The sequence below is a fragment of the Myotis daubentonii genome, chromosome 4 (assembly GCF_963259705.1).
Source record: "Myotis daubentonii chromosome 4, mMyoDau2.1, whole genome shotgun sequence".
Classification (NCBI taxonomy): Eukaryota; Metazoa; Chordata; class Mammalia; order Chiroptera; family Vespertilionidae; genus Myotis; species Myotis daubentonii.
Window position 1 is genome coordinate 70,942,279 of NC_081843.1, and position 288,358 is coordinate 71,230,636.

At 37.8% G+C, this 288,358-nt stretch overlaps 2 protein-coding genes, 1 non-coding gene and 1 pseudogene across 8 annotated transcripts; 3 read left to right on the forward strand and 1 right to left on the reverse strand.

Annotated features, from left to right (window-relative positions):
* Nucleotides 1-13,028: 13,028 nt before the first annotated feature.
* Nucleotides 13,029-214,070, reverse strand: XRCC4 (X-ray repair cross complementing 4). 3 transcript variants are annotated; one of them, XM_059694165.1, is made up of 8 exons: nt 213,952-214,070; nt 189,142-189,290; nt 176,809-176,984; nt 125,349-125,515; nt 116,842-116,994; nt 113,168-113,274; nt 74,290-74,437; nt 13,029-13,675 (listed from the first exon to the last, which is right to left on the reverse strand). In XM_059694165.1, the coding sequence occupies exons 2-8, from the start codon at nt 189,278-189,280 to the stop codon at nt 13,564-13,566; spliced, it is 1,002 nt and encodes a 333-aa protein (XP_059550148.1). In that variant the 5' UTR covers nt 189,281-189,290; nt 213,952-214,070; the 3' UTR covers nt 13,029-13,563. The 3 variants fall into 3 exon arrangements, with proteins under 3 accessions (XP_059550148.1, XP_059550149.1, XP_059550150.1); XM_059694166.1 differs by lacking the exon at nt 213,952-214,070 and adding an exon at nt 213,768-213,892; XM_059694167.1 differs by lacking the exon at nt 213,952-214,070 and adding an exon at nt 197,807-197,843.
* Nucleotides 87,572-87,728, forward strand: LOC132234032 (U2 spliceosomal RNA; annotated as a pseudogene).
* A 22-nt stretch (nt 214,071-214,092) lies between the features above and the next one.
* Nucleotides 214,093-236,237, forward strand: TMEM167A (transmembrane protein 167A). Of its 4 annotated transcripts, XM_059694169.1 has the most exons (6): nt 214,138-214,245; nt 214,899-215,018; nt 224,201-224,310; nt 228,211-228,245; nt 228,437-228,473; nt 233,178-236,237. In XM_059694169.1, exons 1-6 carry the CDS (start codon nt 214,243-214,245, stop codon nt 233,179-233,181), a joined length of 309 nt encoding a protein of 102 aa, XP_059550152.1. In that variant the 5' UTR covers nt 214,138-214,242; the 3' UTR covers nt 233,182-236,237. The 4 variants fall into 4 exon arrangements, with proteins under 4 accessions (XP_059550154.1, XP_059550152.1, XP_059550153.1 ...); XM_059694170.1 differs by lacking the exons at nt 228,437-228,473; nt 233,178-236,237 and adding an exon at nt 231,147-233,170 and having other exon boundaries at nt 214,139-214,245; XM_059694168.1 differs by lacking the exon at nt 228,437-228,473 and having other exon boundaries at nt 214,228-214,245.
* LOC132234012 (small nucleolar RNA U109) lies at nt 225,886-226,019 on the forward strand. Its single transcript, XR_009452840.1, has one exon. It is a non-coding gene; the product is annotated as a small nucleolar RNA U109 (small nucleolar RNA).
* Nucleotides 236,238-288,358: the final 52,121 nt, after the last annotated feature.

Here is a 288,358-nt window from a genome sequence, read left to right on the forward strand (position 1 = left end):
TATTAAAATGTTAAGAGAAATGTTTTGCCTTCTGTTTAAATCATCATCCAATGGCTTTATACATGCTTTCTAGCAAATAACAACAGCAATAGCTCAACTTTTTTTGAGTAAGAGGACTCAGTCATGCAATACATTGTACTTTCGATGTCTACAGATTGAGAAAATACATAACGATCAAAGGCTGCTATTAATTCAGTGAAGCAAGTGAATTTGTATTTTATTCATCACCTCATCTATAGACGTTTCAAAAAAGAGTACTGTGTGTGCATTTGACATGTTATTTATTTAGTCTATTCATACTGAATGTGCACATGGATTTACAGACCCTTCCAATAAATTCTGCTGCCCCCGGGGGGTCCAAGACCTACTGCTTGGGAACCAAGGAACAGGACAGGCTTATGATTGATGACAATGAGTTGGGCCTGGGGCACATCTGCTGGTCTTCCATTGCTTTTATCATCCCGACCCTCAGCACTTTCTTTCTGGAACTCTGCACTCTGCTTTGTTTACTGAAAATGTTTTCTGTATAAACTTCAGCAAGTCGGTTATGACTTCCCACAGTGGGAACATTTTTTCAGGCTAAAAAGTGAACTGCACTTTGAATGGACACTTGCACAACTGGGAGAAAAGTCATTTTCAACTCAAGATGCACCACCAGCTCTTCTAGTGCCTCCAACAATTCTTTATTCCTGAAGCATTTGCCGCACGACTCTTTCTACCTTTGTGACATGCGCATTTAATTAAACAAAAATGAAAGCAAAAGGATGTCTTGCATCCCAGTCTAGCTGTTTCCTTTTATGTTGTTATCCAACTAGTCAAGTCTACCAATAAAGTTATTTGCTGTAAAAGTATAGCTAAGTAACATTGTCAACTTACTTTCTGAGTGTTTTTATGGAATTTTAATTCATTTGTCTTAGCAAATTTTATGAGTTTGTGATTCAAAATGTGGACTTTGCCTAATTGTACTGTCCTTTTGGGAGTTTGCCTTTGTGTGATCCTAAGTTCTGACTTTCTTACAAACAGTTATTTCAATCTTTCATCTATACTAGTATATGTTCGTGTTGTCATCTCCTCTCCCTCCTGCATCTACAATGACTTCCTTTCATCAGGGCACAACTTTCCAATAATCTTGTCTACATTTGCTGCCCACATATACTCATATCCTAGCCAGTTTCAACCCACTCCACTCTGGCTTCTGTCCCCTAACTTGGCTGAAAGCCTGCTCTTGTCACAGTCACAAACCACTTTCATATGGACCCAATGATCACTTTTTCATTCTCCGCTAACGAGCTCTTTCAGCTGCATCTGACATGTTGGCACTCCCTCTCTTTAAATAGTTTCTTAAGTCTATTTTCTTATAATCTTTCATGTATTCATTGAGGAAGACTTGTTCTGGGTATAAAGAATGGAACAGTGAAACAGGAAAGCTGTGTTCTTGTCTGAATAACAGTCTGGGAGAGACAGAGAAGTAATATGCAATGACAATAGAGTGTGTTGAATGTTACGATGGAGAAAATACAGTGTTAAGAAAGGACCTGTAAGAAAAGCCTGATCAGGATGGAGAAGGTCGGGGAAAAATTCCTGAGAAAGTGACATTTAATCCAAGACTAGAAGGTGAATAGGAGTTAGCCAGAGAATGGAGGAAGTGAGGAGTACCCAAGACAAAGGGAAGGGCTTGGAAGTAGAGCCATAGCATGGAGAGCTGGAGTAGTTTAGTGGGTTTCGTGGGGAGAAAAGAGTAAAAATGGTCAGTGGAGTGAGGAGGCATCATATCATGACAGGCCTTGTAGGACATTTAAGAAAATTGGACTCTTATTGAAGGCAGTGAGGAGCCACTGATGGACTTAGAACCTTAAAATGACTGAAGTGGGAGAGAAGATTGGGATGGGGCAAGGTTAGAAGAAAGATTTGTTGGGAGTCTATGATATTGATTTAGACAGCAATGGTGGTAGTGTTAGTGAGGATAGAGAGAATTGGCCATTACAGAGGAAGAAAGAACAAAATTTAGTGATTGGTTGAGAGCCAGGATGGGGGACAATCCTGATGAGGGAGATGGAAGAGTCCATTTCAATAACCATGATGAAGTATATGGTGCTGCCTCTCACCAGTGTGAACAGTGCCCGAGTAAGAACAACATGTAGCTAAAGGTGAGGGAGATGATAAATTCAGTTGGAGTTTGTTGAGGCTCTTCAAAAGCAGAGATATGCGTGGACAGGCAGTGGGGCCTCTGAAAGGTACTGGTTCTCTTCTCTCTCAGAGATAAGTGAAGGAATGAAGAAATGCTGATAGTTTCTCTGTTCCCAGGAGCCTTCTCGGGGAGCATGTGTGAGGGACCCACAATACAAGATGTGCAGAGCGGGAGTGACAGGCTTCTAGGGGGGAATCTGCCTTTCTTCTGAGCAAGAAGACACTTCCCACCTCAGGCAAGCCACAGCTCAAGATCCACGGCTCTGAGAATTGGGCTGTCAGGGCAGCTGCAACCAGAATTAGACACTTAGTGTGAAAGATCACATGACTTGATCACCAAATTCTCAGCAGTATCTTAAAGGGGACTCCGTGGTCACAAGGTTTAGGAGTTTAGAGGAGGTAGGGATAGCCTGAAATAGCTAAAACCTGAGCTGGGGGTACTTGTACTTTCTCAGGATCCTGGCAACATGTTGGCACTATACTTAGGTTTGGGGGTCAGCAAATCAGACCAAAGTGAAATGAGTATAAACAGATGAAATAGGAAGGAAGAAAGTTCTTTTCATCTTAGCTTTGTTAGGTTGTACATTTTCTTTTGTTTTTTAGTGGTGCATACCATTTTCAGTGGAGGCCTCATTTCTTGCAAAATCATTGGTTTTGCAATTCAATCTGGGGTAATATATAAAAAAGATCATAAAAAATGAGGAACTATTCTGTCATTTCTAAAAAGACATTCACATGGCTAGATATTTGCTTAGTGCAATATAGTTCTTTATTTTTTAAATTGATTTTAGAGAGAGAACTGGATGGAGGGAGAGAGAGAGAGAAAGAGAGATTGATCAGTTGTTTCTCACACATGCCCTGACCAGGGATTGAACCCAAAACCTAGCATGTGCCCTGAATAGAAATCAAACCTGTGACCTTTCAGTCTATGGGATGGCACTCCAAGCAACTGAGCCACACTGGCCAGGGCAATGCCTGTATATTTCTAACAACCTCAGTTGAAATATTTTTGCTTCTCTGTGCTGTTAGCTGGACAAAAATGAAAGAATTCAAATATTGTAGTCTAAGGGGGCCATTTTTTTTTTGTTTTCAACATGAGTTTTCCAGTTTATTTTCCCATTATCACCATCAAGTCCTATGTCTCTCCCCATACTATTTCTTTATATAATAAGGCAACCTGCCTCATCAAAGGCTAATACACTATTAAATGAAGTATATTTCACTGTGGGCATTCTGTTAGGAGTTCCTAGAAAACTATATTGAGTATATCTTTAGAGTTGAATTTTTTTCTGTAAATGAGTAAACTATTCTAAGAACTATGGCAGGAGCTACAGGATTGGAGCTCATCAGTGACCTGAATTTCTGTAAGCGGATATGGTCAAGTTCTCAACAGAGCCTTGCACAAGGGTGGCCAACTCCCTTCTGCTGTATTAGTCATTGTTAGCCACACCAGGGAGTGATTTAACTCAGTTTACAAAAAATGCAATTGTAGTGCTACTCTCACGGGAGTGTTTAGTTAGTCACCATGCCGTCTTCATCATACTGCACCCATCCTTTCCTGTGTAACAGCTTTGGCTAAACTGGAAGTGGCAATAGATAAACACTAATAATCCCACACCCATAATGCAGCTCTTCTTATGCACCAGGCACTGTGTTAAACCTTGTTTTACATGATCTCATTTAATCCTCAGAACCACCTGTGATGTGGGATTATTGGCTGCATTTTAGAAATTACAAAACTCAAGTTCAGGGAGAGAAAGAATTTCCCAAAGGTCACCCAGAACTGGGGTTTGAACTCAACTCTTTGACTCTTCAATCTGTTTATTAATCACTAGATGGATGGCTTGCAAATTTTGTTCCCAAAGGATGAGGAGGCAGAACTCCAGGATCCTACCCCAACCATAGCAACTCTTCTCGTGTTGTTTTATATAAGTAAGTTTCAGTGTAGAGCTCATGGAAATAAGGGTTCACAGCCACGTTTTAAAAACAGTGAAGTTCCTGCATTGGTTGTGTTGTCTCTGTGCAGCATATGAGCCAGTCGGAGATCTACCCACGGAACCCAGAACTACTGCACTGCGCACTCTGGGGCCACAAACAATTGCCTAAAAGAACAACTCCTGCCTTGCTGGTTTGACTCAGTGGGTAGAGTGTCAGCCTGCGGACCGAATGGTCCCAGGTTCAATTCCAGACAAGGGAACATGCCCCAGTTGTGGGCTTGATCCCCAGTGCAGGGTGTGCAGGAGGCAGCCAATCAATGATTCTCTCTCATCATTGATGTTTCTATCTCTCTCTCCCTTTTCCTTCCTCTCTGAAATCAATAAAAATATATTATAAAGAAAAAAAGAACAACTCCACTGGTTGGCTATGAAGTGTACATTCGTATGTCAGTAACTCTGGGACTAGATCAATGAAGGCCTGTTAAACTGATCACATGACAAGACAAAGGGTAACACAGTGCAAGTTAACTCGCATGTGTCTTTGGCCTCAATATATTAGCTACCTTGTTATTAAAAAATGTCCCAAAACAAGAACCATGGACAGGTATATTTTGCTAGTAGTAAGGCTAGAAACAATTACAATAGTAGAGCCCCACTGAAGAGATAAAGTGGGACAGATGAAGAAAAATAATTTTTTCCCCATAATGGACTAGTCCCATATAGCAGACTTTTTTTTTTTTAATGAGAAGGTTCTGACTCATTGCAGAGTGTATTTCAAGGGCAGCTAATCAGATTTAATTTCTTATAGGCCACTCTGGGAAACTCATAGTGAGTCTCTTTACATTTTTTGCTAAAGACATTTCTACAGTTAGAAATACATTAGTCATCATCCTAGAGACAGCTACCATTTCACAATTCATAAACAATATTTGAGAGTTTATTGTATTAATATGGCACAAAACCTTTTGGATTTGAAGCATTACTATTATCTAATAGAATGATAAAGGAAACCCAGGTTATAGAGGAGTAACATGCATGAGCCACACTCAGCAAATCAGATGCAATACGGCTTCCTGCATGAGGCTGTCCTGCAAACTTTTGGACACTAAAAGCAGAAGCTGAGGAATCTTCCATTTTGAGGCTGCAAAGTCGTTTTTTGTATTCCAAGGAGCCAGACCTAGAGCAGACAGCTTTTTTTATTCTGGGAAAACCAACCCAATATGCCTTTCAGTTCTGAAAAATAAAGGAGGTATTCTCTATTTGGGGGGCAGAAATAATAATCTTGATTCAGACACTTGAAATCCAGTGGATGGGTCTTCCATTTAGACACATACATTGGATGTGATGTAGCAGAGTTCTCTTTCTCTGCAGACACACAGTCCAAGGCAGGAAACTTTCCTTTTTCTTTATATGTATTTATGCTGCCGTACATTAGCATATTATTGTTTATTGTAAGGGAGACCCTCTCAGAGCATATAAGCCTGTGGTGTGTGTGTGTGTGTGTGTGTGTGTGTGTGTGTGTGTACATGAGTGTTTGTATTTATGTGTTCTTTTCTCATATGCCAAGATCTTAGCATCAGAAAATCCAAAGACTGAAGGAAAGTTGGGTATGTCTGAACCTGATAATTTCTAAAAGGTCTTGACTGGGCTTGGAACAGCTTACACTGAACAGCAGATGCCCCATACTTGGTGCAGCAAGTACTTTAATAGCCTCAGGTTGATACGTGGTATTGAACCATTTGCCATTGAAGTATAGGTAAGGCTCACACTGAGGCAGGTGTGGGACTTCCTTGGAGAATGAGCACAATCGACCTGGGAAGAGGCAGATCCTGGGGTATTAGCCATGGCCCAGGAAGTTGGCTTTCAGATGAGATCATTTTCTTTTTCCCTTGGAGCATCACGCTGCTTGGCATTGAGGGCTATGCTTATGTGCGTGCCGGGAGGTATGTGTTGATAAGGTGGTTCTGACAACATGGCCACATGACACTGGTGACTCCTTGTAGGTCTACCTGCTGTCAATGAAATTAGTCATTGTGGCCCATTTCCCTATCATTATTCCTTATCTTTCGGGTTTTCATGCAATCAGGGTTGCAGTGTGAATATGAAGACTGTGGAATGACCATCAAAGTTAGCAAGATGGTGGTCACTGGAGAGCTTGATGAAATGTATTTTAAGTAACAGTCTGATCTCTGCTGGGCTATGGGAAATCAAAGAAGGCTTGATGCCCCCTTTTGGGATAAAGCAGCATAATGGGGCAGCAGAAGCTTAAGGAAACCCCTTCTAGAGAGATAAAGAAGTGAGCAGTGACCCACAAAAGGAGCAGAGACCTAAGGTCTGAGCCAGGTGACGGGCTGAAATGACAAACAATGACTAGGATGGACATGGAGGGAGAAGAACCCAATAGTCACAGAGGGTGAAGGCTCAGGTCCTTCCTTCAGATATTTAAAGTTAATCTGAACATGGGGATGCAAATCTTTTCAAGATAGTGATTTCTTGTCCTTTGGATATACGCCCAGAAGCAGGATTGCTGGATCACACGGTAGTTCTGTCTGTAATATTTTGAAGAACCTCCACCATTTTACGTCATGTCTGAAGAAAGTTACCTTCCAACCAACAGTGCACCAGGGTTTGCTTTTCTCCACATCCTCATAACCCTTTATTGGACTGGGAATCCCATTGTCTTTTGAGCAGGTTGGTCACAGGAAGTGCATTTATAAACAACAAGTAGTATTTCCTGAGGTGAGGGACCTCCCATCTAATGGCCGCTGAGCACAAGTCTCATGAACCATAATGCTTCTTGCACACGAATTTGTGACTATCCAGTATAGATTTTACCAAATAAGGCTCTTTCTTCATAAAGGGTTCTAAAGGACTATGGGCCGGCAATTTGAAAAAAAACTGTGTTAGCCTCTCTTCACCTTTTTCTAAGCTTTCACCCCTGGGTTTTTGTTAACATTTAAAAAAGATATTTAAAGCTGCACTTCAGCCACCTTGTAAAATGAAAGAGTACATTGTACAGCCACCAAAGGTACACGTCAGTGCTTTTATCAAGTTTGGGGTCCTGTTCTGCTGCACTAATTGGAACCATGTGTTGAAAATGCAAGACAGGATTTTCAGCTGTTCTTTAATTAAATGGAATAAAATAAAAGCTTACATTTCTTTATAGCGAGAGGCTGCTGGGTTGCTCTATTAGCAGGGCTGATGGGTGATCCTGAGGAAGGATACTGGCTCCCCCGTCAGGGCCCCGGGGACACTGGTAGTTGGCTTTAATATTTGAGACATTGTCAGTGATTCTATGTTATGATTTAGCCAGGTTCACAGAAGGCCTGGTGGCACATGCCTCTCTCATAAGAAGATGAAGAGAAGTGATAGAGAAACCAATTATTTTCAAGTGTACTGGAATTGACTCATGAAGATGTTTAAATATTCTTATAAAGTTCTGTTACTGCAAAGATCATCAGTGAGTTGGAAAAAATGCCTCCTCGTGCACTTGCCCACTGAAATCTGTGCAGAAATTGTGGCAAATATGTGTCTACTACAAAGACTGTAATAAATATTGTCTCAAGTTTTCTGTTAAAATATGAAAAAATGTAATTTGATTTTTAAAAAGTGATATTTCTGCCACTTTATATTTGGGGGTGAGGGGGAAATAATCTATCACTCTTACTGTCCTAGGATCAAAATTCCAAGGAATAAAGGTTAGTCCACAAATGTATTTGTTCAGGGCTTAAGCCCCTCTTTCATGATTCTTTACCTTATTAACATCTATTGAATGGCACCAGTGTAGTGACCTGCACTCCCTCCCTGTCTTCCCAAGGTTGGGAACCAGAGCTGGTGCCTCTGCACCAAGTGTTGAGGCCTTAGGGAAGAAATGTACATTCTGCTTCCAACACAACAGTTGCACCTACAGCCTCCAGAAAGAGGTACAAGGACAGTGCGTTAGTGAGGAGAGCGACAGTAATTCCTCCAAAGGTGCCTATGAGCAGCATTCTGCAGGAAATGGGTGCCCATGACCCCACTCAGAATCACCTATCAGTCCTACTAATAGAATGGATAAATGATTGCCTCTTTCGCTCTTGGGTGTATGGTTCCAAGATATCTTTTAGAAGATTCTGGTGGGGTGGAGCATGCACCATCCATGGGGCTGGCTGCCTTGATAAGGTCTCCCTACCCTGGATTTTCCTCCTTCCCTTTTTTATGGTTTCTGTCCAGCACTCCCACTGCCTGCATCACACTCCCAACTAAACTGACTGCATGCAAACCCTTGGCTTAGGCTCGGCTGCTGGAGAAATGCAGAGCAAGACCAATTCCTAGGAGTGTCTTGTATGGCAAGTTCCATAAATATTGTCTAATCTACCTATAATTTATTTGACTGGCTGTGTTGTTTTTCAGATAGTAATTAAGTTGGAGACTGTTTCTAAATCAAAAGTGAGTCGTTCAGGACCAGTCTATATTTCTGTTTACTGTAACAGTGGCCACCAAAATTGCTCCTGCACCTAATAGGAATAGCTGCTATCAAGATGGGCGCAGAGCTCTAATCTCTCTCCTTTCCTAGAGAACCAAGAGCCTTTAGGGACAGAGACCCTCACTCAGAAAGTATAGCTCTCTGTGGCACTATGAGATGAAAGCCCTGCTGATCTCAGCTTCAGAAGGGAAGAAAAATCAACGTAAACAATAAAATTCATGTCAAAAAAAATATTATTCAAAGAGAGGGGAGAAAAGTTAGAAAGTGAGGACAAAGGTTGGTAAAAGAGAGGACATGTGGACATTTGAAAGGGAAAAATGAATAGAATGTAGGCTGGAGAGTGTTTTAATTTGAGTTGGTCAAAGAGTTGGGAGTCAGAAAAGGAGATGGTGGGTGGTCAGTTATGAAGCAATCACAAAATGCTTGTTGTCATGTAATTTTCAAGGTATCCTTTTCCAGTTATTAAAATACAGAGAAAATCATTTCAGGTTACCACTAAACTACTTGAAAATATTAGAAGCTGTCATATCAGCAGTGAAAATTTTAAATTCAGACTGTAGCTACAAATGGATGCATGAATAGTTCTTTTGTGGTTCCATCACTCTTAACGAAAAGTAACTACCTATTTTTTTATTTCCTCATTTATAGGTAAATTCATGAGGCCTTACATGAACTTAGATGTTAGCTTCATTTTATTAAAAATGAATTCTATAAATAGTGCTGAGTGAAAGAACATAACACAAAAGGACGAGGGTGAGCTGCTCTTCTGGGCAGTATCTACCAAGGGGCCCTTGACTAGGCTTGCTGTCCATTCCCAGCTGTCCAGGAAGGGCCTATGACCTGAAGTTTTCTGGCAGTCCATGACTTCCCAAGGAAGTGTCAGGCAGAACGGTGCAGCTCAATTATTGTCATGTCCTTATTACATAAATGAATATCACACTCCTAAACATCCTTGGCCAACACACTATCCTCAACCTACTCCAAGTTCTCTTAATCTTTTAATTGGAACTTTTATCTTCTGTAGGTCCTCACTTATAACTTTACACTTATTATTCCCTTTGTGCACTTATCCTACCACTTACTGATATTACAGTTCATTACACAGTGACTTTGGGCCTAAGCCCATTCCCAATACTCCACGCTTGGAGAGCAGGCCCCAAATTTCACTTATTAGAACATAAGCTCCATGGCAACAGAATGCTCATATTATTCACAGCCACATCTAGTGCTCAGAACAGGGGCTGCCACAAATGCTTAACAAATATTTAGTGAATGGATGGATTTATCATTAAATTCTTTGCATGGCCCAGTTTTGTGTTTTGTGCCTACTTGATCCTTTATAAACATTTGTTGAATCAAACTGAATCAACAAAGAGCTGCTCAGCTCCAAAACACAGGGTCAAGTATTTTATTTTAAAATACGTTTTTTATTGATTTCAGAGAGAGGAAGGGAGAGGGAAAGATGGATAGGAACATCAATGATAAGAGAGAATCCTTGATTGGCTGACTCCTGCATACCCCCAATAGGGGATTGAGCCCACAACCTGGGCACAGGCCCTGATCGGGAACTGAACGATGACCTCCTAGTCTTTGGCTGATGCTCAACCACTGAGCCACACTGGCCAGATATGATGGAGTATTTTATAAGTTTGAGTGATAGACCATTAAAAAAAGAAAAACTTTTCTAAAGTAGTTTCTTGACCTTTTAATGCTACATAAGATATCTCTTCTGGAGATGTGACTTTTCTTTCATGAATTTCCCCAAGGTAGCCTGAGCCATATTATCGGATGCCAGGGCCAAGAATTATAAATTTTAAGCTGATAAAAACCTTCAGAAATGCAATCTCATTATTGTATTATTTTCCATACAAACAACCTTAAACCTACTTTTGCCTCATCCTGTATAAATATATGTGACTATAGTTTAATACTCTAATTTTGTAAATATCAGCATATAAATGATATTTAAAACCACAGATAACTTAGGGAGATAATGTAAGTAATAAAACAAGAAGGCTGAAGATTTTTAGGCAAAAAGAACTCAGCCAAGAAGCCTAAAAAAAAAAAAAAAAAAAGTGGCCAGGAAGAAAAAGGAACACAAACAACATATATTATTGCAAAAGTCAAGTGAAGAGAATGTTTACTGAGGAGAAGTGTTTGACTATCAAATGTTGCTGAAAGGATTAGTAATATGAGAATGGACCCATTTTTAGATTTATCAACATGGAGGTCACTCTTAACTTTAAGTAGCATGGAAGGAATGGAAATCCAACTGGAGAGAGGAAGATGAAATGAGAGATTAGAAAGTAGGAACTGAATTTTTTTAAAAAGTTGTTGCAGATATCATTGAGGTGAATATGAAATGTGAATACAAGGTCCTTGTCACCAAAGAAGGTCTCATACATGTAAAACAAATGTTTTATCAATAATTTCCATGTTTTAAAAAAAAATAAAAAGAGGGGTACATTTGTATCAGTAGCCACTTTATGAAGACCTGTTAGTATAGTAAAGAAAAAAGTTAAGGAGAACCAAGATGGCGGCATAGGTTAACGCCGGAGTTTGCTGCTTTGAACAACTACTTCAAAAGTGAAACTAAAACACGGAACGGACATCACCCAGAACCATAGGAACGCTGGCTGAGTGGAAGTCCTACAACTAGGAGGAAAGAGAAACGCATACGGACACTCAGAGGAGGCGCAGTGCTGAAGTCAAATTCTGAGGTGCGGAGTGCGCGGAGCGGGCTGGCGGCGGTGGGCGCGGTTGTTGTTTTCAATCGGGAGGGAGTCGCAGACTCTGAGCACCAGATACAGGCGAGTCTTTAGGGACCCAGACTCAAACGGGAGAAGCGGACTGTCTGGCTTCGGTCAGAGCGAGTGCAGCTTTCTCTCCGAGCCTTGCAGCGGGTGCTGGGACTCAGAGAGGCAGAGCCCCTGGGGACAGGACTGAGAGCCGCCATAACTGCTCTCTCCGGCCCACCCTGTTGATCCTGTGTGACCCGCCCTGCCCAAGCCCTGCACAGAGGCATTTACCGGATAGCCTCAGGCAAAGGCTAGATTAGCACCTCCCTAGAGGACAGAAGTTCTCTCACTGCTGACACAGCTGATTCTCATAGCCACTTGGCCTGGAGGTCAAACCCTCCCTGGAATTAGCTACAACAATCAAGATTTATCTATAAGACTGCGAACAAAGACCACTAGGGGGTGCACCAAAGAAGCATAACAAAATGCGGAGACAAAGAAACAGGACAAAATTGTCAATGGAAGAAATAGAGTTCAGAACCACACTTTTAAGGTCTCTCAAGAACTGTTTAGAAGCTGCTGATAGACTTAATGAGATCTACACAAAAACTAATAAGACCCTCGATCTTATATTGGGGAACCAACTAGAAATTAAGCACACACGGTCTGAAATAACGAATATTAAACAGACGCCCGACAGCAGACCAGAGGAGCGCAAGAATCAAGTCAATGATTTGAATTGCGAGGAAGCAAAAAACATCCAACGGGAAAAGCAAAATGAAAAAAGAATCCAAAAATGCGAGGATAGTGTAAGGAGCCTCTGGGACAGCTTCAAGCGTACCAACATCAGAATTATAGGGGTGCCAGAAGATGAGAGAGAGCAAGATATTGAAAACCTATTTGAAGAAATAATGACAGAAAACTTCCCCCACCTGGTGAAAGAAATGGACTTACAGGTCCAAGAAGCGCGGAGAACCCCAAACAAAAGGAATCCAAAGAGGACCACACCAAGACACATCATAATTAAAATGCCAAGAGCAAAAGATAAAGAGAGAATCTTAAAAGCAGCAAGAGAAAGTAACTCAGTTACCTACAAGGGAATACCCATACGACTGTCAGATGATTTCTCAACAGAAACTTTGCAGGCCAGAAGGGAGTGGCAAGAAATATTCAAAGTGATGAATACCAAGAAACTACAACCAAGATTACTTTATCCAGCAAAGCTATCATTCAGAATTGAAGGTCAGATAAAGAGCTTCACAGATAAGGAAAAGCTAAAGGAGTTCATCACCACCAAACCAGGATTATATGAAATGCTGAAAGGTATCCTTTAAGAAGAGGAAGAGGAAGAAAAAGGTAAAGATACAAATTATGAACAACAAATATGCATCTATCAACAAGTGAATCTAAGAATCAAGTGAATAAATAATCTGATGAACAGAATGAACTGTTGATTATAATAGAATCAGGGACATAGAAAGGGAATGGACTGACTATTCTTGGGGGGGAAAGGGGTGTGGGAGATGTGGGAAGAGACTGGACAAAAATCGTGCACCTATGGATGAGGACAGTGGGTGGGGAGTGAGGGCGGAGGGTGGGGCGGGAACTGGGAGGAGGGGAGTTATGGGGGGAAAAAAAAAAGGAACAAATGTAATAATCTGAACAATAAAGATTTAATTAAAAAAAAAAAAAAGAAAAAAGTTAAGCTAAGTAACATATTTTATTAAGAATATGAAATCTTGAATGCATCAGAAATTGTATCATCAGATTTTAAGGTTGTTTGTGTACAAACTAAAAATAGGTTTTATACATCATTCCACAAATAAAATGCTCAGACATAATTGTTCTGAATACAGTAGTTAAAAAAACACATAAACCTGTAGACATTTTATTTGTCATATTTCCAAAATCTTCCTAGACAGGATGTTAGACAGCTCGCACATGTAATACGTGTGAACTGAATAAGATAAATGTGTCCTTTGCAACAAAAAGTGAGATTTTATATAATTATAGGCATGCTGAATGAATAGTTTAGAATAATGGACCACTGTCATCAAATCATATCTTCATATACACGTGTAATCCATTTTGCACAATGGTTTCAGCTCAGTGTGTATGTAATTAAATTGTAAGATGAAGTAATAGCTGCTGCTGAGTTGAAATTTCACTTTTTTCAGTTTAAAAAAATGAATAGAAAACATAGTCTAGTGAACATCAAAGCACTTTTCTGGGACAGTTAAATCTCATCAAAGAGGTCTCCGGAACTACTGTTTTTCAGAGTCTCTAACGACATGTTGTCAGTTGAGCTGAGCTCCTTTTGCAAAGTCTCTGGTAGTGGAGGATCAAGCCTAGAGAAAAAGAAAATCAGGATGATTTTATTTCTAAAATATTCCATGTGGAGTAAAATAAAACTAAGAGATACATACGTAAAATACAAGTTAATTCCTCTTTCAGAATTGGTTTTAGAACATAAAGAAAGATGAAAGGAATTTAATTACTTTAACTGTTTTCGAATTAACCTGTTGCTATTCTGGGTCACAAAAATTCAAGGGCCTACAACAGCAATACTCATGATTAAGGTAAAAACACACAATAAGCTCTTTCTCTAAGTATTTTTATGCCAAGATCAGGATGGTTTCTCAAGTCATTTCTTTAATTATTCGATCCCAATTTTCATCTCCCTTTGCCTCCCTTAAATTCTACCTATTAACATGTGTTTTAATCTCAAAAGTAGAAAGTTCCAATCCCAGGAATTCCCTTTAGTGGTCATTTGATAATAAGTGGGTGTATATAACTAACAATGATTTCACATTTTAGCAGTTGTTGATCCACATACCTTCATATTTACACTTATAATCTACATATCTTCATTTAGTAACTAAATTTTATTCAGTTTCAGTACTGCCGTTACTACCTCAATCAACTGGCCTCTCTATTTATGTAAATGTTCTTTTTGAGTCCTAGGACGAAAGGCATAGTCACTGACTGTTAACTGGTCTCAAAAACTAATTAAAAAAAAAACCTTAAAAAGCTGCAGGGTAAATAGCTCAATCAGAAGGGCAGCTTAGGAACAGCTTATACGTTGTATAAACCTTGTCAGTGGTCCTTCATAGAACCTAAATAAAATATGTTAATATTCACAATTAACGTGCCTTCAGGGGCAATTAAGACTAGGTCAAGTCAACCCAGCAATACTGAGTAATATTTCTAACTTCAAAGGCAGAGGAGCCACCCCAGCTTGGTGTGGCTGAACGAGAAGGGCTTGAAGTCAGGACACATAGATTTGAATCCCGGTCTATTTCTTATTAGCTATGTGACCTTAGGCAAGTTATTTAACCTAAATGGATTTACGTTCTCTCTTCTGGAAAATTGATATAATAATATCTGCCTCGGAGATAGTCTAAAGCTTAAACAAAGTGTTGAACATGAAAATGCTTATAACTTCTCACAAAACAGTTGAACTATTAATATTAGCTGCTAATATTGTGTAAACTACAAAAGAGCTCCTGCTAATGGCTTCTTTAATTTAAAAGAATAACCAATTTAAAATCCCCAAACATTGATGATGCTTTTGAGATTATGAGTATTTCAAAAAGCCTACACCCACACTTACTGCACAGGTTAATAAAAATAAATCCACACAGGACCCTTGTTGGCCTCAGGACTGCATACAATTGATTAGCCATGGTTGGCTGCCACTAGACCTGGGGCGTGTCCTATCTTATCTTGAGCAAGCCAAGTTCAGACAACATCACCTTCACTGAAATGCTAAGGTGCATGACAACTACTACCCTCTGGGAGTGCCAATGTTAAAATAACCATAAAGAGGGACACAATTATTGTGACATGCAATTAAATATTTAAAAATATAGTCCACAGGAGAAGAAAATGATACAATACAGAATAAAAGTATAATTAATACATGCATAAGTTTTTAATGTCAACTCAAAACACATTGAACATTTTTCTCTGGCCATAAATGTCTCAAGAGTTGATTTCTCTCCTTAGTAAAATAGAGAATTGACGTATTTCAATTAAAAAGTCAGACCTGGAAAAACCTGTATAATTTTGTTTGTAGTCTGTAGACACTGCACAACCAGAACACAGAGATCCATTTAATTTTTTTAAATTAGCATAAGACAAAAGGACCCCTCTGAAGTGACAAGTCTGAAGGAAATAGATTCCTGGCGCTCCATTTATGATTCCCATCTCCTTCTGAAGTCAAGAGGAGCTTAAATAGATTTAGACTCTTTTGTTCTTAGTACCTAGTACATAATAGGTGCTCAACAAACTTCATTCAATGAATAGAGATCATTTTTCTACAGTTCTTATATCCCTGGTAAGTCAACAGAGTAAATTTAGAGTTCTCCCCACAACCAAAATAGAAGCTTAATCATTTTTACAAATGACAAATATTTATTTTCAAACTTGTTATGAATTCTGAAAAGTCCATCATCCTGCCTGGCCGGTATGTTTTCCCATGAATATAATATTTACTAGCCTGAAAAAAAAGCCAACACTGAAAACACAACCTAGTGGTGCAATTAAGGAAAATAAGGACACACAAAGAAAGAAGGCAGAACTCTACTCCTGGCTATCAAGAAAAGAGGGGAAAGGTGGCAGAAAATAATATCCAGTGATGGAGGTTAGAGATTGCTACGGAAATGGCAACCAGGAGTGATAGTTTCACCAGTGTGGATGCAGCTGTTTAGTTTCTTGCTGCTGGTGTAACAAATTATCTATTAAATTTTTAGGTTTCATCCAAAGTTATGAAACTACATGTTCTGTAATTATCTCCTCTTCTTAACTTACTTTGGGTGTTGAAATGTTTCTTCGGATAAAATAGTTACTACTTAAGATAAACATTTGGTTAAAAGAAATAATGAATTACCCTACTTGCTTCTTAAGAAGAAGACTGGGTTTCAAATACAGAAATTCTAAATCCTATATTAATCCTAATGAATGCAAGGAATAACAAAATCATTTATTTTTTGGTATACGAAGTAGTATATGCATATTACAAAAAATTCAAAAACTTCATAACAGAAAAAGTAAAATAAAAATTATCCTGTCCATTCACTTGTTGATATTTTAGTATATGTCTTTTTTTTAATTCAATCAAAATTCTGTTGAAAGTCTATTCAAAGTTGCTAGTCTATCACTCAGAGTAATAGCAACATTATTAATGTTCTCCTTATTCCAGGTACTGTGTTAAGCTCCTTATTCATGTAATTGTCACAATAACCCTATGTCCTGTTATGGTCTCTATTTTCCAGATGAGAAACCAAAACTTTAGATATTTGAATGACTCACTCGCCTAAGGCCTCACAATTTATAAATGGTCAAGGCATGACTCCTTTCCCATTTTCCCTTTGCCTCAAATGTCTTTCCCTTCATTATTTCTTGCCCCAAACCTACCTACATTTGAAGGGTCAGCTAAAATGCTACATCCCTGCCGAAATCGGTTTGGCTCAGTGGATAGAGCATTGGCCTGCGGACTGAAGGGTCCCAGGTTCGATTCCGGTCAAGGGCATGTACCTGGGTTGCAGGCACATCCCCGGTGGGAGATGTGCAGGAGGCAGCTGATTGATGTTTCTAACTCTCTGTCTCTCTTTTCCTCTCTGTAAAAAATCAATAAAATATATTTTAAAAAAATTTTAAAAAATAAAATGCTACATCCCTTATGAAATTTGCCTTGAATTCTGCCTCTTTGTTTAAAACTTGATTTTTAGAGAGAGAGGAAGAGAGAGAGAGAGAGAGAGAGAGAGAGAGAGAGAGAGAGAGAGATTGAGAGAGATTTGTTGTTTCATTTACTTATGCATGCATTGGTTAATTCTTGTATGTGCCCTGATAGGGGATCAACTCTACAACCTTGGTGTATGGGATGACACTCTAACAAATGGAGATATCTGGCCAGGGCCTGAACTCTGCCGCTTTGAGATCTCATACCACACATCATTAAAGAATTATTCTAACATAAAATAAACTAATTCTGTTCAAAACAACACAGCTTTATGTGTTCCCTGGGTAATTATAACGTGTGAAATTGAAAGCAGGGCCAATTACAGCAAACGTTTCTTAAAGTGAAAAGTGTGCTTAAAGTCAGATTATAAGCTCTATTTTTCCTTAAAGTCATTAACATCACCGCCTTGACTGACAATACTTAGCAAGCATTTGAAAGTGAATTATGCTCCACTGGACACTGTCTGCATAATATTAAATTGACATGGTCACTACCCTCTTTGAGCTTACAATCTAAAACAGATGTCATGGTATAAACAAACATAAAAAGAGATAAAGACGCCGACATACATCTGTTCAACAATTGAAATACACTGCATGAAATGCTTATATTATATTCCAGTCACAGTAAAAGTGTTGTATGTGTGCGCATGTGTAGGAAATTGAGATGTTCATATATGGGATCGAGGTAAAGATTTTTCAAATGCAGATTTTGTCTGTATAAGAAGGTAAGAGCTCACATCTGTGCAATTGGGACTTTATTAGAGGAATACAGTTGTCAATCACCACAGAATAACCACTGTACACATGTGAACCAGATGCTTCCATGTAAAATAACCCAGGGTGTTTCACAGAGGAATCACTGAAAACGTAATGACACATCAGTCCTCGTTTATTAGTAACAGGTCCACTTATGTGGAAGCCATATGGTACTGTCCATCCTGAAGTAGTGGAAAATACAAAAATGGGTACTCTGAGATGTTCAAATATAAACTCGGCTGCTGCTGCTGCTGCTTTGCTGTATTATCCTTGTGGGATACGTGATAATTATACATGTTCAGTCAAATGTCTTTCAGAGAGATGTCTATGGCTGTCTTTCATTAGTAACGATTGTGCCAATAAAGTTTACATTTTATTCTCTCCATTTAGGATTTTATTTCAACAGAAAAGAAAATGTTTAGTGGCCACACAACTCCTCCATACCTATATAATGACTGTTAGGATAAATATTCATTTACAATACCTTACACTCCTAAATTGTTATGAATGTTATCTCTGCATATAGTTTAAATGTTGAGTCAATATATAAGGATTCCCTGCAGATCAACAGAGCCTGTGTGCAAGCTGTCAGGAAGTATCTATGTTTTACAACATTGATCCTCTGAACTCCAAGGGTCATTGGTCTGTGTTTCATAAGCTGTCTACCTATTTACATAATCAATTTGCTTGTTTTCTTCATGTGTCAGAGCACTGTCTGACATAGAAATGGAACTCTTTAGTTAACAGCAAAACCTTTTTAAGAAGAGTTTAATTTTCTGCTTCAAAGAGACTCTTTAAAATAAAGAAAACCAGCTGGCCCAAGTCTACTTCTACGGAATACTTTGGTTAGAAAACTACTGCAAGATAGCACACATCTTCAAAGTCATCTAGAGCATTGTACCCAAATGTCCATGCTGTACTGTGAGGCTGAGGTAGAGACAGTTCATTTTTAAATAACTTAGGTCCTTGGGACAGCATACTGAACCATATTTGAATGCAATATATATCTATATATATATCTATATATCTATATCTATATCTATATCTATATCTATATCTATATCTATATCTATATCTATATCTATATCTATATCTATATATACATATATATATATACTTAAAACATACATTGCTAGATACAGTTTTCTAATACTGTCCAGGGTTTTTGTACCTATGCTCAGGAATAAAATTGGTCTGTAATTTTTTTGTCAAACTCTTATTTTTTTTTTTTTTTTTTTTGGTTCTAGAATCAAACTTATGTTAGCCTTAAAGAATTAGTTGGGAATATTTTCTTATTTACTTTGTAGAAAAGTTCAATAATATTAAAATAACATGTTCTTGAAAAACCTAAGGTCTTTCTTCTGAAAAGGATTTGTGTGTTTTTCCTCCCTGAGTCAGGGGGCACTACCCAAGGTCCTAGAGGCCTAAGGCAGTCTTCCAATGGCTGTGTTCAAGCAGCATTTCTATATCAGGCGTCCCTGCTCTTTGGTCATTTACTCCCATAGCAAGGTGCCTGCTTTGGCTTCAGCTTGTTGCTTGGCCTGAAAGAATTCTAGTAACTTCAAATTCAGGTTTGTGTGCACTCGAAAAAACAAAACAAAAACATTTGTAATTTGTATAGGACTTAGTTGTATTTCAGTGGAAGGATACCTCGGATTATCTAGTTTGCCACATTGTCAGAGAGAGAGTCAGTGGTTTCAATTTAATAATAAGAAGTGTCTTTTCATGCAGTGTGTACCAAGTTTGAAGACAGATAAGGCTGGGTTAAAATTATGGATCTATCACTTTGGTGATCATGTGATTTTGAGGAAGTCTAAACTTTTCTGAGCCTGTTTCCTCTTTAAATTGGGGATACTAACTCCTACTTTATATGGCTGTTTAAAAGTATGCAACAAAATATAACTGACATTTACTAGACACTAAGAGCCTATAAGCATTTAAAAAGTGCTTATAGGTACAAACCCATTTAATCTTCACAACAGCCCTATGAGGTATTATCATTATCATCTCCTTTACACAGTTGTGTAAACCTAGAGGTTGTCAAGGCCATAAAACTATTAGGAGGAGGAGAAGGGATTTTAATCTAAAGTCTGGATCTATTGTTTAAAAAATATTGTTGTTATTTGCAGCATTAAATCATTTAAGTTATGTTAAAAGTCTACCATAGTATCTGGCACATAGTAAGTACTTTAAAATAATAGCTATATTTTTATAATAATAACATAATTATTAACAGTGAAAGAATTTATAAGGCGAATGGATAAACAAACATGATACATCCACACACAGAGTACTACTCATTAGAAGCAATGAAATGCTGACACATGTCTACATGGAAGAATCTCAAGAGCATGCTGCTACATGAAAGAAGTGACTCAAATGGCTACATATTGTGTGATTTTATGTGACATTCTGGGGGAAAAAACAAAACTATTGAAACAGATCAGTGGTTGCTAGAGCTGAGTGTGGAAGAGAGGACTGACTAAAAACAGGCGTGAAAAATCTTTTTGGGATGGTGAAAATATTTCCTTGCTTGATTGTAATGTTTGCCAAAATTCATCAAACTATACACCTAAGAATCATGAATTTTACTGTATATTATCTATATATCTATAAGCAAGACAAATAAAAAAGATAGTAACTTTTTTCCTGAAAAGCATTTTTTTCTTTTTTTAAAAAAATATATTTTATTGATTTTTTACAGAGAGGAAGGGAGAGGGATAGAGAGTCAGAAACATCGATGAGAGAGAAACATCGATCAGCTGCCTCTTGCACACACCCTACTGGGTATGTGCCTGCAACCAAGGTACATGCCCTTGACTGGAATCGAACCTGGGACTCTTGAGTCCGCAGGCCGATGCTCCATCCACTGAGCCAAACCGGTCAGGGCCTGAAAAGCATTTTTAAGCTATATTTTGTTTTTGATTGTTATGTCATTAAGTATTTTTAAAAACTACTGATTTAAAAATATACAGTGTATTCTTAATTGTGAAATAAATATCCATGGAACAGGAATAAGAGTTCCTTACCAATCCCTTAAAAATGAAGGAAAGCAATTAAGAAAGGGGCTTGCTAGTTTCAAACTTTCATGGGATGCTTAATATGCTTCTTTAGATGTTCTATTTCTTTCTAATAGGCCACAGCCCTAGCCAGTTTGGCTCAGTGGATAGAGCATCAGCCTGTGGACTGAAGGGTCCTGGGTTTGATTCCAGTCAAGGACACATGCCCAGGTTGCAGGCTCGATCCCTAGGCTCGATCCCCAGTGCAGGAGGCAGCCCATCAATGATTCTCTCTCATCATTGTTGTCTTATTCTCTCTCACTCTTCCTCTCTGAAATCAATGAAAATATATCTTAAATACATATATATATTTTTTAAAAAGGAGAAAGAAATAGATTACAAGCTGTTTTCTGGATAAAAGTACTTGCTGAAAGATCAAAAGAAATGAACTGTACAGTACTAAAAACTCATGTTATGCAATGACAAAATTACACTTGTTGAAGCAAAACCTCAAGAAATAAACCATATTGTAGTTCCAAATGGAAGAGTGGAAAATGTGATGTCAGTAGAACATATAGATCCAAAATGGATTTTCCCATACAGAATATTACATATGAAGTGGCTTGAGCTTGGTTAGAAGGATTACTTACTTTCTTTCAATTATGCTTTAAAAATTAGAGACAGATTCTATTATGAAGAGTAACTAAGTAAAATGGAATTTGGAGGAAAATGGCCTATTAATAACAAAATGAGAATCTGACTGAAAGCAGGTAAAGTTACAATTTCTAAAAGTACAGTAAACTCAACTATGTGATAGCTTTGATTATGAGGCAGAAGGGGAATGTTGACTTTGGAATTAGGTTGTAATAGGGAGTAGAATAGGAAATATCTACCATGTCAAAAAGACTGAGTGTTCCTCACTGTGGTAGGAGGCAACTTCTTCTTCAAAAATTAAAATAAAATAAAAATCACGTGCGTGTTCATTTGATCTGTGGAAGTAGCAAAAAAAGTGTGTGTGTGTGTGTGTGGGGGGGGGGGGGGGGCGGAAGATTCTATTCTACATGATTACCAAAGGCTCAAATCAACCTCTGAATTCCCTAGTCTGTTTTTAAATGGTTTTTAGTCTGCCTTTACAGAGTGGGCTTCTTTTTGAATTTTAGATGGTAACACTAGGTATATTATCTTGAGTCAATCAAAATCTTTACTCTCCTAAGGTGACTACCTGATTACCTAGTGTCAAATAGTCACAATCTTAGCAAAGTCTTATAGCTAATTACAGCAGCATATTGTTTTCTTCCTAGAATAGAAACTGTATTTTCCTTCTTCCAATGGCACACACACACACACACACACACACACACACACACACACACACACACAGCTATAGGAATAGCAAAAGACAATTTTACTATTTATACTTAAAAAAAGAAAAAGCATTGATGCAGATATTCTACTGTTTCTCTTACACCTGTTAGATTGGGAAAAGGATGAGATCTGTTATAATTCTATATAAATTAGCATAGTATCCCCAAAACTGTGGTTTTTGTAAAATTCACCTTGGTATACTGGCTGATTAAAATGGTAGTTACTTTTCAGCCTAGTTTCCCTATTATTGTCAAATGGAGACAAACAGGAGTAATTTCTTGTCTAGAGACTAGCAGACCAAATAATTTGGGAATGACTGAAATGTCCAGGATTAGGCTGGCATGGATAGAAGCCAGAGAGATAAAGACGGAATAAGACAATATTTTTGTTAACAGGGTAGCCAATGAATACAACATATGAAAAATCCTTGAAAATTAATGGCAAGGTATATTTCTATATAAATGAATGATATTACCAATGAACATAAAATTTTTGGATATCTGATTATAAAACTGAGCAAGAAATACATTTTTAGAATGGTTGCAGAAATATTTTGTTTTGCAGTAAAATGAAAAGTAGAAATTGTATTTAAAACGAATCTTCCTATAAGTGAATATTAGCATGTGTATTGTTCCTAGAGGTTATTATCCAAATGATATACACAGGGGGAAAAGAGGAAGAAACTATGCTCATAGGAATAATGAGAGAATTTCCTAAACTATGTGCCACCCATTATTTAAGCATAATTTGGTGGATATGAGCATAATTTGGTGGATATGAATATTTTAGAGTTTTATCAACAGAACTGATGAAAAACAAAGACACAAACAATATTGCCATCTGTGTAAATGACTTCTAATACCTCTTTCAGTTCCATGTCTATTTGCATATTGAGCAATGAATTCTAGACTGGTTTTGGAGACAATTATATCATAAAATCCTCTGCCAAAATAATACACGAGGTGAGACCTCCCTGACTGGCTGAGTTTACAAACCTATCTTTAACTGGAGTATGGGCATGGCTCCATTTGCCAAATGTTTGGCCAGAAGCAGGAGAGACCTGGGGAGGGCTTGAGAGCTACATGGCCCTCAGGTGAGCTGGAGATGCTGAGGCAGGGAGTGAATGTTGGGCTTCCACAGGAAACCAAGTGACTATGGCTAAGACATCATTTATAAATTTTATCCCTTAGTGCTTTGTGCAATGCCATTATTATGCCTTTTTACCTACAAAATTGAAATGTTTGATAATGCTGTGAAGGATGTAGGAATAAAATTCTCAGTATCTAGTAATTAGCTAATGCTATTTCTTGGCTCTGGAAAATGAAACAAAATCAACATCTGCCTTTTTACTTTTACTTTTCTTGTAGGTCCTGGATAAACCAACTGTCCTTTATGATGTATTTGGTCCCCCTCTTTGTTCTCACAGCCAAATCACTGATACCTGATTCACGTCATAGTAAATCTCCATCTGATTTATAACATCTTTTCTTTACCATTCTCTCTTTCAGGCACTTAAATCAACTTTGAAAATAGATTTTAAAACTCATTCAAATTCTGTCCAGTCTACAAAATTTCTAGGGATTACCCAACACAGTATCACATGTTTTGTTCAGTCATCCTTAATACTTCTAGTGTTTAATTTTGACAAAAGAACACAGAGAAATTACCTCTTTCTATTTTTCCTTGGCCAAAAATTTCTAGGCAAAATTCTTATAATCCAAATAAAATGGGAAAAGAGAAGAGAAATATTTTTACTGAAAGTGTTGTCTATTTCTATTACAATCTAAGAGGCTGATAATTATTTGTATAAGTAGAATAAATAATCTCTCCCTAGCTCATTAAGCTAAGGTACTGTTGAGATGCTTTAATCAAAATTTCCATATAGTAACTTCTCAAAAATCCTCAGCGTCTGGCAATGACAAGAGATAATAATTATTCTTTATACTTTTGTTACAATAGGATATTCCTTTATCTATTCATAGTGTATATGATATCACCTTTCCAAGAATGCTTCATAGCCTTGCACTCCTTTTTAAAAAAATTTATACTCATTTTTGATAAGTAGGACTAATCAAAATTTTAAAAATCAAAGAAAATTGTTTTAGGGGTTACTATTTCCTAAAATAAAATATGCATTTCAAAATACAGTTTTGTATTATAAAACTCACCACGCTTTTTTTGTTTTTGTATTGTTGCATTATCTTCCTTGCTTGGAAAACTGTTATTTTTAAAAATATATATATTTTCATTGATTTCAGAAAGGAAGGGAGTGGGAGAGAGATAGAAACATCAATGATGAGAATCGCTGATTGGCTGCCTCCTGCATGCCCCCACCTGGGGATCGAGCCCACAACCCAGGAATCGAACCATGACCTCCTGGTTCATAGGTCGACACTCAACCACTGAGCCATGCTGGTCGGGCTGGAAAACTGTTATTTTTACTTTAAGCCTAAGTTCATATTCTCTAAGTAGCATTATAGAACATGATCTGCCAGGATTAATGCTCCACCCCTGTACCCCCACTTCCTTTTCCACACCCTTTCAATAGGGCTTTCACTGAACCATAATTATTAGCTTTGCGTTTGTCTCTTTCACTAAATGTCTAGTGCAGTAGTTCTCAACCTTCCTAAGGCTGCGACCCCTTAATACAGTTCCTCATGTTGTGGTGACTCCCAACCATAAAATTATTTTCTTTGCTACTTCATAACTGTAATTTTGCTACTGTTATGAATCATAATGTAAATATCTGATATGCAGGATGTATTTTCATTGTTACAAATTGAACATAATTAAAGCATAGTGATTAATCACAAAAACAATATGTAATTATATATGTGTTTTCCGATGGTCTTAGGTGACTCCTGTGAAAGGGTCGTTCGAACCCCAAAGGGGTCGCGACCCACAGGCTGAGAACCGCTGGTCTAGTGCCTCAGTGTATTCAGTGCCTATGACTGCTGTAATAGATTACCACAAACTTGGTGACTGGAAACAACACACATTTACTGTCTCACAGTTCTGGTCCAGAAGACCAAATCAGTATCACTGGGCCAAGATCAAGTGGTTGGTAGGGCCGGGCTCCATCCATAGTGGCAGGGGGTGAATCTTTCCCTTGCTCCGGCCACCTTCTGGAGATTGCAGTATGCTCTGGCTCGGAGCCACACTGTTCTAATCTGCCTCTATTGCCCCACTGCCTTCTCTCCTGTCTCTGTCTAGTCTCCCTGTACCTTCATTTATAAGGACACATGCAATTGCATTTGGGTCCATCTCAATACTCCAGTACAATCGTAAAGTAATCTCAAGAACCTTAATCTGATCAAATCTACAAAGTTTTTGCCATATATGGTAACATGCACATGAACATCCTAGGGAACAATTATTCAGCCTATCATACTCAGTGAGGGGGAGGTATCTTATTCATCTTGTCATCTCAGTCCTTAGCACATTACCTGGCACAGAGTAGATGCTATTTAATTGTGGGGCAAACAAATATATACATAATTTCACTGAGGTTTTAATTGCATAAAAGTCATGAAAAATTATCAGTTGATAGTGTTCAGTAGAATTCAGTATTGAGAAAAACTGACTAGGGGCTTTAACAGAATAATAGTAATGTTATTTAGTGGCCATATATAGTAAATAATTGAATTTGTTTTATAATTAAGTTCCCATTCAACAACTAACAGTATTAAAGAATTATGCATACATCAAATATGGAAAAAATTCTCCAACCAGCACGAATTACAAATAATTAAGCAACTTTTAAGTGTGAAAATGTAGAGCATACATGAAAAATAGCTAACCAGTATAAGTTCATTATTTTTCCAACTAAAAATATAAATCACATGTTTGTGGTTATTTGTAAATGGATTGTTTTACTTAAACTTCATAGATACTAGATAATGAAATATTCACTAACTCATAAAAATCAATTGGCTCTCTTAGATACTGACTGTGAATGCCTCTAGTGAATGTCTAACTGATTTCCTGGTTTTTGTGCCATTTTGGTGTGATTTAATCATGGGTAATGAGGGACAGTACCACAACACATTATAACTTCTTTGCATCCTGATATTGAATGATAAATGTCTTGATATAGGCCATTCTTCAGAAAACGCTACACCTCTGCAATTATGTTACATTCCTATCTATATTCCACAATTCTAGTTAAAGCTATGAAATAAGCCTTCTATGGAACCTGTGCTTCTAAAGTGAACATATCTAATTCACTTGCATACTTTATGAGATATCAAGCTGTTTGTATGTTTGGTCTCCTAATGTACTTGAAATTAACAGCAACTTGAAAAATAAAAGGTTATTTTTATGTTGTGGCTTCACAAACTATATAAGACTACAACAAATTCAATCTAAGTTTTTCTGTATTAATAACATTAAATGTTTCCATGAAGGAGGGGAATCGAAAAGCTCTGATAACACTTATTATCAAAAGAGAGATTTTCTTGATGTATTCTGCTATTTCATTCCACAGTAGCTGATGAAATTTGTGGCAAATTTTGTAACTCTAAAAAAATGAAGTGAAACAAATATTTATTGTAGTCATATTGCTCAAAATTATTGTTTACTGAATATTGAAACAACACTATCTACTGAAAGTTGTTATCATCTATAGCATTTAAATTACTATTTCCATTTTGGGTGCAGAAAATGCAGACTATTTTACACATAACAATTTCACTAACAATTAGAACTTTATCTTTTCAAGTTATTTTCTTTCACTAGGCCACATTTTACCTAAAAATGGTGTTAAAAGATAATTATCAATGTATAGGGTTATATTACTTCTATCCTTTTATTGGAGCAAGAGATATGATTTATTTGTTTGACTAATACAGATTTTTTAAAAACTGGTGTCTACCAGGTACTATGACTATGCTTTTATTTATTTATTTTTAATGTTAATTTTTTTAAATTTAAATTCTTTATTGTTTAAAGTATTACATATGCCTCCTTTCCCACCCCATACCCCCTTTAAGGTCTATGATTATGCTTTTAAAAGAAATATACAGGGTGGGGGGAAAGTAGGTTTGCACTTGGGAGTATACGATATACAGAGTTTATTCCTGTTTTATTATTTATTAATTATTGTATTATTTTCCATATGAACAAATGAAAACCTACTTTTGGCCCACTCTGTATATTAAAGTAACATTTACTAAAGGAAAAGTTTCCAGTGTTAGGGGATATCTGAGTATAAAAAGGAGGTATCTGAAGTGAGGATGTGATTAAAAAATAATATTGATGAAGAATAAGATTATATTTAACCTTATATTCTTGTCTGTACATGAGATATCTAGTAATTCTTTTCTCACAAAGGTATTAGTAACAAAAAACATGCTATCCTTATGAAACTGATGTGTTAGTGAAAAAAAGAGACAAATAAATTATATATAATATTTTAGAGAATGTAATGCTCAGTAGAGAAAGATTTAAAAAGGAACTAGATTGGGAGTGGGATGGGATTACAATATTAAATAGTATGATCAAAGATGGTCTTACCAAGAAGATGAAATGGGAGCTAAGATGTGAAGGAGAAGCAAGTCGATATCTAAAGGAAGAACATTGTAGGCAGAGGAATGCTTGTGCAAAAGCAGGACTACAACTGATGTGTTGGGAGAATATGTAGAAAGCTAGTGTGGCTGGAACAGAATGAGCAAGTGGGAGAAGAATAAAGCTCAGAGAGGTAAATGGGTGCCGATAGCAACCAACATAAAACCCTGCAGCAGTAGACTGATCCAGGTATCATGGGAAATCTGCACGATGGCATACACTTGGGGGCTATTACCAAGGAGGGGTTAGATCTATTAGTAAATGTGCTGGTATGAAAAGATCTAAATGGGCAGGGCAGGTACTAGGCATACACCATGATCCCATTTGTGTACATTACAATATGTCTTTATGTCAGAAAAAAATGCTTTCAAAAAGGATATATGAGAAAGTTAATAGAGCCCTTCTGAAAGGGTCCCGAGGTGGGCTGGAGTATGAGGCTTTTATTCTTAATTTTAAACATCTATACTACCTTTTAACCACCTCCATATATGATTTTTACTTTAAAAAAACAAGAAAAGTAGCTATTTATATATCTGCAGCATGGTCTCTTTCCAGTCAAACCTCATCAGCAGTTGATGTCAGAGTTTTGCCTTTTGCCCTTTGGATGGCACCTCAGCATCCTGAAATGAATTTTGCAAGTATTGTTTCCTAACTTCCTTTCTCAGAGCTTATTCCAATGACTTTACTAAGTCAATAATTTCACTACGAAAACCCAGTTCCTCATAAATCTTGGCTACTTAGCAACTTCATAAATCTTAGCACTTTCATTCCTATAACTTCTGTATCATCCACCTAGAATCACTCATATTCCCTCTTCCATCCTGCAGATAAGCTATGTCCTCCACTATCCCGAAATGCATTTTCTACTCTCCTCAAAAAACAAAGACTCAAAACTCTCCTCCTTTATGAAGAATTCACTTCCAACTTACTTGTATCACTCAGAACTTCCAAACAGAATTTATCCTGTATTAACTACATGCCGGTATCAGTTTTGCTTTGCATTAAGCATGTACTCTCTATAAGAATGGGCCCAAGTCTTTTCTTTCTTTAGTCTCTCCCCACATTGATTGCATATGATGCTTGTCATACAATCGGTGTTCTACCCATGTTGCTGCATTAACTGACTTAATTTTCTTAATTCATATTTCTTAGGAAGGTCTATAAAAACATAGGGAATGGTGAAACCTAAAATGGTTATATAAATAACCTCAAACCCTCTTTGTTGAATTCTGTGGATTTTTCTGCTCATCTTCTATTCCACTCGCTTTCCAGAATAACTTTTTACCACTGCAGGACTTGGAAGGCTAAAAACCACTTCCCATTCTCCTCTGTAAAACTACCAAGATATCTGGAAGGTGAAAATGAAGCAAAGAACACCTTGATTCATTTTAGTTTCTCTCCTCCCACCAGCAAGCAGTCTTGATGCAGAGTAAGAGGCTTTTCTGTCACAGATTCCTGTGTCCACTTTTCAGCTAAGTGTCAGGCAGTTGTGGCAGAGGTGATGGCTGGAATACAGAGTCCCATGACCATTTACCAAATTTGAGGCTGTCATGCACAGGAGCTTCCTGGCACCTGGATTAGTTATGGTAGTGGCCTCTTGTGTTCTGATAGCAGTGTGAGGCAGATGATTCTAGAGGCCCCTGGAGCCCAGTCCCAGGCTTTCCAACAACTTCATGAGCACCTAATGCCTGCGTACATTGATTTTCTGTGGCTGAATTATGACAAAAGTGGTGGCCTACACACACACACACACACACACACACACACACACACGTATTCTCTTACAGTTCTTGAGGCCACAAGTCTGAAATGCATCTTATGGGGCTAAAGTAAGGTGTTGGCAGGGCTATGCACCCCTTCACCCCACCCCCACCCAGAGGCTCCAGACCAGTGGTTCTCAACCTTCCTAATGCCGAGACCCTTTAATACAGTTCCTCATGTTGTGGTGACCTCCAACCATAAAATTATTTCGTTGCTACTTCATAACTGTAATTTGCTACTGTTATGAATCATAATGTAAGTATCTGATATGCAGGGTGTATTTTCATTGTTACAAATTGAACATAATTAAAGCATAGTGATTAATCACAAAAACAACATGTAATTATATATGTGTTTTCCCATGGTCTTAGGCGACCCCTGTGAAAGGGTCGTTCGACCCCCAAAGGGTCGCGACTCACAGGTTGAGAACCACTGCTCTAGAGTAAATTCATCTCCTTGCCTTTTCTAGTGTCTAGAGCTACACTTCTTGCATATCCTGGCTTATGTCTCCTTCCTGTGCATGCAAAATCAGTAGTTTAGTATCTTCTCTCTGTGACTCTGCTTCTATCACATAGCCTCTTTCTCTTTTGCCTGAAATCTCCCTCTCCCTCCTTCTAATAAGGACCCTTGTAATTGCATTAGGGCTCATCTGGATAACCTAGGATAATTTCTGCTTCTTAATATCCTTAATTTTCAGCTGCAAAATCCATTTGCCATATAAGGTAAATTCATAAGTTCCAGTGATGAGAACATGGATAACTTTGAGGACTATTATTTAGCCTACCATCTATACCTTCCTCTTTCACATGTCACTATATGGAGGAAGATAGTCTCAGATTCCAGGCATTAGAAAGTTGTTATCTTTGGGGATGTGAAAGGAGGCATTATTCTGCCTGCCACAGAGGGGTACAGAGAATAAATGTGAAAACATGATACTGAATTCTTTAAACTTATCATTCTGCCAGGAGGATTTTTTTCTTTATTACACTCCCCACTTCTGGCCCATCTTCCTACTTAGCTATGACTCCTGCTACTCCCTTAGATTAATCTCCACCAGGGCCCATCAAGCCTCAACCAGTGACTGTACTGCTTCCCTGCATAGAATGCCTCCTTCCTCTCTCCATGCAGTTTCAATCCTCCCTCATTACTGCAGTGAACCACAGAAAGCCTCCACTCCCTAAAATCTTCCCCCACCACGTCAGCTTACAGGGAGTTTGGGGATCCTATAGTGTTGCCTTTACCATCATAAGATATATGAGTATATGTCATTACCTTCCCATATGACTACATCTTTATCCCTAGCAGATATGTAATCTCCCAGAGGTCAGATGCTCTATTTTGCATTTATAGGTAAATTATTTGCCATTCCTAACTATGCCAAAAGAAAATTCATACTACTAAGCTTTAAAAGTGTCTACTTTTTTTTAAACAATGATTTTCTAAATTGAGATATAAGTGACATGTAATATTGTGTAAGTTTGATGTGTACATGTTACTTTGATACATTTATATATTAGAATATATTTGTTTTTATTTATATAGAATATGTGTATTTTTCTCTAAACTTTCTATAACATATAAATTAGTTTTGAAATTCTTATCAACTTGCTGTGCTTTTACTTTGCAGAGAGATGACAGTGGATGGTATGTAAAAAGGTTGCTGTTTTCTTAAATCCTTAAACCATTTGTGAGAAGGCCCCAGAATAAGTCTTTGTGTTCAAAAAGCATATGAAAATCAAATAAATATATTTATTGTAATATTATTCCTATAAATATTAATAGAAGTAGCCTAACAGAGTCCAGTAAAAATTTCAGTTTTGATATTTCAATGTTTGTTAAGTTAATGTTTGCATTGTCTATGTGTAAAATTCCCTAAGGAATGATTCTTATTGGGCAATAAATGAAAAGAATGGTTCTCATATCATGAATTCTCACACATGGAACTATGAAAAACTCAAATCAAATCTGCATTGGGATACAAAATTAGATAATGTAAATAATTATGAATCAAGTCTAATTTGCAGAAAAATGTAATGATTATGCAATCTAAAATTTAATGAATACTTGTAAATTATACAAGGAGTTTAAATGTTAGTTTGAAACATTTCTTTTAAAACTTTCCTTTAATTGGGATTATATTTACTGTTATTTTAAGTTTAGGAGATATATATTTAATAGGAAAATTTTTATTTGGTAAAGAATATGCCAAATATTACAGGTACTTACATTTTTTTAGAATGTAAAATGTAAATATTTTCAAAGAGAGCGTTTGAATTAAGGACAAAAAATATGCAAAAGTGTGGAGGGCTTTTGGCATTGACCTTTCTAAGAAAACTGGAAAACTATTTTGTAAATGCTTGTGTGTGTAATATGCTATTGAGTTAGCTCCAACTTTGATGACCTTATAAATGAGTGATGTCTACAATATCCTGTCCTCAACAGTACTCCTCAGCTCCTGTAGACTCATGCCTGTGGTTTCTTATATATGGAGTCAATCCATGTCATGTTTAATCTTTCTCTTTTCCTGCTGCCTTCTATTTTCTCTAGCATTAATGTCTTTTCCAAATGCCTGTATCCATGTATTAAGTAAGATGATTTGCATTTTCTCAAAAATATAAGTGGTTAAAAGTGGCCTATTTCTATAATGATATTAACTTATTGCCACACATATTTTTTTCAAATATCCCACACCATATACTTCCATGCATGTGCCTATGCCTCTATCCATTTACCCATCCACGGTATTTATGTCTATTGTATTAAAAAAGGACTGCTCACATGAATCAATGCTTCCTTGGTAATATGACTGCACAAGAATTTCTCAAAGGACTTAAACTTCACTTTATTGTTGAACTCTTTCTTCATATGAAATCTTGCAGAAATCACCTAACAAACAAAATAGTAAAATGTTGAACTGCTCAGGGAATGAGAAAGAAGAGGTGAGGGGAAGTCCCTGTGGTTTACCACCAGAGCTCCCTTGGCCCTCCAAAACATATTTGACAAATTTTTAGGGCTTTATGAAACATATTCAGAAAAGGGGGAATATAAAGGGTGGGGCAAAATTAGGTTTACAGTTGTGAGTACATGAAACACAGAGATTATTCTTGTATTATTATTTATGAACTAGAGGCCCGGTGCACAGATTTGTGCACCAGTGGGGTCCCTTGGCCTGGCCTGTGGGAATCAGTGGACCTCCACACTGCCACAACCCGGCCTTACCCGCCAGCTCATTAGGCTCCAGCCCGCTGTCTGTGTGGATCCTGCATAAGAACATAGTGCAAGAAGCGGCAGGCGGCTGGGGAGGAGCCCGAGCCTGGGCTGGGCACCGCACCACTCCCGCTTATCCTGGCCCTGCTGTGCCTGCCAGCCGCTGCCACTCAGGTGTTCAGGGGGAGTGTCCGTGGGAGAGGCTTGCACCACCGCAGCTGCGCTCACCAGCCATGAGCCTGACATCTGGCGCCTGTCTGTCATCTGAGGGGCACTCCCACTATAGGAATGCACTGACCACCAAGGGAAGCTCTTGCGTTGAGCTTCTGTGCCCTGGTGGTCTATTCACATCATAGCTACGGACCGGTCGTCTAGTCACTTAGGCTTTTATGTATATACATTACTGTGTTATTTTTTATATGAACTGTAAACCTACTTTTGCCTCACCCTGTAGAGTGTGCTTAACACGTTAAGCACCATGTCAGTCACCGGTGACTGACACTATACTTTCCGTCCAGACCAGTCAGTCACTGGTGCCGCCAGCATAATGGTGAAATCGGATATTGTGGGCTAAGCGGAAAGGAAGACAAAACAGGCTTAGCGCTTAACATGTTAAAGAAGACACAGAGTATACTACATGCTTCATAAAGACTTTCTTCACAAAAGTTAAAATACAAGGTTCAAACATTTAGTGTTAAGTTATTTGATCTTATATATATTTAGTAAAGAGTTGTATACATAACCACAAAATATGCCTCCTGGCTTTCACCTTACTCTTTTTAAACATTTGTCTATTATTGAGTAGAGGCCCAGTGCACGAAATTTGTGCACTCAGGGGTAGGGTCCCTCAGCCCGGCCTGCACCCTCTCGCAGTCCGGGACCCTCGGGGGACGTCTGACTGACAGGTTAGGCCCAGCAGTCAGACATCCTTTGTGCGATTGGGGCCAGGGAGGGACACAGGAGGTTGGCCAGCTGGGGAGGGGCTGCGGGAGGGCTCTAGGGCGTGTCCAGCCTGTCTCACTCACTCCTGATCAGCCGGACCCCAGCAGCAAGCTAACCTACCAGTCAGAGCGTCTGCCCTCTGGTGGCCAGTGCATGTCATAGAGAGCGGTTGAGCAGACTTAGCATATCATTAGCATTATTATGCTTTGATTGGTTGAACAGATGACTGAACAACCGGACACTTAGCATATTAGGCTTTTATTATATAGGATTTGAGAGAGAGAGAGAGAGAGAGAGAGAGAGACAGACAGACAGACAAACAGACATTGATATGAGAGAGAACCATTCATCAGCTGCCTCTACATGCGCCCTGACCAGGAATTGAATCCATAACCTGGGTGTGTGCCCTGACTGGGAATCAAACCTACCACCCTTTGGTGTACAGCAAGCATGTCTAATTTGCGGCCCTCACAATTAATATTTTTGTGGCCCAGCCAATATAACGATATGTAAGAAATATTTTAATAAAAATTTTGTAACTTAATTTTCACAATATCCTGTTATACATGATTATTAATAACGAACTACAACATTCGCTAATGACTGATTACTATAATCATGTTATCTTCATTTTCCTTACATGCCTTTCTCTCCACTATTAGCAAAGGACATTTTAGCAGCCGATTGTCATGTCATTAGTCTTGTACTGACTTGTTTGGTGTGTGTAACAGGAAATATTTCGCTTTCGGAGAACAAGAAAAATAGTTTCATTTGTATTATGCTTATTAATTTGTGCAGTTATTTAGTGTATGGTAAGTTAATGTTCAAGAAAAAATATTAATGATTATTAAAATGTTCTATTATTTTATGTTAATGATTACTCATTAATTTCAGCCCTTTGAATTCAGCACGTCGCTATCAAAATAAACCTATGTTTCTATGAAAATTGAAGCTTTTGTTTTTTTTGCGGCCCACATAAACTTAAACCTTGTTTATTTGGCCCGTGTCAGACTTTGAGTTTGACATGCTTGGTGTACAGGATGATGCTCCAACTGAGCCACACCAGGCAGGGCTCAACTTACTTTTGCAGTTTGCTCTCTCAACTTTCTTACTATGCCCTACTTTTTAATTAAAAAAGAATTGCTAAGAGCAGCTAGTTTTTTAAATTAGAATAATACTTGTTATGAAAGTGACTGATGCTAAATAATTCTGATTGTTTTTATTGGGTAATTTCTTACCTACTGACTTAAACTATCAGCCTGCTTAGTGTTTATTAAACTTTGTCAAATATATATTCTTGTTTTTCCATTGTATGTAAATTGAAAAAATATGTATCATTTCTTTATTATATGCTGGAATATGTAGGAAATGTCTGGGAACGATTCAAAGAAAGACAGACAAAGTTCCTATGGATGTTTTGTATAGTATCTTGGCATTTGTGTTGACAATTAAAAGTTCACTTCCAGATAATTAAAACTCACAATGTCTGATCTAGTGTGTGCCCAATTTGAACTTCGGTTTCCTGATAGTCACAACTAAGTCAGTCCTCCACCCTGGTCCATGACACTCTGCTTATGATGCTCTCAAAACATTTTTTTAAACTCTTAAGTTAACATGTATCCTGCTTTGCCTTAAAAATAAAGGTTTTGCACATTTGTTCCTCCCTTAGCTAAATTATAAGTATATTCAGGGAACTACAATAGAGAAAGTTGGTAGCCCCTCAGTGTTGAAACAGTGTGAAATCTTTCAGAATTGCTTGTGGAAGGCCCATATATAGAAATATGTATTAGCTGTTCTCTACAACTCCTGTTATTTCTCCAACCCCCAAACAACCAGCAGAAACAATGCATAAACACTTTTTAAATGAGAAAGCATTACTAGATTGAATGAATTAAAAATTCCATCAGAATTCCTTAAACACTTTAGAAATTCTTCTACTAGCAAGAAAGTGTGTTAGACAGAAATATTTTGGGAAACAGTCTTGTGCCTCTTTGCAATATTTGGCCATAGAACTGTAAGTGTAAAGCCCAGAGGTTAGAAAAGATAACAGGGGCGAGGGAGTGAAGGTAAGTGTGCTTCCCTCTAGCAGAGTAAAAGCCTTGACTTCCAAATACAACCAATTCTGACTACTTACTTCCACATCAATAAGGCCTGACAAAAGAGTTGAATATTGAAATACTTTAGAGAGTTACAAAATGCCCCTTCCTCCTTTCTCTCTCATTTTGGTGTGTTCTGTTCTTGGTTCTGTATTTGGTGCCACGCGATGGAAGAAATGAAGCCGCAAAGATGAGTCAGGGTTTCCAGCCTCTCTCCTAGAGACACTGGCTCAGCTGTGATGCAGACTCCTATTGCCTAATCAGGGCTTTTGCCAGAGTTGGGGAGGGAGATTGATGCTCTCATGGCTTTGCTGCCATCATCCACAATCCATCAATGCCATGTGCTTCTTACCCTAAACTATGCAAAGTATCACACAACAATGGCTGGGAACCATGTCATTCCATTTCTATCATGGTGACACTCCCTGTTGATTATAAAATTATTCTTGTTAACATAAAATCTTAATCATTTGGCACTTAAAAAGTCAATCTTAAGAAAAGAATCTACAATCTAAAGAGATTTACTTGATTACTTGAATGTTTTATGTTTGACCCTGCTTTAAAACGTGACTTATAAAGTCTAACATGGAAATTCAATAATAATCTGTGATTTCCTTTCCATGAAATGCTTCCTTTAGATGTTTAAAATGAGATGAACATAGAAATTACTAATCACCTGAGGAGTGAGGATATTTTTTCCATTGATTTTTAGAGAGAGTAGGAGGGGGGAAGAGGAGGGAGGGAGGGAGGGAGGGAGGGAGGGAGGGAGAGAAGACCATGGGGGTGAGAAGGAAACATCAATTGGTTGCCTCCTCGGTCAACACATTATGGTTTTCTTGGTTGCAAGAAGATGACTAAGGTTTGATTCTTTTTGTTCCAATCACTATAAAATGATTCCTAAATATGAAGGACTTATAATTAGCTTATATGTTTATTTGGTTTTAATTCAGAAATTGAACTCTTGTTGAACAATTCAATATAACAAATATTTTTAGTTATATCATACCAACCAATTCCAGTGCCTTTAAAAAATTTTTTTTATTGATTGGTGTTAGAAAGAGAGAGGAAGGAAAATAGAGGGAAATATCAATTTGTTGTTCTACTTATGCATCCGTTAGGTTGCCTCTTGTATGTGCCTTGACCAGGGATAGAACCCGCAACCTTGGCATATCAGGACGATGCTCTAACCAACTGAGCTACTTTTCTTGGGCCAATTTCAATGTCGTGAAAAGAAAGTTAGTTTTATTTTCTGAAGCAAATAAAACATACTCTTAGAGCCTTATGTAAATATTAATTTATGTAAAACTTGATGATTTACGTAAAATTTTATAGAAGCAAAGCAAAGGTAAATTTCCTCCAGATGATTATATATTTGGAAGGAAACTCAACTCTTGACTATCTGGTAGAAGATAAATAAAGTAATAATTACAGAGAGTGTATTTGTGAAGAAATTAAAATTACTGTAAATCTATACAACATCTACAGACTAAAAGATATTTGTAATAACAAACAGATAGTAGAGAGCAATCTACAATCACCTGACCGCTAAGGTCCTGTCCCTCAGTTCATACAGCAGTGTTCATGGTACAACACGGACTTTGGTTGAACTTAGATAAAGATAGCAAAGAAAGAGAAACATGGGTTTTTGCCTAATTCAGGTCTCAAGAATACAAGCTATCTTTACTAAGAAGTTGTTTAACAGCTTAATATTTTTTGATATGTAATTTATGTGGTCTTAAATAAAGAATATATTTGTATTATTTTTACACTTTTGGAAAATATCTGTGAACTGTGGTCTGAAATACCAGATAATTAATAAATTAATTTGGTGCCATATTATTATTAGTTTTGCTTTAACCACAATTCTGGGTAATTTGTGGTTTCCTTTTTATCTACTCATTGCTCCAATTATGACAGTTAATCAGGGTTCACTATAGTTGAGTTCAAAGTAATTAGTTTTACTATATTCTCAAATTGTTTCCTAATTGGCCATGCGTCATCTGCAAATATTATCAAAGTTTTCCTTAATTATATTTATAACCATTTTTGAACTTGAAATTGCTCTCATTTGAATCATTACCTCAAATCCTTCATCCTTAACAGTTTATTCCACATAATATTAACAAATATAAATAGGCTATGTGGTGTTCTTTGTCTCTCTAATTGAATTTTCTAATGTGTTATTTGTCTCTTTTTTTTGAGCTAGATTATACTTGATTTTCTCAAGTTATCCTATATAATAAAGAATATGCTAATTAGATCGGATGGTGGAACGACCTTCCGGAATGACCAGTGGACAGAGGACAGGGCAGCGAGGCAGCTGGGGCTGCAAGGGCCTACTCTTGCATTAATTTCATGCATCGGGCCTCTAGTTGTACTATAAAATTAAGGCTATTTTAGTTTTTTAAAGATTTGTCATAAAAGTAATCTCTCTTTTACAATTTGAAAGTATTGTAAATTATTGCTGTTACTTAACTTCTATATAATTTATTATTATACTAGGGGCCCAGTGCACGAAATTCGTGCACTGGGTGTGTGTGTGGGGGGGAGTGTCCCTCAGCCCAGTCTGCCCCCTCTCACATACTGGGAGCCCTCAGGTGTTGACCCCCATCACCCCCCAATCGCAGGATTGGCCCCTTGCCCAGGCCTGATGCCTCTGCCAGAGGCGAAGACCCCCATCACCCTCTGATCACCTGATCGGCCCCTTGCCCAGGCCTGACGCCTCCGCCAGAGGTGTCAGGCTTGGACAGGGGACCCCCATCTCCCCCCGATCACTGGCTCTGGCCCCTGCCCAGGCCTGAGGCCTCTGGCCCAGGAATCATGCCTGGGCAGGGGACCCCCATCTCCCTCTGATCGCTTGCTCCACCCCCCGCCCAAGCCTGACGCCTCTGACCCAGGCTTCAGGCCTGGGCAAGGGGACCATCATATCCCCCCAATCCCTGGCTCCGCCCCCCACCCAGGCCTGATTCCTCAGCCAGAGGAGTTGACCCTGATCACCCTCCGATCACCAGTCACCGGATGGGCCCCTTGACCAGGCCTAAGGCCTCCGGCAGAGGTGTCAGGCCTGGGCAGGGGACCCCCAGCTCCCCGTGGTTGCAGGCTCCGCCCCTGCCCAGGTCTAACGCCTCTGGCTGAGGGGTCCGGCCCGGGCAGCGGGGACCCGCAGCTGCAGTGGCCCCGCGATCGTGGGCTCCGCTTTAGGCCCAGGCAAGGGACCCCTAGCTCCCGGGACTGCCAGCTTCGACCGTGCCCAGCTCCCATCGCTGGCTCCACCCCTACTTCCTGCTATCACTGGCCAGGGCGGAAAAGGCACCTGATTCTCCGATCATGGCTGGGGGGCTGCCTTTGCCCTGCCCCCCAGCTCTTAGCTCCCCCCTGGGTTTCTGATCACTGTCAGTGGCAGGGAGCTTCTTCCTGCTTTCCCTTTCGCCTCCCTGCATTGTGCCTACATATGCAAATTAACCGCCATCTTAGTTGGCAGTTAACTGCCAATCATAGTTGGCAGTTAATTTGCATATAGCCCTGATTAGCCAATGAAAAGGGTATCGTCGTACGCCAATTACCATTTTCCTCTTTTATTAGTGTAGATTGCCACAATTATAATTAAAACTTCTCAGAATAAAAATATTTAGTCACCAACATTTATGTGATGTCTCCTATACTATATAATAACTGTTTTTTATCAATGCATGCTTTGCCTTAAAATTATCCACAAAGAGATATATTTGAAACCTTTTTATATACATATAAAAAATCCTTCAGTTTCCTCTATTGCTAGGCCAACAATATAGTATAGAGCATGGATTATAGATTATTATTACCCCAGCTTGATTCCCTTTTATTGTTTATTCTTAAAATTTTTATTTATTTATTTATTTATTTAAATTTTGTTTTATTGCTTAAAGTATTACAAAGAGTATTACATATGTCTCTCTTTTATTTTTTTTTCCCCCCTTGACCTTCCCCCGGCCTCCCCAAATTTTTATTTATTGTTTTTAGAGAGAGAGCAAGGGGAAGAAAGAGAGAGAGAGAAATTGATTTATTTGTTATTCCCCATATTTATGCATTCATTGATTGTTTCTTGTATGTGCACTGACCAAGGTTCAAACCCACAACCTTGGTATATCAGGACCATGTTCTAACCATTCAGATATCCGGTCAGGGCTTGACTTCCTTTCATACTGCTTATTATCTGTGACTCTCTGTGTCTCAATCTTCTCATGAATAAAATGGGAATAAAATTCCTACCTAAAAGAATTAGTGGATACTCTGGTTTCTCTTCAGATCGCATAAATCTTTCGCCTTTTACTAAAAGAATTAGTGGAAAGATTCACTGAGGTAAAGCATTTTGAAAAATTGTTATTAGAACCTTTTGAGCTATTTCTCCTTGAATACAGTCTTTCATAATTTATTTTCAATTAAATATGACATGTGTGTGGCACAATAAGCTATCTTTCATACATCTGATTAAATTTATCCATAAGTTTATTCCACTTAGATATCTTTAATGCAATTCTTGCTAGATTTTTGCTTATGAATGTGAATGCTTGTTTGCAATATTTAAAACACTAGGAGTCTACACAATACCTCTTGCTTAAAATAACTAAAAATGCTCATGTGAATGTGTGTGTGTGTGTACATTCATACATACTTTCCCCCTTTTAATAGCCCTGGAAAGCTGGTAAAGTACTAAGGAAATATTAGATGAAAATTTAAAGAAAGGCAGGTCCCTAGAGAGGTAAGGAGCACTGAGAAGCCTTTTTTTTTTTTTTTCTTTTTTCCTGAGGACATTTACTGGAACTTCATGAACTAATGCTGCAGTTTTCAGAGTTGTAGAGCAGAGACAAAGCCCAGGGTTTGCCCAAAATGCAGATCCTCTCCCGTGAAGATGGGGCACCACAGATTTGCTTAGGCTTCAGGGGTACAACTCTATAAAACATCATCTGCATATTGTAGTGTGTTCACCACACAAAGTCTAGTCTCCTTCCCAGTGGAAAGCATCAACATCTCCATTGAATCTGACAACATATCATCCCTTTCATCTCTCTAAATTACAAGAGCCTCCTCACTGGCCTTCCAAAGTTCCACTCTTGCCCACACTCAATCTAGCAGAGCAGAAAAGTGATCTCACAAGTAAATCAAATAAAACTCACTGTTTAAAACCTTGCAAAAGCTTCCCAAAATACATAGAATAAAAACCAGCTCCCTTACTTTGGACTCCAGACTCTGCATGATCTGGCTTCTGCCTACCTCTCCAAGTTACAATCACCCCTCCCCCCAACCCACTCTACACACACACACACACACACACACACACACACACACACATGCACACACACACGTATCTTGCTAAATGCCATGGAACACAGAAGATGCAGGTGTCCTATCTCAGTGTGCAAGCAGCTTAAAAACTGAGAATGGAGGCAAGGCTTGTACATAAATACCAGGAAAAATGGGTAAAACATTAGATGATGTGCTTAATAGCCTATAACCTCAAAGAGGAAAGAGGGATTGCTCTTGTGATTTCCAGGAACCTGGTAGAGAGGTCACTTTTGAAGGATAGGACTGTAAAATAAATGGAAAACAAGAATTTTCAGGCAGCTACATCAGTTTAGGGGAAAAAGAAAATTAATGGATGAGATGTATTTGAGGAAATAAGTCAGTCTCGAGAAAAGTGCTGGTAGGTAAAACATAGGTTAGTATTAAGAGATAAGGTTGCAGTGCTAGCCAGTTTGGCTCAGTGGATAGAGCGTTGGCCTGCAGATTGAAGGGTCTTGGGTTCAATTCCAGTCAAAGGCACATGCCCAGGTTGCTGGTTTGATCCCCAGCTGGGGGTGTGCAGGAGGCAGCCGATCAATGATTCTCTTTCATCATTGTTGTCTTTATCTCTCTTCCCCTCTCCCTTTCTCTCTGAAATCAATAAAAATATATATTTTTTAAAAAGAATGTAGTTAAAAAAAGAGAGATAAGGTTGTAGATGTTGGTTGATAAAAAAAGGACATCATTTTCTTTGGGAAGGGAAGGAAGAAATCTATGGAGATACTTAAAAGGAATTTGATTAGTGACAAATAACCTGTCATTAAATGTACAATAAAATAAAGACTAAAATTTCTCTCTTTTCTTGTGAACTAAGAAAAATCTAAAATCTATTTTTGTAACCTAGTATAGATAATAAATAAAAAGAAAAAATTTGATGAAATTGTGAATTTATGAAAAAGTAATTTAGTTAATATGCTACTGCTCAAACAAACTAAAAAAAAGAAAAAAGAAAAGAAAGGGTTGCCTGGAATATTAGTTAGTCTATAAGAGTGAGACCAAAGTACTGCTATATTTAACTTGTAGAATTAAATTTACTTACAAAAAAGAAATTAAATAATCTCATTAATTTTGGAAATACGGTACTATCCAAAATGTCTTTAAATAAAAATAATGCCATTTCATTACCATAAAACAAACAGTAGGAAAGTAAAATGCATATTTAAAGATTTGCTTCAATTAGATTTTGCAGCTTAAGTTTTTGGGTAACAAATGCCACAAAACACTGAATTCTTTAGCAAAAAATCATTTACTCAATTCCAATTACTCTGGAGGATACTTACTAGTAGTAGTATTAATTGTAATCAGAAACTGCTCTGGACAGTGCTTTCCAAAATCCCATAAGACACTCCAGTAAAAAAGTGTTCTATTTTCCAATACATTTGGGAAATGTTCAATAAATCTCACATGCAAATGTGCACTGTGAATCTAGGAAAGGGTTATAGCCTTCAAAGTTTTCAAAAACATAACCAGGGAACCTGTTATTGGCTTTTTACCATTTCAAGGAAGTAACTCTGAGATGCTACTCTATGAGAAATTATGGAATTCATTTTTCCCTACAAACTTTGCTAGTCTTGCTTCACCTTTCTTTATATCTTATTCATAGGATGTCCTCAAGTCCCAAACCGTGCCCTACATAACACACACACAGCATATAAATATATATATGTAAATATCCTATCTATCTATCTATCTACCCACCCACCCACCCCTCATGGGCAATGCACCAGGAACCAGTTGTTTTCTCTTTCCATCTCTCCCAAATCAAAGTATTAACACATGGTGACTCCAAATCAGCAGTTACAGAACAGCAGCTAATAAATTAAGATGATTTGGCAGATAAAGTTGGTAACTACTCTGGTGTACAGAAATGTTAAAAGTATAGATCTGGCTGTCTTAACTTAAAAAAATAAAGCACAAACAGTACTGCATGGTTATAGATTATACAAAGATGTTCTATTCTGCGGACCCAACAACTGTTCTACATAGGGTTTACATGTAAACTCAGTAATACATTTTTATCCAAGGAAAGCATTGCTTTCATACTTAGGAAAAATAATTTACTTTTTTCAATCTTTTCTTCTGCCCTTCCCAATACACATTTTAAAAATATATATAGAAAGAAAACTTAAGCAAATTTTATAGAAAAATAACAAACCTTTTCAAAAACGTATTTTATAAATTTCACAATTGCATAATCTTAGTGTGTAGACTGACATAAAATTATATAACTTATGAGCTGAAACTATTCTTACAAATCACCTAATATAATATACTCATTTGTGGATGAAATTTTAAGTCACACAAATTTATGGCAAAACCAGGGTTTACAATCCGGGTCTTTAAGCTATTTGTCCTTTAAATTTTCCATTTCACCAGCATACCACCTGCCCCCATCTTTTTGTTTTGTTTTGTTTTTGAAAATCTTCACACATTTCAAAAACTATATATACAAATATATTTTGCTTTGTATACTTAAATGTCTAGAGATTAAAAGTTATGAGCAATGTTTATTTTATTTTCTATCTGAATTTATTCATATCAATCTGCTGATTTTGAAGTCTTGAAAACACATGTATAATCTAGCTAAACTGACTAAACACAACCCCCCACTAAAAAAAATAACTTTGTGAGTGTACTATGGTTCCTCTTCAAAAATGACATTATTATCATGTTTAAAGAAGAGTACATCTTTACCTACCAATATTCCTGAGGGGTAGTAATTTTGTAGCATTCTACAAATCTCTGAATAGTGAATAGTGACAAAAGCACAGCCGAAACCGGTTTGGCTCGGTGGATAGAGCATCGGCCTGCGGACTGAAGGGTCACAGGTTCGATTCCGGTCAAGGGCATGTACCTGGGTTGCGGGCACATCCCCAGTGGGAGATGTGCAGGAGGCAGCTGATCGATGTTTCTCTCTCATCGATGTTTCTAACTCTCTATCTCTCTCCCTTCCTCTCTGTAAAAAATCAATAAAATATATTTTTTAAAAAAGTTCAATTTATTTAGATTAGAGAAAAGAAATTGTGAAGAACTTAGACTTCTTGTACCAATTTAGAAAATCTCTGAACTATCTAAAGCACTACATGAGCTCTTAAATGAGAAGTCACAAATAGTGAAAAATTTCACTTTATGAATGAATGTAATAAAATGAGACTGTTTTTTCCCAATTATTTTTCTGTCAAGAAACTGCCAGCTTCAATCACAGCAATGTGCGGTATAAAGTGTCTGAGTAGTGAAGATTGATATTTAGCAGAGAATCCTTGTAAATCACATGGTAAAGAATATAATCAGAGTACCTGAAATGTAGTAATCATGCAATAAATATTCACAAAACAAATGAAATGCGGGTGGATATTTGTTTTTATTTTCTTAAATAATTATTAAAATTACATAATTTATAATTCTACATAATGTATATAGGATTCAATTTTTATAATATTTCAATTGTGTAAATCAAATTTAGTCAAAATAAGAATATTTCAGTTCTCCATTTGTTTATAGATTAGGTAAATTCAGTATTTTACCATAAGGGAAATGTGTAGTTTCACTTTTGAAATATAAATGACTTGGAAGTCATCACTCCTATTCTTACAAGAAAAAGCTGAATAAAACTGAAAATCAATAACTTTTCTTGGATGAATCAAACACTAGAGATTGCAGGGCAACCCCCTCCTCCCCCCAATCTAGAAAGATAGGTTAATCCAGAGAGTCACAATTGAGATATGCTTACCTGGAGTTGAGGCCCCTGTAGCAATAAATTGGTAAAAACTCTTAAATGGGCATTTTAATGAACTGTTGAAGGATGAATGTAGACTAGCTTGAGAGTGAAAAACTCCTAGGGAGCATAGTCTTAGGAAATCCCCACCTTCTCCTGGATTTTACCTCCAGGAAACCCAGGAGTTTCTCATGGTGAAGATCCAAAAAACCCCCTCCTGATTCTGGCGGGGGGGTAGGGGGGTGGGGGGGAGTCATCATTGTGAAATATATCCAGAGCCTCCATAAAAAAGGCCTTCTCTCCAGGGTAAAAGCTTTTTCCAACCTGGGATAAGGATATTTCTCATGCTGTATCTTTCTTATTTTCCTAACAGGGAAGAAAGAAAACCTATAACACCAAAGAAATACTTGTGAAGGTCATAGTTCTAAGACACAGGCCCACCAATAGACTAAGATTTAACCATAAAAATATAGAATGCTTTCTTCTATACCATACCATCACACAAACAAGGTGTCAGTAAAACAACAGTGGATTACAGCTGAAAGATGGAAGATGCAGGCTCTCTCTGAAAAGTACTCAGGGAAGCCCAAAGTTAAGGGAGACAAAAACAAGGATACTGGGGGATTTAATGCTTCTGACACCTACAGCTACAATAAACATTAAATAGAACACAATGTTTAGTCACAGTAACATAAATCCTCACATAAATTGCCCCTTTATTTCAGCACCTATTACTTGATAACATGTTTAGCTTTTAATAAAAAATTATAAGGAAGTCTAGAAAACAAGAAAAGAAGTCTTAAGAGTAAAAAGCAAGCAACAGACTTAGATGCTTGCTTTGAGGTGTTGGAAACATCACACAGTTAACTTAAAATAATTATGATCAATATGTTAAGGGTGCTAACAGAAAAACTAGACATTTTGAGGGAACAGATGAGTAATGTAAGCAGAGAGGTACAAACACCAGGAAAGAATCAAAATTAAGTGCTAGAAATCAAAAGCACTATTACAGAAATAAAGAATATATTTGTTTCATCAAAAGACTGGACAGAGCAAAGGGGACAAATAAAGTGAGTTTGAATATAGGTCAAGAGAAACTACTTAAATTGAAATGCAAAGCATTCAGAGGATGAAGAAGAACGGAACATCCAAAAATTGTGGAACAATTTTAAAAGGTATAGCCTATACATAATTGGAATACCAGAGGGAGATGAAAAGAAAATAGAGTAGAAGGAATATTTGAAGTACTAATGTCTGAGAATTTTCTAAAATTAATGATAGACACCAAACCATATATCTAAGAAGGTCAGAGAATACAAAGCCAGATAAACATCACAAACAAACAAACAACATATATCTAGGCATGCATATTAAAATATCAGAAAAGTAAAGACAAAGAGAAGATCTTGAAGCAACAAGAGGCGGTAAAATATCTTACCTATCGAGGAACGGTAAAACAAAAAATAAAGAAAACTTTCTATTTTCTTTAGTTGAGTTCAAATTAATTAATTTTACCATATTCTTGATGAACAAGGTAAAAATTACAGTGGATTTCTCACCACAAACCATGCAACTAAGAAAGGCATGTGAAATATTTAAAGTGTTGAAAGATAAAAAACAACCTACCAACCTAAAATTCTATATCCAGTAAAAATATCCTTCAAAATTGAAGAAATAATGACTTTCTCAAACATAAAATGATATAATAGACAAGACAAAACAATTGTGAGCATATATGTAAATAGTAATGTCAAAATACATGAAGCACAGCCAATAGAATTGAAGAATGAAATAGAAAAATCCACTATTAGAGTTGGAGATTTTATTACCCTTCTTTGAGTAATTGATAGTTCAAGCAGGAAGAAAATCAGCAAGGATATAGTGGGCATAAATAACATTATCAATCTCCTTGATTTAACTGACATTTATAAAATCCTTCATCCAACAGGAGAATACACATTTTTCTCAAGCTCACATAAAACATTCACTAACATAGATCATATACTGGTCTATAAAACACAACACATTTTAAAAAACAGAAACCATAGAAAGTATGTTCTTAAATCACAATGAAAATAAACAAGAAATCAATAACAGAAGTTTTATAACTGGAAAATTCTAAAATATTTGGAGATTAAACCATAACTTTTAACTACATAGGTCAAAGAAGAAATCTCAGGAGTAATTTAAAAATATTTTGAAGTAAATGTAAAAGAAAATACAACTCATCAAAATTTGAGGAAAACAGAAAAGGTAGTGTTCAGAAGAAAATTTACAGCTTTGGATGCATATACTTGAAAAGAGAAAGATCTAAAGTCAATAACCTAATCTTTCACCTGAGAAAACTAGAGAAAGATGAGAAATTTAAGCCTAAGAAAGCATAAGAAGAGAAATAATGAATATTAGACCATAAATCATTGACATTAAAAACAAGATAACAATAAAGAAAATCAATATAACCAAAAACTGTTTTTTGAAAAGATGAATAAAATATATTACATCAGACAATGTATGTGAAAGTACCTTGTAAAGTACAAACACAATATTAAACTGCATTTTTCATTCATTTAAAATGTATTCAAATAAGGAAATTAAACATCTTAAAGAGAGACTTAACATAATACAGATGGTCAAAACATTGATAGCAATCCAATCTTTTGAATATTATATGGATGAGAATGCATCATGAGGATTTTATTATTATATTTCTGGATATCTGTCTGCACTTCTGTTCTGCATCATTTATAATGGGAGCAAAAAAAACACTGCATTATAAAATTGTACAGTAAATTGTAATGCTGAAATAAGCAAATGTCAATATTCATAAAATTTAACTCAGCTTTATTTTCCAACCCTTAGGATGAACACTTGTGGAATAAAGTATAGAGACCTGTGCTATTCTCCCCTTGTTGCTCTAGAACATTGGGTTATATATTGTTTGAAAATAGAGATTTCCTTGTCAGATAGATAAGCTTTAGTCCATTATTTTGCATTAAAGTTTTTTTCTCTTATTTTCTCATATTGTTCCTTAAACCTTATAAATAGAATAGTAAGTCTACTACAGATCTTTTCAATATATATGTCCTTCTTTTCCAATATCCTAAGAATATGTTGACTACAACTGTGAAAAGAAGGCAGAAAAATGGGGGTGAAGAGTCATCAAAAATCTACATACATTATTGCTTCCTGGAAATATGCCTACAAATCCTAGCTATGTAATACACACCGTAAATGAAACTGTAATCCTATGGGCCAGCCTAGAACACTGATGGCCAATGAATTTATTATTGGTGGCAGCCTTTTACTGCTCATTATATCATTTGTCCAACTGGTGACCAAGTACTGTCAACTCTCTCTCTTTCACATTGTATTTGTCCCATAATTTTCATCTAGTCTTCAACTATTTTAGGTGCCTATCTTTAGCTATCTGCATTATTAATGATCCTTTATTGTACGTCTCTCTCAACATTTCTCAATCTTCTTACATACTTAGAGTTTCCAGCTTGTAACTGTTAGTTTTACATGTCAAGTGGCTAGACTAGAGTACCCAGTTATTTAATAAAACACAAATCTAGGTGATGCTGTGATGTGGTTAACATCTGCAGCTAGCTGATTTTCTGTAAAGACAATTACGTTCAATAATTTGGTGTGTGTTTAATTTATAGAAAACATCAAAATTAACAAGAAATTGATGCTTGGCAGATAGTAATATATGCTCATTGGAACCTCATTGTCTGTTTTCACTGTAGAGTGAGACTTGCTATCATGCAGGCTTTATGGGAGGATACTATCTAGACACGGGTCTAAATCCTTACTTTGCCATGTATCCTTGGGGAAACTAGCTTGGGAAAGCTCCCTATATCTCAGTATCTCAGTTTCTTTTTCTGTCAAAGGAGGATAATAAGATCTTCCTAGCAAGACTGTTGTAAAATGTAGAGAACCTATGTAGTGTAATGGAGGAAATATCTATCTATCTATCTATCTATCTATCTATCTATCTATCTATCATCTATCTATCTATCTATCTATCATCTAAAAGTCTAATATGCAAAGTGCCCCCTCGGGAGTTCAACCGACCAGTTCAATTGCTCGCTATGATGTGCGTTGACCACCAGGGGGTGGTGTGGAAAGAAGGAAGGTCCTGGCCAGCAGCCAGGGAAGGGCCCTGGCTGGCACCTGGCAGTTGCTAGGGAGCCTACCTATGCACAAATTTCGTGCACTGGGCCTCTAATAGTAGGTATAATGGTGGCTGCTGGTATTATTGCTATCATTTTATTATCACAAACTCAGATGGTTTCCTGTATTATAAAGAGTACATCTTGGAGGATCACTTCAGAGAGCCACTACGTGAAGGTGAGGACTGCTGTTGGTTGCTTTGGGCATAGAATAAAAATGACAAGCTCTCATACAGAAAAGCAAATGTGTGAGTCAGAAAGGTCAGAGAAGAACTGTAACAGGGAGCTTATTTATATTTCAGACAAGAAGTTGATTAGTTGAAAAAGGAAACTGAAATTCACATAGACAGACCAATTCATAGTCCACTGGTCCCAAGAGTCAGATTTATATTTCAGTCAGAGATGTGTTGTGCCAAATCATCCCATCTCTAGAACCTCGCCCAGCTACGGATATTATCTTACTAACCAGGAATTAAGGGTTGAATTGTCTGACTTTTCTAAAGAAACACATGTAAAGGGCAGGGGATATCATAGACTAATTCCATTTCAGATTCAAATTTTAGAAAAAGAAATAACAAGGTCCTGTGAAAAGTCATGTTTTTAGTTTTTGCAAGTCAGATGCCACATTACAGGAGGGTGGAGTAAAGGCAGAGGCAACACAGGCTATGCCTCCACCCTTGTGAACAGTGCCCATAGGAATTACAAACAGGACCAAAAATATTACAATGTAGAATTATAAGAACATATTCGTGGTTTTCAACTGAATTTATTACTTTTATTTACCAAAGCTATTGTGATGAAATAAACAGTTCACCCTTTGATATTAATTTGCTGGGCAATATAGCATCTCAGCCAATTTCTCCTTGATTGCCATTTATTTCCCAAAACTATGAAGAAATTAAAATGAGTGAAAAGAGGCTTAGTTTCAATTCCTTGGTGTCTGTCAACCAGTGGGTCAAAACAAGCATAAAAAAATATATTACACAGTGATTCCAAAGACACAGAATTACCTGTTTTTGTTCACAAAATAGCAGTTACTCTACCATTTACCTCTCTATCCACCACTTCTCCTTCGTAGTATAGTCCAATAACTCCCAGAATCCACCCATACACTCTTCACAGTTTAAAAACACACACACAGAAATAGATTTAACAAGGATGTAAAAGACCTGTACTCAGAAAATTATAAGACACTGAAGAAATAAATCAAAGAAGATACATCTACCATGTTGATGAATAAGGAAGAATTAACATCATTAAAATGTCCATACTACCCAAGCAAACTACAGATCCAATGCAATTCCTATCAAAACACCAATGGTGTATTCCACAGAACAAATGTTCCAAAAAGACCCTGAATAGCAACAGCAATCTTGAGAAAGAAGAACAAAGTTGGAGAAACACACTACCTGATATCAAACTATATTACAAGCTAATAGTAATAAAAACAGCCTGGTATTGGCATAAAAACAAACATATAGATCAATGGAACAGAAAGAGAGCCCAGAAATAAACCCACGCCTTTATGGTCAATTAATATTTGACAAAGGAGGCCAAAACATATAGTGGAGTAAAGATAGTCTACTCAATAAAGGATATTGGGAAAATTAGACAGATATATGAAAAGTAAGAAAGAAAGAAAAGAAGGAAGGAAAGAAGGAAGGAAGGGAGGGAGGGAGGGAGGGAGGGAGGGAGGGAGGGAGGAAGGAAGGAAGGAAGGAAGAGGAGCAGGAGGAGGAGGGAGGGAGGAAGGAAGGAAGGAAGGAAGGAAGGAAGGAAGGAAGGAAGGAAGGAAGGAAGAGGGAGGGAGGGAGGGAGGGAGGGAGGGAGGGAGGGAGGGAGGAAGGAAGGAAAGAAGGAAGGAAGGAAGGAAGGAAGGAAGGAAAGAAAGAAAGAAAGAGAAAAGGAAAGAAACTAGGCCACCTTCTTACATCGTACACAAGAATAAACTCAAAATGAATGTCTTAAATGTAAGTCACAAAACTATAAAAATCCTAGAAGAAACCGTAGACAGTAAAATATAGGACATTTCTTATAACAATATTTTTTCTGATATATCTACTTGGGCAAGGGAAACAAAAGAAAAAAAATAAACAAATGGGATTAAATCAAACTAAAAAGCTTTTGCACAGCCAAGAGAACTATCAACAAAATGAAAACAACCCTCTGAATGGAAAAACATATTCACCAATGATACATTTGATAAGGCTTAATATCCAAAATTTATAAAGAACTTATAAAACTCAATACAAAAACAAACAAACAATCCAACTTAAAAAATGGGCAAAGGACCTGAATGATACTTCTCCAAAGAGGACATATTGATGGCCAATAAACATATGAAAAGATGCTCACATAAATGCACATTAAAACCACAATGAGATATCACCTCACTCCTGTCAGAATGGCTATCATAAATATATCAACAAACAACAAGTGTTGGCAAGGATATGGAGAAAAGGAAACCCTAGTGCACTGCTGGTGGGACCACAGATTAAAAAAATTAAAAATGAAATTGCCTTATGTCCCAGCAATTCCACTTCTGGGAATACATCTGAAGAAACCCAAACACTAATTCTAAAGATTATATGTAACCCTATGTTCACTGCAGCATTATTTACAATAGTCAAAATTTGGAAGCAGCCCAAGTGCCCATCAGTAGATGAGTGGATAAAAAAAGCTGTGGTACATTTACACAATGGAAAACTACTTGTCATTAAAAAGAAGGAAATCTTACCCTTTACAACAACATGGATGGACCTGGAGAACATTATGCTAAGTGAAATAAGCCAGTCAGAAAAAGACAAGTACCATATGATTTCATTTATATGTGGAATCTAAAGAACAAAATAAACTAAAAAACAAAATAAAGAACAGATTGACATTTGTCAGAAGGGAGGGGGTTGTAGGACTGGATGAAAAAGGTAAAGTGATTAAGCAAAAAATAAAAAAACAACAACCCATAGACACAGAGAACAATATGGTGATAACCAGAGAGAAAGGGAGTGGGGGGAAATAGAATAGGGTAAAGATAGGATAAATGGTGATACAATATACAGACGATGATGTACTGTAGAATTGTATACCCAAAACCTATATAATTTTATTTGTCAATGTCATCCAATAAATTCAATGAAAAAGTAAAAAAAGAAAAAGCCAAAAATATTTTATTTTTAATCCTGTAAGTTATACATGACTGTACTTCAGATCAGGCTAAAATATCCTTTGAGATACTAACCGGCCACCCCAGCCCCCACCTGCATCAGAGGTAGCCAGAATTAACAGTTTACATCTAACACTTCAGAATGTTTATGTACCAATAGAAAGTATTTACTATTTTCTATTCTGTTTTTTACTAATTGTCATTATAATGTATGTCCAATTTTGCAACTTGCTTTTATTAATCTATAAGATATTCTATGGCACACAGTCATTTATAGAGGCTACAAGATTAGCAGAAATAATGCTGGAAACAGCAGAACTAGGCCAGTGCATAGTCAAGAAACTTTGTGTATGTCACTATCCTCATTTGTAAATAATCTTCCATCTCCCTCACTTACAGGTTTGGTGTAAAAACTAAATGCAGTGTGCATGTGTGTGTGTGTATGTGTGCTTTAAAAACTGTATAGCTTTGTATATATCACTTCTCAAACATCTGAAAAATGAAATCAGATAGTGTAATTATTCTAAAAGTATCCTATATAATAAAAGGCCAATATACAAATCGACCGAACGGTGGAATGATTGGTCACTATGACATGCACTGACCACAGGGGGCAGACAATGCAGAAGCTGCTTCTGGGTGGTCAGTGCGCTACCACAGGGGGAGAGCCGCTCAGCCAGAAGCCAGGCTCACGGCTGGCGAGCGCAGCAGTGGTGGCAGGAGCCTCTCCTGTCTCCATGGCAGCGCTAAGGATGTCTGACTGCCTTCATCAGTTGGACATCCCCCAAGGGCTCCCAGAGTGCGAGAGGGCGCAGGCTGGGCTGAGGGACCACCCCCACAGTGCACAAATATCATGCACCAGGCCTCTAGTATACTATAATATACTATAGGTATTTAACTTAACATTTTAACCATGAAGTATCATAAGAATATTTCAATATTAAAATTTTTAGCTAGTGGTACAGTCATTCCTAACTTTAAATGCTTCATTGGAAAACACTGATATATTATATCAAAAGTTTAATCATGAGAAAGTATATAAACATAAATTGATTGTTTATAAATCTGATTCCATTTTTATATCAATGAGGTTCTGTACTTGATTCCCAGAGTAAATGAACAGCAACTCTGATGTATTAAAACAATTAGAATTACCAAACCAGAAAAGAGGTTTCAAAACTACACTTAAAAATATTTTTAAATTTACCACAAATCTAATACATGTGATATTCAAAGGAATTATTTTAGTTAAAACAATCTAATAAATGATTTCAGTTGAAGTCACAATTCTTTTAAAATAAAATGTTCTTATAAGATACAAGCCTGAAAGGTTTGCATTTTAAGTAAAATAAGACATTAAGATTCTTAGGGAAAATAGTTAGAAAAGAAGCTCTATAAAGCCCTTCACCTAGTTTTTTTCATGAATAGAATCATTGATAAAAAATAATACCACCTTCACCTTAAGTAAAGGTGAAAGGTTTTCATTATTGGTTATTCACTTTTTGGGGGGGGCTGGGGGTTGATAGCAGATTTGGAAGGAGTAAGTGATGTTTCTGAATCTTCCTTTATTTGAAATACATTACCTTTATTTGAAATACATTACCTTTCACTATTTCTTCAATCTCTAAGCTCAACCGGCCTACCCAATTTTCATTTCTCAACATGAAACCCAAAATGAACCATGGGAAAGTGCTGGCATATATACACATATGTAAAAAACTATTACACAAAACCATTACATTTTGGGGCGGGTGTCAATGTGATCATAGCAAGATAATTCAGAGATGAGTAAAGATCCTGAATGACACCTAAGACAGAGTGTTTCCCAAGTACATTCATGTCTGAGAAGGAAGGTGGGGTAGATGGAACATGTATCTAATGTCTACCTTTTAAAAGATGCCAAAAGTGAAGGCAAACTGTAACAATCATTTGAGTTCAATTCAGTTGAACACCAAATTAAAAAATGTGAGTGAACCTACCGGTTTAATAAATTAGTGGAATAAAGTAGATTATAAAACTTGAATTTTATAAATCAGAATGAGTCACGACAGTTTTAGGATCTATTTTAATGCCCTAGTTTGTGCCAATTTTTCTAAATAGAGAAATTTTAACCACTGGCATTTCAAAAAAAATTAGTTTTCACTCATAGGAAAAAGTAAAAAATACACAATGATAGATGCTCCAACTAGGATTTCCTGTGCTTTTTCCACTAACCCATTTTACAGGTTGGGTTAGTGGGAAAAGCACAGGAAATCAAAAGGCTCCCAGCTACCAGCTCTCACTTCAGTATACTGAAACATTTTGGTCATAGTTTCTTCAAATATAAAATGAGGGGGTTGGACTGTATCTTCACTATTCTCTACGACCTATAATATTTCATGGGCGGGGGGGGAATTTATAACAATAGCAAACTTAGAAAACCTATGATTTGCAAGCCTAAAATGGTAAGCTAGGAAATTTACAGTGGCCTGTAGACTACTTATTGCTGTCAACAATTTTTTTTTCAAAAACCATTTTGGTCTGGTACAGAAATAATTACATGTTATCTGTAAACAATGTAGAAAATAGAGATAAATACAATTAAGAAAAGAATGACCTATAGTCACTATCCCAAAAAACATCTGAGCTGTTAACGTAATACATGTTTCTACATCTATTGTATAAATTACTATAATTTATTGAATCTACTAGTTTTCAAATTTTTATATTTATGAGCAAAAACATTTTTTTCTCACATGTAACCTTAATATGTACAAGAAATAAAAGTGAAACACTACTCTTGTTGAAATGGTGAAGAAGCTCAGGGTTTTCTGAGATGGTATCAACACACTCTATGGAATCATATACTCTAAGAAATACTGTTTTAAAACCATTCATTGACTTAAACAATTTTCTAATATTGGACATTTAAATTGCTTCCATTTCTTTTCATACTATACATAACATTCAGATCTTTGTGTACATTCTTGGTTATTTCCTTAGGATAAATTCCTGGAGGCAGGATTTCTGTGTCGTATGCTTTTAAGGCATTCATTGTCATGCCAACTGAGTGTGATGACCACCTCCGCACAAATGAGGGCCACTGGCGGAAGGCACCCATTTTCTATTCTGCTTGTTCAATGGTAACAAACCCCATTTGTAGCATTTGAATCAGATTCTATTTCTTTCTGACATATTTACTCATCTTTCTTATGGTGACAAATAGGTTGCCATTAAATGCCCTCTCTGAAGCACCAATAATTCCTTTCTGTTAATTGTCATTGGATACCTAATGGAATAGCCTTTTGCTGTCTTTGGACAATAATCTCTTCAAGCAGTAGCACTTCAGGACACCACATGTCTTAGTTTCTTTAAGTCTTGCTTCGTATGCATATAAGTTTTTGTTAATCTCTGTTCAAAGTATCCTCTCATCCTGGATTCCCAAAAATGAACAATATAGAACAGATGTTCAACTAAGAAGAGACCCTGGAGATCATCTAATCTGTGTTCATCATTTTATAGATGATGATACTGAGGCCCTCAGTGGCTCCCTTAAAGCCCAAATTGTGACACAAAGACAAATTATACATTGCCTCTGTTCCCCCAAGAAGTTAACAGTCTCGTGGAGGATACCAACAAATAAAATGAACAAATACTATCCAGTGTGATAGACACTATGAGAGAATAAGGTGGTGCACATACATCAGAAAGGTCAGTTGGTGAGTTTTCTAAAGAAGGCAAAACTACCTGTACTTTTAAGGAAGAGGATGGGTCAGTGAGATAAGGACATGCAAAGGCTGGAGGACATCCAGGAAAGGGTCAGCATAAAACTTTGGAAGAATCTGATAAAATTCAGTGCTATAAAGAAGGAACATTAAAAGGAGGCAGAGGAGGTTAAAGGGGGATGAAAATCCAATGCCCACATGTTACAGAAATGGGTGAAACTTCATGGGTAAGGACTGTGGAATATTAAGAATAAATGTCCTTTCTAAAGAAATATATTGACTGTTCAGTCAGTATAGCCAATTGCTACCATATCAGGGGATAATCTTATAATTTCAAGAGAAGCCAGAAATCTCTCAATTTTTAAATTAATGTTGGTACCAAATTTTTAAGAAAACATGGACCAACCACAACAGACACATACGTGAGCTGAATTTTGCTTGCAGACTTACAGTTAATAGCCTCAGGGCTAGAGAGTCAGGCAAAGATCAGTTCAGGAAGGCTCTGTCTACTAACCTAAAGAGTTTGCACGTGATCCTAAAAGCTGTAAGGACTCTAAAAGACAGAAAGCGATTGACATCTTAGAAGGATCACTCTGGAAGTTATGTGAAGTCTGGAAAGAAGCTATAGAACAAGGGCTTAAACCAACGCAGTGGCAGGGACCTGGAAAGAGGGAGACAAATTTGAAAGAGTCAAACCAGGAAGAGAGTTGAGTAAATTACACAGTTGACACTTGAAAACAGGTTTTCAACATCATTGCTCAATATTCTTGTAACTATACCATTATTGTAGGATGTCTTTTTAAGCGAAAGATTCTTTAGTTTACAATTAAACTCCAGGGGAGATTCTTTGCAAGCATTAGGTTGGAACAGCAGAGTTTTTTTCCCCCCTATAGATATTATTAGTATAGTGTAAACAAATACTACACTAAAATAAACTCCAGGAAAGAGGATAAAGAAATGAAGAAGAGATAGCCAGTGAGCACAGACTCTGACCACAGATAAAGCCCCTGCCTGCTACCATGCTTCATTTGGCTAACATTCTATGCCAGTTTAAAGTAAACAGTGTATAAAGAAATCATCAAGTATTTAGTAAAGGATTAGGAATATCTTACTCTATTTCTATCTCAAAAGTTTTATGACTAAAAATGACTCAATTTATTAGATTCTGGATCATCTACGTTGTGGTTAATCTCCGCATACCTAGTGGAATAGACTACTGCTTTAATTTGGTTAGTACTTTTTTTGGTTCAAGGAATAACTGAGACAACAAATAAGCAAGTCAAATGGAAAGTGAAGTCATTTGGTGGAGTGAAGTGATGTCAAATCTGAGTGTTTTTTTCTCTTCACCTTCTGGATAGGAGCTGGACTCCCTTTGTCTGACGACCAAAAGGAACTTCTAAAAGGGCATTTGTTAAACATCTCTGTGAATAATAAAATCTACTCCCACTAGCTGCTTGAGGAAAAGATGAAAATGCTAGATTTTTCTTTATTAAACAAAATATTAATTTGTCTGAAAAATTATTAAAGAACTGCTGTACTAACATTTCTGTATTACATAAAATTACAACGGTAAGGGGAGAACATAACATTTCCAAATTGTAACAGTTGGAAGTATGTTATATATTTGTAAGTTTGTAATAATACAAAAATAGCTAAACTATGGTTTATTCTTATCCTCTAATCTGCTTATAGTAGAGGTGTCAATATCTATTTCATAGTAGTGGTACTGAATTTCTAATCAATGTTGTCTTGTGGTTATTTTTTAAACAGCAGTATTATGGTACTAAGAATATGCTATAGGTGGACAAGTCTTTGTATTTTATTGGTTGGAATAGGTTATCAGTGGTCAGCAAACTGCGGCTCACGAGCCACATGCGGCTCTTTGGCCCCTTGAGTGTGGCTCTTCCACAAAATACCGACTTCTGCGCATGGGCCACGAAGTTTCAATCGCACTGTACATGTGCGCCCGCACGTGGTATTTTGTGGAAAAGCCACACTCAAGGGGCCAAAGAGCCGCATGTGGCTCAGGAGCTGCAGTTTGCCGACCACTGGGTTAGGTTATCCCACAGTAGCGAACGCCCCAATATCTATGACTTGAAATAACAAAGTTTTAATTTCTCATTCGTGCCATATGCCCATCAGGGGTGGCGGGGGGGGGGGGGGGTCCACTCTGTGCTGTCCTCATTCCAGGACCTAGGATGACAGGGCAACTACAACATTGCCAGTGACTATAGCAGAAGGAAAGAGAATTCTCTGGCTTGGAAATTAACCATGACACTTTTAATCAAAACTTGCTGGTAAGAACTAGTCTCATAGCCTCACTCAACTGTATCTGTGAAGTTCAATTTCACCATGTTCCCGGAAGACAGAGAGCTGGAAATACTTAGTAAGCAGAACTTATGACTATCACAGTCACCCAAATAATTGCTCTATTAGGGTTTCATGTATTTTTGTTTTCTCTACCTAGCTGGGAGGTGAAGTCAGAACCTATGCTTTAAAAAGTTCCCCCAAAATTGTTCTGATTCAGTAATTTAAATTTGAACTACCCAATTTAAAGTGTGATTAAAATAAAGTAATTATGTTCTATTGGAACTTCCTCCCCCTAATACTCTATATCAGCGGTTCTCAACCTGTGGGTCGCGACCGCTTTGGCGGTCGAACGACCCTTTCACAGGGGTCGCCTAAGACCATCCTGCATATCAGATATTTACATTACGATTCATAACAGTCGCAACATTACAGTTATGAAGTAGCAACGAAAATAATTTTATGGTTGGGTCACAAAATGAGGAACTGTATTTAAAGGACCAGAAGGTTGAGAACCACTGCTTTATATATTCTAAAATCCAGTTCTGATATAAAGTTAAAGTCTCCAGGAACAGATAATTAAATAGTTCAGTTGTACTGAGAGCCCAGAAAGCAACCACCTGGCTATTAAACTCAGATATAATTCATAAAATCGATCATCAAAAATGGACTGCATTCATTTTTCCACAGATGTTATAATCTATTAAAGGACAAAGCCTAGGACTCTGACACTGCAATAATATCTCTCTTTTTACCTTTAACCTATTTGCTGTTTAAGGCTACACAATAGAAACCACTCAAGCACTGTTGCAGAGAAACACCCATTCATGCTGACTATTCTACTTTAAGATCATAACCATAAATCCCAAATATTTAGGACTCTCAAATCTTTGTCTCCAGACCGCTCTTCTTCCAGAAACTCCAGACTCATATATCTTGATATCTCTGCTTTGATGTTTGCTAAGTATTGCAAACTTAACCTAGCCCAAACAGAACTTTTTCATTTTCCAGCACTGCAAATGTGCTTCTTTCTCCGTCCTTCCTGTGTCTGAAAACTGCAACATGCACCTAGTTTCTCAAGCCCAAAACAGAAATCCTCCTGACTCCACCCTTCCCCTTACTATCCTAAGTAAAACCCAACAGCAAGTCCTCCAACTTGACTGCTAAAACAGCCCAGGATCTAGGATGTTCACACTATTTCCCCACACAGCCTACGCCACTATGGACTCTCACTGGGCCTGCTATAAAACCTCTCATCTGATGTCTCTGTTTTCATTAATCCCACTGCCATCCCATTTGCATAGTGAGAATAGCCATCATTTAAAACAAACATCAGACCATGGCATTTCCCTCCTTAAAATTCACCATTACACTTTGAATGAAATTTAAAGAACATTGGCAGCAAAAGCCCTGCATGATCTGGCCCTTCTAGTCCACTGACCACATATTTACAGCATGAATTTCTCTCTTTCCCACTACAGGAGCCACCTCTCTATTCCTTCAACATGCCGGGTTTGGCTCACCTGAGCACCTTTGCATCACTTGTTTTCTCCTGGACTTTGTAGAGAGGCCTGCTTGTTAGCTGGGTTCCCTTTAAAAACCAATTCCGTACAGAGATCTTCTATGACCACTCCATATAAAGAGGTACCACCATATCTCTTATAGGTCACCCTCTTTTAATTATCTGCATATTTCTTGATTATCTGATATGTGCTTGTTTCACACAACTAGAATGTAATGCCAACTGTTACACTCACCGTCATGCCGTCTGTGCCTAGATCTGTGCCTGGCTCACACTAGGTACTCGGCAAATATGTGTTGAAAATTATTTATGATTTGAGTATGCACAAGTTACATATAATCAGCAAGCAAGTACCAACATTACATAACATAACCCTTCTAAATTCATCTTTGGCCACTTTCTAAATATTCTGGAATTTTCTATGATAAAATTATTAGATTACAAATTATTGAACAGAATAAAACATAAGTTACATGCTTCCATAGTATAACTTTGCCAAGACTAATTAACCTGACTTGAAAGACAATCTCCATTGAAAAATAGACAGTTGGGACAGTGGAAGGGGAAAATAAATTGAATAAGAACAAGAGCAACAGTACTAACTGATACTGAACATTTACCCTGTGCCTGGTACATTATCTTGTTACCTCATTAATTTTAATGAGGTAGGTATTACTATTCCCATTTTAGAAATTAGAATATTGAGCCTCCATGATTTAAATTTGCTCATTTGTTGTCATCATTTTAGAAGTCATCCTCTTCCTCTAATGTTATCTAGTCAGTGATGTTTGATAATATATCATTTATAACTGTTATGTTTAAATTATCTGTATGGTAATTTAAACCATCCTTAGTTAAGGAAAAAAAGTAATAATTTTAATTTTTGTTAATGAAAAAAAGGTAATAATTTTTAGTTATTTGTGCATACCTCTAGTATTCATTTTAGTTAGGCATTCCAAATGCACCTGGAACTATTGTATCACATGACCTCATTATTACACTGTTTAGAACAGATGAAATCTATTTAACTGTTTATATGCTTTATATGGTACCATCTATTACTTAGCCAAAAGAAAAAACCAAACAAACCTCTCAATAAATAGAAAATATTATTCTCCTGGTTTCCTTGAAATAGGAATATATAGGTTTGTTTGGTTTTATACCATTATCCCATAACTTCATTAGTTTGCCAAATGCATTTGTGACTACAATTCCCATTTTATTCTCTGTAGTCTGGAAATTTTATAGTCATATATTTTTGCCCTAGGCAGAACACTTTGTAAAATCAGCACTATATCCATAACAAATTTTAACAGTGAAAAAGTTGATTTTCTCTGTAGCCCATAAATAGAATATCATATATCTGCAAGCAAGAGAAACCCCATAACTTAAGATATAAATAAAAATACATGTTCAAAGGGAATATTTCTTGCGGCTGGAGCTAACGAGAACCCTTACGTGGAGGAAGGTTTTCAGAGGTTATAGTACCCCTTTCAGATTGACGACCTTTCTTAGAGTATGATTTGAAGATAGCTTACTGATTCAATTAAGTTCAAGAAAATTAAATAAATGAAAAGAAGTAAAATAATATAAAATTAATATTGTATATATCCATATACTCGAGTATATAAATATGCCAACCTAGAAAAGAAAACTTTTCCACTCTTTTGTGAAATCAAAGCTCAAGACCACCAAGATTTATTTATCCAGCTTTTGTGGTAGGCTGATTTCAAAAGACAGATCACTTACTTTAATAAAGATCACATTTAATAAATACCTTTCAATAACTGATGAGGCTTCCCAGGTCTGTGGTAGTAAGAGGAGAGCAGCCTTAAGTGTTTCTCAGTCCATCACTTCCTTCCCTTTCCAATCACATACACTTATAATCACTATCCTTCTTCAGAGAACTCTTCCTGGAGTTCTATAGTATCCTATTCACTGACAGTCTGCAAACATTCCCTCCATCAAATATATGGTTTTCAGGGAAATTTCCCTAAAGCACTGTTCATCATGCCATTCTTTGGCTCAAAAACCTTGAACAGTTCCTTGTTGAATTCATGAAAGAAGTCCAAATAAATCAGCTTGCCATTTAAGTCCTTTGTGATCTGATCCCATCCACCTTGCCAGCTGTATTCACATCTCTGTGCATCGCATGACATGGTCACTGGTCCCCTATCTTCTTCCATGCATTTACTTATGCGTTCTGGTACTCTGAAAGAAAATGCCTTTTTTTTTCTTAAGCTAGGGGATACCTCAAGTTCTGTAACAGAGAGACCCAAAAAGCACCATGGTTCAAGTAAGCTAGACATAGTCTAGAGCAGTGGTCGGCAAACTGTGACTAGTGAGCTACATGTGGCTCTTCGGCCCCTTGAGTGTGGCTCTTCCACAAAATACCACATGCGGGCACGCACGTACAGTGTGATTGAAACTTCATGGCGATTGAAACATACCTCAATCAGATTGAGGACGTTTTTAGCAAAGGCCAGCTTAGGAGTACCCTAATTAAGTTAATAACAATGTACCTACTTATATAGTTGAAGTTTAAAATATTTGGCTCTCAAAAGAAATTTCAATCGTTGTACTGTTGATATTTGGCTCTGTTGACTAATGAGTTTGCCGCCCACTGGGCTAGAGGTAGCAGGGTAGTCTATGGTGGATATGCTGCCCTGTCCCATGAGATTGCCCAGGGACTGTGATTCTTCCTCTCTTGTTGCTCTGCCATCTCCTAGGATGTTTGCCTTAAATGCTAGATAGAAGACAGGCTGAGAAAGGAGAGAGACATGGGAAGTATGCCCAATCATTTTTGCGGACAGGACCCCAAAGTTGTATGTATCATCTCCATTCACACCCCTTGGCAAGGACTTTGTCACATGGCCAAATCTTCCTTCCTGTGTGTGTGGGAAAGGTAGCCTCTAGATTGGCAGCCACTTGCCCTATTAAAACTTGGAGATTCGTGAGGTGGTAGGAAGGGGGTCCTATTACTAAAAAGAAGTCAGGAGATTGGGTTGAATGATTAGTCACTGCATTATCTTTCTTTAATTTATGTACCTAGAAACTTCAATTTTTCTACAAAGACAAACCCAATGCCTTGGGCCAGTTTTCTCTGATCTTACCACATGTCTGTATTCCATAGTCCTCCAAATGGAATATTGATTCTCACTCCTCTAAAATTTCATACTTCTTATATCTATTATGGAATTTCAGCTTATATATAGTAAATATAGTTAGTAAGAAAATATAATGTGGTCAAAAAGAAAAAGATAAATGTGCGCTATTGATTAATCTTCCTTCATTGTTTTATTTCATATACAAAGTTGTTGAAGACACAGCCTGTGACAACTTCTTTATTCTGTTTTTCTTGAAGTGGCATATCCGGGACTAAGCACTCAATAATGCTGGTAATGATAACATTGCTTCATTCAATACACTAATAATTTATCTTTATTTACTACAAAAATATCATTTTAAAAAGTAGCACCCATAAATTTGATTTACAAAAATTATAGTTTTAGGAACTGTTTAGAAATAAAATTATTGTAAAAGATTTTCAATTAAACAATGTATGTGTCCTAAAAATTTACTGAAAATACTTTTGAATTATGTTCAAACAAAACATGTCTGTGTTTTTTATCCTTTAGTAATGATTTACCAAAATAAAAAAGAAATCCTTGAATAAAACTTACGAATAATTATATTTTTAATTTCTTTATTTAAATTTTTTGTTCATTTTTTTTTAAATATATTTTATTGATTTTTTACAGAGAAGAAAGGAGAGGGACAGAGAGTTAGAAACATCGATGAGAGAGAAACATCAATTCAGCTGCCTCCTGCACACCCCCCACTGGGGACGTGCCCGCAACCAAGGTACATGCCCTTGACCGGAATCGAACCCGGGACCCTTGAGTCCGCAGGCCGACGCTCTATCCACTGAGCCAAACCGGTTCGGCTCATTTTTGTTTTTTATTCTCATATTTGATTTCTTTACTCCATTTGACAACATCTCAGTTACTTGTGAGGTTTATAGAATTAGTCGCTGCATTATCTTTCTTTAATTTATGTATCTAGAAACTTCAATTTTTCTACAAAGACAAACCCAATGCCTTGGTCTAGCCAGTTTTCTCTGATCTTACCAAATGTCTGTATTCCACAGTCCTCCAAATGGAATATTGATTCTCACTCCTTCTTATTTTGACATAGCTAGTTTATACCTTAATACAAGCTTACTTTCATACAAGCTTAGAACATGAAACAGCCTTCACTTCTATTGTGATAAACTATTTTATTTCATTTCATGATGTTTTAATATAAACCAAATACCTATTTAACATTTAGTTATATATCATAGTAGATGAATTAAGTTCTACAATTTCACTGATAAAATGTAAATTTTGAATATAGCATACCAAATAATAAAAAATAAATATACCCATTTTTCTTTTGATATTGAACTATAAATTATGAACAGGGAGTCATTTCCTTTGATTAATAACCCTCTGACCAGGTATAATGAGTATTTACACATTATTCTACATTGGTAAAGTACTTAAAATGTCTGAAACAATAACTATTATCAAACCAAATTTAATAGAAATTTTTATGTAAGGAAGTCTTTTAAATTATAGGGGCATAATATATATGAAATATATGACAAATTTCCTTTATCTAAAATGCAGAAAAACTGTAACAGATTTCTATTAAAATTTTATCAAAAAGAAGTTCAAGTCTGTCAGTAATTTGAAATCTAAATGCATATAATAGCCTGAGGAAATTATAAGGCTTGTTCCAGGGTGAGTAAACCTGGAACACTAGAGGCCCAATGCACGAAGATTCATGCAACAATGGGCCTTCCTTCCCCTGGCTGCTGGCACCGCCTTCGCTCCGGCTGGAGCCGCCTTACCACCTTCCCACACTGCCCAGAGGCCCGGAGTGGCTTGGGTGGTGTGGAACCCTGTGTTGTTGCCATGGCGATGATGCAAGCATCCCACCCCGCCCCCAACCGCTCGGCAACTGCATATGCAAATTAAGCCACCATCTTTGTTGGGTTAATTTGCATACTCAGTTCTGATTGGCTGGTGGGAGTTGAGAAGGTATGGACAATTTGCATCTTTCACTTTTATTAGTGTAGATGAATGTATTTTCATTTATAGTACAGTATTTTAAAATTATGTTAAAATAGAACTTAAAATACATGTACTTACAAGACCAAGCCTCTGATATATTTGATAATCATGTGTAAAAAAGCCATAAAGACAAAGTTAATATTGAATATATTTTTAGACAATATTAACATTTGTTCTTTCTGTATAGTTAAAAAAATTCACTCAGGCAAACTTTATCTGAAAGTGTAATACTGATTTTATTGGCAAAAATATAATGTATATGATCAATCTTAATTATTTGAGTCACAAACACAATTAATAAATCATCTTTGAAGTGCACTGACCATAATCAGTATATTCTGGAACAAGTCCAAGGGGCCATTAATCAAACATGCAGAAAGGAAAGTGAGAGCCACAGCCTGAACAGTTAGGTAAACACAGAGTGAAGCTAATAAAAACCCAGCTCGTTTTAAAACCACTACGGTGTTTACTTTTGCAACTAAGATAAACATTATGATAAAATTAAAGTTGTGTAAAAAATGAGGTTTGCTCATGATGACCAAAGTTAACATATAGCAATTGCACATACATTTTATGTTCCTAATTTGACACTAAAGAAGTTTAAGTTCAGTTACCAAAAATCTTCAAGAATTAGTTATTTGAATCGGCTAAATTATATTCTCTGTGTAGATTAAGCACACACACATTTCAAATATGATGAGGTTTAAACTAGAAAGAAAGCAATAAATTGTTATAAATTTTTAAGAATCAGGGGTAAGTATGAAAAGAGTTCTTTTTGAAAGAATAGAATGGCCAACCACCATATTCTAAATTGGCAGATGCAAATGATTAAATTGTAAAAAATAAGTAAGTTGAGTGAGTTGGAAATAAAATTTTCAATGATTAATAATATAAAATATGATAAACTACAAACACATATATATCAAATTAATCAATTGCTTTTAAAACCTGGTTTTCCAAGTGTGTTATTTTCCTCCAAAGTTATCTTATTGATTACTAAATAGAAGGAAAGAAGATTTGCTGAGCTAGCACATAAAGGGTAAGGGCTATTCTCATTTCCATAAGAATTATGAGGAAAGAAAACACTCCAGGGTTAAAAATTCCATAAACACAATTTCCTTCCCAGGAATAGGTTTCCAAGATTTAGCTGAAACCCTGGGGAAAACAGTGCTTTAAAAATAACAGTACATCATTTTCCTAGAGTGTCCTACTGCACTAGTGCTCTCATTCACATGATCTCATCTAACCCTCAGATTTATGTTGAAAGGTAGGCAGGAGGTATTATTAACCCAATCCCTGCACTAACAGAGCTGTACAGTTCTATCTCTCTCTACTGTGCTACCATGTAGAAATTAAACAGCAGTCAAACCTTACTGAAACTCATCATCATTCAACTATTAATAAATACTAGTATGCATATAAATAGAGCCCTACTTCATAGAATTGTGGTGATAAATGAATTAATTAAATTTAAGTACTTAACACACCTAGCACACAGTTATAAAATAAATAGCTATTATTGTTATTTTTGAGGCAGCATAATAAAGTAGTTAAAACGTAGGGTCTTTGGAACAAAATGTAGTAGATTCAAAATCAAAGATGTGGCATTTGTTTTGGGGCAAGTTATCTAATCTTTCTAGGTGAGAGCTCCTTGATATGTGAAATAGGTATAGTTAATTGAGATAATGCATATAAAAGGCTTTAGTAGAGTATCCAGGACATAAGTATTCAATGAATGTTAAGTATTATTATTATCGATAGATTGATCTACTATCTTATGTAAATATAAAATGCCATTAACAAAAATTAAAGGGCAAATGACCAACTAGGAGAAACAAGATTAATATTTTTGGAAATAAGCAGCTCTTATAAAACTAGAAGCCCAGTGCACAGATTTGTGCACTTTGAAAGAAAATTAATTAGAAGAAATATTTTAGAGGCTGGGGAGGGACCATGGAGATTGGCCAGCAGGGGAGGGACCATGGGAGGGCTCCAGGGCATGTCCAGCCTATCTCTCCCAGTCCTGATTAGCTGGACCCCAGCAGCAAGCTAACCTACCAGAGTGTCTGCTCCCTGGTGGTCAGTGCACGTCATAGCGACTGGTCTAACGGTCGGACAGACACTTAGCATATTAGGCATATATATATGACAAAGATCTCTAATGAAAATCAGGTAGGTTATGGATAGATAATAAACAAAAGATGAAGCTCCAATAATCAATATATACAGAAAAAAACGACTTATGGAATGGTTAAATACAAAAATTAAACAATAAGATATTATTCATTGATTATATGATTTAAATGATCTAAATGAATTGTTAAACAATAGAACAAAAGGCAAATACTGCCTGTGGGAGTATAAATTGTTGTTATAGTTTCAGGAGAAGTTCTGGCAAAACAACAAAGCACTAGTAAGTACATATGCCCTCTTACCTAGTAATGAACTTCGGGGAATTCATTTTAAGGAAATAACAGTTATATGTGCAAATTCATGTAAAGGTATATATAACATTTTTTGTAATACTACAAATATGAATAAGGACAAAATTTAAAGTATAGGAATTGGTTAAAGAAAGTATGATACACTTATATAATATATCTATCTCAACATATCTAAATTTCAACATATCTATTAAAGTTGAAATTTTATTATATATATTTAAATTTTAAAATAGAAGCCTACATCATAAGTGGTTTGTGCCTTGATTTGCAAATAAAGTGTAGAAGAAGAGATTCGCCAATATACAGAGTGCCCTGGTGTCAATGGTGGCTGACCCCAGGTGGGTGGGGTTATGAGTTCCCCTTTTGCTCATCATTTTGTTTCTGTGTGCTTTCATATTTTTTGAAGCATGTGCCACTTTTATGATTAGGAAACAAAGAAAATAAGCCGAATTTTATTGAAAACTAAATGGATTCCTTCAGAAGGTAAGTGGATAAACTGTGGCTCACCCAGACAATGGAGGGGAGGAAATACTGTGCTAAAATATGCTGTTTCTTTTCCTGCTCCTGTTGCCATGTGGACTATAAAACTGTGTAAACTTGTCTAATTAAACTATAAACTTAATCTAAGTGGTGTGTGTGTATGTGTGCTCTTTTACCACCTACCACTCACCTAAAATGTAGCTGTACAATTACTGAATGGCACCACTTAAAGATTCAGAACACACAATTAAAACTTCTTCACTATAGTTCAAACAGTAACATTTGTGAAAAGTTTTAATTTCATAATATTTTAAGGTTGTGTATTAGACTCTGTTTCAGAAGACACCCATCACATAGAAGACTAAATATACATGTGGGCCTCACATAACAAGTAAAAATATTGTTAGCCTGAAGAAACAGACGATATAAAATTACCTTATATACATACCAAATTTTTTCTTGAGATATATTTAATGCCTAACACTCTATAATTATGGTAGAGAGGTTCTTATATTTTTAAAATCATTGATGTTTAAGAATTCTGAGAGTTCATATCCCAAACTAGGACTCTGCAGAATGTTACCCCAGGAATGTTACTAAGCCTCTTTTGAAAGGAGATAGGGAGATTCATGAAGGTGCTATGCTGAAGAACATTTTAAAAGTGATTAAACAAAGTCAAATAAATTATTTACTATGGAGTTTCTCAGAGCCTTCAATTTGTAAATCTCCAAGTTTGAGGGTTTGGAGCACATGGAAGTGTGGGAGCTATTAAGTATAGGGCCCCTGTTAAGATCTCTTTTATCTAGTTCTACAGAAATAAGTCTTTGAATAGTATCATAAAAAATAAATTCTGGACTCATTGCCATCTAACTTAAATAAACATCTTGACTTTCTTCCCTCTACTTATCCAAATCTCAGAGCTGGCGGCATTTTGTCCCTACCTATATATTGAGCTCATTCTCCAGACTAATGCTTTTCCTAGTTATGGATCATTTAAGGAGGAACATCTGCAATAAGAACATTATAGTGCAGTTCTGGCAACTAATCCTATATGTTATATCCCTGTTTGACTCCCTGTCTTAGTTTACAATATAATCCTTATTTGGTTGAGACTTGGGTTTGGCTTTATTTGTGGCCACCCTTCCTGGGGACTGAAGCCCTGATTCTGAGACAAAGTTTTCATTTATAGACCCTTGTTCAGATGCTAATTTCAATATCTCTTAAAACTAGTTTCCTTTCAAGAAAGAGAACCCACAGAACCGAGAAACAAAACAGCTAGTCAGAAGAAGATAAAGCAGAATTTCCAAGCAGGTTGAAATGGGCTGAAACATGGGCTTGTTACATTGCTTGAAGATGTAACAAGCAATAAAGTTTTAATTAAATCATTTTAGCTGAGCATTTTGTCAGGCGGTCAATTTTATTAACTATTTGCTAATTTCAATGAGACTGGGACATTGACTTAATTTAACTAAATAAGTAAATAATGAATGGACTAATTAATCAATTTGTAAAGTGTTCCAACTAGTCTAACTGGCTACAACTGAACTCATGTCCTATCAACAGAATGCTATTAAAAGGCTTTTAATGTGTGCACTCTTTTTAGGATGTTGGAAGAATTAAGAGCTCTTAAATTTGAAAATATTTAAATGTAAAATTCTTCCTTGATTATTATGTTGTATGATAAAGCATGACCTCATTAAAAATTTAAGCTGGTGCCTAATAGAGCCGGAATGTAGTGCTGTTTCATTTAGACACATATTGTGCCCTTGTATATTAATAGAGAGTAATTTCACAATGTTCTTGCTTATACTCACTCAGGGTTTTATTATATAAATATGAAAGTAATATCACTATTTCTGTAGTCTTTGTCAGCTGGTTCATTTTGTTTAACAAATGGAATTAAAAAGTCATACTGAACAATTGTGCAAAACACAATTTCAAGTGATATAAGATAGAAAATAGCAAGGAATGCACAACATATGGTTATGTTGGATAATAACTCTTAGTGTTGATGCTAGCTGACAGAACAGGATGCGTATTGTCCAAGCATAATCATATTGTGTGAATTAGTCACCCTAAATTTTTTAATGAGTATTTATCAATGTATGCCAGATTTATGGATTTCAGAATCTTACTAGAAGTGAGAAATCATTAAAGTTCTAATAATATTCCTGAAAAATGCATTTACATTTACCAGTAAAAAGGTAAAATGGGAGTACAATTCTGCACCTCAGTACTGCTAACACAGGCCAATTTTAGCTATTATCCCTGTGAGCACTCAACATAAGTTTCAGTATGTTTTCAATTTTCTAGTTTCCTGTGTTTCAAAAGGATGAAAGTTTTTATTATTGGGAATCCAAAACTGTACAACATGAACCAGTTTGAAAGCAGAGTTAAAAAAGAGAAAAAGAAACGAAGTACATTAGTTTCAGATAATTTTAAATTATAATAGCAAAGAAGATGACCAAAGTATTAGAGTTTTCTAGTCAATCTGATATTTTAAAAACTCTGAAGAAGATTTAAATAACTACATCAAAAGGTAGAAAAAACAGGAGAAAAGACCTTTGTGATGTGAAAAACAGAAATGCTATCATGTTGTGGACGAAAAGGGGCCACATGCTAACATGCCTAGCTCAGGGAAGGCCTGCATGTCGGCCTTGCAAACTCAGAGATCTAAAGTAACCACAAAGAATGATCTGAAATTAAAACTTTAAACTACAAGCAGTTTATGGTTGGTAGTCATGTCCTAGGCCGGTATCTTCCCTGACAAAGGCCAATCTGTATCTGTCTACTGTCTTTTGTATCTAGGATAACATTCCTTTGGAATGTCAGGGTAATTCCCCCTTTTCTAGACCCACCAGTGCACCAGGTCTGAAACCATAAATCCTCTCACTGTTTTATCATGTTAATTGTTGACTGTTAACTATCCTGTACCCACCTATGTAAAAGATGTATGTATCTATCATTTTACTTTTCATCCAATCCCAGAAGTTTCCCCACTTTGCTTTCTCCCATCTCCCTAATTTATCACCAGTGAATTTAATGTAACCCACTTGTATCCTCAATGTAACCCACTTGCATCCTCTCTTTTGATTGTAATGTATAAAATAAGGTGCAAAGCTGCCATTCTCCAGAGCATTATCTCAATCCATTGAGATTTTGCTTCCTGGCAATTGTCAACAGTTTGGCTCACAAAATAAACTCACAAAAATTCTTCACAGGTTTGTTTCTTACATTAACACTACATACAAAGAAAGGCTGAATTTTTAACCAAGGCTACACTACCACCTTGTTCTGGCCTCTGAGCAGCCCTCATCCTCATTTCACTTCCTTCCTTCCGGCTCCCTTCACTCCCATCACTCACATATTTCACCTGAGGGCACATTCACAGGCCTTTCCTCTACTTAAGCACTCTGCTCTCTAAACTGGACTAAACTCCTCTTTATCCTTCAGATTAGAGATCAAATGAGGATTCCTCAAGCCATATCCCCTTCCCTATTGTTTCCTCTAAATTCAAAAATCCTTCAAAACGTTTCAAATATATATCTTTGTAATGATATAACTAATGCTTGCCTTCACTCAGACGGACTAAGCTTTATGAGATCTGGGACTCTGATAGTTTACTCATCAATGCTCCCCAAGTGCTCAGCATGCAAGCATTCTGTAATGAACGGTAAATGAATGAATGAATAAATGAACAAGGGAAAGCCATAGTCAGATTTTTTTTTGTTCTCAACGAACAGCAGTATCTACTGTGCATATCCTTAGTCACTGTAAAATCATGTGGGGAGTCTTAGGATGCATGCAACCTCTATTGAGAGGAAGAGGATACAAAGGAAATAACATTGTGAGAGTCTGACAAAAATGTTTCACATCCAGTATATGCCTACAATTAAAAACAAGTAATGAAGTCAGGCTTTCCAGGTAAATTAAATGGGATATAATGGTGAATAAGCCATGGTAATATGAATTATAAAAACAAAACTTTCTGTGCAATATTCATGAATTTTGATTGCTAATAACTAACAAACATGTGGTTTTTTGCTAATTTGTGTTTATGTTTTGAAAGTGGTAAACTGATCAAAGTATAATAGAGTTAGGGGCCAGTATCTTTTCACCCCTAAGTAGCAACCTACCCACATCTAGGAGGCTACAGCTAAAGCACAATAATCTAACTGATAGACATATTGTTGATGAGAAATTATCAGAGTGAAAAGGTGTTTAGGAAGGTAGAAATAGGTATTATTTAAATTTAACAACATAAGATAAAGGTTCATCATCAGTGCTTGAGCCTGAAGGAACACAATGATATAACTAGCAGGCAATTAAAAAAGCTAATATGGTTTATATCAACCTTGTAAGTAAAGCACACAAAGTAAGTATTGACATGATCATCTAAACATGGAAAAGAAACACATTGCCTTTAGCAAAAAGCCTAAATGAAACATTTAGTCTTTCATTCTCCCATCATTGTACCATGCATATAAAAAAACCTGTTTAAGCAATATATGTATTCAGAAAATGTAGTAACCTCAAAACCTTATATTTAGTTCACACACTGAACAGAAAGACTTAAGATACAGCTCTCCAACATAAAAACAATATACTTCATTATTTCTCAAGATCCTGTAATCTTTATCAGACAAAACAATTAGACTAAAAGATCCATGAGGACAGGGTTATGTCTATTTCCTACTCTCCTGAACCATCAGCATCCAATATTATACCTGGCACAAAACTGATATTCATTACTTATTTGCTTACCACTTGACTGAATGAATGAAGTACAGTCTGAATATTTCAAAGTATAATTTTCCCCCATATTAACCTATAGGACTAGTTTGCTTACTCTAATGTTTTTAAATTGGAAATATTTTTGATTCATTACTTAAGAGATAATACAATACGATGAACACTATGGAGCTAATTAATGAATTTACATAAAAATCAACCTGTAAGAGTAGTGCACACTGGGTTTTTACATAGATTGTCTGAAGACATAAGGGACCCACCATAGAATGCAAATGGCATTTTCAAGTACTAGTATATCAGGCCAATTGTAGAGAGAATAAGTCCCCAATGATAAACAGACAAACAAAATAATTCCACTATTAACTGTAAAATTCTTATTTCTATGCAAGAAACTCCTTTTGGTCAGGCTGTCAGTTTCCTAAGGCATGGACTTCATGTGCTTATTTGGGATCCTCATGGTCTATACAGAATTCGAAAACTTTTTACTCTCAGGACTCCGTTACACTTTTAAAAGTTTTTGAGGACTCCAAGAATTTTTGTTTATATAAACTATCCAAAATTAACACTGAGAAAAAATTGAAATCTTTATTAATTCATTTAAAACTAAAAATAAATCCAGAATATGATAACACAATATAGTCTTTATTAAAAAATCATTGTATTTCCCAAAGGGAAAAAATCCTGTGTAGTCAATGTTTTAACACTTTTACAAATCTGTTTGATGGGTGGCTTGATTAAAAACTATGGAATTCTCATTGGCTTCTGCATTCAATCACAGGGACATGTTGTTTCAGTTGAAATACATGAAGAAAATCTGGCCTCACACAGGTATAGAATTGAAGAAGAGACACCGTGTGGATCACCACAAACACCTTGGGAATGCTCTGGGTCCTCATCATTCCACACTTTGAAAACCACTGGTGTGTAATATCATGTCATATAACTATTGTTCAATAACAATTTGCCAAATTAATGAAAAGTTTAAAGAAAAAGAATTAAATTTTTAGGCATACATAAAATATGCATCTTTGTTTTTTGTTTTGTTTATAAAATATATTTTCACTGATTTTAGAGAGGAAGGGAAAGGGGAGAGAGAGAGAAAAACCTCAATGATGAGAGACAATCACCGATCAGCTGCTTCCTGCACGCCCCACACTGGGGACCAAGCCCGCCACCAGGGCCTGTGCCCTAACCAGGAATCAAACCGCGACCTCCCAGACTGCACCTTTGTTTTTTTATTCAACTGATAAAATTCCCTATAAATGCTGACTGTTTTGCTGCAATAAAATATTTATTAATTCAACTTCTCAATTCATTACAACTAAATTAGGATGCAGATTAAAGGGAGGGTAGTCAAAACTAAAGAATGAACTATAAAAATAAAAAATGTGTCTAAATTTAAAAGAAATAAATAGATGACTAGAAAGACATTTTACATAAAAAAAAATTGTAAGCATAACCAAATCAAGTGGCCACTTTGAATGCTGTGTGGGTCTCTTTAAAGCAGTAAATTAGATTGAAATACTTTATTAAATGCAAACTGGATTCTATTATTTTTAGTATCTTATATGCCATTTCTAATTAATCTATAAAAACCCCAAGAAAAACATTTTGCTAATATTTTTGACACTCCTGACTTAAATATTAATAGGAATTAACTGAATACCAGGGAAAATATATGGACTTAAACATTTTATAATTTCCAAAACCATAATTTTTGTTCATTAAAAATAGCCTTAGATTCAGAAATTAGAATACAATTTTAGACTAGATATTAGATTTTTCAATGTCATCTCACTATTTTGCAAAGAATAATATGACTTACTTTTCCTTTTCTTCAGGCTGATGTTCCTGAGAAGCCATTTTAGGTTCTGTCCCGAGATTTTTTCCCATCCGCTGCCTCCTCTTTCTACTTGGTGCAATATCAGTGACATCAGGACTTGAAAGAATGGAATCATCTCTTCTTAAAGTAGCTAAAATAAAATGACATAAAAAATGTGATCCAACAAAATTCTGCATATAATCTGTAAGTAAAGAATCAACTTGCTGCTTTAGCACAGATATAAAGTGACCCAAAGTATAGCAAAACTATTTTTTAACAAACTATACAGATTTGAAGTGAACCAGTTACACAGTGTGTTATACTTTAATACTAATATAAAATATAAGGTATATTGTATACATGGAATAATTGGGGCAAAATGGTCTTTGCCTATCTTGGGCAACAATCTTTCCAAATCATTATAGGCAGTTTGGTCTCTCAGTGCTGGGGCTAGATAGAAGCACCCCAAAGGCACCTCTAAAAGGTATCTGGATGGAAAAATAATGCCACAGGAATAATATAAATCAAATTGACACTAAACAGCACTCGCCAGCAGGAATGGGAAATTCTAATAGTGATCCAGGGATACTCACAGATTTTTCCACTAACTGTGAGCATTGAACACAAGAGAAATGTAAAAAAAAAAAAAAAAAAAATACTAATAGACGTCTCTAATGTAGCCAAACCATTAAATTGCCTCTAAAAGTGTTTGATACACATGAAACAGAACCAACAATAGAAACATGATGGATTCATATTCCTTTATTCTCTTATAAACAACTTAGTTATAAAGAACCTTAGGGGAGTTTAGCATTCTTTCATCTAATACACAGTATATTCTGTTCTAATACATATTTCTATTAAAAAAGAGCTCCTTGCTATTGGTAAATAATATCAATATAATTTGAACTTTGGATGTCCTGCCAGTTCATGTGCTTTTTTTTCTAGCATGTTAATTGTTAATAGTGATCAGGGACAAGCTTTCATCCCAATTAGAGAAAGACTTAGCAATGTATAGAGGTTTAAGAAACTGAAGAAAAGTGGCTAAAAATCTTGTGCAAGTCCATTGCTTTAGCACAAATAGGGGCAGGCCTAGTGAAGCTAAGAATCCTACACTTTCCTTAAGTTTAACTCTCTGCTAACGCTGCAATTACAGCTGAACAAGCTGTGAAGACTTTTCTCCCTGTATCTTGAGTCAGATACTTAATTTTGATGAAACTACTGGAATCAACTGTATCAATACCTCTCATCTCCATTTAAGAGAAAGGGTGATGGAAGGGGTTAGCTGACTGTGATGCTGGGTGCAAATGTTGCTAAATAATTAATGGAGTTAATATTTTTATTAGGATTGTAATTAGAGAACTAACAACAACCTAAAACAATAGATTTTGTGTGGCCTGCCAAAATCTTAAAATTTCCCCCATGAGTTATATTATTTATGGTATATAGTACTGCAGGAGTGGATTTTAAGGCACAAGTTTATCACATTCCCGAAGAAAACACTGTATTCTGAGTTCTTGCTGTGCAGTCATGCTTCTCTGAGTGACCTGAGATAACTTGGACACAGTTGACCAATCTCTTGAAACTCTTCTTTTTAAATTTTTTTTTCTTAGAATAGATACCATTTTTGAAAACATATGCTGGTTACCTTGCTGTAGGTTTTATATCTGTTATCTTATTAATATTTAACTTTGTGAAGTACTTACTACCTTCACTTATTAGGAAACCAAGATAGTTAAGTAACTTGCCCAAATCATACAGCCTTTGTTTTTATAATTTATCATATGACAACTTAAAAGTTTTTCTCCCTAGTGGGTAAATTAGTCTTTGATCAAATATTAATTGAATGCCCATCAAAGCATATTTTAGTTTCCAAAGCTATTTAAGTTATCAGGACACATAAGTTCCACTATATTTTTTGCACATTACTTTTATTATCCCTGAAAAGTATTCTTGGAGTAAAGAAGGATAAATTTAAGAAGGGTATTCCTCTGAACACATTAAAACTGAATGATTTCCTTACTTTTATTAAGCTAGGATGTGACTAAGGAAGAAAACTGCAGTTTACTGATTTCTTACCCAGTCCGCTCTCACCTAGAATTGTTTACTCAGTCACATAAGCAATCAACAGAGTACAGGCTTGTCTATGAACAGAACCAGCAACACTGTGTGAGTTAGAGGAAGTTTCAATTATAGATAGACTTGAAAAGTGGAGCAAGACTGCATTTGATGGAATGTTGGACATCAAGGAGGAAAGACTATTCAGTTTAAATTAAAATGTATGGTAAATTAAAAAAAAAATAAAGTCACCAAAAACTTCTGCCACTCATTTCAAAAACTCTAAACCATGGCTTACACATTGGCATCCAAAAGGATGTGTTATACGTGATATGGTTATATTATTTGTTGTAACATCTACAATTTACTTTAAATACAATATTTACATGCATATGTTAGGCAAAGTGAGCTATAACCCAGGTGTGGCTAGCATCTGATACTCAAAAATACACAGACCAGAAGCAGTTGTTGGTATTTGGATAACAATTCCCATACTCTTAAAGAGGCTACTAGAGGCTCTCTGTGCTCTGCATATCAATCAACACCTGATGATTTACTAATCAGTATACTGAGTGACAGAAATGTGTGTACCGCCTGGTGAACACAGGGCAGGAAAACAAGCATGATGAATACTGCCTATGAGTGAAATTAAAGGCATTCTAGATATAAAGATTGGCTAAAATATTTCAGAGATCATCTTCACCATTTCATGAACAGGTTCTAAGCACCCTGTGAGGTCTGTTTACTCTTAAAGGTGATGCCCTGTGTTAAATCTTAAAGTGGTTTGGTGTCTAGTTATGAACTCTGGACAACTGCCGTTTCCTGAAGCCAGGGAAAACTGCCTGATAATTCATTATCCTGCCTTCAGAATAAACACTTTATAGGAGGGAATGACTGGGACACTTAAAATTTCTTTAAGCTTAGGGCAGGGTGGTGAATTATTTTGTGCTTACTTGCTAGTAAGTATTTAGTTGGTAATTGTCTGTATGATGGGAGAACAACCTGATAATTCATTATCCCACCCTTCACATTTCTTGGTGTCCACCATTATTTGCCACAAAGAATCACAAGTTGTGTGTAACCAAGTGTTCCAAGTCAGTCCAATAGCACCATTTTTTCCCATTCTCCTGACAAAGGTTCCCTTTCGAGTCTTGTAGCCACTGCCATGAGCGAAAGGGGCTAGCACACAAGCCAATTACTTTTGAAACTGAATATGTTCTTTTTGGTTTGTGTTTGCACCATGGGAAGCAGTTTTCCCTTTAGTTTATTATATACATGTACAAGCAAGCTGTAAGATATCTTAATTTACATATTAATTTAAAATAAAGATTTCATAACATTTATATCATCTTTAGTAAAAGGGAAAATGTGCCATCCTATATTTTCCTCTCCACCCCTGCAATGCCAGAAACCAGGAAAAAGAGGCACTATTCCAATACCTGGTACCTCAGCATTAAATTGCTCATTGCAAACAGTCTTCAAATTTGAACCCATCCTACCCCTGTCCTCTACCTGTGCTAATGCTTAGTCCTCTTTTTACACTTGGTCTCAATGCTGATGCTTTATGTCTGTTCTGACACTGGATCCTTTCAGCAATGACTCTGAGTTTCCAAATAAGCAAAGCTGTTTTATATACAACAGAAGGGATCTGATCCACATCTATAAGAGGTCAAAATGTCTATTATTATTTCACAACTGTACATAAGTTGGAAGTTTTCAAATCTAGGCAGAAGTGTATACATTTGCTGTTGACTGGGAAGCTTTTTCTGAGATTCTACCTCCAGAATTCTGTCTTTAGTATTCATCAGTCTCTGTCATGACAACGCGTCTTGCACCATTTCCAGGAATTTTTGAAAAAAGGAAAACAAAAGAAAAAAATGATTGCCAATTAACTTACTACAGCAGAAACACTCATTGGCAGAGCTATGGGATGAATTTCAAGTTCTCATTAGGTTCACTGAACCTAGAAAATGGGGCTCTTTACAGAAGCCTTGCTATTGTGAGAGGTGGCTCCACAGAAAGCCACACTTCTTCCCATCTGACAGAAGAACTGCAGGAGCTTGGCAGCCGGAGTTCAGGCAGGATGGACAGAGGGCTGGCTCCCTGGGTACTCTCAGTGTCCAAAGGAACTGACTGTCAGCTAAACTGCTGGCGACCTGCATAACTACCATGAGTTAAACTACCTGGTAAACTTAAGTCTCTGACCATTAAGCCCTTAAATCTCAGTATTTTTTAAGACATTTTCCAGGTTTATAATTTGTTTTATCAGGGTCTCCTTATTATCTCCTCTCTATGGATTTTCCCCCTCTTCATATGACATATAGCTTGACACACCAATTCTGTAAAACTCTAAGAGAGATTGCCACACTTCATTCCATCTCCCCTCCCCAAACACACACACACACACCTCTCTCCAGCCCCTGAACAAAACAAAAAGTTAATGTCCTGAGGCATGTTATTCATGGCAATGGCTACTTAGCTCTTTGGTTAAATTACTGAATAAAAAAGGCCCTGATCTTTAGGTCCTTTGTCCATGAAAAAAATAAATGTATGCTGTTTGCAATAGGCCATATGCAAACAAAAAATTTTCAGTGCTTCCAATGCCTATAAAATAAAGCCCTAAGATCCTAGCCCTGCATTCAAATCCCTCTACAATGTGATGGTCACCTACCTCTCTAGCCGTACTTCCCACAAATCTTCCAACCACAGTATGCAAATTATTTCAAGGGCCCCAGGGTTCCACATCTTCCTTTTTGTTCCTTACTTTCTCTCTCTTGAATGTCCTCTACTCCTCTATAGGCTCACTGAGTGTTCCCTTCCAGCACAGCCCAGCTCAGCCATTCCAGTCATCTCGAGTAGTTCTAAGCCACAGCAATGTCTCCTTTCTCTGTGTGGCTTATACTTGAACCACTCATTTTATCTCATATAGTTATTCTTTGTAAGTACACCTTCTGTTTCTCCAATTAGATTACAAACACCCTACAGCTAGAGGGCATGCTTTATACTTTGATATATTCCTGGCATCACTCCATGGTGTTATACATGAGAAAATGGAGACTTGAACTCTTATTTTCAAATGTGTGTCATATTTTTAAATCAAAATGTAATTCCTATGGACCTCCAGATGAAGTGCATGAAAAAAGCCAAATCAGGACTAGATCTGGGTCTCTAATTCTGCCACTTACCTTTGGCATATTACAGAATTTCTTTAAGTTCCTCACTGAAAAATATATGATTTCACTTATATGTGGACTCTAATGAACCAAATGAACTAAAAAACAAAATAGAGATAGAGTCACAGACAGAGAGCAGGCTGACAGTTGGGGGATGGGCTGCGTGGTGGAGGAATTGAGCAAAAGAGAAAAAACACTTAGACATGGACAATAGTGTGGTGATTATGGGAAGGGGGTAAGGGGGACAGTAAATAGTGATAGAGACTTGACTTGGGGTGTTGAACACACGATACAATATAGAGATGATGTGTTGTGGAACTGTGCACCTGAAACCTGTATAATTTTGTTGCTCAGTGTCACCTCAATAAATTCAAAAAAAGAAAAGAAAATAGCAAAAAGAATTATATGTTAACCATGATTTCTGACAAGATTAAATGAGATAAACTGTTTTATAAATCATAATATCAAAAATATTTGTTATCAGCATTAAAGTATCATTAACAATATATGTGTATCTTTACAAAAAATTAAATTAAAATTCTCTTAGATGCATTTGAAAATCTTTTAGGTTATCTTCTATAGCTTCTTAGAGATATACAAGCAAAATAATGATAAAAAAGTAAGATAAATGCATGACTTTAGAAATTCAAAATAAACCAATTTTCATAGATCTATCATCTGTTATAAATATAGAGTAGCCAATCCACTATGACTGTTTTTGCTATTTTATTCATTTATTCACTTCACAAAGACTTAAGTCATTTTGTTTTACTTAAAAAGATATAAAATAATGAGGGAAAAACAAAAATCCAAACCTTAAAATACTACTCAAAGTAAATGTGCCACTTCATAAAACATATTCTTTCTTTCACCAGAAAAAACACCCAACCGAAGCCTTTGGATATCCTGTGTCTCTGCAGCCTGTCTTACTGACAGGCATGAAGATAAACCAAAAAAAGGAGCTGAGATAAGGTTGGTAAGACCATACTTCAATGAGTAGTATCTTAAAGTGACCTATCTTACGGTAGTAAATTTCTAATCTTACCAAACAAGCAAACTTTATTTTGCCTCACCATTCATCAAATAGGTCTTTTTCAAATCTGTAATCAATTGCTACCCAGTTTTCACAATCTAATCTGAATAACTGATAAGTACCTTACACAAAAGGTCAATAGTGTAACCTAGTAATCAGCAATCACCAAAATAAACCAATAATTAACATCTCACTGAACACTTAAAAGCGCGCGCGCGTGTATGTGTGTGTGTGTTGTGTCTGTGTGTTTGTGTGTATCCATGTACCTACACTTTTCCAAAAGTCAGGCTACTCTTTTAGCCAGAACAGCTGGAAGTCAGACTTAATGACAACATGACACTGGGGTAACCTAAGAGGTCATCTGTGGAAATCCAATGCTTTCAATGTCAGAAGCAAGGTGGACCACTATAGATAAAGTACAGACTCCAGAGATACAGCATTAAAAAATAATAAGTTGAATATATTAAGCATTGTTCTACACTTGCAAAATAATCTGATTTTTCAATTTAAAAAATGTAATACCAAATTAACTGTTAACTTAAGGATTCTATCATTCCTTCACTTATTCAACAAATATTTATTGCATGTATTATATGTCAAGCACTATCCAGCAGACACCACTATGTATTCCAGAAATTCATAACTGGATAAGGCAGAGGGACACACTGTTTGCAAGAAAGCCATAAGTTACACAAGCACTTCTAAAGGAATTAATTTGTAATTTTTAAGGTACACAAAGAATTCTAATCTCTCAATATTTTTTCCAAATTAGTCTGTGAAGTTTCTTTTTCTTTCTCATTATCAAACACTAACTATAACGTGATTTATTACAACATCCTTAGTAGACTTACTACACTTGTAATAATATTTGTAATATTTATAAGCTCTGTGATGGTAGGAACTAACTGTGCTCTGCCAGGAGCCGGTCCATCCTTGCTGTTTCAAGGGACCTGGCATATATGGCATACTGTTCTTAATATGTTTGCTCACCTTCTTGGCACTATGTGTTTTAACCAAGGTCACCTCTCTGAGAAAGGTTGTTTCCCCAGGTAGGGATTTTCCCCTGAAGTTAGGGAGGGAATAAAACCTCTTAACTAAGTGCCAGGCGGGTAATTAATCACTTTAACTATGAACAATCACGCTTAAGCTACATAATCTTTACTCCCTGGAATGGAGATAAGGAACACCCTAACCTTTGGAATAGAGATTGATAGGATTGGAATCAACTGGTATAAATACAGATGTAACAAGACAGAACTTAGAAGACAGAACCTACACAGAACCTAGAGACAGAAGAACTTCGCTGGAGAGAACATGGCAAAAGATCCTGGGCAGAAACTGGCCACAGAACCTAAAGACAGAACCTAGCGAGAGAACCTGGCTGAAGAACCTAGAGACAGAACCTGGCTACAGAACCTGGATAGAACATGGCAAGAGAACCTGACTAGAACCTGGTGACTGAACCTGGCTGGAGAACCTGGACAGAACCTGGCTGGAGAACCTAGCGAGGGAACATGGCTACAGAACCTGGATGGAGAACCTGGAGAACCTGGCTGGAGAACCTAGCAAGAGAACATGGACACAGAACCTGGCTGGAGATCCTAACCAGAACTTCACTGGAGATCCTGACCAGAACTTGGCTAGAGATCCTGGCTGGAGAACCTGCAGAACCTGGCTGGAGATCCCAACCAGAACTTCGCTGGAGATCCAGACCAGAACTTCACTGGAGATCCAGACCAGAACTTGGCTGGAGATCCTGGCTAGAGATCCTGGCTAGGCTGCTGATCAACTGAATGTTATCTCTGTGTCATTCCTTCTTCGCCAATTCTGTCCACACCTTTGGGGACCCCTGGACCTGCTGGGGTTGGACCCCAGCAGTGCTCTATTCACTGTTAGTATAAAACAGACTAGCACAATCTCTCCCACACACTATTTCTGCAATAAATGCTAATTGATTGACTGATATAAATTCTTAAATACTAATAGAGTTAATAATAAATAGCTTCTTAAAATTATTCTTAAAACTAGGGGCAAGGTGCACGAAATTCGTGAACTGTGTGTGTGTGGGGGGGGGGGGAGTGTCCCTCAGCCCAGCCTGCCCCCTCTCACATACTGGGAGCCCTCAGGCATTGACCCCCATCACCCTCCAATCGCAGGATCGGCCCCTTGCCCAGGCCTGATGCCTCTGACAGAGGTGTCAGGCCTGGGCAGGGGACCCTCATTTCCCCTCATCACTGGTTCTGCCCCCAGCCCAGGCCTGATGCCTCTGGCCCAGGCATCAGGCCTGGGCAGGGGACCCCCAGACCCCTCCGATTGCTGGCTCTGCCCCTTGCCCAGGCCTGAGGCCTCTGGCCCAGGAATCATGCCTGAGCAGGGGACCCCCATCTCCCTCTGATCGCTTGCTCCACCCCCCGCCCAAGCCTGACGCCTCTGACCCAGGCTTCAGGCCTGGGCAAGGGGACCATCATATCCCCCCAATCCCCGGCTCCGCCCCCCACCCAGGCCTGATGCCTCTGGCCCAGGCATCAGGCCTGGGTAGGGGACCCCCAGCCCCCCGCCCAGGCCTGATGCCTTGGCCAGAGGAGTTGACCCTCATCACCCTCCGATCACCAATCACCGGATCGGCCCCTTGACCAGGCCTGAGGCCTCCGGCAGAGGTGTCAGGCCTGGGCAGGGGACCCCCAGCTTCCTGCGGTTGCAGGCTCCGCCCCTGCCCAGTCCTAACACCTCTGGCTGAGGCGTCCGGCTCAGGCAGCGGGGACCCGCAGCTGCAGCGGCCCCGCGATCGTGGGCTCCGCTTTAGGCCCAGGCAAGGGACCCCTAGCTCCCGGGACTGCCAGCTTCGACCGTGTTCAGCTCCCATCGCTGGCTCCACCCCTACTTCCTGCTATCACTGGCCAGGGCGGCAGAGGCGCCTGATTCTCCGATCATGGCTGGGGCCGCCTTTGCCCTGACCCCCAGCTCTTAGCTCCCCCCTGGGTTTCTGATCACTGTCAGTGGCAGGAGGCTTCTTCCTGCTTTCCCTTTCGCCTCTCTGCATTGTGCCTACATATGCAAATTAACCGCCATCTTGTTGGCAGTTAACTGCCAATCTTAGTTGGCAGTTAATTTGCATATAGCCCTGATTAGCCAATGAAAAGGGTATCGTCGTATGCCAATTACCATTTTTCTCTTTTATTAGTGTAGATACTACACTATTGGTTAGCTATGCTTGCTGTTGCCAGTCTAGTTAACATTAAAAGAAAAATATTAGTAGGAAAAAGCAGCTTATGAAAGAGAAAAATTAGCCTCCAATTTATATAATTTTGTAGTTAAAAATAAAAAACCTTATAAAGAAGTTTTAATGGTTAATACATTTTCAGAAAACAAAGCTACAATTTCCAGCTTTCACCAGCTTTATAAAAGGGCCTCTGCCTGTGACCTACGTCATAAATGTTTGGAGCCAACATAAAGCTTTTATTGTTGTACCTGAGTTACAGGTATGGTCTTCTGTCAACTTAAGACTTTTTTTTAGTGTTTTCTTCATAGAGATTTAAAGGTTTCTGAAACTTTCATTCTTTTTTATGTGGGTAGACTTTTAATAAAACCTAGGCCTTTTACAGAGCTAAGGATTTCATTGAACTAGTATAAATATAAACACTGGACAAAAATAAATAAAATATAAAACCTTTTTAAAGAAATGATATAAGGAATTATGTATGTATGTATGTATGTATGTATTTATTCAAATCCTCACCCAAGGATATGTTTCTTATTGATTTTTACAGAGAGAGAGATGAAGGGAGAGAAAAAAACCATCAATGTAATAGAGAAACATTGATTGGTTGCCTCCTCTTTGCTCCCCAACCAGGGATCCAGCCACAACCTGGGTACATGCCCTGACCAGAAATCGAACCCGCAACCTTTTGGTGTAGAGGGCGACACTCCAACTAAGTGAGCCACCCCACCTGAGCTGTCTATTTTTTAAAATAATGCACTATAAGCATTTCATCTGCAGTGACTGTAGGTTAACTGGTTACAACTAGGACAAGGTCACTAGTTTAGCAAGTCAAATCAGAAAAGGATGGAAGTGGCAAAAGTGAAGTGGTGTGTAATTATGATGAATTGGATAGATAAGAATCACTAATCTTGGGCACAAATCCTCTCTATGAAAAATAATAGAAAGATAATTTGACAGTTTATTTGATATGCCAGACTTTTAACTTTATTTTTCCAGCATTTGCTTAATCTTTTTAGAAAAGTTTGGACTATTTTTTTTAATTGAATTTATTGGGGTGACATTGGTTCATAAAATTATGCAGGTTGCAGGTACATGATTCCATAACACGTCAACTGTATATTATATTGTGTGTTTACCACCCAAGTCAAGTCTCCTTCCATCACCATTTATCCCCCTCTCCCTTCTCCTACCTCTTCCACCCTTCTTCTTTCTGGCAATCACCTCACTGTTCTCTGTGTCCATGAGTCTTTCTTTTACTTTCTTTGCTTAATCCCTTCACCCTTCATACCCAGGCCCCAACCCCCCTCCCCTCTGACAGCCATCAGTCTGTTCTCTGTATCCATGAGTCTGTCTAACTTTGTTAGTTTACTTTGTTCATTAGATTCCACATATAAGTGAAATTATATGGTACCTATTTTCCTCTGACTGGTTTATTTTGCTTAGAATGATAATTTCGATACACTAAGAAAAAGTCCTCTATTTAGCTTCTTTATACTTCTTTACAATAAGGTTAATGATATAATTAAGCCTTTATGATATAAGTAAGCCAGTTTGTAGTGGTTCTATGAAGAGCTAAATATGAGGCTAAATTTCAGAGGCTTTGCTTGAAAAGTGTGGAATGATTTTCTGAAAAGGAGATTTCCTGGTCTGCAGTGCTAGACACATTGTCTCAACTAGCTCTCAAACCAAATGTCATGAAGGCAATGCTTTCACTAAAAAGGATTAAGAAAAATTCCTTGCCAAATGGTAAAAAAGAAACTAAGATAATGTTTAAGTGAACTAATATTACAGAAATATCCTACATCTGACTTTGTTATCACTGTCTGATGACTGTGAGTAAATCATGTAATACTTCTGTGAAAGTTTTTTCTTTAGTCTATAAAATTAAGTTAGAAAAGTTATACCAAATAGTTACACCTGTTATAAAAATGCCAATGCTATAATTTAAGTTATTATGCTTTGCAAAAAGGATTATATTATCCGAATTCGGTAAGAAAAACGAAATGCACTTTCAGACCAGTTTGAAGCACTTTTAAGTGACTATTGTGTTAAATGTCTTGCCCAATTGAGAAGGTTTTTCTTTAGAAATTTCATTTCCAAACATCCGTAGGCTTTTATTTATATTACAGTTTCATTTTATTTATTGATTTTTTATTTTCAATAAAAACCTTGTAAAGTTTTTCTTTTTAAAACTAATATTTTGTATACTATTTTGTCATGATACTCAAAATTAGACAAACAAGAGCAAAATTATTTTAAGCATTGATTTGACAAAGAGAATAACATTTGGGAAATTAATTACAGTTTATTATTAATGTATATTCTCTACATTAGACCTTATATGTGTAAAGTTTGTTTACCGTGCTTCATCATCACTGTTAGCAATTGTTGCTAGCAATGTGCTAACTTTCCCTTTCAGCATGCCATCTTAGCAATGTGGCTAAGTACAAACCCTGCATAATGCCACTGTCCCCCTAACTTGCCAAGAACCAAATTTGAAATTATTTTTGATGCCTTCCAAAACTCTCCACTCACATCCAATCAGCACCTTGTAAAAAGCTCTGAGATCTGTCTGATAACTCTCTGTACCCTGTACTTTGATAAGATCTTGCCTAGACTACTGTTAGAGCTTTAAAAATTGCCAAAGCAACTCCAATTCATTCATTTCCAACAAAATTCCTGAGAGAATTTTTCTAAAACTGCAAATGATCAAGACTTGTCCTTTCTCCCTGCTTTAAAGACAAAGGTAGAAATCCCTAATGCACTTTAATATCTCTTTCTTTTCCTGGTTCAAGTTACTTTTACAGCCTTACTGATTTTTGTCTGATGCACCATCATCATCTCTCTCTCTTGGATTTTGCACATGGGACCTTCTGCCAGAAATAATGTTCTACCACCTAGCATTCAACTTGCTAACTCTCACCCTCCTTGATATCTCAGTAAAGATCTCACCCTCTCAGGAAACCTCAGAAGTCTGGTTAGATTTCTCCCCTTAGTACCCCCACAGCACCTTTACTCCTCCTAGCCCTGCAGTATAGAGAGTGATCATGGTCACAGACTAAGAAAAATGAAGTTGGAAAAAACTGTTTTGGGTTCTTCTAGGAAGTATTAGATATAGTGGGGTTGAATCTTATTGTAAGTCAGTGCATATGGCAAACAATCACAATTAATCAAAACAACCCTTGAAAATTCCTTAAATTGCCCAGCAAATACAGACAGTAGATATAACACTGTATGGTAATAGTCACACACAAATATTTAATGAATACCATATTATAGAGTTTCATAGAGAAATTGTATGCAGAAAGAGAATTACGCAAGGTTTCCAATAACCTAAACCAGTGATTTTCAACCTATGTGATGCAAGAATTTTTAAAACATGCAATACCTGACTATTTAGTGAGGGCCCTATTGACCTCTTTTTCCTTAGATTGTCAAATAAAATAAAATGACAATAGTTAGCACAACAATAGCTGCTCCGGTGTGAATGAATCAAAGTCATACCTATTTTTTTGGTCAGATTGGCAAAAAAATATATATTTTGCGGTGTGTTGCAGAATTCTAGTAATTATGTGTGCCATGAGATGAAAAAGGTTGAAAATCGCTGATCTAAACACTTCAGTATAGAAAGATCCAACTTGCTAGCTCTTCCCTTTAATGTATTCATCCTATCTTCTGCTCTGATACTTGCTGAAGCAGGGCTCTCTATGGTCCCCAATCAATGTTTCATTGTTTTCTGTCCCAGATGAAGATGGCATCATCTTACTCACATAGCTACCATTTCTTTGTCAATAGCCCCTCATCGCTTCTCGGCCTTTTGGCTAAGATCAAGTGTAGTATCTGTCAATAGCCCCAATTCTTAAAGTTATTCATACTTGTTCATAATTTTTCCCTGTTAATATTAACTCATCAGGCTTAATAACTACTTGTGGACATACACTTGTAAAGTGGAATAGTAGGTAATCAGCAGAACTACTTAAACATGTAATTTTTTTCTCCCTTTCTAAAAATCTATATTTTTCTAGATTTTACTTTTTCATTAGATCACAATAATACAAAATAATTTTAGATCCAAATTATTTTTTTTTAAATTAAGGAAGACAGCAGAGAGAAGAAGAAAGAGAGACACAGAGAAAGAGTGAAGAGGGGAGAGAGTGAAAGGGAGGGTAAGGAAGAGAAAATCAAGGAGGAAACTTTTACTGAATTGTCATGTAATATTAATTTGTATTTTCTTCTTTTCTGATCAAATGAACTATTTTAAAATATCGTTCAAACAATTTCTCTGTCCATATTTTTTTAGATAAAAAATTATTCCTTTTAAATACGGATATCAAATGAACATTTTAAGATTGAAAATTTAAATAAATTGGTACATTTTAACACCCATGAAACATGTTATAAAATTATTCAAGCCCAACCGGTCTGGCTCAGTGGTTGAGCATGGACCTATGAAACAGGAGGTCACGGTTCAATTCCTGGGCAGGGCATATGCCAGGGTTGCAGGCTCAGTCCCCAGTGGTGGGCATGTGGAGGCAGCCAATAGATGATTCTATCTCATCATTGATATTTCTATCTCTCTCTCCCTCTCCCTTCCTCTCTGAAATCAATGAAAAATATATTTAAAAAATTATTTAAAAAGTAATTTAACTTCTCATTTATTTTCTATTTATTAATGTGTTATTTCTATGATGACAATAAAGATTATATTCCTAGGCTTCTAGTAGCTAACCATTTCTGTTTTTGTTTATATTTTAAAAAATTATTTTAAAATCTACTAACTCTAAGTTGTTACACTAAACATGACAAATCCAAAAATGAATAAGGATACTTCCTAGACTCCCTTCTTCAAGTCTATACAGAAACAGCTTAATTTCAAAAGCTCTTGTTTCAGTAATTATAATAAAGAAAACAAGGTGTCCTAATGATTTAAGCCATGAATAGTTTTTTATTACCAAAACACCTGTTGCTATTTCCAAACCTATTTTCATTAAATACAGAAGAATGTTGACTTTGTTACCCGAAGACATCAAAAGCTAAGAAAGAAAGAAAAAAAAAGCTAAGAAAACAAACTTCTGTTGACAGAACCATTCTCAGAACACTTTTCTCAACTCATGTGATTTTAACATGCTGTTCCTTCTCAGGATGGGGTTCTTATTAAGTGGTTTACATTAATGTTTCAAGCTGGTGTGATTTATCTTTACTATGTTGCTAATATATAGCCATGTTTGATTTTTTCAAAACAGTAGTAGGGATATATTAATAGGGATATAGAAAACTAGCCTCAGCAAAAAACAACTTCTATAAAGCTGAATTTAATTTTATCAAACCTCATGTTTAAGATGGTTTAAATTTCTCAAGAAGAAATGATTGGTTTCGAACACTGAACAACAGCTGGTGCAGGACTATGCTTCCTGAAATAAGGATAATACTAAAGGTGAGCCCAGGATCACTCTGTCCTTCTGACTGATGGCACTTCCTGGACCTCAGCACAAGGAGGTGGATGGAACCCAAGCAGAGCACAATGACTGCACTCCATTGAAGGGGCAGAAATTAGAGTTTGGAGCTATTGAAATAGTTGGAATTTGCAGGGCAGAATACCGAAAACAGTACACAAAAATGGAGCCCCCCAAAGGAGTCACTTTGAGTTACTGGATGAATAATAAACTGTACATGCACAGGGCAGGACGTAAGGCCCAGCAGAAACCAGCTACTGATGAGCCGAATAGAAAGTCCTGATGTTACATACACATAGAGATGTAGAACTTCTGACTGGTGGAGTAAAATGCCACCAGTCCAAAGTTGAAAATGCTGAGTTTGGTGACACCCCTAAAACGTCTGGACCCACCATAATTAAGCATGAAAAACAAGAAAAAGGACTGAGCTTATTTGCCAGTAAATTAACTGTTTAACTGTTAAATTCAACACCCTTCAAAGGAAGATAACAGACTCTTGACGATATAGAACTCTTAATGCCCAGTGTACAGTATAACAAAACTTACTAAACATGTAATATAGGAAATTGTGGTCTATAATAAGGAAAAAACCACTAATACTTCAAATGCATGATGTGAAGAGTTATATTCATTTTTCTACTACATTCATCATTGTAAAATAGTAGAAATTATGAAAAATAATATCTTGGCCCTGGCTAGGTAGCTTAGTTGGTTAGAGTGTTTTCCCCATACATCAAGGTTGTGGGTTCCATCCCTGGTCAGGAAACATACAAGAAGCAACCAAGCAACCAATAAATGCATAAATAAGTGGAACTACAAATCAATGCTTCTCTCTCTCTCTCTCTCTCTCTCTCTCTCTCTGTCTCTCTCTCTGTCTCTCTCTCTCTCTGTCTCTCTCTCCCTCCCCTCCCCTCCCTCTCTCCTTCTCTCTTTCTAAAACCAATCAATAAATAAAATTTAAAAAAGAAAAAATGTATTTAAATTAGTTACATACCTTCAAATCCAAAACCATTTTAACTTTACACATTATCTCAAAAAGATATGCTCTAAGAGCTTGCCCTCATCTGCCACATCCCACTGTTGTTTGTTCCACTCTCCATTAATTTAGACTTCGTCAGTGATCGGCACATAGCAAGGATATAAGCCTTGCAAATCCCTGAACGGCAATTTTCTGCTTATATCTAGGAAGGCTGGTTAGGTCAACAAATCTGTCTTGACCTTCCTTTCTCTACATCATTTAAATGTGCTTCCAGTTTCTTAATCTATTGCCTCCTTTATCCTGCTGACAACAGGATTCAGGATCAATACTCTATCTGCTGATATCTCTTTGCTAGATCTCATTTTCATTAAATTAATCTGCAATCCTTTTCAAGGTATCTATGTGCAATAGATTGCCTTTTTTCATCCTTGTTATGGACTGAACTGTGTCCCCTAAAATTCACCTTAAAGTCCTAACATCCACTATTCCTCAGAATGTGACTGGGTTTATAGATAGGATCTTTAAATGGGGAATTAAGATTAAATGAGGCTATATGAGTGCGCCCTAATCTAATGAGTGGCATCCTTATAAGCAGAGAGACACCAGGGATGGGCACACACAGAGAAAAGGCCATGTGAGGGCACAGCAAGAAGGCAGACAACAGCAAGTCAAGAGAAAGGCCTCAGGAAAACTAAATCTGCCAACACCTTGATTTTAGAATTCCAGCCACCAGAAATGTGAGAAAATAAATTTCTGTTAAGTCACCCAGCTGTGGCATTTTGCTATGGTGGCCTTAGGAAACCAATACATTCCTATATTTTCATTTTTGCTGGAGCACTCACTCAATCTCCCTACGTTTGTGAAACTATTTTAATGACACCACATCCATCAAAACATCGTTCTCTCCCCTTGAGGTAAGACAAGCATGTAGTCAGAACACTTACCAACCATTGCTATTGTTAGACTACTACTACATTATTACAGCTCAGTCTTTAAAAATGATGTTTGATTTTAAATGGAAACAATATATCAGTAGAGATCTAGAGGTAGGTGTGTATGTGTCTTGGTTAAAAATACAAATAGCAATCTGTTGTTACAGAAATCAGTTTAAGGGGGAGCCATATATGATACCTAGGTTTCAATATCAGTTTCCCTGCTGTGTATCCTTGGGCAAGCTATATATCTCACTGTGGACAGTAACAGTGCCTATTTGCTGTGATTTAAATATGTTAATATTTATAAAGCACTTAGTCTGGCACATTAACTGTTATATAAGTACTTGCTATTATCAAGGAAACTGATTTTGGATGGATTGCTAAGGGAGTAAGTGCAGCAAAAAGGACCAATGTAATGGGAAGATTGAAGTAGCAAGTGTTGATTATATACATATTAGAAATTTGGAGGAAAATTAAGGTTAGATTCAATAATAATTTTAAGAATGAGTAGAGCAAGCAAGATAGAGTTTTTTATTTTTTAAGATAAATGAGAATCAGACTTGTTTACAATCTCATAGAAGAGAGTTAGTGAAGGTAAGGAAATAAGCACCAATAAGGCAAAACACTGAAACATTAGGGGTATCAAATAATGTCTGGGGCAGAGTTTTTCAAACTGCAGGCGTAACCCATTACTGAGTTATAAAATAAAGTAGATGGTAACCAGATTTAAAAAAATAAAAGTCTTAGAGAATATTCATGAGATATAAACTAGGGTAGGTAGTATTTCATAAAATGTATGCCAGTTTTACACACACATTCAAATGTGTATGCTCATTGAAATGTGAAATATATTACTGTGAGGCTCAGTAAAAAATGTGAAAACCTTACTGTAGAATAATAAAGCATTTTTGAAAAAGAAAGGCTTCTTCTTAGATGAAAAAAATAAAGATCCATGAACTGGGACTGGGTATTATTCTATTTAACAGAATTATTTCAGTACACTATATTCATTACAAAAGAAACAGATTCATGTAAACTTATGTTGTACTTCTTGGATTTTAAAATAAATAATATGTGCAATTATTTAACAAATGCATTAATTTAAAAATATAACGACTCAAAATTTTATTTTCTTTATTTACTTTGTATTGTTGATTTTTTTTTTAACATAAATCACTCTTTGAAAGTCCTGTCGGACAGTCACTAGACACCAATTAAATATACATACTGCTGTTCACACACCTGTATTACCTATTTTGAGTTACCTTAGAAACCCCTCAAAAATAATCTGTTTTTTCTGACAGGGCCCTTAGGGACATGTGTAAGGACTCTCAGTATCTCACAGTACTGGCTCTCCTTGGTGACCTTGCCAACTTATGCTGCTGTTAACTGTGACAGAATCTACCCTAGTGTGCTTTCTTAGCTCTGGATAGAATTCCAACTGTTTATGGGATTTTTTTAAAAATCTGAGGTCCCCAAAGCACAAATTCATATGTGAAAAATTTTAAATCATTAGTTTGATTACTAGTCTTACCATCTATCTACTAGTTTAAGATAGGAACCTAAAAAGTCAGAATGCCCCCATTCATGTGGAATAAATCATCAAGTTCTGTTAACTCTAGTTCTAAATCAAGTTCTGTTAACTCTAGATCTAAATAGCTCTCAGTTTCTCCCCTTTCCATCTCAGAGGACACTATTTTCTCTTGTTTTAATTCAATATTCTTTTAATTCATTGCTGCCTTCTGGGTTCCTCTTTCTGGTCCATCCTCCACACTCTAATGATCTTTATCTTCCTAAAAGATTAATGCAATTGTATCACTCCCTATCCGGCTCATTTCTCACCATGCTGCCTCCCTTCCTATTCTTTTACTCTTTTTTAAAAAAATACCTTCATGCCTTTGCACATGTTATTCTCTCTACCTGGAATGCTCTGTGCTTCCTTCTTGGCCTGCTCACTCTGTAGCTCTTCTACTGACTCTTTAATTTACAGTTCAAACATCACCAACTCTGTGTATAAGTCTCAGATGGATTCAGTCATTCCTTCAGTTTTTACCTTCATCTCACTTACATAGCATTTTACATTTCATTCATTCATTGTTCATTCACTGAACATATATTGAGTAACTTCCATTTCATACACTTGCTACTTTGCACTGAAATTAAATGTTTAGCTATTTCTTTCCTCAAATACAGGATGAATTCCTAAAAGAAAAAGCTACTTAATATGTGATCCCTGGAACCAGATATCAGGCCCAACACCTAACAGGCATTTAACAAATACTGGAGTAAATAAATTAATTTGATGCTTTTTAAGACATGATTCTCTTCCACAGTCCAATCATTTGTATTCTTCCCAACAAAATTTAAAATTCATGCAAATAGAATCATTAGGCCATGAATTATTAATGGCATAGTCTAGTGTGAGCAGGAATTAAACATCTTTTCTAAAGAGATATCAGTCTACTTATGAGCTTTGACATCTACATCTATTTGTCGTCTCCTAGCAACTAACCATTTCTTAAGGAAAAAGTTAACCCTATTTTGTCTAATTCCTTACACTTTAAAAAGTCTGTATCTTGAAAACTTTTACAATCCTGATAAAATGGTTTAATATTTTTATTACTTATGAATCTGAGAACCATATAGCTAAAAGGTATGACCTAAGCTTTTTTCATTGACAAAACTAAATTGATTCATGGAAAAATAAAATTTCAACTTCATCAAAACCACTTTGCAAATATAATTCTCTCTTATTCACCATATATACAAATAGATGAACACTGTGTGTCTAACAGTATTTATTATTACATTTTTCTACCTCATTCTTTAATGTTTATTTTTGTTATTTAAAATAAAGCTGAAAATTACACTTTACTAAAGAAAGAGCTTTGTGAGCATTTGGTAACATCTATTGACCCAAATAAGCATGAAAAGAATTACTAGAGCACAGCAGCTTTGTCCAATTTTGAAAGTGGCTGGGGGTACGAAGGCTCATTGTTTAGCCTACCAACTCACATTTCTCTGAAGCCTGGTAAATCCCATCCCAAAATCAAAAAGCCCTTGTTCATCAGAAAAGATCTTATTTACTGAAAGCCACCACTATATTTCTTCATAAATCTCTTATCAAATTTTACTAAGATTAAATTCCAGGAATATTTTTAAAATATGTGAATTACTAGAATGAATACTATTAGCATATTTTAAAATATTTCTGAAAATTTAAGTAAAAGAGTAATATTTATTTGCATTTAACAGTAGTACTCTTACCATCACCACCACCACCACCACTAATAGTAATAATAAAAACGCTATATTCAGCTAATTTTTATTGAGTATGACAGGTATTATATTACACTAGAGGCCCAGTGCACAAAAATTTGTGCACTCGGGGGTGGGGGGGTCCTTCAGCCCGGCCTGTGCCCTCTCGCAGTCTGGGACCCCTCGGGGGATGACCACCTGCTGGCTTAGGCCTGCTCCCCAGGGAATTGGGCCTAAGCTGGCAATCAGACATCCCTCTGGCAGCCCGGTAGCCCTCGGGGGATGTCCACTTGCCAGCGGGGCGCAGACCTAAGCTGCAGTCGGACATCCTTAGTGCTGCTGAGGAGGCAGGAGAGGCTCCCACCACCACCACTGTACTGGCAGCCATCAGCCTGGCTTGTGGCTGAGCAGAGCTCCCCCATGTGGGAGTGCACTGACCACCAGAGGGCAGCTCCTGCATTGAGCGCCTGCCCCCTAGTGGTCAGTGTGTGTCATAGTGACCAGTCATTCCCAGTCTTTCTACTGTTAGGGTCAGTTTGCATATTGCCCTTTTACTATATAGGATAGAGGCCTGGTGCATGGGTGGGAACCGGCTGGTTTTCCCTGAAGGGTGTCCCGGATCAGGGTGGCGGTCCTGCTTGGGTGCCTGGCCAGCCTGGGTGAAGGGCTGGTGGCTTTTTGCAGCTGGTCACACCCCCTTCAGGGTGGGGGTCCCCACTGGGGTGCCTAGCCAGCCTGGATGAGGGGCTGATGGCTGTTTTCAGGCTGGCCACACCCCCTTTAGGGTGGGGGTCCCCACTGGGGTGCCTGGCCAGTCTGGGTGAGGGGCTGAGAGCTGTTTTCAGGCTGGCCGGTGACTGAAGCTCCCAGCCTCTCCATTTTTTCTTTTTATTCTGGGATTTATTTACCTTCTATAATTGAAACTTTTTTGCCGTCACTGGAGCTGAGAGCCTGGCTCCTGCTCGCTCCAGCTCTGTGGCCACAACTTGCTGAAAGCAGGTATCTGGGGTTTGTTTAGCTTCTATAATTGAAACTTTGTTGCTTTTGGAGCTCATAGCCAGGCCGCGACAGGCGGGGAACCTTGGCTTCCTCCATCACTGGAGCAAGCAAGCCTCCTGCTCGCTTCAGCTGCGTGGCTGCCAGCCGCCATCTTGGTTGGATTAATTTGCATATCTTGCTGATTAGCCTATGGGAGGCATAGCGAAGGTATGGTCAATTACCATGTTTGTCTATTATTAGATAGAATTATATCCTATATAATAAAGAGCTAATATGCTAATTAGACCGGACAGCAGAATGACCTTTGGGAATGACCAGTGGGTGGGGCCATGAGGCAGCCAGGCTGCCAGGGCCAAGGGCTGTGAGGGCTGAGCCCCTTGCACGAATTTCATGCATTGGGCTTCTAGTATAATAATAATATTAAATGATAATTAATATATAATACAAAAATTATATTTAAAGAGGCTTAAATTTAAATATTTTTAAAACTATATAATTTCCATTAATATAGTGCCCCTTAGCAATACAAATAAGGTGAACCAAACATTTTCCTGGAGACAGGAGAAATGTTATTGCCCAGAATGATCAATTTTATAACCATTGTAAGTTTCTTCTTGACTGCACTTCTAGTTACACGTTCGATAGGCAGAATTATCCAATACCATAGGGCTTCCCAAAAATCAGATGGAGGAAAAGAAAGCTATGATTTAATCAGTGAACTACTGGTATAGTTCCTTTCAGAATTATTCTGATGGCAATAGGTAGAAGAAAACTTAGGAAAACCCTTCTACCAAATAGCATTAGAGTACTTCCTGACACACTTTCCCTGACCTCATTAAAGAACAAACAGTAGACTTTAAATGCATTAGAAAACTGATTGAATTTGTGGTTATTTAATTTTCTCCTTAAATTTTATAGATGAGAAAAATTAGATGCAGAGAAGTTAGCAAAAATGCCTTGATCAGAGAAATACTATTGGTAACTACAGCTGAAACCTAGGTTTCCATAGTGCTGTCAACAATTGTGGCATATATCACAATTTAACAGAAGGTCTAGGAAGTAAAGGTTTCTGGATAATAAACAAATGCAAGAGACAGCTGTCCTTTCCTGGGAAAGGATGAGTTCTCCCTAAAAAGTCAGTCAGTAAGCAAAAGATCAACTACATTACAGTATACCAAATTGATGCTTCAAAAGGGATGTCAATTATTAACTACTAGAGGCTGAGTGCATGAAGTTCTTGCACTGGTACGTGCACTGGTAGGGTCCCTAGCAGCTGCTGGCCGGGGCCTCCCTCCCTTTCCCCGGCCGGCCCTGCCCCCTGGTCAAACTCCCGGACGAACTCCAGGTGGAAGGGACAATTTGCATACTATGCTTTTATTATATAGGATAGTAATCTCCTCAGAATCTGAGGATGAGAAAGAGTAGAGGAGGCTCTTCTCTCTCTGGATTCACTTCCAAAGAAAATCAGAAGCACCTGGGTACTTCCATTTGCTTACTGTACAGACAGACATAGGAACACGTGGTTATCCAAGTCAAAGTTTAAGAACTAAGTAGAATTTATATTGACATCAAACTTATTAAACTATGAAGGGTTCTTTACAGATTGGCCTTTTCTGTACATCTAATTAAGTTTTTAAATGATGTCTCAGTAACTTTTTATTTTCCAGATACTAAATGACAATCTTTGTTTTTTAGTTCTTTAATATATATATATATATATATATATATATATATATAGAGAGAGAGAGAGAGAGAGAGAGAGACAGAAACATCAATGATGAGAGAGAATCATTGATCGGCTGCCTCCTGCACGCCCCTACTGGGGATCGAGCCTGCAACCTGGGCATATGCCCTTGACTGGAATCAAACCTGGGACCCTACAATCCACAGGCTGACACTCTATCCACTGAGCCAAACCAGCTAGGGCGACAATATTGTTTTTTTACTTCAATATTCTTTACATTAAATCTTGTCAGTTCACCCCCATAAAAGAGTTAAGATTTGTTTAACAATCAAATCCAGTTATTATTTGATAGTAAAAGAGCCTAAATAACAGTGCATAATTATGTAGGACAGGCTTTGTTATCAGTCACAAGTGAGTTCAAATGTTGGCTATTTCATTTACTCATTGCATAACCTTGGACAAATTACTTAACCTCTCTGAAATTGAGAGCTATAAGGCCTGACATTGATTGTGGTCAAGATTTAAAGCACCTAGCCCAGCATCCCATACAGAGCAGCACAAAATCAATGTTAGTTTACTTTCCTTTTTGACCAGAAACTTAGCAGACTCAATCATCTTGTTCTTTTTTTTTTAAAAAAAAAATTTATTTTATTGTTTAAGGTATTACAAATAGTAGTACATATATGTCTCCTTTCCCCCCCCCCATTGACCTCCCCCCCAGCCTCTCCTACCCCACCTGCACTTGCCCTCCCCCTCACCCCCGCTCCCAGTGTCTTGCTTTTGTTGATTGTGCTTATATGCATGCATACAAGTCTTTGGGTTGATCTCTTACCCCCCGCAACCCTCTCCTACCTTCCCACTGTAGTTTGACAGTTTGTTCGATGCTTCTTTTCCTCTTTCTATTGAACAAGACTTGATTACAATAATCCTAGGCATCCTATTGTAGACATTGTTTTGAAAGGGGGATAAGAGGTTATCTAGATGGATTTGGACAAAACTCCACAAATTCAATTCTTAACCCCAAACTGAACAAGTCATTTCAGATGAAAGTCCTAATGCTCTAATGCCTGGTTTTTCACCCTGAGAATTACCTGACAGCTCAGCTTCTGCTCCTGGTTTTTAACTTTAGGCCACAGTTCTACTAAAGACCTCTGTGGAGCACTCCCTAGTAATGTTTTTCATAGATCTTGTACGGAAGTATTAGGACAATTCAATCTGACCAAAAAATGTTGGCTACCCATTAAGGGCTGATTCTGGGATGCAAGAGTATAACCAGCCGTGGGCAAACTACCGGCCCGCGGCCCGGATGAAATGAATAAAACTAAAAAAAAAAAAAAAAAAGACCGTACCCTTTTATGTAATGATGTTTTCTTTGAATTTATATTAGTTCACACAAACACTCCATCCATGCTTTTGTTCCGGCCCTCCGGTCCAGTTTAAGAACCCATTGTTTGTCCACCCCTGGATAAACCGTGGTTTTATCCCTTTTCTATAGGAGCTCACAATCAGGCAAATACACAACTAACTACATCAGTGACATTTGTTGTGCATTTTTTAATTTATGAGAACTGCACTAAATGTAAAATGGTGAATTGGTTGATGTAGAATATTGTAACTGTTTATGTTGTGAAAATATTTTATGGCGGCATAATTAGTTTGCACTCTGGCTTTTAAAATATTTTAGAATATGGTTTCATGGAACAAAAAGAATAATGAGGAATAAAAGTTTTATTTTGGGGTAGTGTCCAACAAAACAGAGATTTAAACTGGGCTGACCTGCAGATGAAAGGAGTATATTTTGCAGAGAAAGTCATTAAAAACACCTTATTGCACGTTGTAAAGTCCAATAGCAGAGGGAATTGTGACTCATTTAAACTTTAACAAATGACGAATCCGTGTAAGTGGGTCTCACAGGCAGTTTATAATCAATCATAGTCAATGAATCTGTAAGTAAGTGGCACGCCAGCCAAAGAACAGAGAATGAATGGAGTCTTTTAGGCTAATTTGGATATAACACAAAGTTTAAATAAGTGTTATGAAGCTTAGAGAAAAACAACTAGTATAAACCATAATTTATCCTTCTGAAATAGGTAGGAAATTGAGCCAAATAAAAGTCATAACTGCAGGGCTTTGTTTAACAATATTATGATGCTAAAATAAACACTGAGTCAGTCCTGATTTTATGCCAGATAATAACAATGAAAGTCCAAATTTGTCCACATTTTACTAACGGTATTTAAACAACATGGCAGGAAAATGAATTTAAAATAATCCAATTAAACTGCATTTATTGTGTTCATCTAAATATATTTAATTATACTGTGAAGAATTCATTCACCACTTAATGAACAAGTGTTAAAAATCCTACTGTGTACTGTGTGCAAGGCACTGTGCTAGGTGATGCAAAAATAACATGAAATCAACTCAACTTCCTTTTAGAATAGAGAACAGAGGGTATGGAAAACAAAGAAAATGGTACCTACAAATTTATTTGGAATCTATAAACTCCTTCTTAAAAGAATAACATCGATTAGAAAAATACTAGTCCATGTGCTCTACAGAGTGCAAATACTTTCATATATATTGTTACTATATGGCTTCAGAATCCCTGCCTGCTGTAGAGGTTCAGGAAGGGTATCCTGATCCACGATAATTAAGGGAAGATCAGACATGAGCTCTCAGCTCACAATATAAATCTTCTCCATTAAAATAACACTATTTTATTTGTATGATGCTGACCTACAAATAAGAAAGCAGCATTAGAATGTGGGAGCATCTAAAACATGTGGGTTGTTACAATTTAATGTGATATTTAAACAAGCATATATAATGCAAAAGCAATTCTAAGCATAAAGGAATTCTTATAAGAAGGTAAATTTTCCTCTTCAGAATTACATGAGATGGTGATTCAAGAGATGTCAAATTATCCTTCTATGTGAAAACATAGATTGTTCTTAAAGTATTTACCTTTAAAAAAAATTTTCTTGTTAACTAAACATGAAGTCAAGAAATAGAAAGATGCTAATAAAATGATGGCATCTTTGTTTTATGTTTCTAAAGCAACACGCTTATTTTGAGTTACAATGAGAATGCCAATGGTATTCTGACCTGTCAATCACACTCTTTGTAACATGAGCTGTAAGCACTTAGCATTGAAAACAGACTTTCTAACTGACAGCATGTCTATGAGAGGTTCTCCATATAACTATTAGATGCTATTTTTTGTTTGTTTTGTTTAGCTTTGGGTTTAAAATAAAGTATTTTTCAAAAGGTTGTCATTTATAAAGCAATTAAATTTTTAAAAGAAATGATTCATTGTTTCTGTCCTCCTTTGTAATGGAAATTACATCAGGTTTTAATACCTAGTATTTGACTTTGGAAGCTGTTAAGAGACTATAGCAGAGAAAGAGCTCCTCTGCAGGCTTGATCTGCAGTTGAAAAATCATGAAAAGAAACCTTCAGAATTTTTAAAGAGAAAAATCACATTAAATAGCGTGTGAAGTTTGTGTTGTTTACTAAAGAAAGTGTCCTGGCCCATCTGGTGTGGCTCAGTGGTTGAGCATCAACCCAGGAACCAAGAGGTCACTGGTTGATTCTCCATCAGGGCATATGCCTGGGTTGCAGGCTCGATGCCCAGTAGGGGGCATGCAGGAGGCAGCTGATCAATGTTTCTCCCATTGATGTTTCTATCTCTTTATCCCTCTCCCTTTCTCTCTAAAATTTAATAAAAATATTTTTTAAAAAATAAAGTGGTCTGAGTTTTGTCAGGTAAACTAAATCTATTCAATATTTTTTAAATCTCTAAAAATTGATATTAAAATTTTTATTTTAAAATGTAATCTTTCTTACCTAACTTCATAATTTTATACTTCCAAATCAAGTATGCTATAAATATCTCTATGAAACATAATAACCAATAAAAGTGAATAAGGAAATGATAAATGCACAGAGAAATGTAAGGAAGTTCTATTTTAGTAAACATTGTTTATTAAAGACTGAATTTTATATTGACAATTAATTTGAGTATAGAATGGCAAATTAAAAAGTATATCAAATATTGTTATACACTTTATTTAATTTTCAATAATCTCACATTGTGTTGGAAATAAATTAACCTTCTAATAATGCAAATGTTGAACTGTGGAAAATGGTGCATGCTGTAGTCATTATTTAATAAGATAAAAAATGCATAGTAATTGCCATATTAAAGACTGAACAATTTAGAAGTAAAGAAGATGTTTAATTTTTATTCACATAGTGTTTTGCAAACTTATTTATTAATAAAACTCAGGAATATTTTAACATTTGTCTCCTGGAATACAGTTTTAATGGAATAAACATAATTAGAAGATACTTCTCTAGCCCAATTTATCTTCCTATTGGTATTCAATTTTAACCATAATTTTTCCAAATAAAAACCATTGGAAATATATTGAAAGCAGGGCATCCAGCATCTTCTTCCAAACCCATCACTCGTCTTTTGAGTTACCAATAGATCATTCCTGATTTGTCATCAACACTGTCACCTCTACTGGTCCCAGCAGTTTTAAAAATCTTTTTGTCACCAAAGTGATGTACTGAAGAAAGAATTCAAGCTGGACGTGTATAATCTCAGTTAATGCATCTTACCGTCATCACAGTGTTTGCCATCATAATGCCTGAGAGTATCATGTTATATGCCAAAGCCTCATATCCCAAGTCCAGCTCACAGAATAAGTTCTTAAAAAGTTCCCATTCATACTGTTCCACTATTCTCAATTTCCTCGTAAGGCCATAACACCCATCTCAATGATGAGCAGTGATGTATCATATCAAAATACATGGAAAGAATAAACTATATTATTTAAATTCTGGAGTTGTTTCTGTTGATTTTAATCACCCTTTGGAGTGATTAAATTCAGTTACTATATCTGCTTTAATACTATTTTGGGCACTTTTATATTTGAAATGTGTCATGAATGGGGTAAAAACACTTTCAAAATACCGTATATACATCTGCCATCGTAAATCAATATGAAGCATACACATAAGTCAAATTCACTAGTTAATTATTTGAATTATCACATTCCTTTGATTTGCAAGACACTGAATAAATCAGGTGCTATAAGAGACCACCACCATCAAGCAGCCAACCACCAAGGGAAACATACCTTCAAAGTAGATTAACATGCATGCCTAATTGACTCATCATATACAAGGAAAATGAGTAAGGGCCAAACCAACAGATTGGTAATTTCAATAAACAAAGTGGATCAGTTGAAAAAATACCAGCCGGAGCACACAAAGCTAAAAAAATTGAAATTATAGAAAAGACCATAAGGAATGTATGGAACATAGTGAAAACTCTAACATATGGAAAAGTCTAATATTAGTGTAATTGAATTCCCAGAAAGGGAGAAGAGAAAGAACAGGATAGAATCAATATTTGAAAAACTACTGGCCAATAATTTTCTAAAACTGACTAAAGATTTCAAGCCATCAATTCCAAAAGCTCTATAAATCCCAAGCAGGAAACACACACATACACACACACACGTTTTGATACATCAGACAAAAGCTGCTAAACACCAAAGTGATAGTATAAAATTAGCAAGAATAAATAGACATTAATTTCATAGGAGCATCATTATGACTAAGAGATAACTCCTTAATAGGAACAAAAAAAAACAGAAGACAATGGAGTAACATCTTAAAGTGCTGAAAGAACAACTGTTAACTTATAAACCAGCAAAATTCCTTTCAAAACTGCAAGCTTTCACAAAACTAAAACCAAGAGAATTTATTGAAAGCTAACTGTGCATTAAGAGGTATTTTAAAGAAAGTTCTCTAGGATAAAGGAAAATAACCCCAATGACTACACATAATGCAAAAAGGAATAAAGAACAAGGTAAAGGTAAAGCTGTGAATAAACAGCTTTTTTTGAAAGGTATTTCAAAACTACAATAATAATGAAGTTAACATTTGTAATATATTTACTAAATATATGCAAATATTATTTCAATGTATAATTAATACAGAAATGTATTAGATATATAACATTCTTTTTTACACTAAATTTTTGAAATCCAATGTGTTGTTTATAATCACAGAACATTTCAATTTATACTAGCCACGTTTCCATTGTTCAACAGCCTCATATAGCTAGTGGCTACCTTGCTGAACAATACAGTTCTAGACAAACCTCCAGTCCAATGTACTGACATAGGTGACTCAGCTTCTGTTTGAACACTATTTTCTCTTCTCATCTTGTCATTTATTGTAAGTTTCCATTTTCTTTTAACAAGTGTTATTCTATCTTTTTGGGTTCAACACTATTCTCCAAGATCAATGGCTTTGAATATTTTTTGGAACATGGTCTCTTTTGAAAATGTACATTTCCATTGTTATGGGATGGATTGTATTCCCCCAAAATGTATTTTGGAGTCTTCATCACCAGTACCTCAGAATGTGACCTTGTTTGGAGACAGAGTATTTACAGAGGTAATCAAAAACGAGCTCATTTATGTGGGCCCTACTCCTTATAAAAAAGGAAATCTGGACACCGAAAAGATTTCCAGTGATAAGACTAGGAGAGAGGCCTGGAATAGATCCTTCCCTCATGGACCTCAGAAGGAATCAATCTTGATGACACCCTGAGTTCAGACTTCTAGCTCACGAGACAATATATTTCTGTTGTTTAAGCCACCAAGTTTGTGGTTCTTTGTTATAGAAGTCTTAGCAAACTAATACATGCATACATAATTCTGAAGGGCTCTATGATGCCCTCATGGAACATGCTTCATGAACCAGAGGTTAAGAACTCACTTTGAGATAGGCCAAATTAAGCAGCATTTGTGTAGTGTTCTTTCAACTATCACTATTAATTATATCAACAAACATTTGTCCTAACTCCATTCTCAGACCAGTCCTCTGACCACAACAATGGTAAAAATATCATTTTAAACTATTCCCAGAATTCCTGCAAGTCACTCCATGCTTTGAAAATTAACTTTATTTTCATGGGTTCATGCTATACTTTGAGAATATATCCTTGATTATATCCTCTTCCTATTTAGTGAATCTTCTCTTAAAACAGGGACATATAGAGACTGAACTGGGAAAATATTTCCTTTTTTAAACACTTCCCCCTTTCTCACCTCATTTATATACAAGTTGAAATAATTTAAAACAAGATTTCTCACATGGGTTGCATGAAACAATAACATCCATGAAAATGTTCCTAAGGTCATATAATTTTGAGAAATGTTTCACAGTACATTACACCCTTCATCACTATGCACAATAGCATAGTAAAGACTCTGACAAGTTATGCACAAAAGAAAAAATTTGTTTAAGTTAAATATGTGACAACATAATTTTTCTTATATATGTATTACCCATTGAAACATCATATAGATGACTATTTATGTCAAGTCATCATATCTGTAAAATCCTAGTCATAGATGCTTGAAGCAAGATGGTACAAATGTAGCCACATAGCAGGCTAACCTCAGGTTAGAACATCCATTGGTCCAACCCACTTACCAACTGTATCCAAGATTATTACTTCCACCAATAACACTGCTAGATGTAGGTATCATTTCCACTGATAATTGAGTGAGCTCTCTTTGGTCCAGGCATAACAGTTGCCAGTCTTCATGGTCTCCCAGGTCTTGATAAAACTTCCATACAGACCAAGCTGAGGGAATGGGGGTCTGGGGGATAACAATGGGGGCAGCCCTAGGCAAGTACTACACAGACCCATTTTTTACCTGAATTTCAGAAATTTTTCCAAGCATAAACACTTCATATTGTTATTTGCCTTTTGCCAATTTCCAGAACACTGAAATGTTTGTTTCTCTTTTTTATCTTGTTTCTTTTTGGAGGAGAGGTTTTGCCAACCTCCTGATTCATCCATAGCCAGAGACAAATATCATTAATAGAACTAGAGGCCCAGTGCACAAAATTTGTGTACAGGGCGGGGGTGTCCCTCAGCCTGGCCTGCATCCTCTCACAATCCAGGACCCCTCTGGAGATGTCCAACTGCCTGTTTAAACAGGTTGTTGGACATCCCTCTTGCAATCCGGGGCTGCTGACTACTAACCGCTAGCCTGCCTGCCTGCCTGCCTGATCACCCCAACCATTCGCCTGCCTGCCTGATCACCCCTAACCACTTGCTTGCCTGCCTGATTGTCCCTACCCACTCTACCTGCCTGCCTGATAGCCCTTAACTGCTCACCTGCCTGCCTGATCGCCCCTAACCACCTCTGCCTCAGCCCCCCTGCCATGATTTCATCTGGAATGACATCCAGAAGGTCGTTTGGCTGTCTAGTCTAATTAGCATATTAAGCTTTTTTATTATAGACTAGGGGCCCGGTGCACGAAATTCATGCACTGGGTGTGTGTGTGGGGGGGGGAGTGTCCTTCAGCCCAGCCTGCCCCCTCTCACATACTGGGAGCCCTCAGGCATTGACCCCCATCACCCTCCAATCGCAGGATCGGCCCCTTGCCCAGGCCTGACGCCTCTGACAGAGGCGTCAGGCCTGGGCAGGGGACCCTCATTTCCCCCCATCACTGGTTCTGCCCCCAACCCAGGCCTGATGCCTCTAGCCCAGGCATCAGGCCTGGGCAGGGGACCCCCAGACCCCTCCGATTGCTGGCTCTGCCCCTTGCCCAGGCCTGATGCCTCAGCCAGAGGCGTAGACCCCCATCACCCTCCGATCGCCTGATCAGCCCCTTGCCCAGGCCTGACGCCTCCGCCAGAGGTGTCAGGCTTGGACAGGGGACCCCCATCTCCCCCCGATCACTGGCTCTGGCCCCCGCCCAGGCCTGAGGTCTCTGGCCCAGGATTCACGCCTGGGCAGGGGACCCCCATCTCCCTCTGATCGCTTGCTCCACCCCCCGCCCAAGCCTGACGCCTCTGAACCAGGCTTCAGGCCTGGGCAAGGGGACCATCATATCCCCCCAATCCCCGGCTCCGCCCCCCACCCAGGCCTGATGCCTCGGCCAGAGGAGTTGACCCTCATCACCCTCCGATCACCAATCACCGGATCGGCCCCTTGACCAGGCCTGAGGCCTCCGGCAGAGGTGTCAGGCCTAGGCAGGGGACCCCCAGCTCCCTGCGGTTGCAGGCTCCGCCCCTGCCCAGGCCTAATGCCTCTGGCTGAGGCGTCTGGCCCGGGCAGTGGGGACCCGCAGCTGCAGCGGCCCCGCGATCGTGGGCTCCGCTTTAGGCCCAGGCAAGGGACCCCTAGCTCCTGGGACTGCCAGCTTCGACCGTGCCCAGCTCCCATCGCTGGCTCCACCCCTACTTCCTGCTATCACTGGCCAGGGCGGCAAAGGCACCTGATTCTCCGATCATGGCTGGGGGGCAGGGCAAAGGCGGCCCCAGGGCCGCCTTTGCCCTACCCCCCAGCTCTTAGCTCCCCCCTGGGTTTCCGATCACTGTCAGTGGCAGGGGGCTTCTTCCTGCTTTCCCTTTCGCCTCCCTGCATTGTGCCTACATATGCAAATTAACCGCCATCTTGTTGGCAGTTAACTGCCAATCTTAGCTGGCAGTTAACTGCCAATCATAGTTGGCAGTTAATTTGCATATAGCCCTGATTAGCCAATGAAAAGGGTATCGTCGTACGCCAATTACCATTTTTCTCTTTTATTAGTGTAGATTATTTTTGTCTAATCTACACTAATAAAAGAGAAAAATGGTAATTGGCGTACGAACGCTACCCTTTTCATTGGCTAATCAGCGAGATATGCAAATTAACTGTCAGCCAAGATGGCGGCTGGCAGCTAGGCAGCTTGAAACTAACATGAGGCTTGGTTGCCTCAGTGACGGAGGATCGGAGGATCGGAGGATCGGATCAATCGGATCGTTGGAGGAAACCAACACTCCCCGCCGGCGGCTGCGGGCCTCTGAGCCTGCAGTTTAAACATTGTAACAAATACCGCCGGACTTCAGCCAGCAGGATGGCAACATTGTATGCAAAGGCCAGAAACCTACTTTCAGCAGAGCTGGAGCCAAGCCTCAAGCTAAAGCTGGCCCAGAATAAAAAAAAAAAAGGAAAAAAGGAGCGGTTGGGAGCTTCAGTCACCCCCCGCCTGAAAACAGCCCTCATCCCCTCACCCAGACTGGCCAGGCACCCCAGTGGGGACCCCCACCCTGATCCAGGACACCCTTCAGGGCAAACCAGCCAGCCCCCACCCATGCACCAGGCCTCTATTCTATATAGTAAAAGGGTAATATGCCTCCCAGCACCGGGATCAGCGGAGCCACAAGGCCTCCCGGCACCGGGATCAGCGTGACAGGGGGCAGTGCCCAAACCCCCTGATGGCCCTGCGGCTCTGTGTGTGACAGGGGAAGGCGCCCCAATCCCCCCACCCCCCTCACGGGCCCTGCTCTGTGTGTGACGGGGTAGAGCCATAACCTCCCCATCGGCCCTGCCCTGAGTGTGAGAGTGGCGGCGCCCCAACCCCCCTGATGGGCCCTGCTCTGTGCATGACAGGGTACAGAGCCCCAACCCTCCTGATGGGCCATGCTGTGTGCGTGACAGGGGGTGGCGCTGCAACCTCCCCATCGACCCTGCCTTGAGTGTGACAGGGGATGGTGCCCAACCCCCCAATCGGCCCTACCCTGAGCGTGACTGAGGGTGGCATTGCAACCTCCCAATCCGCCCTGCTCTGTGCATGACAGGGGGCAGCGCCCCAACTCCCCAATCGGCCCTGCTCTGAGCCCGACCAGGGGCTGCACCTAGGGATTGGGCCTGCCCTCTGCCACCCAGGAGCAGGCCTAAGCCAGCAGGTCGTTATCTCCCGATGGGTCCCAGACTGCGAGAGGGCACAGGCCGGGCTGAGGGACCCCCCCCTCCGCCCCAAGTGCACAAATTTTTGTGCACTGGGCCTCTAGTAATAAATAAAGATGCAGAAATAATTGCTTAGGAGGTTCTATCAGTTATATTTTAGCAATGGGGTATAGAGAAATTATCATAGATTTGCTAACAACCATTGGTATATTTGAGAGTTCTCTGGTAAATAACACTAAGTCAAAATCTGAAAAAATTAATATACAGAGTCGGACAAAGAAAGACAAATATCATATGCTATCATTAATATGTGGAATTTTAAAAAGTCAAATTTGTTAAAACAGAGGGTAGAATGTTGACTAACTGAGGCTGGAGAGGAGAGAAATGTTGTTTAACCATACAAACTTACAACTAGTAGATAAATAAATTCTGGAAACTAATGCACAGTATAGTGATTATAGTCAACAATACTGTATTATAAACTTCAAAGTTGCTAAGGAATTCTATTGTCATTATTCTCAACACATTTGTATACCTTAAACTTACACAATGTTACATGTCAATTATATCTCAATTTGAAAAAATATAGAATGAAGACCTCAATAGAAATATGTACATTCTGGAATTTTCTCCCCAAGGTATCTATTTGTTTAATCTGATGGTGCTGAATATCTTTCTGGAGACTTTATATACAAACTAGAGGCCCGATGCATGACATTTGTGCACTGGGGGGCGGGGGAGGGAGTCCCTCAGCCCAGCCTGTGTCCTCTCGCAGTCCAGGACCCCTTGGGGGATGTCTGCCTTCTGCAGAGCTGGGAGAGGCTCCCACCACCACTACTGTGCTCGCCAGTTGTGAGCCCGGCTTCTGGCTGAGTGGCGCTCCGCCTGTGGGAGTGCACTAACCAGCAGGGGGTAGCCCCTGCATTAAGCGGCTGCCCCCTGGTGGTCAGTGCGCGTCATAGCGACCGGTCATTCCACCATTAGGTCGATTTCCATATTAGGGTTTTATTATATAGGATAAGACCTCTCTTCTCTTTGGGAGAAAATGTGTTCTCATTATTTGATTGCATCCATGGTAATTTATTCAGTGTTATGAAATCTCTAAGGGTTTTTACAGTATCTCAAAAGAGATGTGAAATGTGATTAATTTATTATTACAGAAGCAAATACTTTCTCGTTCTTTTTTCTTGAGTGACCAACAGTAACCCACTTAACATTTCTGGCTGCCTCTCTTCCTTCATCTGAAAAATAATGAACTTGGAACTACATAGAAGATCTAGAACTATAGGAGATCTAGATTTCTCAAGTTTAAAATGTCATTCCTCAGCAATACTACTACTAATGTGTAAAAGCCCACAATTGCTAGGAAATGCACTCAAATTGCTTTTTTAGTTTTGTAGTAAGTTTTATTAAATCAAGCTTTTTATTTGGAATTTACAAATGAACGTGCCTATGATATAAGCTGGATAAGATCAAGGGCAGAATCTGTGATTGTAAAGCTGAACTTCTGAGTAATCTCTTTGGCAGTACATGTTGTTATCCCCTCTGTGAGCAGACATTCACTGTTCAAAGCAACAGGCTCTTTGATACTTAGAAATTTTGGATTCTGCTCTATTTTTAAAAGCTACTATATCAGCATTCATCAACTGTGTGGCATAGCCATTCATTTATTTTCAAAAAGGCTATTCTATAATCACACTTCCTTTCAGGAAGCCCACCAACTAAGCAGAAGCCTAAATTACTGATAGCAATTATACAGAGGCCTTTCTGTTGGTTAAGTAGCAGGACTAATTAAACTAATGTGCTAAATCTCGAACTAATAATTATGCAGAAAAGTGGTATTTTGTTTTAAGTGGTTGTGCACCTTTCATATGAAGCTCAGAAGGGTAAAAATTCTAGAATAAATATTTTTCTTACTTGTATTTTTAGGAAGGCTGATTTCATTGGTCTCTACTTATAAGAAATATTGCCAATTTTTACTAATAGAAATAATTGCAATTCAAAAAATATTATTTAAAAATTTTAAAATAATAATTCCCCTTATGATGGCTAATTAGGAGTCCAGTAAATTTTCAAAATGCTTCATAGGATTCCATTTCTATTCAATAAACCCAATTTTCCCACTAAATATTCACATGCATTTTGAATTATATTACAACTAAAATGTTTTCTAAAAATGGCTAGAATTCTTAGAATATTCATATGCATTCCAAAACTGTACTTACATATAATTCTATTGTTATTAGAATACAAATGATTCTGAAAAATATTTAAAAATGCATAATCATAAATTATTTTTTGGTTATATCAGATATTATTGGGCAAATGACAGGCAACTTAAATGTAATACTGGTCGTCTGGCACTTAGCTGCTATATTAGTTATGTTTATATCTTTATATATTTTGGTGAGGTTTATTACTCAAGGGACCTAATTCAACTTGTAGCTTCTCCACAACCATGGACATCAGGTGTTACTTTGATTTTATCCAAAGAAACAGGTTTCTTGCAGTGAAGGTTGTTTCATAATATCTATAATAACCTAACAGGTTTCCATTAAATATACACACACACATACTCACACAAAAACAACAACTCACAATAAATAAAAAAACTTTGGAGGCAGGAGGAACCCAGATTAACTAGGAAATCTTAAAAGCAACAGGAGTTAATACCAACTAGATGGGGAGTAAAAGTGACCCAGCTTCATTTGTAATGGTGGTCAGTGCACATCTTAGGGACTGGTTGTTCTGCCATTCGATCAGTTTGCATATTAGCCTTTTGTTATGTAAGATACCAAAAGACAAAGCTGTGATTTAAAGAAAATCATGTGGTCTAAGAATATACTTATCTCTGTACAAAGTAAATCACGGAATATGGTAAATTATAAGGAGGCTCACTCTGCTGTTTAGCACATACAGTGTTTTTCCTTAGATCTATGGAATCGAGTTCTTAATTCAGTATCAAGCATTTTAGAACTGAGGTTCAATTTTTTTTTTTTTAGCAAACTTTAGTTTCCTGGACATTTCTTCCTGAAGCAGAAGGAAAAGAATAGTTAAAGCTTCTATTAAAATGCTCTTAATTCTTGACATAAAAAACTTATCAAAAGCAATTAAATACAAAAAAATTAGAATGAGAGACCTATATATCAAATATATAGTGAACTCGATGTGAGTTAAAGAAAATATGCCATGTAAAATAAAAAATAAGAAATGAACTAAACATTTTTGAAGAGAAGAGAAATTTTGCCAAATTGAAAGCAGTACAATTGTAACTTAAAAAGATTTGCTTAAAAGAGACTGAACACATAAAGAACTCATTCTCATATATCCAAATTTAACCATATATTTTCTCTTCCACAATAGTTTTCATTTATTTTAAAGGTTGGTGAGATTCTCTGAATGAGGAACAAAACAAAAGACATTCTATTTTTTAAAAACTGTGAATGTTTGAATTGGAAAGAGTACAGATTTTCTCTGTGAGCTTTTGATTACATTTTATTACTAAAGAATGATTTCATTTTAAATTGGTCACTAACGTAAAACAAGCATAGCCTCCATGAAAAGAAATTTAACTCTGATGTACAAAAGCAAGGTTGTGTGATACAATTCAAATCTACTTAGAATCCGATTAATCAATCAACTAATTTAATCAACACCAGTAAGTTTCCATGACTGCAATTAGATATGTTCCTGTGTCTTTGTCCATTTATTCTACCTTCTTCTCTGTCATTATGCCCATGCTCCTAGCTAAATGAATCCTGCACTTGTCCATTTGCTCCCATCTTCTCTTAACTACTTTGAGACTATTCCAGCAATCCTTACCTCTGTATACAACCTGGATATTCCCCCCCACCCTTCCTTATTTACTCCCATCAGTATGCAAACATGATATTGTTTCTCTCATCTAAGAAAAAAAAAAAAATCAACTCTCTTGATTCCACCCGCCCCCTTTAGCTACTGCCCTGGATATCATGACCAAGGCCTTTTCTGTGCCCTGGCCAAAATCACAATCCTCATCCTGATTTAATTTTCTCTTTAGCACTTAACATATTTTATATTAAATGTATCTATTCTGTTATTGTCTGGCTAGAATTTAAACTCCACAAAAGCAGAAATTTTTGTAGTTTCTTCCCTACCATATAGAAAAGTTTCTGATACATAATAGACACTCAAAAATATATTTGCTAAATAAATGAATCCAACATTAATTGTGAAAATATTGGCTTATGCCATAATCATGTAAATATTAAGTGAGTTGCCCTGGCCGGTTTGGCTCAGTGGATAGAGCATCGGCCTGCAGACTGAAGGGTCCTGGGTTCGGTTCTGGTCAAAGGCATGTACCTTGGTTGTGGGCACATGCCCAGTTGGGGGGGGGAGGGGTGCCGGAGGCAGCTGATTGATGTTTCTCTCTCATCGATGTTTCTAACTCTCTATCCCTCTCCCTTCCTCTCTGTAAAAAAATCAATAAAATATATTTTTTAAAAAATGAGTTCAGGGGCTTCTGCTTCTAGAAAATCTATAAAATTCTAGTAAAATAATTCATCAGTTAAAAACCCTGCTTGCTGGGTGCTTGACCTGAGGGACTGAGAAAGGCTCAGGTATGTGTGTGGTTGCCAGAGGGAAGGGGGTGAGGGGAGGAATGGGTCCTAATATGAGGTGACAGGAGATTTGACTTTGGGTGGTGGGCACATGGTCCTATATACAGATTTTGTAAATTAGTAATCCACACATGAAACCTATATGTTCATGTTGTCTAATGTCACCCCAATGAAATTTAATTAAAAAATTAAAAAATATACTTACAAGATTTTTTTTTAAGTGCCATTTCTCCTTCTCTTCTCACCGATCCCATGTCACCCCATTACAATCCCTTTTCTGAATAGTGAGAGAATGTCTCAACCTCAGGGTAATCTAAAGCATTCTAGATTTATCCCACTGCTGCCTTATCCTACCTGTAGCTCTAGCTAGATTTTATCTAAAACGTTAAAGGCGAGTCATCTTTAAGCTGGAGATATTTAACATGAAGTCATATTTTGCTTATTGCTTATGCATTCTTGTTTAACAAGAATAGTATACCTTGGTTTGTATGTATGTGTTCATGCTTGCTTGTTTTGTTTTTGCTAATGAATTGCTGCATTTTACAATAAATGTTCATTGTTAACATTAGTATTTAAGGTTTTAGGCTAAAAAATCTAAAGAATTTTTTGTAGAGAATTTTTTTTTCATAGCATTTATAATTATGGATTATTATCATTAGAGTGATGAGCCCAGGTGAAATATTCAAAAGAGGAAATAAATGTATTTAGTTTACCTAGAGCTAACGCTGAGGAATCAGGCAGGTTTTTATCTTCCTCATCAGTACTTTCATCATAGTTTGTATCTCTGTTAGCAGACATTTCAGAACATGTTGTAATTTCCCTAGGAAAAGAAAAAGTTAGAATTATATATTATTGGCTCATCTCTGGCTAGATATCAAATTCACTAGTAAGTAATTATAGAAAATATTCCTGGAAAAACATTATAATTAAACAAACATATATTGAAACATATATAATTAAGAGGAAATCACTTACGTTAACTATCCTATCTAATAAAAGAGAAACATGGTAATTAGCGTATGATAGCTACCCTTCCCATTGGCTAATCAGGGCGATATGCAAATTAACTGCCAGCCAAGATGGCGGCCGGCAGCCAGGCAGCTGGAAGCGAACATGAGGCTTGCTTGCTTCAGTAACGGAGGACTGCAACGTTCCCCGCCTGCCTTGCCAGCCTCTTAGCTTGCAATTTGAAACATTGTTACAAATATAGAAGCTAAACAAAACCCCAGAAACCTGCTTTCAGCCAGCCTGGATCTCAGAGCTGGAGTTGATACAAAGTTTCGATTATAGAACGCAAACAAACCAGATACCTGCTTTCAGCAGCGGAGGCCTCAGAGCTGGAGCCAGAGCTAAAGCTGGCCCAGAATAATAAAGAAAAAGAAAAAAAGGAGCGGTTGGGAGCTTCAGTTAGCCTGAAAACAGCCCTCAGCCCCTCACCCAGACTGGCCAGGTACCCCAGTGGGGACCCCGACCCTGAAGGGTGTGTGACCAGCTGCAAACAGCCATCATCCCCTCACCCAGGCTGGCCAGGCACCCCAGTGGGGACCCCCACCTTGATCCAGAACACCCTTCAGGGCAAACCAGCCAGCCCCACCCATGCACCAGGCCTCTATCCTATATAGTAAGAGGGTAATATGCCTCCCGGCACCGGGATCAGCGGAGCCACGAAGCCTCCCGGCACCGGGATCAGCGTGACAGGGGGCAGTGCCCAAACCCCCTGATGGCCCTGCGGCTCTGTGTGTGACAGGGGACGGGACCACAACCTCCCTATCCACCCTGCTCTGTTCGTGACAGGGGAAGGTGCCCCAACCCCCTGGTCAGCCCCGCTCTGTGCCTGATAGGGGGGAGTTCCCCAACCCCCTGATCGCCCTGCGGCTGTGTGTGTGACAGGGTGCAGCGCCCCAACCCCCTGATCGGCCCTGCTCTGTGTGTGACAGGGTGCGGCGCCCCAACCTTCCCCCCACGGGCCCTGCTCTGTGTGTGACCGGGTAGAGCCATAACCTCCCCATCGGCCCTGCCCTGAGTGTGAGAGTGGCGGCACCCCAACCCCCTGATCGGCCCTGCTTTGTAGGTGATAGAGGGCGGCGCCCCAAACCCACCCCCCCCCCCCGACGGGCCCTGCTATGTGTGTGTTGGGGTAGAACCATAACCTCCCCATCGACCCTGCCTTGAGTGTGACAGGGGGCGGTGTCCCAATCCCCCAATCGGCCCTACCCTGAGTGTGACTGAAGGTGGCATTGCAATCTCCCAATCTGCCCTGCTCTGTGCATGACAGGTGGCGGCGCCCCAACTCCCCAGTCGGCCCTGCTCTGAGCCTGACCAGGGGCTGCACCTAGGGATTGGGCCTGCCCTCTGCCACCCAGGAGCAGGCCTAAGCCAGCAGGTCGTTATCTCCCAAGGGGTCCCAGACTGCAAGAGGGCACAGGCCGGGCTGAGGGACCCTCCCTTCCCCCCCGAGTGCACAAATTTTGTGCACCGGGCCTCTAGTATCTATATATATAAAAGGCTAAGTGACCAACTGACCGTCCATCTGACCGGCCGGTACATTTGACGCACTGGCAATTTAAAAATAAACGTTGACTTGCACATGCATGATACATACAAAGCTCTCTCTGGTGCCAAGCACACATGTGTGTTTCAATCTGTCATTGTCAATCATGAATTTGGTTGTTTTTGTTGACATTAAAGTTAAAGTTATAAATACTTCATCACAAGGGAAATTAGTCAAGCACTCTGAAAGTGTTTTTACTGTTAATGTGGTATACAAGAAGATATTAGAATAAGTTTAATGAATTTATCAGTCACTTTTTATCAATGTTGTTTTTATATCATGTTTTTGTTGTTTTTATACCATGTCTTTGTTGTTATATCATGTTGGTATTGTTTATTTATTAATCAATTTATATATTATTTTTATATATATTTTACTAATTTTCTTTCATCTCTGACACTTCTGTTATAGAGAAAGGGCAAAAAGTGATATTACAGTATTTCTTCTAATTAATTTCCTTTCAATGTGCACAAATCCATGCACCAGGCCACTAGTGTTAATATAAATCACTATATGTTAACTATCTTTTAGCTAACCTACATATGGTTGAGTGCTCATTATACTTAATTGCTGAATCAGCTTCTTATCACTTATTATTCATTTATCCAAATACTATTCTTCTGGAGTCACAATGTTCAGTATTTTAATCTCAAAACAGTTCTTCCTTTCATTTGATCTTCTGAAAATTATGACTCAGGTGCTTTTATTCATATTATGTAGATACTCAAGCAATGCATAGAGAGTTTAAAGGACTTGCCCAAGGTCATGTAGTGATAGATATCAACATCAGACCAGCACTTGAACTAGGACTATCTGACTTCAAATGTTATATCTTTATACTAGAGTCCCAGTGCACGAATTCATACACCAGTGGGATCCCTCGGCCTGGCCTGTGGGATCAGGTTGAAACTGGCTCTCCAACATCCCCTGAGGGGTCCCGGATAGCGAGAGAATGCAGGCCAGGCCAAGGGACCCCACTGGTGCACAATCAGGGCCGGGGAGGGGCACGGGAGGTTGGCCTGCCAGGGAGGGACCGCAGGAGGGCTCCAGGGCATGCCCAGCCCGTCTCGCTCAGTCCCAATCAGCTGGACCCCAGCAGCAAGCTAACCTACCGGTTGGAGTGTCCACCCCCTTGTGGTCAGTGCACATCATAGCACCTGGTTGACCAGTCAACTGTCTGCCCCCTGGTGGTTAGGGCACATCATAGTGAGTGGTTGAGCGGCCTTAGCATATCATTAGCATATTACACTATGATTGGTTGAGAGGACGACCGGACACTTAGCACATTAGGCTTTTATTATATAGCATTATGCCACTAGTAAACCTATGTTTTGTCTCAGATGCAGGCAATAGACCCAAACCTATATCTGCAAATACCTAAAATAATTACAAATATCCAAGCCATACCAGCTATCAGTCACCTATGATTTTTCCTTAAAAATCCAGTACATACCATCTCAGAACCACTTGATTCTAAAATTAGCTATTACTTAGTCATCAAGATTACAAATGTGTTACCACTCTGTAGTTGTTCAAAACATTAACTTTTTAAATTAATATATTTTTTAGTGATGTCTAAGAATTAAACAAATAATATTTAGATAAACTTCATGCCAGTTTCATAATTTAAGTGTAAGTGTGACAGCTGGGCAGGCATGGAGAGATCATGTTGAGATCTCCACCCCATTGTATCTAACAGCAAGAGCATCCAACCCCACCGAGACTATCAAATAATCTCATATTATTAAAAAGAAGGCATCTAACTTTCATTGAGTTTGGGAAGAAATTCCACTTAAATTTATGCATCTGCCATCTCAAACCAGAATGGTCAATTACCTTTCATGTTCGATGTTCTTTTCTAGTTCTTGAACTTCACTTAACAATTTATGTAAGCTTCTTATCTTTGCTTTCTTCTCATTCAGCACCAGAATAAATCGTTTATAAAGATCAGTCTCCAAATTTTCCTTAGCATTCACACATTTTTCAAACCTAAAATGTAAACAAATAAATAAACCATGTTGTTTTTCTTAACATTAATATTATAAAATGTAATAGTGAAGATTATTTCAAGAAACCTTTTCAAGGAAAACACAACTAAAAATTATTTTTATATGCTTCCATTGATTTAATTTAAAGTTTTATAGAAATAGCTAAATAAATAATCAGAACTTATAGTTTATTATTAATAATTTATGTACTGATTTAAGAATCAAAGCTAGAAACTGATACCAAAAAACTTTTAAAACAGCTAAATGCCTAAATGCAATAATTCAGTCACATCTCCAGTTTATTTCCAAATGAATATTTTTATGGGAGAAATTTCAAACAAGAGTAAATTAAAGCCTATGTTTCCTATACTTATTAATATTACTCTAATAGCAACAGTGATCTTGTTTTGTGATTAAGTGATTTACCTATTCAGTTTCCCCTAAATAGATTAGGAGCTGCTCTCGGCCAGGTGTAGGTTATAACCCAGCAATACACACACTGGCATACACTCACACATGCGCGCACATGCACACAAAATTAATGAAAGTATACAACTTGAAAATTCCAAGCAGTGATTAATGAAACAGCAAATGTGAAACACTATGTATCTTCAATTTTAGATATGTAAGACAAAACATAAAATTCTCTATTATTTCTAACTAGAGGCCCGGTGCACGAAATTTGTGCATGGGAGGGTGGGAGGGTATGTCCCTCAGCCCAGCCTGCACCCTCTCCAAACTGGGACCCCTCGAGGGATGTCCGACTGCCCGTTTAGGGATGTCCGACTGCCCGGTGTGGGATCGGACCTAAATGGGCAGTCAGACATCCCTCTCACAATTCAGGACTGCTGGCTCCCAACCGCTCACATTCCTGCCTGCCTGATCACCCCTTAACCATTCCCCTGACAGCCTGATCAACACCTAACTGCCCTCCCCTGCTGGCCCAATCGTCCCCAACTGTCCTCCCCGTGCTGGCCTGGTCCCTCCCAACTGCCCTCTCCCCTGCTGGCCTGGTCCCCCAGAAACTGCCATCCCCCTGCTGGCCTGGTCCCCCCCAACTGCCCTCCCCCTGCTGGCCTAGTCCCCCCCAACTGCCCTCCCCTGCTGACCTGGTCCCCCCCCAACTGCCCTCCCCTGCTGGCCTGGTCCCCCCCAACTGCCCTCCCCCTGCTGGCCTGGTCCCCCCCAACTGCCCTCCCCTGCTGGCTATCTTGTATTCACATGGAGGTGGCCATCTTGTGTGTTGGAGTGATGGTCAATTTGCATATTGCTCTTTTATTAGATAGGATTATTTCTACAATATTCAAATGAGCTAATAATAGAGTGTACTAATTTTGACATCACAGATACACTAAATAATATAAAGAAAGAAAACTAACAGAGTTTGCATGTACTTGACATGCATATATAAACCACCATGAATAAACATTTATGTAAAGACTCAAATATAAATTATTTCATATAATATATGCTTTTATATTTAATCTAGTTCTGCCTTAGTTTTCTACCATAATGTTAATTTGTGCTTCTGTTGTACTATGCAAGTATCCTAGTATTTTCACTACATGTATTTTTATATATCTACTAGAGGCCCAGTGCACAAAATTTGTGCACTCAGAGGGGGTCCTTTTGCCTGGCCTGCACCCTCGCACAGTCCAGGAGCCCTTGGGGTATGTCTGACTGATGCGGAGGCAGGAGAGACTCCCGCCACCGCTGCTCTGCTCACCAGCTGTGAGCCCAGCTCAGGGCTTCTGGCTGAGCAGCGCTCCCCCTGTGGAAGTGCACTGACCATCAGGGGGCAGCTCCTGCATTGAGCATATGCCCCCTGGTGGTCAGTGCGCATCATAGTGACCAGTTGTTCCCCTGTTTGGTCGATTTGCGTATTAGCCTTTTATTATATAGGATACTATCTTTTATATATTTATAATATACAAAATATTTTTCATTGAAATGATTAGAAACCCAACTATCAAAAAAATTTGATACCTTTGATAAATATGCCCGTATGCTTTCAATAACATATCTATCTAGAGATACAAAGAATTAGGACCTCTCATGTTATGAACAGAAACATATGGCAATATATTTTCTGGGAACAATTACAGCACTCTTACAGCACAGTCACGAGCTGGGAACTCATAAAGGCAAAGTGCCTGCGTGTTTTATTGGCTGCTTTATCCTTAGTACCTAGCAGAGTTCTGCATTCAACAGATACTGAGTAGTTATTTATGAGATAAATGAATAAAGTCAGTGCATTAACATGGACCCTTATAAGGAAATGGAGAACCAGTGATTCTGAATTTTATATTTTTCACTCCTTTATCAGCTATTCATCATTGTAGCAGTAATATTTTTCATTTTCTTCAGCTTCTAAAAAATTGTGGTAAATATTAATATTACAGTACTCCTTTCATCAAGCAAAGCTGTCTGAGAAACAAGTAAAGCAAAAAGTGTGTGGTGGGAGGGGTGGGGGAGGGAAAAGTTGAAGAGCTGCCAATATTGATGGCCTATTTTAAGCAGGACATGTCACTGCATTTGTATTTCAGATGTAAAAGTGCTAGGTAAACATTATTTCTCGTTTTCTTGTACTATTTTATAATGTAACACAATAATACAAATTTTAAAAAGATAAATAGAACATACATACCATTAAAATACCTGACTATATAATAATGAAATACTTTAAATCTACACAAAGTAAAAACTAATTATAAAAATATACACTAAAAATCTTGTATAATTTATTATATAAAATTTTAGGAATGGTAACCAATTAGTAATTTATCTGATTTAAATACATATTTAATTTCCATATAAAACACTCCAATACTCCCTGATTGGTAGAGTATGTGCACTTAACATGAATTAAAAGAGAAAAAATATATAAAAATGAAATATCGTATAGTTTGTCTAAAATGCTGTTCACCTAAATAATTAGTATCATGACCACATTGTCAAAGGCAAAAACATTGCAGTAATAGGAGAACAAACTCAATAGAATGAGTGGTATCCTATGAGTTAAACTTGCTTAGTTTTAGCTCAAGCTCAGTTGGTTGAAGCTTGTCCTATGCACCAAAAGGTTGCGGTATGGATTCAGGTCAGTGAATACTAGTATGCACAGGTTGCGGATTCCATCCCAGTTGGGGTGCATACTAGAAGCAGTAATTAATGTTTTTCTCTTATATCTATCTTTCTTTCTCTCTCTCTTCCTCTCCCTCCATCCCCCCCCCCTTCTTCCCTCCCTTCTTCTCTCAAGTGAGGATAAAAAATAAATATACTTGCTTGGTTTTAGCAAAACTTAGGATTTTGTTGCAACCAAATTTCTGACCATCAAACTGGGTAACGCTTCCTAAATAAAGCTGGGAAGTGGGGCTTAGCAGAAACAGAGGATTACTGTGAAAAATATCAGAAAATAAATTTACTCTTAATTAATCAACAAATTCAGAGAATGCTATCCTTTTATTCACTATTCAGTACTAAAAGGTAATCACCACCTCCCATACCCCATATTTTATGCCAATCCTCCTTAGGGCATTAAGTTACCATGCCTTTCTTGTCTCATGCCAACCCTCCAGCTCAAGAATTAAACATGTATTATTAGTAAGTGGTACCATTCAGTAGAAGAGAGACATGGGACTCACTGCTAAGTTTAGAGATACTAAAGGAGAACTCATGTACAACTAGATTAGACCACAATTAGTCCAAAGCAAAGCTCAACCCTGATGAAACCCTAAATAAATTCAAACAGGAAAAGCCTAAATGATGTTTCATCTTATCAAGGGTGACTAGGACAACAGAACAATCATTAAGTTTAATTAGTAACTTAGGACTGAGGCATATAAAAAAATGAAAAGAATAAAAACTAAATATGAAAAATACTGGATATCCAAAATAAAATATTTCTGATGGCAAAACAAAGAATCTAAGAATAAGAAGTTTAAAAACAACAAAAATATGAACATAAATAAGACAATTCCATACAGAAATAACATCCAAAATAAAACAACAAATTGAATAATAAACCCAAATAAAACTAAATACATAAATGCGAACATGTGGTACTTAGAAACAGTACAGTAATCCTTGTATTTATAATCAGCTCTGGCAAAATTTATATCCAGGTCAGGGTTTTACAGCATAGGAAAATGTAAAATTCAGAGGACAAAGAATGCTGGAAAAGAAAGCAGTGGTAACGAGATTTAATAAGCCTTAAGAACAGAAGATGATAAACATCTGTTCCTCATCCTTTCCTTCCGAGGACAGAACAAGAGGAAATGGCCTTCAAGGACACCATGCAGGACTTAGATTAGCAATAGATGGAAAGAGGAATTTTCTGACTGTTACTGTTCTTCAACAACACTGTAATGGGCTACCAAGGGGAGCTGAAGCTATTTCTTGAGGTCTAAAAATCAGACTGAACTCATCTTGATATAATGTGATACAAGCTTGAAGGCAGATTGATGGAATAGAAGAGCTTTTAAGGTCTCTTCTATTCTGATTCAATGTGAATCAACCCATTTTGATCTACTGAAAATGGCCTCAAATTATATGTTTAATAACTAAAATCAGAATAAAGCTAGAGAGATTCTAGCTTGATATAGGGATGCAAACAAGAGGCCTATTCAGTAACATGAAACATGAGAGTTATTTAAAATAAATAGAAAAAAAGTAAAATAAATATAGCTAATAAGCTAAGGGTTTACATACAATATTTCTAATGTTTTCTCTATCTAAACTATAGAAAATTAAATTAATCCAGTAATATCACTTATCAAAATGGAACTAAGACCAAAATTATTTAAAAGTAAATAAAAACAACAGCAAATAAGTACATTAAGTCTACACATTAAAACTCATTCTTTTTAATTGTACTGTAATCCCTCATTCCTTACTCAAACTTCCTTTACTCTTCACCGTCATCCCAAATGGAAATTGCTTTAGAGTTGGCTCTGATTATTATAATATGTTTATTTAAATATCAAAATATATGCAAAAAATCTCACCTAAAAATAAAGTAAAATTGAATCCAAAATTTCCAGACATAGACTATTAAAGATTCATTTTTTTCTTCTAGTCTCTATCTAAAGATATATTTTGCCAATATATTCATATTTTTAGGAATTCATATTTCTCCTCTTAACATATCATAAACATTTTTTGTGAAATAAGCAAATGTGTACATGATTGCTTTTTGTTTATATAATATCCTATTGTGTATTAAATATATTTGAAACCTATCTACCATATCTTATAAAGGAATTTTCTGCATCTATTTTATGCTCCTCCTTCTTTCACTCCCCTAGACATACAGCCTGGAACAGTGATGGGAAAGAAATGATTGGGTCATGGATGGACACTGATATAAGAGAAATCAGAGGCTACTGAGAAAACTGAACTGTTGCCAGACCTAAATGATGGCCCCAACTAATGATTCTCTCCTTTCCATGTCCTCAGTGACCAAACTTAATATGTTCATGTCCTATTTCTAATTTCTCTAAAGACTCTTGATCAGTATTGTTATAGGCAGTTAGACAGACATAAACAGAGCAAGGATAATGGGCCAGGTATAGGAACTCACCAGGGCAGAAAGCCCAGAATGCCCAAAAGGGGCAAAACTGGGAAAACAAAAACCTCACCTCAGAGTAAACTATCCTCCCTAGCATATCACTAGTCATGCAGTTTAGACCCCTGGGCCTTTTCCTTCCTTAAGATAGCATCTAAGCCTCAGGTGCATTTCAGCTCCAGGCCCAGAAAAGCAACAAAACCAGACAAAGGACTTCATGGCTGTCTTAAGACCAGCCACACTGACTAAAGAACCCCTGGCACTGACCAATCAGAGGAGACAGGGACCCTGAAAGAGCACACCTGTAAAGCTGGTGAATATTCTATTGAGACCCACCCCTGGACCCTCCCCTAAGATTTCCACCTGCAAGAGAAAGATAAATAAGCTCAGGATGAAGGACCCAGTGCACGCTCTCCCCTAAGGGAAGACACCCTTGCCATTCCCTTTCCCCTTCTTCCCTCTAAGGGGCCCCATGAGACTTGCAACCAGGGGAGCAATGAGCAGCAGCAGGTCATCCAGGGCAAACCCCTTGAACTGTCTCCGAGGCCCCCTTTTCTCTGACTTCTCAGTAAGCCAAAGCAGCCCGGCCTAGGCTCTCCTGATGCTTCTATGCCCTTCCTCAGTATATTTTTGCTACAGCCAATAAATTCTTACTTACTTTGCCACACTTTGTATCTTGATTAAAAACTTTCTTTCAAAGAAACAAAAACCAAGGTCTCCTCATCTCCCCAGTAACAGTACTACTTACCTCAGGGAAGCTGGAACTGCAACTCTTTGGCTCATTTTCTAATATTCTAAGACTGTTGAGAGAGAACACTTAGAAAGTACTGCTTGGCCATGGCCAAGATACAGTTATAGCTCCTTAAAATAGCCCCTTTCTCCGTTGAAAGGAAAATTGAAAATTTGGGGAATAGTAGATAAGCTACTAATCTGATACCTGGTATATAATGAACCTGGAATTCTCTGGAGTGGTCTGACTTTCCTTGCAGTTTGAAGGGTCACCCCAATAGCACACATCTCCAGCCTCTGAAGATGTCTGACCCAATATTTACAAAAACATAATAGCTGGCACATAATAAGGCAGGTGGTAAGATACATGGCTTTGCTTTTGATCAAATAGAAAACCTTTTGCCACAATACCACAAAGACACTTTCTGCATAGCTCAGATACAGTGAATCAAGCATCTGTGGGCCACATATTATATGTATCCCTCACACAGTACAGCACAGGGAACATTTTCTCATCTTTGTTCCCTGCTGCTTTCCATTCTATGGCAGTGGTGTTGAATACTGATGAGATAATACCTCTTTCAACCTCTGGCAGACATTTTAAAGCAATTTGTTCAAGTACCAAGGACCCAGTCTGCATTTTTGTGGGCAATTTGTGGATCAAATTTTCTATCATCTTGAGGGTATTTTGAGTTTTAAATATAATGTCTTACCACGAACACAGTACATCTCCTTTAATTTGATTTATTTCATATATAAATAGGCCCCAAAACATGTATTGTAACAGAGAAATTTGATATAAATTCAAACACGAATAAAATAGAAGTTAAAGAGAAAAATTAACTTATTTTTCTGTATGTTTTCCTAGTATTTATAGATATTTTATTTGGTTTTATTATTTTTATATGATTGGAGATAAAAATTAATTCAGAACTAAGTGAACTACTTTCTTAATTTAATAATTGAGAGCCAAATATAACCCAGGTATTAGAAACTTAATTTTGTATGTCTCACATTAATAAAACTGATTAAATAAATACAAATAATTGATTTTAGTCAACCTCATTTTCACACACATATATTGATAATAGCCTTAATTTATTCTTCATATATTCCCCCATACATATATGCTTACTAAAGTCCATAAAATCAATGTCAATGATTGCCCTAAAAAGACCCTAAATAGAATGTGTTTTTATGTTTTAGAGCTACTACTGGTTTGAATAAAAATTTTTAAAAATCTATTGTACACACTGGAGGTAATAATAATGATCATTATTATATACATACCCCATAATTCAGATGTTGCAAGACATCTGTGCACAAACATATGCATATTATACTATATATTTCTCTAGTGTTCACAACATACATTTTATTTTCTTCAAACATTTTTTACACAATAGAGTAGCACAGGTTAAACCCTGGCACAGCCTAGATTATGCCATAGTTGAGAAAATGTGTAATTAAGAAAAAAAGTGACTTTCCTCTTCATCTTTTAAAAAATAAGAGGTAAAATCTGGAAAATAAAAGGCTTTCAAATATCTTTTCCAGTAGTCACAATTACCTCGTCTTTTAAAAATGCTGGTTGTATGAATTTTCAATCAATCAGGAAAAATAAGTTTCTATCAGGAGCCAAGACACACATCATTTGAAACAGTTGCCATTCATATAAAGATTCCAAATAAGGAATAAATCATTCCTTATTTATGTTACATGTCTCTTTTTATTCACTATTAATCCTGTAATTTGAGCTAAAGTAATCCTTATAAATATCACCTTCCTAAATTTTGATTAATATTAATTGATTCTGATTCTCATTGCCCAATTATTCCTTATCATTTATAAGTTTGCTGTGCAACCAAATACTAGTGACCTAAAAGTGTTAATGTATTACTATAATGTACAAAAGTGACCAAAAATTTGGTTTAATTATAATAAGTAAGGTATAATTAATGACATTTATTTTAAATATATGCTAGTCTATGTTACACATTCAAAAATCTTTAACACTAAATGCTCTAAAGAGAGCTTGGTGTTTTTATAATACATTATGCACACACCTTCCTTGAACATCATTCCAATCTCTCAGAAGCCTTTCATTTTCTTTCTGCAGGTGCTCATTTTTGGCTTGGTTTTCTGCAATGGTGTCCAGGCAGTCACAAATAAGTTTTCTAATGACCTCAGCTGGGCTTGTGACTTTCTCTAACTTGAAGGAACCAAGTCTGAACTAGGATGAAAGGAAAATATGATTAGCTTTGGAAGAATATAAAAATTGAGCAGCCCAGTTTTAAATACACATAATTTTTTTCTGAAGAGAAAAAGTTTGATTCAAATACAGCACATTTACCAGATATAGAATGAACAAAAACCTGGGCAACTTCCTTCTTTCTTATTAAAGTTTATCACATAAAGCAACACAAAACCTAAGAATAATTTTTGTAAGTTATAATTCACTCTCCCACCTCCTAGCAGAAAACAACATAAATGCCATGTGAGGATATTATCATGATTGCTACAACCTTATTTAAATCATTCTACTGAGATTAAGATAAGAAATTACACATGAGAATTCTTAATGCTAATTTCTGTTAATATTGAAGGTAAAATTGAATAATTGACATAAGCTATTTTTGAAGAAAGAGAAAAATTTTGGTAATTGCTAAAAGAAGTGTAGGGTTTTAGGAAGCTGATAAACCTGGGGACACCACACAGTATCAAAAGCAATAATTTATTACTATAAATTATAAATAATAAAGAATTCTTCTTCTAGTGGGCACTTTAAAATAAGATAGTATGATATAGTTTTAGTTACAGTTATGGAATTCTGAAGGATACACAGATTCTCATTTGGTAGATAAAAATACTGAAAAGCAATTAATAATAATTACAATTATCTTCACTACTAACATTATAATTATTGCAAGAACCAGTAAAATAAATATTATATAGCTGCCATGTCTTGCAGTGGAAGGACCACTCAAGCACAGCACAAATATAAATTTATCTAATCATCACCAAAATGGAACTAATATACATTTTATAGATATAAACTGGGGTTCAGAGTAGTTATCTAATAGAGTAAAGGAATCAAGTCAAGATCCTACTCTGCTATGCTGTTCGGCTGTTTCCTGACACAAGAAGATATCCTAACTAAACAACTACGAAGAGGAAACATGAGGTTCAGAACCTCCACAGAGAGATTCTGATGACACTGAGTGGCACAACTGAGAGAAAAACTGAGCATATTTTGGTTTGGTTTGGTTTGGTTTTAGCCTTCTAGATTTGTAATTTATACTATAGCATTTGTCTAATAAGAACATTTCCAAATGTCTTGCTTTAAAAAGAATATTTTTATAAATATGTTATATACATATTGAGAAATATGAAACAGTGGTTGATAATTCTGAGGCAAATCCCTATGAGTCAATTTACAAATAAAACTATAAGTCACTAAAGTAAAAATCCAATGTTTACAATCTGAAAAACATTTCAGTTTATTCCTGTAATTTAGCATCATTTGAATGTTTAACTACACAGAATAACTTTTCTGGATAAATTGTGTTTACTAATTTACTTTAAATTTTCAGAAAGAAAATGTCTTAATATTAAAGAAACCCTGCCAAAGGCTAAATACTGATTATTCCTACATGTTGAGAAACATTTATTTATACTAGCTTTAAATCTACAGGGGAAAAAAGAATGTTTATATTCTTTAGTATTATTATAGGCACACTTTAGAGGATTGAATAGCCAAAATTAAAATTGTGTGTGTGTATGCTAATGTACGCTTAATCTTTTAATTTTTTTATCTTATCTCTTCCTGTTTTTTTAACACAAGAAGGAGAATCACATTAGAAAAAAATGGTCCTTTAATTCAATTAATACATCCAGTTGTATCAGGCTTATATATGTAACTAAATTAAACAATTTGGACAATGTTTACAAAAAAAAAAAAAAGACTTGGAAAAACCAAGAATTATCATTTATTCCATTAAAATTATTTCAGGCAATTTGTCACATCTGATGTATATATCTTAAACTTAGAATTAAATGACCAAAAGCACTTGCAATTTTCTCATATAATGAAACAAGGGTCCATTTAACAAGCTTGTAAGTTTAAATAAGAAAATTTTATCTATGTAATGAATATATAAGTTGAAAGTAAATTTGAGTATTTACCCTGAGAAGCTTCTCTTAGTGTAAACATATATGCACACAAAATAAAGATCATCTGTAGAGTATTACTTTTCAAGTCCATACAAAGTAGAAGAAAAATTAAGCTTATTTTATTTTTAGACAACAGATTACATTATCAGTAAAATGTAAACACAAAAAAGTGATTTTTTTAATTCATCACAATTGTCAGGCAGCTTTTACTAAGATGCACATTTTTAGAAAGGAAAGCGTTTTCATCACTTGAAAGTTTCAACAATGACAAATGAATAATTTGTGCCACATTTTAATCCTGAATAAAGTAATTGGTAAAATACAAATACACAGATAAACATAAGTCCAGCCCCCATCCTTCTATCTTAGATGGCAAAGGAAGAAGGAACCAATTCTAAATCACTCATTACAATCAACTTCTTTCAAAACATATATACATTTCAAATGTATATATTCAAAATTCCAAAAGAGATTCTTATATCATTTCTTGGCTATTCAGTACAGAATAAACTTAAAATGTCACTGCTTCCTAACAGTAGGCAACTGTTTTTTGGTTTCTATTTTCTAATTATATTCCCTAATTTTTTCCTTTAACAACTGTGAACATCTGTTATTCCAAACAATAAAAATGAACAAAAAGTATATCGAAACTCAATCCAAGAAAATGATTTTACTTAAATATTATTTCTTTGAAAAATTCTGTTCAGTATGAGAGAGTGACTCTCCTGGACCATTTTGCTTACATACACACTATAGGCTCAGTGTACAAAACTTGTGCACTGGAGAGGGGTTCCCTCAGTCCAGCCTGTACCCACTCCAATCGAGGGCCCCTCGGGAGATGTCTGACCGCTGGTTTAGGCCCAATCCCTGTGGTCGGGCCTAAACCGGCGGTCGGACACCCCTTTCACAAACTGGGACTGCTGGTTCCTAACCACTCACCTGCCTGCCAGCCTGATTGCCCCCAACTGCCCTCCTCTGCCAGCCAATTTGGTTCTGATTGGTCAGTTTCTATGCCAGTCAGTGTCAAAAGCTCCGCCTCCTAGGCAGCCATTGGCTCTTCACAGTTGACCCCGATTTGGTTCTGATTGGTCAGTTTCTATGCCAGTCAGCGTCTCTGGGCCTATCAATGGGGCCTGATCAGAAAGGCGGGGCTGATCAGCAGCCCCAGTGGAGGCCTGAAGAGAAATGAAGGCATGGCTATTGGCCAGGCTGGGAGAGAAAGAGAGACAAGTTCTGATCAACAGCTGCCACAGAGGCTATGGATCAGACCCTGCCTCTCTCTCTGTAGGCCTCTCTCTGGGCCTGATCCGCAACCCCCTAGGCAGTCAGTGCTGGGTCGCCATGGCAACCCAGCACTGACTTCCAGTCTGGTCGAGCCTTCGGTAGTTATGACCCTGGCTCTTTATTATATAGATGGGTCAGAACCGAGAAGGAAACACCCTTCCACTTTCACAGCTGCTGTTCCAGCCTGCCCACATCATTACAGATGCAAGGCTCCACTTGCCCATATGCACTGAATTTCGATGAGGACTTCATATCAGGCTGAATGAATTCAGAGGCAAAAAGTATTTCTGTGCTCTAATCTATATTCAGCCCATCCTTATCCTGCCACTCAAATGAAAAGTGGCAACGAAGGAAAGTATTGTTTATAAAACTAGCAAATTTGCACAAAAGCTATATTGTATGGTTAGGTCAATTTTAAATACTTTAGCTTTTTGTTTGACAAGTAAGGCTATTAGCATTACTGTTCTTTATTTATTAGTTCTGTCATTTCAAACTAATCTACAATATAAAATCTTGCTTCAAATGGTACACCAGAATCAGAAACCACAAATTAAAGATATTTTGGAAGCATATTTCTTCCTTAGAAGCATGGGCAAAAAATACGTTTCTTTTTGTAGCCAGTTCCAAAGATCTTTTGAGGAATTCAATGTACATAGATCTATACTGAGAACCTCAGTCTACAATCTAAGATTTAAGCTCTCTTTATTTTTCTATGTAAAAAGGTTGAGAACTATTAACTTTCTAAATGTAGTTAATCATGGTAGGTTACACTAGACAAATACATAATTGCATATGCATAGTTGTAAAATTCTAGTAATATAGGAAATCAGTTATATTAGGTAATAAATAGGAGAGTAAACAGTATTACTTTGGCCTAGTTATATTAATCATCAACTGTAAGTATTTTGAATCAACCGTATTTTCACTAAGACCTTTTTATCATGAACTCTTTGGTTCAGTGACATGCTCAAATATTTATTAAACAAAAAAAACATTATAAATGAAACTTCTAAAGCAGTAACATAACTGAGTTGACAACTGGTCACATTTATCTCCCAAGGTAGCTAGAACTGAGAAAAGTATACTGATAAGAACTAAAGAGGCAAGAGAGCTATATTGTGAGACTATTAATCTTACTATTCCAACCATTTTCTTGTCCAACTTCCTTACGGCTCAAAAAAATGCTTAAACATCTCAGACTACATAATCAAGAAGGCTCTGCAGCCCTAGCTGGTTTAGCTCAGTAGATAGAGCTTCAGCCTGCGGACTGAAGGGTCCTGGGCCAATTCCGGTCAAGGGCACATGCTCAGTTTGTGGGCTTAATCCCCAGTAGGGGGCGTGCAGCAGGCAGCCGATCAATAATCCTGTCTCATCATTGATGTTTCTCTCTCTCCCTCTCCCTTTCTCTCTGAAATCAATCAAAAATATATATTTGTTTTAAAGGAGGCTCTGCATATTTTACATCCTGTAGGTTCTTAAAATCAAAATGCAATAATCTAAAAGTAAAAAATGGGCTGAGCTCTAATTATAGTACTTCAAATTATTAGCATTTCAAGATCATGCTATATGCTTTAATATATTAAGTATCATCTAAGAATTCTTATTTTGGTCTTCATAATTGTAAAAATTCATTGATGGGAGTCAGAGAATCCTTGAGAAGAAAAATCCAACAGTCTATGTGGTTAGGGAATAATAGAAGTTACTTTTACTTAGAATGACTATAAATTTTCACTCCATTAGTAGGTTAAAATACAGGTAATAAGTCTTTTGGCTCACAGGAAATATAGTGAAACCTATATTTATCTTAGTCTAATTAGGAGTTTTAATTAACAATGAAAAATTATACTATATATCAATTCAGAATCAACTAGAAGGCTTTCTTATAGTAACTGGTCAAATTAAAACACATCATGTTGACATTAGAAACATTTTGAACAAAATTTTTTATAAAAACTTGTATTAACTATAACTCTATTGTCCTTAAAATCAGTTATCATCCTATATAATAAAAGGCTAATGTGCAAATCGACCAATCGGCGGAACGACTGGTCACTATGGCACGCACTGACCACCAGGGGGCAGACACTCAATGCAGGAGCTGCCCCTTGGTGATCAGTGCGCTCCCACAGGGGGAGCACCGCTCAGCCATAAGCCCTGACCTGGGCTCACAGCTGGAAAGCGCAGTGGTGGTGGCGGCAGAGCAAAGGATGCCTGACTGATGGCTTAGGCCTGAGGGGAGCTGGCCTAAGTCATCAGTCAGGCATTCCCCGAGGGCTCCTGGATAGCACAGGCCAGGCTGAGGGGACCCCCCCAACCCAGTGCACCAATTTTCGTGCACTGGGCCTCTAGTAAACTAATAAACTCAACACTAGTGATCCTTTAAGTCATAGAATACAAAGTATCTTTAAATCCTCAATTTAAATAAAATGAGAAAATATGAAATCAAGACAAAAAATGCTCATTTATTTTATAGTTTATGAATTTATTTTTAAAGTTTTTAAAAGCTTAATAATTATATTTTTAAACTACAGAATAAAAATTATTCTGCCATATATTGTCATTCAAAAGTATTTACTAAGAATCCAAAAATCTTTACTTATAATTTCATAATTTACTGGTAATGGCAGATCTCTATAGGAAACAAATTTCTATCCAAAATATTTACACATAAAAACTGGTAATATTTACTTTGATTCATTTCCTTAGTTACTTAGAGACAAGATAAAAACAAATTATTGTTCTAAAAACATTTAAAAATTTTAATGTGTTTTTTAGGTGAATACTTACATAACAGAAAAACTGTTTATAAGCTATAAAATTTAGCATCTAATTTTGAACAGATTAAGAAGAATTGGAAAGTACAATGAATGCTAACTATGCATTTAATTGGATTTTCTTGCAAAGAAAAAAGTAATTAAATGTTAACAATAAGGTAGTTTCAGTTCAGGTACTAATAGCAAAGTAAGCTGCATTGGACTAACCCTGCTGGAGATAATAATCATAAACACTGAACCAGGAAAAAACAAAACAAAACACAAAAAACTAAAAACAAAAAACAAAAATCTATTTAAGGAACTGGAAAATGACTGAGAGAAGGCAGCAATTGGAGAGTCCTCAAAAGAGGATGAGATCCATATTTATATGACTGTTTCTCACAGGGCACTCCTCACTCCTAGAGCTCATGTACAACAAGTAGAAACCACACTTGCTGACGTGCAAGGTGTCCACGGATGGAATTCTGGGCTATATACACACACTAAATAGTTTGAAAATAGGAGGAAAAAATCAGAGGATCAGTACAGTATAGGATCAGTTACAATCCCCAGAATAAAATTAGACAAAAAAGAAAACAAAATGGAGAAAGAATTTTAAAAGTATTAGAAGGAATGCATGAACTAAAAGATTTAAATTAACTGATAGAAAGGATCTACTATAAGGTCCAGCACACTGGATTAAAAGAGGACTCATATCAAGACATACCATCATTAAATTTTAGAACATGTCAGACAAGAGAATCCTAAAAGATTCCAGAGCAATAAAATAGGTTACATATGAATGATTAGGAATCAGAATGGCACTGGATTTCTACAGCTCTTCTAGATATCAGAAGTCAGTTAATTAACATCTTCAAAATAATGAAGACATATTCAGAGAATATGTTCCACTAATGTGATGAAATAAACCAAATTATAACATAACATTCTTCTAATAATAAGTAATATTTAATGAGTACTTACTATGTTTTAGGAATTATGTCAGTTAATACAGAAGTCTCTGTGGGACTAATAGAAATAAATTCAGATTTTGAGCTCTGTATCTAAGACTGAAATAGTATAAGGAGCCCTGGTCAGTGTGGCTTAGTTGCTTGGACATCTTGCCATGCACTGAGAGGTCACTGGTCAGGGCACATGACAGCTTGCGGGACCAATCCCAAGTGGAGGGCATACAGGAAGCAGCCAGTCTATGTCTCTCTCTCTCTCTCTCACTCTCTCTCTAAAAATATATAAAAAAATTTTAATTGTATAAGGAATATGTGAAATGTAGTCAAAAAATTTCTGTAGGATCCTACATGAAAACTTCAAATTCAATTAAATATCCTTTCTTTAGTTTTGTATGATGAAACTTCTGTTATAGAAAGATGAATCAGATAGAACATATGCTTCACATAAATGCAAGAGTAATAGTATTTTATAAGACCTACAATGTTAATAGATTAATTTCAGAAAAATCAATGCAAGCTATAATACCACAACCATACATTTTTAAAATATATTTTATTGATTTTTTACAGAGAGGAAGGGAGAGGGATAGAGAGCTAGAAACATCGATGAGAGGGAAACATCGATCAGCTGCCTCCTGCACACCCCCTACTGGGGTTGTGCCTGCAACCAAGGTACATGCCCTTGGCTGGAATCGAACCTGGGACCCTTCAGTCCGCAGGCCAGTGCTCTATCCACCGAGCCAAACCGGCTAGGGCACAACCATACATTTTTAATATTTAAAAGCTCAAATTATAAACTTAGCCAGAATAAAAGAGTAAAATATTTGGGGACTAAAACTACTGTTTTTAATGAAATAATGTCATTAATACATAAAATACCAAGTGTTTTGTGGTAACTATGTAAATAAGTCCTGTTACATAGACTAGCACCTTGCTGTTAGCAAATATTAAAACCAGAAGCTCAGTTTCAGTGTAGTCAAAAAAAAAAAAAATCAATTGTTTTGGCATATTATAGCTTCACTTCTGCAAACTTTCTTATTGAAGCAATCAAATGAGAACTCTTACCCATTGCCAAGAAATGTTCAAATTGTATAGCAGTTATTGTATTTTGACAATGTAGTAATCCCAGTTCATTTGAACGGGTACTAAAGGATGAGTCCCTAAAACTAAAGTGAAGGAATAGTGGTAGCATTTTGAAAATACAGAATACATTGAGAAACACAGTTATATAAAAAGTTATATTCACAGAGAAACAATGTCAGATGCAAAATGAATATTTAATAATATTTTAAAGGATAATTTTTTTGTATGACTCAAAAGGTCAGAGCAAAGATGTATGTTCAATTACCAGAAATGCTTTAGCACTTACTGTCATTGTTACAATATATGAAGAGAGATTCACATCCTCTGGTGTACATGCATATATAATCCTCTCCTTTCATGTGTGGGTAAAACTTGCGAATATAATGAGATACTCATGTGATTAGGTTGGGTTACATGGCACATCAGACTTTAAAAAGAAAAGATTATTTTGGCTGGGCCTGATCATATCAACTGAGCCCTTAAAATGGACCTTCGTGAAGAACAGAAATTCAACTTGAAGGAAATTCTCTGCTGCTGGATTTGAAAGGGGAGGATGCCAGGAAATGTCCACTAGGAGCTGAGAACCACCCGTGGCTAACAGCCAGGGGGAATGAATGCTGCCAACAAACATGTCAGCTGGGAAGAAGAATCTGAGCTCCAGATGAGAATGCAGTCCTGCTGACACTTTGATTTCAGCCTCATAAGATCCTGAGCAGAGAACCCAGTTATGACAGGGCTAGACTTCTGACCTATAGAAACTGTGAGATAATGGTTGGTGCTTTAAGCTGCTAAGTTTGTAATAATTTGTTGTGCAAAGATAGAAAACTATACAGTTGATAATTAGGAAGTAAAGTGTTTTTTTTTTAATTAAACAATGGGGATTGCTTCAAGATAAGGCTGGTGGAACTGCCATATGAGAGCCAAGCAGAAATTACTTTCTAGCAACTTTGGTCTCATGAAGTTTACCCAAATGTCTTATCAGGCATAAAGTGGTACACTAGAAAGAAAAATAACTTCCTGTGTTATATAAAATTTTAAGTTATGTACCAAAGGAGTTGGACAGGTTTTCAGAAAGCACTTCCATGAAATCTACAGAAGAAAGCAGATGGATACAGCAAACTCACAAGATACAAGGTCACTATTTCACTGGTAGTTAACAAACATGAAAAATGCTATCAGGTAATTCCTGAGAATTTAACATCTTCAAAAGGTTCTAGCCATCATAATTGCTGTAAAAAATTATAACTTCAAGTTTCTCCACTGAAGAGAATAAATGACTTTCTATTAAATTCTAAAAAAAAAAAAAAAGTTTGCATGGCAAAAAATTAACATATATATAATTGCTTCAAAGTGCATTTCAATAATTATGGCAGAAATAAAATTTATGAAAGAATAATAGTATTAATACAGTCCTGTTGGCATTTAATGACTTAGTCTTTTGAAATCCTTCTGTTTACTGTCTGGTTTCCACAGTAATAAACACAGCCTGTTTATTTTAAATATTCCATTCTAAAATGAGGAGACTTTTTTTCCTCAAAATCATACTGCACACTAACCAACATCCCAAGCCAAAAGAACACAGGAGACCAAATGTGTAAAAGACAAGTAAATCCAATAAGAACATGATCCAGTCTTTAGATTTAGAAAAGAAAAATGTCAAACTCCAGCTGTTCTAACTGGAGAGCCCAGATAGGCCTAGTCCTTGTCTCTTGAGGAAGACAAGCAGCCTATGACCTAATGTGTCTCCTTTGCTCATTTTTGTCAGTAAGCACAACACTTGCTTTGTGTTTCATCTTTCTCTTGTTAACATGCAACTCTCCTAAAGAGTGCAACAAAGATCTCTTTAGATCAAAAGTAAAAGTCTACTCCCAATCAAAGAATATTAAAAAAATCAATCTGCAAAAATAGGACCTAAAATTTAGAACTGTCCTCAGATGAATAGTTTCAAGAAGGTATTCTTTGTTGTCCAATCAGCATTCCCTTTAAATAAATTAAAGTGTATATATATATCCTATCTAATAAAAGAGAAACATGGTAATTAGCGTACCACAGCTACCCTTCCCATTGGCTAATCAGCGAGATATGCAAATTAACTGGAAGCCAAGATGGCGGCCGGCAGCCAGGCAGCTGACACGAACAGGGAGGCTTGCTTGCTTCAGTGACGGAGGAAGCCAAGCTTCCCCGCCTGCCTTGCCGGCCTCTCAGCTGCACTCTAAGCAACATTGTAACAAATATAGAAGCTAAACAAAACCCCGGGCTTCAGCCAGTAGGACCACAACATTGTTTCAAATACAGAAGGTAAACAAAGGCCAGAAACCTGCTTTCAGCAGTGGAGGTCTCAGAGCTGGAGCTGAGCCTCAGAGCTAAAGCTGGCCCAGAATTAAAAAAAAAAGGAAAAAAGGACAGGTTGGGAGCTTCAGTCACCCACCAGCTTGAAAATGGCCCTCGGCCCCTCACCCAGGCTGGCCAGGCAGCCCAGTGGGGACCCCCACCCTGAAGGGTGTGTGACCAGATGCAAACAGCCATCATCCTCTCACCCAGGCTGGCCAGGCACCCAAGCAGGACCCCAACCCTGATCCAGGACACCCTTCAGGGCAAACCAGCTGGCCCCCACCCGTGCACCAGGCTTCTATCCTATATAGTAAAAGGGTAATATGCCTCCCAGCACCGGGATCAGCAGAGCAGCGAGGCCTCCCAGCACCGGGATCAGCGTGACGGGGCAGCGCCCAAACCCCCTGATCGCCCTGCGGCTCTGTGTGTGACAGGGGGCAGGGCCACAACCTCCCTATCCGCCCTGGTCTGTTCGTGACGGGGGGAGCTCCCCAACCCCCTGATCGCCCTGCGGCTCTGTGTGTGACAGGGTGTGGTGCCCCAACCCCCTGATCGGCCCTGCTCTGTGTGTAACAGGGGGCAGTGCCCCAACTCCCCTATCGGCCCTGCTCTGTGAGTGACGGGGGGAGCTCCTCAACCCCCTGATCGGCCCTGTTCTGTGCGTGATAGGGGAGAGCTCCCCAACCCCCTGATGGGCCCTGCTCTGTGAGTGACAGGGGGGAACTCCCCAACCCCCTGATGGGCCCTGCTCTGTGCATGACAGGGGGAAGCTCCTCAACCCCCTGATCGGCCCTGCTCTGTACATGACAGGGGGTGGCGCCGCAACCTCCCTATCGACCCTGCCTTGATTGTGACGGGGCGGTGCCCCAACCCCCCAATCGGCCCTACCCTGAGTGTGACTAGGGGTGGCATCGCAACCTCCCAATCTGCCCTGCTCTGTGCATGTCAGGGGGCGGTGCCCCAACTCCCCAGTCGGCCCTGCTCTGAGCCCGACCAGGGGCTGCACCTAGGGATTGGGCCTGCCCTCTGCCACCCGGGAGCAGGCCTAAGCCAGCAGGTCGTTATCTCCCGAGGGGTCCCAGACTGCGAGAGGGCACAGGCTGGTCTGAGAGACCCCCTCTCCCCCCCGAGTGCACAAATTTTTGTGCACTGGGCCTCAAGTATATATATTAGGGGCCCGGTGCACGAAATTCGTGCACTGGGTGTGTGTGTGGGGGGGGGGGGGGAAGTGTCCCTCAGCCCAGCCTGCCCCCTCTCACATACTGGGAGCCCTCAGGCGTTGACCCCCATCACCCTCCAAACGCAGGATCGGCCCCTTGCCCAGGCCTGACGCCTCTGACAGAGGCGTCAGGCCTGGGCAGAGGACCCTCATTTCCCCCCATCACTGGTTCTGCCCCCAGCCCAGGCCTGATGCCTCGGCCAGAGGCGTAGACCCCCATCACCCTCCGATTGCCTGATCGGCCCCTTGCCCAGGCCTGACGCCTCCGCCAGAGGTGTCAGGCTTGGACAGGGGACCCCCATCTCCCCCTGATCACTGGCTCTGGCCCCCGCCCAGGCCTGAGGCCTCTGGCCCAGGAATCATGCCTGGGCAGGGGACCCCCATCTCCCTCTGATCGCTTGCTCCACCCCCCGCCCAAGCCTGATGCCTCTGACCCAGGCTTCAGGCCTGGGCAAGGGGACCATCATATCCCCCCAATCCCCGGCTCCGCCCCCCACCCAGGCCTGATGCCTCGGCCAGAGGAGTTGACCCTCATCACCTTCTGATCACCAATCACCGGATCGGCCCCTGATCAGGCCTGAGGCCTCTGGCAGAGGTGTCAGGCCTGGGCAGGGGACCCCCAGCTCCCCGTGGTTGCAGGCTCCGCCCCTGCCCAGGCCTAACGCCTCTGGCCTAGGCGTCCGGCCCGGGCAGCGGGGACCCGCAGCTGCAGCAGCCCCACGATCGTGGGCTTCGCTTTAGGCCAAGGCAAGGGACCCCTAGCTCCTGGGACTGCCAGCTTCGACCGCACCCAGCTCCCATCGCTGGCTCCACCCCTACTTCCTGCTATCACTGGCCAGGGCGGAAAAGGCACCTGATTCTCCGATCATGGCTGGGGGGCAGGGCAAAGGTGGCCCCAGGGCCGCCTTTGCCCTGCCCCCCAGCTCTTAGCTCCCCCCTGGGTTTCTGATCACTGTCAGTGGCAGGGGGCTTCTTCCTGCTTTCCCTTTCGCCTCCCTGCATTGTGCCTACATATGCAAATTAACCGCCATCTTGTTGGTGTTGATATATATATATATATATATATATATATATATCTCCTATCTAATAAAAGAGAAAAATGGTAATTGGCGTACGAGCTACCCTTTTCATTGGCTAATCAGGGCTATATGCAAATTAACTGCTAACTAAGATTGGCAGTTAACTGCCAATTAAGATTGGCAGTTAACTGCCAACAAGATGGCGGTTAATTTGCATATGTAGGCACAATGCAGGGAGGTGAAAGGGAAAGCAGGAAGAAGCCCCCTGCCACTGACAGTGATCAGAAACCCAGGGGGGAGCTAAGAGCTGGGGGGCAGGGCAAAGGCGGCCCTGGGGCCGCCTTTGCCCTGCCCCCCAGCCATGATCGGAGAATCAGGTGCCTTTTCCGCCCTGGCCAGTGATAGCAGGAAGTAGGTGTGGAGCCAGCGATGGGAGCTGGGTGCGGTCGAAGCTGGCAGTCCCGGGAGCTAGGGGTCCCTTGCCTGGGCCTAAAGCGAAGCCCACGATCGTGGGGCCACTGCAGCTGTGGGTCCCCGCTGCCCGGGCCGGACGCCTAGGCCAGAGGCGTCAGGCCTGGGCAAGGGGCCGATCCTGCGATTGGAGGGTGATGGGGGTCAACGTCTGAGGGATCCCAGTATGTGAGAGGGGGCAGCCTGGGCTGAGGGACACTCCCCCCCACACACACCCAGTGCACGAATTTCGTGCACAGGGCCCCTAGTATACATATAATTTTAAAAAGGAATTGAACTATGAAAAATTGACCATTTTTCAAGAAATTATTAAATAAATCTGAAATATATTCATTTAAAAATTGAAGCATAAAATAGGTGGAAAATGAGAATGGGGAAAACATTAAAAACAATTTACACAAATTTCAACTCTAACTCAAGACAACTTGATATATCAAATAATCAGCCTCCATCACCAGCCCCCTTGGATTCATCCCTCTTAGCATTCTCATCAACCCCTGCTCCAAAACGGCCTAGTGTTCTCTAAGTCCACTGTATTACATTCATCCTGGATCTCTCTTCAGCATTATCCCAAGGATTCTCTTCACAGATCACATGGTGTGAGCTGAAAGCTTGGTTCATTAGTCTTTAACATTGCTAAATACACACTTAAAAATACTCGAATTCTTTGGCTTCAAGTTCTGATTTATACAGTGTTTTGGCTGCTGTTCAACTTTAAATGTTTCATAATTTTTAACTTTCTTCTTTGGCCCATGAATTTTCTTATGTATATGCTTTATATCTGTGAGAGAGACTCTCTTTGTATATTTAAGTTATTACAGAAAACTTGAACTAATGTTAATTCTCTGGTTGAGGAGTCCTTTGTGGCCTACTGTCTAGTTAAATATTGTCATGTTTTAGTATGCTTGAAAAAAAAAGTATATTCTCTGCTTGTTAAAGGAATCTAGTGTCCCCCAAAATGTACACATACACTTTGAATAATTATAAAGGCAGTGTTTATTAAAATACATTTCATTTTCAAAACAGATGTATCTGCTTTAAAAGTGTATATACATTTTTTTGGGGGGGACACCCTGTATTTATCAACCATCCATCCATCCAACCAATCTTATTACAATATAATGTTCAAACATTCTATTTTCTTGCTGTATTCTCATTGGCTTACTATTTGGTTTTTGAGAGAGGTGTTTTAAAAACTTTCAATATGAATTTCAAATTGTAATTGAGTCAATTGTTGTTTTCTGTATTTTGAGATATGTTGTCAGGTGAATACAAGTTCTCAGAATTATTATATCTTCCTAGTCATTTGGTCTTCCCTATTCCAAGCCAACACTCATTGTCTTAAGGTGTATTTTTTGAATGTTAATAAAAGTCCCTCAGAAGTTATATTTTAATTCATATTTGTCTGGTATATTTTTTTGTTTCCAAATTTTGTGATAATTATGTTTTAGATGTGTTTCTATAAATAACATAAAGTTCGACTTTGGAATTTATAGAATCTAGAACTTGTCTTTTAATAGTGGAATTTATGTGTATATGATTAATTTACTGATTTATTTTTATCATCTTATTTTGTTTTCTGATTTTCTATGTATTTATCATTTGCTCCATTTTACTGTGTTTAACATTCCTTTAAAATCTGCTTAATCACTCAAAATATTAATTTTATATTAATTTTTATTTCATGTTTTGTGATAAATCTTTTTTTGTTGTTGCTGATGACTATATCACATTAGGTAATTCTTATGGCTGGAATTCTTAATTTGAACTTATCTTCAAAGGGGGTATTCTTCCCATAAGATTCCCATCTATCTACATGAGCTTTGCATTACCTTCTGAATTGCTTAGAATTTGCTTTTGCAAGAGTTCAGAAATTATTTATGACAATCGTTTGCCTTGAAATTCCTGTGTTTTGGGGACAGGAAAGTTCTAACTCAATTAAAAAATGTGCACAGGAGGCTCCACATAGGCAGTAAGGCAAATCCATAGAACTTGTACACAGGAAAAATGACCTCCATGGCCAATGAAGTAAAACCCTGTCCTCAGTTATCTTTTCCTTTCTATACCTGGAGGTGCTGTGACCACCAAACCCCTTACTTGTCTCAGCATTTCTATTTACCTGGAATGGGAGAGAGGATCATATGTCACAGTTAGTCCAGAAATCCATACAAGACTTTTGTATCAGTAGTATTACTTTCATGAATATCATTTGGTATTTACTGAGTATTCAGCTCAGCACAAATGTGAATGACAGGATAGTCATGTCTGCCCACTTTGAGTTTATAAAAGGCCTGTGGAATATCCATCAATATCCTCAGCAATTTCAACATGAAATATTACCACTATTCCAATTTTCTATCAGGACATAAAATCCTCTAATTCCATAGTATCTTTTTCATAATACTTTTGAATTGAATAAAATATAATCAATTATATCCAGTGATTTCCCAAATCACAAACATGTTCATCACCTCAAGAAATGAGATTTTCAGAAACAATATCTCCTTAGAGAAACTAATTTTACTCTAAGAGGTTATGCTCATTTAAATAGAAAGATTATTTCCGTATGTTCAAGATCAGGCAAATTTCACATTTGTTTTCATCTTGAATTGAAAAATGATAACTAATTTTGCATGTTTGTTCAAAGTTGTAAAAATCTGGGATGCTATTTTATAATAGGATTATCTTAAATCCTTACCTAATAAGATAATGGTTTCTCCTTAGCTGGTTTGGCTCAGTGGATAGAGCCTTAGCCTGCGGACTGAAGGGTCGCGGGTTTGATTCCAGTAGAGGGCATATGCCTGGGTTGCTGGCTCGATCCCCAGTAGGGGTCGTGCAGGAGGCAGCTGATCAATGATTCTCTCTCATCATTGATGTTTCTATCTCTTTCTCCCTCTCCCATCCTCTCTGAAATCAATAAAAATATATATTTTTTTAAAAGATAATGGTTTCTTTAATGTTTCACATTATTTGGACTCTTTGGAGTAAAAAATACAACATTTTAATTATTTATAATTAAACATAACATAAACAAAAATGAAACACAATCATAACTTACATATTATCCATAAAGTAATTATATATTCCTAAAAGTTTCATATTATCAGCTATAATTATGAGAGTTTGCTCTTAATCATTTATATTTAACAAAATCAAATCAATATAATTCATAGATGCATTTTTATTTAATATGAAAGAAAATATGAAAGATTGAAAAGATTTTTTTACAGAACATACTTTAATACGTTACATGCTCAAAATATGTCCTAAGCTCGTAAAATGTTTAACATTTCCTATTATTAATCTTAGTAATGTCTAAAGAGTAATAATTTTTGACTTTTGAAAAGAATAATTTATTGGAAATATTATTCTGTAAAACTTGTGTAACTAAAATATATTTGAAGAACAACTTAAATATGTTAAATTCAACTTAAATATGTGATAATACAATAAATTAATTATTATAGATTCTATTTCAAATTTCATACAAAGTTGAAGTATTTTTCTATTTAGTAAGTACTCATGCACTTATCAAAGGCCCTTATGGTGAATAAAACTTCTTAATAGAACAAATTTCTTTCTAAGAATCAGGGAATTTACAAAATTATCCTTTCAATTAACAACCAATAGTTTTGTTTGTATGTTTTTTGTCTTTGTTTTTGTTTTGTTTAAGAAACTTAATGCCCTCTATAATAGAATTTCTTTAAGGATTCCATACTAAAGATCTTTGTCATGCTGGCTAGATTTTCTAAGACCTTAATAATTCTGTACATTTACAAAAACATAAACCTTCTACTAGCTACCAGCATTTTCAAAGCCACATTGCTCTCAGGAGACATGTTTCTCATGTCATAGACCAGTGGTCGGCAAACTCATTAGTCAACAGAGCCAAATATCAACAGTGCAATGATTGAAATTTCTTTTGAGAGCCAATTTTTTTAAACTTAAACTATATAGGTAGGTACATTGTTATTAACTTAATTAGCGTACTCCTAAGGCTTAGGAAGAGCCACACTCAAGGAGCCAAAGAGCCGCATATGGCTCGCGAGCAGCAGTTTGCTGACCACGGTAGACCATTAGGAGTTGCACATGTTTTGGTTATTGAAGTTATAAATATCAGAAGTCTACTGATATAATCCATGATTTATATTTTTATATTTGGTCTTTTCCCTGAAATAATCTATGCTTTATTTTGTTTTGTAGTGCTTTGTTAACAGGTATACAAATATAGAAATGTGTCCATTTAGAGACAGTTTCATTAACAAAGTTTGATTACTGCCCTAGCTGGTTTGGCTCAGTGGATAGAACTTCAGCCTGCGGACCTAAGGGTCCCGGGTTCAATTCCAGTCAAGGGCACATGCCCGGGTTGTGGGCTTGATCACCAATAGGGGGCGTGCAGGAGGCAGCCAATCAATGAGTCTCTCTCATCATTGGTGTTTCTATCTCTTCCTCTCCCTTCTTCTCTGAAGTCAATAAAAATATATTTTAAAAAATAAAGTTTAATTACCAAATTTGGCAATGCTGATGACTAAAAAGATACCAATGAACATTAACGAATCAGTTTGTACAACTCTGGGTCAATCTAAAGAGCACCCTTATTTGAGACTTCCTACCCTATTTATTCAGAATAATCTTTCTTTTTTCAGACTAAGACAACTGAGAAACACAACTGCTTGGATATAAACTACTAGAGGGAGGACTGACACTAGAACTGAGGGACTCCAAAACAGCAGCGGGGACTATTGCAAACAGCCACAGATGTCCACCACCTGACAGCCAACATGCTGACTGACCATGGGGGAAGTGATGATAGTCCTCTGACCCCACAATACTTGTCATAATGTATAAGTAACCATCTGTTCTTTGTTTCTACAAACTCAATAATTTTTGAGATGTATTCACATGGAAAAAACATGGATTAAAAACAAAACAGTATTTGCCATTACTATCATCTTTGCATGAAATAACTGTTATGTATTTCTTGTATGTTAGGTGAATTTTATTATTTCTTAAAATATATTCACAATATTCTCTTTCATAGGATGACAATGATCTTACATTAATCATCAATATAAAAGCCTTTTACATTGGTACTGGAATATAGTCAATGATTCTTACACAATCTGATCCCTGTTGTAAAATGTCATATGTGGAGTGACTCAAAAAGAAAACAAGACTTCTTTTTAAATGGAAAAACAGCTATTAGATCGTGGAATCCATCTGCTGTCATGTACTTCCGCCTAGCACAGAAGCAAAACAGAACACTACTAAAGATGGTGCCCTAGTCCTTGACTTGGGAGAAATCCCTGTTTCACAGATTTAAAGTTATTGAATGTAGTCAACATTTCGTAAATTGTTTTTAAGAGAAAAATAAAACCCCTTAGCATTTTTCTTAGGCATGCTTCCTCATACAATGAGATTATTATAGAGGCACCATATCTTATTTATAAAAACTTCCAAACTGCACTTGAGTAAACAAACTATTCGCCATATAATGTACTATCCACCTAAATGCAGATTCTTAAAAAACTTGTCAGTTGGATGGACAACAAATTTCAAAATAAGTATAGGCATTTTAAATAACAGAATATCCAAAGTCTGTGGGTATTTTTAAATAACTCTTCATTCATATACTAGTGGTGACTACCTTACTTTCTCTTTATCAAAAATTATTTACATTCTTAAATGTTCATAGCACTGTTTATGTAATAAAAACATATTTAAATCAATACTTCTCCAAGGAGGTTTTAGAAGCATGTGGCTATGGGCCAAGAAAGGGGACACAGCAATCTGTGTAATCAATCTGACACATAAAATGAAAATTTAACTCAAGCTGGAAACTGTTCTTAGTATTAGGACAATCACATGTACAATATGGAAGAGCATATCAAAATCAAAGCTATATTTAATTTCATTTTGTTTGTTTTTTAATATATTTTTATTGATTTCAGAGAGAAAGGGAGGAGGCAAAGAGAGAAACATCAGTGATGAGAGAGAATCATTGATTGGCTGCCTCTTTCAGGTCCCCTACCGGGATTGAGCCCGCAACCCAACCCAAGCATGTGCCCTTGACCGGAATCGAAACCAGGATCCTTTAGTCCACAGGCCGATGCTCTATCCACTGATCCAAGCTGGCTAGGGCTTTAATTCCATTTTCAATCAAAATAATGCATGTCCATAGTTTAAAAAACAAAGAGTTCTACAAGATTTATAATGAACAAGTCCCATTGCACTCCCACTACCCAGACTCTAGCTCTACAGAAGCAGCCCCTTTCAATGCTTTTAGCTACTTTTCATGATTTTCAATTTTACCCATTTACTACTGATTTCCTCTAGTCTTTTCTTCAATCTATTCTCTACACAAGATGTGTATTTAACTCTTCCAGAACTCCTCATTACCAATTCATTTTTTCTGTTTCTAGTCATCCACTAGTTATATTTTTAATAAATCATTTTAGTTTTTAAATAGTTATGAATGTGCAATTATATAGTACAAGGCTGAACTATGTAATACATCATGACATTCATATACAAAAAAAAAAAAAGAATCTAGACACAAACCTTATACCCTTCACAAAAACTAACTCAAAATGTATTATAGACCTAAATGTAAAGTATAAAACTAAAAACTCCTAGAAGATAACATAGGGAAAAAAAAAAAACCTAGATGACTTTGGATATGGCAGTGAGCTTTTAGATACAATACCAAATACACAATTCACCAAAGAAATAACTGATAAGCTAAACTTCTTTAAAATTAAAAACTTCTGCCCTAAAAAGGACAATGTCAAGAGAATGAGAAAACAAGTCACAGACTGGGAAAAAATATTTACAAAAGACAAATATGATAAAGGACTGTTATAAAAATGTATAAAGATCTTTTAAAACTCAACAATAAGAAAACGAACAACCTGAAAAAAGAAGCAAAGACTTTAACAGACCACTTTCCCAAAGAAATACTGACGGCAAATAAGCATATGAAAAGATGCTACACAGCATATGACATCAAGGAAATGCAAAATAAAATAATGAGATGCCACAAAACACCTATCAAAATGACCCAAGTCTAAAACATGGACAACATCAAATGTTGCCATAGTTGTGGGACAGCAAGGACCCTTTCATTGCTGGTGGGATTACAAAATAGTATTGCCAGTTTGGAAGACAGTTTGGGAGTTTCTTATGAAAGTAAACATACTCTTACTCTAAGATCTAGCAATCACACTCTTTGGTATTTATTCAAAAGAGTTGAAAACTTTAAAAACCTGCATATGGATAGCTTTATTCATAATTGCCTAAAATTGAAGCAACCAAAATGTCATTTCAGTAGGTTAACAGATAAACTGGAATATTCAGACAATGGAATATTATTCAGCAATAAAATAAAAAGAGCTATCATGTCATGCACAATATAGAAGAACATTCAACGCATATTACTAAATGGAGAAAAGAAAAAACCAATCTGAAAAGGCTATATGCTATATAAATTTCTATATGACATCCCGGAAAAGATAAAACTATAAAGACAGTAAAAAGATCAGTGGTTGCCAGGAGTTGGGGACAGGAAAGGTGTAAGTAGGCAGAGCACAGGGGATTTTTAGAGCAGGGAAAATACTCTATATGAAACCATAATTGTTGGATATATGACAGTATACATTTGTCCAAAACCACAGAATGTACAACACCAAGACTGAATCCTAACATAATGATAGACTTCAGGTAATAATGATGTGTCAATGTAGGTTCATCAATTTTAACAAATATACCACCCTGGTGGGGGATATTGATAATGGGGGAGGCCAAACTAGTCTATCATGAGAGAAATCAGAAGAGTGGTTACCTATAGGGGATGAGGATGAACTGGATGGGAGCACATGAATATTCTGTGCTGATGTTAAAATTCTGTATCTTCATTGAGGTGGTGGTGCATACATTTTTAAAACTCACCAAATTATACATCTAAGATCTCTACATTGCAGCATATCAATTTTATAAGAAACTGTGGCCCTGGCTGGGTAGCTCAGTTGGTTAGAGTGTTGTCCCCATACACTAAGGTTATGGGCTGGATCCCCGGTCAGGGAACATATAAGAATCAACCAATGAATGCATAAATAAGTGGAAAAATAAATCCATATTGTTTTCTCTCTTTCTCTCCTTCTCTCTGCATATATCTAAAAATAGATTATTTTGCAATAATTAACACTTTGCCAAATAAATACTGAGGATTTCAGTTTGGGACATGTTTAAGTCATAGATATGAGATACGCCCTAATTTCAACTTTTCCTTCTTTGACTAATAAAAATGATTTTTTTTTAGTAAGGTTCATTGATTTCTTAGAACTTTTCACCCCCTAAAATTATTATCACACTAAGATACTTAATTAGATTGTATTTGTTAGTATTTCTCAGGAATGACTTTTGGTTCTTTTTAAATTATATAATTTAGAATATTTTCATATTTTAATGCTGAAGAAGTACTATTACCTTTTAAAGAATAACTACCATAACTTAGTTAATAAATGTCATTCACAGGGTAGTGCTCCATTTGCTTAATTTTTAAAGTTTTTATATTTTATATGTTGTTTACTAATGCCAGCTCATCCCTGACATATTTTTGTTTTCTTGTAGATAACCATTTTCACAAAGAAACAGTTTTATTACTTCATAATAGTATTTGCATATAACACAGTAGATGGCAAAAAAATTGTTTTGAGATATCAATTTATCAGTTTTTCTCTCTCTGTTAAATGTCTTAACTCCCACAGAAGATCCTTTGTGGTATCCAGGACTTAAATTTGTGCCTAGTGAAAAAATTATTTGGACAGCACAAAAATTTGGACAGCACAATAATGTAAAATTCTTGAATACCAAGGATATACTGAGAGTCATGGGCTTTCTGTGTTAGTTTTCACAGAAAATCTTTATTTTATCACTTAGTTTTATTGTTTTTCCAATTACACTAAAAGCATATTAATAATATTAACATACTAGACTAATACAGCTAGTGTTTTTAAGAATTCTTATAGCCATATTATTAAAAATCCCACAATGTTTAGAAAAATAAAGCAAAAGGAAACAAAAATAAGAGCATAAAACTCAGCCAGAAATGAGCTATTACACAAAACACATAAAGTGAAGACATATGTAGTAACTAGGACTGAAGTGTCTATTATATAACTATTATTTACTCAACTATATGACATGTAATTTGTTACAAGCAAAAATACAATTGTAATCATATTTGTTAATTTGTTTCAGATGACACTGACACAAACTCACAATTATATAATTACATAATACAGTAATGATATAATTTCATAATATATACTCAAAATTAAATAGCATTATATATGCCTGATAAACCTTTCATTATTCTGCTGGAATCCCCTTCTCTTCCATGTTTGTGTTCTGTGCATCAAAATAAAAAAGTATGAGTATTCCTAAATGTAAGTTGTTCAAATTATTCTTAAAAAACCCTCTTACCTTATTAAATAGTAAAAAAAAAAAAAAAGACCTATGGAAAACACTGTAAGTGTAATTTAAAAGCAATACTAGAAGTGCCAGTTAGGGTCCTCTACCCATTTTATTTAGATTGTTTGTATTTTTGTTGCTGTGTGAGTACTTCATATATTTTGTTGGGAATGTAAACTGCTACAGCCACTATGGAGGTTTATCAAAAAATTAAGAGGAGAGTTACCATATGACCCAGTTCTTGGATATCTACCTAAAAAATTTGAAAATCTATATTCATAAAGATATCTGTGTCTCTATGTTCACTTCAGCATTATTCATGGTGGCCAACATATACAAAGAACAAAAGTGTCCTTCAATAGAAGACTGGATAAAGAAGATGTGTTACATATATACAATGGAATACTACTCAGCAATAATAAATATGAAATACTGCCATTTGTGACAATAAGGGTGGATCTTAAGAACATCTAATATGCTAAGTAAAATAAGTGAGACGGAAAAAGTGGAGAACCATATGTGGGATGTAAAACTTAAAATGAATAAGCAAAACAAACAAAAACTCATAAACACAGACAACATATGGTGGTTATCAGAGGGAAGGGGGGATAGGAAGGTAGTAAAAGATAAAGGGGACCAAATATATGGTGATAGAAGATTTTATTTTGGGTGGTAAACACACAATGCAATATACATGATGCATTATTGAATTATACACTTAAAACCTAGATAATTTTATTAAACAATGTCATCCCAATAAAATAATAAATAAATAAATAAATAAATAAATAAATGTAATACGTTGTAGAAATTACTATTACTAGCATTTAGGTCTTCTGGAGACCCAAAATCTATCTGTAAGACTCACATATACTATGTGGATCATAACATAAAAGGCTTTTTGCTTTCTATACAAAGAAAAAAATCACCTTAAAATAAGAATAAATATAGCAGTGGAGGCAAAGAAAAATATGAGTAAAGAAAAAAAATAAGGGTTTTGTAGAGGTTATGACCATAAGAACCACATAAATCATAACATACCAAACATTTCCTTAAAATGAAGTCTATTAAATGATAAATCTCCCAGGAATGCAATGAAAGCCCCATCACTTAAGTTGAGAACTAGCCCAGACAAAGCACTTGAGAAATCTCATAGGGACCAGTCTAGTATTGGCAGGGGAATTGCTTGATGAATTTCTTAAATTTTCAACTATGTTTGTCATTCAAAACACAAAAAAGATAGGTTACATTCCCTGAAGAATATATCTGTAAATAAATGATGAATGAAGACCTCATGTCAAAATGAAATGTTATGTTCTTCACAATTTGCCCTAACAATTTCAAAATTAAATAATTAACAGTTCTTTTACATTGAACATACTTCATTCACAACTGACTTGTCAGTTATACTATCTAGTTTTATTTACTCTTATATCTTTAAGCTTCCAATTTCCAGGAAGCATTTAATTAGTAAAATTAATATGTAAAAAATAAATGAATGTTACAGTTCATATTGCCTATGTAAAGCCAGAGAGAAAAACAGCTAAAATAGCAAAATGCTTAAGCAAATATCCTAGAAATACATGTTTTTAAAATAATTTTGAAATACTTCATTCTTTTTTTTTCAGAAAAAATTTAATATATTTTTTATTGATTTCAGAGAGGAAGGGAGAGGAAGAGAGTGATAGAAACATCAATGATGAGAGAGAATCATTGATTGGCTGCCTCCTGCAGGCCCCCTACTGGGAATCAAGCCCACAACCCCAGGCATGTGCCCTTGACTGGAATCGAACCCGAGACCCTTCAGTCCACTGAGCTAAATCAGCTAGGGCAAATGTATCATTCTTTTTTAAAAAGGTTTTTCTTAAATTTTATCTTAGTACCAAAATAAATTTGACATTCAAATTATGTATATGTTTTTAAAGTATTCCATATGCTAAATTACCATTAGTTAATCATATTCTAATGTCTATTCTTACATTTATAACAGTGTTAAGTGTAGTTTTGATGTATTGGAAAAATGTCTAACTATGATTCACCCACGAACTACTTCCTCACTTAAACTTTGTATCACTCTTGTTAGATTAGTCTAAGCTGAATCTTCACATGTGAGAATTAAATCCATTGAGGACAGAATTAAAGATTCAATGAACATTTTTTACTTTACATTTAACTAGTTTCCAATTTCACATCATGCAAGACAACATAAAATCAATGCTTGCAAACCCCTTTTAAGGTAAACAGTTAAGTGACATGTATGGAGCAATTAGTTTTGTACATTACTTGCCCGAATACAGGGACTGAGGGAAAGCTTCCTAAGGATAAAAGTAACATTTTGTTATATTATTATAATCTTCCCTTCTTTAGAAATACATTAAAGTTACCTTCAGCGAGTCTGATGAGGACTTCCCCAATATATTTAGATGCGTATCTTGTATATATGGAAATTCATACTCCTCGGATACACTGAGAATCATACCTTAAGTGTATTTCTACCAGGCAAAAATATGAAAAGCCTTTTTAGTAATTTAACTTTTTTAATACTTTATTTTTAGTGCAGTTTTAGGTTCACAGCAAAATTATGAGAAATTTCACATATACCCCCATACATGTATGGCCTCCCCCAGCAGACCGTGCTGGGAGCTGCCTGCAGGTTGGGCTTGCCTGCTCCCCAGCCACCGCGGCGACAGCCAAGCAGGCCATGCTGGGAGCTGCTTGGGAGCTGCCTATGGGCCATGCTTGCCTGCTCCCAGGTCGCTGTGGCGCTGGCCAAGCAGACTGTGCAGTGCTGGGGGCTGCCTCCTCTCTGCTGTCAGTCACCACAGAGGCGATGAGGTTAATTTGCATACTCACTCCTAACTGGCTGGTGGGCATCGCAAAGGTATGGTCAATTTGCATCTATCTCTTTTATTAGTGTAGATTGTATTATTTATTGTATTATGTATTATGTTATAATACTGAATATGCTTGTTTAAACTATATCCATCCTCTTACCCCCTTCTCAACCCCAAAGCTGAGAATTATTTTCTTTTTTAAAAAATATATTTTATTGATTTTTTTACAGAGAGGAAGGGAGAGGAATAGAGAGTTAGAAACATCAATCAGCTGCCTCCTGCACACTCCCTACTGGGGATGTGCCCGCAACCAAGGTACATACCCTTGACCAGAATCGAACCTGGGACCCTTCAGTCTGCAGGCTGACGCTCTATCCACTGAGTCAAACCAGTTAGGGCAAATTATTTCTTTTAAAACAATGAGTGGAGAGGTAAAGGAGAGAATTTGGACAAGGTTAGAACATCAGCAAGAGTACAGAACAGAAAAATAGTGTGTTTTTAGGGAGAAACTAGATAAATAAAAAGCCATAAGATTGGGAATAAGAAATGAAGGGGTATCAAAGCATAGGACAGGTAATGGGTGCCTTAAAGGCTATGTTAAAAAGTTTGAGCCCTATCCTATATAGAACTGAGCTTGTAGGCATTTGTTACAGCACCTCACAGGAAACAAATACCTGGTTTTTATATTAGATAGATGGAAACATATTATGGAAAAAAAATACCAAATGTCTCCATAAAATTAAAAAGGTTCATTAATATATATTTTATTTTTTAAAATATGTGTAATATTTCAAAATTAGATTTTGAACCCTATAAAAAACATACATCATAAACATGACAGTATTTTCTCCACAGGATAGCATTTTATGAGAATAGTATATACTAGTCACTGTCACAAATGAAAGAAAAGATGCGAGACCAGAATATTATTTATTATGCAGGTGGCTTTCCTCCTAGTATTCCAGGCTTACATAGTGTTAAATTATGATATAGCAAGAACAAGAACTGTCACTGAACCGAATCCAGAAGAAATTATCTTTTCCTTTGCAATAAAGTTTATAATAGATCCTATCAATGAAAAGTTTTTACATGTACATTTTTTATCAGACTCTAAAGCTGATGAGTTGAAATTATACCCATGAAAACTATAGAATCTTTAGTTAATATAAATATGAAGGAAGCTATTTTAGTTTACTTGTGCCTGTATTAAAAAACAATAAAAAAATTCTGTATTTGAAACCAGTTTTCCATTTTGATTGTCAATGTTCTATGTCCACTATTATTTTCAATAAACACATTTTGGCTGAAATTTACCACTAGGTAGAGTTCTAAAACTGAATGGAAGATCAGGTGTCAGTACATAATGTTACCTCAGCATGCAGCTTGACATGGAATCAAGAGTTAAGTTTTATAGTACAGATTCAATTCAGCAAAGATTATTCAAAACCTGAAATAATTAAAATATTTTCTCTATTGACCCCAAGGAGTACTCCAAAGTGGAGCTGTGGTCAGCCAGTGTTGGTAGAACTACTTATAATTCCATAAGAATGGCCTACATTTATTCTTTTCTAAACCTATATACCCCAAAACATTCCAATTCACAACTAACATTTTTAAGAAATTTTTAAAAAAATGAAACAATAGTTCTATATTGAAATAGCTGTTACCAAACTATAAAATATTGAAAATGTTAATTCCAATGCCATTAATGATAGTTCAATATTGATTTTTGATTATTCAAATTAAAAAAGGTATATCCACACTTGTTTTATATCAGGAATTTTTCTAATTTTTAAGGGACTAAGATATTTCCCCCTTCCTAATTTAAATTTAAGGCCTAAGAATATTTAACTGCATATGTGGGTACAATTGTCACAGGACTACAAATATATTTATTTTACATATTGCTTAAGTAAGTAAATGAAAATTAAATATGAAAGAATGTTCATGCACTTTTTTTTATTAAGTTTTTAATGTTGAGACAACTGTGGATTTGCATGCAATTGCAGAATTAGCACAAAGAGATCCTGTGTACACTTTACCCAGTTTCCCATATGGTGACATCTTGTAAAACTACAGTGCAACTTCACAACCTAGAAATCAACACTGATACAATCTATCCATGTTAACCAGATTTCCCCGTTTTCCTGTATTCATTTTTGAGTGTGAGTATTAAGCACTCTGTAATTGTATTTCATATATATTGTATCCATCTCCAGACGAAGAACACATTCCATTACCATAGTTCTAGTACCACAAGAATCCCTCGTGATTCTTTATCCTTAACCCCTGGCAACCACTAATCTGCTCTCCATCTCTATAATTTTGTCATTTCAAGAATTTTGTGATATAAATGGAATCAATTTGAGATTGGCTTTTTTCACTCCACATAGTTCCCTTGAGATTCATCCAAGCTGTATATATAAATAGTTCATTTGCTTTTATTGGTTAGTATTCAATTTAAATGTACCACAGTTTGCTCAACCATTCACAAGTTAAAGGACATACGGGTTGTTTCAAGTTTGGGAATACTAAAAATAAAGCTGCTATAAACATTATTAAACAGTTTTTGTGTGAATGTAAGTATTTATCTGATTGCTACTTCGTTAAGTCTATGTTTAGTCTCATAAGAACCAGCCAAGTTGTTTTCAAGAGTGAGTGTGACTATTTATATTCCCACCAGCAAAACATGTGTGATATTGTTTATCCACATCCACACCAGCATTTGTCACTGTTACTATTTTTTGAGTCATTTTGATAGATGTATAGTGATATGTCATTGTGTTTTAACTTGCACTTCTTTAATAGCTGAATATTGTTTCATGTGCTTATTTGCCACATATGTATTTTCTTCAATAAAAGGCCTGTTCATGTCTTTTGCCCATTTTTCTAATCGAATTATTTGGTACTTTACATTTGGTACTTTTACTATTGCATCTTGAGAGCTTTTTATATATTTTGGACACTAATCCTTTGTTGGATATATGGTTTGCAAATATTTTCTCCAATGTATAGCTTGTCTTTTCATCATCTTCACAGGGTCTTTTGCAAAAAAAAAGTTTTTAATTTTTTGAAATCCATTTTATCAATTTTTTGCTGTATAAATCATGCTTTTGGTGCCAAATCTAAGAACTTTTTACCTATACCTAGATCCCAAAGGTGTTTCCTTTTTTATTTTTTTATTTTAGTAAATCTTTATTGTTCAGATTATTACATTTGTTCCTCTTTTTTCCCCCCCATAGCTCCCCTCCACCCCGTTCCCACCCCACCCTCTGCCCTTACCCCCCCACTGTCCTCATCCATAGGTGCACGATTTTTGTCCAGTCTCTTCCCGCATCTCCCACACCCCTTTCCCCATCAAGAATAGTGAGTCCATTCCCTTTCTATGTCCCTGATTCTATTATAATCACCAGTTCATTCTGTTCATCAGATTATTTATTCACTTGATTCTTAGATTCACTTGTTGATAGATGCATATTTGTTGTTCATAATTAGTATCTTTACCTTTTTCTTCTTTTTCCTCTTCTTAAAGGATACCTTTCAGCATTTCATATAATACTGGTTTGGTGGTGATGAACTCCTTTAGCTTTTCCTTATCTGTGAAGCTCTTTATCTGACCTTCAATTCTGAATGATAGCTTTGCTGGATAGAGTAATCTTGGTTGTAGGTTCTTGGCATTCATCACTTTGAATATTTCTTGCCACTCCCTTCTGGCCTGCAAAATTTCTGTTGAGAAATCAGCTGACAGTCGTATGGGTACTCCCTTGTAGGTTACTGACTTTCTTTCTCTTGCTGCTTTTAAGATTCTCTCTTTGTCCTTTGCTCTTGGCATTTCAATTATGATGTGTCTTGGTGTGGTCCTCTTTGGATTCCTTTTGTTTGGGGTCCTCTGCGCTTCCTGGACTTGTAAGTCTATTTCTTTCATCAGGTAGGGGAAGTTTTCCGTCATTATTTCTTCAAATAGGTTTTCAATATCTTGGTCTCTCTCATCTTCTGGCACCCCTATAATTCTGATGTTGGTACACTTGAAGCTGTCCCAGAGGCTCCTTACACTATCTTCGTATTTTCGGATTCTTTTTTCATTTTGTTTTTCCGGTTGGGTGCCAAAGGTTTTTCCTTATGTTTTCCTTTCTAATAATTAGATACTCTCTTATATTTAAACCTGTAATCCATTTTTAATTTTTATAAAAGGGATGAGGTTTAGATCAAGCTTTATTGTATTGCCTATGGATACTCCAGGACCATTTGTTGAAAGGCTATCTTTCCTCCATTGAATTTTTTTGCACTTTTGTCAAAATCAGTTGGGGAAAAATGCATAAGGTTGGGGAGTAGTCTCAGGTGGCTGTAGTGGTTTCCATTTCAATTCTCTTCAACATCTTCCCCAAGGAGAATCACAAGCAACTAAAAATTCTGTCACATAATTTTAGATTGGCATAAATCTTAAGCAAATTGGAGCAGAACCATATTGTTAGGCTTGTCTCTGAGGCATTCCCTGGTTCCTTGACACACAGTTGACCATTCGCTGGCAATAACTGCATCAGGACTTTTATCTACTTTGACTATAATACTCAATTAAAGTAAAATAATTTCTTGAAAACATAAATTGGATATATTCAAGTGGGTCTATTTCAGTGGTTCTCAATTCTGTTCTATTGATCTGTGTCTATGTCTCTGCCAATACTATACTGTCTTGATTAGTGTAAATAGCAAGCTTTCATATCAAGTAAAGTGATTCCTCCCACTTTACTCTCCTTCGTCAAGATTGTTTTGGGTATTCCAGTCTGTGCCTTTCCTTTTAAATAAAATTTAGAATTTGATTGTCTACGGAAAAATTTTCTGTGATTTCATAGAAATTGCTTGGAATCTATGGGTTAATTGGGGAGAAATATAATCCTTATTACATGAGTATTCCAATCGTGAACACAATACACCTCCCTACATGAGTACTTCATTTTCTTTGGAGCAACAGTCAACATTTTTAAATTTTAGCTCCTAAATGTTGTTTCAAAGTACTTTTTAAGTGGCTTACCTTTGCTAGAGAAAATGGTTAAAGACTTTGAAACAGGCAAAGGATATCTGTCAGCGTCTTTTCGATGGAATGCTGGATGTTCTCTAGAGAACATCCCAGGTTATCCGATTCTATGGAGGTGTACAAATAGTGACTGTCTTCTATAACTTTGTAAGTTTTTAAAAATCTAAAAGTATAATGGCTTTGTCCATAGAAATGCATTTGTCTGACATAAATACACCAATTTCCACCCATTGAAAAGATGATTACAAACATTATATTGCCGTACAGAATATTACCCAGTTTTACACTGATTAAAGTTTACTTCAGCATTACTGATTACATATGCATACACTATTCTCCTTTGAAACAGTTTTAATATCTTACAGGTTCCCACATTAATTAATGTGTTAAATAAAACCTTATATGGATTCATTTTATATTTATAATGTTACGATTTTATCTTTTTTGAAATTATACTTTAATCGATTTCATAAAAACCAAAGTTGGTTTCATTTACTAAACTACCTCTATAGGAGTTTTCTTTCCTTGTTAGGCTATGCAGGTATGAATTTCTTGCTGTACAATTGCCAAATGGTAAAACTGGCAAAGTACTTAATGCAAGGGTCTTCAAACTTTCTCTGTTAAGGGTCAAACTGTAAATATTTTAGGCTTTAAGAATCTTACAGTTGTCTGTCACAAAAATTCATTCCTGCCCCATGTAGCATAAAAGCAGCCACAGACAATATGCAAACCAATGAGTGTGGCTGTGTTCCAATAAAACTTTATTTACAAAAACGAGGCAGGTAGAATTTGGTCCACAAACGTAGTTTGCCAACCCCTGGCCTAATGTGCTGCTGTATTAGAAAAACATATTTTAAAAAAATGTTTTTCCCAAAATAACTCCAGAATTAATAAGCAAACCACTCCCATGGATCAATCAAGGTTGGAATGGCTGTCTCCTGTTTACAGCATTGCCAGTTGCTTCCATGCAATGCCTGGAGAGTTCATTACAGCTCCACCCATTTCTCACAACATGTCCAGATACTCTGACAAAGATCCATTGATGATTATTTTTCCTCCTGACACTGATAGAATTAGAAGAGTGATTAATCTTCTGAGTAAAGCGTTTATGATATTTTCAAGCCTACTGTTTTGTACATGAGAAACTACTACTTGTCTAATAGCAAAACATGCTGCTATTAGAAATTTGACTTCCCATGAAAGTATTCAAAGTTTAGTGTGCAAATGAAAACTGGGAGTTTCAAGAACTATCCCAGAGAACATGACAACGCTCATATAAACATTTCTCTATTTTTTCAAAAATACCACACTTTAATTGAGCCAAACATTGATCAATGATCTCATGCATTTATGCTAAGTACTATGTATACATGGCCCATGACCTCAAATAAAGTAAAGCACAGCATTTAAGAGAGGTGGGTTAAATGATGGCAATACCTATGTCAACAAAGAGGGTGCTAAGGAAATGTATGGCTTGAGAAACCAAGAGGAATGTGTTGATAACTGAACTAAGTCTCAAAGTACTAGGAGTTAGTCAGGATAAGGATAGTGAGAGAACTAGTAGCACAAGCAAAGGTAATTTCTTGGTGGAAGTAGACAAGGATAGTAGGAGCAAAACAGATCATAAAGGACCTCATATGCTATGCTAAAAAGTTTAATTTTTATCAGAAAGCTTCTGAGAATTATTATATTATAATTTTAATAAGTCTTTATAAATTACATGCATTTTAAATAAGCAATGTAATTCTAATTGCTTTCAAAATTGTAGTTACAGTCATGGTGACATAGTAAAGGAAAACAGAAATATAGCTGATGGCAACTTTTGTTAGGCCAATTTACATACTATCAGAAAAATATTACTGTTCCCATGACAAGTAGGCTGAGGCAGAGACGTTTAACAAAATGCCCTAGGCCACACATGGAGTGAAAGGGCTGGATTTGAACCAGGAGTCATCTATCACCAAAGCCCAGGCTCTTCTCCTTACATATTGACAACATTTTAAAACCCTTACCTTAGGCCATCACCACAAGCAGTAAGTGAAGTTACATCACATACATACTTAACATAGGCAATATAAATTCTATAGGCTTATAAAAAATGCACAAACAAATATTCTTGGTACAACATAGCACCTAAATTAAGGGTGACTTTTCTTTTTACCTGGTGGTCAGTGAAAAGAGCAGCAATGTCTTTTATCACTATAGGAAAAACTGCTTATACTGAACATATTGGAAGATAGTGCCGTGCATATTATACTTATTGGCAATTTAAAGGACTTCCAAGGATAATTTTAACTACTTTCAACCTTTACCTTAGGCAATGACTTTAACATTTAGCCATCCACTATAATTGTAAAATAATCCATCATGATTTACACTAACTCATTTTCACTTAATCTACCACTCTCTTTGTTGAGGGGCATAGGCAAATAAAACACTTAAAAAATGCGATATACTTATGTTTATATAAGAATGGTTATGTAGGAATTTTGTTTTTATTTTAAGTAAATCTTTTTTTAAAACTTGCTATATTGAAAAACACACAAGCTCAATTTATAATAAGACACATACTTCAATATAGAAAAAAATCCTCTTCACTAGCAGACTATGAATTATACAAATAGAGAATTCTTGATTAATTATGTTTATCTTTATCATGGAGGCAAAAATTCTAGCCACAATAAATCTAGAAATATTCTACACTAATTTACAGCTGTGTGACAGACTACAGAATAAATTTTCAAAAAGTAAGGATATATTTTTGGAATAAATTTCATAGCACACAAGTCCAACAATCTTTCTCATTGTTCATATACCATCAATGCGAGAACGTGTGTGTGTCTGTGTGTGTGTGTGTGTGTGTGTGTGTTTATGTTGAACCCTCAGAAAGTGGTGAATGCTCACATAAGTCTTCAATGCACCCATATTTTCTATAACAGTATAACTTCATCTTTGAACAGTCTTTTTTACCCTTAATTGAACAGTTAAAGTACCTGGGAAACACTTTGAACTCCAAGTGACCTCTGCTATCCAAACATTATATATTAGACCACACAGTGATATTATCATTCAAACCTTGATCTACCAAATTCTGCTAAGGAAGCTTTTAACACCAAGAGGCTTCCTTTGCAAGGTAAAACACTTAACTCTATTATGATAGACTGCTATGAACATGCATTATTCAAGGATACTCAATAAAATTGATATCAGAGTGATAGCTGTTTTTTTAATATTCTCAGAAATTTTACTGTAGTAGCAAAACATGGAGACAGATAATACAAATATTTTATTAAAAAAATAATGAAGCTTTATACAGAAAGTTTGATAGTATTTAAAATAAGATGTCTGCCATACTAAAATTAAAGAAAATATTATAATTTAGCTACCATTTAAGATTCAATTTAATTATCAAATTTTAAATTTATATCAAAAATGGTTCTTCCTGATTTTATTATTTTTATTTATTACTTTTTAGCAGCTCATACACTTGGAAAGATTCATGTCCTTCTAACTTACGTAACTTAGATCAAGCACTAAGTCACAGACCAGCAGTGCTGTTTGTTTAGGTGGCAGCAGCTTAGGTAGCCAAGCCGCAGGAAGGACTCGCTGGACTCTCTGTGGGTGGCGCATTTTAGCCCTGCAGCTGGATTAGCGCAGTATACCAAAGAAGCTGTTATTTTAATAGAAATAAACACCTTCTGTGCTCATTATTCAAACCCTAAAAAAGTGATCCCTTATTGAACACTTACAACCAGCCAGATAACAGCTTAGTGAGTTAGCATATCAATGCATTTATAAATCAGTTACAACACCATCTCCTTTGATGAAATATTACCTTGGTTGGGAGTGATTATTTCAAAATACCGAGTCACCCAGAAATGCAGCTTCTTTGATCACTGCTTCAAAAGACTAAATAGAGAGCAATAATTATAATTAATAATGTTAGAAATACTTGGAGTTTGTTGTTTTGAATGAATTATTCATTTTGCTTTAAGGATGCCTTTAATCATTATGCTACTATTAAAGTCTAACATGTAACAAAGCCTAACATGTAATGACATATTCCTTATATATATACTTCCTATATCTCAACAATAAAAATACTGTGGACTAGTAGTAAGATAATGCACCATACTTCAACATAGTTCAGTCATTTAAAGAATGCAAGCTATCATGACTAACTGAAAAGAACAAGAGCCCAATGTAAACTCCGTGAACAGCTGGACACAATGTAAAACACTTATATTATTGGTCTTCTTCCACAATTCCTGGCTCACAGCTTCCCAAACCATTGGGATCTATAAGTGTTGAGAGTGATAAAGATGTCATTTGTGAATTTAGGTGACTTTCAGACCTGATCCAAGGGTTGAAACAGGTTGCCAGAACCAACCACATGATTAGAGGTTTCTGAACTTTCACCCCAGATCTCCAAGGAGGACAAAAGGACATAAAGTTGAGTTTAATTGCCAATGGCCATGACTGAGTCCAGTGATTTTCAACTTTTTCCATATCGTGGTGCACATAAAGTAATTACTAAAATTCTACAGCACACCAAAAGTATATATCTTTTGCCAATGTGACCAGAAAAAGGTAAAATTTTGATTCATTCACACGGGACAGCTATTGCTGTGTTGGCTGTTGTCATTTTTTAAATATGACAATCTATGAGAAAATAGGTCAGTGCCCTTGACTAAACAGTCAGGTGTTGCATGTTTTAAAAGTTCTTGCAGCACACCAGTGTACTGTGGCCCACTGGTTGAAAAACACTGACTTAGTCAATCATGACGATGTAACCAAGCCTCCATATAAAACCCAGGAGGACCGCTCATTGGTCCTTTTTCCAGAAAGCTTCTACATTCAGGAACCAAAACACTCCCATGGGACACCTTTCTGGGCCCCAGGCTCCACAGAGGACAAAAGTTCCTTTGTCCAAGACCTCCTCCTATGTATCTCTTCATCTAGTTGTTGATTTGAATCCCTTAATAATTAACCTGTAAGTAACGTTTCTCAGAGTTCTGTAAGCCATTCTAACATATTAATCAAACCCAGGGAGTGGGTTGTAGAAAACTCTGATTTATAGCCAGTTGGTCACAAGTGCAGGTAACAGCCTGAACTTTCCATTTGCATTATGAATTGGAGCGATGGTTAGCACCTCCAATCTATAGCCAGTTCGTTAGAAGAGCAGGTAAGAGCCTGGACTGGTGGCTGGCACCTGAAGTGTGTGTGTGTTAGGGGAGTCTTGTAGTACTGAATGCTTAACCTATGGAATCTGATGCTATCTCTGGGTAGACAGTGTCAGAAGAGAGTTGAATCCTAAGACACTTTGCTGGGGTCAGAGAATTGTCTGTGTGTGAACAATCCCCACCACCAACCTTCATGCTGGAATTCAGTCCAGGAACTTCATTTAATCGGTGGGATTAGCCAGAAGAAACCTGGCTCACAGAAACATGTGGTTTGGGAAGAGAAATAATGAAACATCAAGAAATGAGGAATCTTTGATTCCTCGGTGGCCACATGATTACCTATGGTATGGAGTAGCCACTACGCTACAATTAATTACTACTAAAGGTAAAAGTTACCAATAGAATTTCGAGAGGATGCAACTGCTGGGGAGTTGGTTCATTTGATACATAAGAAAATGAAAACTAATAAGAAAAATGTTAAATATATAATTCCCTGGTTATTATTATCTGTAATAGCCAAAATGAAAGTAAAAGAAAGTACTGGGTCTTAATGTTAGACCAAGCTTAGATTTGGGTCAGGGAACCCCATTCACCATGTAGAAAGAAGACTCTCACATTTCAAGATGCATAAAAAGAACCATTAGTGAACTGATGGAAACCTCTGCTAGATACAGAAAGCAATAGGAAATGAAAATATAAATATACTAGAGGCCCGGTGCATGAAACTCATGCACTCGGGGGGGGGGGGGTCCCAAAGCACTACTTGTGCCCTCTCGCAGTCTGAGAGCCCTTGGAGGATTTCAAACTGACAGCTTAGGACCCCTCACCACAGGGAGCAGCTCTAAGCCGTCAGTCGGGCATCCTTAGCGCTGCCATGGAGGCTGGAGAAGCTCCTGCCATCGCCGCTGCGCTCACAAGCCGGGGACCTGGCTTCTGGCTGAGCGGACTCCCCCTGTTGGTGCGCACTGACCACCAGGGGGCAGCTCCTGCATTAAGTGCCTGCCCCCTGGTGGTCAGTGTGTGTCATAGCGACTGGTTGTTCCACCATTCAGTTGATTTGCATATTAGCCTTTTATTATATACTAGGGGCCCGGTGCACGAAATTCGTGCACTGGGTGTGTGTGGGGAGGGGAGTGTCCCTCAGCCCAGCCTGCCCCCTCTCACATACTGGGAGCCCTCAGGCGTTGACCCCCATCACCCTTGCCCCCCATCACTGGTTCTGCCCCCAGCCCAGGCCTGATGCCTCGGCCAGAGGCGTAGACCCCCATCACCCTCCGATCGCCTGATCGGCCCCTTGCCCAGGCATGACGAATCCGCCAGAGGTGTCAGGCTTGGACAGGGGACCCCCTTCTCCCCCTGATCACTGGCTCTGGCCCCCGCCCAGGCCTGAGGCCTCTGGCCCAGGAATCATGCCTGGGCAGGGGACCCCCATCTCCCTCTGATCGCTTGCTCCACCCCCCGCCCAAGCCGGACGCCTCTGACCCAGGATTCAGGCCTGAGCAAGGGGACCATCATATCCCCCCAATCCCCGGCTCCGCCCCCCACCCAGGCCTGATGCCTCGGCCAGAGGAGTTGACCCTCATCACCCTCCGATCACCAATCACCGGATCGGCCCCTTGACCAGGCCTGAGGCCTCTGGCAGAGGTGTCAGGCCTGGGCAGGGGACCCCCAGCTCCCCGTGGTTGCAGGCTCCGCCCCTGCCCAGGCCTAACGCCTCTGGCCTAGGCATCCGGCCCGGGCAGCGGGGACCCGCAGCTGCAGCGGCCCCGCGATCGTGGGCTTCGCTTTAGGCCCAGGCAAGGGACCCCTAGCTCCCGGGACTGCCAGCTTCCGTGCCCAGCTCCCATCGCTGGCTCCACCCCTACTTCCTGCTATCACTGGCCAGGGCGGAAAAGGCACCTGATTCTCCGGTCATGGCTGGGGGGCAGGGCAAAGGCGGCCCCAGAGCCGCCTTTGCCCTGCCCCCCAGCTCTTAGCTCCCCCCTGGGTTTCTGATCACTGTCAGTGGCAGGGGGCTTCTTCCTGCTTTCCCTTTCGCCTCCCTGCATTGTGCCTACATATGCAAATTAACTGCCATCTTGTTGGCAGTTAACTGCCAATCTTAGTTGGCAGTTAATTTGCATATAGCCCTGATTAGCCAATGAAAAGGGTATCGTCGTACGCCAATTACCATTTTTCTCTTTTATTAGATAGGACTAGAGGCCTGGTTCACGAAATTCATGCACTGGGGGGGGGGGCGTCCCCTAAGCCCAACCTGTGCCCTCTCACAGTCCGGGAACCCTCGGGGGATGTCCGACTGATGGCTTAGCCCACCACCCCTGCTGCACTTGCCAGCCATGAGCCCGGCTTCTGGCTGAGCGGTGCTCCCCCTGTGGGAGTGAACTGACCACCAGGGGGCAGCTCCTGCGTTGAGCAGGATCAGGCTGAAACCAGCTCTCCAACATCCCCTGAGGGGTCCCAGATTGCAAGAGGATGCAGGCCAGGCTGAGGGACACTACTGGTGCACAATCAAGGCTGGGGAGGGCCAGGGAGGTTGGCCAGTCAGGGAGGGACCACGGGAGGGGTCCAGAGAGTGTCCAGCCCGTCTTGCTCATTCCTGATTGGCTAGACCCCAGCAGCAAGCTAACCTACCAGTCGGAGAATCTGCCCCCTTGTGGTCAGTGCACATCATAGTGACTGGTTGACTGATTGACTGCCCCTGGTGGTCAGTGCACATCATAGTGAGCGGTTGAGTGGCTTTAGCATATCATTAGCATATTATGCTTTGATTAGTTGAATGAACGACCAGACACTTAGCATATTAGGTTTTTATTATATAGGATGATATGGTTATCATATATATATATATGGCTAATATGCAAAGTGTCCCTTCGGGAGTTCAACCGGGAGACTGGGAGACTGGGGGGCAGCACGGAATGAAGGAAGGCCCTGGCCGGCAGCCAGCAGCCAGGGATGGGAGGCTCTGGCTAGCAGCCGGAAGGCCCTGATCAGCCCTGATCACCGGCTAGGCCTAGGGATCCTAACCGTGCACAAATTTCATGCACCAGGCCACTAGTATAAACATATAAATGATGTGATCTGATAATTGAATACAAAATACACTGTATATTGTGTTTCAATATTCTGACTTAATAAAGTTCTTGTTTTGGATAGAGCTATTAACTTTACAATGTTGCAAAAATAAAATATAAACTTTTTTTTTGCTGGTTGGAACTGAAATTCTTACAGCTTAGGTACTCTGTTAAAAAGCATATCTCTTCATTTGGAGAGATACTAATGTCTTTATTAGTATTATTAACAATAATAATAACTATTATTATTATTGTTATTATACTGAATGTCCTAATTAAGCTATCTCTTCCAGGAAAAGCCATTCACTCACTTATACCTTCACTCTTCACAAACCTAAAAGAAATACTTCACACAATACATTATATAAAGTGGGCACTCAATGAGTATTTTTAAAATGTGAAGTTATATAAACATATCTCTAAGAACTTATTTTATGTTCTCATTTACTGAAAGTTGAAGATTGAGGCTATGAACAGGTAAGTGATGTTAAATCTGGTTCAGAGACTCCTACTATTACTGGAGGTCTTCCAGTGAACCATGCAAGCAGCCCCAGAGTACACTGAAGAACAATGCTCTAAGAAGTTCCCACCAATCAAAGATGTTACAAGGGAGAAATTCTGAGTTAATTCAATTACTCAAGTCATAAATAATTTAACTGAGGATCAAAAGTTAAGCCAAAAAGGCTCCAGGTCACAGAAGAATTAGTTGGTCCCATGTTAAAATATAAATCATCTAAAAAGCAAGAAAGAAGAAAGTACAAAGATTAAAATAATTAGAATGGCCATCATAAAATAATAGCTATCACTTATTGAGTGTCTACTGTATATCTGGGATGATGCTAAACAACTTTATATATTAATCTCAATTTAAATTCACATTTACTATTTGCAATAGGTATTAATTATCCACACTTTTTAAAAGTGATAAATCAGAGAAGTTAAGAAAGTTTTCAAAAGTTACAAATGAATATAATATGTAGCCAGAATTCAAAGTCAGAACTATTAGACTTCAAATCTGGTACCATTAACCAATTTGAATAATATTCTTTGTTCCAGCAAATAACTTTGATATTCTATTCTCCAGCAGTATATTTCACAGTTACACACACACACACACACACACACACACACACACACACACACAAAAAAAAAAATCCTTTTTTTTTTTTTTCAAATAACCAAAATGACAAAATACACCTAACACCTTAAATCCAGGACTCTGGACTTAGGAGAAAAGGGAAACAGAAAAGAATTAAGAGAAATAATGGAAAACATCAACCTTATTTATCCCTTTCGATAACTGACATCCATTTGAGAGTGTACTGTTACTTAGAAAAGTGTAATAAAAGTACAAGAAATACTAATACTTATTAAATGCCTTTTATGTCCCAGGCACTATCCTGGATATTGGGAATACAGTGATAAACAAGACAATTCAAGGCCCATCATGGAATTTTATGGCAAACCATATAAAAACAAATATACTATTTCTTTTCCTTTCCAGGAGAATTTTCATGATCAATTATAAGCTTTTTAAAGAAGTCCATTTTGTCAATTCAATTCAGAAACTCATATTAATAATTAACATACAGTATGTACAACCTGAATAATATACAACCTGAAGGGTTTTCCTGCTAATGACCACACTGAGAAAGATAGCCATGAGATCATGCAAACTGCCATCTGCCAACACATGACCTGGACTTATTACCTGTTTTTCCTCTGACTTTTCCAATTCAGTTTGACATAGCTCAGAGAAAGTCCTCTTGCCAGACTGTTTAGTCTCACAAATCTTACCATTAAATACTTTTTCCTGAGGTTCAGCCTAACTGGCCCTTTGCTTACTTTCATTTCATAAAACTCTTTTGAGTGTCAATACCTCAAGACTGCTATTCACTTTCCCTGGAAATTTTCTAATATTCAAATATAGGCACGAGTTTAATTAGACATGGCACAAACTAGGACATCAGAAAGACTGGCTCTAAGGAATTAGGCCAGAGCACAATTTCTGAACAAACAAAAAGATCAGAAATATAAACATACTTTTGTTGAAATAAGAAAAGCCATGAGATCATATGGGATTGAAGAGCTTAAAAGCTAAGTACAGATCTCTGCTTCTAGTCTTGGTCAGACAGCTCCCTTAGGACCAACCTATGATCACATAGATGACAATTAGAAAATCTAAATAAATTATTTCTTAAAATACCTGAAAACACAAAGAAGTTAAAGTAGGATGAATCTGAGAGGGGAAAAAAAGGAATCCCACTGAATAAGATTTCCATTTTTATGGCTTTTAACCTGGAAAGGAGAGATCCAGAGAAGGGAAACTCTAATATGGATAAACTATTCAAATCTCTTGTTAATCCCCAAACCAAGTATGTGAGAGTCAAACTTCAAGCAGCCTTCTTCAGGTTAAAAGAACTGACCTGATATTTCCCAGCAGCTGAGAAACAGAATTTGAAGTTGGGATAGAGCCAAGTTAACTGACTTAAAAAACAAACACATCAAAAAAGTCCAATATTCTTCAAATGTGTCTATGAGAATCCATTTTCTATAATATATCATTCACAATGTCCAGGATAAAATCTGAAATTTCTCAAGAAATGAAAAAACAAAAACATATCAAAGCTATAACCCATATATCATTGGAGAGGGGCATATTTTATCCAGATGTTGAAATGAGCAAAGATTTTAAATCAGCTGATATAACTATAATCAAGGATATAAAGTAAAACATGATCATATTAAATGGAAAGACAGAACAGCTCATTGGAAAAATAAAAGTTATAAAGAACTACCGTAGACCAATTCCAGCATGTCATAATTTCAAGAGTTTCATCAAAAGGTTGATGAGACTTGGGGACTCAACAGAGTTGAATCACACATGTAGTCACCTGCATCTAGGAATGGCTAAAGGCATTTCCCCAAACTTCCATAGGATACATTAAACTGATTGTGGCTGCCAGACAGCTAAAAGGTATCTTAATCTACATGTTATTGCCTCCTACTGGCCAAACACCTGAACAGCCGTAGGCTAATTCCCCCAAACTGACTATGCTTCTGTACCCTTTGAAACCTTACCCTTTGAAGTGTATTATCTCCACCTTGCCTTAGGACAAATTGTGTTAATAAAAGCAAGGGTCCTAGACAAAGAGGTAGTCTTCAGTTCCTTTAGCTGACCCCCCAATGCCTTTCAAAATTATATCTCATCTCCAGACTCTTCATTAGTCTCTGGATTTCTATGTCATTTACGCACAGCCTTTTCCAGATTCCTGAACCCTTCTTGATGCTGGGACAAGAACTCCGGCAAAGAACCAATGAAAGCATTGGAAATTAAAAATTAGTAAGTTTTTAAAAATCATTGGATTGAGATAAAAAAGAGACAATAAACTTGAATATCAATATAAATAATCTAATCTGAACAACAGAGAAAAAGGATTTTTAAAATGAAGAGAGCTTCAGGAACCTTTAACTGAAGTCTCAGAAGGGGAAAAAAGAATAAGAATATATATTCCTATATTTGAGAAATAATGAACAAGAATTTCCCAATTTTAGTGAAAGACATAAATTTACAAATTCAAGAAACTCAAGAACTCCTTCAAAAAAGGGGTATTTTTAAATTAAACTCATAGGCACATCATGGCCAAACTTTTGAAAAACAAAGATAAAGACAAAATATTAAAAGCAGACAGGAGAAAATATTACATGAAAGAGAATTATAAATTATAGGAACACTAACTTCTCATCAGGAATAACAAAGATTAAAAAAATAACAACATATTGAAATTCCTAAAATAACAAAAAATGTCAATCCAGATTCCTTTGTCCCCCTCCCCCTGAAAAACAAGCAGATTCTTCAAGATTGAAGGCAAAATAAAGGAAATTTCAGATAAAATAAAACTAAGGAATATTAGAAACTTCTTTAGGCTGAAGGGAAATGATACCAGATGAACATATGGATCAAAAGAAGGAATGAGAAGCAAAAGAAATAGTAAAATATCAACCCCACAATATAATATTAAAAGTTTTATTTTCAGCCACTTTTTTTGTTGTTGTTGTTAATCCTCAAACCAAGAAAAATTTTTCCGTTGACTTTTTTTTTGGGGGGGGGGCAGAGAGAGAGAGGAGAGGGAAGGAGAGAGAGGAAGAGGGAGGGAGGAAGGGACATTGATGAGAGAGACACATCAATGTGTTGCCTCCATCATGCACCCCCACCCCTGACAGGGGTGGGGATCAAGCCTGTAACCCAGGTACTTGCCCTTGATAGGGAATCCAACCAGCAACCCTTGGGTCTACAGGCAGATGCTCTAACTACTAAGCCAAACCATCCAGGGCTTAGCAGTCTTTATTTTAACGAAGAGGATAATTTAATCAAGTTGGGTAAACTTGTGAAATAAAGTAGTGAATACCTTTAAAATTAAGTAACTTGGTGGTTTTATATTTTATTTCTATATTTTCATTTATAAGTAGACTTTACTATTCTTAAGTATTTTTAGTATAATGGTTGTTTAAAAAACAACACTAATAAAACTGATCCTCCTAATATAAAAACAGCACTGGAAGAGGATTTTAACAAATCATTTAATGTTTGAATCACCCTAACAAATAATTATACCTGTTCCATAGGGTTATAAGGAGCCCATATAGTAATATGCAAAAAAAGTTTATCACTTTTCATCACAAAGTATTCTGTTACTGGTAACTAGTTAAATCTCTATATTTAAGTGCCATCAAGTAGGAAAGATCAGCTGATATAATAGAAACTATCATTAGCATTGAATACCAATTTGACAAACAAACTCACTGAAAAACATTTATGCTAATCAAGGATTTCTGAAAACTATTTAAACAAGTAATTTCTCTGAAAGAAATTTTAATAATGTCTAATATTTACCACTTAGAAATAAAAATGAGATCAAAGCTGGATCTCTGAATAATAATTGTGAAACAGCATACAAAGGAAATGGGTGTCTCCTGGATGTCATTTAACCAGGAGTCATGTACAGAATGGGTTCCTTTTGCCAATGTAATCAGAATTAAGGATTGTTTCATGAAATACAAGGAGGCTTACCCTGACAAACCTTCAAAGAGCCTTACAAACTTGGCCAATACAGCTCAGTGTACCTGACTGCATGTAGAAGTGCAATTTGTCTTCCCAGGATTCTTTCCTTTTACTGCTGCTCCCTTAGCCAAGGCCCTCCCAACCTTACAAATGGCATATTGTAATGCCGCAGAACTTTAGTAGATCAATTCAATATAAATTTGAGCACATTAACTACATACAAAATTAAATGACATTATATATAGCTCGGCAGTTAGGCCATATGCTTTGAAGTCACAGCACCTGTGTTCAACCCCAGCCCTGCCACTCAATAGCTGTTTGGATTTGGGTAAGTTATATACTACTGAGTGTTAGTTTCCTCTATAATAGTTAGTTCCCATCCAAAATACTGAGATGATAACAGGGACCTAGTTCAGAAAATCATCAGGGTTTTATGTAGCATAATGTATGGCACATAGTGGTCATTTTCAATGTTAAGCACAGTAACAGAGTGAAATACAACAATTACAAGGTCCCAAGTATTAGATTTAAATGGAATTGTAAGATATAGAAAACCTAGAAAGACAAGAACAGTTTTGAAAAAAAGGAGAAGGTAAGTGAAAACTTCTGGAAGGATAAGGCATTTCCACACATCAACAAAAATAAGCACTCTCCATAGAACAGTATATGTCTATATCTATAGCTATATCTATATCTATATCTGTATCTATCTATATCTATATCTAAAAGCCCAGTGTCCATTACGGCGTAACAATCAGAATGACCGGAAGGACCAGTGGCTATGACGCTCCCTGCAGCAGCCAACCAGCCTGACCCCACGATTGCCCCCTCCAACCCCGCCCCCGATTGGACCCCTGCACCTGCTGGTCAAGGACACAGAAAGCATGCGACTGAGCTGTGGGCACCCTTCTGAGAGGAGACGCCCGCCAGGTATAAAGTATACAGAAGGCGCTCAGCGAGGAGTCCACACGGGTTGTGTTCGCACCTTCATGCTGTCCCCCAAGACCACCACAATGCCAAAGGAAGCCTGATTCAGGAACTGGTGCTGACCACCCACACGGAGAAACAGTATGTAATAAACATCATGTCCCACAGACACCTGAATCTGCCTCAAGAGGACGATGCTACAGACCTGGAGCAGGAAGATCAGGACTGAGACAGAAGGTCTGGGAAAAGCAGGGCCTCGGATGGCCATGCTCTGCGTTTGCTGCCCGACCCTGCTCCCCGGTCCCCTCCGTGTGCCAAGCGCCTGCATGGCCGCCCTTGGAGGGAGGCCTGTGAGTGAAGAACTATGGCTGTGCCTATGGCTGCACTCAGCCTCCTGCCCTCGTGGATAAGCAGTAAACATATTTACTGCCAGACTCTAAAACCCTTTATCGGTAATAGCGCAAATAACTCGAGACCTACATGTTTCTAAACAGGACTCTGTCCAGCTGCGTGTGAACCCAGATCGAAGGCGTGCTCTCCACCAAGGAGGCTGCAAAGGCTGCTCCTCTCTCGAATACACGCAACCTGGAGAGGTTTAAAGGGAAAAGGAGATAAAAATAAACCAAAATAGCAACAAGCTCTGAAGCCGCTGCAGATGCCGTCAAATCCTCAGCTCGGTGGTGACGTCAGAGCCCATCTCTCCGTGCCTGGGGCTCAGACAGCTGAGCCGCTGACACCTGCCAGTTGCCTGGCACCGGCCTTATCTACCCACGCTACTTCAACCTCCCGCCAGCCCCTGGAGGCGGGTGGGCTTGGGGATGGAGGCTTCCGCATTAAAGCAACCCTGTTGGTGTAGCACAGACACTCGCGGGCTTTTTTATGAGAGAGAACCCATAACATCCTTTCAGGAACGTGTTAACTGTTCTGAGATCACGCTCCCAGTCTTGGTGACTCTCAAATAGACCCCAGCAATCCCACTAGCCCAACGAAAAGACTCACCCAAGTTTCATGGAGACAGAACCCTCAGCCCTAGCGCAGCCGTGTCCTTTCAAAAGGAAGGTCACCCTGGCTGCAAGTCCTTGCTCTTCCTCACTTTGAATATTTCTTGCCACACCCTTCCCTACCCAGTCAAGCTCATTTAGAATTGAAGGCCAGATGAAGAGCTTCACAGACAAGAAAAAGCTAAAGGAGTTCATCACCCCAATCAGGGTGGGGCCAGCCAGACAACCTTCCGTGTCCCCTCCCCTTGGCCAGCCCAGCCCCACCACCCAATCTGGCGGCCATCCAACCCCACCCATGCATGAATTCGTGCACCGGGCCTCTAGTATAAAATATACTTAAAGAATAACAAGGATCATACAGAAGTGAACAAAATGTCCAATTCATTTTTTATCACAAAGAGATTAAAACAGCATTATTTTTTCAATACAAGACTATCCAGAATATTTGAGATTTGTTCTCAAAGCCAAACAGTATAACTAAAAAATAATTTTAAAGCAATAATTTGAGTCCTTTCTATGGTTAAACTAGAAAATACATACTTTGAGCAGGACTTCTACATCACTTACATTACTATTTCCCACATTCAAAAAAGGTCAGGAAATTATAAAGTGTTTAATATAAACATGGCAGATGTATACAAATACTTTTACCATAGAAATAAAGAATACTAAAACTTCTTTTTCAGGCATTCAAACAACACATTTGCAACCCATACTCCCACAAACCTGAAAGTCATTACTATTTTTGACAAAGTATTTGGCAGAGAACCATAATAAATGCTCCATTCTGATATTTCATCTGGAAATCGCCATTTGAATTTAAAGTCCCCTAAACCACAGGGACACATGGCAATAATATAGGATTTTGGACTGCTGTTTTTAAAAATAACTTTAGCTGCTTTCAGCTAATTTATTTTACCTCATTTATATATATGAGAAATGTAAGTTAAATAAATGTAGGGAGGATGTTTGAACTTAGAATGCATTTTCCACTTTTAAAATAAGTTACAATATATAGTGATTACAGTTAGCCTATATGTTGAATATTTTTTTAAACTAAGATATGACTGAAACATAGCTTTGTAATAAAAAAAATACTAGGGAAATACCCTTGTAATAACTAAAGTAAGCCTTCCTGAGTGATGTTTCAATCTTCCCTGATGTTAACATGCAGAAACTGCTAGTTGTCCCTCAAAATCTACCTTCCACTCTGTATACAAATGGAAATGTTTGGGCATAGAACATAGTTGAAATCACATTTCACATTCTTCCCTGTAGCTAGGTGAAGCCATGTGATTTAGTTCTGGACAACGTGATGTGAGCAAAAGTAATGCATGCAATTTTAGGGGGAAAGCCGAAAAGAAAAGGTACACGGCTCTTTATTTTCTCTTTTACTTGGTCCTGTTGCCTGAAAGGTGAACATAACAGTGAAGCCTAGAGCAGCCATCTGGACCATGAGATAAAAACTACCTGCTAAAAATGGCAAAGCAACATGATTAAAGAAGCCTGGGCCTCCAACATCATAAAGCCATCATATTAATCCAGGACTGCCAAGTTGGACTTTTACATCAGAGAACAACAAACTTCCATGCTATTTACATCATAAAATTTTCATCCTAAACCACCAACATTTGATGGTGGGGGTAGGGGAGACGAAAGGAAAAGAGATACAAAAAGACATTACCAGAATTCTAATAGGGCCCTGTAGTCATTTCTCGTGTATGTGTGTGTGTGAATATATGTGTGTGCACACATGCGTGTGGATTTATTTGTCATACTTAATTTTCCTTTGAATCTCCTGGTTTTCCTTCATAAGGGCAATTTTTAGAAATAAAAACTACAGTATTTTAAATGACCTAAACTAAATCTAAGAAATCACTTTGAAATTTTATGGATGAGAAAACAGAGATGCAAGCAAGCTAAATGATGAGCCCAAGGCTATTCTTATAAAAAATAATTAGGTCTTTTTTTCTTTGTAGTTCATGAATGAAATTTTTTTCTGAAAAAAACAAACAAGCAAGCTATGAAAGCAAAAAAAGGAAGAGGAATACATTATTAAGATGTACCGTTTGCATGACAAAGCATATACTACTGTAAAATCAGTATGAATTGTGAAAGGCAGAGGGAAAACAATGACACAAAGACCATGAATCATCTCCAGAGTGTGTGAGAGCACTTATACAGAACAGATAATGAGCTCCCAATGAGGGCACTAGAGTATGCTTTCATATAGCACAATCTACTGCCAACTGAAGAGCACTGGTGATGTCCCAAAGGTTTGTACTGTACAGGGAAAAATAGTTAAGTGTCTAGCAGGTCATTCAACATTTATCCCAATGGGAATTAAGCTAAAATAAAAGCATCTATATAATCTATAAAGAAAAGCCAATTAGAGCATAAATGAAATATTGGGTGTGTTGAGTTCAAAAGCAATCTCATGAAAACTATGCACCCACTCCCCACCTCCCAAAATGTATATAAACATCGACATATACATTATACATTTAAAATATTTAATTGCTGTCCTAGCTGGTGTGGTTCAGTTGGCTGAACATCCTCCTATGCACCAGAAGGTCACAGGTTCGATTCTCAGTCAGGACACATACCTGGATTACAGGTTTGGTCCCTGGTCAGGACACATACAGGAGGCAACCAATGGATGTCTCTCTCACATAGATGTTACTTTCTTCTCTGTCCTCTCTCTCTCTTTTCCACTTTCATCAATAAAAATTATATTTTGTTGCTTTGTAAATTGACAATTCTTTCACTCTGATAAAACACAGATAATATTTTTTAAAAATCAGTTTTTAATATAAAAATCAGTAGCTATTTTAGCTATTTTATTTTTTAAGATTGAAAAAAAGAAAATATAATACAAATATAAATTTCAAATGTCTTGTATGACTTTGTATATTCAAAATGCTCAAATTGTGTAGTGATCACCAACAGAATTAGACACATAAATCTTCTTGAATTATGGCAACAAATGCTTAAAAACCTGGACTCTGCCCTAGCCGGTTTGGCTCAGTGGACAGAGTGTTAGCCTGCAGACTGAAGGGTCCCAGGTTCGATTCCAGTCAAGGGCACATGCTCGGGTTGTGGGTTCGGTCCCCAGTAGTGGGCGTGCAGGAGGCAGTCAATCAATGATTCTCTCTCATCATTGATGTTTCTATCTCTCTCTCCCTCTTCCTTCCTCTCTGAAATTAATAAAAATATATATTTTAAAAAAGAAAAAACCTGGACTCCTAGAATTATGACTCTGGTAGCAAATATACTTAGAACTCATGGAATATATTTGGCCATGAAAGAGTATGTCAACAAACACCAGAATTCACTGCAACCTTTTGAGTGGAATCTACATTCATTTTTCTCTTTTCTTCTTAGTGTAGGAGGTCATGTTTGGCAATAATCAAATGTCTGTGTCACCAAGGAAAGGATTACAAACTCCATTGAAACTTTTAGGTCACCAAAGTATAATTAACCTTAAAAAGTATTCTGCTATGTTTCCAATTGTCTGCAAATTTTTGCCAGCAGATGAATTTATGAGATACTGTAACTCTGAAATTCAATCTGCAGAAACACATCCTGAAGCACTGGAAGATTCCCAAGGCAGTTTGTCCAAATGGACTTGAGATTTTCATCTGTATCCATTAGGTTGACTGCAGCACTGTGAACTGAAAGTTTTACCTCATTCAAATATCCAAAAATATCTTTCAAGTAAGCCAAGCCATGAATAAACACCTCCTTGTCTCTGAGAATAGCCTTTCTCTTTCTCATAAGCAAGTTAATAAATGAATAAATAAGGAGACTGCTATCTAAACTACAATGTAGTGATTTAAGACAAATCCTTTAGGAAACCATACGCTTCTCAATTACTAGAAATTTCTTATTCTGTTTCCATTTCTTAAGAAATCTGTTGAAATGGTAGGGGTTAAAAGGCTTTGGCTCTGAGAGAGTTGGTTACTTTCAGGGTGGTATCTTTCTGGATTACTCTCACCATTTCTGATGCTGATACATGCCAAGCCAATTGAAAAAGACATGAGTCATGAGGACTTGAAGTTCTTTCTTCACAGAAGCAACAAAACCAGATGTACAGCCAAGCATGGCAAGTTCTCCATCCATGCCCTATGTACCAAACCCCACTTTTCACCATGTCAAAGATATCAAAAGCCTTTCAGGTTTTAAAGATATCTCACAAATATGGAATTTGTTATGCTTTAATATACACAAAACAGATGAAATCTAGAAACAGGCTGCATGAAATAATGTTATTTATTACCTACAAACTGAATGGGAATGTTGAATGAGAAATGGCATTACTCCCAATTTGACAATGATTTACTTCAAAATATGAGAAGATACCATCAACAGTACTGTAGTGTGTGTGTGTGTGTGTGTGTGTGTGTGTGTGTGTGTGTGTCGTCATTGAATTGTACAGGAAAAAACATTGTGTAGGCAATCTAAACCTTATTTAATGTTTTAAATTACCATTTTAAGTACTTAATTTATTGAAACTTACATACATTGGCAGCTAATTTAAAAAGTATATAACTTCTAAATAGAAGCAATTACTGACGCCAGTCTCTCTGTATTATTTTCTATACTAGAGGCCCAATGCACGAAATTCGTGCAAGGGGCTTGGCCCTCACAGACCCGGCTTGTCTGGAAGGTCTTCCAGAAGGACGTCCAGAAGGACGTCTGATCTAATTAGCATATTATGCTTTTATTATTATAGATGATAACATACATTTGGAAAAAAATGATTCAATTTGTTGCTTCAATTGTTTCTCTAACTGATGAAATTCCTTTACTCATCTGAGTTAAGAGAGTTTTTATAATAATTTTTAAAACAATTTAGTTCTAGCACAAATTGTCAATAACTATCTTTAAACTTAATGTAATAAAGATGGCCCTCCTTTTCTTCTATTACAGAGCTCATTTCTGATTGATAAACCACTGGCCAAATGCAGACAGTTTAATCTCCAATTATCCCTTAAACTTGAGTAAACTATACAAACAGTAAGCATAATACTTTTGATCAATAAATCACCAGTCTTGATCTGAGGTATAGGAACTGAGCAGGACAAGCAATACACATCCTTGTCTGTAAAGCATGTAAGCTTTGGAAAGCTGGGGTTGAATTATTTCTTTTATTTTAATATTTCTAAGTTTGATAATATAAATAAACATCTTAATTCCTAATTATAAATTCTACTACACTTAATTATATGATTTTATAATTCCAAATACATTCTGATAAGTAGATAGTCATAATTATTAAATATTCAAAGATAAATATATTATTTTCTTTCTTAAAATCAGTATTTCCCCAAATGTATTTCAATAGACCTTGTCTCAACTGTCTAAACCTTCTGACCTCACTTTTCAGAACTGTTCCTTCATGTAATTATCTCTAAAATATTTACTTAAAGCATTAAAAACTAAACACATTTTCCAGTAATTATTTTTCATAATTCATTAAGATAAAGCATTGACTGTAACGTCGAAGCATTCTTCCAACTTGGAAACCACATACTTTTCAAATTTTTATTTCTGAAGTATTCTGAAAATAATATGTTAATTACTTCAATAATTCCTCAGATGTGCTCTCACATTTTACCACATTTTGGAAAGTTTTACTTACAGAAACATCTTTCAGGTTTTTCTCAAAGGAAAAATGATAAGACTCTTTAGAAAAATTAAACTTGTATGCATCGGCTGGTCCTGCTCCTGACACCAATGCTTTCTTCAGTTCATCAACATATTTCTCTTTTTCCATTGCCATGTCATCAGCTTCTTGGGAAATCGCTGATTCACAAACTATGGAAACATTAATAAAAAGTTTTGAAATAAATTTCTAAACATATGAACATATTTATTTACTTGTTGCTACTAATTTATCACTTATGTAGCAGAAATTTAAACAAAAAGTAAAATAAAACCCCACACCATACATTTTTAAGTCAAATTATACCTTTTAACTAAACTCACAATTTTTGAGAAATGCATTTAGTTTCAAATTTTATCTGAAAGTATTAAATTCCTTGCCTTCTTTCTCTTCTCAGATGAAATGCATGCCTTGTAAAATACCACAGAAACTACTATATTATGTACCTGCTCCAAGGTCATAGCCAGAGAAATAATTTCCTATAATCTTTATAAGCTCTGTATTTTACTACATCTTTCTATTATTAAAGAGATTAAAGAGTCAGCAGTCTATTTCTCACTCACATGGTCAGAGTCAAATTAAAGTAAAAGCAGAGTTCATTCCCCTTATCTCAGTACTTGAGGCCCGATGCACGAAATTCGATCAAGGGCCTTGGCCCCGGCCCCCACCCACTGCCACCGCCACCACCACTGCGGCTTTGTCCGAAAGGCAGGACGTCCGGAAGTACGTCCAGTCTAACTAGCATATTATACTTTTATTATTATAGCTGTGCCAACAACAGAAAAGGTAAGGTGATGAGGAAGGAAAGGGAAGGGAACTAATAATTATAGAGTTTCTCCTCTAAGGCAGACACTATATTATAGACCTGGCTTCCAGTTTTCTCACCTAGGTATTTTTAAAGCTCATGTTTTACTCATCCATAGGGATATTTACTTCAATAAATATATTTTCAATTTTAGATATTCTGTTTCTTTGTCATAATATTCTGGTTTTAGTCACACTCTCCTTTTAAATATTTGAAGGCTTTAAAAATATTTAAATCTCTTTCAGATTCGTCTTTGTGCATAGTTCCTGGGTATAAATTCCATTTCTTCTATCTGCTTACACATTCTCATTATGCTTTTTTCACTTTCCTGCATGGCCATATTTCAGCATGGCTCTCCATAGCCAGAGCATCCAGAGCTCTGGGCAAAACAGGTGGTGTTAAATAAAACTGCTGGCTTGCCTGCCTTGGAGTCCCTATAGATGTCATTGTTCTGGACCAATTTTGAAAATTAATTTCTTAATTTGGTTTCTACATGTGAGACAAATAATTCAAATTTAAACCATTCGCCCAAACATAACACAAGCTTCAGGTTCTTATTTTTGTTGGGTTATTCATTTGTATCTCTTGTTGACTGATTCTGTGCTGTAACCCCAACTAGAGTGTAGTATGAGTGGGGTTTTTGTTTTTTTAAGATGATCTCGTTAACATGATAACATTTCCAGATTCCTTTCTTTATATAAAGAGCTCAGCTCCAATTCTTAAGAGGCCTGTGGTCTTTAACATCATATCACACTCAAATATTACAATCACAGACATCTAGACATATGTGTAGTTCAGATATTCAGTGAACCTATATAGTCAAGCTTCAGTTGCCATTAACCACACTGGTTTTCAGGTATCTCCTCATACAAGGCACCTGGGGATTTCTCTTTCTTACATTCAAATACTGCAATGTATCTGTTTGCTTTTCAAATTACAAGGTTTAATCTACATTTGTTTGGAATGAGTGTGCAATTGGGTAGTTTTCTGTGTCTAATTAAGCTACCACAAAGATGCAAGACCAGCCGGTTCTATATTTTTATATTTAAAGGATACATTTATTTATCTCATTCCTCATAACACTGAAAGATAGACATTATTTTCATTTTACAAAAGAGAAAATCGAGGCTCAGAGAGATTGAGTAATAGTCTAGGGCCGTGGTTGGCAAACCGCAGATCGCGAGACACATGTGGCTCTTTGGCCCCTTGAGTGTGGCTCTTCCACAAAATACCACGTGGGCGCCCACGTACAGTGCGATTGAAACTTCGTGGCCCATGTGCAGAAGTCGGTATTTTGTGGAAAAGCCGGTATTTTGTGGAAGAGCCACACTCAAGGGGCCAAAGAGCCGCATGTGGCTCGCGAGCCGCGGTTTGCCAAGCTGCAGTTTGCCGACCACTGGTCTAGGGTCATGGAGTCAGTAAGTGGTCTCTCTGGTTCTGTTTGGACATGAGGTAGAGATATGAGATATGGGATACACTATTTTCTTCCATGATACTGAGAAACATTAGTATGAAGTACTACATAAAACAATGAAATCTTGATTAAAGAATCCCTGAAAATAAAACAGAGCTTTTCATAATGTTCATCTGTGTGCTAACAAGTATCTAAAAGCCCCATGACAGGCAATAAGGAAGAGAGTCTTGGAATCCATATATATTTCATGAGCAATTTTTGATAATAGGTCTAATATTGAAATGAGTCTCAACATAGCCTTCGAAGACAGGTAAGAATAAAAATATCATATTCTTTAGTGATTCTTACAGCTTCTAAAATATTTTCATGTATTTTTTCTCTCTGAAGCAGATGCATATTTAAGATGATCATCACTATCGAATCTATTCACCTTTTAAATACCCTATTAGCTCTTCAGAAACAATCTACAAATAAGAAGACAAATGCTTCCTAATTGAGGAATAATTTCATATTTTGTGATTGGATAATTTTAAAGAGTTGCAATTAATTCACAGAGAAATAAAAATCTGTAGAAGCCATCTTTAATGCAGCTATAGACAAACTTATAAAATACAAAAGAAAATAAAAACAGATTTTCATTGATAAAACATATAGTTAAAAGTATTCTAAATTTCATTAAAATGAAGAGATACCTATCTGAAAATATTTAATAGAATTTATTGATTCATTTATTTAAAAATGCTTCATGAACTTCTACTATGTGCCAGGCACTATTCTAGGCACCGGTTAAAGAGAGATACAACAGTTAAAGAGAGACAAAAATGGCAATCTATAGAGTGTAGATTCAGATAATAACATCTTAGATATCCTCTTATGTTACCCCATCTGTGAATGCTGTGTTGTTATGGAATATTTCATTTTAAAGAAGAAAAAACATATGAAAGAAAATTATTTTTCTTTTTCTTAACTGAACTTATTGGAATGACACTGGTTCACAAAACCATACAAAACCCCATAGATTTCAACTGTACAACTCAACAAAATATCATCTGCACACTACATTGTGGACCCATCACCCAAAGCAAAGTCTCTTTTGTTCCCCATTTATTTTTCCTGGTAATCCTCATCTGAGGATATTTTTTCCAATGATTTTTAGAGAGAGTAAGAGGGAGGGAAGGAGGGGGAAGAGGAGGAAAAGGAGGAGGAGGAGGGAGAGAGAGAAAGAGAGAGAGAAACATGACACGAGAGACACATGGATTAGTTACCTTCCCATAGAATAAAACCCGCAACCCTTCATTGCTTGGGCAGATGCTTTAACCATTGTGCAACACCAGACAGAGCTTGGTCCCCATTTATCCCTGCTTTGTCCACCTCTACCTATCCCCACCTCCCCTTTCTCTCTGGCTATCACTGCACTGTTGTCTGTGTCTATGTGTTATACATATACATATTCATATACATATACATATACTTATTCATATACATATATGATTTCATGCTTAATCCTTTCAGCTTCTTTCATCCAGCCTCCCAACAAACCCCTTTCCTCTGACAGCTGTCAGTCTGTTCCTCATAACCATGCCTGTTTCTATTTTGTTCATCAGTTTTATCTTTCAGTTACACTCATCCTTTTAAAAACTGTTCAAGAAAAAGGTACCAGCTTTTTTAAAATTTTACTTGAACATGTCCTATAACAACAAATGTGAAATTTTGACTGCCTATTTAGAACTTCAATCTTAAAAAAACCATAGCTTAGTTACCAGTTTTGAATTTTGTGCTAAGACCATTTGGAAGGAGCACAGCTGTAAGCATTCAATACTCCAAAAGCTTCAGTGATCAGGAATAAAAGCCATGGAAATAATAAAATTCAGCAAGGATACAGCTGACTCACATGATACATTATAAAAAGTGAGCAGGCCAACATGATCAGAAAACAGGAAATTTTTTTCAGACAGGTAGGAGCCAAGAAGGTATCACTTTGTCACTGTTTATGGGTAGGTGAAAATGTAAGTACAGAAAAAAGATTTTTTCCTTTGGATTCTTACGTATAACGAACCAAAATGGCCCCACTTTACTACCTCATTTATTAAAAATTCTTTTCCACTGAGCCCTGCCACATAATCTCCATACAGGTCACCAAATATTAATGTTTAAGACAAGTATAAGTGGGTATAATTATTTGATAATAAAAAAATTACTACAATTTAATTTACTCTTCAATGAAATTTAAACTACTCCAGAGATGGGTGATATAAGTTTTTTACTGCTGACTATAATTCTTATAAAAGTCACATAACAGTCGTCAATCATTAGCCCACTTTGTGACTTAACCCTGTGATATTACTCCCTATAATGGTGAAGTGATGATAGACCACAAGATAATTAGACCCCAAAAACATTCATTAGATAAAAGATTGCTAATGAAAAAGAAATCAGTGACTTTAGTGTGTGGGAGATTAAAAAGAACCCCACATCCTTTTAATTTCACTCAAATGAAAAGAGAAAAAAATTATCCAAATTGAAGGTTGCAGCAATCAAAAAGTTGTACAAAAAGCAGGATGAGGTATAGGAAGGAAATCCATTTTCATGTTTCAATTATTTAATTGTTTCAATGTTCTTAATCATATTATTGTCTATCTGTAAAGTGCCAAACCAAATTATATTTATGTAATAAGCCTTAAATAAACATGGAAACAATGTTATATTGTTTGGATTTCATATTTTGTCCCTAAAATTTAAACAAGATAATAGAAATGAATAATGAAAGTATAAAACATACGTGAGATTTAAAACTTTATCAGATATATTTGAATAGAAAGTGACCAGTAGACTGTAAAATTTTCTGTTTGAAAGTTTGTTTAGTACAGGAAGTCAATCCACCAAATACTCCAGAAGTTTGATATCTAACTTTTGTGACATTAAATTCCTTTAGCTGGAAAATACATGGTAGAAATGTACTTCATTTAATATCAATGACAACAAGAAATATGAAACTGGATTTTTCATAATCTGCTAACTCTAAAATAAGTGGTTCACTTTCATTTTTTTCCTAACCAGTTTTATATATTCCAGGCATCCTTTCATTCAAAAAATATTCACTAAGTATATACTAAGTACTAGTAAGATACTTACCTAAAATGGTTGACAAATTAGATGTATTCCTTGTTCCTGATGAACCTTGTCTAATGAAATAACATTCTTAGTAATAGTATTAAAACAACTGCCAACACATTTTGTATAAGCATAATCAAAATGTTTCATAAATGTAAAATTAACTTAAATTTCTGTTTAAATTAAGATTTAAGTGTTAATGAAATTACTCTTTTATTTTCCCAATGCTTTATAACAAAATGAAGAAAATTTAAATTATTATTGTTCTTTGCCTTGGTGAATGAGGGTTACTGACCAGATTAGAATGTAATCTTTTCCTTTAATAATTAAGGCTCTTAAAGTACCTCAAGGTCCTCTGTTTGACTATAATTGTTCACTAAAAAAACTAGAGGCCAGGTACACAACACTCGTGAACTGGGGGTTGGGGGTGTCCCTCAGCCTGGCCTGTGCCCTCTCACAGTCCGGGACCCCTCGGGGGATGTCCGACTGCCACAAAGGCAGGAGAGGTTCCCGCCACTGCCACTGCGCTCACCAGCCATGAGCCTGGCTCCTGACTAAGTGGCACTCCCCCTATGGGAGCCCACTGACCACCAGGGGACAGCTCCTGAGTTGAGCATAACCCCTGGTGGTCAGTGCATGTCATAGCGACCAGATCCTCTGTTCAACCTATTTGCATATTAGGGTTTTATTATATAGGACTAGAGGCCCAGAGCATAAAATCCATGCGCGGATATGGTCCCTAGGCCTAGCCTGCGATCAGGGAAATATTCCCTGGCTGCTGGCAGCCGGCCCCGCCCCCTCCCCCCCCACCACCACCCACCCAGGTTCCCAGTTTGCCATTCGGCGATTGGAGCCTGACGGCCGGGGAGGAGGAACCGAGAGGTTGGCTGGTCCCACCCACTCATGTCCCCGCCCCTGCCGCAGGTAGCCCTCTGAATGTGGGGCGACTGGCAGAGCAGGGGCCTTGACCTGGCGCTGCCCTGCATCCCCCGCCACCCATCCCTGGGTCCAAGTTCGCCATCGGGTGATCAGAACCTGCGGGACTGAGGGAAGTACCAAGAGGTCAGCCGTTCTACCCACTCGCCAGTCCCACCCCCCACCACCACCCACCTCGGTTCCCCACTTGCCATTGGGTGATTGGAGCCTGACGGCCGGGGAAAGAGACCGAAAGGTCAGCTGTTCCTGTCCGCTCACCAGCCCCACCGCCCACCACCACCCACCCTGGTTCCCCATTGGGCAACAGGCAACAGGAGCCTGACAGCCGGGGGGAGGGACCGAGAGGTCGGCCGTTCCCGCCCACTTGCCGGCCCCACGCCCGCCACAGGCCACCCTCTGTGTGTGGGGAGACCGGCGAGGTAGGAGCTTTGGCCTGGTGCTGCCCACATCCCCCGCCACCCACGCTCAGGTCCCCCTTCACCATCAGAATATCGGAGACTGCCGGACAGGGAATGGGACCAAGAGGTGGTCAGTGCACCTCATAGTGACTGGTCGAGCGGTCATTCTAGTTGTACTGCTCTTATGGTCACTGGGCTTTTATTATATAGGACTAGAGGCCCAGTGCACAAAATTTCTGCACTGGGAAGAGGGGTGTCCCTCAGGCCAGCCTGCACTCTTCCAATCTGGAACCCCTTGGGGGATGTCCAACTGAACCAGCAGTCAGACATCCCTCTCACAATCCGGGACCGCTGGCTCCCAACTGCTCACCTGCCTGCCTGTCTGATTTCCCCTAACCACTTCTGCCTGCCAGTCAGATCACCCACTATGGTCGCCCCAAACTGCCCTCCTCTGCTGGCCCAGTCGCCCCCAACTGCCTTCCCCTTCAGGCCTGCTCGCTCCCAACTGCCCTCCCCTGCCAGCCATTTTGTGGCTGTTAGCGCCACCATCTTTGAGGGTGTGGCAGTCAATTAGCATATTCCCTCCTTATTGGCTATAGGCACCGCCATCTTTGAGGGAGGAGCAGCAATTAGCATATTCTCTCCTTATTGGTTATGAGTGTCGCCATCTTTGAGGGCAGGGCAGTCAATTAACATATTCCCTCCTTATTGGCTGTGGGCATCGCCATCTTTGTGACAGTGTAAGGGTCAATTAGCATATTCTCTCTTTATTAGATAGGAAAACCATTTGCCATTAGAAATATTTAAGTTATAAACACAGTATTCCTCACATACAAGCAATCACTTCACCTAGGACCTGCCTCCTGGGCTGTGCTGTTGGAATTGACCTATTGCCAAGGTCTTCAGCCCTGTGCAATCACTTTACCCTAAAATGGAGCACTTGTCACCTGGGTCCACCTTTGCCAGCACACACAGAACTAACCTGACAAATTTTCCTCCATTCCTGCACTATAACAACTAACCAACAACTGATTTCTCTGACATAAAAATTTACAGCCTAAATAGATACTGTAAAAGGTATTGCAAGCATCACTCTAAAAACTTCTTTATTTTGCAATAATCTTATATCAATATTCTTTGCAATCAATCTGTCATAAAAAACAAAAACAAAAATCCCTCACAAGTATAAATTCAGTTTGACTGAGTTATGTAACAGAATATTTTTAAATTTATTGAATTTACTGGGGTGACATTGGTTAATAAAATTATACAGGTTTCACATGTACAATTCAAAAATACATCATCTGTATATTGTACTGCATGTTCACCACCCTAAGTCTTCTCCATCACCATTTATCCCCCCTGTACCATCTTTTACCTCCTCCCACGCCCCCTTTCCCTCTGGTAATCACCATACTGTTGTCTGTGTCTGAGTTTTTTGTTTTGGGTGTTTTTTTTTGCTTAATCCTTTCACCTTTCACCCAGCCCCCATCCCCTCCCTGCTCTGACAGCTATCAGTTTGCTCTCGGTATCTATCTGTATCTATGAGTCTGTTTCTATTTTGCTTGTTAGTTTATTTTGCTCATTAGATTCGACATATCAGTGAAGACATATGATACTCGTCTTTCTCTGACTTGCTTATTTCTCTCAGCATAATAATCTCCAGGTCCATTTAAGCAGTTGCAAAAGGCTAAGATTTTATTCTTTTATATGACTGAGTAGGATTCCATTTTGTAAATCAAAGGTGGAGAACCGTTTTTCTGCCAAGGCCATTTTGATATTTATAATATAATTCGAGGGCTATACAAAATTATCAACTTAAAAAGGAGCCACTACATTTGGTCAAACATTTAATTAACTCACCCCCTAATGCCTTTGCAGGGCCAGACTAAATGACTTTGCCGGTCTTTATATGGCCCAGAGGGTGGATGTTCCCCACCCTGGTGTACCACCGTTTTTTTATCCATTTATCTCCTATAAATCAACAAACAACAAGTATTGGCCAGGATGTGGACAAAAGGGAATCTTTGTGCACTGTTGGTGGGAATGCAGATTGGTACAGCCACTGTAGAAAGCAGTATAGAATTACTTGAAAAATTTTAAAATGGAACTGCCTTATGACCCAGCAGTTCCACTTACGGGAATATAACTGAAGAAACCAGAAACACTAATTTTAAAAAATATATGCACCCCTATGTTCATTGCAACAATATTTATAATAGCCAAAATTTGGAAGCAGCCCAAGTGTCCATTAGTAGATGAGCAGATAAAAAATCTGTGGGGTAACATAATTTTTAACATTCAAGAAAGAAACAAAATTTCAGAACATATATAATTTTAAAAGATATAATATCATGTTAGAGAAGTATTTCAAAAGTTGATAGAAGATAGTAATAGTATATAAATTAACATGACAAAATTATTTTACCTAAAACGTCAATCACAAGTATAAAAATGACTGTTGCATAGCTATAAAAATTGTTTTTAAAATATTTTGTTATAATGCTTTAGAGGAGTGTTAAAACTTTGTTATGTAAGTAAAACATAATTCTAGATTTCTGATATTATATGTGCCATGTTCCATAAATTATTTCAGGGCCATTAGCCTTTTAAAAAGATTATCACCAAAGATAAAAATAATCAAGAGTCCCTGGCTCGTATGCTCAGTGGTTAGAGCTTTGGCCTAAGCACCGAAGAATCTTGGGTTCAATTCTGGTCAAGGGCATGCATGTACCTTGGCTGCACATTTGATCCCTGGCCCCAGTCGGGGAGTATGTGAGAGGCAACAAATTGATGAGGATTAACAAAAAATAAATAAATAATTAAAAATTCAAGAGTCTATTTCATAAAATAATTGCCCAAATCAAATATACAGGTTTAAACCTTGCATTACAAACTTTTAGGCTGTAAGTTCTGTTATGTTTTGTTACAAAGGTGGTATATGTTCATAAGAAAATAATTTAAACAACATTAAGTGTCTATATATCTATACTAATAAAAGGGTAACATGCAAATTGTTGGGATGCCCTCATGCAACGACCAAACAGCAGGCTGCACTGGGCGACCAGGCCGGCAGGGAGGGCAGTGAGGGGCAACCAAATGACCAAACAGTAGTCTGCGTGGGGCGACCAGGCTGACAGGAGGGGCAGTGAGGAGCGACCAGCCCAGCAGAGGGGAGCAGTTGGGGGAGACCAGGCCAGCAGGAAGGGGCAGTGAGGCGTGACCAGGCCGGCAGTGGGGGGCAGTAGGGGGCGACCAGGCTGGCAGGCAGAGGCAGTTAGGGGTGATCAGGCTGGCAGGAAGGTCAGTTAGGGGCGGTCAGGCAGGCAGGCAGGCAGGCAGAGGCCATTAGGGGCGAGCAGGCAGGCAGGCAGGTGGGCAGTTAGGAGCCAGCAGTCCGGATTGTGAGAGGGATCCCAGATTGGAGACAATGCAGGCTGGGCTGAAGGGACCGCCCTCCTGTGCATGAATTTCATGCACCGGGCCTCTAGTCAACTCTAATAAAAGAGAAAAATGGTAATTGGCGTACGAGCTACCCTTTTCATTGGCTAATCAGGGCTATATGCAAATTAACTGCCAACTAAGATTGACAGTTAACTGCCAACTAAGATTGGCAGTTAACTGCCAACAAGATGGCGGTTAATTTGCATATGTAGGCACAATGCAGGGAGGCGAAAGGGAAAGCAGGAAGAAGCCCCCTGCCACTGACAGTGATCAGAAACCCAGGGGGAGCTAAGAGCTGGGGGGCAGGGCCAAGCCGCCTTTGCCCTGCCCCCCAGCCATGATTGGAGAATCAGGTGCCTTTTCCGCCCTGGCCAGTGATAGCAGGAAGTAGGGGTGGAGCCAGCGATGGGAGCTGGGCACGGTCGAAGCTGGCAGTCCCAGGAGCTAGGGGTCCCTTGCCTGGGCCTAAAGCGAAGCCCACAATCGCGGGGCCGCTGCAGCTGTGGGTCCCCGCTGCCCGGGCCGGACGCCTCAGTCAGAGGCGTCCTGCAGGGGCAGGGGCGGAGCCCGCACGATCGCAGCACCACCCGCTGCCACTGCGGGTCCCCGCTGCCCGGGCCGGACGCCTAGGCCAGAGGCATCAGGCCTGGGCAAGGGGCCGATCCTGCGATTGGAGGGTGATGGGGGTCAACGCCTGAGGGCTCCCAGTATGTGAGAGGGAGCAGGCTGGGCTGAGGGACACTCCCCCCCACACACCCAGTGCACGAATTTCGTGCACCGGGCCCCTAGTATATATATAAAAGGCTAACATGCCATCCGGGTAATGACATCACATAGCAATGCCTGGCTTCCTTTCCCTAGTGCAGTGATGGCGAACCTATGACACGCGTGTCAGAGGTGACACGCAAACTCATTTTTTTGGTTGATTTTTCTTTGTTAAATGGCATTTAAATATATAAAATAAATATCAAAAATATTAATCTTTGTTTTACTATGGTTGCAAATATCAAAAAATTTCTATATGTGACACGGCACCAGAGTTAAGTTAGGGTTTTTCAAAATGCTGGCAAACCAAGCTCTAAAGGTTCGCCATCACTGCTCTAGTGACTAGCCTCCTTGCAGTTTCTTCAGTCCAGGAACACGATATGCTTTATAGCCAGGTAGAAACATTTACACTTTAACCAAATGTCTGTGAAGTGTTTTCCCGTGCCTCATCTCATTTGGTACTTCCAGAAGTCCTGGAGTAGGTACATAGGAGACTTAGTAGAATCCTATTTTCTTTTTACTAGCTGGAAAATGGAGATTTAGAAAGCTTAGAAACTTGACCCAACTGAAAAGAAGAAATGCTGGACCTTGAAAACGACTTCAGGTTTTCTCACTGTGCAGAATATAATCAAGCAGCGTCACAGTTAAATATGTTACCCTTTGTTCTCCCTGCATGATCTACAATAATAATCTGCTTCATGTTGATATTTACTACTGTGTTGCTGACAATTACCTGAAACAGAAGTTGGGATGCTTCCCTGGGCTGGAAAAAGTTTAGTTAAATCAGAAAGCAGATCTAATTAAGCAAGTTTATTCTATATATATATAAAAGGCTAAATTGACTCACGCATGTGTGATACATATAAAGCTCTCACTGGCGCCAAGCACATGCATGTTTCAATCTGTCATTGTCTATTGTGAATTTGTTTGACACTTCTATTATAGAGAAAGGGCGAATAGCAATATTAAAATTTTTCTTCTAATTAATTTACTTTCAATGTGCACAAATTTGTGCACCAGGCCACTAGTATAACATAAAAAGTAAAGCACCACTACTCTACTCCACCGAACCAGCACAAACTCTTGAACCAGCCAACCCCCAGTATTTCCCTGGTGTCCTCAAAAAAGATACAAGTACAAGGTACTATTTTTGTTTGGTATAAAGAGGTCATTTAAAAGTCCAACCAAGTTCAAATACTAAGGCTCAAATTGTAACCAGAATTTGGAGACTCTTATTTCTCTATCCTTCTATTAATACTAATTATAGAAAATGGCATTAAATACAATACAAATCTATATACAACTTAGACATCAATAACAAGTAAAAACAACAATATTAATTTTATCCAACATCTGTTTTAAAAAACACACCTTAATTTGAAGTATTAAATTAACTGAAAAATAGCTGATTACTAAAAATTCACTTTTTATATTACCTGTCCCAGTCCATGCTGACTGGCCATCAGTAAGTGTAACAACAAAGCCAGATCCAAGTGTTTTTTCCCAAGTGACTTGTAGAAAATGAATTATATCAGGTTCAGAAGCAAGGCAGATTCTGATTACTTTTTTCTCCATTTCTGGTCACCTATCAAGTAAGAATAAAATTAATATTTTAGCAAGAAATTGTGACTATCCAACAACAATGTTTTCTGTATTGGTTTCTCAGCTATAGCACCAAGAAAATAAGTTTTAAAAAAAACAACCTGTAATAGTTAGCCAACCACTAAACTCAATGAATCAGTTCTGTTCAATACTGTTTCACAATTTTTATGGATGTGAAAAGCGGATGCCCATTAATGGGGAATGATTTGCCCAAATCATGAAGCTAAATAAAAATTACTATTTCTAATATGAAGAGTAAATTTTCGATAAGATCCAATAGCCTCTTTCTCTGTCTGTGAAAGAATATTTGAAATGAAAAAAAGGCAGTAAGAACAGAGACTAAGAATATCTTAGAACCCAAAAGTTGGTAGTCATGCCTTCTCCAAGAAAGAAGTTCCCAAGCTCAGTGACTCACTCGGTCCCCTGAGACAGGAACACCCTGCAATAGAGATGTGTTATATGGAAGTATTGCAGCTTAAAAACAATAAACAATTTTTTGCATTTTTAAAATTTGGATTGAAGTATTATATCCAGGGGAAAGTACACATATAAAAATCCAACTTTATGAATATAACATTGAGCAAATCCATGTAAGCAATACCTAAATCAAGAACATTACTACCCCCCAAGAACTAATTCTCACAATACCTCCCTTCAAGTCCCCAAATAACCACTCTTCACACTTCTAACAGATATTAGAGCTTGAGTATTTTTGTACTTTTATTTAAATACTAGAGGCCCAGTGCATGAATTCGTGCATGGGTGGGGTCCCCAGGGTGGGGGTGGAACACCCTTGCCGGATCCGGATCCGTCCTGCTGACGTTCACGCCGGTTATCAGGAGCCACCTGGCGGCCTCTTTTATAACTTTCTTCCTTGCGGAGTGTCTAGGGAGGGGAAGCAGCTGTGGTGCCCGAGGCCGATTTCCAGAAGGGGGGGGGAGGCACAGTCGGGATCGTGCCCGCGGTGCTGGCCCATTGGTGCCTGCCCCATTCTCCAGAGATTGGACCTGCAGGACTACTGAGGAGTGAGTGGCTGCCACAGGGCTGGTGGGCTGCTGGGACGGGTCAGTCAGCTGAGTAGTGCTCCCGCTGTGGGAACACACTGACCACCAGGGGGTTGCTCCTGCGTTGAACATCTGCCCCCTGGTGGTCAGTGCATGTCATTGCGACTGGTTGACCATTCATTCTGGTCATTCTGGTCATTCAGTCGTTTGGTTGCTTAAGCTTTTATGTATATAGACTAGAGGCCCGATACACGAAATTTGTGCAAGAGTAGGCCTTCCCTCCCCTGGCTGCCGGCACCAGCTTCCCTCTGGCACCCGGGAGCTGAGCTTCCCTCCCCCTGGTTGCCGGCAGGCACCCGGGACCCAGGCTTCCCTGCGGCCACCAGCAGGCACCCGGGGCCTGGGCTTCCCTCACAGCCACAGCTTCGTCTAATATTAGACTTTTATTATAAACACACAGCATATTTTATTTTCTGTCTGTCTTCTTTTATTCAACATTATATTTGAGAAATTCATGCATATTTCTTAAGAGTTGTATGAAGATCATGTATACTATTCCATTATTTACACTGAGTGGCCAGATTATTATGACCACTTGACGTTTGTAGGCAAATTAGCTATAATTTCGTGCTGAAGTTGCTAGAGAGCCAGACCATTATAGACAGGGAAGCAGGTTGTTTACGACAGTAGAAGTGATTCTTTTCTGAAGATATGGGTAAACAACGCAATTTAACAGCCTTTGAACATGGGATATATTTGAACATGAGTGTCCAGATTATTATGACCACCTGACGTTTGTAGGCAAATTAGCCGTACACTGCATCATATGGGATATGGAAGCCAAAGAACACCTTTGCTGTCTGCAGTTACCAAGATAAAACGTCTCCAATTCACACCGGAACACAAGGATTGGACAATCAAGCATTGGAAAAAAGTCATGTGGTCTGATGAATCACGTTTCCAGCTGCATCATGCAGATGTCAGGGTGAGAATTTGGTGGAAACTGCATGAAAGCATGCACCCCACATGCATGAGTACAACCCTTCAACTGGTGGGGGCAGTGTTATGGTTTGGGGCATGTTTTCCTGGCATGATTTGGGTCCTTTAATTCGTGTGGAACATCTGAATAGCACAACATAACTAAGTATCGTTGCTGATCAAGTTCATCCTATCATGTTAATGGAGTATCCCAATGGAGATGGCTTCTTCCAACAAGACAATGCGCCATGCCACAGTGCTCGTATTGTGCAGGAATCGTTTCAAGAACATGAGGGAGACTTTACCTTGCTTAGGTGACTCCCACAATCACCAGATCTCAATCCAATTAAGCATTTGTGGGACGAAGTTAAAAGAGCCATCAGGCAGCTGGTTCCACAACCATCAAATCTCACAGAACTGGACAGTGCTATTCATCAGGCATGGTGTCAGATTCTGCTGGGGTCCCTGTTCGGGCGCCATTTGCTGGGGTCCAACCCCAGCAGGTCCAGGGGTTCCCAAAGGCGTGGACGGAGTCGGCGATGAAGGAATGACACGGAGATAGCGTTCAGTTGATCAGCAGCCTAGCCAGGATCTCCAGCCAAGTTCTGGTCTGGATCTCCAGAGAGGTTCTGGTTCGGATCTCCAGCGAGGTTCTGTAGCCATGTTCCCTTGCTAGGTTCTCCAGCCAGGTTCTGTCCAGGCTCTCCAGTCAGGTTCAGTGTCCAGGTTCCAGTCAGGTTCTCCTGCCAATCTCTGTAGTCAGGTTCAGTCCAGGATCCCTTGCCATGTTCTCCCGCTAGGCTCTGTCTCTAGGCTCCGAGGCCAGTCCCTCTCCAGGATCCTCCGGCATGCTCTCTCCAGTGAAGTTCTTCTCTCTCTAGAGAACGTTCTGTGTAGGTTCTGTCTTCTTGATTCTGTTCTAAGTTCTGTCTTTCTGTCTTGTTACAACTGTATTTATACCAGTTGATTCAATCCTATCAATCTCTATTACAAAGGTTAGGGCGTTTCTTATCTCCATTCCAGGGAGAAAAGATTATGTAGTTTAAGCATGATTGTTCGTAGTTAAAGGGATTAATTACCCGCCTGGCACTTAGTTGAGGGGTTTTATTCCCTCCCTAACTTCAGGGGAAAATCCCTACCTGGGGATTCAACCTTTCTCGGAGAGGTGACTTTGGTTAAAACACAGCGCCAAGAAGGTGAGCAAACATATTAAGAACCGTATGCCATATATGCCAGGTCCCTTAAAACAGCAAGGATGGACCGGCTCCCGGCAAGATTCCTCGCATCACCTTTCAACATCTCGTGGAGTCAATGCCAAGAAGAATCACCGCAGTATTAAAGGCAAGATGTGGCCCAACGAAGTACTGATGGGGTGGTCATAATAATCTGGCCACTCAGTGTGTGTGTGTGTGTGTGTGTGTGTGTGTGTGTGTGTGTGTGTGTATGTATCCCACGTTCAAAGGCTGTTAAATCGCATTGTTTACCCATATCTCCAGAAAAAAATCACTGGCATATATGGCATACGGTTTTTAATATGTTTGCTCACCTTCTTGGCGCTGTGTTTTAACCAAGGTCACCCCTCCGAGAAAGGTTGAATCCCCAGGTAGGGATTTTCCCCTGAAGTTAGGGAGGGAATAAAACCCCTCAACTGAGTGCCAGGCGGGTAATTAATCACTTTAACTATGAACAATCATGCTTAAGCTACATAATCTTTACTCCCTGGAATGGAGATAAGAAACCCCCTAACCTTTGGAATAGAGATTGATAGGATTGAATCAACTGGTATAAATACAGATGTAACAAGACAGAACGGAGAAGAGAGCCAAGAAGACAGAACTTACACAGAACCTACAGACAGAAGAACTTCGCTGGAGAGAACATGGCAAAAGATCCTGGACTGAACCTGACTACAGAAATTGGCAAGAGAACCTGACTAGAACCTGGTGACTGAACCTGGCTGGAGATCTGAAGCAGAACCTCTCTGGAGATCCAGACTAGAACTTGGCTGAAGATCCTGGCTGGAGATCCTGGCTAGGCTGCTGATCAACTGAACACTGTCTCCGTGTCCTTCCTTCTTCGCCGACTCCGTCCACACCTTTGGGGACCCCTGGACCCGCTGGGGTTGGACCCCAGCAGGTAAACAACCTGTTTCCCTATCTATAATGGTCTGGCCCTCTAGCAACTTCAGCACGAAAGTATAGCTAATTTGCCTACAAACATCAGGTCATAATAATCTGGCCACTCAGTGTATAGTATGATTTGTTTATCCATTCTACTAGTGATAGACATTTGAATACATTCTAGGTTTTGGCTATCACAAATAGTGCTGCCATAAACATTCTAGCAAATACCTACAGCATATATACATACTGTCAGTTTTAGTACTATACGGCCAAAAATTTTCTAAAAGGTTTGTACCAATATAAACTTAGTATATGAGAGATTGCTTGACAACCTTGCAAACATTTCTCATCTTTTTAATTTTAGCCATTTTAATATGTATGCAGTATTATATTATGGTTTTAATTATAATTCCCGGATGAGAAATGATGTTGTGTACTTTTCATATATTTATTGGGCATCTGAATATCAAGTTTTGTGGAATATCCATTCAGTTATCTTTTTCTTATTGATGTTCTTATTGATTTTTTTCTTTTTTTATTTGTTCTTTATATTGTGGGTATTGATCCTTTTATAGACATACTAGAGGCCCAGTGGGGTCCCTCGGGGTGGCCTGTGGGGATCTGGCCCCAACTCACGCCCCAGGCTCGCAGCCCTAGCTTGCAGCCCCGCAGCCCTGCCTGATACCCCACCACGGTCTGGCACCACCCCCTCACCTGCTCCACCCTCCCGCCTGCGGGACTGATCAGGGCTGGCCCCCCATCCGGCTCCCTCAGCGCCTGGGAGCAGAGCAGCGACCCCGCCCCCCACCACTGATGCCGGTCACTGTCTGCAGGGAGATCAGTGGGGCAATAGGGCCCCCACTTGCACCCCTATTGGCCTGGTGCCGCTTGCTCACTTGCTCCATCATCCTGCCATGGTCCCACTCTTGTTGGGGCCCATTTGGGCTGGCAGCACCTCTACTGCCACCCACCGACAGCACTGTGTCGCCAATGCCCACCATGCTCCGCACTGTCCCCTGGTGGTTGGTGCACATCATAGCAAGTGGTCTAACTCCCAGTCAACCACCCGAGGGGATATTTGCATATTAGGCTTTTATTATACAGTGGGGCCTTGACTTACGAGTGTCCTGACTAACGAGTTTTTCGAGATACGAGCTGTCTCTCGGCCGATTTTTTGCTTTGAGTTGCGAGCTAAAATTCGGGTTACAAGCCAGCTTCAGATACCCCACCGCTAGTTGGCGCAGTGAACGTCACAGTGAACGCCACAATATCAGCCCTACACTACATTCTATTGTTCAGTATTGTGTTTTTATACAATATTCGTTATTTTTAAATACATTTTTCTTATTTAAAAACATTGAACAAAACAATTGCGGTGTTTTTTGGGTGTTCGGAATGGATTAATGGCATTTCAATTCATTTTAATAGTGAAAATTGATTTGATATACGAGTAATGTGAGTTACGAGCTCCGTCATGGAACGAATTAAACTCGTAAGTCAAGGCCCCACTGTATAGGATGTACTGTGAATATCTTCTCCAACTCTGTAAGTTACCTTTTCATTTTCATAATGTACCTTTGGATGAAATGTCTTAATTTTAATGAAGTTACAATTTACCAAAGTATTTATGGTAATACTTTTTGTGTTCTGCTTAAGAACTCTTTGGACACTAAGATGTTCTCCTATGGCTATCTCAAAGTTTTATAATTTTATCTCTCACATTTAGATCTGCAGTTGATTTCTGTGCATTGTGTCCAGGAGGGGTCAAAATATATTTTTTCCATATGGATATCAAATTGATCCTGTACTATTTATTAAAGACTATCCTTCCCTGACTGCACTGCTGAATCTCCATGGTCTTTATTCATGTGATTGAATATATGTATAAGGTTAAATACTGTTTCTTTGTTTCTGCAGGGGTGCAATTTTATGTTTTACTAGAGGCCCAGTGCACAAATTTCGTGCATGGGTAGGGTCCCTAGGCCTGGCCAGTGATCAGGGTCAATCGGGACCTTCCGGCTGCCAGCCGGGGCCTTCCTTCATTCCGTGCCACCCCCTGGTGGTCAGCACACATCATAGCAAGCGATTGAACTTCCTGGCCGAACTCTGTGGGGGGCACTTTGCATATTAGCCTTTTATATGTATAGAAGATATTTGGCTTGTCAAGTTTACATTGAATAGTGATTCTGTTACTGTGATCCAACATATTATAATCTCTTCCTGATCTTGCCATTTAGAAATTTGATAAACCTCCCTTCTAAGTATTAAAATCACTTATTATATCAGGAGAAGCTTGAGCACAGACATCTTTGGCTTACAATTAGAAACAAGTCTCTCATAGACATCAATCACTACTCAGTAGGTATACTGCTGTTATCTCCATTTAATTTACAAGGATTCAGGAGAGTCCTGTGTAAAACCTACCTACTCTACAAGTCTAGTAATACTGTGTTTTTAAAAGGAGAATAAATTAAGACTTGAGACCTTTAAGGGATTCTCTCTCATTTCTAATGATTAGGGTGTGTTGTTGTTTTTTTCTATGAAAAAAACCATTCTTCTGGTAATTCACTCTAGAATCTTGCCCAGAGTGACCTCAAACTTACCAGACTACAGTATGACACATATTATTTAGTTCAAAGCAAATAATAACATTTTTCTAATACTAGAATATCCTTTGACCATGTCACTTCATTAAAGGATGTATAAGCTATAGAAGTGAAAAAACAAAACTAAAGAAATGCCCTAAAAATTATAAATATGCAAAGAATACACATGATAAAAAGTCAAAACCAGGAACAAAGCACAAACTTCAAAGATAGAAAACTAGAGAGAATTATCCTTTAATCAAATAGCATGAATCTCTTACTAACTAGATGATCCTAAAAAAGATAAAAGGATATTCTGTAACCTTTTATTTAGGGGGAAGAATGTAAATTTGCTTCGAATTTTATGACCAATAAATATAACATGCTACAAAAATCCAGAAGTAAATTATTAATTGTCATTTCATTGACAACTGACTACATTTTAATAAGAGCAAATTTTTACATCAAAACTTCTACTTTTCTTTTTCAATTTAAAACTATTATCTTCTTATAAATGAAGCATCATATTTTTCTAATTAACAATGAGTATAAAAATAAAAACTCACTTTGTCAACTTTTCACAATACAACTCTAGCTCACTAAAGATCTCTGTCTTTTGGGAGTGGAAAAGATGCTTAATTGTAGAATATTAAAGCTATATAAGGAAGACGAGAAAGTTTCATAATGAAGAGAAAAATATCTAAAATTAAGAGTCCATGATACCTCCAAATTGATGAATTAGATATAATTCTAATTTCTACCTAAAGTTTATTCAGAAAAATATTTGTTATTCTTCCCAGTAAAAAACAAAGTTATAACCATACTTGAGTCACCTCAATTGAGCATGTTGACATTTCAAACATATGTAAATTTGTAGGACTGACATCAGAATCACTAAAAATATATATAATAATTTTTAAATATTTCATTTAGTCCAAATTTTTTCCTCCAGCGAGGCCATCTTTGCCTATATTCGCTTAACTCTGAAGTGCTTTACCCATTTCTGAATAATTCTTTTAGATCAATTAGTTAACACATTTGAAATGCAGTAAATTACTCACATGCTCCATAATCCTTAAGTTTGAAAATTACTGGAAAATGTGTGTTACTGTTTTTTTAAGCCAATCATTGAAAAAGACACATAGAAGCTTACACAATTCTAACGGGGGAAAGGAGGGTAATAGAAACTACTTATGAAGGCCACATTTTGCCTCTACGAAATTTATATACAAATACACACACACTTACACAGATTATTTATTCTTAAATGTGCCTCATGAACCACGGTTATTGCGAGCAATGAATGTAACTTTGTGAAAGGAAAACACAGCACTTAGAATTACTACACTAAAACAGGAGTTGGTCTCACTGCTACTTTTTACCATACTTGAAACAAGTCAGAATTTTTAAATTATAGAGACAAATTAACTTAAAATTCAATATTCCAAATGTCCATCAGTAACTCATCCTACTCACAATTATAAAAAGGGCTTTAATTTCAATAATCTTAAAAAGATATTTAGGCATTAGATTAGTTTTAGCAACAGCTTTGAATTATTAATGTTTCAAATATTTTCCAATTTTCTGATTAACTCTAAATACTCAACACAAGAACAAATTAATATTACTTCAAAGATTCTATTATTTTAGTAAACTCAGATTTGAAACCATGGATGCTACATGTAAGCTGAGTTTAAGCACTTAGCATATTGATAGCCATATGTGATAGCTCAGTTTTCTATAAGTATTTTGTGCAAGTAGCCTCAGAAATGTTTTCTTTATCAATTGAATCTTAATTTCATATTTTACTTACTGAGGTCATCCTCTCATTAAGTATCAAATACAAAATACCTAAGAACAACAGAAAGAGGAAAAAAGATTGATTTGGATTATCTTTTAAGATTCAGTATGAACAAATCAACCACCTCTTTGCTTTCACCGGGCATGTAAATAGAAATAGTTAATCATAGGGGTTGTTGTTGTTTTTGCCTGAAGACTACTTGAAGAAAAGCGGTGCAATCTTTTTCAAAGGCACTGATTGATTAGGGCCATAAGAAAGCCCAGACTCTGTTTTCTAGGGGCACTAAAGGTCAGACTAGTATCAGTACCTCTCCCAGCCAGAGCCAAGGAGCTAACACAAGCCTGCAGGTGGAAACAGTTGGGTCCCACCCCAATTTGTACATCAGTAGCTTTATTGAGGCCCAGAACAGTTGAGAATTGAGAAGCTTATCTTTAGTACTTTGTGTCTCTGATACTTGGCTTCTCTCTTAGAAGAGAAATAAGTTGTTGGCTGGTATGCAATTGATGTGATCTACACTCTGAACAAATACCATTCACAGTTGCCTCTGAATAAACAAGACACTTTTTAAATTAGTTTACAAAGAATTTTGTATGCCCTTTTGGATGCTGATAAGGAGCAGTGCAGAAGCCAACTCTCTTAGGTCAGCTCAAGTTAGTGACAACACTGTATCATTGATAACACCATTTTGAACTTGAGCCTCTTTCAGTTTCCTTTATAGTAAGTTATGTTTTCTTTTCAAGCTGCTTGGGCTGCAGGTGTTCAAACTTCTACAGCTATGCCAAGGAGTTGTACTTACAGATCAGAAAGGGCTAAATGCATGTTTCTAATGAAGCAATTAAACTTAAGTGCCCCCTTGTTGAGAAAAGTAGGCTGATACCTAAAGTGAGTTCAGAATAAAGATTAGCACAGAGCACATGCTGTTAGTAGTCTGTAATTAGATTACTGATCACATTATTTTGTTTGGCCTTATTTTTTTTTTTTCCCAAGGAGAAGAAGAGCCCTAGCCAGTTTGGTTCAGTGGATAGAGCATAGGTCCCCAGATTGAAGGGTTCCAGGTTCGATTCCAGTCCAGGGTAGGTACCTCAGTTGCAGGCTCTAGCCAGGGCCCTGTCGGGACTTGCAGGAGGCAAGCAATGGATGTGTCTCTCTCACAGCGATGTTTCTGTCTCCTCCCTCCCTTCCACTCTCTCTCTAAAAATCAATAGAAAAATATCCTTCATTGAGGATTAACAATAAGAAAGAAAAAAAAGAAAAGGTAAATTGTAAATCAACAGTGTGCTGATAAATTTTTTAAACTCCATCACATTATAAAAATTCAAGGGTAGGACCATATATAATCCTATATAATAAAAGGCTAATATGCAAATTGACTGAACTTCAGAACTATCGGTTGATATGACACACACTGAACACCAGGGGACAGATGCTCAACACAGGAGCTGACCCCTGGTGGTCAGTGCACTCCCACAGGGGGAGCACCACTCAGCCAGAAGCCCTGAGCCAGGCTCACGGCTGGCGAGCACAGCGGGTGGCAGGAGCCACTCCCGCCTCCGTGGCAGCGCTAAGGGGAGCCGGCCTAAGCCGTCAGTCGGACATCCCCCGAAGGCTCCCGGACTGCAAAAGGGTGAAGGCTGGGCTGAGGGGCCGCACCCCCCCACCCAAGTGCATGATTTTCATGCACTGAGCCTCTAGTTGCTAGATAAAAACAATTACTGAGCTATTTACTTGTGATAAGGCAAACATCACACAATAATTAAGGAAAACTAAGTGTAAAGTGCCGGGAGCCGGTCCATGCTTGCTGTTTCAAGGGACCTGGCATATATGGCATACTGTTCTTAATATGTTTGCTCACCTTCTTGGCACTATGTGTTTTAACCAAGGTCTCTGAGAAAGGTTGTTTTCCCCAGGTAGGGATTTTCCCCTGAAGTTAGGGAGGGAATAAAACCCCTCAACTAAGTGCCAGGCGGGTAATTAATCCCTTTAACTACGAACAATCATGCTTAAACTACATAATCTTTTCTCCCTGGAATGGAGATAAGAAACGCCCTAACCTTTGTAATAGAGATTGATAGGATTGAATCAACTGGTATAAATACAGTTGTAACAAGACAGAAACACTCAGAACTTAGAACAGAATCAAGAAGACAGAACCTACACGGAGCCTAGAGACAGAAGAACTTTGCTGGAGAGAGCATGCCGGAGGATCCTGGAGAGGGACTGGCCTCGGAGCCTAGAGACAGAGCCTAGCGGGAGAACATGGCAAGGGATCCTGGACTGAACCTGACTACAGAGATTGGCAGGAGAACCTGACTGGAACCTGGACACTGAACCTGACTGGAGAGCCTGGACAGAACCTGGCTGGAGAACCTAGCGAGGGAACATGGCTACAGAACCTCGCTGGAGAGCCTAAGCAGAACCTCTCTGGAGATCTGGGCTAGAGATCCTGGCTAGGTTGCTGATCAACTGAACGCTGTCTCCGTGTCATTCCTTCTTCGCCGACTCCGTCTACACCTTTGGGAACCCCTGGACCTGCTGGGGTTGGACCCCGGCAGTAAAGGACTATTTCCCTATTTGTTTAGTACTTTTTAAAGCATTGACTATCCATGTATATCTTGTCAGAATTCTCATATTGCAATATTTTAATTAATTATTCCTAGCATTTTCATTATTAATAGCATGTCAACTTGCTGGTTGATGTTATCTAATGTTAAAGTTTTGTTTTGAAAAATGGCCACAAAACCAATTTACCTTTAAATTTCCAAAGCAATTAAAACAAAAATATCAAACTAACCTTATTTAAAAGAAATGCTTCCCTAAAATAATCTTTTCAAGTTGGAATTTTCTAAATTTTAAGGTTAAAGTATTTATAGGACTATTAAATACCTTTTTAATCATGGTAGGATTATCTCCATTCTATTAACACATTGTTTGCGGGTAGTTTTTATCGCGCACTAACAGGTGGCATGGGCCAATTTTGCTAATTTTTTGTGCAAATGGCAACGTTCAGTAAAATTACGATAACTTTAGTTTTACATATTTTTTTCAATGAAACTTTTTGTGATTTACTATAAAATGTATACTGAATTATTTTTCTTAGAACCGTACTGAATGCGTGGTGAGGCAGAGAATTGTGTGAAGGGATGACTCTATGCAGATTACCGTTATACCTGGAAGTACAAATATAATTCACCATTGTATGTGTTAGAGACCCAAATTTTGTCCTTTGGAATTCGTATATCTGCATGTTAGCATCCCTTTAGAGCAATAAAAAAGTATAAAAATAAATGTATTTATACGTTACCCGCATTCTACCGCTAGTCTATAAAAAACGTATTAATACGTGTCCCGTGCTCTACTACCAGTCAACGTAAAACGTATAAATACGTTTCCCGCATACAATGTGTTAAGTTTGAAAATGAAAGCAAAGTGACCATCTGTCCAGGTTCAGCTGAGATTTTCTTGATTTTAATATTGAAAGTCCTATGTTCCTACAGGCTTAGGAAACCTCCTAACCCCAGGCAAATTAGAATGGTTGGTTTACCTTAAGTAAGAGTGAAATATAGTTAAGACTGTGGGCATAATCTTATTCAAAAACTCACAATATATAGCTGATGTTCAAAGAAGACATTATGTTAACAATCTGATGCTTCATAAATAAAATATTAAAAATATAAAATAAGTCTAAAAAATTAGGTCATCGTCCATTCCCATGGCTGTGGAATGCCAGCTGCTGCCATTTCAAATATCATATTTACTGTTCATTTCCTCTGCTAATCTTTTACAAATACCATTAATAAGCATTAGTTTCAGTGATTCATTTACATTTAACTTCCTCTTCTTTCTTTTCTCTTACTTATGAAAGTATTTAAAAACAATAAATTGGTCTGAATAAATTTCTCACATTAAATCTAACATATAGGTTTCCAAAATGCCCTTAAAATTGGACCAAAAGTTCCAACCTATGACTTACTTATATTCATCAAAAGGACACTCTTTTTTTTTTAAATATATTTTATTGATTTTTTACAGAGAGGAAGGGAGAGGGATAGAGAGTTAGAAACATCAATGAGAGAGAAACATCGATCAGCTGCCTCCTGCACACTCCCCACTGGGGATGTGCCCACAACCAAGGCACATGCCCTTGAGCGGAATCGAACCCGGGACCCTTGAGTCCGCAGGCCGACGCTCTATCCACTGAGCCAAACCGATCAGGGCAAAAGGACACTCTTGATTACAAATAACGAAGGCAGATGAATGAGTATACTTATCATTTTGGAAACTTTCTAAACTTTCACAAGAATACTTCAGTTCTAATGGCAGAGTTTCATGTGGGAATGACACTTAACAGAACTAAAGAGATACCATAGTACCTGAAATATAGCATTACTAAGCAACAGTCTTTTCTCGTTAGAATTCAGTAATTATGATTTGTTAAGCATCAAAATTTTGACACCTCTCTCATATTTTACGTCCAGAAAAGTTAGGGTATTCTTATGAAACACCATCAGTTATGCTTATATGCAGTCTTTTCTACATGAAAAAATATGCTACTCAGAACTGAAATTTAACTAAAGGCAATTCTGTGGAAAAGGAACAAGACTTGCACTGTACTTTTTTTCATTCACAAACCTACTATTTACTTAAAACTGCATCCATTTATCTCCCTTTTTCTAATGGCAAACAAGGAAATGAATGATAATATTGGGGTACAAATGAAAGTTAATCCTACCTAATTCAGCCATACAAAAATATTTAAGAACCATATGAAATTGTCAGTATTTAACAATTTTTAACCCACAAAGAATGGCAATTTTACATGGTTGAAATAATAGTAAGTAATAAACAGTGCATGCATATTACATTCCTAATTGGATGAATAATTGCATACTTCCTATGCTGCAATTTCAACCACATCTCTGAATATATTTTGGACAACTCTATTGGAAGAAAGTTCCAAGATAGAAGCAAAGATTTAATTCTGAGTCTGCTCAGATGATGCATTCCCAAACTGAACTGAAACTTTGAACTTCCTAAAATTTAAATCAAGCTTTGCACATTTAAAGCGAGGGTAAAAATCCTAATAACTCCAGGAGCTATGTGGTTCAGGTTTAAACCCCCCTTATCCGTGGGTAACCCCTCCCCTTGGATGCCTGAAACCATGAATAGTATCAAACCATCCTATCTAATAAAAGAGGAACATGGTAATTGGCGTACGACCGCTACCCTTCCCATTGGCTAATCAGGGCGATATGCAAATTAACTGTCAGCCAAGATGGCGGCCGGCAGCCAGGCAGCTTGAAACTAACATGAGGCTTGCTTGCTTCAGTGACAGAGGAAACCAACGTTCCCCGCCTGCCTTGCAGGCCTCTGAGCCTGCAGTTTGAAACATTTTAACAAATATAGAAGCTAAAAAAAAAAACCAGAAATCAGCTTTCAGCGAGCTGGGATCTCAGAGCTGGAGTCAGAGCTGGAGTTATACATTGTTTCGAACCAAAACAAACCAGATACCTACGGAGGCCTAAGAGCTGGAGCCTCAGAGCTAAAGCTGGCCCAGAATTAAAAAAAAGAAAAGAAAAGAAAAAAAGGAGCGGTTGGGAGCTTCCATCACCCGCCAGCCTGAAAACAGCCCTCAGCCCCTCACCCAGACTGGCCAGGCACCCCAGTGGGGACCCCCACCCTGAAGGGTGTGTGACCAGCTGCAAACAGCCCTCAGCCCCTCACCCAGACTGGCCAGGCACCCCAGTGGGGACCCCCACCCTGAAGGGTGTGTTACCAGCTGCAAACAGCCCTCAGCCCCTCACCCAGGCTGGCCAGGCACCCCAGTGGGGACCCCCACCCTGAAGGGTGTGTGACCAGCTGCAAACAGCCCTCAGCCCCTCACCCAGACTGGCCAGGCACCCCAGTGGGGACCCCCACCCTGAAGGGTGTGTGACCAGCTGCAAACAGCCCTCAGCCCCTCACCCAGGCTGGCCAGGCACCCCAGTGGGGACCCCCACCCTGATCCGGGACACCCTTCAGGGCAAACCAGTCAGCCCCAACCCATGCACCAGGCCTCTATTCTATATAGTAAAAGCATAATATGCCTCCCAGCACCGGGATCAGTGGAGCCGCGAGGTCTCCCGGCACCGGGATCAGCATGACAGGGGGCAGCGCCCAAACCCCCTGATCGCCCTGCGGCTCTGTGTGTGACAGGGGGCGGGGCCACAACCTCCCTATCGGCCCTGCTCTGTTCCTGACAGGGAAAGGCGCCCCAACCCCCTGATCGGCCTTCCCCGGGCCTGATAGGGGGGAGCTCCCCAACCTCCTGATCACCCTGCGGCTCTGTGTGTGACAGGGTGCGGCACCCCAACCCCCCCACCCCACGGGCCCTGCTCTGTGTGTGACTGTGTAGAGCCATAACCTCCCCATCGGCCCTGCCCTGAGTGTGACAGTGGCGGCGCCCCAACCCCCTGATCCGCCCTGCTCTGTGCGTGACAGGGGGAAGCTCCCCAACCCCCTGATGGGCCCTGCTCTGTGCGTGACAGGGGGGAGCTCCCCAACCCCCTGATGGGCCCTGCTCTGTGCGTGACAGGGGGGAGCTCCCCAACCCCCTGATGGGCCCTGCTCTGTGCGTGACAGGGGGCAGTGCCCCAACCCCCTGATTGGCCCTGCTCTGTGCGTGACAGGGGGTGGTGCTGCAACCTCCCCATCGACCCTGCCTTGAGTGTGACGGGGGCGGTGCCCCAACCCCCCAATCGGCCCTACCCTGAGCTTGACTGAGGGTGGCATCGCAGCCTCCCAATCCGCCCTGCTCTGTGCATGACAGGGGGCAGCGCCCCAATTCCCCAATCGGCCCTGCTCTGAGCCCGACCAGGGGCTGCACCTAGGGATTGGGCCTGCCCTCTGCCACCCAGGAGCGGGCCTTAGCCAGCAGGTCATTATCTCCCGAGGGGTCCCAGACTGTGAGAGGGCACAGGCCGGGCTAAGGGACTCCCCCCTCCCCCCCAAGTGCACAAATTTTTGTGCACTGGGCCTCTAGTATCCTATATAATACTATATAATAAAAGGATAATATGCACATTGACCCTAACGGCAGAACAACCGAGAACAACTGGGAACAATCCGTAGCTATGATGCACGCACTAACCACCAGTGGGCAGACACTCAAAACAGAAGCTGCCCCCTGGTGGTCAGTGCGCTCCCACAGGGGGAGTTCTGCTCAGCCACAAGCCGGGCTGACGGCTGTGAGCGCCGTGGCAGTGGCAGCGGGAGCCTCTCCTGCCTCCTCCCCAGTACTAAGGATGTCCGACTGCAGCTTAGGGCCGCTCCCCTGGGAGCAGGCCTAAGCCAGCAGGTGGATATCCCCCAAGGGGTCCCGGACTTCGAGAAGGCACAGGCAGGGCTGAGGGCCCCACCCCCAAGAGTGCATGAATTTTTACGTGCCAGGCCTCTAGTATATACTATATGAGAGTCTTAAAAGCAGCAAGAGAAAAACAACTTGTTGCATACAAAGGAAACTCCGTAAGGCTATAACCAGATTTTTCAGCTGAAACTCCACAGGCCAGAAGTGAATGGTATAACATATTCAAGTGCTGAAAGAAAAAAACTTCCAACAAAGAATTAATTCTCTAGCTGCAAGTTTATCATTAAGAGTTGAAGAGATTAAGAATTCTTCAAATAAGCAAAAGCTAAAAGAGTACATCACCACTAAACCAGCCTTACAAGAAAGAAATGACACTAATTAAGACAAGAAAGCATACAAAAGTAAAAAATCTCGCCAAAACAGGTAAATATATAGTAGAGCTAGTGGATCACTCACTTATGAAGCAAATATGAAGGTTAAAGGACAAAAGTAGTAAAATTAACTAAATGACAATAATTAGTTCAGGGGTACATAAAATAAGATGATGCAAATGTTGTGTGGACTTCAGCAAATCATTTAATTTTCTTAACCTAAATTATCTCATACTACCTGCAAAACAGCTGTAAGTAAGTAACTGTGTATATTCCATCACTGATATGAATGCACCATACACTTTGGGAAACACTGTATTCAACACCAAACAGGAAATTTTACATTTTAAACTTACTATGCTTACACTCTCATCAAATCTAAACCACATGACATTTTTTAAAAAATGTATTTTATTGTTTTTTTTACAGAGAGGAAGGGAGAGGGATAGAGAGTTGGAAACATCGATGAGAGAGAAACATCGATCAGTTGCCTCCTGCATGCCCCCTACTGGGGATGTGCCCGCAACCAAGGTACATGCCCTTGACTGGAATCGAACCTGGGACCCTTGAGTCCGCAGGCCGAGCCAAACCGGTTAGGGCTAAACCACATGACATTTTGCAAACACTGGACAACTTTCTCATTGCTACATAATAACTGCATATTTTGCACAAGGCCCTAATAATTCTAGAAGAATATTGTATCTCTATTCAAACACAGGTTCAAGTCTTGGTTCCATGCCAAAAAATAAAAAATGTTTCCTAGGTTTTAAAAGTCACTAATTAATAAGTCTAGTGTTTCTCCTTAAAACTCAACATCTTAAATCAAAATGTTGGCAAATTCTCTCTAAAAGAGAGATTCAACCAATTTAAATTTTAAAACTGTCTTTTCTTCTCTTCCATCTTTAATATAATGAAAATAGGTTAAAAGCTTTAATGAAATTCTAAGAAGATTTGATTTTTCATGTTTATCAAAGCATTTATAGAAACAAATATAGCTTCTAACAGACTAGCTGACCTCAAATGAACTTTGCATCCATTCTTCACAATATAAACATAACATCATGTGGTTAAATGATTAGATTGCTAAATAAAAGCCATCAATTTTTGCTATCAGAAAAGAGAAACAATGACAGGTGCAGTCGCAATACCCCTAATTTATGACCTTCTGGGACTGTTTTTAGGACTATCACTCAAAAAACCTGAAGTTTAACCTTCTTCTAAAGTTTGCATTACAGCTCTAAGATTGTGTGGTACCAATGACTCATTATACAAGCTTCAAACATCCTTCTACTTTACATGAAATGCTGTTATATTATAGTAATATTCATACAGGAATTAACAGGGTTGATCTGTGATATTCAACCATACATATCAACTTTACTCTTTTCTCCAGACTTTCTTCTTAGACATAGTTGTTAGATGATAACCAGAACAAATTTCCTTTTCACACTTAAACTTCAGAAACTTTTTTTTTCTTTAAATCTTCACCTGAGGATATTTTTCCATTGATTTTTAGAGAGAGTGGGAGAGAGAAAGACGGAAACATCGTTTGGTTGCCTCCTGCATGCACCTGACCATGGTCTGAGCCTGGGAGGAGCCTGCAACCTAAGTACATGCCCTTGACCATAATCAAACCCAAGACCCTTCACTTCAGTCCGCAGGCCAATGCTCTTATCCACTGAGCCAAACCGGTTAGGGTCAGAAACTTTGTTTTCTCTATTGCTAAATTCTTAGAGCACAAACTTTTCGTTCCCAAAGGTAATATCTAAGTCATGACTTGGGCCAATTTTTATAAGAATAATGCTTAAAATGAAGAGGTTGGTTTCTAAACATAATATTAAGGGACAATTTTTAAAAATCAATTTACACATGAGTATCATAGCACAACTAATTTACAAAGTTATAAAGTACAACCATTCTGTCCTTTTTAAAAGGCACTTAAGTGAAGTCCACATATGGAACTATATCAATATACTCTATTGTATAAGCATCTACCTACAAATTAGCAAAGAAGCATCAATAATTTTTTAAATGTTAACTTTTTAACTGTCCTACATTTAACAGATGCTATATATTTTTTCTGAGCAGCTGTTCATTTGGACATGTTCCTTATTTATTAATATACTGTGTTCAATGCTAGTGTCATATTTCTTAAACAGGAACTTGGAAACTTCCAAATTCTATGGTAAATATTGACATACCTTATGTCAATATTTATACTTCAAGGACTTCGAGTCTCTTCAACAATGGCTGCATCTTATTTCTTAGCAGCCACTTGTTTCTGTTCCAATTGAGCAAGTTCTTTCTTTATCCAATAAAATTCTCATTAACTGTTCAGATAAAATTATAAAACTAAAAGCATCCTCTCAAGCAAAAACCAGATTAAGCTCTGTGCTTATTTCAACAGTTTGGTCACTTCTGCATGGTGAGTAAAGCTCAAAGAAACCAGTCACAAATTCAGGAGTGTCCTCCAAGTAGTATTGGTTTTGATTACTTAATCTCAAGCCTAATCATTTTCAGCTCCACAAATGACAAGGAACAAATTGTCCATCCTTCTATTATTTTAAAGATGGTCACCTTTCCTCTAGGAAACAGACTATAGCAAATGCAGCATTGATTTTATACGCATGAGACCGAGCTTGAAATCAAAACTCTACTGCTTCAAAGCTGAATGACTTTGGGCATGCCAATACATTAAAACATTCATTGACTACCTATGTACCCAGGCTTGGATATCCCAAAGATGAGAATGTGATATCCCACATTCTCAGCTCTCCAGGGACATAGGAACACACAAAGATAAATATTACAAGGCTCTAAAGTGCAGAGGCAGGGAGGGAGCTCCTCTGGAACGCCACACATAAGCCAGCCTGACACTGCAGGAAAGGCTTCCTTGAGTTACATCTTTTAAGATATGAATCTTAAAGAGTAAAAAAAAAAATGATTTAGGGGTGGAAGGAAAAAGATAAAGAAAGTCACTCCAGGAAGAATCCGCAGGAGCAAAGGCTTGGAGGCAAAAAATAGCATGATATATGGAAATGATAAATAATTCAATATTTCAGACGGATTGTAAATCAAGGTTTACAAATTCAAATACCCAGTTAAGTTCAATTATTTAACCAAAACATATTGTGTACTTCTATGCCCTAAACAGTATTTTAGAAAATGGCATAATTGAATGAGATAAAAATTCTTGCCTTTCTGAAGTTCACATTTTAATAGGAGCAGACGAACAATTAAAATTATACCTAATAAGTATTAAAATATGGTGAAAAGTACTATAGTAAAAGGCGAAGATAAAACAGGGTAGAGGAAACTGAAGCACAGAAGCCAGCTGGGAGAAGCGGGGAATCAGTTGCAAAGCTACAATTTTAATTAGGAAATTAAGGCAGGCTTTATTGAAACGGTGACATTTGAACACATACATAAAGGAGGTGAAGGAACTAGTTGTGTGGATGTCTGGGAAGAAACATTCCAGGTAGATGAAGCAGCCAGTACAAAGGCCCTAAGATGGAAATGGGCCTAAGTGAGGGGGCAGAGTGAGGGGGCAGAGAATATAAAGGGATAAAGTAAGAGAGGTAATGGGAAATCAGATCACGTAGAGTCTTATCAAATGAGAAGATATGAAATCTTTTTAAGCAAAAAAGCAATGTGACATTAGCTTTTAATAAACTTTTTATTTGAGAGTAATTCTGAATTTACAGAAAAGTTGCAAATATAGAATTCCCATACACCCTTCACACAGTTTCCTCTAAAATTAACCTTATATTACCAGGTGCAATTATCAAAACAAAGAAACCAACATTGGTGCACTGCTATTAAGTGGACTCCAAACTACTCAGATTTTACCAGTTTTTTCCACTAATATTTTTTTGTCTATTCTAGGATCCAATCTAAGATAACATATTGCATTTAGAATCTTACATTTTAATACAACCTTTTACTTCCATTTAAAAGTATCACACTGGCTACTGTATGAGAATAGAACTGTAGAGAGCCAAGGATTAAAGAATGCAGGGAGAACTGATAGAACATTATTACTGCAACCCAAACAAGAAATGATAGTGGCTAATAACAGACATCAAGCAAGAGATGATCAGAATACTAACAGTAGAAATAGTAGGAAACAGTCAAATTCTAGATATATTTTATAGAAAGAATCAATAGGATTTGCTTATGGATTGGATGGAATATAAGAGAATGACTGGAGAATGACTCCAAATATTTAACTTTTAGCAACAGGTTGTACAGAGTTGCCATCAGCTGAAATGAGAAAGAATGGGGCAGGGTTAAAGATAAAGAGTTCAGTTTCTGACATTTAAGTGTGAATATCTTTAAGTAAACAAGTGGAGATGTAGAGGTAGAAAGCTGGATATGTGAGTCTGGAGTTCAGAAAGAGAGGGGACAAGGAATATGAATTTGGTAGTCTTCAGTATACAGATGGTATTCAAAGTCATTAAGACTTGAGGTCATTAGAGGGAGTGTAGATAGAGGAAAAGAGAACCACAGACTACACCCTGGAGCACTTCAATAATAAAAGATCAGGACTAACAGAAGGAAGACTGAGAAGGAACAACCAATAAGTAAAAGAAAAACCAAGAGTGTGGAGTCCAGAAAATCAAATTAAGAAAATATATCATCAAAAACAGAATGATCAATTGTGTCAAAAGTTGCTTACAGTTCAAATGATAATGAATGAAAATGATCAACACCTAGAGATCACTGGTAACACTAACAAAAGCATTTTGCAATGGTGCGTGGGAGCAATAGCCATTTTGAAATGATCTCAGGTGAGGGCAGAGTTTGCCACCTCAAAATATGCTTATTGGGATATTGATTATTTTATGCTGGTTAAATAATGAGGAAAAATCTTTAACCTCCCCCGCAAACAGCTTAAAAGAATTTAAACAAAGGTCCTGCTCCAGGAAGAGAGCTATCGTCATAGACAATTACAGTTTAATAAGAACTAGTATGTCAGTGGTTCTCAACCTTCTGGCCCTTTAAATACAGTTCCTCATGCTGTGACCCAACCATAAAATTATTTTCGTTGCTACTTTATAACTGTAATGTTGCTACTGTTATGAATCGTAATGTAAATATCTGGTATGCAGGATGGTCTTAGGCGACCCCTGTGAAAGGGCTGTTCGACCGCCAAAGGGGTCGCGACCCACAGGTTGAGAACCGCTGTAGTATGTAATGAGGAGGAACCTACCAAGGCTCATTTGACCAAAGTCCTCTCTGCACTGTTAAAGATGGCCCAGGAAACATTTATTTATGAAACAGTTGCTTTTCTATTTCTATGTTTGCCTCCCTCCCGTATGTAGTCCCAAACCACCATCCTTTACCCTTCTCCTGGGCTCAAAATGGCATGTAAGCCCTAAGTACCCAATTTGTCCTCTTGTCACATATTCTTATGAAACTCCCATATGTACATATGTAATAAACCTGGTTATTTTCTCCTATTAATGTATCTTCTATTTACTTATTAGTCTAGCCAGAACTTTATAAGTGTAGGAGGGAACATTATTCTTTCTTCCCCCATACAAGAAAGAATAGAAAAAAATCGGGATTTAGAGTATAGAGAACTTAAAGGATTTTTCAGAAGAGCAAATCAATAGGGTTTGAAGTGGAGAAAGGTTAAGAGAAGCATTTCTTAAGGTAAAAAAAAAAAAAATAACATGCAGGTCAAACGAAACTTTTATGGGTCTTAATCTACGGGCCATGGGAAATGAGAATGAAAAAAAAATTGGGGGAAAGGACAAACACTAGAACATGAAGAACCTCAACTTCAAACTATGGCGGCTACTTGAGAATCAGAGAAAACAAGCAGTTAAGTAAAACCATTTCATATATGTGATTATCAGTGAGTGAAAGAAAATGGGAAGTCATATAAAAGGAAACCTTCAATACTTAATACTAGATACAAAGTAAAAAGAGAAAAGGGGAGAAAGTGGTCTGGTGGCATAAAAGCAGTAACAATTTATTTCAAAAACCTTTTATTGAGTGCTTAACATGCAAGTCAATCAACTCTACATCATTATCCCTCCCTTTAAGGAATTTTTAATTTAGTGAAAGAGAAAGCCAGGCACACAATAGGCAATGCTTACTGTGTGCTTATTAATGCCAGATTCTTGATGAGATGATTTACTTGTATGAACTCAGTTAAGTCTCATAACATTGGAGACTATGAACTCTCTCCACAGAAAAATATAAATATGTACTATTTTTACATAAAATTCTAGGAAACCCATGAAACCAAAATTGAAAATACTCCTCTAGATGCAGGAGTGGCAACAGTTTTTGAACAAAGGAATGACACAGATTTTATTTTTAGTAAATAAAGGATCTACGATGATTTAGTAAGAAATGAGAATTCATAGCAGAGCTGCCAGGAAAGAGACTTTTGAAATAGTTAGCAATGTAAGATAGTACTTAAAATAGTTCATTGGCAGTAAACACCAAAAGTAGGGGGTTTATGTGCTTAATGACCATGTAGCTCAACTACTAATTTCTCACCTCTCACCACAGGTCAGATTAATTTTGTTAGCTGTTACATTTTTAAAAAAATTATACACACATGTTTAGCTTCATCTATTGCCATTTGTGTTACTCAATGTAAAACTTTAACTGGCAAATGTTGTTCTTTATTCTTTTGAAGCTGAAGTATGTAAGTGCCCATGGCCTAAAATTAATTGTAATTCATAAATACAGTAACTCAATTGTGATCGTGAACAACTGCAGCTTCCTAGTGCTCTTCATAGGTAGCTTGAAGCACAGCCTCACACAGAAGTATTCCCCTTAAATCAGTGGTTCTCAACCTTCCTAATGCCGCGACCCTTTAATAGTTCCTCATGTTGTGGTGACCCCCAATTTCATTGTTACAAATTGAACATAATTAAAGCACAGTGATTAATCACAAAAACAATATGTAATTATATATGCATTTTCCAATAGTTTTAGGTGACCCCTGTGAAAGGGTCGTTTGACCCCCAAAGGGGTCGCGACCCACAGGTTGAGAACCGCTGCCTTAAATGTTCATATAGATTGAGACGATCTTCACATGAGAGCAGAAACAGTTATAAAATCTCGACACATTTACTACTTCAGAAGCCAAGCTTGATGAGGTGTACAACATAACTTCTATAACTAAACCAAGTTTGTTTAACTTGAATGGCAAGACTTGCAAGGTATAAAATGGCTTGGTTTCTTATACGAAGAGGTTACTGTACACTTTTTATACATTTCTTACTCCCCTCTTTCCCATGATCATTAAATTTCTCCAAGAAACAGGTCATCTTTATTCCTCTGCTGCACTCTCATTTTCCCAGTAATAAAACTCAATAAAAACTTGATAAAATTGTGTATTTGACCACTCTTGACAATTCAGTAGATTCAAAAGTAAATCATATTTTTTTAAAAACTGAACGTGGTAGCCAACAATGTAATCACATAACAGAAATCTAATGTTTTAATCACCATGCTGCCCTAAATAAAGAACGATCTCATAGTTAGGCCAAATACAGCTAAGGATCTTATAGTTTGGCCAAAAACTAATAAATCAAGTCCTTATTAGTTTCTTTCCCATTTTTCCTCTATCCTCTTTCTGAGTTAATAAAGAATTTTAAAAATAACATTCTGAAAAGGCTCTCTGCTGCTTGAGAAAAAAGAAAAAAAAAAAAAAACTATACAGCTGGGGCCAAAGGGTTGTCATAATTTTCTGATTCATTTAAGGGGGTAGAGGAATAAAGTCAATAATTCCAAAAACTATGCAAACTGAATACATCAACGCGCCTGTTTATTCGCCTGTTTAGGCGAATAAAAAAAATGGGGGGAAATATAGCCTCAGCCACTGGGATTATTAAAATCAGAGGAAGCTAAATTATACTACTAATTAAAAGAAAAAGTTGGCATATGATTTGTCTTGCCGTTGGATCACTTCTCTCGAGTAATCGGCTCTGAACTCAGGAAAGGGCACTTGCTCCCCATTCATTATCACAGAAAGTTGCCCGTGATCCCTAAGGGCCAAACGTTTCAGCCCCAGATGCAACTTACTGACAGTTTACGAAAAGCTGGGGATTGGGAGAGAAGGGGCCAGTGTCAGAGAAATGATCCAACAGCCTACTCCACACAACCCTGCAGATTCAAGGGTCCTCCTCATCCAAAACCATTACAGAGCATTTCAAAGACGCTTTGTAATCCAAAAAACCCCCAGGTGCAAAGGGAGCAACTGAACAAACGGAGGGCCCAGCAGCTTGCACATTAAAGGGGATCCTAGTCGGGAAACATCCACGCACTGCGGAGTTCAAGGCGGAAAAGAACAGGGAACTAAAAACAATTAAAATTTAAAAAATTAAAAGGGGCGGGGGTGAACAAGCAAAAAAAAGGACAAGACTACCATTACTGTTACTTAAAGAGGCAACCCCCGGCTTCCGAAACCTACCTCTCAGTGACTCGACTTCCGGTCTCCTCCAAAAGGCCCGCTCCCACAGGCTGACGTCCCGCAGCCAATGAGAGTGTCATCTACTTCCGCAGGGGCGCGTGACGTCACTAACCCCCGCCTTCTTCCGGTGGAGAGAAGCCTATCCTACTGTCTCCGTCGCGCGGCCCAGGAGGCGGTACCCTGAGAGGCCCAACCGGAAGGCCGGAAGGAGCGAGACCGGCAGGCAGCGGGCCCGCCTTTTCCGCCCTGGGCCCGGAAGGGTGATGTGGCTCGGGCTTCGCCGGCCTCACTATGGTAAGAACTGGGGCTGTGGGGTCGTGGTTGAGCTTTCTGAAGGGGCTGTGGCCCCGATCCGGGGCTGGAGGGTTGGGAGGCGGCCCCGGGAGCGCGGGCCAGGGATCCTTGTCACTAACTTAATTCTCCCGGGATTCGGGGCTGCACAGGCCATTGAGCCATGTGGCCCCTGCACGCCCAACCCGGGAGAACCGGGGCCGACCCCCCAAGTATGACCCCGGGGTCTGGAGCCCGTCCCGTTCTCAGAGGCCACTTTCTTGATCTCTTTCGGAGAAATGTGCTGGTTTGGCTCTTGGTGGTCCTTGACCCTTGGAGACATTATGGCTTCTGGAGTTTGATCTGTTACTTTGCTCTCCTCTCCCTATGCTCCTGTTCCAGATCTTTTATTTTTAATTGTTGTCCAACTTTACACCTGACTTTTTATCTGTAGAATTAATGGCCTTTAGGTCCCTCCTACTTGATTGTCTAACCAGTGGTTCTCAACCTTCCTAATGCCGCAGCCCTTTAATACAGTTCCTCATGTTGTGGGGACCCCCCCCCCCAAACCATAGTTATTTTCGTGGCTACTTCAGAACTGTAATTTTGCTACTGTTATGAATCGTAATGTAAATATCTGATATGCAGGATGTATTTTCATTGTTCGCGACCCACAGGTTGAGAACCGCTGCAAGGGTGCTACTTTACACACTGTAGGTTTTCATGATTGGAGGTTTCTGCAAAGATGGGTTTTCTTCTGGCCTCAGGCCTTCCTCACCTTCCATCACGTTATTAAGGTTGCATGTGTTATTTTGTGTTACTGCAGATTCATCTGCTAGTGGGGGCCTCTTAGAAAAGTTGGAAATTAAGTCACAAAGGTTTGCTAAGGAAATGCTTACATCTTCAGCCTGAGAAAAGGAGGTAAAGCCAGCGTGGACAGAGGACAGATGCAGTGTCAGTAGTAATAATAGATCAGGCACCCAAGCTCTGTCTGAGGCATTTTACCTGTGTTACGGTAAAATGCCAAAAGCCTCTGCTTCATGCCCTCATGGTGACTTTATGAAGTCCATGTGCCAAATGTTGCAGTTATGAGCATATTTGGGGGGAAAGGATGCCTGCCTTTATAATAGAATCAAAAGCAACCACAATGCCCAAAGTGCTATTCTGCAATAGTTGCTAAGCTTGTATACCCAGAAGTTCCCACAGCAGAAAACGTTTAGACATTTAATGGAAAACGTATTACTTGTTATAGCTTTATGCTAGCTACTTTAATTATAGCTAGGACATAAGTCGTAGTCTCTTCCCTGGAGAAATTTACCACTCACTTATAGAGGAGATAGCAGTTTGTCCCAAGTTATTCCTTCCTTGGACAAGGATACTGCCCAGCTTCTTTCTCCACCTACCAAATGTAAGGTGGATACACTTGCTCTGAAAGAGTGTGATTAGTGAGCTGTCATTTAACTTAGATTTGGTTCCTTCAATTTAAAAAGAGTAGAGAGATTGTTACTCTTAATTCTTGTATCTCTTCCAAGAAATTGATAAGCATTGTCTTCTTTCAAGCCCGGGAGGACCGGGACCGACCCCCCAAGTATGACCCCGGGGTCTGGAGCCCGTCCCGTTCTCAGAGGCTACTTTCTTGATCTCTTTCGGAGAAATGTGCTGGTTTGGCTCTTGGTGGTCCTTGACCCTTGGAGACATTATGGCTTCTGGAGTAGATGGAGGAATTCTGAGTAGATGAAGGAAGTCAGGGACAGGGAGATCGATGTGCTTGGGGTTGCACAACCTAGTAGAACTCAATTTATTTTAAAGTCCAGATGCCAGAAATCTTCATTTGTTAATAGAAACAACCTAATAGGGGATGAAATGTCTCAGTGATTTGTCACTCATATTCCAATCAGACATGGGTGGATAATAGAAACAACTGCTGGGTGGTTAATTTTTCATTTCTGCTCTGTTCCTATGAGCTTCAGATGTCAGCACTGAATTTGCACCTAAACTTGGTGTATTTATGAAGTTACCCAGTGATAATGACTTATCCGAGTTACCTTATTTTACTGAATTCTGTTTTAAATGCTTTTCAAGGCCATAAAATGTTTATCAACAGTAATAATTTACAACTATCAGAGCATAAACAATATAAGTAGACCACTTAAGAAATAATATTTTTTAGAAATTTAGAATACTTTGTTCTCCCTAAATTTTTATATCTTTCAAGATTCACTTCAAGTTTCATCTGTTCCTAAAAAGCCTTCCCTGTCCTATTTTTGTCTTCTCCTTTTAGGTATCCATTTGGGCATCCAGAGTCCTCGTATATATTTCCAGTATCCCACTAGCATAGCAATTATTGCAAGAAAAACAGCAAAAAAGGTGTTGCCTATATTTCTCCCCTCTTTTGGTAGAGTTCTCGAAGTGGAGACTAGATCTTTCAATCTTGACATCACAGTGTCAATTAAAGTTCGTACACCAAATGAATGAGAGTTTGGAATACAAAGTCCTGTGAGACATGCTCAGTGTATTCAAGGACTTCACAATCCAGTGGAAAAGTCTATTAAATAAGTAAATTCCATGTGGTATCTGCTAATATTTAGAAAGACAACCTGTGTAGTGGAAAGACTGAGCCAGACGGTCAAAATCATTACCAATTCCCATCCTTTTCTTGGTTAAACTAAGGAAGTTGATCTTCATTTCATTTATTTGTTGATGTATTAGGTGACTTACAGATATTCTCATTTAATGCTCACAAACTGCAGAGTGGGAGCTTTTGCCCACATTTTATATTTAAACTGAGTATAAGAGAAGGGGTGCGAAATGTTCTCCCTCATCTTATAGCAGAGAGAATATAAGCACAAAAGTTCTAATGAAACACAATAATGAGTAATTCTGGCTGGGAACTGCTGCAGAGAGATAATGCTCTGACCTGTATGTTCAAGAGTGATTAGAGATTACCTAAGGCAACGGTTCCTAACCTGTGGGTCGAGACCCCTTTGGGGGTTGAACGACCCTTCACAGGGGTCGCCGAAGACCATCGGAAAACACATATATAATTACATTATTGTTTTTGTGATTAATCACTATGCTTTAATTATGTTCAACTTGTAACAATGAAATTGGGGGTCACCACAACATGAGGAACTGTATTAAAGGGTCACGGCATTAGGAAGGTTGAGAACCACTGACTAAGGAATCATTAGCTGGAGCTGGACAGTGTTCTCTATCCTTTAGATAACAGATAAAGGAAGTGGCAGTTACGGAGCCAAAGGGCATCAAGTTGGATAGTTGCTTGGAAACTGGCAGCAATAGCAGTTAAGTACTGAAATGATGAAAAATGAGACTAGAAAGATTGGGGCCAGATCTTGAAGGGGTTTTTGCCATACTAAGGACTTTATATTTTGATGATGTTTAATTGTTTACCTGGTAAAAGACTTGGAGCAAGGAAGAGAATGGTGTGCATTTTAGAAAACCAACTGGTAATAATACAGAGGGTATATTAAAATAGAAGATTAAAATTTGGGAGACCAAGTTAGAAATAAAAGCAGTGATCCAGGTAGTATATGATTGAATGCCTCACCTCTTGACAATAGTAGTTAGGTTAAAGGAAAGGATAAATAAGAAAATAATTTTGAAGGTGTTGCCAGTGGAGAGCAGAGTTGGGGTGCTCCTAATCTGGACTGTAGTTTTATGCATAGCAATGAAAGTTATTAATTTAAATGGAAAGTGTAAGTAGAGAAAGTCTCTCCATACTTTTGAAACAGGTCCAGAGAGATCAAATGGCTATTTAGTCCAGCTTCCTCACTTTACAAAGGAAATTAAACTGATGCTTAGAGATGATGATTTACCCAAGGATAAATTTATACACTTGGATTATTTCATTAAATAATCCTAATGTTTACTAGCCACAGGTACTCAGAGAAGCTGGTGTGTTCTTAGCATTGAAGCATTAAGCAATCCTGGTTTCTGAGTTTCAAATTAAACTAAGATAGCTTGACCTTAACGTTCTAATAATGCTAAAAGAAAATGTTAAATATTTCTTTGTATTAGTGAAAATCTTTTCAGTCACCTGTAGTCAATTATTTGGGGTAAATGGAGTATTTGTGTATGTGCTTGCATATTCACATACAGGCTTACATTTTCCCCTGTATTTCCATGTTTTCCATTTTCAGAAATAATAGTGGTACATATGAATTTACAAGTACAAACTAGTTGGAAAATGCTAACCTGACCTAGATTTGTAAATGATAAAGTGCTGACGCACTTTTCCAGTGCTGTATAATTTTGTAACACAATTAGGTCAGGAATGTCATCTCTGGGTTTCTTTCGACCCCCAGAGAGGGATAAATGACTTTAGTTTTGTATAAAAGCAGTAGTTATTAAAGTAAGTAAAATTGCTACTATTTGGAGTTTTTAAAATTTAAATCTTTTGGTATTCAGTTATTGATTAAAGTGAATTTTAGTTAAACTGGCAGAATTAAATATGTTAATAAAAATGTGTTTCCCACTTTGGAAACAGTCAACATTTAAAGCTCCCAGACAGTGTTAAGCATAAAGAAGGCCCTTAATTAACAAATTGATTAAACAATTTATTTTAATAATCTTAAAAATAAAGACATAAGCTACTTGTAGCCTAAGTAATCCAGGACTAATGAAAATACTATAGGCTTAGTTAAAGTCTTATGGTTAGCAACCAGTCATTGAGCACTCTCTGGGCAAATCACCCTTTAGCATATTAGTATGCATATTTCTGCTGCTTTTTCTCATTGTTTCTTTATTTGAACCTTTAAACTGCTGGGATCTTTTCCTTTTTTTCCCTCTGTTCCTAATGTTTTGGATGGTTTCTTTTACTTAGAAGTATTTTTATTTATACATCTAAAAACAAAACTTTATATTGAATTCTTGTCCTTATATTCAAACTCAGTGACTAGTTTTAACATCTTGCTGATCTTTCAGTAGACAGCTTGTGTGCAGACCCGTGTTGTCTCTGACCAGTCAGCATTAACATTCAGGAATGATTCCAAAAATAAGAAATTATATCTGCATAGATAAAATGACAAAAACAGTATCTGAAATAGGTATTGCTAACTTTTCAAACACTTCAGTATAGCAAATTTTAAAAAGATGTATCAACATTGCAAATAATTTCGTGTTTGGACATTAAGCTTTGCATTGACCAATTTCTTTGTCTATTCATTGATAAATGATTTCATGCACTGTAGTGGTGGCCAAATGAAAATCTAAGTTATTTTCATTATTTCAAATGGACTGAGAAATCATGATTTACTTTAAAGAGATTATACAAAGTAAATGACTCATTAAGTTGATTTCCTTCTGGTTTAGATAAATTAATTCAGTACAATAACACTAATTATGTGAAGTATTTTAGAAGCTCTGATTAGCTATGCATAGTGTGATAGGTCTGGAGTATGGAGGGATAATAAAAGGGGCCTTTGGAGGAAAATAGTTGGAGATTTCCCATTACCATTTTTTTAAGCACAACTGTGAGAGTAATGGTCAAAAGTCAAGGGTTGCCATTTTGACTGTATTCGAGGTTGTTTGTGCTCCAGGTGCCCAAGCAACCCTGAGTCTAGGAAATGTCATTGAGATACCTCATAAAAAGGAAGTGTTTGTAGGTGTGGTCAACAGAATAACACACACACACACACAAGAAAACCCTGCAAGTATGTTCTTATTTGGCAAAAGGAACTTTGCGTATTTGATTAAGAATTTTGGAATAGGATGAGTATCTTGAATTATGGGGAGAGGGAAGGGACGATTTAATCACAAGGATACTTGTAAGAGGGAGGCAGAAGGGACATAAGTCACACAAAAAGTGACTGCAGAAGTCAGGGGGTCACTAGCCAAGGAATACATGCAGCCTCTAGAAGCTAAAAAAGGCGAGAAAATAGATTCTTCCCTAGAGCCTCCAGAAGGAATAGTTTATAACTCCTTAGTTCCCATGTGCATTATTTAGTGTTAATTCATGTAGCTAGTATTTATTAAACTGGAAAGCTTGCATTGTATAACCCCTGCCATTGTCATAGGGTCCTCACGGAAAACTAGGTTAAACCTGAGATTGGAGAATTTTTTGAGGTTCTAGAATTTTCTGCCAGCCAGCTTGCCCACTTAAGTCATCAAGACCTCTTAGGTGAATCAGAAGAATACACATTGTCCCATATGCAATCACCGACTGCCCAATAGAACTTTCTCTGAATTCCAGTTTGTGATACAAAAAGATGTAAGTATTGAAAGGAAATTACCTAAGGCCTTTATTTTACTCTACAGTCTGTGCCCTTTACATAAACATAATCTTTGCTTCTTCCTTCTGGATTTTCCAAGTATTAATGACAAGTAAATATAAATGCAAAGGAGTATGTGGAGGTTTCTCTTAAGTAAACAATATGCAGCAGTCTGATCTACACTTTTTTGTAATAACATGCAATGTTAATTTGGAATCTAAGTATGCTCTTGCATTTGTTAAAATATTATTTGTGATTGTTTACAAGTTCTTGTTCATTCAGCATTTTTCAGTGACTACTGTGCCCTTTTTTTTTTAATAGTCACCGGGGTTAATAAGAACCCCAATAAAATAAAGGATACAATTACAGTACAGTTTGATGGGTACTGTCATAGGCATCTATGTGTGTAACACATGTCAAAGATCCTGACTGCTTGTTGTGGAGAGTGGGGACGGGAAAGATTTCACAGAGGAGGTACCAGTTTCAGTCAGTTCCCCAGGCAGGCAAAACTAGATGGAAATGTGTGAAAATACAGAATACCTTGAAAAAGATTTCATGATTTAAAAGATCTGAAAAAAATTAAACACGGTAAATGAATTTTACTTCCTTTACCACCTTATCATCTTTCCCTCTATTTTGTGGTCAGATATGCTTTATTTTTTCTTGGCTTCTTCCCTTTTCTTTAATAACACTTCCCTATTTAAAATCCCAATTAATTTTCTACAGAGCAGGAACATCTGTTTCCTTTAACCCTGAGACTAAAATTTTATATCAGTGGCCAACAGATGCTAAGCATTAAGAGGAATGCTTAGGCAGGCTAAGCCATGGTACACTAATGTCTAGAAGTTGAAACACTTTAAACCAGTCTGAGTACATCTCAAAGACTTTACCACCTAAGATTATTTGTTTAAATTTTAGGGTTTATAAACCCCAGGAACAAAGTTGTATGTATTATATATTTCATACTTGTAAATGATTTTCATTTTTTAAATGGTTTAACATACAAATGTATATGACACACCCCACTTCTTTAATAATAGCCATGTTTCTAAGTGCCTCAAAATCTTTTATTATGAAAAATTCAAACATACAAAGGTAGAAAGAAGAGCACAATGAAGCCTCATATACTCAGCATTTCATCAACCCTACTCCTTCCACCACACACACACTGGATTACTAGAAACCAATCCCAGACAGCATATCATTTAAGCATGTTTCTTTAACAAGACATTCAGGGAAGGAAAAAATATACATTGCAAAATCATGAATTTAGGTACTCCATTAAGGAAGATGATAAAGCTCCTTTGCAAATTTATTTTCCAGCCACTTTACTACATAAATCTTTTGCTTAATATAATAAATCTGCACATTATTCCCCAAACATGCAAATTTTTGATTCTGTGGGATGCTTTACATGCTTGGGTCTCTTCTGGAGCCTGTTCTCTGTTCTTTGCCCATCTGATTATGCTCTTTCAGGGCTTGATTCAGTTCCTGCTTTCTCCTTGAGGCTTTTCCTGACTTTCCTTTATGAAAACAGCACTTTTTTGTCAGCATGGCTCAGTAGTCACATATGCTACAGCGAATTGCTATTTAGTTTTGAAAATACATGTCCTATTAAAACTGCTGTCTACCTCAGTTAAGATGTATAAAATAAGAGTATTCATAACATATATATGAGGATAAATAAGATAATCTAAAATAAGCACTCAGTGAATATCAATTGTTGTAAAGTCCTAGAGGAAAGGAATCATGCTATGTACTTTTTAAATCCCATATCTAGACTTATACCCCAGAGTAGATATTAAATATATGTTTAGTTATGTTGGCTGGAAGGAAATATATTTCATGAGGTTATTATCAAATACTGTATTTATCAACATACTGATATGTATGTTCAATATACATGTTCAAAATATGACCTTTGGAAGGTAAGCATTGTGAGATATTTATTATTTTCTATCTAGAATTGATCCTGAGTTCATCCATTAACTCTGTTTAAGTTATAAAATGTGTATCACTTGTCCTCACCGATGCAAAATTAAAATTCAATTTAATTAAAACAAAGGCATATTTAAATTTACTCTTTATGAAAAAAAATGATTTCCATAGAAAAATAAAATAACACAAAAGTTTTTTGTTTATCTTTTTCAGGCCATAATACTTAGAAAGTTTGAGAAATCCAAAAAAGTTGAGAAGTAGGTTAAAAACCTTACAGAGATAATCAGTGCATTATACTTTTGAATAAAGCTTTACATAGTTAAAGATATGATTGTGAAATAGTGCATGCTGCTTTTCCTACCACTTAGCATTGTATGTAATCATTTTTGTCCTTAAGGATATTGGTAAATAACATGTATCTTTTTTTTAAATGTTTTGAATAGTTTATAAATATTCTAAAAATGTATAAAAGGTTAAAAGTATTATGACAATTTTTGACAGGGCTAGTTTCTTTTTTTAGAATTCTGGCCCTTTTTTTCCATGTGAACTTCAAAATCAATTATCTCTATTTCAAAAATAACTTGTTGATATTAAGTTCACTTTAAATTTACAGATTAATTTAATGATATTGCCTTCTAATATAAGAATCAGCTATAGCACTTCATTCTACTTCTATGTTCTTCGTTATGTCTTAAGGTTTTGTCAGTTTTGTTCTTTGATGCCAATCTTTAGCATTTCATATTAAGCTTATTCTAGATATTTTGCTATTGTACATGAAATCTTTTTTTTGTTATGTCATTTAACTGGTTGATGATATAATCATGAAGGCTATTGATTTAAATATTTTAATTATGTACTCAGCCACCTTACTTGATTATTTTATGGTCTTGTAATTGTTTTTCACTAGATTCTTTTGGGCTTATTATATATACAGTAGCATTTGTGCACTTTTTATTTATTCAACCATCCCTTATTTGGTTCCTAATGTGTGTTAAATGCTAGAAATTGAGTCTGATAAGACAATGTCCACTCTTCAGGGACCATTCAGTATATCAGTTTGCTATGGGAACAGAAAGGAGAATTCTATACGAAATAGGAAAGGGGAAGCAGATGAGTTCAAGATTTCCTGGAAAAGATAATGCTTGAGCTGAATTTTGAATAGAGTAAGTCTACCTTTCTTTTACTATGACTGGAAACTTAGGATTTCCTGTGTTATTTTTATTGAATAACTTTTAAACATTCAGCAGTAAATGATCAAGTGCTTTTCTTTCACCAAAAGCAAATAACATAGTATTGCTTAAATTTAAAGCATCCTTATCCTAAAAGGATTTCAGAATTGAAAGAAACTTTAGCCAACATTTAGTCCATCTCCCTACTCTCCACTCAGTTTTACAGATGTGAAACAGAGACTTAGAGGCTAGTGATTCCATTGAGATCATGTAGCCAGCTACTGGTAGAGCTTGGAGACTCTTTGTCCTACATGTTGTCTGGGCCTCCAGAACATCTGTATTAATTACACATTGATTCAGCTTTGATGAGCTATTTTGGATTTGTGACATTTTTTTGTAGTAGTGTTTTTAAAGTTGTTGCATTTAGAATTTTTGTTACATCTTCTCCATTCCTTAGCCCAAAGACTAAAGAAGAACGTACGCTCTCAGAATACCTTATTATTTTGGTTTTAAGTGTTCTCAGACATGTTTTTCTGTTTGGCTTTTTGAAGAAAAAAATACGATTCTTTATATGGACTTGTCAGGCATATTTTGCCTATGCAGGTTTTCTTTTGATATTAATTTTCCTTTTTCTCTTTTTAGTCTGCCATTTTCAATTTTCAGAGTCTGTTGACTGTAATCTTGCTGCTTATATGTACCTGTGCTTATATCCGATCCATGGCACCCAGCCTCCTGGACAGAAATAAAACTGGGTATGTTATTAATGATGTCTAATCACCCAAATTAATTCTTATAGATATTGAATGTAAATTACTCTAAACGTCATTAAACAATTGAATTTCTATATGTAGCTTAGTTTTGTAATAACTTTTTACATTATTTTCTTCCTCTGTTTTAAAAATCAAACTGTATTCACAGAATCTTATTAAATAAAAAGATAAATATCAGAAGTGACCTGAAATTTGTTAGATTGAAAAATATGTATATTTAAAAGATGCAACATATTTTTTTGCTGGGATTAAGAATATAGAATAATTAGTAAAATCGGTTATCACATTTTGAAAGTATTAAAGTTTGTAAGCATACTTTCTATAAAAATAATAATATAGATATTCTCCGGTCTAAGACTGCTCTAATCATATGAACCCCCAATCTATATCATAAAGTAAACATTTTTGAAGAAATTTATTTACTTAAACATTCTTGGGCATGTCACATCCCTGTTAATTATTAGATTCATTATCCCTCCTCCCCCAAAAAATTTGAGCTTAATATCATAACACACAGAATTAAATTTTAAAGTGTAATGTTCATAATACAGAAATACATGTTGAATTTAACAAAAAGGAGAGTATATTAAAAAAAGAGAACATGTGGTAAAAACTGTTTTCTTTGCCTTATGTATTTGTTAATTTTCTATGAATAATTGTCTTAATCCTTTCATGATAAGAACCTGTACCTCACTTAATGATTTTAAAAAATAAAAGGATGAAATAATAGAATATTTCACATAAGAATAATTATTTCCAGCACCTTTTTTTGTTTTTAACAGGAAGTTAAGATAAAGGCCAAATTAGGATCCCAAATTAGGTCAAACACTTCTCTTCCGCTAATAAAAACTTCTACAAAAGGCCAAGTGGTAGATATTCAACCATAAGAGTAGTAATTTCTGCTGTCTTTCTTTCAATCCTATTCTATCTTTGGAGTCCTAATTAACATCAATCCAAACATCCCATTCTCTAAATTATTTGTGTGTTTTTTTTTAACCCTTTTTATTTACTAGGGTTGTTTAAACATTTGTAAAGAAATAAATAGAGTGCTAACCAGTTTTGAATATTGAAAATCGTTAGTCCTGTTCTAATAAACTGATAATCTGTCTCTGTTTGCCTGAGGGATCTTACTTAATTTACTAAAGTTGAAAACAGATGCTATTTGTCCATCAGTTTTTATGACAATGCCCCACTTCCTTTGTAGACATTGTCTTTTTGTCATTCCTTTTTTTCTAAACTATTGCACTTCGTCTTCGGCACTCAATTTAATACTTTGTCCATTTGTTAAAATTGCTTAATTGTATTTGTTTCTTACTTGCGTGTGAAGTCTTTTTACCCAACCAGTTTTATTTCCTCCTTTCCTTTCTCTGTAACCCCAACTATTACTTATAGTTATAGCATATGGTAGAAACCAGTAAACATTCTCATTGATCCATTATTTGGATTTCTAATATAATACTAACTTCTATCTGTTATACTTTTAAGTGTTTGTTTCATTAAAGAATAATCACATAATGGTAGAATAGAATATGTTGATGCTATTATGAAGAAAGTAGATTGCATGTGGAAATATGTCTGTTCCTCATTCCTTTGGGAGCAGGAATACCTCCATAACATGCTACATAAAAGGAGTTCTCAGGGCTGCCAACCTTACAGTAGAGGTTGAGTAGTAGTATATTTCTCCTACATAGAAGACCTAAGAAATAACATGCGTATTTTTACACTTTAAAGTTTATGTTGATAGTCATCAAAGCTCTTTGGAAGCTTTTTAAAAAAAACTTTTCTATTTATATAAATATTAAGCCCCATTTTATTTTGATTTGTTTATAAAATATTTTCTGCAGAAAAATTTATACACCATTGTCTTTTTTTGTTACAATACATATCTTTACAGTGAGTATTCCATGCTTAAGTTGAGAGTCTAGGTCGATTGCATAAAGTTAGTTCTTGATGACTTCACTGTTGGAAATAACAACTTAATTTTTTGGCTGCTTCAGATAACAGAAATAAAAAACAGCAGAAAAAGCTTGCTATTTTGTCTTGTTTCCTATTTTTGTAGACCTGATAGCTTTATCAGAAGGTATACTTATGGGCTCATAGCCATAGAAAGTAAGCAGCATAATTGTATGGGTTTTTACCATCTATTAAAATTCCTGTGTTTTAATGAATAGCATTTGGAATAATACAGAAATATGTCTAAGAAGAAAATATGTCTAATAAAGGCCAAAGTGGCAGTGGTACATCTCTCAGTGGCCAAGTTGGGAATTTTTATTTTATTTGAGTAGCTTTAATATGTCAGCTGTGCTGTACACATTTGATGATACTTTATAGAATATTATATCTGAAAAGACCTTGACTGTGATCATGTGGTTTCAGACTATGTTCTGTGGGACTTTAAGCTTCCCATGGAGGAGCTCCAGGTATCCTGCCTGAGTCCCACAAGCAGAGTAGCTTTAAATCAATAGTGTATATTATAATCAATAGGTTTTTAGGATCAAGGAACCATGGCATTAGACATCACTAACCTATTGTCTTCCATTTTTTTATGAAATATAATCTGATTTTAAGTGATATCTGAAGTTATTATCACATGTGCCTTTAGCAGCCTCTGTATTACTGAACATAGCACATGGTCACTGTTCTAAAGACTTGCTGAGTAAAAACTTATTTAATCCTTTTAACAACCCTATTGAGTGCTAAATGCTATAAAGAGATAACTGGCTCAACTTAATCACAGTTAAGCAACCAGTCAAGTAGGATTAATTTTAGGCACAATTTGGCCCTTTTATTAGCCTTCAATACTTTAATTCAAGAGTATATATAGTTTTTGTCCTTTTATTCTTATGGTAAAATCGTTTCACCTGTCAGAATGTCCATCCTTCAAAATAACTTCTATTTTTACCCATTTCATTTAATCTGAAGTAAGAGACTTTGCTTTGAGGTCAGGAAGCTATTATACTTCAGAGGAGGAAGAACCTATTTAGAACTTAATTGAACCAATATTTTCTTTCAGTCTTAATCATTCAAATATAATGAATGATTCATTAACCAGACATCTCTTTGGGCAAAAAGAGGGTAATATAAATTTCCCTGGAATTTAAGTATCATGATTTTGTTACACTGATCCTAACTTACTACAATAAATAATTTTAATTTATCTTAACTTGTAACCATGCACAACACCATTAATTATTCTGTCAGACCAACAAAATAGTTATCTACAGTGTTTTTATTTTTTCTGATATCTCTATTCATTGAATGTCTTTGATTGCTTTTTTTTTTACATTGGTACTTTTTGTATTTCAAATAAGTGATATATACATATAATATGTATTTAATCATAATATATTCATTTGTAGAATTGAAATGGACATGTTCATTTGCATCCTCTTTTATTTCCAGAAAGTGTTTTTAAATTCCCATATTTAATTACCTCATATACATTGTTCCTAAGCTGGGATTTTCTACTTATATTGAAAAAATAGGCACATATTTTTGTATTCTTCTTTGTTGAATGTTATAGTTTTATAGATGCTTTTTCTGGAGTTCATGGTTGTAAATTATTTAAATATAGAGCTGCATTTTAAAAGACAAAATAGTAAGCCCTTATGCAAATTTTTGACACTTTTGCATTAATCTACAGTAGGTTTAACCTAGGACACCACATGCAGTCCAGTTAGTAACTTTATATACATTAATAGTGGTTAAGTTATTATATTCTACTTTTCTACATAAGTAATTTAATATCAAACTAATTTCAGTTTGGAAGCAAAGCATCAGAAGTTAAAATACTAGTATAATGAATTCTCTCTATAATACTGAGAGAATGATTTATCTTTCCCAGTAATCAGTAGCTACTTTTTTCTTTTTTCTTCTATGCAGATTGTTGGGTATATTTTGGAAGTGCGCCAGAATTGGTAAGTGTCTGTATAATCTTCCTTTCTTCAGCAGTAAATTGTTGGCCAGTTTACTTATGTCCTAATCACACAAATATAATGTCAGTTTTTAAAGTACAGGCTTCCTAATTTTCTGCAATTTTGTAAAAGTTTGTAGAGTTCTCTGAATTCTTTTTCTGTCCCCCCCCCCCCCCCCCCCATGTTTTTTAAAGCTAGACTTGGTGGATACCTGTCTCTCTTAAAATTCAGGTATAAATACTGCGCATTCCTGGTTTTGAGATTTTAGACAGATATGTATAGTTTTATGCACATATGCCTATAGTAGAGAGCATTTTGTTCTGTATAATGTGTACCATTTGGATGACTGAGGATGACTTTCCTAGCAATAAAAGGCTTGCTGAGCAACTACCTAAACATAATCATTTTATTGCCCTATGCTAAGTCATAGAGTATTATTTGTTGCTTTTAGAAAACATTAACTTTTGTCTGTTAAACCCACATGGACATAGCTGAGCTTTATTATGATTGACTAAGTTAACATAAATGTAGTTATCTTTTAACTTTTCATAAGATCAGTAGCATCTTAAGTGTATTTATATTTAGATGATAATATACTCTTGTCTTATTCAGCTATCTATGTAATATTTAGCACAGTGTCCAGCAGCACATAGTAGACTCTCAAATGATTGGTAGTGAATGAATTAAAATGTATTGCATTGCTGTAATTCACCAGTACTCTTGAATAATAGATTATACCTGTTTGAACATGGCTTGTTCAAAAACAACTACTTCGGGGCATTGGTACTTACACCACCTCAACTGAAAAAATGACTATTTCTTGTCCTCTTTAAAATTATTTATATGACTCCCTCAACAAAATGATTTTTATACTCTCTTCTAACATTGAATTTATACAATACTACTTTTTTCATAAGACTGTCAGGCTTTAATAATGAAGAAAATAGCCAATCTGACAACTGCCTGAATTCCCTAAACTAATTCCTTAAGATAGGATGGAAAATTTAAGAATCATCTCCTTTATATAAGCTGTGCTCCCTTTCAAGTATTATGTTTAATTTTGATTGTCACTTTGCAGAGACGTGAAACTTCTAGAAGATGGCCCATAACAGGAAACAAAATTTATTAAAGATTGAAAAATATAAACTGAATTCTTACAATATTTAGAATTTTTTTAAAGAAGACCTGAAAATTGATGTAATGTATCTAAAGATAATTATAGACATAACCTATTCTCAGTAAGGACTAAAAATTAATTGTAGGAGTTTTGAAAATTTTTAAAGCATCTTCCAAGATCCATATGGTGTTAACATTGAAATCCTTATATTTTTTAAAACAAAAAAATCTGTTATGATGAGATTATACATTTTCTTGGCCTTTTAGGTTTCTTCCTATAGGAAACAATAGTAAAAGCACAAAGAGCTTCACAGAAAAGTACCTCTTTCAACGCCCTCATTCTAATATGTTGACTATTGATACGTACATTTTAAATTATCTGAACTTAAAATTCAGAGAATTCATTGTGCTTTTAACATGTTACACCGTTCTTCGTCAGTGTTCTTTGTTTGGCTTTATTCTCTCTTAAACATTGATAGACATGAGAATCTTGTTTTGGTAAGAAATATTGACCTCAGATTGGTAAAGCACAGACATAGCCTAGATAAGTGGTTGTCAATCAGGGGACATTTGGCAATGTCTGGAGATGTTTTGGATTGTCACAACTAGAGTGGGGGTGCATACACTGGGTATGGGTCAGGGATTTGCTAACCATCCTGTGATGCATAAGACAGCCCCTTCCAGCAGAATTAGCCCAGAATGTCAGTAGTGCTGAAGTAGAGAAAACCCAGCCTAGATTGGCAGAGCTTTGTGGCAAAGACTTATCTAGCATTCAGTCATGCTCAACAGCTCGCTGCAAGCCCTGAAATAGTAGAAATATTAAGCACTTCAAAAATAATCAAAAGCCCTAACCGGTTTGGCTCAATGGATAGAGCGTCGGCCTGCGACTGAAGGGTCCCAGGTTCGATTCTGGTCAAGGGCATGTACCTTGGTTATAGACACATCCCCGGTAGGGAGTGTGCAGGAGGCAGCTGAATCGATGTTTCTCTCTCATCAATGTTTCTAACTCTCTATCCCTCTCCCTTCCTCTCTGTAAAAAATCAATAAAATATATTTTAAAAAGAGAGAGAGATAAAGAGACACAATAGCACCATCGATGGCTAATGCTGATAGCGAATGGTAAATGTAAATATATATAAACCAGGCTGTGTGCTGCAGAGCCAAGTCACCCAGAAGAAGAAATAATATTGTCGAGGAGCAGAGTGGTCAGAGTATTTCAAGTAAACTTCAAAGAGACACATAATGGAGGAGCAAGACAGTTTGAGAAAACAGAGAGAATGTCACTGCATTAAAGTAATTAATTCTAAATGTTCATTGGTAAAAGTAAATACAGTATGGAGTTAGGAGGCTGAGCTTTCATCTCAGTATTATCGTTAAGTTTCTAGTTCAGAAATAAAATATCAAGGTATTAGAAATTCATTTTATGTAATAAATTAGAGAAGTTCAGCTTCATTCATTAGTCAACCCAGGTAACTCCTTTACTCATAATTATGCCTTGAAAATATAGCTAAAAATTTAGGACATTCAGTTTGTAGCTTAATGCTTTACTGTAGTCTCATCTGTTTTTATATCTAATTATAAACTGCCTTTCCTTTTTTTGCTTGCTCATTTATTATTTTTATTTTCCTCTCGATTACATGACTCTCATAGGTTAAAGAGTTCAGTTAACATATTACTTCTTGCCAATTCTATAAATGCATTAGCTTTTCATTTTGGCAAAGGGACTTAAAAAATGTTGATGCTGATATGCTGCTTTCTCAAACACATGCTCCTCTTATCTTGACACAGAATATATCCACAAGTAAAGGATGCAATTTTAATGGGAAAAGACCCAGCCAAATCATCTTATGTTACACATCACATTACAGCAACTGTTTCACATTCACGTATACAGAACCAAGACCAGACAAGATCTTACCCAAGTTCAACCAAAGATGTTTAATTCTACCACATGGCAATCTCTTTTAAGAAAATTAAAAACAGGAAAATGAAACCCATATGTAAATTATAGCATTCTAAGTTAGAGAATGAGGAGGAGAACGTCCTCAAAAATTAATTTCCAGCAGATGGAAAATTTAGGACAATATTAATTTCTCTTTTGGGTGTTTAATAAGACTATTGGACAATGAGAGTTTCTAGCCCCAAGAAGGGTAACAGGCTTACTTATGGAATCTACCTGAAATTTATGTTGGAATGAGTTTGTGTGTCTTTTAATTTTGTTTAATAACGAGTTTTTTTTACCATAAAAAAAATCAGTATTGCTTAAAATGATAACCCAAGGAGATTTTTAGTTTTAAAAGATTTTTTTTCTAGTTGAGGTAGTGGTACTGTGAAAATACTATTCTCTCTAGATTTTCCTTTAGCTGGAAGCAGTCCATTAAATGTCCATGGGTAGAAAAACACCAGATGTTTATTTTATTTATGTGTGTATGTAATTTCTTTTATGACTATTCTCATTGAACAGACACAAAGATGTATACTCACAATAAGACTGTGAGCTCAATTGAGGATTTTAGTTAGATAAGTGTGGTCAAATTTGATGTTTTTCTGAGGTAGTTAACTGACCTTGCTAAATGAAATAAGGAACCTAGTTACTAGCAAAGTGCTGGTTTTAAACATCACACAAGTGAGTGATGTATAAACCATAGAGGGTCCCGGTACAAACCCAGGATCATTTCCAGAAGTAGCACATCACTCTTTCTTCATCCTTTCTTATCCTCAAGGCAGCACATAAATACCTGGTGCTTTGTGGAATTGTACATCCTTGCAATTGCTAAAGAAACAGGAAAGAATAAGATGAATTTGAGTTAACTCACAATCACAAAAAATCTCTGTTTGCAACACCATTTCACAAGCCAACTCTAGGTCTATTTCATGCAAAGGAAAGTCACCCCAGTATAAACAGTCCTTAAACACATATAAAAATCAACTCATACTGAAGTGATTGTTTTAAGTTCTATTTCTGACCCAGAGTAATCATAACTATAAAAAACATATAAAAGGTTTGATATGAAATTCATCTCAGAAACTGTTATATTTCGAATAGGTTTTTTATTAAGCATCTTATTTTATGCCCATTCTTTAAACGCATTTTTATTGATCACTCTCTGTTCATTTTCCTCCACAAATGCTTCTTTTTCCCTTTTAAAAGTGTCACAAATTGCTACCAATGAGGAAAAAAATGGCTAAAATTAGTATGTTGAATTTTTTTTTTATGGAAGTTTCCCTTTCTGCAGAAAAAATTAAGCAATATTTGTTTGGCCTTAATTGAGGATAAATCATTTCTCTTGGATCTCTGTCCTACATTCTGTGTTGTATTTTTTTAATATCTGGGTTTACTCTGGCACAGGAATGGTGCATTGAAGATTTTCTAAACAAGTGAAAAGGAGGTGCTCTTAGAAATAAATTGATATAGTTTGTGCATTCTGTATTATACTTTTTAAAATGTTTTTATTTTTTTATTGATTTTTAAAAAGAGGGGAAGAGAGAGCGAGAGAGAGAAACATCAATTTGCTGCCTCCTGCATGGCCCCCACCAGGGATCAAGCTGCAACCTCAGGCGTGTGCCTTGACTGGGAATTGAACTGGTGACCTCCTGGTTCATGGGTTGATGCTCAACCACTGAGTCACACCAGCTGGTCTATACTTGCTTTTATATTACATCTAGTTCTTGTTTTCCCCACCCACCCTCAAAATATATGGACTTCATAACAATAACTTTATCTTGATTCTTATGTACTCTTCTCCAATAGTAAATAACCGAATCATATCTGTTAGCTACTCAGTTAATCAACTTGAATATTTCCCTTGTTTCCAACAGGTGAACGGAAGAGTCCTTATGTTGCAGTATGCTGTATAGTGATGGCCTTCAGCATCCTATTCATGCAGTAGCTTCGAAAAATACCTGGATTTAATTGCCATCAGATTTCAATATAAAAAGGGGACTTATCTGCAGAAAATAATGCAAAGAATGGATGACTTCGTTTCAACATTGAATGAGATAAATTCCCAGCTGCTGTTCTCTATTTTGTTATTGGACCAATGTTCTATATAATTAGGATGTAACTATTTAATACTTAAAGAGTTTGTAGCAATCAATCTCAGTACTGTCACTACCATCTTACATTCTGCAAATGTCATTTCGTTGTGTCCAATACCAGTTATTAGTGAGGTATCTCTAAGGCACATAGTAGAAAAATTTGGTAAATTATTCAAGTTCCTTTCACTGTGACTTGGAAGTGATATATCTTTATGGAATGAGACCGTATATTGAACTAGCTTTTTTATTGGGGGAAAAAAGGGTTCAATTTGTGTTGCTAAGGGTTGCATTCATATTTAATAATACTTGCTTTACCTCTGGCCACACCATTTTGAGCATTAACCAGAGTACCTCTACTCTTAACGAACTCTGTAGTTTATAGCAGGTTTTCAAACTATTTAAAATAAGCCTGTGCCGTTCTAAGGAGAAAGATAAATGAGATGTGACTTGAGTAGTATTGAGAAAGTGTTCACATTTAACGTGAAAGGATTTAGAATAGCTGATTGGTGTAGTCGTTTCTGCAGCCTCTCTGGTTAAGTATGGATAAATGTCTTAAGCGTAAATTTGACCAGCTGTCATTTTCTAAGTAAAACTATATTCTTAGAATAAAAAGAACAAAACATGACAATTACAAAATGATAATCCTGTATTGTGTAGAGTCAGGTCTCCACTTATTTTAATTACCCTAAAATGCAAACTGTATTTTTTTTGTTTTTTAATACAGCACTTTGAATCTGGTTTATGTTTGTCTGTCAACTTGAACTGGAATCTCTTATGTAACTTAATAGGTGATGATTAATTGTTTTCAAATCTACTGATCCATGGACCATCTTAGCCAGAAATTGCCCATTATATATAGTATTAATTAGTTATTTTTCTCAGCTAATTGTTCTCCCTATAAAGGTAAAAAGAAAACATTTTTTAAAGAAAATAGAATTATTTTAAAATGAGTCTGCTAGTAACGCTTTCTGCAGAAACAAGACATAGATCTGAAAGCCACCTCTTTTTAAAAATTAAACTACTTGGAAAGAATTCTAGGAAACATCTAAGAAAAGCTGGGTATGTGTTGCCAGCTTTTTCTTTTTCTTCTTTTTTCAAAAGATAAAAGCTGCTTGTAAGCTGACAATATATTTTATTTTACATTTTTGGCCTATTTAAAGCTGATTTAAAGTGTTATATTTTGCTTTAGATAGAGAATCAGGTTATGGTAATTGTTCCTATTGTGAACTTTCTGTTGGGCTTTGCATTAGGTCAAGGATTTTCAGGGTATCCCCAAAATAGTACTCTTTTGTCAGCATATATACATGCAGAGTAAGTCACCTTTCTGGGTCTGGTTTCTTATCCATCTGTTGTCCAACTCTGCTGCCAACTAGGCTTTCCAAAAGCTATGTCAACTAACTTTTCATATGTTAGATGAATCTAATACAAAAAAAATAGATGAAAATTCTAGATAATCAATTCTAAGACATTTCTTTAATTTGGCATTTTGGAGGATATAGGTGGAAGATAGAGGAAGCAATAATTTCTTTGGAAAATCTGTGGTAATATATAAAAATTTGAACTCTGTGTAGATTCTGAACAGAGTGGGAGGCAACTTATTTCTGACCCCAGCCATTCTGACCTTTTGAGACATAAGCTGTTTTGGAGGTGGGAGAAAGACACAGGATTCTATGAATAAAGGCAGTTACCATTTTCTTTAATGTGTTGCATTCAAAGATTTACCACTGAATCCTATTCTGTAACCCAAAAGGCAGTGTAGGTAGTTTTAAGCCTAGGGAATATTCAGATATTCCCTTTGTGGCGTTGGTGGGATGGTAGAATGCAGAAGAGGAATAAGGATCAGGTTCCACATCTGATGGACTGTTGCTATCACACAGTCTTACTGAGGGGCTGGATTGCATAATGGGCATTGCAGTTCACAGATTACTAGGTTCAGTTACTCCCCCTAACCTTCCTGGCTTCAGAATCTTTTTATTCCATCTCTCCTAGAATTTGTTTTGTACTGATAATTAGTTCCTGGTTGGCCTCAGCTCTGCCAATGGTAGGGGCATGTCTTCTTTCTAAGCAGTCTTAAAAGATAGTCAATCAAAACGCCACATAGTGTGTCGAATTCCCTCTGTGGCTTAAAGTTTAGAATCAAGTCCAGTGTCTCCTCAGTGCCTGTGCTGCTGGTCGAGGCACTATCCTGAATGCTCTTACATATTCAAATTCCCAATAGCCCTTTTGTGCTAGGGATAATAGTAATATGCAATGTGTAATAGGCTCTTTCATCTTAGTGATATGCAGACCAGCCTAGTTTTATCTTAGGACAACATAAAAGTTTGAATGAAGTAACTTCTCCAAGTTTACAAAATCATATTTAATAATAAAACTAAGATCTCTGCTTAGCTTTGTGAAAAGAACTAGGACTTGTAAATAGAATATTTGTGTTTCATTCTTTCAAGAAACATATAGTATATTATCACTAAAGATAGATAAGTACACATTTTCTTCCCTCCAGTAGTCATAAAGTAGTAGTGGGTGAAAGAGCATTTATAATTGAGATAATGCCAGGTTTCTAGAAGAAAATAAGGGTGACAACGCAGTCAGGGATATGAACTTCGAAAGAAGCAATGCCTAAGCTGAATTTAAGAGCAGTATGCAAAGGCACCAGTGGTATATTGACCATAAGCACCTAGCTTGTGCCACCTGGGGATTAGTAAGACAAGCCTAGAAAGGTAAGCAGAGGTTAGATCCTAGAGGGTGTATATTTTTCTCATTTCCTATTACCTACCTCAAAATTGAAGCTCAATATGTGTTCCCTCCTGCCTAACCAAAAAAAAAGTCAACAAAAAAATAAAATCCTTCCTTGGTGAATATATAAACAAGGTTGAACATAGATATTGGCCCAGGAATACAATAGCATACGCTTCAGAGACTCACCTGCTAAGTATATATAGCAATGGCAACCGGGTCAAGTATTTTTAAGAACTCTAGTCACCCATACTCATCAGTGCCAAAGCAGCCATGATTATTAAAGCACACATCAGCACAAGAGCAGACATTTCTTGGGTGAACAAAAAAATATTTATAATTAGCAAGGACTTAATGCTCTTTTCAAAGCCTGTGAGAGGTTACTGGATCATGGGAAGCTAAAAACAAGAATGGAAAGACTGCTCTTTACTCTCTTGGTATTCAGTAACAATAGATGTTCAGAAGATAAGTAGCTGAGCACAGCAAGTACACAACTAACGTCATTTTGTTATAATATTGATGAGATGCCTTAGGAGCTTAACTCTCGTTTATATCCATTAGCCTATGGTGAACTTGCTTTTGCTATACATAGTTTTATTGAAAGTCAGAACCTATTGATGTTAAGTGAGAACTCTAATAGCGTTGTGGATACTGTGCAGCCTTGTTCTCAATAACAATTAGCAAGTTACACTAGCTTCCAGAAATAGCTTCACAATTATGTCATTTGTATATTGCCCTCCATGGTGTCTTTTACTTGGCCCTAAATTTATCCCAAATTATCTGAAATGCCACTCCAATGTCAGAAAAAAGGGGGAGAATTGGAAATACATTTCCTGTGATTTTAAGAGTACAATTAATCATCTTTCTTTGGTTAGTCCTCGTGCCTATGGTGTATAATAAAGATCAAAATGAACTCTCAAGAGCCTCCTAATTTTTATTGTCAGATGAGTGAAAGTTTCTTTAAAGGTTAAAAAAGTTGAAATTGACATCTTTTGAGTAAGATGGTAAAAGAGAAACGTCTTTTTTTTTTTTTTAACCTTCATTTTTTAATTAATGGTCAAGATCAGTTTGGGGGAGTTTATATGTTTTGGGTTGTTGTGTTGCAACTTAGGACTGTTCAGTCTGTTACTGTTTCTTTGAGTGAGCCTTCAATAGTCTAAATTACTTACTTTAGGTAGGAAGTCATTAATTCCCCCAGAGATGGTTAAAATCTGATTTTTTATATTGCCTTCTTTTGAGTAGCATGGTCTTTCTGCTGTTGTCTTCCCAGAGCGGATGTAACAGACATACCTTTGTTAGTTAGACCTGTTACTAAAAAGAATTCATGTAACCAAATGAATTGCAACAACTATGCAGAGGTGGGCAAAAGTAGGTTTATAGTTGTTTGTATGGGAAATCATACAATAATTAATAATACAAGAATAAACTGTTTCCTCATACAAATGTAAACCTACTTTTGCACACCCCTGTATTTGTAGCTGAATTTTGAACTCAAAAAATATTTCAAGATGTGAATAGAAAAACAGTGTCTTAGTTTCCTTTGATGTGTATTGTAAACCCCTCACTGCTCCATTTTATTACCAGTTGATGTGAGACTGTAGAGAAAGTCACTGAATTTCTGATTTCTAACTGCTCAAACGAATTCAAAATGGTTGCTTAAGACCATTGAATTTAACATAGTAGAAAAGCAAAATCTGCAAGCCTGTTTCAACTCAGAAGATTTGCATTGATATCCTTAACCATAGAGATTTGTCTGGATTGGGGTGTGGGGGATCATAAGTATTGGAAATAAGGGTAGTCACCAAACACACTGTAAAGTATGAGAACTACAAAATACCCAGACACTAATAGTGTTTGAACTTGTTTTGACAAGGGAAGTGGCCTAGAAGCAAATGTGTAGTGATTGAGGATTTTTACTCAAATGCCAAACTGTAATTTTTGAGCCACTTTAACATTTTTGGTCAAGTACTATGTCTAGGCTAAATGCTGGAAAAATAATGCACAGATACTAAACTGTTTAAAAAGAACCGTTTAAGGCATAAAGGATTTCAAGAAGGCTGGCATAAAAGGAATATTTGCAGTATTGAAGTGTTAAAGGAAAGTTTCCTGCAGACTTCAAGTAGGACCAATATATTTCACCTTGGAAATTAAAAAATTATGAAGTTAGAATAATCACATTATTATTTAATTAGGGCTCCTGGAAAACAAGACAGTTTTTCCTTTCAATTTTATTTCATAAAAACATTGTTTATTCTTTGCTTGTTTTTCACTTAATGTTATGAATTCACAAATGGAACCTCTGTTAAATCTTGGAAAGAGTGTAACGTGACTTGTATGTTTAAGAAGTTTACAATCCTTCCTATATAATAAAGAGCTAATATGCTAAATAAGAAGTTTACAATCCTTCCTATATAATAAAGAGCTAATATGCTAATTAGACCAAACAACAGAATGACCGTTAAGACATCCTTCCGAACAAAGCCGAGGCTGAGGGCCGGCCCGGGGCTGCGAGGGCTGGCTGGGGCAGCCAGGTCTTCAAGGGCCGAGCCCCTTGCACGAATTTCATGTATTGGGCCTCTAGTATGAAAATAAGAATCCTGGATGGGTAGCTCAGTTGGTTAGAGTATCATTCCATACACCAAAAGGTTGTGGGTTTGATTCTGGGCCAGGGCACATATCTAGGTTGTGGGTTTGATATCAGGCTGGAGTGCATACAAGAGGCAACCAATAGATGTTTCTCTCACATCAGTGTTTCTTTCCCTTTCTCTAAAAAGCAGTAAACATATATGACAATAAGAGCTGTAGACAACAAAAATATTCAGGTAATAGAGTTAGATTAGTTTTCTGAAAATTCAGTCTTATGAATAATCTAAACCTCATTCAGAGATTTCTGTTAATGTGCCCCTGTTCTCTAATTCAAAGACAAAATAACTGATCTAATTATAAACCCACCATGTAAAATAGCATTTATACTCTGGCAACTCCAAAACTCACTGAGTTTTTATTAAGTATACAAGCACCTTTTCAAAGAAATGTAATTTAACCTATTAACACTTAGAAATTGGACATAGAAAACTATTGAGATATTTGTTGAATCCTTAGGCAATTAGTTTGACCTGCCATGAAGAATAGAAATAGTAGTAGAACTCAGGATAATTTTTGTGCTCCCAAGAAATGTGAAATTAATCCCTTGGCATTTCTGCCTCACAAGGTAGAGACCATAACTCCCTTTCTACTCCTAGAAAAATGTGAGAACTGATTGTATGTCATTAATAACGTCAGGATATACAAGATAGAGCAAGACCAATACAGCTCCTGCTATCATGGAACCTGTGTTCTAGTGAAGACCAACTAACCAAAAAGTTAATTAGGTAAGCATACCCAACCTCTAGTAAGGAATCTGAAGAAAACAGGATTATTTAAATGGAGTGGTCAGAGAAGGCCAGTCTGAAGCATGAGCTTAGAGGCAGAAGGAACAGCATATTCAAAGACCCAGAGACAGGAAAAGAGCTTGGAACTTGAAGTGGTCAAGAAATGCATAGGACACTAGCATAGAGAATATTCTAAGTGAAACAAAGAATGGTGTAAATTGGATAGAAAAACAAGCCAAATCATGCAGTGCTTTGAGCCAAAGAAAAGGCCAGCAGACTCATGCAAAAGATCACTACACAATTGGAGCAGGTTTAGTAGTTTCTCTAAAGCTGCTATGTTGAATACTGGGCCTGAACTCCACAGGGAAGGAAAGGCTAGAAGTTTCAGGATGGATTAAAACCCCATGTCAGTTCTTACTCTGATCTTGGTGCTGTGGATGTTCTGAAGAAAGGCCCGACCCCTTGATCTTGGGAGGTAAACACAACCTCTGACCCAGAAATCAAAAGCTGAAGGAGAAGGTAGAGTAGTTGTGGGTCCAGCTGTTGCCTCAGGCTAACAAAGCAGCACATCTGTGACAGTAGATACTAGTATAAGCGAACAAAATAGCCATTGCCTCACCTCTGCCATCCACATTACACACAAGATTCTCCTGTAGCCCACTCTACCCAGAACCTTCTAGGGAAAGGAATTCTAGGAAATGTAGGTCGGCCTAACCAAGTTGACACATTGCTAGGTCATTGTGACCCCTAAGACCCTTCCACCTGGATCTGCTCCCAGCAACTGGAATTTAATGTTTCCCAAACTAAGCTCTTTATCTTCACTTCTAAACATGCTTCTCCTATGTTTCCCTCTTTTTGTAAGTGACACAACTTTCCTTCTATGATCAAAATTTCTAATCCACTAAACTCTTCTTTCCTCATTTCCCTCTCTTGCTTCCACCAATCTGTAACTTAGTCTTATTTTTATTTCTGCAGTGCCCATTCCTGTTGTATGAGTTCAAACTCACCAGGTGATTACACAATCCCACATATTGATTTCATATTTAACTTGATATAAGCCCCATTCTGGAACCCCAGAAGTACAACAGGGCATTCTCCCTATAAAGACACGGGGAGTGAGTTATGGTGGAGGAGCCAGCATGCTGATACCATTATTTAAACCAAGAAAAACACTGTAGACAAGATGAAAGATCTAATAAAAAGGTGTTCTTATTCCTGATCTTAAAACTTTAACAGCTGGGCTTTCCCATGTGGAATAATGTTACATAAATAACTCAGCCAGGAAACAGAGGGGCTGTGAAGAAGTCCAACAAAATGATAGATGATCTTGGATACTCTGAATATCACACCCAATGGAGTCAACAACAAAAACTTAAAAAGTAGTCTTGGAAGGTACTGGTGAGTTGGTGCTGGATATGACCAGCAGACTTTACAGTACCTGAGTTATGTATTACTAACTCTACAGAAGTATTCTTTCTATTTAAGCATATTAACACTGATCTACCCCACCGGGACTTTTTCTGCAGCATCCAAATTTGTCATTTTTTAATTAGTTGTGGAAATCTAGAGAAATTTGCTCTCAAAAAATAAACTTGAAATTTTAAACTAAAATAACTCCATTCTTATATTTAATTTTTTCTTAAAGGGAACACATATCACTGAAGACATCCTATTTAGTATTTTGTCCACATAATCTAGGTGTAGCGCATGTTACATTTTCTATTCCCACTTCTTCCTTCCACTGAAGTATACATAGTCTGCAGTTACAGCACAAATGCCAGAGCTATGAGAAAATAGAGGAGTGAGGAACAGAACTGCAGTCTAAGAAAGCGAACTCAGCTCTCCTTATAGAAGAAGGAAGTGGTGAGAGGGAGCCACATCTGTGTTAATAGATACAAAACTTTGGGGCAAGTCTCATCTCCCTCAGGTTTGGGTTGGCCCCCACTTATATTGCTCAGCAGTTGCTTAAATGGACAAAGCGCTCTTAGAGAATGAAGATTCATTTGTTTTTTTACAGGCATTTCCTTGGCCATCCCAGTGTGGTTGGAATTTCTTCTTTGTGAAATGTACTCAGGAATCCACCTTGCCAGAAGTTATGTGAGGGCTTTCAGTCTTTCCAAGAGCTAAAGGAGACATTCTGTGATTACAGTAGTGGCTCCTCCAGCAGGAAGCATTCAGGGAGCACGTGGTTGCTACTTAACCTGATCCTGAAATTACCCTTATCTATGAACATCAGCAGAATCAACTCACCACTGGCTAACCTTGCAAAGGCAAATATCCACATCAACCTGAGAGCAGAGAAGGAGAAAGCAATAAAAATAAATAAAACACACTGCGAGGCGTTTTAATTGCTGATCACTTACCCCAACTCTCAGCCCTCCTGTTTTTACTCACTATGACGCAAGGTAATATGCTATTGTAACTGCATTTACACCTGACCACCCAGCACAGTACGTCGCTACGCAAGAGATACCTCTGTTTCCTGTTATTTATTCTTTGTTTTAAGAAACTATTGACCTCTGAGTAACAAGCCTTGTACTTGAGGGATGGTGATAAAACTCCTTCAGAGTCATATGGAAGACATATTTCCATGGCACCTTTCGTTTCATACTTAAAATGCCTTAAAAATTTTCTCATTACAAAATTTAAATCTATGAATTACAGAAAATTTAGAAAACACAAGTACACAAAAAGAAAAAAATAAATGTTGCCAGTAATCCTACCAGTCCAAAATAACCATCATTAACTATTCATGTATAGATAGCCATGTAAAGATAAAACATACGTAATTTATTTTTATAAAATAGTGCATGCTATTTTATGTCCTCCCCCCTTAACAATATATCATGAATGTCATTAAATGAATTATAATTTTTTGCTAATATGGCCTTTTAATATAATTGGAGAGTATTTCACTGTAGAATACAACATAATATATTGAATCAATAGCCTGCCTTTGGAAATTATGTTTTTCTACTTCAGAAATGATACATTTAAAAGAACAGCATGGCACAAATCACATCAGTGTCCACAAAGATTGATTTGTATCACACACATGCTTAAGTTAAATGCATATCTAAGTTTGCACTTAGGTCTGCATGAGCAGGGTTTCTTTTTTGTTTGGGGCAAAAGAGTTGACTGCTTACTTCTATTTATTTCAAGCACATTTGGAAATAGCTCCCACTCCACCTCTACCCTTAAAAATTTTAACATTCATTCTTGTCAACCTTTAATAGAGTAGGGCACAATTCGTTTTAAGTCATTCCCTCCTCCACTACCATGAGTCTTCAAAGAAGTACCTGCCCGCATTAGGCGGGGAATCCAGTTCTATTAAACATTGCAGTACATCAAGCAAAACAGAGTTGTTCCCCAGGTTAGGCAAAATAAGTTGGACATTGAGACATGAGAGAGGCAGAATAATAGCAGACAGAGATACTTAAAAAGCAAGCCCAGGATGTGGGCATGCCATACGACTGAGCAAATCACTGCTGGATGCAACTGCCTGAATGTCCTACAGTGATCTGTCTACTAACATCTTTGCTGCCACAGTTTTTAGTCATTCCGGGTGCAGTGGAGCTGTAGCTCCATTTTAATAATGGAAGTTGTGGGGGATCAATTTATAGAAAATTTTGATAGAATTCATTTATTGCTTATTCTACAAAATGGGATATTTATGCAGCTATTAAATGTATGTGGGAGTATTGACATGGAAGGATGCACACAATATATTAAGTGATAAAATCATGTTATGAAATATGCACTGTGATCTCTTAGTTCAAAAAATCCTATATATTGCCCTGGCCAGTTTTGCCCAGTGGATAGAGCGTCGGCCTGCAGACTGAAGGGTCCCAGGTTTGATTCCAGTCAAGGGCACATGCCCGGGTTGCGGGTTGGATCCCCAGTAGGGGGCGTGCAGGAGGCAGCTGATCAATGATTCTCATTGATATTTCTATCTCTCCCTCTCCCTTCCTCTCTGAAATCAATAAAAATATTTTTTTAAAATCCTGTATATGCACACACGTGTCCACAAACACACATTTATATAAAAAGAAATATAAAAATACATACCAACATGCCAATAATGGCTTTCTCTATGCGGTATGAGTAACTGTTTTTTATTTCCTATTATTTTTTAAGTCTGTGTTTTTATGGTAAACACATATGATATAATAAATGGCAAGTAAATGCATTTGAACTTTACACTCTACTCTTTTTTCATGCTTGATAGTTTCAGATCATTGGACTCCTGTTGCAACTTGCTTTATTGACTTTTTCCTCTTTGTTTCATTCCCATGAGAATATAAAATGTCTTTGTCATTTTGTCTCCAAATCTATTGCTCTATCTTTCCTTTTCCCTACTTTTTCCCATACTCAATTTCTCAAGCTAGATGTTTCATATGAACTTAAAGTATTTAAGGGTGGTCACTCCTTATTTGCCTTTGGAAATCCAGGATGTGAACAGTATTTAGTAAACTTTCATCCATCATGTAAATTCTTAATTCTTTGAAGAGGCACAAATGGACTGAACTTACCCCCTAATGCCCTGACTTTAAGCACTTTCAACCATCAAGAAAAGTAAATCATTTAAGTTTAGAACTGACAAGAAACAGACTCAGTTATCTCCAACGTATATGCTAAAGAATGGCCTGCCAAGGGTTTTGTGTAAAAGCAAAAGATAATAAACTTAAAATGTATATACTAGTCAATGAATGTTTCAAATATACAACAGAGTGAGTGGTCCAATTCCAGAAATAAATGCCTTGCATTGAATATAAAATTAATGCCAACTCAATGAGTTTATTTTCTGAGTGAAGAAACTCAATTCTCTACCTTAAATGAAATGAAATGTATCTATCTGATATTAGATGACACAAAGATTTTAACTAAATAAAATTTCCTGATTACCTGGTTTATGACAAAGATGACAAATGTAACTCTATCCATTTTACATGCCGTAAAAATAGTGGAGAATATGATATTTATTGCATCATTCCGTTATGTATATTTTGAGGCTTTTGAAAAAAAAATATATCATTTGACAACTTTTAGTAAGAAAATACTAAGAATGATACTATAGTAGTTATGTATGGCTTTGGACATTTAAAAATGTTGTCCTATAATCCTGTTAATTACTGAACCAGGTTAATATATGGCATATGGAAGAGGGGTATTATGTATGAGTTGTGGCTAATAATTAAAATCTTCTTTCTTACCTAATGATTTATTCTATCTTACTAAGAGTTCTTAGCATATCAAAGGGATGTCTACATATCAACAATTAGATAAGGAATAGATGTGCCAATGAGGCATAATTTATTAGTTTTAGGATTGTTAATAAGCATAATTTATTGACTGAAAAACTTCAGGATTTAATTCCACTTTCCAAGTATGCCACTTCTTTACTACCTACCGGAACTCCCATCGAAGGGACTGGGAAAGCATAATGATTGGTCACTTTTGATGGATATTTGGTGTGACCTGGCCATCAAAATATAAATGTATGCTCACTCAATACTGACTTTTCCCTCAGCAAAAAAAAAAAAAAAACAACCAACCCATGCCAGTCTCATTGATTTCAAGAAGAAATAGACCTGCCTTCTGAGGAAGTTAGAGCCTTGACCTCAACTCTGGCACTTTCATGGAGATCATGTATGTTTGAGCGATGTGTAGTTGGCAAGTTTTCTGGACTGGATGGACTCTTTTGGAGTGCCAGCCCAGCTTATGTTTCCTGCTTCTCGGGGAACAGCCCCATATGGGGCAGATTTTTCCAGGTGCGGGTGACACCTAGCCAATGTAGACCATCAGATTCTTTCCTCCAGGTGTTGGAGCAGTGTGAAGCTTGGAGTGAATGGAGTGAAGATGCATTAATGGCAGTATTCTGATGCACATTCATGAGAACCCTCAAAAAACTTGCCTACTTTTTTTTCTTTCTTTTAAATTTTTTCCTGCTTAAATTAGCTGCGTTTTGTCCCTGTTGTTTGAAACTAAAATGCTATATCTAGCCCACTCCTTTTGGGAAACCGCCTGGGGTTCAAATACATACAGATTATTCAGAGACTCTCATAATTACATAGTATTAGTTTACATCCACGGGCTCATTGTCAAGTGCCCCTCTGAATAACATCCTCCAGGACAGGTGCCTGGTTGGCCGTTTCCCATCTTCTCACTAGGACCAAGGCAACTTGATGAAGTCAAGCAATAGCTAAGTGATTCTTTTAAACACTGGAAAACTCCACAAGACCTGACTCAAGTGGCATCTACTCTACTTACGACTAGTCATAACTATACATCTTATTTCTAAAGCACTTTGCATACATTCAAGTCCTTGAATAAAGACAGAGTTTTTGTAAGATCCCTCAAAGTATTCAGATGTTTGTAGGTAAGTCATAGGTCATCTTCCTATAGTGAGAAACAACATGTGAAAGGAAATCAAAGGATGCTTATAATTCCTGCCAGCTTGCCTTGACAGTCCATCCACTCCTCCAAACAGCCTTTTGATTTAAGAGACTGGCAGAAACCATTTTATTCTGCTACGCCAAGCATTCATTACATTTGTGGTAATTAAGATCATAGCAATGGCTTAATTACTTGTGCTTTTATCCCATACTCCTGGGTGTTATGCCAATTGAACTACATCTCGTAAGAAAAAAAAAAGGAGGGGAGGAAAAAGTATGAAGTTTTTTGATGGCTGCTTAAATTAAAGAGTAGTATAAAGAACCTAAATCACAATTAACATTTGAGCATTCACAGTGCTGGGCACTTCCAATGCACTATTTCCTCATCCTAGAAACCACCCAATGAGATAGGTGCTGTTATTTTTTAATTTACAGATGAGCAATAAAGCTTAGAGAGATTTGGTAACCCATCCATGGTCATATAGAGTGAATGTGGCAGAGTCTGGATTGGAACGCATTCAGTAGACCACCAAACCTGATCCTTAAGGTTTCTCAAATGACAGGAGGCAGAAAATGGTCAGTTCTTTACGCTCCCAGTTGAGTAGCAATTCTTTGGATTCCTCCTGAGACTTCATTTGAATAAAGGGCTTCACTCTTAGATAATGTTTGAAAACCACTAATCTAATCCACGCCTCTCATTTGACCTGAGGGCCCAGAGTATTTCCAAGATGTAGTTAATAATTGGTCAATCTGAAACAAGAATATAAATTTCCTAATCCTTCTCTATTTTTCTTTTCCATTGAGTTTATTCCAGATTACACTAACTCCACTTGCTAGGATGATTTCAGATTTGAGCAAGAGAAAGACAAATACCATATTATTGCACTTATATGTGGAATCTAGAGAACAAAACAAACAAAATAAAAACAGACTCATAGATACAGAGAACAGATTGACAGTTGACAGAAGAAAGAGGTGTTGGGGGTTGGGTGAAAAAGATGAAGGGATTAAGAAGTGAAACTTGGTAATTATAGAATAGTCAGAGATGTAAATTACAGCAAAGGAAATATAGTCAATATAAAATATTATAACTATGTATGGTGCCAGGTGAAATATGGAGGGACCGCTGTAAAGTGCATGATTTTCTAACCATTATGCTATACATCTGAAACTAATACATAGTAATATTGAATGTGAACAGTAATTGAAAAAAAAAAGGAGGAAACATTACTCTCAATCTTTTGATCATTAAAGAGGGACTATATTGACTCAATTATAGTAACCCAATAGATTCTGGTGTGGCTTGGTCCAGAACTGTGAATAGGGCTTGCAAAATTTTCTCAGCTCTGTCATCCATATTTTTGTTTTTGCTTCCCCCTTACTTCTTTCATCAGAGCATTAAGGGCTATAGCGATTTCAGAATTTCCCCACTCACCATGCAATCCACAGCAAAAAGCAAAAAAAAAAAAAGGGTCTCTCCCTTAACTTCTGATGAAGAATAGGAAAACTCTTTCCCCATAATTATCCAGCAAAAATCCTTCACATTGGCCTAAGTGAGATCTTGTTCTTGTTCCTAAACCAATGACTATGACCAGGGGAAATCAGATGCTCTGATTGGCCAAAGCTACCTAAATTACAGGGCCACTGACAATAAAGGAAATTAAGGCTCCCAAAGGAAGCACATGCTGGGCACATGCTGGGGTTGTGGGCTTGATTCCCAGTAGGAAGTGTGCAGGAAGCAGCCAGCGATGTTTCTCATTGATGTTTCTCTCTCTCTCTCAAACCAATAGAAATATATATTTAAAAATATAAATAAACTAGGGGCCCGGTGCACGAAATTCGTGCACTGGGTGTGTGTGTGGGGGGGAGTGTCCCTCAGCCCAGCCTGGCCCCTCTCACATACTGGGAACCCTCAGGCGTTGACCCCCATCACCCTCCAATCGCAGGATCGGCCCCTTGCCCAGGCCTGACGCCTCTGGCCTAGGTGTCCGGCCCGGGCAGCGGGGACCCGCAGCTGCAGTGGCCCCGCGATCGTTGGCTTCGATTTAGGCCCAGGCAAGGGGCCCCTAGCTCCTGGGACTGCCAGCTTCGACCGTGCCCAGCTCCCATCGCTGGCTCCACCCCTACTTCCTGCTATCACTGGCCAGGGCGGAAAAGGCGCCTGATTCTCTGATCATGGCTGGGGGGCAGGGCAAAGGCGGCCCCAGGGCTGCCTTTGCCCTGCCCCCCAGCTCTTAGCTCCCCCCTGGGTTTCCAATCACTGTCAGTGGCAGGGGGCTTCTTCCTGCTTTCCCTTTCACCTCCCTGCATTGTGCCTACATATGCAAATTAACTGCCATCTTGTTGGCAGTTAACTGCCAATCTTAGTTGGCAGTTAATTTGCATATAGCCCTGATTAGCCAATGAAAAGGGTAGCTCGTACGCCAATTACCATTTTTCTCTTTTATTAGTGTTGATGAGTGTGCCTGTTTTGGTCAAAGCTTGTTTATGGACCCTGATATTTGAATTTCATATAATTTCCATGTCACAAAATATATATATATATATTAAAGATATAAAAATCATTCTTAGTTTGTGAGTCATATAGAAATAGGCTCTGGGTCATTTTGGTCTGTGAGTCATAGTTTGTCAGTCCTGATACTGTGGAGACCCAAGTGGTCTGCACCTGCCCAGTCTGAGGCATAGTCATCTGCCTTCCTCCCTGACTGTGCCTGAGCCTAGTAGTTTACTCACTACCAACTGGAGTCTCACTAGCAAATTGGCTGAATTATGGTGAGCCAGTATGCTCACTATTGCCATTCTTAAAATGTGCTGGTTCTGCTAGTCTAGCTTATAGCATCAGCTTTAGCCTCTCTGAGAGAAAATACTTTGTAAGTGTAGAGAAATCAGTTGTGTCTCTAGCATTGATGTCCTTCTTCTGGCAAGTGTACAATTCTGAAGTAGTGTTTTTTATTTTGTTGCTATCTACTCTTCATTTTCTACATGAGGAGCTTTCCTTCACAAATATTCTGAAAGAAATTTTTAAAAAATGGAAGAAAAGTGTAGAGCCTATTGGGGAATTAAATGGTATAATTATGTGTGACACCAAAATAAATGAAGGCGTTCCTTCTAGTCCTGCTTCCTACTAATGATGCTAATAACTGAAGTGTTGGGTTTTATTAAATAGAGCAGAAGTGAACTCTCTAGAGATGAAAGCAGCTATTGAGATTCATACCTGCTGAAATAGAAGGCGTCCCCTCCCTTCTATGGCTGACAGAGAGACCCGTAATGAGCACATTTTGTAGCTGGAGAGAAAGAAAAAGAAGATGAAAGGAAAATCTTTTGAAGGCTAGAAAAAAAGGGAAAATCCCTCTAATGCAGTGAAACCCCTTAATTTGTTTTCCAAGAGACAGAAGAAAATAATACTATTTAAAGGTCACATCGGCTGTTTGAGTTAGTTTGGCTTTGAGAAGATAAATATTGTGCATGGGAATATAAGAATGTCTGCTAGAAACCACTTTCACACAGCGAACAAAGGAGTCATCCTAATCTGAGATTAACTGATGTTCCCTGTTCACCACAAATGCTGGCTTTCCAATACTTCAAGTGAGGGGCTCTTTATGTATTGTCTGAAGCATCCCTTAGGACATCTAAAAGATTAAGACTAAGTGCTGCTTTAAGGTTCTTTCTTTCTTAAAAAAAAAAAATGCATATAGATTTTTAAAATATGGTGACTGCAATAGTATCATTTATTTTAAATTAATTAACCTATCAATAGTTTTCAAACACTTTTCTGCAACATGCCTCATTATCTCAATGTCTATTAAATAACAATTTTATTTTTTCTTGCATCCTCAAAAAAAAGTTTAATTGTAATAACATTCGCTCTAAAACCCAAATAGGTTCTGTGACTTTAAATGCAAATTAAGAAACTGTTCCTGAGGCTAGTGAGAAGGATTGCTGCCATCATGCTGTTATTTAAAATGGATTTTAACCCCTTAGGCTGACAACAAACACAAACCCAGATTGCCACCAAGAGAAGCCAAGGGGCCTGTTGCAATAAGATCTGCTGTTTCCAGTAGCAAACGGAGTGATGCAATAATGCCACCAAGAGCAAGACTGAAATGCTGAAATCAGATATGATCGAGATAAGATTGAGGAAGAACAACAAAGGAAGATATGAATGAAATTTTACCTTGGGTAGAGGTGATTGGGGAGCCTTTCACACACTGCTGAGGTAGCCAGTGTTTCATACCTCCTGCCTCCCACATGCACTCCAGCCCATTGATTATTTTGTGTTTCCATTGATTGATGCTGCTTTGGCTCCAGGGACTCACCCTGGGATCTGACAGGAAATAGTAGATTGCTTATTTATTTTTAAATTAGCAAACCAGTTGAGCCCTAGAATCCTTGAATTTAAAATTGGGTCTCATCTTAGAAGCCACCCTACATGCGAGGACTCTAAATCATGTTCTGCTTATTATAATATACTTATTTAGGACTTTCCACTTTATCACTGGCTCTACAATGCCTTAAATGAATCATTCCCTGTAGCCTCTCCTTTTCAAATGCTCAATTCTTCAACACTGTTCATGGTGCAGGCTAGTTCATAGTAGTGGCTTGTTAAAGAGGCTGTGTGTCTCTGCTGTCCCAGACATCGCCAGTCCTGCTCCTTCTGAAATATGGCCGGGTGCCCAGGGAATGAACTAGCTACTGCCTGGTAGAGAGGGGAATCAAAGACTGGCACTTGGCAGGGGCCTCCGCTCCTGCAGCTGCTGAGTGCTAAATTATAACTGATGTGCTTCTCCAGCCGCGCACAGCAGGGCTGGCCAAATGCAGCTCCGAGCCTCTCCGCTGGCCCTTAACACAGGGCCTGGGTTTCAGAGCTGGAATAAAGGGGGCAAACTGGGCTGGCTTCTGCCCAGGGCAGAGCGGTGAGCATGTCGACCAGCACAGATGCCGAAACGCCGTGGACATGTCTTCTGCTCTTCATGTGCGTGCGAACATGTGTAGTCTCCCACCGCGAGCCTAATGCGATTGCTTGAGAAGCTTGGTGGGTTTCGCATGGGGATACTAGTATACATTGATCCACTTGAACTTCTGAGGCAAAGGCACACCACTTACTAGTAGACAGAGTTCTTATAAAGCAGAGGACAGCCAGTCTCAGTGAGAGACTATAGTGAGAGGGTGAGCCAGCTTTCCTTCCTTCTGCTTAAACAACTGTCCCTCCACACAGGCTACTTTAAACCTGGCATGAGGTGCTCTGTGGTACACTGGTTAGGTGTGTCTGCTGGTATGGTATTCATTTGTAAAAGAGGCAGGGAGGGTTCCTAGAAAGAACCCAGGGTCCAGGACCCCCCGCATGACTGTATGACTGCAAAGAAGTGGGCTTTCTGTGCCTTCGTTTTCTCACCTGCCTCCTGAATGTATAGTATAGATACCTAGATTGCTAGTGCTGGCTATTGCCTACAATTTTAGGATGAATTTCCTGCAATGTCAATGTAAATATTACTGCATTTAGTATTGCATAGTCAAATTTTAAATTATACCCCTCAGAGTGGGTATACCACTCTGAGGTCTTTTCTTTTCCCCAAAGCTCTTACATGAAAAAAATTGGGTTTTATCTTTTCTTTTCTTTTTCTTTTTGGGTAATTTCTCCTTAACAGCCACTTAGAGCACTAGGTGACAATAATTACTGCCAATTAATTTCTGTTTCCTATTGTGATAAACTTTAGTAAAATTTAGAAATCGTAGGATCAGATCTACCTGAGTTGGTATGTAACACTAAAACATTCTGTGTGGCTTTTATTTCTCTTTCTTCTCAAGATAATGAACTCAAGGAAGTATAATTTAAAAACCAAAATTCCATTCAAGATTTAAAAAAGCACACACCTTTTCCCCTCCACCCAGCTGAAACTTGTTTTCCACTCATCTTTCCAGAGGAAATTTACATTGAGCAACGACGGAAGAAGTCTCCTGTTAATCGTTCATGTTGGTTTCTGATTGCCTCTGCATTCTAAACAACGGATTCATTAGCATTTCATTTTGTAACTGGTTACTTTGCTCTAATATGGGTACTGCCTCTGAGTACTTCCACGCTTTAGAAATGTTCCGAAAAGAACTGGAGAGAAGCTACATCTCTACCTCAAAGGTAAACCCATAAAAAATGCTGGTATTAGAAGTGCTCTGTATAGTGGCATATGTTTCATTAGACATTTCAACGTTCTCCCTGACAAATCCTTCAAGACGTGACCCTCCAACATTCCTTTTTACATGTAATCTTCAAGACAATAAGGGAGAAAATCAAGGTAGCTTCTTGTCTCTGTAGGTGGTTTTTCATGGTGGCAAAGTCGTCTCAGAGAAATTGCCTTAATGTAACATACTCCCTACTTGTCGTGGCAGTTTAAACCCCACTAGGGAGTCTGGGACTCTGTTTGCCTTTGGCCGATCCATTCTCTCTTCCACGTTGTTGGGGTTTATTTAATCCAATACTGTTCAATAAGAATGTGATGTGAGCCACCTACAAACTCAAAATTTTCTATTGACTATGCTAGGATACGTTTAAAAGAAAAGGGGGTGAAATAAATTTTAATAATATATTTAACTTAACCCACTGTATCCAAAACATTATTTCAACCTGAAACCAGTATAACAAATTACTAATGAACTATTTTACGTTATTTTTGTTGACACCAAGTCTTCAAAATGCAGTGTGTATTTTGCACATGCTCAGCAGTCATGTGTGGCCAGTAGCGTGGGTATTGGACAAGGCAGGTTTCATCCATTACTTTTTACCAGAACATGTAATGGTGCCTGAGGGGCCAAAGGTAATGATGTGTCTCCAAACAATGAGCAGCTCTTGTTTTCACCAGATAGAATCTAAACTAAAACAGGAAGAAAACCAGGACCCAGGGATTTAAACTCATCAAGGGCCAGAAGAAGCAGAAGGAGGCTGATGTGTCTGAATCATCCCTGCTGCTCAGGACCCTTCTGTCTTTGAGGTTAGTGGAGACAGTCGTGTCCTTTCCTGCTTCTCTCCTCATGGTCAAAGACAGCCTCAGAATACTTGAGAAACTGTTCTAATTCTGAGCCCGCCCCCCCCCCCCCAAAACACACACACACACACACACAAAAAAAATACACACAGCACTAGTATGGGAAAGAGTCCCAGATGAAGACTTGAGAAGGTTCCCAAACTTACTCTCAAAACATCATTTTGGGAGCAGCACTTAAGGCTTGGTTTGGTGTGCTCAGCTTCCAAGCTGTGATATGGATGAACTGCCCTGCCAGCAGTCCTACATTTAGGGCTCAAATGAGTGCAAGAGCAAAGCAGTACTAGACCCCATGTCCACCGGAGTTCAGTAGACAAATTAGACAAGAACTCCCATATCCAAACTTCCACCCATGGTCGGAAATTACCAGAAGCTTTATGGAATTTCAAGGACTGTAAAGAGAGCACCTTGATCCAAGTAACAGAACACTTGGATACACTTGAGATAGCCATTGGGGAATTCCAAGCTCATAAAAATTATGAGGCAGTTCTCACAGAGGGTGTGAAATTGATTCAATATATAAAATTAATGACTAAATATGAATTACTTCTTGATTCTTTGGGACTGAAATTAATATTACATATTACTTGGAACATAAATTAAAAGTTCATGGTAAGGTCTAGCATATGACATATGACTTTATACCATGATAATTAGACCATTATACCTAGTGAATAACCTTATTTGCTTTTACAAAGCCTCATAGACAGACAAAAATATGGTGATTACCAGAGGAAAAAGGGGTGGGGGGAGGTAGAAGAGGATAAAGGGAGGATAAATGGTACTAAACTTGTTCTAGATGCTGCCAATAATACAAATGAAGGGGCTGGGGATAGCACCATCACTGCGACTGTACTGGCACACTATTGCCAAGAAAGACTTTGAAAACAAAGTAAAGGTGTTAATCCAGTGGAAATCAGCAGAGGTGTGATGTTAGCTGTTGATGCTGTAATTGCTGAACTTAAGAAGCAATCTAAACTTGTGAGGACCCCTGAAGAAATAGCTCAGGTCACTATGATTTCTGCAAAAGGAGAGAAAGAAATTGGCAACATCATTTCTGATGCAATGGAAAAGGTTGGAAGAAAGGGTGTCATCACATACAGGACATTTGTACATTCCTGATAACTAAGTGCAAGAGCCATCAACTGATGTACTGCTTTCAACTTAAATCACGGAGGCATTTTTACTTCTATTCTGTTCCAATCAGGGTCTGAGTTCTTCCCATTCCCACGAGAAGTTAAGAAGCAGCCTTTCCCTGGAGAGTAACCACTTCCCACCCCCTCATAACCACCAGGCCAATTTCTGCTTCTAAGAGTTTGACTTTTAAATTCCACATATAAGTGAGATCATGAAGTATTTGTCTTTTCTGTGTCTGGTTTATTTCACCTAGCATAATGTCTTCCATGTTGTTGCAAATGACAGGATTTCTTTCTGTTTTAAGGATGAATAATATTCATATATTCACCTTCTCATATACCTGTTGGCCATTTGTATATCTACTTTTGAGAAATGTCTATTCAGGTCCTTTCTCCTTTTTTAATGGGGTTATTTGTTTTCTTGATCTTAAGGTTTGAGTCCCTTTTATATTGTGAACATTAACCCTTTATCAAATAGATGGTTTATAAATATTTCCTCCCATATAAATATTTCAGAGGCTGCCTCTTCACTCCATTGATTGTTTCCTTTGTTGGGCAGAAGCTTTTTTAGTTTGAAGCAATCCTATTTGTCCATATTTCCCTTTGCTGCCCGTGCTTCCATACACATTTCGAGCACAGAAAAACTGTCTCAGTGTACAATTTAAGGATTACAATTTTAGAATAAAATTAAGATCCATTCTTGTGTGAAAATTTGACCACAATACTGAAGGGACAGATTATATGTGAGGTTCCAAGTCCCATTAACTATTTCTACTTTAAAAACAAACAAACAAACACAAACACAGAATGTAGGAAGTGCTTAATGCTCTTTTTCTTAACTGAATTAAAACAAAGCCCTTGATCTCTTCCTGTTACTGCTGTTCAAGCACCCTCCAAGAATAGATTTGGTTCAAGTTGAACTTCCTCTTTTTATTATAACACAGGTAGAGCAGACATCCACAATTTAATTAGCCACTTTTTATGGAAATTGATGTAAAGAAAACCATTCATCATAGCCACCTACTTGCAGCCTAACTTTTCTTTTCCTTTCATAGAAACCTCCCAAGAACCTTTTCCCCAGCGCCTAACTCTCCTGAAATACATTCATTGACAACCAGAAACAGAATTGGAGGGCAGACCTTTAAGGTCACATAGCTCAGCCACCCCCACTAACACTCTCACTTCCAAGCTTCTTCTGTGCTATGTCACTGCTCTTAGCTCCCAATGGAATGAGACATTTAAATTACAACAGCCCATTCAGAAACACATAGCAGCCGCCCATTTTGAGTTGGCTTCAGTATTTGTGTTTGAGAGAGGGTCCTGGCTGTCTGATTCACTCCAGAAAATTATTATAGATGATGCAGTTGGGTCATGTGACACAGTTAAAAAAATAAACAACCCTCTTGTTGACACATGACCTACAGCTAAGACAGAGGCTTTATAGTTCGTGTGATGAAATATTTGGCTCTGAAGAAATGCCACTAGCTTTTTTTTATTAGCATGGAAAGCCAATCACATTTTCATATTAGGCTGAATCTCAACTGTGTCAGCTTTGTGGTATCTCATAGACTGGACCCCTCAAAAGTTGTTTTCTGCTCAGCAAGAATAAGCTACAAAAGCTTTTTGAAATGAGAGGCTTTAGGAACTATTCTCTACCCTCTCTGTGCTCTCCATGGTTGCTGGCTTGCTGACCTGGGGCTCTTTACCTGGTGGTCTGATGAGTCATGGCTTTGGAGGGGGAGAGGGGGAGAGAAAACAACAGGGATATTTGGGTGGTTAGATATAGGGGCAATTAAAACCCTGCTGGGTGGGCTCTTTTCCTGTAAGGCCTGGATGCTGATTTGGAAGATGATAGTGGGTTCTCTTTGTGATGCCTACAAATGTTCTAGGAAATAGAGGAGAAAGGGAAAGTGAAGACAGACTCATCAGGACAGTTCATAGATTTTCTTTTTAAACAAAATTAATCTGTTTATTTTTGGTAATATTTTTCACCTCCTTTGAATTTCAACTCTTCGTTTTTTCTTTATTGATTAAGGTATTACATATGTGGCCTTATCTCCCCATTGACGCCCCACCCCCTACCCTCCACTCGTTCCCTCACCCCCCTAGTGTCTGTGTCCATTGGTTAGGCTTATATGCATGCATACAAGTCCTTCAGTTGATCTCTCCCCCTTCCCCCCACCGTCCCCTGCCTTCCCTCTGAGGTTGGATGGTCTGTTCCTTACTTCAACGTCTCTCGATCTGTTTTTGTTCATCAGTTTATGTTGTTCATTATATTCCACAAATGAGTGAGATCATGTGATATTTATCTTTCTCTGACTGACTGATTTTGCTTAGCATAATGCTCTCCAGCTCCATCCATGCTCTTGCAAATGGAAGGAGTTCCTTCCTTTTTACAATAGCTCTTAGTCTTTGATAGATTTCCAAGAAAGTTACTTTAAAAAAATTCTGTTATGAAATTGAGTTTGAAGAATAATCTGGACACAAGTAAGCTTGATCCCAGTGGGAAGTGTGTCTGCTGGTGGGCACTAATGCAACTCAGTCTCTTGTCTCTTAAGCCAGTTTCTCTTGGGACCTCATTCTTTGCTGATAACTGTTAGCAGCCATCAGCAGTTAGCCAGGCCAAAGACTTCGGAGTCCTCTCTGACTCACCTTCCCATCTACACATGGTGAGTTACTTCTCAAATACTTTTTGTCTCCTCCTTTTGCTACTGTCAACACACAAGCTGAGAGCTTCATCTTCTCTCGATGGAGTCATGCAAACTCTCTACATTGCTGCCATTTTATTCCGTTCTCCCACAATGATCTTTCTAAAATTCAAGTCTAAACACATACCTGCTTAAAAACCTTCAATGGCTCACTTCATCAGGATTAAGTTCAGATGTTTTACAAGCCAATAACCTATATTTGGGAGGTAAATAGCTTAAGAGTGTGGGTTCTGGAGTGGGAGTGGGAGTCTGGCTGGTTCTTTTACCAGTTGTGTGATTTTATGGAATCACTTAAGCTCTCTGAACTTCAGTCACTCCATTTGCAAAATAGGGATCAAACAGTATCTACCTCATGGAATTGTGAGGACTAAACTAGATAATACAAAAAATACTTGACATGGTGCCTGACAGCTACTGCTCAATGCTGGAAAATTTTATTATTGTTGTTGTTCTTGTTTTTACTTTTATACCACTAGTATTTGCTGTTTTCTCCCAAACCTCCATATTTTTGGCCATATGCACCTGTTTTCTGTCCCTGGACAATAGCTTGTGATTTCTTCCCATTTTTCAGGCCCTGTTCAGGAGGATGAGGCAGAGTTGATAGAGAAATGCTTACAGGAGTTATGGATCATTGGAAGGTGCTAGACTTTGAGTTGAACTAGGATGGTGTAATCTAGGAATCCTCCACAAATATGCTGAAGTGAAATCATTGCTAGGGTCAACGTGTAAGATGGATTGGCTCCTGTATCAAGAACTGGAAGGAGGCCAAGTTATAATAGGAAACTAGGAGACAGGTCATACAAAACTGATGAAAACTGGAGTTTCAGAAAGAAAAGGTTAACAAAAGTGAGCATGCAATAGGAAACTCTGCTCTTAGAACACATCTCATTCTGCCAAAAGGGAACAGATCCTTAAAAGTGCTACACCAGGTTGGGCAACTCTTTTGTTTGCCTAGATTGCCCTTCTTTGTTTATTGATTCCTTTCCACCTTTCAATAGCTATGTCAATTGTCCCCTTCTCTAGTAACCTTTCCCAGTGTTACCTACCTCCTCCTGGGAGCTCTCAAACTGTTGCTTCTTTTAGAGCACATACCATGGTACACTGTAATCATCTGTTGGACTAGATAGGAACTTCCTAGGTCATTGTTAGATACATGGTAGGAGTCAAGTGAATATCTGTTCAGTGACAGTATGTGGAGCAAATATTTTCCTAAAATATGTTTTTGACCTGACTGAATTTTAATTTCTGCTCTTTGGCTTTCTCTTAGGTACAAAGTACTTCAAAAGGAAGGAAAACATATAGGACCGTTGTTTGACAATCTAAACAAACAAACAACAACATGTAAGGATACTAACACTTGAATCCAAGAATGGTGGAAAATAGAAATCTGGATAAAATAAATTGATCACATATAGGTGACATGCTACAAATAGGGAAGAAACATATTAGGATGCCCCATATGAAGCAAATCAGGGTTCTTGGAAAAAATAGAGGAAATGGAGAGCTAGTGATCCTGCTGTTCTGAATGCAAAATACTTCATTAATTTTGCTGGCAAATCTTCCCCCGTCCTGGCCCCCCATCTGGCTCTCTGGGTCTTCTGCTTGTCAATTGGGTGAATTTGAGGCATTTATACTCTCTGAGTCTCAAATTTCTCATAAGTAAAATCGAGTGGGGAAGGGGTGGGAATGCCACCTGTTCTGCCCACTTTCTACATTTGTTTTGATTTTCAAAAAGAGAGAGTATGTGATAGCCTAGTTTTGGCACTTTCATGAGTAATTTAGGTTAGAGAAGAAATGCTGATATTACGGTTGTTTGTCATGTATTAACTAATGTTAACACTTTGATTAAACTTGAACTCATCATCATTGAGGTAGTCACTTTGTGTTTTCAAACTAAAAATTAAAAATTACCTAAAATGTTGAGTGAATGCTTTCTTATCAGAATTCTGAAGCTATTTTACGGCAGTAGTTCAACTCAGAAATGCAATTAATTGCACAGGGCTTTGTAGTATGTGAGAATTTATACCACACACCAAGTATCAGAATTACAGAATATTTTAAAGTAAAATAAGTGGCTGAGTTAAATGCATTTGTTTATGCTCTTACCTTTTGGTGCTTGATATTGTAAAACTGTAGTTTAATTAAGAACATGATATTAATATAGTTTAAGTGACTGTATAGGAATTTTACTGCTATTATTAGTACAACTGTAAATAGTAACAAACCAGGTTACAGAGCAATCCTTTGAGGCTAGCTTTCTTTATAATAGGTAAAGAAGAATGACTGGTAATTCAATAGACATAATTTGAAAGTAATGTAATAATGGTAAACATTGCGAATAACTGGATTTAAACAACTTTTGGCTGTGTTTGCTTAATATTAGTGATTAAGAAATATTTCCTGGTTATGTAATCACTATACAAATAATATTTATTAAGTTATTAAAGATACTTGAGGTATTGAAATATCTTAAATTATTTTCTTATATTTTACTTATACTTTCATTAACCTGGTAGATAAAGTTTGTAAAATAAAGGTAAATTTTCTCTTCTAATAAATCATATTAATGAGGACTCCACTTAAAGTCATTTGTGGGGTAAGGTGTAACTAGCTAGTTATATAAATAAATGAATATTTTGCATATTTTGAAATAGGATATGATGCCATCAAAAATCACAAGAACTGTCTGGAAATGTGAGGAATTTTAAACAAGCAATTACTTGTTTTACAAAGTTCACTCAGATGTGCATCAACCTTTCTTCATCCCTTTATGAATAACCTCAGGCCACTATGCAATTTTCTGTGTATCTTTTCTAGCTAATATTAAATTGTAAATGCAGAAGGAAATAAAATTATGTCAGCTTTAGCTACTTAATATTATAAACCTAATTGGAATTCTAATTAGAAATAGGATATTAATATGCTCTTTAGAAATTTGACCGTATTCTTATTTTATGAAGCAAGAAATAATAATAAAATTTGTAGCTATTTTAATCAAGAACCATGTGAATACTCATAAAATAAAGATTTTTAGATGTCAAAGCAATGAAGCCATATGAAATGAAATGTACCAGCTGCCTATTTAAAAGAGTTCCCATGTGTCAAGTTCATAAATAACATAGCCTAGAAGCGAGGATTAATTTTCTCTCAGATAACATGTTATCTTGTTTTAATGTGATTAACGGCCCCCCCTTCCCTCCTGCACACACCCTCTGTCCTGGGTCTGATGCTAATCTCTCCTCCAATGACTTGGATCTTATCAAGCTTGGGAGCTACTTTGGAAATGAGAGTGCTCTCCAGAAGAACCCACAAGGCCAGTATTCATTTTTTTTTCTACTTTATATATATATATATATATATATATATTTTATTGATTAAGATATTACATATGTGTCCTTATCCTCACATTACCCCCTACACCCCCCTCATGCCCTCACCCCCCTGTTGTCCGTGTCCATTGGTTAGGCCTATATGCTTGCATATAAGTCCTTTGGTTGATCTTTCCCTCTTACCCCCACCCTCCCCTACCTTCCCTCCAAGGCCTGACAGTCCAATCAATGCCTCTCCGTTTCTGGATCAGTCCTTGTTCATCAGTTTATGTTGTTCATTATATTCCATAAATGAGTGAGATCATGGGGTATTTATCCTTCTCTGACTGGCTTATTTCACTTAGCATAATGCTCTCCAGTTCCATCCATGCTGTGGTAAATGGTAAGAGTTCCTTTTTCTTCTTCCTCTTCTTAAAGAATACCTTTCAGCATTTCATATAATGCTGGTTTGGTGGTGATGAACTCCTTTAGCTTTTTCTTATCTGTGAAGCTCTTTATCTGACCTTCAATTCTGAATGATAGCTTTGCTGGATAAAGTAATCTTGGTTGTAGGTTCTTGCTGTTCATCACTTTGAATATTTCTTGCCACTCTTTTCTGGCCTGCATGGTTTCTGTTGAGAAATCAGCTGACAGTCGTATGGGTACTCCCTTGTAGGTAACTGACTGTCTTTCTCTTGCTACTTTTAAGATTCTCTCTTTGTCTTTTGCTCTTGGCATTTTAATTATGATGTGTCTTGGTGTGGTCCTCTTTGGATTCCTTTTGTTTGGGGTTCTCTGCGCTTCCTGGACTTGTAAGTCTATTTCTTTCACCAGGTAGGGGAAGTTTTCTGTCATTATTTCTTCAAATAGGTTTTCAATATCTTGCCCTCTCTCTTCTTCTGGTACCCCTATAATTCTGATGTTGGTATGCTTGAAGTTGTCCCAGAGGCTCCTTACACTATCTTCATATTTTTGGATTCTTTTTTCTTTTTCGGTTGGGTATTTTTTGTTTCTTCGTATTTCAAATCTTTGACTTGATTCTTGGGATCCTCTTGTCTGCTGTTGGATCTCTGTATATTATTCTTTATTTCAGTCAGTGTATGCTTAATTTCTAGTTGGTCTTTTTTCATATCCTCCAGGGTCTCACTAAATTCATCGGCAGTTTCCATAAAATTCTTAAAAAACCTTATAAACGTGGCCTTGAACTCTATATCCAGTCATTTGCTTTCCTCCATTTCTGTCATTTGTGACCTGTTTCTTTGTCTCCGCATTTTTTATGCTTCCCTGTGTTGGTAGAGTGGCTTGTGTGCTAGGTGTCCTGTAGGGCCCAGTGGCTCAGCCTCCCCAGTTACCTGAGGTGTAGACTCATGGTGCACTCCCTTGTGGGCTTTGTGCACAGTCTTGTTGTAGTTATGCCTTGATTGTTGTAGGATCACTGGGAGGAATTGACCTCTAGGCAATTGGCAGTGAGAATCAGCTGTGTCTGCAGTGGGAGAACTTCTGTGCTGAAGACACCCTTCTGGGGCAAGACTTGCTTCAGTGGGGCTTTGGTGCTCACTGAGTCTGCCCCCTGAGTGTGTCCCTTATGGATCTGAGGAGTTGTAATCTGGATGGTCCCCCTCTGACCACTGGGCACACTGGCTCTTGGATCTAAGGAGGTGCTAATTTAGCCTCTGTCTGAGGTTACCCAGCAGGAGCTAAGAAGATAACTGCAGATTCCCCTTCCCTTTTTGGAGTTTGGAGATGCCCAGATGAGGCCCAGCTGTGAAGCAATGCAAGCTGATGTGGGGTCTTGGGCCTTCTCTTGGAAGTTCTGGGTCTGTCTGGCCCAGCTGCACTTTGTTAGGTAATTTTCAGGTTGCAAAGGGCCAGGGCATTCATATGCAAAAGCCTCTGCCACAGCCTGGGTGGGGCAGAGTCTCAGGGAATCAAAGGGCGGAGCAAGCAGCTATGGCGGATCCTCAGCCCTGCCCTAAGGGGCCTTGCGTCTCAGTGTCCCAGTAATTGCTGCAAGCACCTCTGAGGGAAAGCCACCCTCAGGTTCCGAGTTCTGCCTGCTGCCAGACAGTCCAGTTTCTCCCCATATGAGTCCTGGGTCCCCAGAGTCTTCCCAGAACCGGAGTTCAGAGCAGTCAGGAGCTTGTGACTCCCTCCCGATTCAAACAGACAGCCGTGTCCTCAGGTGCCCTCCCCTTTCCACGCTCGCTCGAGCCTCCATACCTCTGCACTTTACTTCCGCACTTCCTCTGAGTCTACGTGTGCTTTTCTTTTTCCTTCTAGTTGTAGAATTTCCACTCAGCCAGCCTTCCTGTAGTTCTGGATGATGTCCGTTTTGTCTTTTCGTTGTATTTTTGAAGTTGTTGTGGGAGGCAGCAATTTCTGTTTTTTTCCTATGCCGCCATCTTTGTTTCTCTCCCAGTATTCATTTTTATAAGCTGCTCTGGGCTAATAAGAGAGCAGCTGAGTTTACACAGATTATCACTTGTGGCTGTCTCATCAACTTGACATTGTACAGGAAAAGAACTCAAAGATCCAGGAGGCCCAGACAAAGTCAGACAGGTAGAAACTGGGAGACCATTTCAGTGATTTGCCTTAAGATGCTTTAGGTTTTGTTTTATCTTCTGATGTCTCTAAGATTTCCACTTTTAGCCAAAAGGTTTACATTGTATAAAGAGTCCTTGTTTTTTTAAAATTCAATACATTATTCATTCAAAACACATTTATTGAGTGTCTGTTATAGGCCAATTATTGTGCTGAGGGGATGGGGCTGGGGCTGGGGATGTAGCGGTGGATGAGAACAATAAAGTGCTTATCCGTCCAAGGCTCACAGTGGAAGCAAGGTTGGCATTAGCTCGACAGTACACAAGAGTAGTAATGCATCAGAAAGTGCCTTACTTTTTAAAATATGCTCACTCACTGCAGCCTTCTGTTATGGTACTTATAGGCTATGTTCATGTCCTCCTGTCACTTTATGTTTGAATACAATTAATATACACCCATTTCTTCATTTATCATTCTTTCAACAAGTATCATTTGAATGACTTTATCATCTTTCCAACAATTGAGTGATAGAAAGATGAATTAGTCCTACTGTCAAGTGTCTCATGGGGATAATATATGTATATACATCATGATGATGATGCCACTTCTTAAGAGTTATGAAAGTTCAGAGAGAATATTTCCTTTTGACAGGATCAGGAAAGGCTCCATGAGTAAAGAGGCTGTAAGCAGGGCCTTATAATTAGAGAGGTTGCTAACATATGGCAAAAGGAAAAAGATGTCCCAGGTAAAGGACAGAAGCAATGGAGCAAGAGCAAGCATTCAGTTTGGCTGACTTCTCATTTCAGTTTTGTTGAGTGGGTTGGGGAGGGTGAAGAGGTATAAAGAGAAAAAGAGAAGTTGTTGCCAAGGACCACCGCAGAATACTCAACTATTTGGAAGCTTCTTTATGAGACACACTTTGAAATTTAGGGTGTTCTACAACCACCCACCCATGGTGCTGGTCCTCTCAGTTTTTATTCTCTTACAGTATCTAGTTATTCAGGAATGCACCACATTAAACATAATAGATGCCGGGGCCCAATAATCAACAATAGTTGGAAACACGTAACTTGAAAAGACACGTCCTCATTTTGAAATCGAATCCCAGACACAACCTCTGGAATTTCAGATTTGATTATGAACATTGAACTTGCATGAGGTTCACCAAAGTTCACTTCTAGGGAGCCTGGAGGGAGTTAGGTGTAAATCAGAACCAGCCGAGAGGGCAGCCTACAGACATACACTCATAGGTATGGAAAGACGTGCCCCAGTCCTCTGTAGCTTCAGATGGAAACCATATGAAGTGCCGGAAGCCTGGCCAGTTTAGTGCCTTGCACCGGGTCTCTCTCAGTGGTTTTATTTCCATTTGATCCTGGGCTTACTGCTGGGTGCCTATCCTGCCCACAGAAAATAAGAAACTTGAAGAAATAAGTGGGCCCAAGTGAGTGGACTGTCCTCACTGCCCAAACCTATGTTCTGTAAAATTTATGACAGACGTGATCACCTCACGTTTCCATTTAGAGTATGAATGTGCAAGCTTGACTCACTGGGGCTTCCATTATTGGATTTTTTTCAGTTGGCATCAACTTCTGTTTCTAGAGTTACTAGTATGGCAAAAAAGAATGAGGCAGAGAAAATATTGCTTTATCTTACTTCAACAGCATCATTGCAGGTTATCAATAATGTTAGCATTTTGATTCACTGTCAAAAGTGCATACATTTCATCACAACTTAGAAATGTTTTGTGAGTGCTATTTAACGTTCAAAAGAACAAATGCCACAATTCCTTATGCTTTTAGGGAAATTTCCTGATTAAACAATCTTAAAATAAAAGTCAGCATGTCCTTTAGTGGGCCTTTTCTCCTTACAAAAGCCAAAGATGCAAATTTTAGAGACAAAGAGATGCTCAAGAGTTTTCCGTTCTCATGTGCTTGAATCACAATGTTTTGGTGCTTTGTTTAGGTTTAGGAACATTAGACAGAAAGTCATGTCTAGTGTGACTTAGTGTGTATCCATTACATCAATTGAAAACATATCTGAGCTTCGTGTCTTCACTTCCCTTCCATAAAAACCATAAAAAGTTACTTAGGTCCTAAAATGGTGCTAAAAATAATTTTAAAAAACACTTCCTATGTCACATGAATAAAATGTACAAATGAGGGCAATATGTTTTGATGTAGTAAAATAAGTTTGAAAGGCAGGCATCTAAATGAATCTATTTTTAAAGGTCTGCATCTCGTACTGAGTGCTAATGTGCATTTTATTGCTCATTTGCAAGGCCCAGTACAAAGAAGTACAACATCCCCCGCCTACTGGGCTGCAACAATCCAGTTCATTTCAGACATTTTGGCTCCAACAGGAAAGAGGAGAAAGGTTCCTTGCATGTGTTCTAATATACATTATTTTAATATCTAAGATGTCTCTCACCATAAAAAACAAGGTTATGTTCTGTTCCGCCCCCCACCCCCACCCCCACCCCCAAGTGACTTGCCTTCTTAGTTTAAACTATTAGGTTAAAAAGAAAATAAAAAAAAGAAAAAGAAATGAGAAAAAAGCTGACCTATCCTTGAAAGAAAGGTGAAATCATTGATTTTTCCTGCACTGTTCCACAGGAAAGTGCATCACCGAGTGATAGATATATGCACCCTGGGGCTAGCAGCTGGAGGGCAAAAAGCACTTTTTACCCGTGATTGACAAATAATACATAATGAGAAGAGAGGAGCAATTCAAGTTTTAAATTTCACTCTCTCTCATTGGCTTTTCAGGGCAGCTGGGCACTGCTGTTCTCACTTGGTAACTTTTGAGGCGCTGCCAGGAAAGGGGACCTGAGTGACAATTTTTCCATTCCTCCTACAAACCCCCCAAAGCTTTAGTAAATCTGTGTGGCCTGCTCTTTCAAAGAGGATCCAGCTGCTAACAATTCTAACATTTTTCCTTAGAAGGAAAATCCTGGGGGTCTGGAAATGTATTGCATGGGTATAATGACCACAGTAGAGTAAAGCTGAGATTTCAAATCCCTGAAAGTGGCATCTGTAGGCGGCATTTGATGCTAGCTGATGAGTAAGCATTGGAGAGAGAGGAATAGAAAAAGAGCAAGAAGAAAGGTGGAGTCAGAACTCTGTCATAAGTGAGATTTATGAAGTAGAGTTGTAGATAGTCCAGAGTTTTACATTTTTACAAAATTAAGACATGTTTGTTGTGAATAGTTTAGGAAATATGTGAGAAAAATCACCAATGAAGTAAAAAACTAAAGAAAACTGATGTTAACATTTTTGGTCTCTCTTACATTTTTCTCTTCATTTCTGTACCATAGTTCCCCCCTCACTCCTCCTCTACAGTTTGCTTTCTGCAGTTTCAATTATCACAGTCAACCGAGACCAGGAAAGATTAAATGGAAAATTCCAGAAACCAAACAATTCATAAGTTTTAGATCGCACACCATTCTGGGTAGGGTGATGAAATCTCAAGCCTTCCTGCTCTGTCCCGTCCAGGACTAGGACGGAACCAGCTCTTTGCCCAGTGTGTCCGCACTGTACGCACTTTCCCCGCCGTTAGTCACTGAATAACCATCCCGATTATTAGATCAACTATCGTGGTGTTGTGACAACCTCTTACCTGGTCTCTGCTTCTGCCTTGGTCTCCTTCACCTCCAAAATAATGGCTGGGCTGAGCCTTAATAAATAGAAGTGAGACCATTCACTCTTCTGCAGTGAGGTTTCTAATGACTTCCATCTAATTTAGAGTAAAATCCAGAGTTTAGTTACCCGGGGTCTCTAAATGGGAATGATTGCATTTTGGGCAAAGCCTTTCTCCATTGCACAAAATGTCCTGCAGGTTGCATGATTTTTGACATCAATAAGTTTGAAAGGCAGGCATCTAAATGAATCTATTTTTAAAGGTCTGCATCTCATACTGAGTGCTAATGTGCATTTTATTGCTCATTTGCAAGGCCCAGTACAAAGAAGTACAACATCCCCCGCCTACTGGGCTGCAACAATCCAGTTCATTTCAGACATTTTGGCTCCTCTAAGTGACAGTAGAGTTCCAGAGTCACAACCAAAAAAAATCCCCAGATTTCCAAATGCACTCTGAGGGGTACCTCCCTGCTCTCCACATCCGAGAACCATTTTGGCTTCCCTGTCAACACTCCTAACTCATGTCTACCTATTTCCCCTCGGCTTATTCTGTCACAGTCTTGCTACTCCCTGGGGAGACTAAAAGTTTGCATTTGCTGTTATCTCTACCTGGGACCTTCTTCCCCCAAGTCACCTTAGTTCTTGTAGGTCTTTATACAAATGTCATCTTCTCAGTGAGCCAGACACTTCACATCCCTTTTCTCTGCTTTAGCATCTATCACTATTAAACATACTATCACTTATTAATCTTGGTCATTGTGGTCTACTGTTCTCTCTCACTAGAATGTAAACTAGATGAGGGCAGAGGCTTGGTGTATTTTGTTCATATCAATGCTCAATATCTAGAGCATTTCTAGCATGTAGTAGGCATGTTATAAGTAAGGATCTTTAGAGATTTTAAAAATAGAATTATTTTTATATGTTGTAGCTCAAGGGAATTTACTAAGTTAATGGTTCTTAATCTTTTTTATGTCAGAAAACTTTCTGAAAATCCAATAGAAAATGCACATCTGTGATTACAAAGCATACAAGGACATGTATTGTATGTAGATATAGGTACAAAGAGATAAAATATGGATTAAGTATTGAAATAGAGAAATATAGATATTGAGATACAGGAGGCCCCCTTGTCTACAAGGGATATGTATGGAAATCTATATATATGCTATGTTTTTTTCCTGATACATTCATACTTTTCCACTCAAAAGAAGCACTTTATGGCTTCTCTTTGGCACGGCTTTTCTCCTGTGCATGTGAGGAATCCATCAAGTTTTTCACAGTATTCTTGAAAACAAGGTGAGAAAACTAACAGTAGAGTTGGGTGGATCAGTGACAGATAAATGACACTCTCAAAAAATATTGAGGGACCAGCTTTAATCTGAAAACCAGGAGGGAGAATATGAAACAAGATCCTTTCTTATTCTGTTTGTTTTCTAGTCCCCTGGAGAAAAGATTAACTATTAGTACATACACATCAAATTTACAGGGACAGAAATCAAGAAGGGAGAGTTCTAGAATAAAATCCCAAAATACTTTGGCAGGTTGAAGTAATGAGCCAATATAAACACTGAGATTTAACAGGGATAAATATGAAGCCCAACTGTGGAAGCTCACGCTGGTGAAGATGAGCTGTAGCAGAACTTGGGGGTTCCAGTCGACTGCAATCATAATGTGTCAACAGAGATTTGTAGCTGCCAAAACAACTAATTAGAGTTACAGTAATGAAGTGAGTCAGTATAGCTCTGTTATATTCTGTTGGACCAAACAATACCTGTAATGCTGTGTTTAGTTTGGGGTGCCAAGAATTTTGATGGGATATAATGTACCAGGCAATGACCTACCCAGGGAATGAGGATTCTACTAACCAGAAATCATAGGTGTTTCACCTGAAGAAAATGGAAGACTTTGAGGTCACATGATCATAGTCTTTAAATATTAAAAAGGCTGTGACATGTGATTTTTGTTACTACAGAGGGAAAATGAAGGACCAATGCAGTAAATTTACAGTATATCATCTTTCCCCTACACACAAGAAAGAATACTTTTTTACAATACAAGCTGTGAAAGATGAAATGGACTTGCCCTCACAGGAGAGTTGGAGATTTTAGAAATCAACTTGATAGGAATACCACAGAAATAAAGCAAGTGTTGGATTGCCCTTCTTTAGATCCCTTGTAGCTAGGAATTCTGTCACCAGCATTGTATTCTGCCCCCCCCCCCCCATCCCTACCCCCGTGCTGGTGAGGCACTAGAACACTAGTGGGTAGTTTTACTGGCAATGTCTCAAGGTGACAACCTGTGGTTTAAATGACAGCTTTCTCTCGGTGTATAGAATTTCCCTGTATTTTCATTAAAATGCCTGAATGTAACACCGACTTAAATTCTGCTTGAGGTTTTCCTACATAAAGAGGGTGGGTATTTTTTTCAAAAATGGTTGAGCGAGTTGTTTTCATCAGGCCATTGAAATAGGTATGAAGCACAGGTAAGAGGTCACAAGTCTTAGGGACTTTTTGATGAAGAAACAAGGATCTATATTTCTAGTAGGAATTATAAATGTAAACATTCAGCACCAACAGGTATCACATAATCAGCCTGGTGTAAGGCAACTGTGAATGGTGGGCTATGGCACACCAGACAGGCTGTACCTTACTGAAAACAGGCAGGTATTACCAAGTCTAGTCCATTTCCCCATTTTCAAGAAAAGCTAGAAATTCAAATGTTTACATGAGGTCTTTTGATTTTAAATGCTGGCTAAAAAAAAAGAAATCAAATTAAAAAACAAAACCCCCAAAGAAGCAAACCCTGTGCTGTCTAAAGAAATACAACTGTCTTTCAGAGAGTGTTACAGCGATCGGTTTGTGATATCTGTTGTCAAATGTGTTTCTGGATTCTCTCCAAACTTCACTTCATCTTACAAAGCATCTCTGGTGTCCCAGAAAGTCAATTCTTTTTATTTTTTTATTTTATTATTATTAGTTAAGGTATTACAAATGTGTCCTCATCCCCCACATTAACCCCCAACCTCCCCCCCACACACAAACTCATGCTCCCATCCCCCTGTTGTCCATGTCCATTGGTTTGGCTTATATACATGTATACCAGTCCTTCGGTTGATCTCTTCCCCTTACCCCCGCCCTCCCCTACTTTCCTTCTGGGGATTGATAGCCTGATTGCTGTTTCTCAGTCTTTGGGTCTGTCCCTTTTCATCAGTCTATGTTGTTCTCTGTAATCCACAAATGAGTGAGATCATGTGGTATTTATCTTTCTCTGACTGGCTTATTTCATTTAGCATAATGCTCTCCAGTTCCATCCATGCTGTTGCAAAAGGCAAGAGTTCCTTTTTTTTTTTTTTTTTTTTTTTACCGCAGCATAGTATTCCATTGTGTAGATGTACCACAGTTTTCTAATCCACTCATCTGCTGATGGGCACTTAGGCTGTTTCCAAATCTTAGCTATGGTGAATTGTGCTGCTATGAACATAGGGGTGCATATATCTTTTCTGATTGGCGTTTCTGGTTCCAGAAAGTCAATTCTTAAACTAAATTCAACAAATATTTTTGAGCCTCTAATAAGCGAAAAGTAGTTTGCTAGGGTATTTGAAAAATATGAACATGAATAACAATGATCTTTGTTCTCAAAGTTTGCAGTTTTATAGTCAGGTTAATACAAACACCAATACAACTATAATTACAACTAACATGGAGTTTTGAGTGATACAAATGAAGTACTGGGAAGGGAAATATTAAAACCCTGGGGGAGTCAGGGCGAGGTGCGTTTGTGGGAGATTCTCATGAGTGATAGGTGAAGGGTGGAGACTTTCCAAGGGGGAAGAAAGAACCTGAGGAAAGGCACAGTGATAGTAACGTGAGAGGGATTTGAGGAACCAGTGTTTTAATAACTTACCTGAAGCAGAAGAGAGGCATTGGGGATTTACATGAGAAAACTTCCATGGGAGGTTAACAATCAATGGTAGGCCAAAGAGTTTTGACTTAACTCAATAAGCTGCTTGAGAGAGGCAGCTGTGTAACCCTGAGCAAATCTTTAAAATTCATTACATGCCATTTCCATTACTTGTCATATGAGGCATAACCCACTTGGAAATGTGGTGTGAAACATAAATTATATCAGTAAATCAATTCTTGTGAACCTTGTAAGTTAGTTATTATTAGTGATGGGCAAGCACTGAAGGATTTGGACGAGGGGAAGGATGTCATGGGAACTCTGCTTTTGGGGAAATTAATCTGGCACTTATGCTTTGAATGCATGCATGGTAAAAGGACAAGCAAAAAAGACCACTGGAAAGTGAACTCACTCGCAATATACATATTTTTGAATGTGCAATAATACATGTATGTTCTTCTAAATTGAAAAAGCACAAGAGGTTTGGTAAGAAGTCCCCTCTTTGAATGTCCCCCAACCAGCCAGCTGTCTGTCCCTGACACAATCACAATAACAGTTTTTATGTTTTCTCCCAGATATTATCTGCATATTTGTAAACACGCATGTATGCACTATGTCAGTTTTGGAGCTCTTTCTATTTCAGTTAGGAGGAGTGCTTCAGCTCAGACACTGTGAGCCTGAATTCCATTTTGAACTGACAAGGCGAGACCAGACTGCAGAACCTGTGGAATGTGGGAGAGCAGCCTGGGAGGTCACCTGGGGCCTGTGGGATTTCCAGGTCAGCAGAACCCGTCTTGCTTTCTCCCTGGGGTAGTCTGACCCAGGATTTGAAAAGTATTAACCTTCTAGCTATTAGGAACACTTCTATGCTTTTGAGTTTAATCTAAATGTCTGAAAGTTGTTGGGTGGTCCTGGTGATTCATTTCAAGTCCTTTGGCGTTTGAAGATGCGGCTGAGGATGAGAAAGAGGAGATGAAAGAGTTTGAACAGTTATTTTATACTGAGAAATTCTTTTGTGGAACTCTTCCATGCTTTTATTAATCTCTATAACTCAATCCCACTGGATTTGCTCACCTTGTCCAAACTTTAGATCAGTGTGACAGTTTCTTTTAAGGGCCCTAAAATATCACGGATACTCCAGTGACTGGGCCTTCACTCCTGGTGGCCCTCTTTTCTAAAATACCCTTGTTTGTCCAACTTATTAAGAAAGACTGCTAAACCTGCAAAATGCTCATCAAGTCCATCTTATTTTATGAAGGCAGAAAATCTTCATAGCTAAGCAACCACAAAATATGATTGGATGATATGGGTTCAATACCTAATCCTGCCTTTTTTGTTGTTATTACTCCTCACCCGAGGATATTTTTCCATTGATTTTTAGGGAGAGTGGAAGACGGAGGGAAAAACAGAGAGAAACATCGATGTGAGAAAAACATATCGATTGGTTGCCTTCTGCACGAGCCCTGACCAGGGTCTGGGCTGGGGAGGAGCCTGCAACCAAGGTACATGCCATTGACCAGAATTGAACCCGGGACCCTTTGGTCTGCAGGCTGCCGCTCTATCTACTGAGCAAAACTGGCTAGGGCACCTAATATTAACTTTTCAACTTTGGCAAGTTAATCTCTTAGTGTCAATTACTCTGTCTGTAAAATATTGATGATAATGAATACATTTTGTAGAGTTGATGCTAGACTAAAATACATATTATTAAACATATCTGGTACAAGATGTGTATTCAATAAATGATAGTATGATGGTAAGGTTTTTGTAATTCCTCTAAAGTATACGGTTTTCCTTATCTGGTCCTTTTAACATCAATGTACCCTGATTCACAATTTAGTGGTTAATAAAATACTATCTTTTATTGTTTCTTATATTTTTGGATTGGTGGTGCCCTGAAATAGGTTGTAAATTCTTTGAAAGCAGAAACTATGGATTAGAATTCTTTCTGGACCTATAGAACCTATTCTATAAATACTTAGGTAATCAATCAACATAAATAATTAATCCTTTTTCAAACTTAAATTAGTTATAGAGAAAAGCCCATTGCTTCCTTAGGATAGAGATTTGGAATTCTTTAAGAATAATTATAAGGCAGTGAATAAAAAGAAATTTTAAAATAAAATAAAAATGATTTCCTATTTTGATGCAGTCATCAATGTCCAAAACACCATTTCCAGAAAGTCTGTATTTTCCTCTTGGCTTTATTAGAGCTCTGAAAATCCTCAGCTGTACATTTTAAAAAGTTGTGTTAAATATTATCAGCCATACATAAATCTTCTTGTGTGTAAAATCTCATTCCCAAGGAAGTTATTTAATTACTAAAAGTAGCCTGTGGATCATGGGATCTAGCATTATCAAAATCTGAATACCACACCACTTCTGCGTGCCATTCTCAAAGCTGAATGCTTTTCATGAGAAAACTCATTTTTCCTCCTTAATGTTAGTGTGCATGGTTTACATTTTTCTGGTTTACATTTTTAAGAGGGGATATGCACTATTACATGTGCATGAAATATAGTTGCTGAAGCTTATTTCCCTATACTTGGACTTATCCCAGCCATTAAACTTAAAGTTTAATCTTGTCCACGCCTTGTGACATGGTTGCTTGCCAGCAGTATAAAAATTTCATAGCTCAAGCCAATTTATTTAATACTTGAAACATTTGTACTTTTTTCCAAGGGGCATATCAGAAGGAATATTTGTTTTTCTGGATCATAATGAATCAGTTAATACCTCTTAGAAAAGTGAATGGGTAGATATTGGAAGAGGTCGAAGATACTGATGGTTGCCCACACAGAAGCATCCATTCTTCACATTTTCCTTCTCTAAAGAATCCCAATTTTATGTTAACCATCACCTTTGTATTATGTAGCTAAGCAAACTAACCTTGGGTGGGTCATTATTCCACTACTCTACAGCCTCAAATACTGGCACACAAGAGGACATCCCATCCAATTTCAACCAAAGGCATCTGAGGGGGAATTTGCTGGGAAATTCAACAAGTTTCCTGTCTTCTAAGAGTGAGTTATGAAAGCTCCATTTTTTCTTCTCTTGGCTGTAGTCACTCATTGTTGCAGGGTTTGTATCTTCTGAAGCCATCCTGCTCGATCCTGTAGGTCATTATACAGGGAGTAGGACAGAGCTGAGAGAGCTCTAAATGAACCCGGCCAGAATGATTGGATAATGCCTTCTCTGGAGTTCACCTTACCTCTGAATTTCCAGCCATGCAAGCCAAAAATTTTCCCAATGTTTAATCCATTTTGAGTTTCCTATTACTGTGACTGAGAGCATGCTAAATGATACAAAAATATTCTGAATTTATACACAAAAGTATGCTAATGAAGTTATCACCACTTAATTTTTGCATAAAGATTTTGGGGATGTGTTTGAATGAATAGATTGGAGTTAAAATTGAATTTCTCACCTTAATATTTATTACTGCTACATTTCAATCCTACATTTTTGGGGGGATCAAAACAAAATTAAAGAAAGATGAGGGGAAAACAGGGCATTCATTGTTAACTATGATCAGTTATTGGGATACATTTGAAGAAATGTATTCATTCCATGAAATTGAATCCTCTGGCATCTAGGAATCAATATCAAATCGGGCCATCTGATTTTAGAAATACTTATAAACTTATGTTGATTAAGGTTTGAAAGCTGACATTAATTCCCATCCCTTTTGAATAATGACAAATATTTTCACAAAGCAAAGCATTCCTAGCCCATTAATAATTACAGTGTTGCTCTAACCACTAGCTAGCCAAGAAAATTCATAATGTAATTCAGTAAAGCTTTTTAATACATTTTCAATTTATTTATCATGAGATTAAAAACCTAAAGTTAAAAGTGGAGTCACTATAGTTCAAAGAAAGGCTTCATGTACATCTGGATTCAAGGATTTTACATCTTCATTTTACAGATGAGAAAGCTGAGCCTTAGAGAAACTAACTTGTGAAGCTCATTGAGCTAGTAAATGAAGGAATGGAGGACATACAGCCTCTGGAACCCATGTGCTTCACTATGGGGTCATGTTGCCCAAGAGAACTAAATCAGGCTAAATGGGGTGGAGACAGGAATCCAGAGCTCCTGAATTTCAGACTGGTCCACACTTGTCTCATTGGGTTATGTAAAGTGAATGTGGCTTCAGAATTAGGGAACTTCTTCTTTTTTTTAATATACATTTTTATTGATTTCAGAGGAAGGGAGAGGGAGAGAGAGATAGAAACATCAATGGTGAGAGAGAATCATTGTTAGCTTGCTTCCTGCACACCCCATACTGGGGATCGAGCCTGCAACCTGGACACGTGCCCTGACTGGGAATGGAACCATGACTCCTGGTTCATAGGTCAATACTCAACCACTGAGCCATGCTGGCCAGGCTAGAATTAGGGAACTTCTTAGAGTGAATCCCCTGTAAATGAGCAGCAGAGCAGAGATGCCTGGATTCTTAATCCAACTCTGCCATTTACTGACCTTGTATACCTTATTTACCTTCTCTCTATATATTTCTTTAGCACAGGAAGAATACAAATTTCCCTGTCTATCTCATAGGTTTTGATGAGTAAGCCAAATTGTTTATACAAAACAAAATATGCATTATCATGATTGTGTGATTTTCTTATTCCTTCTCAGGCTTTTCCACAACTGAAAATCTGTAACAAATTATAATATGAGAGATATCTACTGTTATTGTTGTTGTTAATCCTCTATTAAGGGACAGGATTGCCCATTCATTAATTGTGGAGGGATTAAGAAAATGGAAACATGTCCCAGCACTCAAGCTAATTTTGGGAAACTTGATAATAGGACTTTGGAACTGACCTTAACACAATAGCCAAAGGGCGGTCCAACCATGAAAAACCCTATTTAAAAAAGGGAACCATCCCATTTCAATTTTCTCATTTGTAAGATGTAGAGCAGATTTTAAAAGATGTCTTCTCATCCCCCCTGAATAAAAGGAAAATAAATCTTATTTATGTAGCATATACATTAGATAATTGTATTTTCTTTCTACACTTGAATGAACAAACACCATATTTTCATGACTGTAGAATTTCTTGAAATGAAAAGATTATGGAGAAATTGACATGTAAAACAACTGAAGAAATAGAAAATATAATCATTTATATAGTTAATTAGAAATATCCATTAATAAAGATATTCTGTCAAAATAATAAGTCTCAGCCCAGCGGGCGTGGCTAGGTGGTTGAGTGTCGACCTATGAACAAGGAGGTCATGTTTTGATTCCCAGTCAGGGCACATGCCCACTTTGTAGGCTCGATCTTCAGTTGGGACTTGCAAGAGGCAGCCAATCAATAATTCTCTCTCATCACTGAAGTTTCTTTCTCTCTCTCCCTCTCCCTTCCTCTCTGAAATCAATAAAAATATATTTTTAAAAAAGTTTCAGATCTAATGGATTTCTTAACACATAGATATTCTAAGTGCAATGCTAATATGTTTGTTTTTTATGCTATTTTTTCCCTTAGGTAGATTTTTCTAGGATTGAGTGCAATTAAACTCTAGGTACCAAATATCAGTCAATTAGGGATACAGTTTGTTGGATTTTCATCATGTAAAAGCATAGTATCAAATAATGGAAAACACTCTGATCTAAGATACAGAAGTTCCAGGTTCTAGTACTTATTGGCTGTATGAAAGTAACTATGTCACATACTATACTTTCATACTTCAATATTATCATCTGTTAAATGGAAATAATATGTACTTGGTTTACTTCAAACGTTTTATAAGTGTAAAATAAAATGGGCTCTGTAGTACTTGGTACACCATAAGTACCAACTTATATTTCTATTAATCACCTGTCCAAGAGTTGCTGTGTGTATCTTTATTCTCTTCATAATGCGAATATGTGTTGAAGTTTTAAAAATAACAAAAACTCTACCTCATCTTTTATGATGGGATGTGTACTAATGAGATCCAAATGGGATGTGTACTAATGCCTGTGACATGGCTGGATCAAATGATTATTTGCGCTCAATTTTTTTCTCAGGAACCCCTGTACCATAAATTATTTGGAAAACCAGCTTTAAAAGCAACCTATGAGCCTTTTATACTGTTTGCCTTTTGTCACTTATAGGAAACCCTTAGTGAATCCCTTTAATGTGAAATACAATAATGCTAACTATGTATAAAATTTATATTCTGATATTTATGTATATTCAGGGATGGTCTGTGTACTTAAAAAAGATCTATAGCTACTTTAAGTGTTAAACTATTTCTATTACTTTTTTAAAAACAGAACAAAAATTAAATTAGTAGACTTTTTCTCTTTTACCATTCTGGCAGGCTAATCATGTGAACTAAAATATGGATAAGGAAGCATATCTGGTTCTAATTTCCAAAGTCAACACCAGATGTTGTTTTCAAGGTTTGCCCTTTTTAAAATTTTAACTTTTATGAAGCCATCTCAGCCCAAGGGGGGAAAATGACTACAGACTAAAATTTTGTATTTTATATTTTTACTTATAAAATATACTTATGGGAACATAAGTGAATGATCCATAATGACCAGATACTCTTTCGATATAAATATATTATATGCAATGCTAATATATTGTCAAATCCTTTTAACTTAGAATATGAAATGAGAAGTTTGCCCCAAGTAGAAATACCTTATTCCTTATGAAGCCCCTCACCCACCGCTGGGATAGAGAGAGGACCTTGGGAAGCATTTGTATCCCAGGAACCTTATGAGATCTTCAATTTGGCCGCCCCTATTAGCTCTAAAAGTTTGCTCTAGGGACAAAAGTGAGTCATGTGTCACCACTGAGTATGGGGAAACTCCAGCCATTCATAAATTAAAAAATATTTACCTTTAAGCAATCATTTCCAAATTATTGCCCAAAGGTCTTTTTCAGGCTCTCTGTAGTTATAATTACTGATGATGCAGATAGGCTATTAGTCAAACAGAATTACCAAATGTTGAAACACCTATGGTTATATCTCCAAAGTGATGGGACAAACCCATGATTTAGTACTGTCACTCTTTAAAGTAAGTTTTATGGGTATGGATATTTATCTATTTATGTTGATAAGATATTTAGTAAGTTTTATCTTATTTGAATGTAAAAAAGAGCACCTATTCACCTATTAATTCAACAAACATGTATTGAGGGCTTAAGGTATATCAGGCACTAGGAAATGGAAGATATATATTTATCTCAGAATCTATAAATAAAGGGAAGCAAACATAGAACAATTACAATAGTCTGTCATAAGAACGCACAGTATTGAACTGACTTACATTTATCCTTTATTCATTCATCAGTGTTTATTGATCACCTACTACATTCTGGGGTTCAGAGATAAACCATGGTGAAAAGTCAGCGAGACAGACACAGGCCTTTCCTCTTGGAGCTTATATTTCCAGTTGTCCATTGGGCATCCTCGCCCAGATGTTCCACCTGTACATAAAAAACTCATGTAAAATTAAGGTAATTATTACTACCCTGAAGTATTTCAATACTTCTGTTAAGGGACTTCCATTCCTTCATTTCCTGAGACCTCAAACATCAAATCATCAACTCTTTCCCTTTGCCTTCCACAATGAGTCCATTCATTTTGCTTTACAAATACGTTGCCATTTTCTCTTTTCTATCCTCGCACTTCCCTTTTAATACACCTTCTCATTACCTTTCACTTGGCATATTGCAAAGTCTCCTATCAGATTTCACTTGTCTTCTATTTTTTCTTTCTCATTTATATGGATAAGACTGTTAGATGATTCTTCCTAAAGAATACTAACCACGACACCACCTTGTTCAGGAGTCCTCAATGTCTCCCTAGTCCTTGTCTAGTGAAGAAAAATCTCTCCAGTATGTCATTTATGCCTTCCACAATAGCCCTGATCCCACTAAGCAATGGATATAAATTACATGTATGCTCCATTACAGTGGTGCTATGCTACTCCCTGCAGAGAATATTTCTTAAACTTCTGTTTCTGATATTCTAACTTTGTTCTGGGCTTTTAAAATAAATAAATAAATAAATAAATAAATAAATAAATAAATAAATAAATAAATGACAGAGAGAGAGAGAGAGAGAGAAGAGAGAGGAAGGAAGGAAGGAAGGAAGGAAGGAAGGAAGGAAGGAAGGAAGGAAGGAAGGAAGGGAGGGAGGGAGGGAGGGAGGGAGAAAGGGAGGGAGAAAGGAAGGAAGGAAGGAAAAAAAGAGAAAGTTTTCAGCTTGTGTATTGGGGTGTTCTGAAGACTGTTGCATTCCATCACATTCCAACAACAATGGCACAGGCTTCCTTCTGCATCTCTGATTATGTAGTTTACTGGGGGTCTATTTTCTACCCTTGATTGCGAGAACCAAGATAATAGAACTGACAAGGGCCTTCTTAGGCAGTTAGAGAAAGAGAAGAAATGGTATAGAAAAATAAGACTTTTCCTGAGTCTGTTAAGTGGATGGTAAGACTGGCAACAGTCAAACATTAATAATTTTGTTCCCAATCACACTCATTTGCCAGCTGTAGTCAACACTTGGCGTCCTCCAACTTCTCCCTTTCTGGTTTCCACTTGTCAACACCTGCTGCATTAAAAGCTCATTGCAGGAGCCTGACCACTGTTCCATCATGAGAACATCAACACGTGTGCCAAGAGCTGGCTCCTCAGGCTGATGCCTGTACCTCACCCTCCAGACGAATGGGACCCTAGGCTCTTCCTCAAACATACTCTGATTTCTTGTCTCCATGTCTTACCTCTTTCTGAAATGATATCTTCTGATTTCTCCCTGTTACAGTTCTGTCATCCAAGTTCAATATCTTATGGCAGCTGTTCTCTGATGCTTTCCCCACTTTGATCATTGTCTATGCCAAAAAAAAAGGATTCTGATTACATTGAATAATATGCATAATTCAAGACCAACTTATCTATATGAATGAAAAATGGTGACAAGTACTTCTATTTATCAGCCAAAATGGGACTGCCATGTGGCAATAGCATAAAGAGAATTAATAATTTACTTCATCTTCATAATTTGAAAATACACAATCCTTAGCGAATTTTAAGCATTTTGAGAGATATACATTATTTTGAAACTTGGAAAGCATAACGAACTCAGCTTTGATCTAACTGAAGAAAATTCAGAATTATAGGCATAAGAGGCAAATCTATATGATACAATAATATTGATCAAAATGGGTTAATTTAATAATTTTCATGTAGGGCAAACAGTAATGAGCATTTTGCTTCAGGAGACAGTTTTCTATAGGAGACTATTGTGCTTGAGAAATTTGCTGCACTGTGTTCAGAAAGGTTTGGAAAAACCTTATACAACCCATACTCCAGTTGGGGTCTTTTCCCCCTCCTTGAAGTATGAGTAGAACTTGACTCAAAACTCCTATAATTTAAAGTTTACTTCCTCTTCCTTTTGTCCACTTCACCTCTCCATTAAAGCTACCCCGGCTGCTCTCCTTGTCACCTTTTTTAATGATTGAAGAAACAAATAAATACAATTAGAAATCAGGATTTATATTGGTGGGATTAACATACATTATATGTATTGATAAGAAGATATCATTTTTATTTTTAAAGCTTATAGGAAGAGCAGATCATGTCTATTGGGCTTGATTATGTGGTACCTAATCCAGTACCATAAAATGAAGGTCTAGTTTTTACTTTGCAATGAAAGATAATGCTACTGATGGAGATTAGTGATAATTCGGATGTCAGACATTTATGGCAGTTACTTCTGTGAATATGGTCCATATTCCAGAGATTGTCCATTGTAATGACTATGCAAGACTGTTAAGATACAGTTTAAAATATGAGGGCAATACACAGGGGTGGGCAAAAGTAGGTTAAGAATTGTTCATATAGAAAATAACATAATTAATAAATAAATAATTATACAAGAGTAAAATCTCTGTTTCATGTACTCACAAGTGTGAACCTACTTTTGCCCACCCCTATATGTTAACAGTTTTTAGAAGAGTGAGATACATAGATTACCTTCTTGGGTTGTTATTAAAATAATATTTATCACTAGTTTCCCTAATCAAACAATAGTGAAACATTTTTTTTTACAATTTTAATAAGTACTTCTTTAATGAACACATTAATAAGCATGAATAGTAATCTGCTTAGGTATAATTTCTCTTTCATTTATTTATTTGTTTGTTTATTATCTAAAGTTTTACATATGTCTCCTTCCCCCCCTCCCCCGCTTAAGTCCCCCCCCCCCATTCCCCGGGCAAGCCCCCACCGCCCCAGTGTCTGTGTCCATTGGTTATGCTAATATGCATGCATACAAGTCCTTTGGTTGGTCTCTAATCCCCCCTCCCCTGCCATTTGTTTCTGGATCTATTCTTGTTCATCAGATTATGTTGATCACTATATCCCACAAATGAGTGAGATCATGTGATATTTATCTTTCTCTGACTGGCTTATTTCGCTTAGCATAATGCTCTCCAGTTCCACCCATGCTGTTGCACAGTGAAACATTTCAATGGGCGTGTTCTTGCTCTGAAAGGAAGGACAAAAGGTGTTAGGTATTTGATGTGCCAGAAAATCCCAAAGTTCCACCTGTACAGCCAACCTGGAAAATGGCTCTAAAATTGCATCCAATTACCCTATGTAATGGGTAAAAATTTCTAACTACATTTTGGAATTTGAAAAAAAAAAGTCCTCCTGAATCTTAAAAGGAGAATCTTAAAAGTCTAAAAAGGAGAAATTACATAGGAAAGAACTGAAAAAGAATCCATGTACATCTCAAGAAATAGAAACTTTTTTCTTCATTCAATAATTTGTAAAAAAAAAAAAAAAAAAAGAACATACAAAGTTTATTAGAGGTACCAGAGAAAAAGGACATTTTAATCAGGATAACATAAAATAACCAACATAACAGCTGTTTTTTACTTTGAACAAAATACTATTTTAATGGCTGTAGTAAATGCATGAATACACAATAATGGTGTAAACAATAACAAGCCTTTTGATTGCTTTTGGAGTGATTATTTTTGTAGTGGTTATTGATCCAAATGCTGGCTGCTGACTGATGTCTCCACGCACCCAACCCTCCCATGCCAGTTTTGTAGCTAAGGCTTTCTGAGTGCCTGTGGGGATAGTCAGGTTGGTGGCATTTACCAAGAAATATTTCTTAGTTTACACATTTGTTTTGACGTGAAAAACTTTTAGCTGGGGATTCAGCCCTGAGCTCATGGGCGGACCCCATCTGTTTACCCAGGTCTCATTCCTAGTGTTTGTACCTAACTTCTACATTCAGGAGCGGGAAACAACGTTCACAGACACTCACAGATTCAGAGTGCGAAGATACATAATGAATTGTAATGGAATCAAAGTCAGGAGATCAAAAAGGGTTGTTTTCCATGTTCTCGTAATTTCCTCCCGGGGTGCAGCTCACTTTCTGTTTTTTCAGCTTTGGTTGCTGCTTATCTCCCCTAAGGCATCTACAATTTTCCTTCAATAAAGTGAAATGACCACGTTATTGTGACTTCTGAGACCTCTTGTCCTTCATGTAAGATGAGTTAACAGACAGATGCACTTCATGCATTTCTCATTATTTGTATTGTGTGGATCCTTTGAGAACTGGAAACTAGTTTTTACACCTGCTTAACCTAGATAACCTAGAAGATTATTAATCTCTGGGTGTTTTTCTTAGAAAGTAAAATTGTTAGTGAATTTTATTAATTAAAAATGATCAAATAAAGCAATCAAATATAGTGCAGGCGCCCATCTATGTGCACATAGGTATATGTGTTTAAATGCAGATGGGTCTGATTTTTGTAGTGCCCTGTGTCATTGTTTATCTTTGGGAGAAATGGAATTCACAGAGTTCCATTTACAAAGTAAGTTTAACTATCTGGTAAACATTCCTTCACACTTATCTCCCTTCTTTCTAGTTTTACCCATTAGCTTCAAAATTGAACATTTCTTTCCAGGCCACGGTGAAGAAAATATTTTGGGGTGGCTGTGCTTTATGGCACCTTTCAAGTGATTCTGTAAAGGACATTATAAAGATATTTGAAGTGATGATCAAAGGTCATAGCGATGATGTTTGTTAGGGACAAGCAGGCACCTGCTGGCCCATACATGACTTTGTGAAGCATACCGTGGAAGGAACAAGGGGTGGAGGTCCAACAGGCCAGCGTTGCAACCTGGCTTTGCCACCTTGGCCATGTCACTCCATCCTGAAATCTCCTCTATCTTAAAAAGTTGCTTTAAAGTTTAAAGATAATATACCTAAAGTGCATAGCACAAGGTGGCTGGCACAGAGTAGATATGATTGTTTTTATAGGTTCAAAGACTGTATCTCCCAAGCCACTCTTAGGAGCCGATGATTAATACCGTGTTAGAGGAAAAGAACAGGAACTCACCAAACAGAGTTGGGCTATAGCTCCCCGCCTGCATTTATTTATGTTATTGTGTAGCTAGTGATCCTGTGGATATTAGAATTCTTTTCTTCGTAGCGTTCCTTTTTGTCAGGGAAAAAATAGTATTTACAACTACTGCCCTTTCCCCCCTGGGTTATTAGAAAAGTTACAATTGTCAACATTTGCTAGCATTTTAAAGTTTCTGAAAAGAAAGATGCTAAACATTAATTATACATAGTTACAAAATAAGCTCCTTGATGGAAAAGTTTTTAAAAAATGAATTAGAAGGGGGAGGAAATTAACAGCAGAAAGGAAACTTTATATTTTGGCAAGCTCTGAAACATGGGAACATTATTCTTTCATGGTTTTCCATGAATTTGAATCTCCTGACAGTTTTTCAATTATAGCTTGTAACTGCGGGCTTCAAAGCAATCCTGCAGTTCACTTCACCTCAGCCAGTCCGTCAATAATGTTTATTGAATTCCCATGGAGTGAAGGGCCCATTTTCATTTTCCTCAGCACGGGGGCCTTGATCCAGAGCGTCTGTCATGCAGCCAGCCAGACCTGCTAATGGTCTCTCACTTTGAATCCGCCCCAACAGTGTTTTCCCAGAGACCCTCTGAAGCTGGCGCTGACCTCCTCCCATCTGCACACACTACATCGTGTCTCTTCCTGCCTGGACCAGATGAAAACCCTTTAGGCCGGAAGCTTTCCCGGATTAATACCAGACCCTTAATCTCGTCCCACCTCCTACCCAATGCCGTTCAACGTCGTTTTATAAATATGTGTATTGTTTGGGCTGAACTGAACCAAACTATAAACTCTACAAGTTTAAGGCTTATGCTCAATTATAGGATCACAGGGTATCCAAGTTCAAAGGGGTTTTCAAGGTTTAGCTTAATTACCTCATTTTTTTTTCCAGATGAAAATAAATCGAAACTAAGATCCAGTAAAAGGAAATGACTTATCAGAGGATAGTGAAATGGCAGTAGGCTTCGGAGTCCGAAAATAAAACCGAAGGATGTTTCCTGGCCCCACAAATTGTAGGGGAGCAGGTCATGGAACCCTCTGTATCTTATTTTATCTTAATCTCTAAATGGGGGGTTAATAATTATTAACATCGTTGACATTTCAGAAATGAATGTCAAATGCCTGGCAAATTTGAGATGTTCAATAAGTGATAACTATTCTTCTCCAAGGTCACAGCTGATGAATGGCAGACTGAAACTTGAACCCAGAACTTCTGAGTCCAAGTTCATTGCTTACTCTTTCCTGACCTAATGCTTATTTCCAAAGGAGTACCACTCCCTTGATGAGGGCGTTCAGTAAACATCTCTCAGGGACGGTAGTTTCCCAGACACATTAGAATTCTTTTGAGGCAGGCAGGTAGGAGGGATTTTGTTATTTTTTCTTGCCTTGGGGAAAGGTTTCATCAGTAAAGTAGCAATAAAAACGTTTTCTCTATTAGTGGAAATGATTAACACTCCTTTAGTTAGGCAATATTTTCCCACCCGGCCTCACACAAACCAAGCCACACAGATGGGGCGATCAGAAACCCTAAGAAAACAGCAACAAATTGGCTTGGTGAGTGGATGTGGTTGGAAATCTTTCATCTGGTTCGTCTCAACAGGTTGTGGAAGTTGTATGGGTTTTGAATGAAGTTGAAAATCCAAGCAAAATATATGAATATCAAGCCACAGGTGTCAAAGTTTGGAGAATCTGATGAAAAACGAACCAATGTAAACGCAAACCTGAGGACATTACCCGCGTCCTTTCCTGAGAGCCAATTTGGGGCAGGAAGAAACACTCAACTTGCTGCAGGAGAGGAACATGCAGCCTTTCTAATTAGTTATCACCTCGGTGTTTATTTTTCACTGAATCCCTGGGCTGGAGTGATTAACATACCTGTGGCTCAGAAATCCAGGCAGGAAGGCGTGAACCTGGACTGAAAGCTGATGCTGAATGTGTCTGCACTGGCTGTCCCTCCAGAATACAGCCCTGCCATGAACAAAAGAGTTTTCTGAAGCGTAAGTGCTTCCACAGCCCGCCAACTCGCCCTGCCAAATGTGCCCTTCATGGACTGCTTGGCAATGGTGGTTCCAGATGGAAAGCGGAGGGAGGGTGGATGAATCAGTCCAGAAGTGATGCACATTGTCCACTGCCTTGGTCTCAGTCAAAAGACATTGCCACTCCACCAAGTCCTGCTCCAGCTTGTTTGTAGAAGTAAGACTTTTTTCCATCCACACAAACATCTGAGACACAGTGTTGAGCTATCTTGTTTCAGTCAGACCCGTGGGTGAAGCTGCTGGTGGGTGAGATTGTGCAGAATAAAGAAGCATCTCTTGTAAATTCCAGAATGGCATATCAAAACGTTTTTCCTTACCTGCCAGCAGTGCTTCAGCCATCTTCAAAGGGACTAACCCTATGGAATCTTTTAGGCTCAGTAAACCGACACGTTTTTTTGATTTGGTGATTTGGCAAAGCAGCCACGGACCGTCTTAAAAATCTTGGGAACTGTGTTTGGAAGCTGCTTCGTCGGGCTCTTTGTCTAAAGCTTCTATCTGGCTATTAAACTTCAGCCTCCCACAGCCCTTAAACAGATCTAAAGTTGCTTTCAGAATTTAGAGAAGGACGATCCAAACTGAAAATTTTACTTGTCACATTTAATTGTAATTAATGTTTATTGTTCATAGTACAATATGTGATCACTTCAGTTACAAATACTTGTGAACAGGCCATCACATGGATGACTTAGAGCTCAGTGTTTAGTTCAGAAGCATAAATATTCTGAGGAAAAAAAAAAGTAGTTAGGCCATTTATTAGTCTCTAGTTAAAAAAAAACATCATGCTGAAAGAGTTAGTGGGTAATCTTGAATCGTTTTATAAAAGGGAATGGATAATAGCAGGTTTAAACTTAAAATGTTGATTGAGAGCACAGAGTGGGGGGAGGATTCTTGAGAGGCAGGGTCCTGGGAAAATACTCTGGGCAGCACAGGGACCCCTAACTCTCTCTTCCTCACAGCCATGAGAGAGGGAGCATACAGGGAGGGAATTCTCTTTAGAAAATACAAGGACTTCTATTTCTAGAGTTAAACAGGCAACAAGTAAGGTAAAGTGCTTGCCAACGCAATGAAAATATGCAGATAATTAAAGGCTCTTGGTAACAGAGCAGTATCTTTCATGCTGAACGTAGTTGCACCAAGGGACTCACCAAACTGCAAACTCTGGCTGGAGTTGACATCAAAATCCTGTTTTGAACATAAAAGCAGGTGCAACACAAGTTGAAAACAGTTTTTATTTAGATAAATACAAAAACGGAATGAACAGAGTTAGATACATAACCATCACTATCTCCGAGGCACTGCTGTGGTGCGCTGGCAAGCAGAGGGCTTTGGGAGGACCTGCATGCTCCCTGCTGCCCCGTTCCATTACTTAGCTAAGGAGTTCTGGACTCGAAGCAGAGAATATGTTCATGGTTTCCTAGGTGATTTTAAATAGCACTTAAACTGTGCTTTTCAGTTACATTAATGTGACTATGTGTTCATTTTTAAGATAGCAGATTGAGAAGATGCTTTAGGTTTCCACTCTATATTATTCAGGGACTAGAAAAAAACAAACCCAAGCCATTCTAGGTATTTAAATGAAAGGAATTTAATACAGGAGATTGGTTACCACATGATGGAAATGTGGAAAAGGGAAACAGGAAACAGAGAGAAGTAAAAGATACTCAAAAACAGGAAGCTACTATCTCTAAGCTTTGGTAACATGCCGGGGTCCAACCCCAGCGGGTCCAGGGGTCCCCAAAGGTGTAGACGGAGTCGGCGAAGAAGGAATGACATGGAGACAGCGTTCAGTTGATCAGCAACCTAGCCAGGATCTCTAGCCCGGATCTCCAGAGAGGTTCTGTAGCCATGTTCCCTCGCTAGGTTCTCCAGCCAGGTTCTGTCCAGGCTCTCCAGTCAGGTTCAGTGTCCAGGTTCCAGTCAGGTTCTCCTGCCAATCTCTGTAGTCAGGTTCAGTCCAGGATCCCTTGCCATGTTCTCCCGCTAGGCTCTGTCTCTAGGCTCCGAGGCCAGTCCCTCTCCAGGATCCTCCAGCATGCTCTCTCCAGCGAAGTTCTTCTGTCTCTAGGCTCCGTGTAGGCTCTGTCTTCTTGATTCTGTTCTAAGTTCTGAGTTCTGAATTCTGTCTCATGATTTCTGTGTTCTGAGTTCTGAGTGTTTCTGTCTTGTTACAACTGTATTTATACCAGTTGATTCAATCCTATCAATCTCTATTACAAAGGTTAGGGCGTTTCTTATCTCCATTCCAGGGAGAAAAGATTATGTAGTTTAAGCATGATTGCTCGTAGTTAAAGGGATTAATTACCCGCCTGGCACTTAGTTGAGGGGTTTTATTCCCTCCCTAACTTCAGGGGAAAATCCCTACCTGGGGAAAACAACCTTTCTCAGAGAGGTGACCTTGGTTAAAACACAGCGCCAAGAAGGTGAGCAAACATATTAAGAACCGTATGCCATATATGCCAGGTCCCTTGAAACAGCAAGGATGGACCGGCTCCCGGCAGTAACAAGCTCAGAAGGTTGGACCACTCAGCTGTGGGTCGAACCTTGGCCTGGGATCCTAAGAAGCCACTGCCAGAGATGCCAAGAAAAACAGAGAGAAGGGGGAGAAACACCATGGCTTTCCCCTCCTCCAATTTTCCAATGTTTCGCCAGTGTCTCTCATTAGCGAACAGACCCAGAAGACAGAGGGGCCTAGGCACTGTCGGTCCCTGCAATATGAAGCCAAGAGGTAAAAAAAAGAGCAACTGACACTCAACCTACCTTCACTGGACCTCCAAAGCTACCTGTACAACATGCATAAATATATAACTGCTCTTGAACTCAGAAGACCAGAATCGTGGATGAATCCATGAATGTTGGAAAATAGATGGAATCCAATTGAATAGAGAACTTATGGGTCAGGATGTGTGCAGGGGAGAACTAATGGTGAGTTGCAGACACAGTGGAGAAAGTACTTAGGGCCTGGGCATTGGATAGGGTCATTATTTGAAGTTCAGTAGTAAGGAGTAAGAATGCATGTTGCATTCTGTCCTTACCTTGGATCACAAAACCTAAGCAGCAAGTCTGCGTCCAATTGCAAACAATGAAAGTGGGCACCCTAATTAAAAGGGATCACCCAAAATCATGAAAACAGCCACTTCCCGGTGACATCTCTTGCCACTCACGCTTTTTTTGCTAAAAAGAGTGTGGTGTGCAAGCTGCAGCAGCAATTCCCACTCTCTTCCAAAGTTACTATACAAATAGATGCCCCATGACAATCTAATACGGACTTTCAGTAGTAAAGATGAATGCACAATCTAAAAGATCATACGCTTAAGGAAAGCCAACATCATAAAGGGAAGCAGTATATTCAATACCAAATGACACGGAGTTAGCAGAGAAGCCAAGAAAGAATTCTGAAATATATAACATTAATATTATGAATAAGGAAGGCTATTATGTCCACAAAATTAGTATAGGTAGTTTTGAAACAACCAGAGAGATAAATCCAATGTATCATTACTTATAATGAATATTAAGGAGGGAGAATGGAAAAGAGGTTCACTTTGGCTAGAATGTAAATTTAGTTCACAATTTTCAGTAACTACTCTTTTATTAAAACCAAAAATTTTAAGTTTAAATCTTGGCTTTTCTTTCATGAGACAAACTAAAAGCATTTCTATAGTTAGCTACAGGAACCAGGTTGAGTAGCCCAAAAGGAAATATAACTCCCACAATTTTGGTTCAAGCAATCTATATAGATATAAAAGCCTAAGCGACCATTAGGACTGGATGACC

What these genes read in the sequence shown, in the direction of transcription:
- XRCC4 (XM_059694165.1), bottom strand. Translation starts at nt 189,280, where the DNA reads ATGGAGAAAAAAGTAATCAGAATCTGCCTTGCTTCTGAACCTGATATA. An exon ending in GTCAGCATGGACTGGGACAG is followed by an intron (nt 176,985 to 189,141) that starts GTAATATAAAAA and finishes ATGTTTCCATAG; the next exon opens with TTTGTGAATCAGCGATTTCC. An exon ending in TTCCTCAGCGTTAGCTCTAG is followed by an intron (nt 74,438 to 113,167) that starts GTAAACTAAATA and finishes ATTTTATTTTAG; the next exon opens with CTACTTTAAGAAGAGATGAT.
- TMEM167A (XM_059694168.1), top strand. An exon ending in CCTTCCATCACGTTATTAAG is followed by an intron (nt 215,019 to 224,200) that starts GTTGCATGTGTT and finishes TTCTCTTTTTAG; the next exon opens with TCTGCCATTTTCAATTTTCA. An exon ending in TTGGAAGTGCGCCAGAATTG is followed by an intron (nt 228,246 to 233,177) that starts GTAAGTGTCTGT and finishes TGTTTCCAACAG; the next exon opens with GTGAACGGAAGAGTCCTTAT.